We start from the raw sequence: 282,766 nt of genomic DNA on the forward strand, positions 1-282,766 counted from the left end.
ACCTGAAATGGAATTGGAGTATTACACCAAAGTAAAAGACTCTGGGGTGGGTAGGTGGGTGGGGAGAATACAGGTCCATGAAAAATGATGAATGAAATAGTGGGGGTTGTATTGTTAAATGGGAATCCGGGGAATGTTATGCATGTAAAAAAAAAAAAGAAGTAGAAACGCAAAGCAGAAACAGACTGAGTTTGGAGTATGGCACCAAAGTAAGAAAGCAGAAGTATACTAGAGTTTGCAGTGAGTACCCTCCCTAACACTTCCTCTCCACTATTCCAAGCTTTGGGTCCATGATTGCTCAACAATTTGTTTGGCTTTGTATGTTAACTCTCTTTTCAGCCACCAGGTTCCAGGTGTCATCAGGATGCCGCCAGGCTTCCCTGGATTGAAGACCCCACCAATGTGTCCTGGAGCTCCGCTTCCCCAGAGACCCACCCTACTAAGGAAAGAGAGAGGCAGGCTGGGAGTATGGACCGACCAGTCAACACCCATGTTCAGCGGGGAAGCTATTACAGAAGCCAGACCTTCTACCTTCTGCAACCCTCAACGACCCTGGGTCCATGCTCCCAGAGGGATAGAGAATGGGAAAGCTACTGGGGAGGGGGTGGGATATGGAGATTGGGTGGTGGGAATTGTGTGGAGTTGTACCCCTCCTACCCTATGGTTTTGTTAATTAATCCTTTCTTAAATAAAAAAATAAAATAAAATAAATCTGGGGAAAAAAAAAGTAATCACTAAGGGGCTGGGCAGTGGTGCACCTGGTTAAGCGTACATATTACCATGCTCAAGGACCCAGGTGCAAGCCCCTTAGAGCTTTATGGGTGGTGAAGCAAGTCCTTTAAGTATCTCTCTGTCTATCCCTCTCTATCTCCCCCTCCATTCTCAATTTCTCCATGTCACTAAGAGTTGTGGGTTTATTGTGTAGGCACTGAGCTCCAATGATAGTCCCAGTCACAATAAAAAATTAACTAATTTTTTTCATTTATTCCTTTATTATTGGATAGAGACAGAGAGAAATTGAGAGGAGAGGGAGAAGGACGGAGAGACACCTGCAGCCCTGCTTCACCACTCATGAAGCTTCCCCCCCCCCGCAAGTGGGGACCAGGGGCTTGAACCTGGGTCCTTGTGCACTGTAATGTTTTCACTTAACCAGGTGCGCCATCTCCTGGCCCCAAACATTAATTAAAATTTTAAGAAGGAAAGCAATTACTTTGAAGCAGTTATGCAGCAACAGATGATTGAAACAGGGTATTATGGGTAGAAAAAACGTAGACTAACATAGTCTTTACTGTAAACTTTTTCTAAATTGTATTTTTATTTACCAGAGCACTGCTCAGCTATGGCTTATAGTGGTGTGATAGATTGTATTTAGGACTTTAGGGCCTCAGACATGAGAGTCTCTTTGCATAACCATTATACGTCTCCTCCTGCCCTTGTGCTTTATGTGTTTGTGTAGTCCTGGAGCTATGTGTACCCTAATAGTGTCACTGAACCTCCGCCCTGGGGCCAACTTTTCATTCTTTATTTTAGAGAGGAGATAGTGAAAGAGGAGAGAAGCAGATAGAGAGGAAGGACACCATGCATCACTCCACCACCCACGGAACCTCTCAACACCACATGCAGGCGCTATCCATGGTGCTTCTGTGTGGTACTGGGATTCCAGGACTCTTTGGATGCTAAGGTGAGCACTCTGCTGACTGAGCTATTCCCTTCCCCAAATGTAACACCAGCTGAAGCCCAGACTATCTGGATCCAAAGCTCAGGGTTTGCTCTGCATACCCTGATTGGGGGGAGGGGTTGTCCACTGTATTACTTGGACTATGGGAAAGTTAGGGGTTCTGAATATCAAGCCATTTGGCTATGCCCTAGAGAACCCAGAATTCAAATCCTTCCTGTCTGTCTCTTCTGCTTCCTCAGCTTCCTGAGAGGGGCCAGAAAGAAAGGTGGCCAGGTGGCCAGGTGCCCAGAGAAAGCATGGCACCATTTTGCTTGGTCTCTCTGTGAGTGTGATTCACAGTATGGTCCTTGGCAGTTTTTTCAAGGTCCAGGAAGGTGAAGCTCATTCTGAGGCCTCACAGTGCCTGGCTTCCATCCATCCTCTAGTTGATAAAATTTGTCAGTCCACTGAGCTTGCATAGCCTTAAAGGTCTACCCTCTAGCTCCACCTCGTGGCCACAGATGAAGGTGTCACACTCCTGGAGAACTGAGCTAACTGCCATCAGAGGCTCTGGTCCTCTTTTCCTAGGCCCTCCAGGACAGCTCTTTTAAAGAGGGTCGGCTTGTTCTTCTGCAGCTTGCAGAACCAAGCCTGAGATGCATGGCAAGAGTGGGCTGCGCCCCTGGTTGAGCATATTACAGTGGGAGAGGACTGGGGTTCAAGCCCCCAATCCCCACCTGCAGGGGTGAAGCTTCGCAAGCCGTGAAACTGTGCCACAGATATCTCTCTCCTTCCCTCTCAATTTCTCTCTGTCTCTATCCAAAATAAATAATAATAAATAAATAAGTCATTTAAATTTTAAAAGAGTGGATCAGAATAATGCCCAAGACAGCTGTCACCCCACTATGGTCTCTAGAAGAACCCGATCCCACAGGTAGAGGGGGACCAGGGACCAAGCACCCTTGAGACACTATTTCCATCAAAGGCACCTCCTGGTGCACACTCCTCCAGAGTCTGAATTCCTAGCAGCCCCCAGGAGACCAGCCACATACACCCTTCAAACTGTGGCTCAGGTGCTGTTGGTTTAAATATCTTTATTGATACTAAACTCACCCACCCAGTCCATGGCCAGTGCTCTTGAGGAACCCCATCTTCAGAGAGCCCTGGCAACTGGCTCTCTGTTTCTTCTTCTTTTAAAAGCCTTTTTATTTATTTATTGTTGGATAGAGACAGAAGTTGAGAGGGGAGGGGAGATAGAGAGGGAGAGAGACAGAGAGACACCTACAGCCCTGCTTCACCACTCTTGAAGCTTTCCCCCTGCAGGTGGGGACCAGGGGCTTGAACCCAAGTTCTTGTGCACTGTAATGTGTGCGCTTAACCAGGTGAGCCACCGTCTGGCCCTGGCTGTTTCCAGTTGGGGGTCAAGGAGACAGATGCCGCATAGTGTCCCCGAAAAGTCCCCAGAGTGACTCTTTGGAGATGCAGGCGCTCTCCCGGCCCGGGCCTTCCTGAGTCCACAGAGAGCTCAGAGCAGTTTTCAGGGCCTGGGAGGGGGGTGTCCTCTCGGACACTCCCCTCTCGGCCGCGGGGAGCAATGGCAGGTCAGCGCCCCCTGCTGGAGCCCCGAGGTGGTCAGAGGCAGAGGCTGAGCTCCTTGCGCACCCGGCAGCGGTGGCACTGCACCACGCAGCACCAGTGGAAGCGGCACAGGCAGTTCTCCTCGAGCTGCACGCTCTCCTGGCGGTGGCCGCGGCCGCAGCACAGCAGGTCGCAGCCGCTGAGGTCCGGGGCGCTGCTGTTGCAGGCGCGGCCGCGGGTACCCGGAGAGCCGGTGCGCCGGTTGGGGGCGCAGAAGTCGGGCGAGTCGGCGGCGTAGAGCAGGTCGGCGCGGCCCGGCGGCTTGAGAGTGCGCACAGCGGGCAGCAGAGCCTTGCCGTCGTTGGTGCCCATGACGCGGGAGGCGCCGTGGAAACGCTCGAGCAGCCGCGCGCCTACCTCGCGGAACGGGGGCAGCTTCTGCCAACAGGTGCGCAGCGCGCAGGAGCCCGACAGCCCGTGGCACTTGCATTCCGTGCGCGTGTGGCTCCGGACGGCCTTTAGGGTGCGGGATCCATTGGAGGGTGGGAGGTGGAAGAAAGAACAAAATAGGAGGACAATTAAAAGTAGGGCTGGGCGGTGGCGCGCCTAGTTGAATCCACATGTACCCAGGTTCAAGCCTCCAGTTCACATTTGCAGGGGGAAGCTTCATGAGTAGTGAAGCAGGGCCGCAGGTGTCTCTCTGACTCTCCCCACTTCCCCTTATTCTTTCAATTTCTCTCTGTCCTATCTAAATAAATAAGTACATAAATAAATAAATGAATATTAAAGCAACAGTTCAAGACCCCGGCTCCCCACCTGCAGGGGAGTCGCTTCACAGGTAGTGAAGCAGGTCTGCAGGTGTCTATCTTTCTCTCCCCCTCTCTGTCTTCCCCTCCTCTCTCCATTTCTCTCTGTCCTACCCAACAACAATGACATCAATGACAACAACAATAAAACAAGGGGGAAAAAAGGGAATAAATAAGAAATTGAAGAAACTGAGGGGGAAGAGGGAGACATAGAGGGAGAGAAAGAGAGGAACCTGCAGCACTGCCTTTTTTTCTTTTTTTTTTTTTAAATCAGTGCACTGCTCAGCTCTGGCTTATGGTGGTGTGGGGGATTGAAGCTGGGACCAGGGAGCCTCAGGCAGGAGAATCTGTTTACATAACCATTGATATCTACCCCGCCCCAAGCACTGCTTCATCACTATGAAGCTTCCCCCCTGCATGTGGGGAGCCGGGGTCTTGAACTGGGATCCTTACTACGGTCCTTGTGTTTTGTGCCAACTGTGCGTAACCCACTGCGCTACCGCCCAGCTCCCTCCCTCTCAGTTTCTCAGTTATCTCTATCCATAATAAAGGAATAAATAAAAATATCACGTAAAGCAATAAAACCTTTAAAATTATTAAAAGGAGAGCATGAGGTGGGTGGAAAGAAAGCAATCATGTCCAGAAGGGAAGCAGAAAATGACAAAGATGGAGGAATAAGAGAAAGGGGGGCCAGGGGGCAGAATGTAGTGCAGATTGTAGGACCCCAAGAGAGGTGAGTGAGGAGGAAGCAGAATGGTTGGCAGGGGTGAGATGAGAGTCTCCCTCTGAGGAGTGGGGAGGTGGCAGCTGTTAGGCCTGTTCCTCCTGCCAGCTTGGCCCCCTCATTCTTGCCACCTCTCAGCCCCAGACAGGCTGATCAGAGATACCTAGCATCTGCCATCCCTCTCCAGGCCTCTCTGATAGGTATGCGGACCTCCACTTGCTCCTCTGCCCTATGTTTCAGACCTCAGCCCTAGAGGACACAGGATGCAAGTGTGTGTGTGTCCTTCCTAGAGTATTCCAGAGCTGAGGCATAAGGTGCAGGAGGGCCAACTGTAAAGGTATGCTGAGAACTGAAATTCAGGAGTCCTGACCCCTATTTGTGACTGAATTTGGGGTCTCAGAGTCACATCTTCACTAGAGATTTATGGGGTCAGATGACCCCGGAAGATCATCTCAGGAAGCACAGAGCCACGAGGCCCTACTGGATCCACAGGCACAGGACCCAAATCCTACCCTCCCACTGCGCTTGCATGGCTTTAAAAGTCTACCCTCTAGCTCCACCCAGCGGCCACAGATGAAGCTGTCACACTCCTGGAGAACTGAGCTAACTGCCATCAGAGGCTCTGGTCCTCTTTTCCTAGGCCCTCCAGGACAGCTCTTTTAAAGAGGATCGGGACCATCTGACCCAGGGCCTCTTGCCTCTAACTTGTCCTGGGTCCCTGCTCATTAGAGGGAGGGGGGCAGGGCCTGGTCTGGGGGAACTGAGCAGACAGCGAGAAGTACCCAGACTGAGTCACAGTTTCCCTGCCCTCAGCCTGACCCCCACCTCCAGGCCCTATCCTTCTTCTCCAGCCCCACCCTTACTTTCTCTCCAGCCTCCATCGCATTCCATGCTTGTCTCCCAGAGCTCCACTACCCCCAGACTTTGCCCCACCTGTCCCAGCTCAGAGGGACACTCTCTATCTTGGGACCCTTAAAATCCTGAGTCTCCTATTCTCTGTGTGTCCTTTGTACCACCAAGCACCAGCAACCCCCCTGCTCCTCCAATGACTTCCTCTTTTAGGCTGGCCTCCCACCTCACACAGGCCCACCCACACTGCTGTCCACCTTCCCAAGTGCCCTTCAAGGGAACAGCAGTACCCGTCCACAAGGAGCCCCCATCACACCCTCACTTCACACACTCCCAGTACCATCACACTTCCAGTCCTGCTTTATTTTTGGAGGGCTGGGGCTTGAAACCAGTGCCTCCTGCGTACAGAGTGCACACTCAGCCTCCGAGCTGCACCCCCAGTTCCAGCGTGCACCTGCGCACACACAAACACACTCACCTGCACATATGCATGCACTCGCACACACCAACACACTCACCTGCACATATGCATGCACTCGCAGGCGCACACGCACCCGCACGTGCAGACTCACCAGCCGGCCGGCCTCGTTGTTGTGCAACTGCACCAGCGCGCGTATGTCCCCGCGGCCCCTCTTGTGTTGTGCATCCATGAAGAGCCTCGACTTCTCATCCCCGAAGTCCACGTCGTCGCCGCAGCCGCCCCACTCCCAGGCGGCACTGCCCTCCGCGGAGCCCACGAGCCCAGGCGGCCCTGGGGTGCCAGGCAGGCCAGCAGGCCGGGGCGAGGTGCGGCCGCGGGGTGCCTGGCAGCCGCACTGCAGCAGGTCCCCCATGGAGCAAGCCTGTGTGACGGCATGGCTGGCCCCTGCAGCCGTGATGGCGAACACGAAGGCTGTCTCCCGGATGTCTGCGGGGCCGGGGAGGTGGGAGGGGGGGCAGTCTCAGTTCCCAAGCTGGGGCCTGAGGTGCTGCGTCGGTCCCCCAGGGGTTGTCTGGGGGACAAGGTGAGGGCAAAGATGGTAGAGACCCCGGGAGCCCCTTAGACCCCCGCTCCCAGGCCCCCTGGTGCACTGACCCTGCTGCAGGATGCGCCCGAAGGCCTTGCTGTGACTGGAGCAGTTCCAGCGGCGGAAACGGAACTGGAACTGGCACTCTCGAACCCCAAGCCGGGCGCCCCGTGCTAGCTCGGCCACCACTTCCGGTTCTGCTTGGCACAGCTCAGCCTGCCGCCCTGCCAGCCTCCGAGCCTTCCTGCAGATGCTAGTGGGGTCCATGACCAAGGGGCTGCCCACCGCCCTGGAAGCCGAGAACAGCTGGTCAGGGGTGTAACACTAAGGCCTTGAGGGGAGGAGGTCATGCCCCTCCACACACAGACACTCCAGCAGAGATGAAGCTCGTCTATTCTGCTTTACTCACCGTTCCAGGCCTGTGCCCTCTCTATAGCCTAGCCTGAACTTGCTATTGAGTAAGAATTCTCTCTAATCTCTTTTTCTAAAAAATATTTTTATTGTTTGATGAGAGAAAGATACAGAGAGACAGAGAGGGACCAAAGCATTGCTCAGCTCTCGTTATGGTGGACTTCAGAGCCTGAGGCATAAGCCTTTTGCAGAACCTATATGCTAGCTCCCCAGCGCTCCCCTCCCCCAATCCCTTTTCATTAATAAATCCTTACAGGAATTTGATTGATGGTGAAGGCAGCTGTCACCAGGTAGGCCAAGGTTAAAGTTCAACAGGTCTGGCACAAAAGGGGGACCAGGAAGAAATGAAAAGGAGAATGATGAAGAAGGCTGTCAAAGAAAGTACGAAGAGATGTCTAAAATCAGTCAGATCTATCAGAGAAGATTACAGTCTCAGTGAACCACAAAACCACAAGCTGGGCATGAGTTATCCAAAGCCATGCTGTGAGGTAGACCCCACCCACCCCCACTCCAGGGCCTGTGGGTTTGGGACCTTTCAGAGCTGTGTGGCAGCAAGCCAAACCCTGCATACTGGGTGACACTGGCTTGGGAAAAAGGGTGCTGTTTGAGTTGGTGGGTGAAGGCCTTGTGGGAAATTGCTCATGCTTCCAAGAACCCCTTATCCCAGTCCTCATTCCATCACGAGTCAGACCCCCAAGGTTGACACCTGGGTGGAACGACCCTGGCTTGTAGGAAAGTGTAGGTGCACCATTTGGGTAGGAAGGGAATTTGAGACTATTCAAGAAGCCCTTCACAGACAGCAGAAAATGACTGCAGGAAGGGGGAAAGAAGCAGCACCAGTGGGTGGAAAATGCTTGATTTGATAGAGCAAATGTCATCCATTTGATAGAAGAAGATAGTAATAGTGACCAGGGAAACAGCCAAGTGGAAATGCACCTGACCTACACACTTGAGTAAGCGGAGGTCCCAGGTTCAGGACCCAGCTCCTCAAGTCAGAACTGAGCAGTGCTCCTGTATGTCTCTGTCTCTCTCTTTCTCTCTGTCTTTTTCCCTCCTTCATGAAAACAAATCTTTGAAAGAAAAACATAAGATGGACTGAGAGGTGACACAGTGGCTAGAGTGTTAGACTCTCAAGAGTGAGGTCCTAAGTTCACTCCCTGGCAGTGTGAGGCTCTGAGTAAGGCTCTGCTTCTCCCTCCTCATGCCCCTCCTCTCTCTCCTTTTCTCCCTTTCTCATAAATTAATGATATATAAACCTTTTTAGAAGAGAGAGAAGGGGACCGGGGTGGTAGCGCACCAAGTTAAGCGCACATAATGCACAGTGCAAAGATAGGCACAAGGATCCCGGTGCAAGCCTGTAGCTCCCCATCTGTAGGGGGGGTTGCTTTGCAAGTGGTGAAGCAGGTCTGCAGGTGTCTATCTCTCCCCTCCTCCTCTGTTCTCCCCTCTTCTCTCAATTTCTCTCTGTCCTATTCATCAACAACAGCAGCAGCAACAACAATGGATAAAAGACGACCTCCAGGAGCAGTGGATTCCTAGTGCAGGCACTGAGCCCCAGCAATAACTCTGGAAAAAAAGAGGAAGGAGAGAGAAAATGGGGACAGAAAGACGCAAAGGTCACAGTAGTCTCCTCGTCTGTCCGCAGCTACTCCCCAGATGCAAGCTGCCCGACTTGCTCTGTCCTTAAATCAGTGCTCAGCTAGCAGCAAGGCTCTCTTAGAGCTTCAGGCAGAAGTCTCCATGCTGAGAGTGAATGAGTGAAGGTGGGGGTTGTGGGAAAATGTGTCAGCTCAGCTCTCCAAGGCCTGCCTCTCTCTCTCTCTCTCTCTCTCTCTCTCTCACACACACACACACAGCATCTTGGTCCATGTCATCCCCAAGGATGTTTGCTCCACTCCTCATGAAACTTCCCCCATGCAAAAGGAGATCAGAGGCTTGAACTTAGGTCCTTGAGCATGGTAACATGGTGTGTGGACTAGGTTGAGACTGAGGATCAGATGGTAATCTAACATGTATGAAATGAATGAATCAGTCTCTAAGAAGTTTCTCACTGGAGCTCAGGTCCAATTTAAATCATTTGTAGTTTCATGATTCCTAATTAGCTCCCTCAAACTTTCTGGTCTGTGTTGCTCCCCAACTCCCCGTCCCCTTTACCTAGACTCCTCCCACCCCTGCCCCACCAGCCTAGAGCCCTGGAAGCAGCAGCTATGGCTCCTCTCCACCTGTAGGCCCAGGCTCTATCTGGGGGTGAGAGACCTTCCATACCCCTAAGTTACCCAGTCCACTCTCTGCTAACTCCTTACTTGGTCAAATTCAGCTCCCTGCTCCTCCCAGTCTTACTCTGCACCCACCCCTCTCTCTGCTGCCCCAGGAAAGAGGAGAGGGTGGAGGCAGGCATGAGGATGGGGGTGGGAAGGTGGAGGCAGGAACCTCCTGACCTCAGCTATTTCCCAGGGGTTAGAGGTGGGAGGCAGTTAGGAGGTGGGAGTTGGCCTGCTCGGAGCTGGTCCCAGGCTGGTCCCTGTCTGGCTGGCCTCCTGGGAACTGGCTTGATTACTGGCCAGTCAAGAGAAAGGATGGGCAGCCCAGTGTCCCATGGGGCCTGCCTGCTCCCTGACCTCCTGTCCTCTCTCCTATCCTTGGGTCCCAGGAAAGGAAACCCCAAAATGGGAGTAGAGAGACAGTGGGCAAAAGGCCAGGCATTGCTTCTCTACCCTGGTCCCGGCCAGCTCTGGATGGACTGAGCCTCTCTGGGTTCTAGGAAAACTAGGAGTTGGGCCAGGTGGTGGTGGTACAAATGGTTGAGCACACACTATACCACATGCAAGGACCCAGGTTCAAGGCCCTGGTCCTTACCTGCATGGGGGAAGCTTTACAAGCAGTGAAGCAGTGTTGCAGGTGTCTCTCTTCCTATCTCCCCTTCCCCTTTAATAATATATTATAATAAAATTATTATTTTTTTATGTGTGTGTATGGAACTGGAGCTTCATTTATGTGTTATTTTACCACTCTTAGGCCACTTTTAAAAATATTTTTATTTATTTTATTATGTACATATTTTTAATGAAAGAGAGACCAAAGCACTGTTCAGGTCCAGCTTATGAGAGTGCTGGAGATTGACTCTGGAAGCTCAGAGGCTTAGGAATGAGAGTCTGCCTCTATTAGGTCTCCCCAGCCCCTGGGTCACTTTTTCATTCAGGTAGAAAGAGAGAGAGAAGATATGAGAGCGATCTGGCTGCAACATCTGTCACCCCTTTGATTCAGCTGATTTGGCTGGTTAGGCAGGTGTCCCCTTCCTCCCTCACCACTCCATGTGAGTCTCTCCAGAAGCTGCATGCTCCGTCAAAGAGGATGCATTCCCTGGAATAGAGACTGACCGGTTTATGCAAGTAGCTGCACTCCCCTGCTAGAACCTCCAAACAAGCTTTCAAGGTCCATTTATAGGAGGATGTAGTGTAGGCAAGTTTCCAAGACTCCAGACACATCCAAATGAGGCACTGCATGTGACAGTCTGACTTTCTTTAAGAAAGGAAGGAAGGAAGGAAGGAAGGAAGGAAGGAAGGAAGGAAGGAAGAGGGAGAGAAGAAAAGGAAGGGGGAGGGGAGGGAAAGGGAGAGGAATGGAGGGGAGGGGAGGGAAAGGGAAGGGAAAGGAAGGGAGGAGAGGGGAGAAGAGGGGAAGGGACAGAGGCAGGGGGAGCATCAGAACACTCAAACCTGGGCCTTGAGAGTGACAAGACAGGTGTTTTCCCCAGCAAATAACTTCACTGTCTTAACATCACATTATCAGCTGCCTCCCACCCCCACCGCCCTCTGCCCCAGCACTGCTTGGCTCTGGCTGATGGTGGTGCTGCAGATTGAACCTGTGGGACCTCCAAGCCTCAGGCAAGAAAGTCTTTTGCAGAACCATGATGTTATCTCTCTAGCCCCTATCTCATTTTTTAAAATGTGGCACTGGAGAATGAACTGAGGACCTCACCAAGTAGATTCCAACCCTACCCCCCTTATTCTATCTACTTAGAGAGAGGAGAGAGAGATAGAGAGACACAAATGCACACTAATGTACCATTCCCTTGGTGCCATCCATGGTGTTCCCAGGTGGTGCCTGGGATAACAGGTGAATACTTTTTAAAAAAATATATATTTATTGTGGTCCGGGAGGTGGCACAGTGGACAAAGCACTGGACTCTCAAGCATGAGGTCCTGAGTTCAATCCCCGCAGCACATGTACCAGAGTGATGTCTGGTTCTTTCTCTCTCCTATCTTTCACATTAATAAATAAATAAAATCTTTAAAATATATATACTTATTTATTTATTCCCTTTTGTTGCCCTTGTTGTTTTATTGTTGTTGTTATTGATGTCATTGTTGTTGGATAGGACAGAGAGAAATGGAGAGAGGAGGGGAAGACAGAGAAAGGGAGAGAAAGATAGACACCTGCAGATCTGCTTCACCACCTGTGAAGCGACTCCCCTGCAGGTGGGGAGCTGGGGGCTCAAACCAGGATCCTTATGCCGGTCCTTGTGCTTCGTGCCATGTGTGCTTAACCTGCTGCACTATCATCTGCATAGGTGAATACTTTTAAACCAAAGTGGTGGAGGGAAAATGGCCAAGTGAGCCGTCAGGTGACCTCAGTGTCCTTGTAGGTCATCTCCCTGGTTCTTCCTCCAGCCTAGCTTACATCCTGGATTCTGTGAACTCAGAGCTGCCCCTAGCCACCCCCACCTCAGATATCCAGTGCTTACTCAGCATCTCAGATACCACTTGCCCTAAGGATCCAGGTACCACCTATTTGGGAGGCACTTGCTACTTAGCATAATGTTTTCTTGTCTTTTTTCTCCCTTTCTAAAGAAACTCCCTCAAGACAAAGATCTGGACCATGGAGATAGTCCAGCATCAGAGCACTGGACTTGTAAGCCTAAGGCCCTAGGAGGCTCCAGGTTCAAACCCCAGCATCACTGTATGTCACAGCTGTGCAGTGTTCTGGGGTCTCTCTCTCTCTCTCTCTCTAATAAAAATAAATAAATAAATAACTTTTAAAAAGACAAACCTTGGGGCTGGTTAAGCACACATGGCACGAAGCACAAGGACCGGCATAAGGATCCCACTTCAAGCCCCCAGCTCCCCACCTGCAGGGGAGTCACTTCACACACTTGTGTGTGTGAAACAGGTCTGCAGGTGTCTATCTTTCTCTCCTCCTCTCTGTCTTCCCCTCCTCTCTCCATTTCTCTCTGTCCTATCCAACAGCAACAGCAGCAATAACAATAACAACAACAACAAGGGCAACAATAAGGGCAACAAAATGGAAAAAATGGCCACAGGAACAGTGGATTTATAGTGCAGGCACCAAGCCCCAGAAGGAAAAAAAAAAAGATAAAGATCCTATAAGGCAAGCCAGGTGGGGACCCATTGGGTTGCATACACACATTACAGTATACAAAGACCCGGGTTCAAGTCCCCAGTCCTGCAGGGAGGAAGCTTCACAAATGGTGAAGCAAGTCTGCAGGTGTCTCTCTTTCTCCCTCTCTACCTCCTCATTTCCCCTCAACTTTTATCTCTATCAAGTAAATAAATAAATAAAGAATTTTAAAGGTCTTATAAAGAAGCATAATGCCACTGGACACATTTGGGGCTTTGGATTCAAAGCTTCTCAACTGCTCTTTCTCTGCAGCTGAGCTGAGTCCTCGGCCTGTGCAGTTGCCACTCAGAACCGGCTGTTGGATGATAAGCCCTAACCTGAGCCTCAGTTTTGGCAACTGTCACACGGAAACAGATCATGCTACCTGCCTACTGCCCACTTAGGCAGCAAACAAGGTGGGGGGTGAGTCTCCCCGAGTTCTGTGGTCTGTTTGCTTTTGTTTTTTTCTAGTCTCTTTGATAATTCACATATTGAATTGGCAGCTGTGCTGGTGGATTCCTGGGTATACTTTCTTCTTCAGCTCTCTGGCCAGACTTACCAGTCTGGGTCTCTCTCTGCACCTCCTTTTCCCTTACCTCCTGCTCAGAAGCGCCCCCTCCAGGCCTCTCCCCGTCCCATCAAGCCCTTCTGAATGGATCGCTCAGGTAGAGGGATTCACCACCCCTTCTGATGCCCAGCCTCCTCCAAAGAGTCTCCCCACTGTCCCCGCTACTCTCTCCCAGGTCCTTCGTCTGACCCCCTCCTCCCAGCAGAGGGAGCCCTGAGCCCTGGGGCTGTGGGTGGGGGCTGCACGGGGGTGGGGGAGGTGGGTGGTGGAGAAGGGGCAGAAAAATGTTGCCTGACTGCTGCAGAGGCTGCCGGGCCCGGGCCTGTGCCCGCGCGCCTGTCCTGTCCTGCTCTGTCTCACTCGGTAATTACTGTTCCCCCTCCCCCAGCCCCGACTCCCACCCCCAGCACCACATCAAAGCCTGCCATACCCTGGCTCTATTAACCCCTGCCTGGCCACCACCCCCAGACCCCCAATGCACCCCTCCCTCATCCAGCCCAATTGGGTCCCCTCTGTCCAGGTGGGACAGGGCCCCTTCCAGGGCCTCTCAAGTTCTCCCCTTCCCCCCATTCTGGGGGGGGGGGCTGCCCTTTCCTGCCAGGTTCCATCACCCAAAAGGGCTTTTTAGTTAGTGGTCAGGGCTGCAGATGATCACATGCTCTCTGCTCCCCCATAAAGAGGTAAGGAGCCCTCACATGAGGACAGGGGCTCCTGTGGAAGGTGCTGTACCCCACTACTGACCCTAGCTGCACAAAGGTGGTGGGCTCTGAGCTCTGCATGCTGGGTGACCTCGGATAAGTCATTTCCTGTCCCCAGACTTGGCTGGACCTGTCATTGCAGGTGATAAAATTGGACCCAATGATCTCTATTTTCCCTCTTTTTTTTTTTTTTTAATTTCCCCTCTTTATTTCTTTCTCCCTTCCTTTCTCTCTTCTTCCTTTTTTTAAAAAATTATTTAGTGGACCAGGGAGATAGCTCAATGGGTAGAGAGCCCACATTGCCATAGTCAAGCCCCCAGCATCATATGGGAGGTGCTGTGATAACTCCCTCTCTGTTTCCCTGAATGAAAAAGGCAGTGAGGAGTGATGAAATCACATAGGAGGCCCAGTTCCAGCAAGAAAGCTTTTTTTTCCCCTATTGTACTAGATAGAACAGAGTGAAACTGAGAGAGAAGGGAAGATAGAGAGGGAGGGAAAAACAAAACCAGCTGCAGACCTGTTTCACTACTCCTGAAGCTTCCCCCCTGCAGATATGGGTCCCTGCACATGGTAATTCAACTGGGTGCACCACCACCCACACCCCAAGAAAGCATTTTACTGTTGTCATATTCAGGGTTTTACCACTCCTGGTCAACTTTTTCAGAAAGACAGAGTTAGATGGAAAGAGAGAAAGAGAGAGAGACAGAGACCACAGCACCAAAACTTCCTCCACTACAGTGGGGGCCAGGCTTGAGCCTGGGTCTTGTGCATGACAGAGCAGATGCACTGTCTGGGTGAACCCTCACCAGCCCCTGTCCCCCCCGCCTCACCGCCCAATATTTACTCATGATATACAGAGAGAGAACCAGAGCATCATTGTGGCATATGCAGTGCTGGTGACTAAACTAGGGGCTGGGGACCTTAAGCCTGCAGGATGTGAGCTCTGCCACCCAGCCAGCTCCACCACGGCTCTAAGTCCTTCTGGGGTCAAATTTGTGTGTGAACCAGGAAGCTTAGAGCCAGAGGTAGAAAAAAGAAGAAGAAGAAGAAGAAGGAGAAGGAGAAGGAGAAGGAGAAGGAGAAGGAGAAGGAGAAGGAGAAGAAGAAGAAGAAGAAGAAGAAGAAGAAGAAGAAGAAGAAGAAGAAGTAGAAGGAGTCCTCCCAGTGCTCTAAGCAGCAGGCTCTGCAGGAAACCGCTAGGGTCTTGCCCCTACCCCACCCTAGGCTGGCCTGTGCATGCAAATTAGAGGGTGCTTCCCCCAGCCCCCCAGAACAGGCAGGCTGTGGCACCCAGCCTCTCCTGCTGGCTTAGTACTCTGGCCAGCCTGCTGGCTGCCCCAGCCTCATGCCCTTCACAGCTGCATTTCTCTAGAAAGTGCATATTCTGGAATCCTCTCCTGTACTCTGGTAATCATTGCAGCCCCTGTGTGACCCCCCCAGGAAATGGTCACAGTGCCAGGCCTCTGATGGTCTCAGGGCATGCTTTGTGCCACCCCTCTCTGCTCCTGCCCTTTTCTGCTCACAGACTCATTGTCTCCCTTCAGGGTAAACTGCCAAAGTGGGAAGCCTGGGGGTCAGAGGGGGGCTGGTTGGTCACCCCACCCCCAGGCTCACCCCACCCTGAGCCTGGCAGGGGAGAGGGGAGCAACAAGACTGCCTAAGTGAAGGGTGAGGGACCCTAGATACAGACAAGATGGGAAGAGGTAGGCAGGGAGCTGCAGCTGGAAAAACTGGGGTGTCAGGAATTTTCCCTGGAAATCTGTGTCCTTTTCCTGCCTCTCCCTTGGTCCAGAGATGAAGCCATCCTGGGTCTCTGATTCCTAACGGGGTTAGGGTAGGGGTGCAGGTAAGCCCAAAAGTCCACATGGAATGGGGGCAGGGAGGAAGACTGAGTTTTTTTCTAGAACAAGGGAAGGCGTAGCTGCTTCCTTCACATGAAACAGCCAGGGAAAGCCAGAGGCCTGGAGATGGACTTGGCTGGCCTGTAAGAGTGAGAGTCAGCTATTTTCTACATCCACTGATTGAAGGTATAAATAAAGATGGGTCACACATCAGGAAGGACTAGCTGGCAGGAAGGAGGCAGGGAGCAGGGTAAAAGGGGGTTGTGGGGGTGGTGGTGACCAGGAAACTTCAGCCTTTCACTCTCAAGACAAGATCTGTCTGGACCAGAGCATGGGGTTAGACGCCTAAAGGCTGTAGGCTGGACACCATGACAAAGCGGGGGTGGGGGGGAGGAGAAAGAGAGAGACAGACAGACAGACAGACACTGCCCAATATCCTGGAATCTGGGCTTCTGCAATTCACCAAGATATGACTGGAGATGAAAGAGACAAGCAGGACTGGAGAGAGTTCAGAAAACAGGCATTGCTTCACAGGAGGAGGGGGCTGGGGGAAACTCGGCTGAAAGTTAGAGCCAGGACCCTGATTCTAGCCCAGGCACCAGGATCCCTCTCCCATACCCCTACCTCTCCTTAACCAGGACAGTTGAGTCATGCTGAGCCCCTGGAGACCTCTCTGCTCCCAGCCAGGCTACTACTACAATATCATGGTGGATTGCAGTGGCTACCACAGGGCCAGCTGCTTCTGGGCTTGGCCAGCATTGTCTGGGAAGGAGAGAGAAGATGGCCAGCTGGTGGGTCCTAGATGGCCTTGAAAAAGTTCCCAGTCCCAAGTAAAGTCCCCACATTCACCAGAAGGTCAAGGCCACCTGGATTAGCAAGTAGGACCCATAAGCCCAATTCTGATCCTGGAGGGTTATGATGGGTAAATGGAGGTCAGAGCTCAAGCAGGGAGCATCAGAGAGTCTCAAGAAGGGACCGTGGGCTGAAGCCAATGGTATGAGGCATTAGAAACCAAGAAGCAGGAGCGGCAGAGGCAGATTTTCCCAGCAGCACCCCAGACAGCTTATCACCCCGGCCCCTCACTCTTCACCCCGCTCACTCACGCTGCAGCTGTGGCCATGAAGGCCTCTGTGTTCTCCCACACCTGCCCTCCTCACCTCCTCCCCCACTCCCATCTTCAGGGTCAGCCTCCAAGGGACCTAGTCTCTCGGCCTCAGCCTTGGCTTCCACCCAAGAGCCCCTCCTGAACAAAGGAACTCCCACAGACACCAGCCGCAGAAAGGTGGATGACCAAGTCAGCAACACTGCAAAACTATTCCCAGCACCTTAGCACACAGGGCACTGGCTGTGTGTGTGTGTGTCTTCCAGGAATGTACTATGGGTAAAATGCTGGCATCCTTACCCAGTGCATGAGGCGCAAAGAGAAGACAAGGCCCAGTCTCCACCTGCAGGGGAGAAGCTTCATAAGCAGTGAAACAGTGCTGCAAGTGTCTCCCCCATCTCTCTACCTCTTTGTCTTCCTTTTCCCGCTCAACTTCTCTCTATCCCTACCCAAAATAAGTAAATATTTTAAAAGGGGAGGTAGAGAAATAGATTAATAGAAGAGTGGCATGGAAGCACATGGACTGATTTATTTATTTAATTATTTTTATAGCAGAGCACTGCCCAGCTCTGGGTTATTGTGGTGCTAGGGACTGAACCTGGAACTTTGGAGCTTCAAGCATGAGTGTCTTTTTGCAGAACCATTGTGCTATCTCCCCCCACTCAGATAAGGATGATTTGGACAAATCGAAAAGGCAAGAGGAGAAAGTTACATAAACAGGGAAAGACCCCAGTCCCCAAACCTTGAAAAATGGTAAAGTTAGGTGTGCTTGGGGATGATGATGAAGAGGAGAAGATCCCATTTAAGTACCTTGCTCTAACCGATTGCACCATTGCACCAGTGGAGCTCTGGAGGAGAAGTCCCTTTACAAAGCTTTGCTTGGGTTTTTATGTTTGGATGCCCTCCCCTCCACCCCATTGGTACTCCTGGAGACTCTGATCCGGGAGAATCCACGGTGTGGAGGAGGGGGATTTATATACTGAAAATTTCCAAAGTCAGATCATTTTGTAGGTCGCCCCACCTGATCCATTGATCAAGCCAGCCAGGTTACAGTAGAGAAACGGAGGTCGGGGGTGGGGGCAGGGAGAAGTGACTAAGGCCTCAGATTCAGCAAATAGATGAGATTCGATCTCAGGCCTGTCTGTTTCAAAGACGGTTTGACATTATACTGACCCAGGATCAGAGGAACCATGTTTCCTAACCGGAACCTGGGTCGTCGTGGGCTTGCCCTCTCCCTGACACCCCCCTGGGAAGCCTCTCGAGCGCAGGGGAGGAAGGATCGCGGCCAGCAGCTCCCTGTGTGGGCATCCTGCTATCTCCCCAGAAGAGAGGATCTTCTCGCCCCGCCCCTCCTTCCCTACTCGGGGAGGAGTGGAGGGGGGGAAACTCCAGCCAATAGAGCGACATTATGCAAATAGACACCACCACGCCTTCTTAGGATTGGCTGACGTGTCAGCGGTCTTGTCCAAATCCCTCCCTTCTGAACATTGAGTTATTCCGGGCGGGTCTTTGCAGTCCGGGAGATTTCAGGCAAAAAATAAAAAATAAATAAATAAATAAATAAAATAAAGTCTCCGAAATCCGGATCTCTAAGTGGTCCGGGCCCGGCACCCACCTCTCCAGCCTCTTCCTCATCTTAGCATCCCCACCCTCCCTCTGCAGAAGCCTCTGCTGCCTAGGTGTCTGGAATCAGAGACTAGGTCTGGGAAGCCGGCCCAGTCCTTCTGCTGGCCAGGCCTTTCCTCCCTCCCCAAAGGACCCTGCCCGGTCCCCAATACCTCCCCAGCTGCACACTTTTTCTTTTCATCCATGACCCCCACATCTGCAAGGGCCTGGCTCCTGGATCCCGGATTCCTATCCTTCTGCTTTTCCTCCTCTCCCTTGCTCCTGGAGGAGGCAGCAGAGAAGGTCAGGGGCCTGCCTTGGTTTCCCCTTTGCACTACCGGCCACACGGAAGGTGCCCCAGGGAGAAGCAGGTGGGTTGGTGGGCAAAATGAGACTGGGAAGAGGCAGCTGACCCCATCTCCCTCCTCGTTCTTGTCACACACACACACACACACACACACACACACACACACACACACACACACACACACACACACACACACACACACACACACCCCGCCCCCTTCTGTTCCCCTCTCTTAAATCCAATGTCCTCCTAATGCGCTCTTTCCATCACAGCTCTGACTACTGGTCTGCTCCCAGGTAGCTCTTTGCTTCTAAGAGCTGGCTCCCGCGAGGGCCCGGGCGGAGGGGCCCAGGAGGAGGAAATGCGCTAACATGTACCAGGGGTGGGCGGCGGACGCGCCCCTGAGCTGCGGTTCAGAAGAGCCCTGGGCTGCAGACGCGAGGAGCGCGCGCACCTCCCCCGCACCTAGGCGCACAGGTAGATCCCAGACAGCTGCCCCGACCGCGACGGGTCCCGAGGTCCACACCCAGACCGCAACAGCACTCACCACCAGAGTCCGCCGACGTGCGCGGGGCACAGGAGCAGCAGCAGCAGCAGCCCGAGGCGGGAGGGCGCGGGGGGCAGCATGGTGAGCGCTGCGGGGCCCAAGCGGAGGCAGCCCGGGGTTCAGGGCGCGCGAAGCGGCGGCGGCGGCCGGGAGGCGAGGGCTCCGGCGGCGGGGCCCATCCCGGGTGGGGAGGGCGCGGCGGAGGCGGAGTGCGGCCGGGGTAGCCAGCGCCTGTGTCTCCCGCCGAGCTCGCTCGGGAGAAGAAATCAGAGCTGGGGGCGGGGGTGGGAGGGGAGCGGGCCGGGGCGGGGGCGGGGGGCAGGGGGGCCGTAGGGGTGGCAGTTGCGACAGTCAGGCGGCGGGACTCCGGGGAGGCAGCCGCGCGCCCCGGGGCGGCGGGCGCGGAGCGGGGCGGAGGGCGGGGGCGAGGGCCCGGGGTGGGGCGGGGCCCCAGTGCGCCCTGGGCTGCGGGACCCGCATGCCGCGCCCCCTCACCTCTCCCCCGCCGCCGCCTGGAGTTGGGGGCTAGGCGGGGAGGAGCTAGGGTGGAGGGGGCTGCGGGGGGAGGACGAGGAGCTGTGGAGTGGGGGGCGGGCTGGAAGGGAGACGTTTGACAGGTTTGTTGACTGTAAAGAGAGAAAACTTCCCAGGAATGAGGGAATTTGGGGGGCGGGGGGTGCGGAAGAAGATGATGCAGAGGGGGCCAGGGGAGGGAGCCGGCCTGGGACGCTGGGCGCTCCAGCGTGGGGTGCCCCACGGAGCGGACTGTGGCGGGGTCACCACTCCCCGGGCCCCGCCTCTGCTCCTCATGCCTTCTGCTCAGCTTCTCGCACGACCATCTAGCTACCCTGCCACCCCGCTTCTTCATCAGAGGGGTTCCGGAGGGGAGATCAGCAAGCAAGAGGAACCCCTCGACGGCCGGCATCCTGGATCGCACGTGCAAATGAGCGGCAGATGGGAGGCGAGATTCCCAGAAACCCAGGACTCAGCACCTCGCGCGTTCGCGGGTCCCTCGCAGTGTTCCCCCCCAACCCCCAGTTTGGCCCAGGGCAGAAGGGGGGGAGCCAGCTGCAGGTAGGTGAGATGGCGTTTATCAGATTCTCTAATGCCACAAAAATGCCTTTGATGCTCCCGGCCCCCTCCCCACGGGGAGATCAAAGGCCCCGTGGAGAGAAGGGACAACTCCGCTCATCACGCTGAGGTCTGGAAGCGGCTGCAACTAGCTCCTCCTCTCAGGCCGGTGTGCCCCAGGGGTGCCGAGGAACAGGTGGCGCAAGACATTCCACAGCAGAGTCCCGGCTCCCTGCCACCTCCACCGTGCTCTGTCATGCACCTTGAAGGCCGTGGACCGAGGAGAGGCTGAAACCTCAAATGCCAGACGGCTGGGAATTGGGGGAGTATCTGAACTTGGGGGAGGGGCACAGACCAAGTGCAATAAGCTTGCCGGTGAAGAGAGAGAGAGAGAGAGAGAGAGAGAACACCTGTGTCTCAAAGAGTGGGGACAAGTGGTTCAAGTAGGGGACCCGAGCAAGGGTGCACAGAACACTACAGATATCTAATACCTGCCGTCAGAGAGAAAGGAGAAGCATCCAGGGAAGGAGGCCCTGGCTTTGCCAAGAGCCCACCTCAGGACCCTGGTGTCCCAGTTGAGCCCCTGGTCTTAATACAGAGTCTTGGTTCTGGTGGGATTGCTGGGGCACACAGGAGTGGAGGCAGGGACCCTAAGAGGAGGGGTCTGGTGCAGGAGATAGAGGGGACATGGCCCCAGTGCCGCCCTCTCCTGTTTGAGCCTTTAATAGCATCCAGATGTCTGGCCCCCCCCCCCCTTACTTGTGTTTGCTGTTGCTGTTTCTGCAAGGCAGTGCCATCTCGGGCCACTGCGCCCTCAAAGACATATCCACGTTGTGCACAAGCTCAGGCCAGATGGCATAGAACCAGCAGTGGGAGGGCTCCAGGGATCCCTGGAGGCTGCAGGTGGCCAATACCAGCCCCCTGGGAGCCTGGGCCTGGGTTCCCAAGCTCCTATCCACGCCCGCCCCCACCGGCTACTGTTATTACAGATTATGAAATGCTCTCCCTATCCTGCATTCTTCTCCCAGGCAAGAATTTTAATGTATTTGTCTTTGTCATCAGGGGACCAGGGATCTGGGACCGCCCTGCCTCAAGCCCAAGGAGGGAGCGCCCCCAAATCCAGACCCCCCCAACCTCTTTTTCTTCCACTCCCCTCACACCCCCACCCTGGCCCTGGTATCCCCCCTCCTAAGACACAGTCTCTCTGTGGGGTGGATAAAAATGATGTTATTGAAACAACAGAATTGGGAGCAGTGGCAGGGAGCAGGGATCAGCTCAGGAAACTGGGGCTCTTGCCAAGAAGCCTTCTCCCCCGCAGGCGGCCTTTCTGCCCCCACCCCCACCTTTGCTACAAACACACAGCCCGCCCCACCCCTCCTGCTGGATTCTCTCTGGCCAGCTCTAGCAGAGTGTTGGGCCATCCCCAGCCTCCCTGAGTCCTCACCCAGGAGTTCCAGCCCCATGGTGCCTGCAGAAGTAATAGGGCGGGATGGGTGGGGGACAGTGGGAGGCTGGAGTTTATGGTGGGGAGACCTCAATGAAGGTCTGAAAGTACAGCTCCCAAGGCCCAGCTTCCCAGGGCCTCTGCCCATTCCCCTTGGCCTTCTCTGTATCCCCATCTAGAGGCTGGCTGGCAGAACCAGAGAACCAGAGCAGTGACTTCTGCTCTTGTCACCTCCAAATCATGAGAAGCTGTCTCCAAGGCTTCCATTGGCTGCTGTCACCTTAGAAGACTTTCCACTAGGTCAGGTGACCAGGAGATAGAGAGATAGACACCACAAGACAGATCATGATGCCTACAGAGAGAGAGAGAGAGAGAGAGAGAGATTGAGCATGAGTGCAAGGCACAGGCTTTCAGGCTTCCATAAAACAGTGAAGAAACCACAGGGCACTTCTACCCACCGCCAAGTTCTAGATAACTTTCCACTGATCTGAATGGGCACACAGGGGTGCTGGCTCACAAACAGACAGACACACACACCCCTCAGTATTGTAACAGCCATCATCACCTCTGCGCAGACAGACACATGGGGGAATAGAGTGGAAACCACCCCACAACCCAGAAAGGAAGCTTAGATGAGGTGTCACTCTGGCCCCCCTCTCCTTGTTGCCTGGATACTAGGTCCCCTCTCACTCTGCCTTGAGTCTTGAGAACCTGTTCTGGCCCCTTTCTAGGCCCTTTCTAGGTGCAGAAGAGGGACAGGGAGGGAGAGACAGGAAGGAGGGGCCAGGCAGGCGAGGTGGGACTACAGAAGGAGGGATCTGGCAGCTGGAGGCAGATAACATCGAAATCCTCTGCGAGCCAAAGCAGAGCCCTCACCCAGTCTCTCTCACCGGCTGTCTTTCTGTGTCTTCTCCTGTCTCTCCCATCTCAGAGATTCTGGCTCCTTTTGCCTCTGTCTCGAAATCACTTTCTCTGCTTCTTTGTTTCTGTGAGAGGACTAAAACTGCAGGAGCCCAGGAATTTGGGCCTGTGACCCTTCCCTACTAGTCACCTCTCCCCCTCCCTCCTATTTCTCTCCATCTCTCTCTCTCTCTCTCTCTTTCCTTCCAGCAGCCATGGATCCTGATTCTCATTCTTTCAGTGTGGTGACAGGATTTGAGAATCTCTCTGGGCCCTGGACCTCTGAATCCCAAGAGAACAGAGAGGAAAGGCTAAGCCTCTAGAGAGAAGAAGGGAGAAAGGGCAGAGAATGAGAGACTCCTGCTTTCCTTTTGGTATCCTGTCTTAGCTCCCTGGACCCCGGCTGTCTGCAGTCCTCCTGAAATGATAAGATTGTGCTTTTGTATCCTAGGCTGGGTGCCTGGTTCCCAGCTTTGGCCTAACACACCCCGTTTCCCCTGAGACTCCCTCTGAACCTTTGTCCAAGGGAATCCCCAGTTCAGGCCCCCAGCTCCCCACCTGTCTCTCATCTTCCATATACCTCACCCTCTCCATGTCCCCCCAACCTTCTGATCACCCCATCAGTCAAAGGGAGAAAGAATTGTGGGGGGAGGGGGAGAGGAGGTGGGGAGCAGAGACTGAGAAGGAGGGGCTGGTGCTGGCCCATCAGGACCTGGGGGTGGGGGTGGGGGAGCCAAAGAACATTTGTTTTCACTTAGTTCAACCCCCATCGCCCCAAGTGGGAGTGCCTGTACCCACAAGCCTCTCCAGTCACCTCAGGACAAACCTGCACTGTGGGCTGTGGGCTGGGTGGGGGACCCTGGCATGGTCTTGGGGGCTTCAGGAGGATGTGTCTTCATGGCTTCTGTCCACACCACCCACGTGGCTTCAGCTCACACCTCAGAGAGGGTGAGGGTGTCTCAGTTGAGCTCACTGTATTCAGATGTGTGTGTGTGTGTGTGTGTGTGTGTGTGTGTGTGTGTGTGTGTGTGTGTGTGTCTGTCTTCTTTCCTGGGCAGCAGTCAGCAAATTTTGCATGAGATACCCCACTATATACCAGACACCCAGCTGGACTGTAGAGACACAGTGGGAAGCAAAAGCATAGGGGACACCCTCCCCCCTTCACTGAACAGCCGCCATCCATCATATCTCAGAGACAAACAGAAAACCACAACCTTGACCTGTGCTGAGCAGCAGGGGGAGACCCCCAAGGGGCTCCGGTGGGGGTGGGGTTGGAGGAGGCTTCTCTAAGGAGTGAAGACCCCAAACAAGATACAAAAATAAGTGGGAGTGGAAGGAGAGAGAGTAAGGGTTCTGCAAAAACACTTTCATGCCTGAGGCTCTGAGGTCACAGGTTCAATTCCCAGCACCACTATAAGCCAGAGCTGAGCAGTGCTCTTGTATGTCTGTCTGTCTGCCTGCCTATCTATCTCTCATTAAATAAACAAGTAAATAGTGGGGGGGGTCTGGCGGTGGTGAACCTGGTTGAGGGCACACATGCTTAAGGACATGGGTTCAAGCTCTCAGTTTCCATCTTCAGGGGAAGCTTCAGGAATGGTGAAGTAGTGCTGTAGGTATCTCTTTTCCTCTTCTCTTAATTTCTCTATGTCTTATCAAATATAAATTTTTAAATGAGTGGTCCAGGAGGTGGCGCAGTGGCTAAGGCACTAGACTCTCAAGCATGAGGTCCTGAGTTCAATCCCTGGCAGCACATGTACCAGAGTGATGTCTGGTTCTTTCTCTCTCCTATCTTTCTCATGAATAAATAAATAAATTATAAAAGAATTAAAAGGAAAAGAAAAAAATGGCTGTCAGGAGTGGCACATTTGTCATGCAGGCTCTAAGCTCCAGTGACAACCCTGGTAGCAATAAATAATAATAATAAATATTTTTAAAGTATGTGTGTTGCGGGGGGGGAGGTGGTGCTGAGAGACTTAAGGCAGGGAAAAGCTCTTCCAGCAGAGAGCAGTCATTGTAAAATCTCTGGAAGAATATGGGAATACAGGGGTGGGGTAGGGTGGGGGGGGGAAGGGGACTATGAATCAAGGTTGACACAGGGTTGGAAGAGAAGCAGCTTGATGGGAGATGAAGTTGGAGGGGTTGGAGGCATCTGATCAAGAGAAACACAGAAAGGGATTGGCTTTGTCTTCTTTTAAAAAAAATAGGTGTAGGCTTGAATGATGGCACACCTGGTTGAGCACACATGTTACCAAGCACAAGGACCCAGGTTCAAACCCCTTATCCCCACCTGTGTGTGTGTGGGGGGAAGCAAAGGGAGCTTCACAAATGATGAAGCAGGTCTGCAAGTATCTCACTCTCTCTCTCTCTTTCTCTCTCTCTCTCTCTCTCTCTCTCTCTCTCTCTTTTTTTTTTTTTACCAGAGCACTGATCAGTTCTGGTTTACTGTGGTGCAGGGGATTGAACCTGGGACTTCAAAGCCTTCAGGCATGACAGTCTGTTTGCATAGCCATTATGCTATCTACCCCTGCCCATGTCTCTCTTTCTCTATCTTCCATTCTCTGTCAATTTCTCGCTGTAAAGTAATAAATGAACAAAATATTTAAAATAATATCTGCCTAAATAAGATGATTAAATTAACAATAGGTGTGCAGTCTGGGAGGTGGCACTGTGGTGGCTAAAGCTCTGGACACAAAAGCATTAAGTTCTGAGTGCAATTCCTGGCACTGCATGTGCCCCGGTGATGCTCTGTCTCTCCCTGTTCATGTTAATAGATAAATAAATATATAAATATTTTAAAAAATAAATAAATAAGGGGAGTGGAGCCAAGACGGCAAGTTGGAGACAGCACATGGCCTGAGCTCTGCAAGGAGGCTGCTTCAAAACCAGGAAGTTCGGTCACCAAGTTCCAGATACTACCATGATGCCAACTGGATTTCCCTGGGCAGATGACCCCACCAATGTGTCCTGGAGCCCCACTTCCCCAGAGCTCTGCCCCACTAGGGAAAGAGAGAGGCAGACTGGGAGTATGGATCGACCAGTCAACGCCCATGTTCAGCAGGGAAGCAATTACAGAAGCCAGACCTTCCACCTTCTGCACCCCATAATGACCCTGGGTCCATACTCCCAGAGGGATAGAGAATGGGAAAGCTATCAGGGGAGGGGATGGGATATGGAGTTCTGGTGATGGGAATTGTACTCCTCTTATCCTATGGTCTTGTCAGTGTTTCCATTTTATAAATAAAATTAAAATAAATAAATAAGTGTAATGGGTGGCCTATGAGGTTGCAGACAGAAGCATGTGGGACTTGCAGGCATGAAGTCCTGGGTTCAATCACCAGTACCACATAAGCCAGAATGATGCTTGGATTCCCCCTCTATTTAGTAAATAAATACATCTTTTCCATTCTTATTCTTTTTTTTTTTTTTTTTTTTTAATATTTATTTTAATTTATTTATTCCCTTTTGTTGCCCTTGTTGTTTTATTGTTGTAGTTACTATTGTTGTTGTCGTTGTTGGATAGGACAGAGAGAAATGGAGAGAGGAGGGGAAGACAGAGAGGAGGAGAGAAAGATAGACACCTGCAGACCTGCTTCACCGCCTGTGAAGCGACTCCCCTGCAGGTGGGGATCCATTCTTATTCTTATTCTTCTCTTCCTCCTCCTCCTTCTCCTTCTTTCTCTTTTATTTTCTTTTCTTTTAGAAAAGCATTTTTGGGGGCTGGACAGTGGCAGACCTGCTTGAGTGGACATGTTACAATGTGCAAGGACCCAGGTTCAAGCCTGCACTTGCAAAGGGGAAGCTTCTCAAGCGGTGAAGCAGTGCTGCTTCACTCAGTCCCTCTCCCTCTCTGTCTGCCTCTTTCTCTCTAATTCTGCTTATCTCGATCAAATAAATAAAAGAAAAGAAAGAAAAGCATCTTCAGATTTCCTGGCCCCGTGGGGAAGTTCCTGAGCTCATTAGGGAAAGAACCCGATATTGTAAACACAGAGTCACACTCTCCACTGGAAATAAGTTGCAAAGCACAACCGCTGGCAGACACATTGCTGACGGACCCATGTCACAGTCACAATCCCACTGGGACTGGTCAGATGTCGCCCACCTAAAGCCTGTGTCATTGATTATCCAGCCCTGTTCACTGGCAGGGGTTCTCATGTCTCAGCAAACCTCTTTATATGTGTGTGGGGGGAGGGAATAAATGCAGCAGGAATTCTATAAGACAAAGTGGAAATCTTTGCAATTCTGTTGGGGGGGGCAGGGGAGAAGGAAGGGGATGAAGAGGGACTTCTAGATTGATGGAGACTTGAAAGACATTAAAAGAAGGAGATGGGGAGTTGGAAGGTAGCACAGCTGGTTAAGCATAGATGGTGCAAAGTGCAAGGACCAGAGTAAGGATCCCGGTTCGAGCCCCCGGCTCCCCACCTGCAGGGGCGCCGCTTCACAGGTGGTGAAGCAGGTCTGCAGGTGTCTATCTTTCTCTCCTCCTCTCTGTCTTCCCCTCCTCTCTCCATTTCTCTCTGTCCTATCCAACAACAACAACATCAATAACAACAACAATAATAACTACAACAATAAAAAAAAAACAAGGGAAACAAAAGGGAATAAATAAATAAATATTTTTTAAAAAGAAGATGAAGTAGATGAAGGAGGAGGAGAAGGAGCAAGGCAAACTATATTAGTTAGAATTGCTTGCACGATACAGAGCAATAAGTTGATGTCCATCCTAACGCTTGGGATAGTTGCTCGGGGCTGGGGAGAAGTGGTGGTTTTATTTTGAGAGACATATAGTTTGGGTGTCTAACAAGGTCACTCGCATTTTGTGGTATTTTCAAGGGTGCTCAGTTATACATTGGTTCCACTCTCTGTACTCATTAATTTCAATAAAAGGTGATATGCTTAGTGAAATAAGTAAAGAGCTGAAAGACAACTGCTGGATGGTTTCACTCATATGAGGAATCTAGAGAACTGACACACATGAACTTGCAAAAAAAAAAAAAAGCAGGATCAAGCAAACTGTAAGACTTTGTGAGAACTCTGGTGGTTGTCACTGGGAGGTGGGAGGGTGGAGACACAGAGGTTTGGTGGATGTAGTGTGGAACTGTGCCCTATAATCTTACAGGCTTGTAATATACCATTAATCACAAATTTAAAAAAACGGAAGATAAATAAATAAACTAGACTTCTAATGTTAAACTAGATTTTTTGAAATTATTTATTTGTTTATTCCCTTTTGTTGCCCATGTTGTTTTATTGTTGTTGTAGTTACTATTATTATTGTCGTTGTTGGATAGAACAGAGAGAAATGGAGAAAGAAGGGGAAGACAGAGAGGAGGAGAGAAAGATAGACACCTGCAGACCTGCTTCACAGCCTGTGAAGCAACTCCCCTACAGGTGGGGAGCTGGGGGCTCGAACCGGGATCCTTATGCCAGTCCTTGCGCTTTGCACCACCTGGGCTTAACCTGATGTGCTACCGCCCAACTCCATAAAACTAGATTTTAAAAAAGCAATGAGAAGGCCACAGGGGGTGCACTGGCAGCAAGCAAGATTTATATGCTGGAGGTCTGAGTTTAACCTCAGCACCACATACATCTGACTAATGCTTTGGTCTCTCTTGCTAAGGATAATAATAATAATAATAAATAATAATAATAATAATAACCTGACAGCTGGAGAAGGCTCATCAGGTAGAGCTCGAACCTTACCACTAAGGAAAGAAGCAGTTCTGAGCATTGCAGAAGAAGCAGATTGAGAAGATCAGGTGAGGAAGAGGGAGGTGGCAAGATCTGTCACTTGCCTGCCAGGATGAATGGTGCAACGACCGCTCAGCTAAGGAACACCGTCATCAAGCCAGCTTGGGTGAGGGGAGTTTGGAGCAGGACTTAAAGATGCTTCTGGAGGCTGGGCGATGGCACACTTGGTTGAGCACACATGTGCCCAATGTGCACAATATGCAAAGACCAGGGTTCAAGCCCCTGGTTCCCACCTGCAGGAGGAAGGCTTCACAAGCAATGAAGCAGTGCTGCAGGTCTCTCTCTCTCTCTCTCTCTTTCTTTCTCTCTCAACAAATACGGGGCTGCATGGTGGCACACTTGGTTAAGCACACATATCATCATACACAATGACTGGGGTATGAGCACCCACGCCCCACCAGCAAGGGGGGAAGATTCATGAATAGTGAAGCAGATTTGTGGGTGTCTCTCTCTTTCCATTTCTATCTCACCCTCCTCTCTCAATTTCTCTCTGTCTTGTCAAATAAAAATAAAGTGGAAAGAAAAAAAAAGAGGAAAAAATGGCCACCAGGAGCCATGGATTCATAGTGCCGACACTGAGCCCCAGCAATAACCCTAGGGACAAAAAATAATAAATAAGTTAACAAAACAAATGCCTCTGAAGATGGGGGCAACAGCTCAGTGACAGACCATAGGACTTAAATGTATGCCTGGGTGTCCACAGTCCGTCCCCACTGCTGCCATTTCCCAGAGGTGAGCAACTGGTCTTTCACTCTCACCGACATAAAGAAGTAAATCTTTAACATGTGTAAGGGGCCAGCTGGAAGGTGCTACAATGCCGAGAGCACTGGACCTAAGAGCGTGAAACCCTGAGTTCAATCCCTCCATGTACCACTGTGATGCTCTGGTTCTCTCTCTCTCTCCCTAAACAAATAAATAAATAAATAAATATTTTAAGAAATTTAAAAGTTAAGGACTCAGGGACTGGGAGACAGCTCACACTTTGTCATGCATGGAGACCTGGGTTCAAGGCCCAGCCAAGTGGGAACTCCCTGCAAAGTGGAAGCTTCACAAACAATAGAGTGATGCTATTCTCTCTCTCTCTCTCTCTCTCTCTCTCTCGAAAAAAGTGGGGGGAGGGATTTCCTGGGATTGGTGGCATTACACAGATGTTAAGCCTCTTCTAAGCCCTAATGACAAAAAAAAAATGTGGAGGCACATGGGAGTTAGCTCACCCAACGAAGAGTGCACCTTAGTACCTATGAGGCTGTGCGTTTGAGTTCTAGCATATGGGATCACCATGGATCATACAAAGGGAAGCCCATGAATGATGGTGCAGTGCTATGGTGTCTCTCCTCTCTCTGTCTTTTTAAAGTAAGTAGAATGGGGAAAAAAGACTAAAGATAAAAATAGCCCAGGTGGTAATGCAGAGCCAGACTCTTGGACTCTCCAGCATGAGGTTCTGAGTTTGATCCCTCGTGCTGCCAATGCCAGAATGACACATTGGTCCTTTCCCATAAATAAATAAATAAATAAATAAATATTTTTTTAAGAGGTAAAGCTTAAAAATAAGATGCTTCCCAAGCATTTAGATGCTTGTTGGAGGAGCTGTGGAGTATGCAGGATCTGGAGTTTGGAGCAGAGGCCTAGACTGAGCATTTTGGTGGAGGGTGTAGTTGTGCTGAGGACCAGGATGGCAAGGACAGTCTGAGAAGGAGAGGGGAGGGCTGGGGAGGGGATGGGAGGGGATGGAAAATGGGGGGTCTTGATGGAATGCATATCCAAGGCTGGAATAAGGAATAATGTGTGAAGAAGGCAGAGGAGGGACCTCAGAGACAGAGGAACAAAGCATAGTAGTTTCATAGAGCTGAGGAGGAGGGAGAGGAAGAGGGAGAGGAAGAATACAAAGACCGCACACCTGGTTGAGAGCACATGTGACAGCTCTGGGGGTGAGGTGGGGTGCAATTTACTCCAGGCCTCACAGAAGTGAAGAAGCAGCTCAAATGCTGAGCCACAGCATTTTGGTTCTGAGTCACCCTCAGAACCAAACTTTGCAAGAGGCCAGTAGGCAACATACCGCAGAGATACCTAGTTTGGCTTTCATATCTATTTTATTTATTCAGTTATTTCATTTCAATTAATTCATGTTTAGGTGGTGGTACCAAGAAATGAACTCAGGGCCCTGCATGGATGCAAAACCACCACTGACTGCCTTCCAGGCCCAGCCTTTCTCCCTTCCCCCATTTCTCTCCCTCCCTGCCTCTCTCCCTCTGGTTTCCAGAAACCACATGTGCATGATTCCACTCCCAGTGGAGTGATTTTCCCTTTTAACGTCAGGGGTACTATTCCACACTCACGGAACTGACTCTGGTGCCAAGCACGGTGTTCTCATGTGCTGCCAGGGACTAAAGCCTGGGCCCTTGTGCACAGAGGGCAACTGCTCTACTGGGTGAGCCATCTCTCGGCACCTATTAAAATTTATTTATTTATTCTATGTAGTGCTGGGGCCTTTGGGCATATGTAACTCTACTACTCAAGCTATTTTCTAAAAAGATCTTTTTATTTTAGAAAAAGATACAGCAATGGGCATTGGTGGAGGGGGTGGGAAGAAAGAGAGAGAGAATGGGGGAGAGAGAAACAGGGAGGAAAGATACTGCAGCACTGTTCTACCACTTCCCCTGTTGCTGTGGCAACAGATTGAACTCAGATCTAGGATTTCCTACATGGTAAGGAGCACACCCTAAAGTGTGAGCTGCCTCCATCTACAGCAGGGCAACCCCTTTCCCAGAGCAGTCAGAGAGAGAGGCAGGCTCATCCAGGAGCCTGCCAGGAGATTTCTGTCAGTTTCTCTGTCATACCAAAGCAGATTTTATCAGAAGTCTTCACAGCAGAGCTTGGAGGCAAGACCCACTCGAGTCCATCAGCCTCCTCTGCCTCCAGTGCTCCAGGCTCACCCAGGCTCCTGAGCAGGCCCCACCCCATACCTTCCCTTCCTCTAAGCTCTGCTCCTGTCCTCCCTCCCCACATCCTCCATGATCCCCCTCCCCAAACACAACACCTGTGAGGGGACACTGTGTCCAGCACCCAGTATCATACAGGAGATTGCAGCTGCTTTCTGGGAAGTGCAACTTTTGGAGCTGGTCTGTCTGTGATCCCCTCCACTTGCCAAGTGAGCTTTCTGGAAGGTGTGACCTGCTGGACTCTCCGCGGACACTTTCTAAGACAGACTCCTGTTGACTTTGAAGAAAGAGACAGGTGCAGGCTCAGTGGCACGGTATCACCTCCTCACCAGAAACAGGTCTTCGGGATTCATATGAGTAACTGGGGCTCCCCAGGAGATCAGAGGATTTGGGCATCTCCCCTCTGTGACTGCCCACTCAGCGCTAAGGCCAGGGATCCTCAGGAAGCCAGAGCACAGATCACAGCGCCATCTCCTGGCCATATCGGGTACTGCTCCGTGAGAGAAAATAGGAATGATTGAGTCTCACATGCAAAAATATGAATTTAGGGGCCGGTGGTGGCGCACTTGGTTGAGCGCACATGTTACAATGCACAGGCACCTAGGTTCGAGCCCCCGGTCCCCACCTGCAGGGGGAAAGCTTTGCAAATGGTGAAGCAGTGCTGCAGGTGTCTCTGTCTCTTTCCCTCTCTGTCTCCGCCTTCCTCTCGACTTCTGGCTGTCTCTATCCAAAAAAACAAATAGAGATAGTAAAAAGAGAAAAATACGAATTTAAAGAAAAGAACGGAAGTCAGGTGGTAGCGCAGCGGGTTAAGCACACGTGGCGCAAAGAACAAGGACCAGAATAAGGATCCCGGGTCGAGCCCCCTGCTCCCCACCTACAGGGGAGCCGCTTCGCAGGCAGTGAAGCTGGTCTGCAGGTGAAGCTGGTCTGCAGGTGAAGCTGGTCTGCAGGTGAAGCTGGTCTGCAGGTGAAGCTGGTCTGCAGGTGTCTGTCTTTCTCTCCCCATCTCTGTCTTCCCCTCCTCTCTCCATTTCTCTCTATCCTATCCTACAATGACATCAATAACAACAGCAATAAAACAACAAGGAAAACAACAAGGGCAACAAAAGGGAATAAATAAATAATAATAAAAAATTTTAAATGAAAAGAACTAGGGAAAGCAATGTATTAAACAAAAGTGTACTTTAATTTGTTAATTGGAAAATGTATTTGTTTTGCCACCAAGGTTGGGGCTGAGGCTCTATGATTGCACATTTCCATGGCTCCTGGTGGGTGACAGAGAGGGAGAAAAGCATCACAGCAGTGCTCCACTATGCCTGGGCTTCCCTTTGGTTGGTGTTTTCGTGTGGGAGCCAGAGGCTTCAACCCCAGTCCTCAGGAATAATAAAGTGTGTGTTGTTCTTGGCGAGCTATCTCCCTGTCCCAGTTTTATTTACTCTGTAAATATTTTTTCCTACAGTGACTGTGAGGGGGCTGGGTGGTGGCGCAGTTGGTTGAGCACACGTTATAACGCTCAAAGATCCAGGTTCAAGCCCCGGGTCCCCACATGCAGGGGGAAAGCAGGTCTGCAGGTGTCTCTCTTTCTCTCTCCCTCTCTACTACCCCCTTCCCTCCCGATTTCTGTCTATCACTATCCAATAAATAAAGATAATAAAAAATTAAAAATTAAAAAAAGATTTTTTTCCACCAAGGTTATCACTGGAGCTTGGTGCTGGCGCTACAAATCCAATGCTCCTGGTGGCCATTTTTTCTGTTTTTCCTATTTTATTTGACAGGACAAAGAGAATTGAGAAGAGACAGGAGAGGGAGATAGAGAGACAATTGCAGACCTGCTTCACCACTAGTGAAGCTCACTCCTGCAGGTGGGAACAGGAGCTCGAATCCAGGTCCTTGTTCCTGGCAACGTGTGCACTAAACTGAGTGGGCCATCACCAGCCCATGTTTTATTTATTTCACATAAGATAGACAGTTTCACAGAAGAGAGAGAGGAAGAGAAGCCATGGATTCTCGCTGCCTCCCCAGGGCCTGTCACACCCCTACTCCACCTCGTGCTGGGATGCTGCAGTATGGCCACGCTCAGAACACAGCACAGCTTCGCGGCGACACTCACAGGGCCCCTGCCATCTCCCCTGCACACACATCCCCCCACGGCACAGACATGACTCGAGCCATTCTCTCTTTACTTTGCATCTGTAATGCAAAGTATCATTTTTGTAATTTCAAAAGACAAGCCAGAGTGCGTGGGTAAGCCAGACCATTCAAGCAGTCACGAAGATCAGAGCTGCACGGGATTTAGCGAGGTTTAATACTAGGGCTAATTCAACATCTAGATTCCACCGTGTTCTCACTTGCTGGTAGCAATTCATTTGTTATTTTATCTCCACCAGGGTTATCGGTGGACCTCAGTGACTGCATAATGAATCCACAGCTCCTGACAGCCATGGTTCTTTCTCCTTTTTTTTCAATTTTTTTTTTTTTTTTAGATTTTTAAATTTAATGATAGGATCAAGAGAAAGAACCAGACATCACTCTGGTACATGTGCTGCCAGGGATTGAATTTAGGACCTCATGCTTGAGAGTCCAATGCCTTATCCACTGTGCCACCTCCCGGATCACCCTTTTTTTTTTTAAGTCTTGTATTTGATAGGACAGAGAAAAACTGAGAGGGAAGGGGGAGATACAGAGAGATACCTGCAGCACCACTACACAGTTTTTGAAGCTTCCCCCGTTACAGGTGGGGGTTGGGGATTTGAACCCAGGTCTTTTTGCTTTGTAACTCATATGCATGTGTGCTCTACAGGGTGCATCCCCTCTCAACTCCCCATTCTTTTTTGAAATAAAGTATTCAGAGAGAAGATGAAGACTTTTTGCAATGAGTGAAGACTTGGTTTCAGGAGCAATGGCTATAGGGGCCAGAGAACTAGCTGACTGGTAGTATGAATGCCTTGTCAAGTTTGAGCCCTGGTACCACATAAGAGTTCCTTAGCACTAAGGGAAGCTCCAGGTACTGTAGTGTCTCTCCTCTACCTCTCTTTATCTCTGTCTGAAAAGAAAAGCAGACGGTACAGTGAAATCACAAACACACACACACAAGACCCCAGCTCCAGGCAGAGATAATGCTTGTGACCTGGAAGGCAGCTCAGTGGCAGAGCACAGGACTTGTAAGCTGGAGGTCTCAGGTTCAACCCCTATGTATGCCAGAATGATTCCTCTCTCTCTTTCTCTCCCTCTCTCTCTTTCTCCTCTCTCCTCTCTTCTCTTCCTCTCCCCCCCTATTATTTTTAAAAGGAAATTCCCAGGCATCTCAGGAGGTGGCACAGTGGATAAAGCACTGGACATCAAGTCTGAGGTCCTCGTCTACAGATTCTATGGATGTGTTCTATAAGCAGACTCAAGTAAGCCGAGTAGGGTGGTGGGAGCTCATTGTGAAAGATCACTGAGATAAAATTGTCTGCAACTTCCCTGTCCAAAAACAGCAGACTGACTACAGAACCATACATCTCTGCAATGAGATACTGAGCAAGTATTAAAGTAGAATTGAGAAGCTCATTTGATTATATAACATGATCGACAGTGTAGGTTTAAAGATACACATACTGTTTATGATTTCTTTTTAAATTCATTGTGTGGGGCCTGGTGGTAGCAAAGCTGGTTGAATGCACATGTTAATGCACATGTCACTTTTTTAATCTTTATTTATTCATTGAATAGTGATAGCCAGATATTGAGAGGAAGGGGAGATAGAGGCAGAGAGAGACAAAAAACAAACAAACAAAAAAACACTTGCAGCACTGCCTTACCACTATCACCTTGCAGATGGAGACAGGGGCTTGAACCTGGGTCCTGTACATTGTGTGCTCAACCAGGTGCACCACCACCCGGCCATCCTCCAGATGCCCACGTTACAATATGCACAAGGACCTACGTTCAAGCCCCTGGCCCCCACCTGCAGGGAAGATGTTTCACAAGTTGTGAAGCAGGGCTGCAGGTGTCTGTCAGTCTCTTTTCCTCTTTGTCTGCTCTTTCCCTCTCAGTTTCTCTGTCTCTGTCCAATAATTAAATAAAGTATAAAAAAAACAAAATAAGCTCACATTAGAGTTCACTGTGCATTGCATATGTGCCCCAAACATTTACAGTGTTAAAAGTTTCTTTCCTTGCAGATGCTACCATGATGCCAACCTGACATCCCTCACCAGACGACCTCACCAATGTGTCCTGGAACCCCACCTCTCCAGAGCCCTACCCCACTTGGGAAAGATAGAAACAGACTGAGGGTATATATAGACCTGTCAACGCCCATGTCCAGCAGAGAAACAATTACAGAAGCCAGACGTCCCACCTCCTATACCCCATAAAGATCTTTGGTTCATATTCCCAGAGGGATCAAGAATAGAGAAACCTCCAATGGAGGGAAGAGGATGTGGAACTCTGGTGGTGGGAACTGTGCCCCTCTTATCCCACAATCTTGTCAATCATTATTAAATCACTAATAAGATTTTTTTTAAGTTTCTCTCCTTTCTGTGGGATCCTTTCTGTGGTAACCCTGCACCAGGGTTACCAAGTAAAAACACTGCAGCTGAGCTACTGCCCTAGTCCCTCTGGCATGTGTTTCTTGACTCCCCTTAATGATCTCTTTCATGAGGTGAGTGCAGGTAGAACTTCTTTTCAATGACCTTAACCAATGACTGAGAGAAAGATGAATCTAAGTCCCTGTTAAGATAACATGTCAGTACATCCTATATTTTAGCGCACTTATAACAATCTGTTTTTATATTTGCTCAAACACAGCCAAGTACTTTTGGAAGATATTTCCATTTTTATAATAATATATCTAATTTTTCTTAATTTGCTTTTTTCCCCCTTTTGTTGCCATTGTTGCTTTATTGTTGTTGTAGTTATTATTGTTGTTGTTATTGATGTTGTCATTGCTGGATAGGACAGAGAGAAATGGAGAGAGGAGGGGAAGACAGAGAGAGGGAAAGAAAGACAGACATCTGCAGACCTGCTTCACCGCCTGTGAAGCGATTCCCCTGCAGGTGGGGAGCCGGGGGCTCGAACCGGGATCCTTATGTCGGTCCTTGTGCTTAGTGCCATGTGCGCTTAACCCACTGTGCCTCTGCCCTTTTTTGTGGGCCATTGGCCCGTATGATAGTTTTCCATCCTTTCACTTTGAGTCTGTGTTTGTCTTGTTGAGTTAGGTGGGTTTCCTGTAGACAGCAGATTGTTGGGTTGTGTTTTCTGATCCATCTTCCTATTCTATGCCTTTTAATAGGTGAATTCAGGCCATTGACATTTATTGATACCAAAGATTGAAGATATTTTAACACCATTCTTGTAGATATTTAGAGAGTTCTGATATATGGCATATTTATGGTGATTTGACTGTTTATAGGAGACCTTTCAGAGCTTCATTCAGGGCAGGCTTGGTGATAGTTGATTCTTTCGACTGTTGCTTGTCTGAGAAGGTTTTTATGCCTCCATCTAGTCTGAATGACAGTCTAGCAGGATACAGTAGTCTTGGTTGAAAGCCTTTCTCATTGAGCACTCGATAGATATCTTGCCATTCTCTTCTGGCCTGTAGTGTTTGTATGGAGAAGTCTGCTGCTAATCTTATGGGTTTTCCTCTGTAGGTGATTCTTTGTTTTTCTCTTGCAGCCTTCAGGATCCTTTCTTTTTCCTTATTCCTTTCCATTCTAAATATGACGTGTCTTGGTGTCTTTATGTCTGGGTTAATTCTGTTTGGGACCCTCTGGGCTTCTTGAACCTTTATGTCTTTTGTGTTGTCTAGACTAGAGAAATTTTCAGCTATTATGGCCTGAAGAATGCTTTCTTCCCCTCCCTCTCTTTCTTCCTCCAGTAAGCCAATAATGCATATATTATTTTTGTTGAAGTCATACCATAGGTGTCTGTTGTTGTTTTCAGTATCTCAATCTGTTTTTGAGATCTTTTACTTCTTTTTTAGTTGTCTCTAGTTCATCCTCGATCTTGCTAATTTTGTCTTCAGCCTCATTGATTCTATTCTCTCTCCCCTCTACTGTTTTCTGGAGTTCATCCATCTTGTTACCCTGTTCTGATACTGTTTTAGCTTGTTCAGCTAGTTGTGTTCTTAGCTCAGCTATTTCAGCTTTCAGTTCTCTAATAACCTTGAGATAACTGTTGTTTTCTTCCAGAGTCTCATTTGTTGTTTCTGCATTTCTGATGACAATTCTTTCAAACTCTTTACTCACTCCTGTGATTATTAACTCCTGTGATTATTAACTTAACTAGTGTTTGGATGTTGACCTCATTATTTTGTGGTTCAACCTTTGGGGGACTTCTAGCTGGACTCTTGTCCTGGTTCATTTCTCCAGTATTTCTTCTTGTTGGTTTAATCATTCTATATAGTATGTTCCGAGTTCCCTCTCTCAGTATTTTTCAAATTACTGATCATTCTTGCCTGGACTGACTTGTGTCCAAGTAAGGTAATTAAAGGGTTCACAGTTGTAGAAATTGACAGTTGTTTCAATATTCTTTTAATCCCTGAGTTGGAGCTCAGTGGCTTAAAAGTCTCTTTTGTTCTTCTTCTTCAATGTAGGCTATGGGAGCCTGAGGGCTTTTAAAGTATAAGTAGGCTTCTTAGCTCAATCACTGAGTCCTGACCAAGAGATAAAGCAGGGTGGGGCGGAGATAATCCTGTGGTTATGCGAGGAGACTTTCACAGCCCCACCACTAGGCCACCGAAGTACAGATCTTCTCCTGAGTTTCCTCATTAGTTCTGTGTCCCCTGGTGTCATCAGCACAGGGCCTCCCTGCCGCTGCTCCAGATTCAGTGATTTGGTGGGTTCCTAAAGTTTTTCTAGTCCTGTCTTGTTGCTGTCCCAGGTGGTCTCCTTTGGCATTCCTCTCCTCCCCATGCAGGTGGATAACAAATGGGGCTCCAACCCTGGTCCTTGTGCACAGAAGTCTGGGATCTTCATTCATTTTTTAAAAGAAATCTTTTAAAAAAATTTTTTATATTTATTTATTTTCCTTTTCGTTGCCCTTTTTTATTGTTGTGGTAGTTATTGTTGTTGTTATTGATGTCCTTGTTGTTAGATAGGACAGAGAGAAATGGAGAGAGGAGGGGAAGACAGAGAGGGGGAGAGAAAGATAGACACCTGCAGACCTGCTTCACCGCTTGTGAAGCGACTCCCCCTGCAGGTGGGGAGCAGGGGGCTCGAATGGGAATCCTTGTGCTTCGCGCCATGTGCGCTTAACCCATTGCGCTACACCCGACTCCCTCTTCATTCATTTATTGGATAGAGACAGAGAGAATTCGAGAGAGAGATGGGAAGACAGAGAGAGACAGAGACAGAGAGACACCTGCAGCACCACTTCACCATTGGAGAAGTTTTCCCTCTGCAGATAGGGGCCGGGGCTTGAACCAGGTTCCTTGCACAGTATAATGTGTGCACTTAACTAGGTGCACCACCACCCAACCCCTTAAAGAAGACTCCTTTTCCTCACTAAATGGTTTTGACTCATTTATGCTATATTAGATTTGCATGTGTATGTAGTTTTATTTCTGGGGTCACTGTGCCAGACCTAGCAAAGGCGCCTTCCGATGAAGGTGGATGCCTTGATGACTTCTGATGCTGCTGTGTGGAAAAACAGTGCTGGGATACGGCTAGAAGTCCTACCTTCTGGCCTTAGGGACTTAGCTGCTTTGTGTTGCTAGGCAAGTCACTTCTCCGAGTGGCTTTAGTTCCTCTAGGGCAGTAAACACTTTAGTGCAGGTCCTGTTGGCCTTCATCAATGGTGGTGGGTCCTCAGAGCCAGCAGAGGGCGCCAGAGCCTAGGGAGGAAGTTCTATATCTGCCCAGCTAGAGGGAGGACAGAAGGGGCTGGGAGGGACGCAGTGAGGATGGGTAAAGTGAGCATTTCGAAAGAGATAAGATTCCCTAGGAACTAACTAGAGGGACCGCGCTGCTCAGGAGAAAACTGTTCTGGAACAGAGTGGGCAGTTGTCTCTGGCCTTTTTTTTTTTTTTTTTTTATGGCAAGGCACTTTATTTCTGCAGGCTGAGTAATCACAGACTAACAGTTATCTTGGAATACAACATTCCATCCCAGGATTTTCTCCTGGGGGCTGGAAGGGGGCGGCAGCCCAGTGCTGAGTGGGAGGTGAGGCATCCAGATGACTTGCCTCTCCCCTCCCCTCACTCCCCCCACTTCTCCCCTGACAAATATATACATATACACTATTTATTTATTATTTATTTATTTTTGAATAAGACAGAGAAATTGAGAGGGAGGGGGAAGATAGAGAGAGAGAGCCTTGGATCACTGCTTCTCCATTTGTTAAGTCTCCCCACTGCAGGAGGAGACCAAGGGCTTGAACCCAGGACATTGTGCACTGTCATGCATGCACTCAACCAGGTGCACCACCACCAGGTCCCAAAAATATTATTTAAATATTTGAGGGAAAGGAAATGTAGCGCAAGGGCTGGATGGTGGCACACCCAACAGAGCATCCATATGACTGTGCAAAAGGACCCAGGTTCAAACTCCAGTCCCCACTTGCACAGGGGGAACCTTTACAAGTGGAGAAGCAGGACTGCAAGTGTTTTTCTTTCTCTCCCTCTCTATCTCCCCTTTACCTTTCAATTTCTCTCTGTCTCTATCCAGATGCACACAATAAGAAATAAACACCCCCAGGAGTCGGGCTGTAGCGCAGCAGGTTAAGTGTACATGGTGCAAAGCTCAAAGACCAGCATAAGAACTGGCGTAAGAATTCCGGTTGGAGTCCCCGGCTCCCCACGTGCAGGGGAGTCTCTTCACAAGTGGTGAAGCAGGTCTGCAGGTGTCTGTCTTTCTCCCTCTCTGTCTTCCCCTCCTCTCTCCATTTCTCTCTGTCCTATCCAACGACAACAACAACTACTACAACAATAAAAAAACAACAAGGGCAACAAAAGGGAATGAATTAATAAGTAAATAAATAAAAACCTTTAATAAAACAAAAGAAAGAAACACTCCCTTCCCCTACCTGGTTTCTCTTAAACCCAGGTGCTTTTTTTTTTTTGCATTCTATATTTTCTCTTTCTTTTTTTTTTAAAGTTATTATTGAGGGGGTAGATAGTCTAATGGTTATGCAAAGAGACTCCCATGCCTGAGGCTTCAAAGTCCCAAGTTCAATCTCCCACACCACCAGAAGCCAGAGTTGAGCAATGCTCTGGTAAAAAAAAAAAAAAAAAGGATTAAAAAACAAAACTGGGGATCTGGTGGTAACGCACTGGGTTGAGTGCACATGACATGAAGCACAAGGACCAGCATAAGAATTCTGGTTCAGCCCCAGCTCCCCACCTGCAGGGGGGTCGCTTCACAGGCTGTGAAGTAGTGCTCCAACTGTCTCTCTTTCTCTCTCCCCCTCCCCTCAATTTCTTTCTGTCCCAATGCAATAAATAAATTAAAAATAGATAAATAAAATAATGAAATATTTAAAAATTAGTATTATTGTTGTTTCTAGTGTGACCAGGGTTATCTCTGGGGCTTGGTGCATTCACAGTGAATCCACCCCTCCTGATCTTTTTTTCTTTCTTTCCTTCTTTTTTCTTTTTGACTATGAGAAATTGAGAGGGGAGGGGAAGATAAAGAGGGCAAGAGAGGAGACACCTGCGGCACTACTTCACGCTCCTGAAGCTTCCTCCCTGCAGCTGGGAACTACTAGGGTCTTGAACCCAGACCCTTGTGCATGGTAATAAGTGTGCTCTACCAAAGTGCACCACTTCCCAGCCTCTTTTTATTCTATCTTTTCTTTGCTGAGGCAGTAAATAGGGGGACTCCAAGGCAATACCCCTGATTTGGTTACTATCTCAAAATCTCATCCTACCACACCTGTGAACTGCTTTCCTCAGGGCTCAGCTCATAGTGAAGGTTCTGCAACTGTTGTTACGATTACTGTTTATACATCCAAACTCACCTTCCTCACAAAACCGTTCTCCATTAGGCTGATCCCATGATAATTCTTCTTTTACTGTTTTGTTTCCAAAGACCTTTCACCTTCATTGACAACCTGTTGATTTATTTGATTTTTTTTTTTTTTCAAATGTGGGTTTTCTTTCCTGAGAACGAGCAGTGGTTGCACGTCCCTCCAGGAGGCTTTCAAGAGGTCTGGGTTTTCTGTTTCTTTCTTTTAAAAGTGTTTTATGTATCTGTCTATTTATTTATCCATTTGTAAGTTATAGAGAGGGATAGAGAAAGAGAGACACCTGCATCACTGCTTCATTGCTCACAAAGCTTCCCCCCTGCTGTGGGAGCTGGGGGCTTGGATCTGGGTCCTTCTGCATTTTAACCTTCTTTCTAAACTCTAGTATCAGAAATCTCTCAGTGGCAGGTGACAGAGCACTCACTCTATTCAAACTGCATTAAACAAACATTATTCTATTGACTATGGTGACTGAGAAAAACAAAAGCCCAGCAAAGGGACTTCAGGTACAGTTTGATCCAGGCAAGTCAGAGGGTTCTGTTCTTTCTCATCATCTGAGTTCCTCTGCCCTCCATTTTGTCTTCGTTCTCAGAATCTGCCCACATAAATCCCCTAGCTGCAGAGCAGTGAGGAAGAATTCCTATTGACTCCAGCAGAGACCTCAGGACTCACTCCTGCTGGACGAATTCAGCCAACGCTTGGCTTGCTGAGGCCAGGGAACTCTGGTGTGTAGATAATTCTGAAGCCATAGCTAACTGGCGAACTGTTCCCAGATGCCTTTGTTAACTCCATCTGGAAACCCTGTATTCGGAGCTGGCAAGAGTGGAGGCTCCCTGAAGGAAAATATGGGAGAGAGAAAGAGATACTGCATGGGCACGGGGTCTGTCCACTTCATTCTTCAATGGAGCACAGAGTGACTTCGTAATGGGGGCCGGGGCGCGGGGTTGTCAGGCCAGGCTACACGGATATAACTGCTGCCGGGTTTCAGCCACAAAGAGACAGGAAAAGAACTGGGGTGTCTAGGTGACTTGATATCACAGGCTCCCAATGACTCTAGCACACATGAGAGCCCATTCGTGATTTATTAGTGCTGCGTCCTCCAGTTGTTCTTCTCCAAAGATAGCAAAATAACACTCAGTGAGGATCTTGGCCTCATGTCCTAACACAGCAGCGGATGCTACAAGGCAACATGTATATTACAACCAGTTCTGTGCCCTAGCCAAGAAGCAGGGTTTCAGAAATAGGAAACCAGGATCAGAAACTCAGCTCTAAGTTTATTTCCCCACCAGAGCCAGGACCGTCTTCTGATTGGACCTGGCGGGGGGGTGGGCGGGGCCAGGCTGGGGACAGGAACAGGTGCACTGAGTGGCCAGGGGCGGGGCGGGGTGGAGTGCTCCAGGCCCACAACCGGAAAAGCAGTAGGATTTGAGCACTGAGCAGTGCTGAGGTCTGTCTGTCCCATCCCCCAGAAAGAGCCGTGTTCCATGGCACCCTTAATGCCACAACGCTGCTGGAGAGTTTCCTCCCTCCCCAGCCCTTCCTGCCTTCTTTCTCCTACCTGAAGACTTAGGAGATTGGGAGTAGGTGGCGGCTAAGTAATAATAGCAACCACTTAGGGGTGTGTGTGTACGTGCCAGGCCTGTGTTGTATTCACAGTAAGCTTAGAGGGCGAGGCCTGGGCACTGGCCTCCTGAACACTGGGTTTGGCTCCTGGATCCATCTCACCGAGATATTTTTTTGAGAGAGAAAGAGAATGCGTATGAGATAAAAAGCATATGAGATAAAAAGAAGATATATGAGAAAGAGGTGATACACGAAAATTATGTTTATTTATTTATTTATTTATTTATGGGGTAGAAACAGAGAGCAATTGAGAGGGGATGGGGAGACAGAGAGGAAGAGAGACACCTACAGCCGTTTCACTGCTCCTGAAACTTCCTCTCTGCAGGTGGGACTGGGCTGAGGTGCGCTGTAACATGTGCTCGCAACCAGGTGTACCACCACCTGGCCACAAGAGTTGACTTTTTAAATGATGTCTTTTTTTTTTTAATGACAGATTTATTTGGGGGCGGAGGGCCGGTAAAATAGCTTAGCTAGAGAATACGCTGCTTTGCCATGTGCGTCACCCAGGTGCAATCCCGGGCCCCATTACACTGGAGGAAGCTTCAGTGCTGTGGTGTCTCTCCCTCTCTTTCTGTCTCTTTTTTTCTGTCTGGAAAAGTCACTCCCAAATGATGAAGATTTGCTGATGACAAAACAAAAAACCAACAACATAGAGAGAGAAATGAAAATGATTTTTTAATATCTTTTCATTTATTTGATAGAGACAGCCAGAAATTGATAGGGAAGGGGGGATATAGAAAGAGAGAGACGCAAGGACCAGCGTAAGGATCCCAGTTGGAACCCCTGGCTCCCCACCTGCAGGGGAGTCGCTTCACAGGCGGTGAAGCAGGTCTACAGGTGTCTGTCTTTCTCTCCCCCTCTCCGTCTTCCCCTCCTCTCTCCATTTCTCTCTGTCCTATCCAACAACGAACAACATCAACAATGACAATAATAATAATAGCCACAATGAGGCTATAACAACAAGTGCAACAAAAGGGGGAAAAATGGCCTCCAGGAGCAGTGGATTCATGGTGCAGGCACTGAGCCCAGCAATGACCCTGGAGGAAAAAAAAAGAAAGAGAGACAGAGAGACACCTATAGCACTGCTACACCACTTGTGAAGCTTTCCCCCCTGCAGGTGGGGACTGGGGCCTCGAACCTGAGTCCTTGCGCACTGTAATATGTGCACTCAACCAGGTGCACCACCACCTGGCCCCTGAAAATGATTTATTATGGGGATGGAGAGATTGTTCATCAGGTAAGACATGTGCCTCGGCATACCTGCAGGCCAGGCTCAAGTCCCAGCACCACAGGAAAGTCCCACAGCATCAAGGGAAGCTCTGGTGCTGTCTGTCTCATCCTCTCTCTATCTACTTGAATGAAAAAGTGGCCAGGGAGCAGTGAAATCATGCATGCTTGGGACCCCAATTCTACAATAGAAAATAAAGATTGATTTGATTTATTTATTTTTTCCTTTTTTTTTGCCCTTGTTGTTTTTATCACTGTTGTTGTTATTATTGTTGTTGTCATTGTTGTTGGATAGGACAGAGAGAAATCGAGAGAGGAGGGGAAGACAAAGAGGGGGAGAGAAAGACAGACACCTGCAGACCTGCTTCACCACTTGTGAAGTGACCCCCCTGTAGGTGGGGAACTGGGGGCTCGAACCAGGAACTTTATGCCATTCCTTGTGCTTTGCACCATGTGCACTTAACCTGCTGCACTACACCCAGCCCCCCTTGATTTAGTTGTTATGGGGTGGAAAGTTTCACATGACAGAAAGAAAGGGGTGAGGATACGTGTTACATGCAGTACCAAGGCTCAAACCCAAGATCTCAGACATGTGAGGTGTGTGCTTCACCACTGAACTACTCCTCAGGCCTCACTTTGAAATTTTGAAGTAGTCAATCTCTTCATGCTTCAGTGTTCTCATCTGCAAAATTATAACTCACACTGTAGTTGGCATGTGGGTCTTTAAAAAGTGGCATGAAAAACATGTGTTCCACTTTGGACTGTGTCTGGAACATAGTAAGTACAATGCACAGGTGCAGTCTATCCACATTTAATTCCTAAATCTACCCCATCTTGTGATAGGAAAGACTTAGAGACCTCATCAATATATCCTGGAACTCCCCCCCCTGGACCCCACCCCACTAGAGAAAGACAGGGACAGGCTGGGAGTATGGATCAACCTGCTAATGCCCATGTTCAACAGAGAAACAATTACAGAAGCCAGACCTTCCACCTTCTGCACCCCATAATGATCCTGGGTCCATACTCCCAGAGGGATAAAGAGTAGGAAAGCTTTCAAGGGAGGGGATTGGGATATAGAGCCCTGGTGGTGGGAATTATGTGGAATGGTAACCCTCTTATCCTATGGTTTTGTCGATATTTTGTTAATTTATGAATAAATTTTTTAAAGTTAAAAGAAGACACAGAAAAAAAAGAAGAAAGTCTAGAGGCTTCAGTGGGATGGAAGATGTTTACTCTTTATGCCATAGTAAGGCGAAGGTAGGCAGGCCAGAACAAGGGCAAAGGAGACCAGAGAAAGCCACTCTGCCATATGCAGCAGGGAAATGGAACTCAGGAGCTCTCTTTCTGCTAAATCCTTTGTATTTGCACATCACAGCACTGCTTAGCACCCATTGGCCACACTTGGTCCCATGGCCATACTCTGCAGAAGTGGTCTCACTCTTAGCTGTACTTTTCTTTTTCCTAGCAGAGGGGACAGGTGTAGGTGACAGACGTCCTCCATGGTCTAGTGACTTGTAAACCAGAAGACCGGTGACCTGGCACTGCCACTCCTAGCAGACAGTTGTCACAGAGAAGCAGGACAAATGGTTGGATGGTGCTGCACCCAGTAGAGCACACACATTATCCTGCACAAGGACCTGGGTTCAAGTCCCCAGTCCCCACCTGTAGGGAAGCTTCAAGATTGGTGAAGCAGTAACACAAGTGTCTCTTTCTCTCACCCTCTCTATCTCCTCTTCCCTTTCAATTTCTCTCTGTCTTATCAAATTTTTAAAATAATTCAAACAAGGAAGTTGGGCAGTAGCGCATCGGGTTAAGCTCATGTGGCGTGAAACGCAAGGGCTGGCGTAAGGATCCCGGTTCGAGCCCCTGGCTCCCCACCTGCAGGGGAGTCGCTTCACAAGTGGCTAAACAGGTTTGCAGGGGTCTTTCTCTCGCCCTCTCTGTCTTCCCCTCCTCTCTCCATTTCTCTCTGTTCTATCCAACAACAACGAGATCAGTAACAACAATAATAACTACAACAACAATAAAAACAAGTGCAACAAAAGGGAAAATAAATATAATTTTTTACAAATAATAATAATTAAAAGAAAATAAACAAAAAAATAGATAAATGCAGTTAAAGCCTTCATCTAGAACAGGAAAGGCTTACCAACACCTAGTGGGCATTGGCTAAGTCACGCTTTAGCTAGTGTTCTCTGTGACCGCCTTCAGGAACTCATCCATCCTTCTGTGACCCTTCTGGCCTTCACAGCTTTCTTCCTGCGGGTGCTGCTGGGGAAGGGGGAGAACTGGAGACTCAGAGCTGGATTCACTGACCCACTTTGTGGGTTTCTTTGTTAACAACACCCTCAGAGTCTTAAAAGGCTTCTGTTTGGTTCTGCACTTAAGATATCATAGACAACAGCCTCAAGTGGCTATTATTTATTTTGTTTTGTTTTAATTTTTAAAGGTTTATTTATTTATTTAATTTTAGAAAGGACAGAGAGAAGTCGAGAGAAGAGAGGAGACAGAGGTGGGGAGAGTAAGATAGACACCTGCAAACTTGCTTCACTGCTTGTGAAGTGACCCCCCTGCAGGTGGGGAGCCTGGGGACTTGAACCAGGATACTTACACTGGTCCTTGCTCTTTGAGCCATGTGTGCTTAACCTGCTGCGCTACCGCCCAGCTCCTTGTTTTAATTTTATTTTATTTTTGCTCCCAGCATTATTACTGAGACTTGGAACTGGAACTTTGAATCCACTGCTCCTGGAAACCTCCCCCCCTTTTTATTGTATAGGACAGAGAGAAATTGAGAAAGGAGAGGAAGATAGAGAGGGGAGAGAAAAATAGACACCTGCAGACCTACTTCACCGCTTGTGAAGCTCCCTCTCCCCCTGAAGGTGGGGGAGCTGGGGGCTCGAACTTGGATCCTTGTGCAAATGCTTGCAGCTTAATATTGTGTGCACTTAACCAGATGCACCACTGCCTGGCCCCCATGGTCAGTATTTTTAGACTTGAGTATATTCTGGACTTGATGTGTCTTCTCTCGCTCTCTCTCTCTAGCTGCTGGTTGTTGGTTATCTCAAGGCTGTCTGAAGAAGCATGCTTGGCTAGAATGATGACTCCACTCTTCTGGTTTCTTCCCATTGTCTGCCAAGCAGATTCTGCTTGAAAAGGCCTGGCACATGCCAGCCTGGTTTAATCTTGTCACTTATAAGTCACCTCTCATAACTAGCCCAAGTGTATCTTCTTTGTAGGATTTTTGCTAGCAGTCAACCACACTGACAGTCTGAGTGCTTCCAGACAGCTTCTGTGGGTAACCAGTTCTACCAGGAGGGCTCACCTTCCAGGATATCATTGGTGACAAATCTACAGGAAGTTTTGCTCTAACAACTGTCACCATCTTCCTAGTATACGAGACTTTCCCTTTCCTATCTGCTATCAGATCTTTAGCCCAATGCCAGGTACTTTAGCTTATAAAGTAGTACTCCAGGAGTCATTTGGTAGCACAGTGGGTTAAGCGCAGGTGGTGCAAAGTGCAAGGACCGGCATAAGGGTCCCAGTTCGAGCCCCTGGCTCCCCACCTGCAGGAGAGTCACTTCATAGGCGGTGAAGCAGGTCTGCAGGTGTCTATCTTTCTCTCCCCCTCTCTGTATTCCCCTCTTCTCTCCATTTCTCTCTGTCCTATATAACAACAATGACATCAATAACAACAACAAGGGCAACAAAGGGGAAAATAAGTAAATAAATATAAAAAATAAAGTAGTATTCCTTTTAGAAACTAAATTATGCATGAATTAGAATACATGTGTGGTTGCTATAACAAAGAACCAATTTAAGAATGACATAAACTCATGTTGAGTGAGGTAAGCCAGAAAGAGAAGGACAAATACTGAATAATCTCACTTATAGGTGGAACTTAAGAAGCAAGGACACAGGGGCCAGGTGGTGGTACACCCAGTTAAGCACACACATCACAGTGCACAAGGACCCAGGTTCAAGCTCCTGCCCCCCCAAGGAGGAAAGCTTCATGAGTGGTGAAGCAGGGCTGCAAGTGATTCTGTGTCTCTTTCCCTCTCTCTCCTCCTCTCAATTTCTCTCTGTTTCTATCAAAAATAAATAATTTTTTAAACAGAGACATAAAAAGGAAACATAAGGTGAACTTGGGTGTGGTATATTGCACCAGAGCAAAGGACTCTGGAGAAGGAGGGAAAGGATGGGACCAAGGGGCTCTGGGCTTCTGGTGTAGGACAGTGGAAAAGGACCTAGGCTGGAGGTGAGAATGTCTTGCAAACACCTATGGTAGGGAGATGAGAGGTTGTGCTTATGTGTCAGCTACTATGCTGTAAGTCATTAGTGCCTCAGTAAAGTAGAAAAGAGGGAAACTGATTTAAACAAAAGCACTTATGTTTCTAGACCACCTAAAGCTGGTAAGAGTAACTATGAAACTTTACTAGGCATCCTGCACACTTACATATACATGTAAGGCACAAAAAGGCTACTCTGGTTCCTGCTATCACACTAACCTTCCAGCCAGCAAATGGGAAAAGAAAGAGGGGAACTCATGATCCTTTCTTTCTAAGATGTGACCTGAACTTTATTCACATCACTCCCACTGACACTGAATTGCTCGATTTAGCTGCCAGGTAAGCTGAGAGTCTATATCCTTATCACACCGTCATTCCATTTGATTCTATTACTTAAGGAAGACAAGGAAAATAAATACTCACTGTTCACTTCTATAAGGAACGGCATCTTGTGGGCCCTCCCGAGACATTGTCCTCACCATAAAGCAATGACAGCAGGGATACTCCCAGTCCCCTGGCTGGGGATATCCTGCCCTGCCACTCGAAAAAGACTGGTTCTGGAATGGGCACAGCCTGCAATGTTCCTCAGATGTGACCATGAGCTATAAGCTCAGACCAATAGGGACTTAGAGCTTACACAGGCTCTGATGCCATACATATATATATACCTTGGAGCAGGCGGATGGAGGTAAATGGTTAATTTTAGCCACGGACTTTCTTTTTTCAAGAACAGGAGATACTCCCTGCCCTAAGCCAACTTTCTAGCCCTTTTTCTCTACTCTGACACCACCTCTCAGACAATATTCTTATCCAACCTCAGGCTAGCTACCAAACTGAAGCAAAACTACCATAGTTGTGTGCCCCCTGGAACAGGCCTAAAATGGTTTTCTTAGCTTTCTTCTACCTTTAAATACTTAATCTCATTTTATTATTTAATCCTATGATTTGATTTGATTCCTGTTCATTAACCATTTTCTCTCAGCTTAGGTCATGTTACCTTTCAGACACCAGGTTACTGGTGCAACCATGACTCCCCGACTTCCCTGGGCAGACGACCTCATCAATGTGTTCTGGACCCTCACATCTCCAGAGCTCTGGCCCACTAAGGAGACATAGAAACAGGCTGGGGGTATGGATCGACCTGTCAGTGCCCATGTTCAGTGGAGAAGCAGCTACAGAAGTCAGACCTCCTACTGTCTGCTCCCCATAAACAACCTTGATCCATACTCCCAGTGGGGGAGAAGTGACAGGATGAAGATAAGAGGACTCTGCACTCCAGCTCCATCAGCACCCAGAGAGAGAGCGAAGGAAAAGGAGAGGGACATATGGAGCTAGTTATGTTGTCATGAGTGGCTTGGAGGGGAAGAGAAGATTAGATCAGAAAAGAAAGGGGCAACTATGTATAAATGTGGACAGATAGTTGTAGAGATGATGGTTGGCCCATGTCTACAACCTTAGAGGAACTGTGGTGGCTTGCAGTGGGGAGACTAAATTCTGTAATATAAATAAATAAATAAATAAATAATTTTTTAAAAAGCAAAAGAAAATAAACAGGTATTAGGCACAGAGATCCCTGTCATTAAATGTTTTCACCCTCACTCTATATTCACAAGAACAAGTTCTGATAAATCACACAACACGTTCCACAGTTGTGAGACACTCCAACAGCAGAGCATGAATCTTAATCAGGTCCATCTGGCCCCCAGACAGTGTCTCCATCACATGAAGCCAGCATGCTGTGGTCATCAGGAGCCCACTGTGCACTTGGCACGAGCAGACATTTACACATCAATGGCCACTCAAGTGACAGTGCATCTGCATCCCCACTGAGATTGGCTCTAAGGAGATCAGTGCAGTGGCAGCCAGTTGGTAGAGGAAGGCTTTCACAGAAAGGAGCCTGTACTTCTGTGAGGGGGAGTTTGTCTGAGCCAGAAAGAGGAGCGAGTGTTACAGGAGATGGCTTCAGTGTGAGCTAAGCCGGTTCAGCCTCTGTATCTGTGATGGGGGCCCAAGTATAAGGGGACAGGTGCTTTCTAGCCCCAAAGCATCACTTAGTTCCAGGGATGGTCCACTACATCTTTGCACATGTCAGTCCACCCACTAGCTTTGCCTTTGATGCTCCATCACGCTCCGGGCCTGGGAGGTACCTCACTGGATAGAGCTTTTGCCTTTGCACATGCCAGGTCCTTGTTCAAACCCCAGCAGCATGTGGCAGCACCACGGACAGCACCAAAAGAACTCCAGGAATGGTGGCATGATGCTTTAATGTCTTGCACCCTCCCCCCCTTCTCCATCTTCCTCCTTTAAAAAACAGGGAATATCAAATTCAGCCAGGAGATGGCTGAATAGCATGGAGAGTGCCTGTGTTCCTGGATTTACTTCCTGCCATGTACACTTTAAAAAGAAGCAGCTCCATCATTGGGGACCAGATAGGACCAGGCCACAGGGACCCCAAGAAAGGGTGTTTCTCACTCTGGATTTTCCATAGCATACTTGGAAAAGCAAAGGTCCTTCTCTGCTTGGTCTGCTCTGCTCTCCCCATAGGCACATAGGCAGTGCAGGAGCTGGGAGAGGCAATGGACATGTTCAGTCCATTCAGCAAGAAATCCCAGGGTCCCCTCCAGAGCCAGGGATGGGGACAGGGACAGCAGTGACTGGAAGGAGGAGAGGCAGGGACAGGCAGAGAGAGAGAGGAACTGGAGCAGCTGGGTCAGCATGCCTGGTTTGGACACTGACTCAGGCCCCAGGAATGCCAAGGAAGGGGGGTGGGAAGCCATTGGAGCTGGGCTGGGAGACACCAGGAAAGCAGACACAGCAAGATAGGAGGACCAGGGTCCTGCATGCCTGGGCCTGCCTCCCCAGCACAGATAAAACAAGTGTCTTTCAACTGGGGAGGTGAGTACAGTGCTCCTGTGGGTGATGCTTACCTGCCCAAACACCCCCACCTCCTCCAGCAGAGGGCGAGACTCTTGGGATCCCAATATGGACACAGGCTGGGCCCTGTCTCAGAACCACTGCAGACCCCTAATTGCCCTTTCTGATTCCAACACCACCTCCTCCTAAAGTTTGTACAAGAAGAAAAGCAAAACTCAGCCATCCCCATCGCCCCTCCTTTGGCTCCTGTGTGCAGTGTGGGAGCCCAGGACTCTGTCACCTCACCCCACCTGACCCCCTTCTGTCTCCTCTCTGCCCTGCATCCTCACGATGCTTGTCATCTCTTCTCTGTCCTCAGAGACCCAAGAGACAACCCAGAACCAGGCATGCAGATTCCAGGTACACCCCTGGCCTCCCCGCCCCAGGGCCACCCCTCTGGCTGCTGGGCTGGAGCAGCTGAGCTGGGAGCCCCTCCCTCCCTGCTGCCTGATACCCAATCAGAGTGAAAGTGATCCAGAAGGGCAGGGGGCCAGGGGTCAGGCCCAGAATAGTGCTGCCCAGCCCCAGCCGAGCTCTCTGCCACTCTGGGCTGGCTGCATGGAGCCGGAGCTTGGGCCCACACCACACAGGGTACAAGGGGTCCCAGGGGACCCTGGCGCAGCTGGGGCTAGAGGGTTGACAGCACGGGGGGTGTGTGTGGTGTGTTTGTATGTGTGTCTGTGTGTGTGTGTCTGTGTGTGTTGGTGCACATTTCCCTGGATTTTCTCCGTGTGTGTGTGTGTGTGTGTGTGTGTGTGTGTCTGTTTGTGTGTGTCTGTGTGTGTTGGTGCACATTCCCCTGGGTTTTCTCTGCATAACTGAGCATGTGGGCACCTGTGTATGTGGACTGTGAGTGAGGCAGTAGATTGGTTCTACAAGTGCCTGGAAATAGTAGAATAAGTGTGTTTCTGGGCTACGTGGCTGTGTTTGTAGGATGGTGTTCATGTGTCTACACACACACAAACACACACACACACACACACACACACACATGCACAGTGGGAAAGGGAGGAAAAAGATAGGAAGGACCACTGGTTGGGGAACGGCAGGCATTTCTACACTCCTTAGAAGTTGCTCTTCCCACAGACCCCATCCTGGAGCAGCCTCGGGAAAACCCAGCAGCAAGGTAGGTGTGGATGCTCCTGCCTGTGGGTCCTGTCTCTCTTGTCCCCTTTGGGAGACCCCAGCCTTCCCTCCTTTCCCTTCTCTTTTTCCCTTCTTCCTCCCTCGTCTTCATCTCCGTCCTCTTTAGGGTGGCAGTGGTGGTAGAGAGAATAATCCAGAGTTTAAAGACTTGGCTCCTAGTGCCAACTTCATCACCTCCCAGCTGTGTGGTTTGTGGCCGACTGCTTAACCTCTCTGATCCCAGGTCCCATGATAACAGCACCTCCTTGGTCACACTGCTGGGAGCTTTGCTGGATGGGGAGATACCCTTTGGATGTTGTGAATATGCAATTGGTGACATCTTACTTGGTGTGTGTGTGTGTGTGTGTGTGTGTGTGTGTGTGTGTGTGTGTGTGTGTGTGTGTGTGTGTTACTCCCTGTGAACTGAAGGGACTGCCATTCTGCCTTCCAGAAATGAGCATCCTAGAGCAAGGAGAGAGCAACTCCTGGCCCTCCCTGACCATAACCATGAGCTCACAAAGAAGCCCTGGGAAACTAGGAGGCAAAGCCTTGAGGTGGACAAGGCAGGAGGCAGTGGAGGAGGAAGAGGACCTGCCAGACCTGGGGGACGGTGAGGCCAAGACCAATTCCAGGGAGACTTGGAGTCAGGGGCAGCAGGGAGCCCCAGAGCCTGGGCCTTCTGCTCTGTCCTGGATGCCTCCTTAATACAAAAAGGTGGATGCAGCCCCCACCTTGGAGCCTCAGTTTCCCCAGTGGAGAGAGGCCAGAGACAAAGCCACTACCCTGAGTGACTCTGTGAGGTCCAGCCTGCTGACCTGCAAAACAGTGAGGGTCTACCACCCCCTGGGCTGCTCTGTGGATAAACTGACACAGCAGGTGGAGTCACTGTCCCCTCCTTCCCAGCAGGTCCCCAGTCTAGGCCAGCTGCTGAGTCCACAAGGCTAGACGCAACATTACCCATGGCTACGCCCTTGGCCCAGGCTGCTCCCCAGATCAGCAAGGGCACCCCACCGCCAGAGTGGGACTTCCTCCCATCTGACTGTGCAGACCCCCAGGTCTCGGTAACCTGGCAGGATGAGCTCGAAGGCCTGGAACCTGGGAGGCCCTCTCCGTGTCCATCACCACTGGCCCCGCTCCCCAGGCCAGGCTGGGATGATGAGCTTCAGAAGCCAGAGGCCCAGGTGTACATGCATTTCATGCAGGAGCACAGCTGCTATGACGCCATGGCCACCAGCTCCAAGCTGGTCATCTTCGACACCACACTGGAGGTGAGGCACATCTGCACTGCCCCACAGCCCCTACACACCCCAGGGGTGATGCCCCACCTTAAGTTCCCTTCCGGGGCTTCTCAGTACCATGGAGACTGGCAGGGAGTGCTGAGGCTCTGTGTAAGCACCCTGGAATTGCCACCACAGCTCTGCTACTGGGTTCACTTGACCTATGACAATTCTATTGTAGGAGTGAGAATGTCCATGTTTCCCTGACCTCCTGGGACAACCTAGCAGTGAGGGACACTTCGGAACCCTCAAATGTGTGGTGATATTGCAGGGTCAAATAAAACTTGGGACAAATAAAACTTGCTGAGCAGAGAGGGGTTTTGGTCACCCATCTTTCACAGAGTCTGGGCTGTGAGGCATCTACTTCCTTTCTAAGCAACATACTGTAGAACTGTGATTCCCCAAAGCATGATGTGCTTTTGATAGGTGTTTGTTTTCTAGAGCAGCTCTGGCTAATGGTGGTGCTGGGAATTGAACTTGGGATCTTTGGTGCCTCAGGCATGAAATTCCTTTTGCATAACCATTATGCTATCTCCTCAGCCCTAGGATGTGTATTGGAGTCTAGGAGCACAGGACACGTGTATTTATTTTAGGGGGCTGGAGAGGTGGTTCAGTGGTAGAGCCCATAAGACATGTGAGAACTTGGATTTGATCCCTGGCACCCACCACAAGAGAGCAGCAAAGATAAAACAGGACTGTAGGGTGAGAGAAGCCCTGCTTAGTGTAAACTCTCTCTATCTCATTAAAAAAATAAACATAATACAAACACACATACACACACGTCAAGAGGTCCTGGAGATATTTTGCTTGATAGAGTACATGCCTTCCCATGTGTGAGGACAAGGGTTCAGGCCTAGCACCACATACAAGCACCGTGGGTGGTGCCAGGACAGGCTCCACTGACAGTGGAATGGTGCTGTGGTGTTTCTTCTTCTCTTTCCTCTCTCTCTCTCTCTCTCTAAAATTAAAAGAATGAAGTAGTCAGCTCTACTATGGAATCAAGCATCCATGAGGTCTTGGCACTGCAATAAAAAATGGAGTCAGGGAGAGGTAGCTCAGAGATGGAGCATGAGTGAAAGTCACACACATATTTATGTATGCACCATGTATACATATATGTGTGTAGTATGTGTATGTCTACATATATGTAAAAACAGTCCCACGTATTTCAGTCACTTCCCACTTATCTGAATGTCTAATGAGAAAACACAGCAAGCACATAGAGATGGTATAACTTTGACACTATTGGACTGAGTCAGTGTGAAATTCATTGAGAGAAAAATAGAACCTATACAGGGGCTTACTGTTACCAGGATTCTTCCCAGGGTTCAGTGCCTGCATGACTAATATACCACTTCCAGTAGCCTTCCCTTCCCCCATTTTTTCTCTTTCTTTCCTTTTTCTTTATTTTTCTTTTGATAGAGACAGAGAAACTGAGAGGGACGGAAGAGAGAGGGAGAGAGACAGAGAGACACCTGCAACCCTGCTTCACCACTCATGAAGCTTCCCCCCTGCAGGTGGGGGCTGGGAGCTTGAACCTGGGTCCTTCTGCATGATAATCTGTGTTCTCTACTGCATGTGCCACCACCAGGCCCCAGGAGGAGCATATTTTGTTGGCAAGTATTTCTACAGTCCCAGGTTTAGCAGAACTACATCTCATGTGTCTGCACCCCTGCAGCTTCTGAGCCAATTCTGAACTCCTTCCCCATGCCTGGGGAGGGCCCCTCAGTGCCCCACCGCCAGAGCCTTGTCTAGGCAGTGCCTCTGAGGGTCCTGTGACCTGAGAAAGGCAGGTCAGCCCCCAGCAGGATGACCTGATATGTTGCAAGAGACTCAACCCTCGACTCAACTCTCCACTCAGATCAAGAAGGCCTTCTTCGCCATGGTGGCCAATGGCGTCCGGGCAGCCCCACTGTGGGACAGCAAGAAGCAGAGCTTTGTGGGTGAGGAGCAGCTGGGAAGGAAGGGGTGATGGGAAACAGCATGAGCTTCTGGCTGACCCAGCTGGTTGGCATGAACCATGTCTCCCTAGTTTGTGGTGGCAGATGGGGACATGGGGCTCCATCTGCTGGTACCTTACAGCTCTGAACCCTATGGTGCTTGTCATGGGTGTGAGGTAGGAAGGAGAGGGAAAGGGGGAAATAAGGAGAATGGAGAAGGGGATGGAGTGGTCCAGGAGGTTGTGCAGTGGATAAAGTGTTGGACTCTCAAGCATGAGGTCTTGTGTTCGATCCCTGGTAGCACATGTACCAGAGGGTTGTCTGGTTCTCTTTTTTTATCCCTCACATAAGTAAGTAAGTAAATAAATAAATAATTTAAGAGAGAGAGAGAGAGAGGGGAGAGAGGGAGAGAGAGAGATGGGGATGGATGGGCCAGTGAAATAGCTCACTTATATGGTGCCCTGCTTTTCCAGGACTCAATTTTGAGCCTGGCCCCTGCTGCATTGGAAAAAGCTTTGATGCTTTGGTGTCTCTCTCTCTGTCTCCAATGAGTCTGCTGAGGGGTCTTTAATTTATTTATTTGATAGGAAAAAGATAAATCAGAGGGGGAGGGGAGACAGAGAGACACCTACAGCTCTGCTTCAGCACTAGTGAAGTTTCTCCCTTGCAGATGGGGACCAGGGGCTCCAACTTGAATCCTTTCTCTATCTCAAAGGGAAAAAAGTGAAAAGCAGGGGAGGGAAATGGGGAAGCAGAAAAAAGAGAAACCCATTTCTCTGGCCTGGGAGGGAGTACCCTGGTCTCTCCTTCCCTCCTCACCTGTCCTCCCTTCCTCCCACCCCTCCCTCACAGGAATGCTGACCATCACAGACTTCATCTTGGTGCTGCACCGGTATTACAGGTCCCCCCTGGTGAGGAGGGTCAGGGAACCCTTGGGGCACCCATCTGGGGGGGATGAAGGGGAAGGATGGGAAGCCTGATACCCCAGGCATCCAGATCTGACCTCCAGATCCCCACGTCTAGGTCCAGATATATGAGATTGAAGAGCACAAGATTGAGACGTGGAGGGGTGAGTGGGCAGAGGGGCTGATGGCGTGGGGTCAGGACGTGGCCACGGAGCTGAGAAGCAGTGAGGGTTTCCTGGAGGGAGCAGGGAAGGTGATAAGATATGGGGGGGGGGGTCCTGAGCCAGATGGGGGTAGCCTGGGGTGACCCGTGAGGTGCTGTGGCTGGTTGTCTTGGCTGACCTGCTCCTCCCTGCAGAGATCTACCTTCAAGGCTGCTTCAAGCCCCTGGTCTCCATCTCTCCCAGTGACAGGTGAGCAAGTCCAGCCTCCCTGTCCTGCTGAGTGTTGGAAGCTGGGGGTGGAGGGTATCTCCCCCTAAGCTGTCCCGGGCTCACAGCTCCCTCCTCTGCAGCCTGTTTGAAGCCGTCTACACCCTCATCAAGAACCGAATCCACCGCCTGCCAGTCCTGGACCCCGTGTCGGGCGCCGTGCTCTACATCCTCACCCACAAGCGGTTGCTCAAGTTCCTGCACATCTTTGTGAGCCTGGGGAGGGGGCTGGGGGGCTCAAGGGTCAGAGGTTAGGGGCTGGGGGCAGCCAGGAGCACCCTGAGTGACTGCACACTGACACACCCCTGCCCTCCCAGGGCGCCCTGCTGCCCCGGCCCTCCTTCCTGTCCCGCACCATCCAGGACCTGGGCATCGGCACATTCCGAGACCTGGCCGTGGTGCTGGAGACAGCGCCTGTCCTCACCGCATTGGACATCTTCGTGGACCGGCGCGTGTCTGCACTACCTGTGGTCAATGAAGCCGGTACCCCAGCCCAGGACAGGGTTGTGCATGAGCAGGGGGCAGTGGGGGCAGGGATCTTGGTGGCATCAGCTCAGAACTCCAGGGCAGAGCTGGGGGTACAAGGAGCTACCTGCTCGAGCTTTGGATCAGGTGTCCAGAAGCTCTGTGCCTTAGTTTCCTCATTTATGCAGTGAGAATCTTTCCCCCTCTTCTTTATTTGATAGAATAGAGAAAGACTGAGGGGGAAGGGGGAGGTTGAGAGGGAGAGAGACAGATAAATACCTGCATTACTTGCTTCACCACCTGGCTAGAACCCAGGTCCTTAAGCATAGTAACCTGTGCTCAACTGAGTAAGCCACTGCAATGAAAATCTTAACGATGCCCGCCCTTCTTACTTCTCAGAGTGCTTGAAAGGATTATGTGTAATAAAGTGAGCCTGATAAGAGGTCATGAGTTTTAGTTTATCCTATAGTGGGCCACAAGACCTTGGGCTCCCAGCTAGCCATGTTTCCTACTCCAAGAATAAGGGCTAGATAGGGAACTGGGAGTTGTCGCACCAGCTGAGCACACCCATCACCATCCAGGACCTGGGTTCAAGCCCCCATTCCCCATCTGCAGGGGAAAACTTCACAAATGGTGAAGTAGTCCTGCACGTGTCTCTCTCTCCCTCTCTAGCTCCTTTCCCTCTCGATTTATGTTCCATCAAAAAGAAAGAAAGAGGGAGAGAAAGGAGGAAGGAAGAAAGAGAGGAAGTAAGGAAAATAAAAGAAGCCACTTGGTGTGGTGCATTCATGGTGCAGGCACTGAGTCCTAGTAATAACTCTGGTGGCAATAATAATTTTTTTTTTTAAAAAAAGTAAGGGCTAGAGGAACCACACAGTCTTATCCTTGTCTGAACAGAGCCTGTCAGCGCTTTCGGAGTTGAACTCACACTGATGAAGACAATTATGAAGAAACATTTTAATCTAGTTCTGATCATGAAGTTTGTCAAATATAAAAAAATGACAGAAATAAACTACGTGATGCAACTCACATACCCCACTAGATTAGCTACTGTTTACACACTGCCACAACCTAGTCGCTTTCCCGCCCCCAGCAATGTGAATCACAGGCATATCATCATTTCACCCCTGCACACTCCAGTTTGCATCTCTAAACACAAGGGGAGATCCTACATCACCTAACAAAACCACTGTTGATTCACAAGTATCTGCTGTCTAGTTCTGATTCCCGTTTGCTCTCAAATGTGCATTTTCTCATATCGACTCTTTCAAACCAGGATCCAATCAAGGTGCACACTTTGCATTTGTTCCTCAAGTTTCTTCTAATCTGTGGAACATCCCCCTACACACACACACACACACACACACACACACACACACACACACACGGTTTTCAAGAAACTGATAAGTTTAAAAACCTAGGTCATTGCCACCTTCAGAAATGTTTGCTTGCCTTCCTTCCTTCCTTCCTTCCTTGGACAGAGACAGAGAGAAATTGAGGGGGTGGAGACAGAAAGAGAAACACCTGCAGACCTACTTCACAGCTCATGAGAGGGACTGGGGACTTGAACCCAGGTCCTTGAGCACGTAATGTGTGTGCTCTACCTGGTGAGCCACCATCCAGTCCCTGTCTGTCTGCTTTCTACATGCGGCCTCTACCTTGCTGCTATAAGTCAGCAATGAGATCTAAAGGCTTGCTCAGCCCCAAGCTGTTCATGGGAGGTTAGACTGTTCATGGGTGAAGCAGGTGCCAGTGGCATGTGCCTTCTGGAGGCCAAGTGGCCATTTGTTCCTTCTCTGTGAAGCCTTTAGTTCTAATTCCTCATTAGAAATCTGGGAGCCTAGGGGTGGCTGGTGAGGTTCATTCCAGAACCTGCCCTAGGCCCTTGCTCATCACCCTGGTTCTCATTAGAAACTCCATCTTGTCTTTTCTTCACCCTCCACCCCTGCAGGTCAAGTGGTGGGTCTCTACTCCCGCTTTGATGTGATTGTAAGTGTTTGTGTGAGGAGGGGCAGCTGGGAGTGGGGGTACTTCAAGGAGACTGGTGTGAGGATGGCCGGGACAGGGTAGGGATATGTATGGACCCAGGGACCTTTACAGGTGTGTAGGGATGGGGGCTGGCAGGTAGTGGCATACCTGGTAGAATGCACACATTACAGTGCTCAAGCCTCCAGTCCCCACTTGCAGGAAGGAAGCTCCAGGAGTGGTGGAGCAGTGCTGCAGGTGTCTCTCTTCCTCTCTCCTTCTCTCTTTCTCTTTTAATATTGAAACAATTATTTTTTTATATTTTATTTATTTATTTGTAAGAAAGGAGGAAAGAGAAAGAACCATACATCATTCTGTATATGTGTTGCTGGGGATTGAACTCGGGACCTTATGCTTGAGAGTTCAATGTTTTATCCACTGTGGCATCTCCCAGACCAACCTCTCTCCTTCTCTATCCCCCTCTTCTCATTCATTTTCTCCCTGACTCTATAAAAAGGGGGAGCTGGGTGGTGGTGCACCTGATTGAGTACACATTACCATGTGCAAAGACCCAGAGTTCAAGCCCCCAATTCCAACCTGCAGAGGTGAAGGAGCTTTAAAAGAAAGGAAACAGTGCTTCAGGTCTCTCTTCTCTCTCTCTCTCTCTCTCTCTCACACACACACACACACACACGTATATATATTATTAGAGACTGAGAGAACTTGAGAGGGGAGGGGAGACAGAGAGGGAGAGATACAGAGAGACACCTGCAGCCCTGCTCCATCATTCATGAAGCTTATCCCCCTGCAGGTGAGGGACAGGGGATTGAACCTGGTCCTTCCACATTGTAATGTGTGCACTTAACCAAGTGTGCCATCACCTGGCCCGTCTTGCTCCTTCTCTATCTCCCCTCTTCCCTCTTAATTTCTCTCTGACTCTACAAAATAAATAAATAAAAGGGAAAAAGAAGAGAGAAATCAGGGAGAAAGGAGGAAGGGAAGGAGGGAGGAAAGGAAATAAGTGTGTGGGGTGAGAGCGTAGGGAAGGACCCTGGTGCTATCGGCTAAGCGCAGCTTCCCTCTGGCCTCAGCACCTGGCCGCCCAGCAGACCTACAACCACCTGGATATGAGCGTTGGGGATGCCCTGAGGCAGCGAACCCTGTGCCTGGAGGGGGTCATCTCCTGCCGGCCCCACGAAAGCCTGGGGGAAGTCATCGACCGCATTGCCCAGGAGCAGGTACACCACACCTCTGCACACAACACCCCAACATGGGGGGGGCACGGACACCCCATGCCGCAGACACCCCACCTGTTGTCCCATCTCCGGCCAACACATCTGGCCCTGGGGTTGACGTCAGCTGGTCCTGTCCCCTGGGGCCCTGTGCCAGGTCCACAGCCACCTGATCACCTGGGGGTTCTCAGGGCCACACAGCTGGCTCCTGAGATCCCCCCCGGACCTGGGTCTCCTCCCAGGCCTGACCCCTGACTGGCTGTGCCCCCCCCCCCCCCAGGTGCACCGGCTAGTGCTTGTGGACGAGACTCAGCACCTCCTAGGGGTGGTGTCCCTCTCCGACATCCTGCAGGCCCTGGTGCTCAGCCCCGCAGGCATCGATGCCCTCAGTGCCTGAGAGCATCCAGACTCTCACTCCCAGGCTACCAGTCAGCAGCAGAGCCAAGGATTCTCCGCCTTCCTCTCCCGCATGCCCTTGGGCTGGGTCAGCTGGGATTCAGGTGTGCTCCACCCTGCCTCATCAGCCTCAGCACCAACCTCTCCAGGTCTGTTTTTGTTCTTTTTTTTTTTTCTTTTGCCTCCAGGGTTATTGCTGGGGCTCAGTGCCTGCACTGCAAATCCACTGGTCCTGGAGGTCATTTTTTCCCCATTTTTGTTGGACTTGTTGTCATTATTGTTATTGTTGTTATTACTGTTGTTGGATAGGACAGAGAAAAATCAAGAGAGGAGGGGAAGACAGAGAGGGAGAGAAAGAGACACCTGCAGACCTGCTTCATTGAGTGTGAAGCAACCCCCCTGCAGGTGAGGAGCCGGGAGCTTGAACCAGGATCCTGAGGTTTAAGCCCTGGCACCAGATGTGAGGTCCACAGGTAGCACCAGGGTTGCTCCATGGTGCGCCAGCATCGCCCCCTCCCAGAAATAGTGCAGCAGTGGTGGACTCACACCTCACATGCATGAGGTCCCGGGTTCATTCCCCAGCACTGCATTAAATAGCAAGTGGGAAGAGAAGGAGGGAAGGACAGACTGGGGCTGAAAGGGGAGAGTTTCTAAGAGCTCGGCTCAGAACGTGTGACTTGATTTCAGGGGTTTGTGAGGGGTTTGCAGATTGGTGGCGGAGAGAAACCTTTCCTCCTATGAGAACACCAGCCTTCTCTCGTCTTTGAGTCACCAGCCCCTTTCCTTTTCCTCCTAGGTCTTTCCACACCCCACCCCCACCCTTGCCCTGCCTGTGCTCCCAGGGCCCCCACCCCCCAGCCCAGGAATGCCCTGTGCGCTGTGGAATGAAGAACAGCTGACTGAGTCCAGAGATTCCTGAGCCTGAGCCCCAGGGCCACCCACATCACTCTCCCCCCACCTGCTCCAGATTCCTCCTTCAGACAATAGGAGCCACTGCCCTCCCCTGCTCCCCAAGTTGTCATTTGGGGGTGCTGCTGGGAAACCCCGTGAGGCCGCAGTTGTTTCCAGAGTTGCTTGTGGGAGCGGGTTCAGGCCCCATCTCCTCAGCCTGGGCGCATATCACCAGAGCTCTCTCTCCCCGCGGCTGATGATGGGCCTGTATTTGCACCACTGAGGACGAGTGACCGCAAAAACAAAAAGATCAAGGAAATTGGACTGTGTAAACTACTCCAGTGATCCCTGTGCTTTCTGAAGTTAGAGAAGCAGAAGAGAGTCTGACTGACAAACTATTGCAGGAGCCTGGGGAATTAGCTTCTGGGAATCTCCTTTTCATCTCTTATTTATAGCAAAATCACAGAGAAGAACTTCATTAACCACTTACACAGGAGGTACAAGTCTTTCTTTTAAACTTTTTTTCTTTTCTTTCCTATGGCACTCAGCCATTTTTGTACTTAGGGTTAACAGTGGGTCACAAGATTGTAAGATTACAAGGTATAGCTCTATACCGCACCCACCAACAACATAATTTAAAAAAAAAACATTTATCAGGGGCCGGGCAGTAGCGCACCAAGTTAAGTGTACATGGCACAAAGCACAAGGACCAGCACAAGAATCCCAGTTTGAGCCTCTGGCTCTCCATCTGTAGGGGAGTTGCTTTGCAAGCAGTGAAGCGGGTCTGCAGGTGTCTTTCTCTCCCCCTTTCTATCTTCCCCTCCTCTCTTGATTTCTTTCTGTCCTATCCAACAACAACAATAACAATAACAACAACAATGGCAGCAAAATGGAAAAAATGGCCTCCAGGAGCAGTGGATTTGTAGTGCAGACACCGAGTCCAACGATAACCCTGGAGGCAATATCATATATATATGATAGAGACAGAGAGAAATTAAAGGGGAGAGGGAAATAGAGGGGACAGAGAAAGAGAGACACCTGTAGCACTGCTCCACTGTTCTTGAAGCTTCCCCCTGCAGATGGGGGCTGAGGGCTTGAACCCAATTCTTTGTGCATGATTAATGCATGTACTCTACCATCTACCACCACCTTCCCTCTCACCACCAAAGTTCTGTGCCCCACCCCCTTCCAATGATAGCCACCATAGTTCTCACCAGAGTCTTAGAGAGTTTGTTTCCTTCTGGATTTGTTTTGTTTATTATTGCAAGTCCATGTGTTTTAGTTTCTACACTCCACAGATGAGTCAAACTGTCCAGTAGTTGTCTTTCATTACCTGGTTACTTCACTAAGCAGATACCAGGAAGGACAAGTCTCCCCAACAATTCTAGTCAAGCAGCATGATCTTTCTTGCTATCATGAACCTGTTTTAGTGATAGGAACTACTTTTAGTTAATGTGAGGTGTGTGCCTCCTTTCCCTGGAACTGACTGAGAGGAGGGAGGTTTACCAGGAGAGTGAGCTCCTCTGTTGTCATCATCCATCCACACCAGCTCCTGCTAAAATCTCTCCATTCCCTACTCCCTGCTGGCTGCTTCTTGGTCCGTCCCTGAAGTTCAGGGTCATTGCCAGGTGCTACCTCCCTCCCACCTTCCCTCCCATGAAGCTTCTTAGATCTGTCTGCTCTGGGGTGTGCAGGACACCCCAATACCTATCCTTGCATACTCTCTGCCTTCCCGAGGTTTTCCCAAGGGAATGTCCCAAGTCCATGTCCTGAGCAGCCCACCCTGAGGGTCAGGATTTTGAAATTCCAGAGCCAGGAACTGATTGATTGCACTGGGCTACCTCTCACCCATGGCAACAGACACCTGAGAGCCAGCTGCAGAGTAGAGAGGAGGAGGCTAATATTTCTTTCCTTTTTCTGCCACCAGAGTTAACACTGGTTAACAACTTTACCATCTTATAACAGCCATTTACAGTAAAAGACAGAGCTGGACAGAGAGGAGATACACCTGCAGCACTGCTTCACTGCCCTGAAGCTTCCCCCCGTAGGTGGGAACTAGGAGCTTAAACCTGAGTCCTTGTGTAAGACCCCAGAAAGCTAATATTTCTCAGCCATAGTAGGAAGGGAGGTGGCTCAGTGGGTGAAGGATTTGCAAGCCTGAGGCCCAGGGTGTGACCCCCAGCACATGCTGGAGTACAGCTATGCTCTGATGTCTCTCTCTCATAACATAAATAAATCTTTAAATATCTAGGGCCAAGTGCTAATGCATCTGACAGAGTGCACACATTACCAAATACGAAGACTCAAGTTCAAGTCCTCTGTCCCCACCTACAAGGGGAAATTCCACAAGCAGTGGAACAGTGCTGTGGTATCTCTCTTTCTCTCTTTCTCTCACTCTTCTCTTACCCTCCCCCTCTCTATTTCTATGTCTTTATCAAATAAAATAAATAATAATATTAATATTAATAATAATAGCCACTGGGAGTGGTGCAGCCAGCATGCAGGTACTGAGCCCCATATAACCCAATAAATAATTAAATTGTTAAATGTAAAAAAAGAAAAAAAACTGGGGTGGACTGAGAGAAGATAGCATAATGGTTATGCAAAGAGACTCTTATATTTGAGGCTCCAAAGTCTCAGGTTCAGTCCACTGCATCACCATAAAACAGAGCTGAACAGTGCTCTGGTAAAAAAAATAATAATAATCTGGAAAAAGTAAAGTAAAATAGAATAACTAAACATTTATCAATATTATGAGCCTACCTCACAGAGCATCAGAGCAAAAACCATTGTACTTAGTGGTCAGTCAACAAATGTATGTACATCATGAGAGAGAGAGAGAGAGAGAGAGAGGGAGAGAAAGTCCAAAGCACCCTCTACCATTCATAATGCCAAACTTGTCTTTCTTATGTGTGTGGGACTTTGGGACTCAAACCAGAAGGTCACACATGCAAGGCTTACCAATGATACCCCTCTCTCCTCACGCCCATCCCAACCTTGTCAACAACTTCAAGTTTGCTGGTCCAGGAGTCGAGAGTTGTGCATGCATTTCCAGTGGAAGGCATTGCTGCTGTGCTGAATCACAGTCTGCTCCTGTGCAGCGGCCCTCAAGACTGTGGCCCTTCCTTTGTGGAGTTGGGTCAGGCCAGGGAGCCTAACTAGGATATCACTTCACTGTGACCCCACCCAGACTCCCTGAGACCTTCAGACTCTGGAAAGGTTCCCCCACCAGTGACCATCGATAAACTATGTACCAGCACTGGAGCTGGGCAGATGCGTTTCACCACAGGGGGAGAAAGTCTCTAGGGAAGGACCCATGATGTTCAATCACCTCCTCCTGTTGCAGCCGAAAGCATGTGAATGCTTCAGGATCAGGGATGGCATTTTCATTTACATTAAATATGTCTTGTGAAGCCATTGTGATGGAATACAAATGGATTGAGGACATTTTCAGCTCTCCAGATAAGTAAGAGAACTTCAGGTATGTGGCACAGTGGATAAAGCACTGGACTCTCAAGTATGAGGTTTCAAGTTCAATCCCCACAGCACATGTACCAGAGTGGCATCTGGTTCTTTCTCTCTCTTGTCCTATCTTTCTCATAAATAAATAAATAAAATATTTTAAAAAGAAAAGAACTTCAGGTACATATTTATTTAATTTTTGGGGGGGTAGAGACAGAAATTGAGAGGGAAGAGACAGGGAGAGAGAGAGATTGGGGAGGGAGAGATCTGCAGCACTGCTTCATTGCTCATAAAGCCTTCCCCCTACAAGTGGGGACTGGGATTGGGGGCTTGAAACCAGGTCCTTGCACACTGTAATGTATATGCTCAATGAGGTGCACCACCTCCCAGCCCCCAGATGGTGTTTCTTCAGGTGGAGTATACACATTACCAGGTTTAAGCCTCCAGCCCCCACATGCAGGGGGAAAGCTTCAAGAGCAGTGGAGGAGTGCTGCAGGTGTCTCTTCTTTCTGTCTCTCTCTCCCTCTGTTTCCCATCCTCTATCAAAAACAAAGATAACTTCAAGGGATGGTGGAGTCATGTAGGCACAGAGCACCAGCGATAATCCTGGTGGCAAAAAATAATAACAAAGTAATTATGTAGTTATAGAAAAAGCCAGTGTGTACATGAGGGACCTGGTACTTCTGGATGTTTCTTTATATGCCAAGCAACAGCTATAGTGAGTTCCAGTTCTCATCCTCCTGAGTGTAGACAACGTGGTGCTCACTGGCTGGTGTGAGTCCTGGAGATACCCCTGTGGGTCCTTCCTGTAGGCCTGGAACTCTTCCCACAATTTCTGTAGCACCCCATTGCTGGATGTAACCCCCGCTGTTGTTTGGGGGCCCTGGACCAAGGGCAGGTGCAGGCAGGTCAGCCCTTTGTGCCATTTGGGGAAGCTCATGGTGACTTCAGTGTCCGTGGAGGGACGTGGCTGTGCCTTCTGCAGACTGAGGAGTGGAGAGAGAGTGTCTCCCCAGGACAGAACAGGGGGAGGGCGCTGAAGCTTCCAAAGAAGGACAACAGCCTTCAAGTATCAATGAGCATCCCTTTATTCTGTCCCCTCCCACCCCCCAGGGGAGCATGTGACAAGGGGCAAGCTTGCGATCCGAAAGCAAGATGCTCAGAAAGATGAATATGGACATAGCTCAGGGGTCTCTGGGAAGCGCGGTGAGTTTCTCCAGCTTTCTCTCTGCTTCTCCGCTTAGAAAGGCTGCAATCGCGCATCACTGGCCTGGGACACGCAGATAGGACAGAGAGCCTATCTCTGCAGTAAGCGCAGGCCCACCTTCTTGTTGGGAACGAGGACGATTCGGGCTACGTCCTTCACCTCCCGGGTCTCAGGGGCCAGGACCACCTGGTACTTCTGGATCAGCTGGAGAGGGAGGTGCACTTGGGGTGATGAGAGCCCTACGCCCCCCAGCCCCGCCCCCTCTCCAGCCCCGCCTCCTTCCTCTCCAGCCACACCCCTTCCATTCCGGCTACACCTCATTCCAACCACGCCCCTTCTCCGACCACTCCCCTCTCCGACCACGCCTCCTCCTCCAGCCACACCCCTTCACCTCCAGCCCCGCCTCCTCTCCATTCCAACGGCGCCTCCCTCTCTAGCCCCGCCCCATCCCTCTTCTCCCTCTCTCCTCTCACCCTAGTCAGCAGCAGGTGCATCTCCAGCTCTGCGATCCTGCGGCCCATGCAGGCCCGGACGCCGTAGCCGAAGGGAACAGAGCCGAATGGGTGATGAGTCTTGGCGCTGTCCTTGGCCTGGCCCTTCCGCAGCCAGCGCTGGGGCTGGAAGCTCTCTGGATCTGGGTAGGTGCTGGGGTCCCGGGATACCACATAGTGGCAGAACACAAACTGGGTCTGAAGGGAGGCGACGGGCAGGACGTCCGTATGGGTATGTAGGTTCCTCCTCCCCATCCCCGGGGTCCACTAACTCTGGCCCCACTCACGTTCTTGGGGAAGACGAAGCCACCAACTTTGACCTCCTTTTCTACAGCGATCCGGGAGTTCACAGGCACCACGGGGTAAAGGCTGCCAAGAACAAGAGAAACCTGCCAGTGGATCCTCTCCACTCAGGTCCCCTAGGTCACAAGTTCAAGCCCCGGCCCACCTGTCCTCATCTATCCCTCTCCTGGTATCTTACCGCAGTGTCTCCTTAATCACAGCTCTGAGCAGAGGCATGTGGGCAAAATCGGTGTACCGGGGCACCTGCCCAGCAGGCACCACACCCACCACCTCCTTGTGCAAGGTCTTCTGGATCTCCTGGTCCTTAGAAAGGTGGTACAGGGCCCACGTCAGCGTATTGGATGTCTGGGAGGAGGAGGTGAAGTCAGGAGGGGGTTCTAGAATAATCTGGCTGGGGAAGGGATGGCACATGCATACCTAAGCACTTGCAAAAGGTGGACGCACAGGGCCAGGTGGTGTGGCACAAGGACCCAGGTTCAAACCCCTGGTCCCCACTTGCAGAGGGGGAGTGTCACGAGCGGTGATGCAGGTCTGCAGGTATCTCTCTGTCTCTCTCCCTATCTCCCCCCTTCCTCCCAAATTCTCTATAACCTGTCAAATAAATAAACAGTTGGAGGGTGATATGGTCTCTATGCTAGATGTGTCTGTCAGTGGGGTCAGGACCCTTGTGATAGAGAACAGCATGCTGGGGGGGTCCATCAGAGGGAGAACCCCAAAATGACATAAAGCTGGGAGGCAGGCCTGCAGGGACCCCTTTTACTAAAGGACAGTATCCTGGGCTCCTCAACTGGGCTGAGAGAGCCCCCCAGTCTCCCTCCTTGTCCTGCACCCTTGTGGCAGAGGGAGAAGCAGATGCCAGGAGGGGTCAAGGTCAGGGTGAGGTGGGAGGGAGTGGAGCACTGGCTCAAAGGACGCCCCCTCAGGCACCGTGTCCACGCCAGCCAGGAGTAGCTCCGGCAGGCTGCCCAGGGCCTCATGGGGGCTGAGCAGGCCGTTGCTCAGCAGGAAGTGCAGGTAGCCAGACGTCTGGCCCTCTGTCTGCGGCTGGGCCTCTATCTCCTGGAGCTTCTGGTCAATCAGCTTCTTCCCTGCAGGGGCCACAGAGAAGATGGGTCACGGTGGCGATGCCACAGAATCCACACGAGCAGGCAGATGCAGGAGAGGCGGCACCCACAGCCCAGCTGGGGGCCTCCCTGAGCTGCTCACCAAAAGAGAAGATGTTGTTCCAGCCCTCGAGGTAGCGGCCCCAGAAGGGCAGAAGTGACTGGGTCCACTTGGGGAGGAAGGTGACATAGATGGAATTCTGGAACATGAGCTGGACAGAGTGGATGAAGGCCTTGGTGTCCGGCGGGATGGGGTGCCTCAGGCAGCCCACGCGCTTCTCAAACAGGATGTAGCAAATGACTGCAGGGCACAATGACCCAGCATCACTGGAGGCAGTGCCCTGGCCTACTGGCTCCTGGCCCACCCCAGCCCCTTGTGAGGTGAGTACCTTCCAAGGCAAAGTCGTACAGTTGGTGAGCCACATCAGACACCTGGTCCCCAGACGCACTGTCTGCTCGCACCTGCTTCAGCCTGACCAGGAAGTCATCTATGACCTCATTCAGGGCCTCTGTATAGAGCGCAGCCTCTGTCGGCTTCAGTATCCGCTGGTTCAGGGCCTGGCGCAGCTGGTACCAGCCGTGCCCGTTTCTGCCGGAATTGGAGGGTCACATTATTCCACACTGAGCCAGAGTCTAGGAAAATGTCGGTCTCCTGGACTTAGAGTTAGGGATACACTAACCTTTCTTTTCTTCTTATTGCCCCCTTTCTTTTGTTTGATAGGACAGAGAGAAACTGAGAAAGGAGGAAAGGAAAGAAGGAGGGAGGGAGGGAGGAAGAGAGAGAGAGAGTTCTGCAGCGCTGCTTCACCACTTGGGAAACTTCCTTTCCTGCAGATGGAAACCAGGGCCTTGAACCCAGGTTCTTGCTCATGGTGATGTGTGTACTCAAATGGGTATACTACCCTCTGGCCCCCTTTTCATATTTTCTAAAGATTAAAAAATATATATTAATTTTATTTACTGCATATGAAAGAGAGGCTGACATAAGAGAGTGACAAGGTGTCTCTCCGTCTCTATCTCTGCATCCCCTCTTAATTTATCTGTCTCTATCCAATAATAAATAAATGAGTAAAAATATTTTAAAAAATTAAAAACAAACAAAAGAACATTATAAAAAAAAGAAATACCTTAAGGGTTCGAAGACAGGAAGATAGCTTATCAGTGGAGCACATGCTTTGCCATGTGAAAGGCCCAGGCTAGAACCCTGGCACCATGTAGAATTACTAGAGCAGGTGGAGACCAGGAGCTTGAGCCCAGGACCTTGCGTACTACAGTGTGTGTGCCACCACCTGGCCCCCGTTAGTTTTCACGGGCTTGTTATGAGGATAAAACAAAACAATAATGAACATGGAAAGAGTAGTCTGGTACCAGCAAGCTATAAACACACAGTAGATACCACTATAGGACTGTCTTTAATCTTCCAAGAAATGGTTAACATAAGGAAGTCAAGCAACTGGGGAAATAAAAAGCAAGAAGGAAGAGCAGAAGGGAGAAGTGAAGAGGAGGAAGCAGGAGGAGGAGTAAGAGGAAGAAGAGGAAGAAGGAGGAGAAAGAAAAGAAGAAAGACTGTAATATATCCAGTTACAAGCTGCGGCATTGTCACTGCAAAAGTAGCCTTCACTGTTTACATGCAACCTTAACACTGAAGTATCTCCCCTTCTCCCTCATCCTCTCTTCCTCTCTCTGTCATTATCTGTTTCAAGCACCCATGAAAGTTATAGTCAACAACAAGCACACAATGTATACTTTGGACAATATTTCTCTCTCTATCTTCCCTTCCTCTCTCAGTTTCTCTCTGTTCTATCAATAAAACAGAACAAAATGGCCACCAGGAGCAGTGGACTCATAGTGTTGGCACTGGGCCCCAGAAATAGCCCTGGAAGCAAAAAGAAAAAGAAAAAAAGAAAGAAAATATTTCTTAAATTAAGTCAAACCCTCTCAACTAATAATATGATAATACTTTTCAATGACAAACAGATATGTACTACTATGATTTAAAAGGATCGATTTCCAACTATATTGTCAGCTAACAGAAGTGGAAAGGTCTTAGAAATACCAAAGTTAAATCCAAACTAATCTTTTTAAAATTTATTTTGGATAGAGACATAGAGAAATTAGAAGGGAGGGGAGATTAAGAGGGAAAGAGAGACAGAGAGACACCTGCAGCACTGTTTCACCACTTGTGAAGCTTCCCCCTGCAGGTGAGGATCTGGGGCTTGAACCTGGATCCTTGCTCATTGTAATGTGTGTGCTCAACCAGGTGCACCACCACCTACCCACCCCCCCAAAACTTCCCATTTTTAAATAAATGTTTTAAAATTATGTATTGGATAGAGACAGAGAGAAATTGAGAGGGAAGGCGAGAGGAAGAAAGAAAAAGAGACAATAACAGCACTGCTTATCCACACACACACTGCAGGTGAGCACCAGGGCCTTGAACCTGGGTTCTTGTGCAATGTAATATATATGTGCAACTGGTGTGCCACTGCCTGCCCTCCCCCTAACCCCCCCACCACTGTTACCATTTACAGATGAGAACATTAGACCAAGGAAAGGGGAATAACTCAGTTGTTGAAAGGCCTTCATTAAGTTGATGGGAAAGCCAATGAAAGATGCCAGAGCTTTCAGCCCAAGTCAACCATGGCTTTCTGGGCTGAGTGTCAGCTCAGAGGATGCACAGGGAGATGCTCCTAGTCCAGTGTCCACTGGCAGCTCAGTGACTCCAGGTCTGGAACCAGGGGCCCTGTTCCACTCCCTCCAGGCCCCAGCTCACATGGTGAAGGGTCCGTAGGCCAGGCCATGCAAGTCCCGGTGTGCCTTCCATAAATCCATGTCATTCCGCACTGGGTACTTGCTTTCTTGTCGCATCACTTGCTCCACGAGTGGGGCACTGGCCAAGTTCACATGAAGCTGAGGCCCGAGGTGACTTATCCACATTGGGCCATACTTGGCCTTGTATAGGGTCTGTGGGATTCAAACAGAGTTGAGTCATTGTGGTACAGACAAGTAGGCAACTGAATGAGAGATGGGGAGCTGGCATCTAATGGGCATTCAAAGAAAGATGGCAGGCCAAACGGTGTCCAAGAGGCAGGTACAAGGGTGGCATAATATACCACAATGAGGACACTAAAAAGAAAATGGGGGGGTCGGGTGGTGGCGCAGTGGGTTAAGCGCATGTGGCGCAAAGCGCAGGGACTGGCGTAAGGATCCCGGTTTGAGCCCCCGGCTCCCCACCTGCAGGGGAGTCGCTTCACAGGCGGTGAAGCAGGTCTGCAGGTGTCTATCTTTCTCTCCCCTTCTCTGTCTTCCCCTCCTCTCTCCATTTCTCTCTGTCCTATCCAACAACGAATTGCGTCAACAAGGGCAATAATAATAACCACAACGAAGTTACAACAAGGGCAACAAAAGGGGGAAAAAAATGGCCTCCGGGAGCGGTGGATTCATGGTGCAGGCACCGAGCCCAGCAATAACCCTGGAGGAGGAAAAAAAAAAAAAAAAGAAAATGGACTCATAAGATTTAGACTCTAGAGAATAATGAACAATGGAAAGAACTCACAGTGGAGGGGCAGGCAGTGGCACACCTGTATGAGCACAGGCTGAATGCATGAGGACCTAAGTTCAATCCCGACTTCCCACCCCCAGGAGGGGAAGTTCAGGAACTATGAAGTAGTGTTGCAGATAGCTCTCGGTCTCTCTCCCCTCCTATCTCAACTTTTCTCCATCTTTATAAAAAATAATAAGTAACTCAGAGAGCTGAATATGATTTAACTTGGAGGAATAAAATTTTGCGAAAATCAAATATGTGGCAAATTGAGAGATGTTAATTTTAGGGGCTCAGGGTTTTAAGGAAACTGAGCCCCTTGGTGAAGAATAGTAGAATGTCTGTGGCTCCTTCACAGGAACATCTACATCAATGGCTTTTTGCTGGCAGCAGAGTGAAGATGAATAATCTCATGCAGTCAACAAGGAAATCAAAACCCAATTAGAAGGGTCCAGGTGGTGGCGCACCTGGTTAAGTGCACACATTACAGTGCACAAGGACCTAGGTTCAAGCCCCTGGTCCCTACCTGCTGGGGCAAAGCCTTAGGAGTGGTGAAGCAGGGCTGCAGGTGTCTCTCTGTCTCTCTCCCTTTCTCTCTCTCTCTCTCCTCTTCCCCTCTCAATATCTATCTCTATCCATTAATAATAATAATAAAGTTAAAATTTACAAAAGAAAAAAAAACAATTAGAATCACCAGAAAAATGCCTGAAGCACTAAATGTCCCAGGCTCAATTCTCAGCACCACCATATGCCAGAGTTGAGCAATGCTATGGGGAAAAAATAAAGCCAGGAAAAGCAAGAAACTGAAATAGCCCCAAACTGGGGGCTGGAACTCAGGTCCTTGCGCCCTGTAATGTGTGCGTTCAACCAGGTGCGCCACCACCTGGCCCCAGGGGCCCTGCCTTTTATTGGTTGAGTGACTGATTTATGAAGGAGAAAGAGAAAAGCAGAATTTCCTTCAGGCACTTGGAATTTGGGTGATTAAATTTATGTCCTCATACTTGAGAATCCAACACTTTATTCACTGAGACTAGTCCATGTTTTTTTGTTTGTTTTTTTGTTTGTTTCTGTTTTGTTTTTGTTTTGTTACCAGAGCATTACTCAGCTCTGGCTTATGGTGGTGCAGGGGATTGGGACTTTGGAGCCTCAGGCTTGAGAGTCTCTTTGCATAGCCACTATGCTATCTACCCCCATGAAGTCCATATATTTTGTATATATCAAAAGTCCATATTTATGCCTGTGGTCTGGGAGGTGGAGCAGTGGCTTCAGTGCTGGGCTCTCAAGCATGAGGTCACAAGTTCAATCCCTGGCAGCACATGTACCAGAGTGTTATCTGGTTCTTTCTCCTCCTATCCCTTTCATTAATCAATCAATAAATAAAATATTAGAAAAAGAAAACAGAGAAATGTTATGCATGTACAAACTAAAGTGTTTTATTGTCGACTGTAAACCATTAATCTCCCAACAAAGAAATTTAAAGGGAGCCAGGCGGTAGCACAGTGGGTTAAGCGCAGGTGGCACAAAACACAAGTACCCACGTAGGGATCCCAGTTTGAGCCCCTGGTTCCCCACCTGCAGGGGAATCACTTCACAGGTGGTGAAGCAGGTCTGCAGGTGTCTATCTTTCTCTCCCCCTCTCTGTCTTTCCCTCCTCTCTCCATTTCTCTCTGTCCTTATCCAACAACAATAATAATAACTACAACAATAAAACAATAAGGACAACAAAAGGGAATAAATAAATAAATAATAAATTTTAAAATAATTTTTAAAAAATCCTTAATGCCCCCCCCAAAAAAAGAAATAGCCCCAAACAGTGAGGACACTTTGCAATCTTAATTTCCTATACCTCTATAACTGTGAATAAAGCTTAGTGGTAGAGTGCATGCCTTGCCATATATGAAGTCCTGGATTTGATCCTCACATTCACATCTAAAAAATCTTTTAGGGGCCAGGCAGTGGCGCATCTGGTTAAGTGTGCACATCACAGGGCACAAGGTTCTAGTTTCAAGTGCCTGGTCCCCACCTGCAGGGGGAAAGCTTCATAAGTGGTGAAGCAGGGCTGCAGGTGTCTCTCTGTCTCTCTCTATCTCCCTCATCCCTCTCAATTTCTCTCTGTCTCTATCCAATAATAATAAAAATATTTTTTAAAATTTTTAATTATCTTTATTTATTGGATAGAGACAACCAGAAATGGAGAGGGATGAAGGTGATAGAGAGGGAGAGAGACAGAGAGACACCTGCAGCCCTGCTTCACTATTCACAAAGCTTTCCCCCTGCAGGTGGGGACTGGGGGCTTGAACCTGGGTTCTTGTGCATTGTAACATGTGTGTTCAACCAGTTGCGCCAACGCTCGGTCCCCACATTTTTTAATCCAAAAAAAAAATGTACTAGTTGTGTTAAGTAATATGCTTTTCAGATGTTTTGTCTTAGAAAAAAATTTTTTTTTTTTTGCCTCCAGAGTTATTGCTGGGACTCAGCGCCTGCACCATGGCTCCACTGCCACTGGAGGGTTCCTTTTCACTTTTTGTTGCCCTTGTTGTTTATTGTTATTGTTGTTGTACAGGACAGAGAGAAATTGAAAGAGAAGGGGATGACAGAGAGGGGGAGAGAAAGATAGACACCTACAGACCTGCTTCACTGCTTGTGAAGCCCTGTGAAGTGACCCCCCCCCCACAGGTGGGGAGCTGGGGGCTTGAACTGGAATCCTTACGCCGGTCCTTGCGCTTTGCACCATGTGCACTTAACCTGCTGTGCCACTGCCCAGCCCCTAGAATGCATTTTTTAAATATTTACTTGCTTGTTTAATTTTAGTGAGAAAAAGGCAGAGAGAAAGAGAGAGAGAGATCAAGAGACCAGAGCACTGCTCAGCTCTGGTTTATGGTGGTGCTGGTGGTTGAACTTGGGACCTTGGAGCTTCAGACATGAGAGCCTTTTACATATCCATTATTCGGTCTCCCCAGCTGTGTGTGAGTTTCTAAAGCATTTTACAGTTAATACCCCCATCCCTTATGGAAATGGCATTGTTATGATGTTTTTATGATTGCTGAAAATGAGAGAGAAAATAAATATATTGGGGGAAGCTGGAGAAACAGTTCAACTGCTCAAGCATCAAATTTGAACCCATGCCACGTGTACTAGAATGGTGCCCTGGCTTCTCTTTCTGTCTCATGTGAAATTTTCTCTCTAATATGTAATTAATAAAGCAAATTTTTATAGGGCCCAGGTGGTGCCACATGTCCTTATCCATGGTAATATGTGCATGCCACCAGGTGTTCCACTGTCTGGCCTCTTGTAATTCAGCTCTTGTCTTTCTATTCCAGGAAGCTATGTGGCTCTCAAGATTTAACAAAAGAAATAAGAATAAAAACATAAAAATCCTAGGGGGGGCAGGTGGTGGTACACCCAGTTAAATACATGTTACCATGTACTGGGATGAGGGTTCAAGCCCCTACCACCCACCTGCAGGAGGGAAGCTTCATAAGCTGTAAAGCAGATCTGCAGGTGTCTCTCTCTTCCCCTCCTCTCTCAATTTCTCTCTGTCCTATGAAATAAAATAGAAAAATAAGTAAATAAATAAATAAATGGGGGAAAATGGCTGCCAGTGGATTAGTAGTGCCTGCACTGAGCCCCAGTGAAAACCCTGGGGGTAAAAAAAAAAAAACGGTGGCAAGAAGCCCAAGGACCAGCATAAGGATCCCAATTCAAGCCCCTGGCTCCCCACCTGCAGGGGAGTCACTTCATAGGTGGTGAAGCAGGTCTGCAGGTGTCTGTCTTTCTCTCCCCCTCTCTGTCTTCCCCTCCTCTCTCCATTTTGTTCTGTCCTAACAACAACGACATCAATAACAAGAACAATAATAACTACTACAACAATAAAAAACAAGGGCAACAAAAGGGAAAATAAATACAAAAAATTTTAAAACACAAAAATTATTCCATACCTTGTTTGATTAAAATAAATCAATGTTTCTTGAGGCCAGACTGTGGTGCATCTGGTTAAATGCACACATTACAATGTGCAAGGACCCAGTGGTGAAGCAGGGCTGCAGTGTCTCTCTCCCTCTGTATCTCCCCCTCCCTTCGCAATTTCTCTCTGTCTTTATCCAATAATAAATCAATGTATTTATAAAAATCAATATTTTTCATTTATCATTGTGAAACAAAGGACAAGATTATCACTCTTGTACACATCTGTTAGATGTAGGTCATACCATCATTAAGTAAGAACAAATCATTCTATTTTCACTATTTTCTTTTTTTGGTGGTTCCACAGGGATTTTTTTTTTTTTTTTTTTTTAACTAGCGCACAGCTCAGCTCTGGCTTATGGTGGTGCTGGGGAGTGAACCTAGGACCTTTGCTGCCGCAGACATGAAAGTCTCATTGCTTAAGCACTAAGCTATCTCTGCAGCCCAGAACAAAGGACTCTAAAAGAAATGGCCCACATAGCTCTCCCTTCAAGTAAAATATCTTGCTACTCAAACAAACGACTTTTTCTGAGGAGGAGGCACCAGGGTTATTGTTGGGGCCTGCACAGAATCCACCACTCCCAATAGCCATTTTTTCCTTTTTTTTTTTTTTTTTCCTTTTTCTCCTCTTTCATTTTATGTGATAGGACATAGAGAAACTAAGAGACAACAGGGAGACAAAAGGCCCTGCTCTTGCTTGTGAAGCCTCTTCTGCCTCCCCACCCCCAGCTCCCCACAGGTGGGGGACCAGGGAATTGAACCTGAGTCCTTGAGCTAATTATGACATGTCCATTTACCAGGTGTACCACCACCAAGCACCCATTGTTTTGAGTTTTGAACTCTAAGGATCATTCAGCATTTGTCTATCTATTTTTGCCTCCAAGGTTATTGCTGGGGCTCAGTGCCTGAACTACAAATCCACTGCTCCTGGTGGCCATTTTTTCCATTTTTTTTTAAATAGGCTACAACAGACAGAAATTGAGAGGGGAAAGAGAGATAGAGAGGAAGAGAGAAAGACAGATACCTACAGACCTGCTTCATGGCTTGTGAAGCGATGACCCTGCAGGTGGGGAGCCAGGGCTCAAACTGGGAACCTTGTGCTTCGTACTATGTGCGTTTAACCCTGGGTGCTTAACCTTGTACACTACTGCTCAGGCCCCTGCATTTTTTTTTAAGCTTTATTTTACCTATTTCATACAAAATAGAAAGTAAGAAGTCAAAACACAAAGAAAATGCTTGAGAAAAGAGATTGCATCTTACTGGAGATGCAGTCTCTTTTCTTTTTACAAACTTGGGTCATTTAGAAAGAGGTGCTATTTAAAAACAACACAACTATGCAGTAGCCCCGGGCTGTTGATTTGGGGGCTGGGTTAATTCTACTATGGTAACTGTCCTATGCTTCCAAGAATGTTTAGCCAGTGCCTCTGGTCTTTGTCTATCAGTATCCCCTCCATTGTGACAACCAAAAGGAGAAGAAGAAAAGAAAAGAGAAAAGAACACCTCAGACAGTACAAAAATGGGAGGTGTGGGGTTCAAATCACCTGAGATCAAGGATCTCAGTAATAACCCCCACTCCTTAAATTTGCTTTTAATTTTAGAGGAGTTAAAAAGATATTTTATTCATGTATTTATTTGTTTTGAGGGGACAGAGAGAGAGAAACCAAGCAAACAGAGAGAGAGAGAGAGAGAGAGAGAGAGGGAGAAAGAATGAGAACACATAGCTTTATCACTTGTGAAGCTTCCCCCCTGCAAGTAAGGGCCAATGGCTTGAACCTGGGTCTTTGCACATTATTACATATATGCTCTACTGGGTGCACCACCACCTGATCCCTAGAGGGGATCTTTCTTTAAAAAAATAAATACCCCACCTGCAGGGGAGTCACTTCACAGGCAGTGAAGCAAGTCTGCAGGTGTCTATCTTTCTCTCCCCCTCTCTGTCTTCCCCTCCTCTCTCCATTTCTCTGTCCTATCCAACAACGACGGCATCAATAACAACAACAATAATAACTACAGCAATAAAACAGCAAGGGCAACAAAAGGGAATAAATAAATAAAAATAAACTCACTTGGAAGAAATCTTTATCTGAAGTTTTTTTTTTTTTTTTTTGGTCCTTCTGTTAAGTTCAAGTAGCCATTCCAAATCACTTGTTTATAAAAATGGAAATAATCACAGTTTACAGATACGGTTTTCTTTTAACTTTACTTATTTAGTTTGACAGAAGAGAGAAACTGGGAGGGAAGAAGGATAGAAAGGGAAAGACAGAGAGAGAGATCTGTGGTACTTTCCCCCTGCAGGTGAAGGTATGGAGCTTGAACCTGGGTCTTTGTATATGGTAACATGTGCATTTAACCAGGTGCACCACTGCCTGGTCCCTCACAGATATAGTTTTCTTTATGCTGAGATTTACTTTTTGAAAATTTTCTCCCATTGATCTTGGAATCAGAAAAGGAAACCATGTTTTAAAAGATTGGATCAATAGCCCTTTACTTGGGAAACTAGCCTCTTCCCTGGAATCCAGAGTCTCTGGCAGGTTCTGATGGTGGGTGTGGAAGTTTCTAGAACACTTCCCCTTCTTCCAGGGCCACACTTCTCGCTTCCTCTATGTTCCTCCTCTTGGTTAGTTCACTTGGTAGAACTTAATGGGGATCTATTTCAGTCAGAATTTATTTTAGGAAGACAACAGAGCCCTTGCTGAGAGATGTGTGCTGTGTTTGAGAGTCTACCTCCAGCCGTAACCCGAGCCACTCAACAGCCCCAAGGTTCTCAGAACCCAGTCTTCCAGGGGTCATCTGCCAAGAAGAATGGGAGCAGAAGCTTCAACTAGGGTCGAGCTCAAAGAGGGAAAGTGTTGAACTCATTTGCCAGTCACTTCTGTGTGTCTCTTTTCACTTATTTGATGGATGAAGGAGATAGGATGGTTTTGCAAAAAAGACTTTCATTCCTGATGCTAAATCACTGGTTCAATCCCCTGCATAACCATAAGCCAGAGCAGAGCAATGCTCTAGTAAACACACACACACACACACACACACACACAGAGTCAAGTGTCTTTTTTGTTTATCTCATGTGAGAGAGAAAGATGCCAGAGCACCACTCTTTTTAAAAAATATACATTTATTTATTTATGAGGGGGGAGGAGAGAGGGAGAGAGAAGAAAACCAGAGCATCACTCTGGCACATGCAGTGCTGAGATCAAACTCACAACTCCATTCTCGAAAGTCCAACACTTCATCCACTGTGCCACCAAAGCATGACTTCTAAGCAGAGACCAGGAAGCAAACTAGGCATGTCAGGACTGCCGTTTCATGCTCTGCCAGCTGAGTTGTTGATATTTCTCAAGCCTCCACCGTGCATGTATTGGGCTCATACTCTTTCTGCTATAGATCTGGGGGCTGGAAATGTGGTCAGGAGCACTGCAGAGAGGGTTGCACTCAGAGTAAATATCCTAAAGCATGAGTCACTTGATTATTAGGACCGGTCACAGATTCAAGTCTCCAACCCCCACCTGCAGGGGGGAAGCTTCACTAGCAGTGTAATAGTACTATAGGTCTCTCTCTCTCCCCTCCTCTATCTCCCCTCCCCCCCTCAATTTCTCTCTGTCCTATCAAATAAAATAAATAAATGAAAATTTGAAAAAATAAATAAATTTAACTAGGAGGGGAAATGAATATACTGAACACTATAAAATATTGCTGAAAGAAATTAAAGGCCTAGGTAACGGGAAGACATACCATGTTTACGGATTGGGAGACTTAATATTGTTAAGATAGTGATATACCTCAAAGTAATCTATAGATCAAATACAGTACCATCAGCATTCTACCTTTCTGTAGAAATGGGAAAACAAATCCTCAAATCTGTGTGAAATTGCAAGAGACAATGAATAGCCAAAACAATATTGAAAAAGAAAAACAAGGTTAGAAGATTCACACTTTTTGAATTTAAAACTTACTACAGTGCTACAGTAATAAAAAAAAATTGTGTGCCTGCAGCATAAGATCACATATACAGAATTGAGATGCCATCAGTAAATCCAAATATGAAATCTTTTTTATATAATAATATGGTCAGTTTTTAACAAGAGTGTTAAACCATTCAACGGGGAAAAAAATAGTATCACCATGAATGCTGCTTTATAAATAGGACAACCTAGTACAAAAGAATGAATTGGGTGCCTACCTCACATCATATCCAAAAATTGACTCAAAATCAACTATCACCCTAAATGTAGGAATGAAAACTATGAAACTTTTAGGGGAGTCGGGCTGTAGCGCAGCGGGCTAAGCGCAGGTGGCGCAAAGCACAAGGACCGGCATAAGGATCCCGGTTCGAACCCCGGCTCCCCACCTGCAGGGGAGTCGCTTCACAGGCGGTGAAGCAGGTCTGCAGGTGTCTATCTTTCTCTCCTCCTCTCTGTCTTCCCCTCCTCTCTCCATTTCTCTCTGTCCTATCCAACAACGACAACAACAATAATAACTACAACAATAAAAGAACTAGGGCAACAAAAGGGAATAAATAAATAAAATAAATATTAAAAAAAAAAAAAAAAAACTATGAAACTTTTAAAGCAAGCTGCCTGGTTGGCTCCACCAGTGAGACATCCCAAGTAGAGCAGTGGGAAGATGACTTAGCATGGCACTATGGGGACATAGTGCTGGCGTCAGGGAGGTCTCGAGGGGATTTGTGCTATGGAGACATAGTGCTGGCGTCAGGGAGGTCTCGAGGGTGTTTGTGACTGTTGATCAGTTCCCAGGTGGAGGCACCTGGGCGGTGCCAGTCAGACTCAAAACTACGTCAGATTCCTTCAGGACCTGAGCCCCTAACTTTGGCATTCATCTCCATGCATCCTCTTTCCTGCATTCTCTCTCTCTCTCTCTTTCTCTCTCTGATGTGTGTGTGTGTGTGTGTGTGTGTGTGTGTGTGTGTGTGTGTAGTAAAAGACATAAACAAAGGTGCTAGGGAGATAGTATTATGGTTATGCAAAAAGGCTTCATGCCTGAGGGAGCAAAGATCCCAGGCTCAACACTCAGCATCACCATAAACCAGAGCTGAGCATCGCTCTGGGAACACAAACACACACACAGTTGAAAGCCAAGGAGATAGTTCAGTTTTAGTGTGTTAGAGTACAGAATTTGGATATATGGAACCCTAGAAATACAGGGTTCAATCCCTGACATCACTACAAGCCAGACTTAGTGCTCTGGCCTCTCTCTCTCTCTCTCTAAAAAGAAGGGGAGCTGGAGGAAGTGGAGAAGGAGGAAGACGAGGAGGAGAAAGGACCCAGGAGACAGCTAATGGTTACACACCAAATTTTAATGCCTGAGGTCTAGAAGTTTCAAATTCAACCACCAGAAACCAGAGTTGATCAGTGCTCTTGTGTTTCTCTTTCTCATTAAAATAACTTTTAAAAAACAGGGGACTGGGTGGTGGCAGACTGGTTTAAGCTCACACATCACTATGCACTAGGACCAAGGGGGAGGTTTCAAGAGAGGTGAAGTGGTGCCACTGGTGTCTCGCTTTCCCTAACTCACCTTTTCCTTCTCAATTTTTCTGTCTCTATACAATGGAATAAAAATAAATAAAACTTTTTAAAAAAATCTTAAGGCAGTGGTCTGGGAGGTGGCACGGTGGATAAAGCACTGGATTCTCAAGCATGAGGTCCCGAGTTCAATCCCCAGCAGCACGTATACCAGAGTGATAACTGGTTCTTTCTCTCTCTCCTATCCTTCTCATTAATAAATAAATAAAATATATATTTATTAAATCTTAAGGCATAGGGATAAATCTTCATGACTTTGGTTTAGTAATGGATTCTTATATTTCATACTAGAAGCATTAAGCACTAAAAAGAAAAAAATGGGACCTCATAAAAATTCAGATTTTCTTTGTACACAAAAGACACTATTAAGAATGTGAAAAGAGGGGGCTAGGTGGTGGTGCACCTGGTTAATCGCTCATGTTCACGGTGTGCAAGGACCCAGGTTCAAGCCCCTGGCCCCCACCTGTAGGGGGAAAGCTTTCCAAGTGGTGAAGAAGAGCTGCAGGTGTCTCTCTGTCTCTCTCTCTCCCCCTCTCTCTCTACCTCCCCTCTCAACTGCTCTCTGTTTCTATAAAAAATAAATAAATATTATTTTTAAAAAATTTAAATGAACTCATTTTTTAAAAAATAATGTGAAGTGAGGGGCCAGGTGGTGGCGCACCTGGTTAAGTGCTTACATTAAAGTGCGCAAGAACCCAGGTTCAAGACCCTGGTCCTCACCTGCAAGGGGAAAGCTTCATGAGTGGTGAGCAGGGCTACAGGTCTCTCTCTCTCCCTCTCCCTCTCCCTCTCCCTCTCCCTCTCCATCTCCATCTCCATCTCCATCTCCTTCTCCCCTCTCAATTCTCTCTGCCTCTATCCAATAATAAATAAATAAATATAGGGGAGTCGGGTGATAGCACAGCGGGGTAAGCACATGTGATGCAAAGTGCTAGGACTGGCTTAAGGATCCTGATTGGAGCCCCCGGCTCCCCACCTTCAGGGGAGTCGCATCACAGGCGGTGAAGTAGGTCTGAAGGTGTCTATCTTTCTCTCCCCCCTCTGTCTTCCCCCTCTCTCCATTTCTCTCTGTCCTATCCATCAACGATGACATCTATAACAAGAACAGTAGTAACTACAACAAGGGCAACAAAAGGGAATAAGTAAGTTTTTTTTTAATTTTAAGCAACAAAAAAGCAAATGACCCCATTCAAAAATGGGCAGAGGATATGAACAAAACATTCACTACAGAGGAGATCCAAAAGGCTAACAAACATATGAAAAACTGCTCCAGGTTGCTGATTGTCAGAGAAATGCAAATTAAGACAACATTGAGATACCACCTCACTCCTGTGAGAATGGCATACATCAAAAAGGACAACAGCAACAAATGCTGGAGAGGCTGTGGGGACAGAGGAACCCTTCTGCACTGCTGAAGAATGTAAATTGGTCCAGCCTCTCTGGAGAGCAGTCTGGAGAACTCTCATAAGGCTAGACATGGACCTTCCATATGACCCAGTAATTCCTCTCCTGGGGATATACCCCAAGGACTCCATAACAACCAACCAAAAAGATAATGTGTACACTTATGTTCATAGCAGCACAATTTGTAATAGCTAAATCCTGGAAGCAACCCAAATACCCAACAACAGATGAGTGGCTGAGAAAGCTGTGGTATATATACACAATGGAATACTACACAGCTATTAAGAACAATGAACCCACCTTCTCTGACCCATCTTGGATGGAGTTAGAAGGAATTATGTCAAGTGAGCTAAGTCAGAAAGATAAAGATGAGTATGGGATGATCCCACTCATAAACATTAGTTGAGAAGAATAACAGAAAGGGAAACTCAAAGCAGGATCTGACTAAATTTGGAGTAGGGCACCAAAGTAAAAACCCTGAGTGGAGGGTGAGGGTGGATGTTCAGCTTTGTGGGGTGGGGGAGGGGATGGTGGTGGGAATGGTGTTTATGTACACTCCTATCAATTTGTAGTCATATAAATCACTATTTAATATGAGAGGGGAAATTTTGATTGAATGTCTCAAACTTTTTAAAAGCACAGACTTGGGGAGTCAGGCAGTAGCGCAGTGGGTTAAGCGCAGGTGGTGCAAAGTGCAAGGACTGGCCGAAGGATCCCAGTTCGAGCCCCCGGCTCCCCACCTGCAGGGGAGTTGCTTCACAGGCGGTGAAGCAGGTCTGCAGGTGTCTGTCTTTCTCTCCCCCTCTGTCTTCCCCTCCTCTCTCCATTTCTCTCTGTGGTATCCAACAACAATGACATCAACAACAATAAAAACAAGGGCAACAAAAAGGAAATAAATAAATATTATTTTTTAAAAAGCATAGACTTAGTCTTTTTAATACATAGGCTGAGTCTTTGATGTGTTGACTCTCTTAAAAGCTTAGTCCAGGGAGAACAAAAGCAACTGGTGGCACAGCTATATGCAAACAATGTCAAAGGACATAAAATATGGTGAGGGTGTGTATGATACAGCAAATCCTAACAGGGATTTTTCAAAGTTAGCCTAATTGCCAAACAATGTGATTATTGCAATAACTATCTATTGTCTTCTTAAACCCTAAGACAGCAGGAACCTCCTGCTTCCTCTATACAGCCTGTATTTCCCCCAGTCCTGGAACCTCTAAGGTGGGGCTCCCTTCCCTGCATGCTTCTCTCAAGTCAGGCTAAATGATATCGCATCCACCGATTCCAACCGAATCAATGCAACGAGTACCATCTCAGCATGCTTCACCTCAGACTGTGCACAGAGACATCAGGCATGGATTGCCAACCCTTCACCCTCATTACTCGGTGAGGCCTTTCCTTTCATGGTATTCTCTAATTCCATTCCAGGAGGTTCACTTCCTAACAAAGTCCCAAAACCTAGATATAGACCAGGTACTCTAAGATAAGAGCACATGTTCACATGTATCTATAAATTAGGGCAAAATATATACCTGAAAGCAAAAATACACAGTAGTCTGTAGTGAGTCAGTATCAAGTTCATAATGAAATAGTGTCCACTTAGATACCCTCCTCACCTACTTCCTATTACAGTTCTCTCACTCACTCCAAAGCTAACCTTAGCAAAGCAAGGACTGCAAAAGCTGAATAAGGGCAAGAGACTGGCATACTTTAATGATGACTCTTTAGTCACTATCAGGCATTCCACCAGCTGGGGCCCTAATCAGGGAGTCCTGAGATTCCCAAGCAGACTTGATGGGCCTAGAACTCAAATAAATCCATTGTTACCAGTCATTTCTTTTCTTTTTTTTTTTTTTTTTTTTGCATTCTTTTTTTTTTTATTTATTTAAGAAAGGATTAATTAACAAAACCATAGGGTAGGAGGGGTACAACTCCACACAATTCCCACCGCCCAATCTCCATATCCCACCCCCTCCCCAGTAGCTTTCCCATTCTCTATCCCTCTGGGAGCATGGACCCAGGGTCATTGAGGGTTGCAGAAGGTAGAAGGTCTGGCTTCTGTAATTGCTTCCCCGCTGAACATGGGCGTTGACTGGTCGGTCCATACTCCCAGTGTGCCTCTCTCTTTCCCTAGTAGGGTGGGTCTCTGGGGAAGCTGAGCTCCAGGACATATTGGTGGGGTCTTCAATCCAGGGAAGCCTGGCTAGCATCCTGATGGCATCTGGAACCTGGTGGCTGAAAAGAGAGTTAACATACAAAGCCAAATAAATTGTTGAGCAATCATGGACCCAAAGCTTGGAATAGTGGAGAGGAAGTGTTAGGGAGGGTACTCACTGCAAACTCTAGTATACTTCTGCTTTCTTACTTTGGTGCCATACTCCAAACTCAGTCAATTTCTGCTTTGCGTTTCTACTTCTTTTTTTTTTTTTTTTACATGCATAACATTCCCCAGATTCCCATTTAGCAATACAACCCCCACTATTTCATTCATCATTTTTCATGGACCTGTATTCTCCCCACCCACCCACCTACCCCAGAGTCTTTTACTTTGGTAATACTCCAATTCCATTGCAGGTTCGACTTGTGTTTTCTTTTCTAATCTTGTTTTTCAACTTCGGCCTGAGAATGAGATCATCCCATATTCATCCTTCTGTTTCTGACTTATTTCACCAAACAAGATTTTTTCGAGGTCCATCCAAGATCGGCTGAAAACGGTGAAGTCACTATTTTTTACAGCTGAGTAGTATTCCATTGTGTATATATACCACAACTTGCTCAGCCACTCATCTGTTGTTGGACACCTGGGTTGCTTCTAGGTTTTGGCTATTACAAATTGTGCTGCCAAGAACATATGTGTACACAGATCTTTTTGGATCGATGTGTTGGGTTCCTTAGGATATATCCCCAGGAGGGGAATTGCAGGGTCATAGGGTAGGTCCATTTCTAGCCTTCTGAGAGTTCTCCAGACTGTTCTCCACAGAGGTTGGACCAATTGACATTCCCACCAGCAGTGCAGGAGGGTTCCTTTGACCCCACACCCTCTCCAGCATTTGCTGCTGTTACCTTTTCTGATGTGTGACATTCTCACAGGAGTGAAGTGATATCTCATTGTTGTCTTGATTTGCATTTCTCTGACAATCAGAGACTTGGAGCATTTTTTCATGTGTTTCTCGGCCTTTTGGATTTCTTCTGTGGTGAATATTCTGTCAAAGTCCTCCCCCCATTTTTGGATGGGGTTATTTGTTGTCTTGTTGTTGAGTCTGGCAAGCTCTTTATATATGTTGGTTATTAAACTCTTATCTGATGTATGGCATGTAAAGATCTTCTCCCATTCTGTGAGGGGTCTCTTGGTTTGGGTAGTGGTTTCTTTTGCTGTGAAGAAGCTTTTTAATTTGATGTAGTCCCATAGGTTTATACTTGCCTTAGTCTTCTTTGTAATTGGATTCGTTTCATTGAAAATGTCTTTAAAATTTATGCGGAAAAAAGTTCTGCCAATATTTTCCTCTAAGTATCTGATAGTTTGTGGTGTGACATCCAAGTCCTTGATCCACTTGGAATTTACTTTTGTACTTGGTGAAATACAGTGATTCAGTTTCATTCTTCTGCATGTTTCAACCCATTGTTTCCAACACCATTTGTTGAAGAGACTCTACTTTCCCCATGCAATAGTCTGGGCCCCTTTGTCAAAGATTAGATGTCCATACGTGTGGGGCCTCATTTCTGGGCTCTCAATTCTATTCCACTGGTCAGTGTGTCTGTTCATGTTCCAGTACCAAGCAATTTTGATGACAATGGCCCTATAATACAGTTTGAGATCTGGCAGTGTGATGCCTCCGGTTCTGTTCTTTTTTCTCAAGATTGTTTTGGCAATTCTAGGTCTCTTCTGGTTCCAGATAAACATTTGTAGCATTTTTTCTATTCTCCTAAAAAATGTGCTTGGGATCTTGATGGGGATAGCATTAAATTTGTAGATGGCTCTGGGTAATATATTCATTTTGATGATGTTAATTCTTCCAACCCATGAACATGGAATATCTTTCCACTTCTTTGTGTCTTTTTCAATTTCTTTGAGTAGTGACTCATAATTTTCAGTATACAAGTCTTTCACTTCTTTGGTTAGGTTTACTCCTAGATATTTTATAGTTTTTGTTGCTATAGAAAAAGGAACTGATTTCTGGATTTCAATTTCTTCTAACTTAGTGTTTGCATAGAGGAATGCCACTGACTTTTGAATGTTAATTTTATAGCCTGACACATTACTGTATTGCCTGATGATTTCCAAAAGCTTCTTGCTGGATTCCTTAGGTTTTTCCATGTATACTATCATGTCATCTGCAAATAAGGAGAGTTTGACTTCTTCTCTTCCAATCTGTATGCCTTTAATTCCTTGCTCCTGCCTGATTGCTATGGCAAGAACTTCCAACACTATGTTGAATAGTAATGGTGATAGTGGGCAGCCCTGTCTAGTACCTGATCTGAGAGGAAATGCTTCCAGTTTTTCACCATTGAGTATGATGTTGGCTGTAGGTTTGCTATATATAGACTCCACTATCTTCAGGAATTTTCCATCTATTCCCATTTTTTGTAGTGTTTTGATCATAAAGGGATGTTTTATTTTGTCGAAGGCTTTCTCTGCATCTATTGATATGACCATGTGGTTTTTGGTCTTGCTTTTGTTGATGTGGTGGATCACATTGATTGATTTACGTATATTAAACCAACCTTGCATGCCTGGGATAAACCCCACTTGGTCATGATGAACAATCTTTTTGATATACTGCTGTATCCGGTTGGCTAGAATTTTGTTCCGTATTTTCGCATCTATGTTCATCAGAGATATTGGTCTGTAGTTTTCTTTTTTGGTTGTGTCCCTGTCTGCTTTTGGTATCAGGGTGATGTTGGCTTCATAGAAGCTGGCAGGGAGTATTCCAGTGTCTTCAATCTTCTGGAAGACTTTTAAAAGTAGAGGTATTAGTTCTTCTTTGAAAGTTTTATAGAATTCATTTGTAAAACCATCTGGTCCAGGACTTTTATTTTTGGGAAGATTTTTGATAACTGTTTCAATTTCATTAGCTGTGATGGGCCTGTTCATGTTATCCACTTCCTCTTAGTTTTGGAAGTTGGTAGGTATCTAGGAAATCATTCATTTCTTCCAGGTTCTCTAGCTTGGTGGCATATAGTTGTTCATAGAAACCTCAATGATATGTTGAATTTCTGCAGTGTCTGTTGTGATTTCTCCTCTTTCATTTAGTATCCGATTTATTTGGGTCTTCTCCCTTTTTTTGTTTTGTTAGTCTGGCTAAAGGTTTGTCGATTTTGTTTACTCTTTCGAAGAACCAACATTTACTTTCATTGATCTTTTGTATGGTTTTCCTATTCTCAATGTTATTTATTTCTGCCTTAACTTTAGTAATTTCTGTCCTTCTGGTTGCTTTAGGATTCCTTTGTTGTTCTTCTTCTAGGTCTTTGAGATGTGCAATCAGGCTGTTTATTTGTGCCTTTTCTTGTTTCCTAATGTGTGCTTGTATAGCTATGAACTTCCCTCTTAGGACTGCTTTAGCTGTGTCCCAAATATTTTGATAGCTTGTGTCTTCATTTTCATTGAACTCTCGAAACATTTTGATTTCTTCCTTGATTTCCTCTTTGACCCAGAAGTTGTTAAGAAGTGTACTGTTGAGCTTCCACATTTTGGGACTGTTACTAATCTTTTGTTGATTGTTAAGTGTTAGTTTAATTCCACTGTGGTCTGAGAAGATGCTTGGGATGATTTCAGTGCTCTTGAATAGGCTGATGCTGTCTTTGTGGCCTAACATATGGTCTATCCTTGAGAATGATCCATGTGGATTTGAGTAAAATGTGTATTCCAGTTTCTTGGGATGAATGACTCTGAAAATGTCCAATAGTTCTACTTTATCTATCTCTTCATTTAGCTCCCTTATGTCTTTACTGATTTTCTTCCTGGATGATCTGTCAAGTTGAGATAGTGGGGTGTTGAAGTCCCCTACTATGATTGTGTTACTGTTAATATATTGCTGTAGCTCTTTCAGTAGAAGTTTGATGTATTTAGATGGCTTCTCATTGGGTGCATAGATATTAATAATTGTTAAGTCCTCTTGATTGACTGATCCTCTGAGCATAAAGTAGTGTCCATTCCTATCTTTTTTAATCTTATCTATTTTAAAGTCTATCATGTCAGATATGAGAATAGCTGTTCCTGCCCTTTTTTGTGGGTCACTGGCTTGAATGATATTTTTCCTTCCTTTCACTTTAAGTCTGTGTTTGTCTTGTTGTGTTAGGTGAGTTTCCTGTAGACAACATATTGTTGGGTTGTGTTTTCTGATCCATCTTCCTACTCTGTGTCTTTTAATAGGTGAATTCTGGCCATTGACATTTATTGATATCAAAGATTGAAGATATTTTAACGCCATTCTTGTAGAGTTTTAGAGTGTTTTGATATATGTCCTATTTGTGGTGGTCTGGTTGTTTATAGGAGACCTTTCAGAACTTCTTTCATTACCGGTCATTTCTAACAGGAACAACAAAATAGACCCCTTTGTGGGTCCCCATAGGACCTTGCCCTCAACCTGGATCAACAATCCTCTGAAGGAAGGATGGACAACATACTCTATGTTCCACCTGAGGAAGATGGGTTGATACTGGGGCAGCATGGAATGTTCCTATTCATGACCACAGAATGTGAGCTCAGATCTAGAGGCATGTAGAGGTCATACAGGCTCCTAAGCTAATTATGGGCCCCAGATCACAGCAAATTGATGGGGTTTACAGTATTATTTATACCCCTTTCCCATATTGGGGAGCTACTCTCTTGCCTGATTCAGCTTTCTGGTCCTTTTCCCAGCCATGACATCATCTCCCCAGACAATAATTAGGATCCACCTGCATATCAGATTTCAGGCTCAGGCAAAAAAAAAAAAACCAAACACTAGTATAGCTACAGGCCCTTGGAAATATAACTAAAATATTCCCACTAGCTATCTACAAAATGGAGGACCCCCCAACACTTCATCTGCATTATTCCAGCCTTTAGGTCCATGGTTGTCCAACAATTTGTTTGGCTTTGTATATTAACTCTCTTTTCAGCCACCTGGTTCCAGATGCTAGCAGGATGCGGCCAGACTTTTCTGGACAGACGACCCCACCAACGTGACTTGGAGCTCCGCTTCCCCACAGCCCTTCCCCACTAGGGAAAAAGAGAGGCAGGCTGGGAGTATGGATCGACTTCTCAACACCCTTGTTCAGCAGGGAAGCAATTACAGAAGGCAGACCTTCAGCCTTCTGCATCTCACAATAATCTTGGGTCCATACACCCAGACGATTAAAGAATAGGAAAACTATCAGTAGAGGGGATGGGATACGGAGGTCTGGTGGTGGGAATTGTGTGAAGCTGTATCCCTCTTATCCTATGCTTTTGTCAATGTTTCCTTTTTATAAATAAAATTTTAAAAAAATTTTATATTTATTTACTTATTTTCCCTTTTGTTGCCCTTGTTGTTTTTCATTGTTGTTGTAGTTATTATTGTTGTTGTTACTCATGTCGAATGTTATTATTCATGTCAACGTTGTTAGATAGGACAGAGAGAAATGGAGAGAGGAGGGGAAGACAGAGATAGGGAGAGAAAGATAGACACCTGCAGACCTGCTTCACCGCCTGTGAAGCGATGCCCCTGCAGGTGGGGAGCCAAGGGCTCGAACCAGGATCCTTGCACTGGTCCTTGCACTTTGCACCACGTGTGCTTAACCCACTGTGCTACCCCGACTCCCAAATAAAATTTTTTTAAAAAATTTAAATAAATAAATATATTTTTAAAGAATGTGAAAGGACAGTCTATAAAATAGAGGAAATATTTATAAATAATAAATCTGATGAGGATTTAATATCCAATGTATACTAAAAAAAAAAATCAACAAAAAGAAGATGACCCATTTTTAAATGGTCAAAGGACTTGAGACAGAGTGATGGCTGACCTGATAATGGACCCAGGTTCAAGCCCCTAGTCCTCACTGGCAGGGGGGAAGCTTCACAAGTAGTAGTAGAGGTCTCTCTCTCTCTCTCTCTCTCTCATTTTCTCTCTCTCTCCCTCCCTCCCCCCTCCCTCCCTTCCTATCTTCCTCAGTCAGTGTTCAACAATCAAAAGGCAGAAAAAGCCCAAATGTCCTCAGTCAATGAACTGACAAGCCAATTAGGATACATGCACACAAGGCAGTGAAAACAAATGGCATATGCTACATGCTGCAAGTCAGACAGATGCTGGGAACACGGGCTAAATGAAAGGAGACACAGAAGGGTAAGTATTGTGTGATTTTTTTTTTTATAGGCTCTATCAAAACAGGCAAATTCACAGAGGCAAGAAACAGATTATCAAAAGGTGACAGCAAAGGAAAGTCAGGGAGAGGTTAATTAAAAATGAAATGTATGGGCGTCTGGCAGTGGTGCACCCAGTTAAGTGCACATAGTACTAAGCACAAGGACCCACGCAAGGATCCAGGTTCAAGCCCCCCACTCTCCACCTGCAGGAGGAATGCTTCACAAACGGTGAAGTAGGTATGTAGGTGTCTTCTCTCTCCCTGTCTATCTCCCCTTCCCCTCTCAATTTCTCTCTGTTCTATCAGAAAAAATGGGGGAAAATGGCTGCCAGGAGCAGTGGATTTGTAGTTTTGTACTGAGCCCTAGTGATAACCCTGGAAGCAAAAAAAAAAAATTCACTGCTCTATTGAATAAGTTTTGAAATGAGAGAGAAGTCATGGTTTTATAACATTGGAAAATACACAGAGAACCGTTGAGCTGTATACTTTAAAACATTTGTTTGTGGGGGGGCTGGGAATGTAGCACAAAGATGATGCAAAAGATCTTTATGCCTGAGGCTCTGAGGTCCCAGGTTCAGTCCCAGCACCACCATAAACCAGAACTGAGCAGTGCTCTGGTCTCTCCCACCCCCCCACCCACTCCTTATCTTTCTTTATCGCTCATTAATTAATTATTTATTTATTTATTTTTTAAAAAAAACCACTTGATTGTGGGACCAGGCATAGCACACCTGTTTGAGTAGACACATTACCATAAGGAAGGACATGGATTTAATCCCATGGTCCCCACCTGCAAGGGAGAAAATTAACAAGCTATAAAGCAGTGCTACAGGTGTCTTTCTTCTCTCTCCCCTCTTTATTGCCCTCTTCCTTATCAATTTCTTTCTGTCTCTAACAAATAAATAAATAATCTGTTGATTTTACTATATCAAATGAATTTCCTCTTTTTGAAAAGTCTGGGGGGGGAGTCGGGCAGTAGTGCAGCGGGTTGAGCACAGGTGGCACAAAGCGCAAGGACTGGCATAGGGATTCTGGTTCGAGCCCCCGGCTCCCCATCTGCAGGGGAGTCACTTCACGAGCAGTGAAGCAGGTCTGCAGGTGTCTGTCTTTCTCTCCCCCTCTCTGTCTTCTCCTCCTCTTTCCATTTCTCTCTGTCCTATCCAACAACGGCATCAATAACAACAATAACGATAATAACAACAACAAGGGCAACAAAAATGGTGGGAAGGAATAGCCTCCAGGAGCAGTGGATTCGCAGTGCCAGCACCAAGTCCCAGCAATAACCCTGGAGGCAAAAAAAAAAAAAAGTCTGGGAGATGTTTGTAGCATTTCAAACCTCCAGAGGCCCAGCAAGAACCCTTGTATGGGGCTGGGTGGTGGTGCACCTGGCTGAGTGCACATGTTATAGTGTTCAAGGACCTGGGTTCAAGCCCCTGGTCCCCACCTGCAGAGGGAAAGCTTCACAAGTGGTGAAGCAGTGCTGCAGGTGTCTCTCTGTCTCCTCTCTCTATCTCCCCCTTCCTCTCCATTTCTGGCTGTTTCTATCAAATAAATAAAGATTTTTTTTAAAAAGACACACCTCTTAAAAAAAAAAAAGTTCTGCAACCCACAATGACCCTGAGTCCATGCTCCCAGAGGGATAGAGAATGGGAAAGCTATCAGGAGAGGGGATGAGATATGGGAATTGTGTGGAGTTGTACCCTGTGGGGAGCCACATGTGCCCTCAAGGGTGCTATTGGCATGACTACAGAGTCTTTGTTCACAGAAGGCCTTGCTTAAAAGATAAGTCCCTGCTTCTCTACTCCTTAGAGTCCCTGTTCACAGATAAGTTTCTGTCTCCCAACTCCACTTCCCCATGAATCACCCAAGACCTTCCAGATAACAGCTGATTACCATGACAACACACCACTTCAATCAACAGTCCCAGACTGCTAACTCCCCCCTTGCCCTGGCCTTAAAAGCAGCACCTTTGGTGCTAATAAACAGACTTGATCAGAATCTTCACTTGTTTCATTTCTCTCGCGTGTCTTGTCCTCTTCCCTTTCCCTTCTTTCCTTGTCCTCACTCCCTCTCCTAGGTTAACCCACATTGAAGGTCCCGTGGGATGGGACAGTACCCCTCCTATCCTATGGTTTTGTTAACGTATCCTTTCTTAAATAAAAAATAAATTTAAAAAAAAAGAACCCTTGTATGGACAAATGACGGTCCCTCTGGAAAGAGAACAGAAAGAAGCCAAAGAAGTCACCCCGGTTGGTTCTCCTTTAGTTCCAGGCTTTGTCCCCTTATAGATCAAGAAGAAATAAACCCATGTCCAGTGGAGAAGCAATTACAGTAACCAGAATTCCCACCTTCTGCACCCCATAAAGAATTTTGGTCTATATTCCTAAAGGGGTAATTGATAAGAGAAGATGATTAGAGGGTTCTGCAACCCCATTCCAACAGGAGCCAAAGCTCTGTCACCAGGAATCTTGGTTTAAGATTTTATTTATAGGGAGTCGGGCTGTAGCGCAGCGGGTTAAGCGCAGGTGGCGCAAAGCACAAGGACCGGCATAAGGATCCCGGTTCGAACCCCGGCTCCCCACCTGCAGGGGAGTCGCTTCACAGGCGGTGAAGCAGGTCTGCAGGTATCTATCTTTCTCTCCTCCTCTCTGTCTTCCCCTCCTCTCTCCACCTCTCTCCATTTCTCTCTGTCCTATCCAACAACGACAACAACAATAATAACTACAACAATAAAACAACAAAGGGCAACAAAAGGGAATAAATAAATAAAATAAATATTTAAAAAAAAAGATTTTATTTATTTATTAATGAGAAAGATAGGGGAGAGAGAGAAAGAACCAGACATCACTCTGGTACATGTGCTGCCGGGGACTGAACTCTGGACCTCATGCTTAAGAGTCTAGTGCCTTAGCCACTGAGCCATCTCCTGGACCACAGAATCTTGTTTTTATATCATCACTGAAAGGAAACACCAGAAGAAGTAAGGCATGGCTTCCTTTATCTGAGAGAAAAGAAGGAAAAAAGAAAAGACACCCAGGAGTAGTAACAGGTGTGGGGATGGCTTAGAAAGGAAGGCAAGACTGTTGGGAAATGAGGGGGATATATATACATGGACACAGATAAATAGTTATAGAATCATCCCGCAGAGGTGACCTTGGGAAAACTACTGAAGTTTCCAGTAGGGGGATGGGGTCCCAGAACTCTGATGGTGGGAACCGTATGGAATTATAGCCCTATTATCTTACAATTTTGTTAATAAATATTAAGTCACTAATAAAAACTTAAAGAAATAAGAGAAGAAAGGAGGCATCGAGGCGGGTGGCATAGTCGCTAGAGCATTGGACTTGGAAGCATGAGATCCTGAGTTTGATCCCTGGCACGACATGTGCCAGTGATTGGAGTGATGTTCTCTCTCTCTCTCTCCCTCCCTCCCTCCCTCAAATAAATAAATAATAAATGAAGAAGAAGATGGAGAAGGAGAAGAAAAAAGGAGGAGGAGGAAAAAGAAGAGGGGGAGAAGGAAGAGGAAGACCCAGTTAGCTTCTCCCTTTCCCTTGTCTGCTCCTAACCCAGGATTAAAGAATGAGCCTTTTCAAAGGAACATAAAAAAACAAACTAAAACAAACCCTTGGACTCTACAGAACTGAGGTTATGAGAGGACAGGGACAGAGTGATGGGGGCAGGAGCAGAGGGCGGAGGGGACCCAGTGAACTCTGATGGCTGGGTGGTGGCTGTGTCATGATGACAAACATTTGAAGAGGCTTGAATTTGTACTCCTAAAGTACTGAGATTCTTTTACAATATTCCATCTAACTTTTTATTTTTTTAACTTTGAAAAACTTATTTATATTGTGGTCCGGGAGGTGGCGCAGCGGATAAAGCATTGGATTCTCAACCATGAGGTCCTGAGTTCAGTCCCCGGCAGTACATATACCAAAGTGACGTCTGGTTCTTTCTCTCCTATCTTTCTCATGAATAAATAAATAAATTCTTTTAAAAAAAAACTTATTTATTGAAGGATTAATGGTTTACAGTCGACAGTAAAATACAATAGTTTGTGCATCAGTAACATTTTTCTTTCTTTTCTTTTTTTTTTTTTTTTGTTGCTTTTGTTGCAGACCTGCTTCACCACTTGTGAGGTGACCCCTCTGCAGGTGGGGAGCCGGGGGCTCGAACCAGGATCCTTGTGCTGGTCCACTTCTGCTTAATCCATTGAGCTACCACCTGACAACCCCCCCCCATTTCCAAGTTTTCCACATAACAATTCAACCCCCATTAGGTCCTCTTCTGCCTTCATGTTCCAGAACCCGAACCCCCTCCCCAACCCCAGAGTCTTCTACTTTGGTGCAATACACCAACTCCAGTCCAAATTCTGCTTAGTTTTTTCCCTTCTGATCTTGTTTTTCAACTTCTGTTATTTTTACCAGAGCACTGCTCAGCTCTGGCTTATGATGGTGTAGGGGATTGAGCCATTGACCCTGGAGCCTCAAGAAGGAATGTCTCTTTGCCTAGCCATTATGCTATCTCCACTACCTTATTTTATTTAATGAGTGAGATACTAAGAGAGAGAGAGAGAGAAGAGCACTGCTCAGCTCTGACTTATAGTGGTACTGGGGACTGAACCTGAGACCTCAAAGCCCCAGGTATTGCAAACATTTTGTAGAAACACTATGCTGTCTCCTCAGACCCTATAGAAAGTCTCATAAACCAATATCACCTCACTTTTTTTTTAATATTTATTTTATTTATTTATTCCCTTTTGTTGCCCTTGTTGTCTTATTGTTGTAGTTATTATTGTTGTTGTCGTTGTTGGATAAGACAGAGAGAAATGGAGAGAGGGAGGGGAAGACAGAGAGGAGGAGAGAAAGATAGACACCTGCAGACCTGCTTCACCGCCTGTGAAGCGACTCCCCTGCAGGTGGGGAGCCGGGGTTCGAGCCGGGATCCTTATGCCGGTCCTTGTGCTTTGCGCCACCTGCGCTTAACCCGCTGCGCTACAGCCCGACTCCCCACCTCACTTTTTAAAAAAAATATTTATTCATTTTCCCTTTGTTTTTGCCCTTGTTGTTTTATTGTTGTAGTTATTGATGTCTTCGTTGTTGGATAGGACAGAGAAATGGAGAGAGGAGGGGAAGACGGGGGGGGGGGGAGAGAAAGATAGACACCTGTAGACCTGCTTCACCACCTGTGAAGCGACTCCCCTGCAGGTGGGGAGCCGGGGGCTCGAACCGGGATCCTTATGCTGGTCCTTGTGCTTTGCGCCACCTGCGCTTAACCACTGCGCTACCGCCCGACTCCCACCACCTCACTTTTTAAGAGATCACCAATGAATGTTTAAAAGACTGGGCTTTAAAGGGTGTTTGTCCATGTACTTCCTTGCTTGTGGGAAGGGAGACTCCCACAGCTCCTGCGAGTGACTGTGAGACCACTGTGGACGTGTCTGATTGGGAGTGTGTCTGAAGTGCCAGGAAACTTTCTCTCAGGGCCAAAGATTGTGCTGTTATCACCATGTCTAGCTGATTAGCAAGTAAACACCTCAGTGGGGGCGGCTAGGAACCCTCAACAAGATGCTTCAGGAGATACACTGGCTGGACGCCAATGCTGAGTTTCTCTGGCAAAGAAAATTGCCGTCTTTTGCCAATTAAGAACAGTATGTGCCAGATATAAAAGTTGGCCCCTTGTGAGGGGAGGAGGGGCTGGGGAGGATGTACAGCAGTAGCAAATCAGAGTTGCATGTCAAATTTCCTAGGTTCAAGGCCTAGCACTACCACCAACTGCAAGAGCTGAATGGTGCTCTGGCCAAAAAACTAAAAAGATATAAGTTTTGCCAGTAAAAGGAGGCTCACTTCTGGGCCAGGTGGTGGTATACCTGGTAAATCGCACATGTCACCGTGCTCAGGGATCTGGGTTCAAGCCCCCGCTCCCCACCTGCAAGAGGAAAGCTTCATAAGCAGCAAAGCAGTGTTCTGTGTGAGTGTGTGTGTCTATCTCTATCTCCATCTCCCCCTTCCCTATCAAGTTCTGTCTCGATCCAATAAATATGTAAATAAAATAAAGAAAGCTCACTGCCAAGGCTGTTTCTCCACTGCTCCTGACAGACTGACTATAGGTAGTTTCTAGACCCCAATGCTGATAAGGTTACAATATCCTTTTAGAAAGGACAGCAGGAGACAGCAGGCAGCAAAGAGGGATGCAGGCTGGCAGCAGTGAGCGTGACTGTTGATGTGTGTGTAATGCCAAGGGGACAGGGTCCTTTGTCCCTGTGAACTCAAGGATGGAAAATTTTATTCTGGTAGCTGTCCTATATACACTTCTAGATTATAAAGAAAGCAACATTTTTACCAGAGTGCTTAGTGGCAGGGGCCAGGCAGCAACCCATCTGGCTGAGCACACAATACTATGCACAAATACCCAAGTTCAATCCCCCATTCCCCGCCTGCAAGAGGGAAGCTTCATGAGCATTGGATCAGTACTACAGGGGTCTCTCTTTCACTCCCGCTCTCTGAGTTAGGCCTCCCCAATACAACTTATGCATCCTATTATTTATTTATTTATTTATAGGAGAGATAACTAGAGCATCACTGATATATGCAATGCTGGGAATCAAACTTGGGGCCTCATGCTTAAGAGACTAACATTCTACCTACTGCACCACCTCCTGGGGCTGCTTATCCTAAGTTTCTTAGAGGGAAGGAGAGAGGTAGGGGAAGAAGAGACAGACGGAGAAAAAGAGAGACACCTCAGCACTGCTCCACCAGCCATGAAGCTCCCCCTAGGGCTGTCCATGGTGCTCCCACATGGTACAGAACTCAACCCCAGGACTTTGTATGTGGAAGATGTGTGCTCTACGGGGTAAGCTGTCTCCAAGCCCTTCTACCTGTTTTCTCTCCACACCAACCCCTTGGGAAGCCAGCCTTCTGGAATCTGTAAGTAGTAAGGTGAGTCAGAGAGTGAGATACTATGAGCTTCTGCTCCCTGACTGACCATGCTTGCCACTCTGGGACAAGCATGAACACTGATGAATACCATCGTGATTATGAAGTGGCAACTCTTCATGGCTCTGGCACGGCCCACAGGTAGGGGGCATGACAGGTATAAGAAGAAATTTCTAGAGCAGCTTGGGAGAGATCTGGGCTGGTGTGAGTGTAAGACACAGGAGCAGGACAGAGTGACATGCTTACTGCAGGGACTGGTGACACTGATCACATGCTGAGGAAGGAGAACACTCCTGGCTTGGGGACATCAAGGGTCAATCCCAGGAAAACCAGGAGTGGAGAGTGAGATTGTGGATCTTTCTCTCTCTTAGCTCTTGAAGACAAGGCATCTGGCCAGCTGAACGCCCTCAGCTTGGCCACTGCAAGGCAGGCTCGGACTCTAAGGAACTTCCCACACTTCCTGAGAAAGGAGCAGAGGCCATGAAAACTGAACAAAGGTTGTCAAGACAGCTCACCTGGGTAGTGCAACTGCTTTATCATGCACCTGACCCAGGTTCAATCCCACCCTCCACTGCCCTGGGAGAAGCTTCCCATGCTGCGCTTTCTCTCTCTCTCTCTCTCTCTCTCTCTCTCTCTCTCTCTCCTTCTCTCTCTCTCTCCCTCTCACTGAAAAAGTCAAGTTGGAGTGGCAAAAAAAAAAAAGCGATGACAAAAATATATATAGCTGAGCAAACAATATGAGCCTTCTAGATGCTGATTTGGTCCCTTCTGCCTCATGCAGTCCCTGGTGGCCACTTTTTTTTTTTTTTTTAACACATCACTGCTGTTCGAAACTCTTATTTAAGATTTTATTTATTTGGGGGTGGGGTAGGCAGCATAATGGTTATGCAAAGAGATTCTCATACCTGAGGCTCCAAAGTCCCAGGTTCAATCCCCTGCACCACCATAAGCCAGAGCTGAGCTGACTTAAAAAAATTATTTATTTATTTATTAATGAGAAAGAAAGATTAGAAGAGTAAGAGAAAGAACCAGACATCACTCTGATACTCATGCTGCCAGGGACTGAACTTGGGACCTCATGCTTGAGAGTTCAATGCTTCATCGACTATGCCACTTCCTGGACAACCCATTCTCAGCTCTTGAGCATGAAAGATTGCTGTGCTGCCTAGGACACCTGTAGCCTGTCTGAGGTGTAGCATACATGCTTAGGGACCCCTCTGACTGCACCCAGATGGAAAGCCAGACTGCAGACTGGACTCCAAACAGGCCCGATGGACTTTAAGTAGGTCTTATCTAATGTTGCCTAAAACACTGAGCACATCTGGCAGGAGCCTCTGGAATAACTTGTTGATAAGGTCACCTGCTCTGTGGACATTTGAAAGGTCAGGCCTGCCCCGTGCACAGTCACACTCGTGAAGATCTGAGCTGCCACTTCTGAGTTCTGGCAGGACATGAAAGATCAGGAACTCTGTGAGGCCTCTTCCCTGTCACCTCTCTGTCTCACACAAGAAGCTGTTTCTCATCGCCTCTGGGGCTCTGGTGAGGTGTGGGTTTTGCAGAATGGAGAAGCCTGGAGCTGCATTTTGGAAGGACCCCTCACCAGCTGGGGACAGTGGAGAGTAGGGTGAAAGGGGGAGGCAGCAACTGCAAGTTCTAATCTGTCCTTTTTTAAATTAATTATTTATTCCCTTTTTTGTTGCCCTTGTTTTATTGTTGTAGCTATTATTGATGTCATTATTGTTGGATAGGACAGAGAGAAATGGAGAGAGGAGGGGAAGACAGTGAGGAGGAGAGAAAGACAGACACCTGAAGACCTGCTTCACCGCCTGTGAAGCAACTCCCCTGCAGGTGTAGAGCCGGGGACTCGAACCGGGATCCTTAAGCCGGTCCTTACACTTTGCATCACCTGCGCTTAACCCGCTGTGCTACCGCCCAACTCCCCTACTCTGTCCTTCGACTTTGACTTTTGGGGGACAGAAAAGAAATTACAGGCAGCTGGAAGCCTTGCCCCTATTCTTCGTTTTCCTTTTGCTTTACTTTATAAGATCAGTATGTCAATGATAGAGAGAGAGAGAGAGAGAGAGAGAAACCAGAACATCACCCTGGCACAGACAATGGTGCCAAGAACTGAACTTGGGACCTTATGCTTGAGAGTCCAGTGCTTTATCCACTGTGTCACCTCCTGGGCTGCTTCATTTTTTGCTGGTAAACAGTGAAATGTCTAAACCCAAAAGCAGGCTGTTATATCTTTACTGCTCAAACCAATCAAGCCTTGGTCCAGTGTGGTCTCTGTTGCTGGGTTGTATCCCAAGGTGCACTGGGGCCAGTCACCCAAGGCTATTGGCCACATGAGAGATTTAATAACCAGAACATGCTAATCTACCTTCAGGGCAAAGGTTGGTAGTCTGGGTGTGCAGATTACCAGCAGGGAGTGGGGGAGGACAAGATGGGGGACTGTGGCCCTGTAGATCATGCTATGGATAAACTCTTATTTGTTCATTTTCTGTAGAGAAGTGCCTGGCTTTCAGATTTCCAAAAGTTTGGAAACCTAAACAAATTTAGGTTGGGGAGGTAGCATAATGGCTATGCAAATGAGACTCTCATGCCTGAGGCTCTGCAGCCCCAGGTTCCACCCTCAGCATCACCATCAGCCAGAGCTGAGCTGTGCTCTGGTGTCTCTCTCTCTCTCTCCCCACCCCTTTCTCTCACTGCATGTGGGTGTATCTTTTTCTTTGTTTCTCTCATTAAAATAAATTAAAATTAAAATGTAAACAAATTTAGGCAACAGCCTTAGGTGTGATGAAGTCTCTGTGGCCTCTTCTCAGACCTTTTCCTTCCTTCCTTCCTTCCTTTCTTTCTTTCTTTCTTTCTTTCTTTCTTTCTTATCACCAGGGTTATTGCTGGGGCTCAGTGCCCACATGAATCCACCACCCCTGGTAGTTATTGTTTTTCTTTCTTTTTGACAGAAAGATAGGTAGAGATGATAGAAAGAAAAACACCTGCCACAGCTGCTCCACTGCTCCTGGAGATTCCCCACTGCAGATGGGGACTGGGGGGTGGGGGTTTGAATCCAAGTACCTTGAGCACAGTAACATGTGCACTACTACTCACCACCCAGTGCCATCAGTACTCTTCTCAGCTGGGCCCTGACTCTGAACACATGGGTGGGAGAGACAGCATAATGGTTATGCAAAAGTCTCATCCTCGAGGCTCTAAAATTCTAGGTTCAATCCTCAGCACCACCATAAGCCTAACTGAGCAGTGCTCTGGCCATTCTCTTTCTGTATCTTTGTCTCTGTATCTCTCTCATTTAAAAAAATCGTGTGTGGGGGAGTCGGGCTGTAGTGCAGTGGGCTAAGCGCAGGTGGCGCAAAGCACAAGGACCGGCATAAGGATCCCAGTTCGAACCCCGGCTCCCCACCTGCAGGGGAGTCGCTTCACAGGCGGTGAAGCAGGTCTGCAGGTGTCTATCTTTCTCTCCCCCTCTTGTCTTCCCCTCCTCTCTCCATTTCTCTCTGTCCTATACAACAACTACAACAACAATAATAACTACAACAATAAAACAACAAGGGCAACAAAAGGGAATAAATAAATAAAATAAATATAAAAAAAAGAAAAAAATCGTGTGTGTGTGTGTGTGTGTGTTCTGAACACACCGTTGTAGCTTCTAACAGCTCAAGTTCACTCTTTATGGTGACCTGCATATTTAGAAGGAAGCCACACATACCCCAAAATACTCATCTGAGGAAACAGAAGGCTTTCTAGAAAATGTCTCAACTAGGGAGTCAGGCGGTAGCGCAGGTTAAGCGCAGGTGGTACAAAGTACAAGGACCAGTGTAAGAATCCTGGTTTGAACCCCTGACTCCCCACTTGCAGAGGAGTCGCTTCACAGGCGGTGAAGCAGGTCTGCAGGTGTCTGTCTTTCTCTCCTCTCTGCCTCTCCTCTCTCGATTTCTCTCTGTCCTTCTAACAATGATGACATCAACAACAATAATAACTACAACAATAAAAATGGCAACAAAAGGGAAAATAAATAAAATTTTAAAATACTGTATATGCATTCCTTAAAAAAAAAAAAAGAAAGAAAATGTTTCAACTACACCAAGGACCCCTGATGGCAGGGCTCTGGCCTCCCAGTCTCTACTGGCAGGAACTTAACTGAGGTAAGATGGCAAAGATAACTTAGCAAACCCAGATTAGTGGCCCATGGCCCAAACCCTCCTTTGTTATTTTTTGTTTGGAGGTTTAGATTTCCACTTCCCTAACTGTTCAATGCCCTCCAACCTCCTCTCCTCACCCCCACTATCCCTTTAAAGTGCCCAGTCACCTCTGCACAAATCAGTCTAGAGTTTATCCCTCCCCTAATGTTAGCAGCTACTAAATAAAATCTGTTTTAACCACTCTGAGACCTGAGTGTGCTCATCTTTGACAGCTGTGTGGACCCTGAAGACTCAAAAGGTAAAATTGAGTCCAAAAGTAGAAACAACCATTGACAGATGAAAGGATGAACATATTGTGGTATATTCATTCCTACAATGGAATATCATTCAGCCCTATAAAGGAACAAATTACTGATACATGCTACAGCATGAAGCCTGAAGACATCATGCCAAAGGCAAGAATAGAGAAGGAGTTATTAGGAACTGGAAAGACATCAGAAACTCCATCTTGCATTCCCCACATCTCTCCCTCTTGCCCCTTCCTTTATCTGATGCTTATGGCAAATAATGTCCCAAGTGCCTGGTCTGTTGCTCAGCTAAGAGGCAATCACTGATGGACGGGGAATAACAAAGAGAATGAAACGACAAATCCCACCAGAGAAATTCTGAAAGCTGCCCCATAAAGGACGCTTAGCAGTGCTGCTCAAAGTTTTGCAAGAAACAGGGAGTCGGGCAGTAGCGCAGCGGGTTAAGCACATGTGCCATGAAGCACAAGGACCGGCCGGCATCAGGATCCCGGCTGGAGCCCCTGGCTCCCCACCTGCAGGAGGGTCGCTTCACAGGCAGTGAAGCAGGTCTGCAGGTGTCTATCTTTCTCTCCCCCTCTGTCTTCCCTCCTCCCTCCATTTCTCTCTGTCCTATCAAACAATGATGACATCAGTAACAACAACAACAATAATAACTACAACAACAATAAAAAAATTAAGGGCAACAAAAGGGGAAATAAATAGATAAATATTTTTTTAAAGTTTTGCAAGAAACAGACCATTCTGACTTGGTGAGTGTACTTAGCTGTTTCTTCAACTTTCTAAAGCCAGCTGAACAACTGCAGGAATGGACCCCCTTTCTTTCTCTCCCTAGCCCACTCCTTTGACCCATCCCCTATATAAAGTCTAGACCTTGGACTAAGGGTGAGATGCTTTTTTCAACATCTAGCACCTGACAATAAACTTGGTAACCATATATTAATTTCTCTTTCTTATTGCCAACAGGGTTATTGCTGGGACTTAATGCCTACACAGTGAATCCACCACTCCCAGTGGCTATTATTATTATTATCATTGTTACGTTTTTGATAATACAGAGAGAACTTAAGAGGAGAAAGATAGAGAGGGAGAGGGAAAAAGACACCTGCAGCACTGCTTCACTGCTTGTGAATTTCTCCCCCTACAGGTGGGAACCAGGGGCTTGAACCTGGGTCCTTGAACATGGTAGTGTGTGTGTTAAACTGGCCGCACCCATACCTGGCCCACACCGACTTCTTCCAATCATCAAGCACTGAACCTTGGCATTTGGTAATAAAAATGAGTTTTCATGATAAATGGCACATTGAATGAGTCTATTTATGGGGGAAAGTCCATCACTGGCAAGTCCACAGAGACAGGAATCAGCTGGGGGGGGGGGCTGCTAGGAACTGATGAGGGGGTGGAAAGGGGTGACAGCTAATGAGCCAATGGTTTCTTCTGGGGGTATGAAAATATTCTCAGGCTGATGCAGCAATGGATGCATTACTCTGTGAATATTGTTGTGGCGGTCTGGTGTTGGGCTGCACCGCGGAGAAGAGAGCAGACGTCCAGAGCAAAGGGGTACACAAATCTTTATTATAGGATGGGGGGGGGGTTGGTTCAGACCACGTGGAGCCAGCCGGCAATGGCCTACCCCGGGTGAGAGCAGGGAGCGAGACCTCAGAGAGGGAGAGCTGAGAGCCCAGAGAGAGGGGGGGGGGGAGGTGAGGGGGCTTTTTATTGGGCGACAACCAGGAGTGACGTGTAGGGCCAGGATTGGTTGAAGGGGGCAATGCTAGGGTTTTGCACGGCGTAGTGAAACCTGGGGGCGGAGACTGCATCAGAATAACTCCTCAGCAACATGTGAACATAGTAAAAGCCATTTAACTGCTCAGTGAGTAAATCAAATGGTACCTGGTTAGACATTAATGAAGCTGTCAGCAGATATGAGGGAGGAATATTAAAATCTCCTCCTTCTTTGAGCAGATGACCTCACCAGTGTACCCTGGAACCCCACCTCTCCAGAGCCCTGCCCCACTAAGGAAAGATAGACATCAGCAGGGAGTATGGATTAACCTGCCAATGCCCATGTTTAGCAGAGAAGCAATTACAGATTGCAATGTCCAGCAGAGAAGCAATTTCCACCTTCTGCCACCCATAATAATCCTGGGTCCGTGCTCCCAGAGGGATAAAGAATAGGAAAGCTTCCAATGGAGTGGATGGGATATGGAACTCTGGTGGTGATAACTGTGTGGATTGTACCCCTCTTATCCTAGGGTCTTGTCGATCATTATTGAATCAATTTAAAAAAATTAAACTGGGGGGCAGAGCCAAGATGGCGGCTTGTAGACAATACCTGGTGTGAGCTCTGCAAGAAAGCTACTTTCAACCTGGGAATCTCGAGAGAGGCTACCAGGTTCCAGATGATATCATGATGCCAACCCGACTTCCTTGGGCAGAGGACCCCACCATGTGTCTTGGAGTCCCGCCTCTCCAGATCCCTGCCCCACTAGGGAAAGAGAGAGACAGGCTGGGGGTATGGATCGACCTGCCAATGCCCATGTTCAGTGGAGAAGCAATCACAGAAGCCAGACCTTCCACCTTCTGCACCCCATAATGACCCTGGGTCCACACTCCCAGAGGGATAAAGAATAGGGAAGCTATCAAGAGAGGGGATTGGATATAGAGCTCTGGGGATGGGCAATGAGTGGAAATGTACCCCTCTTAGCCTGTAGTCAATGTTCCCATTGCATAATTTTTTTAAATCCTGAAAACATTAGACTAGCATAAAATAAATAAATAGTAAACAAGCAAAAATAAAATAAAATATATTTTTACTATTGTTATCTTTTTTAACCATAGCTGCATGATATAGATTTGTTTTAGATACAAAAGTAATGGATATGCACCATGTTCTTGTGGAAAATTTTTATAAAATAAAGCACAAAAGTGTTTCACACTAAAAAAAAAATCTGTAAAAATAATAATAATAATACTACATTGTACAGGCTGAGTGGTGGTGTACCCAGTAGAGTGTATACATTACCATCCATGGGGGCCTGGGTTCCAGCCCCACTGCTCCTCACCTGCAGAGGAGAAGTTCACAAGCATTGCTGCAGGTGTCTCTCTGTCTCTCCTGCTCTCTATCTCCCCCTCCCCTCTCAGTTTCCCTCTATATCTATCAAAAAAACAATGATGCCACATTGTGATGTCCAGTTGCATGTAGCTGATTGAGAATGGGTTCTTTGAGAGGTTGCAAAACAACACTCCCGCAGTATACAAAGGGCTCCAGCACAAAAGTAAACTTGCAAAATGCCCAGGGCAACTCTACCTGTGTCAGCAAGCCTCCCCACCCCCAAAAGCTGGCAGCCCTACTGAGATAAAAAGAAGCAGAGATTTGACTTGAGGTCATTCCTGTGGCCACTGTGACAGATGCCAGCAAAGGTCTATTCAAGGTTAAAGGTGATGAGGAATTCAGCTGAGGCAGCCACATCTCAGTGTCAGTGTCAGTGTCAGTGTCACCAGCATTCAGCTCCACCCACCTCCCACAAGTGGAATTCACATTTCCACTGTGAGAGCAGGTGCAAACCAATTAGCAATATTCCCAGGTTCCCCTTGCTCTGAACCTGGCCTTGAATGGTCTCTTTCACACTCAGACCCAGTCAGGTGCCATCAAGACTTATGGTGAACAAGATTGCATATATATACACTTTTTTTTTTTTTACCAGAGCTCTGGCTAATGGCGGTGTGGGGAATTGAACCTGGGATTTGGAGCCTCAAGTATGAGTCTCTTTGCATAGCCATTATGCTATCTACCCCCACCCATATTTGTTTTTAATTGGGAACATTTTAATGTGGATATTCCAGAAAGTAACATTATAGACACATGTCCACCCATCTTCCAGAATTAAGAACGTTTAACAGGTGCAGGGTGGTGGTGCACCTGGTTGAGTACATGTTACAATGCACAAGGACCCAGGTTGGAGCCCCTGATCCCAACCTGCAGGTGGAAAGCTTCACAAGTGGTGAAGTGATGCTGCAGGTGTCTCTCTGTCTCTCACCCCCTTCCCTCTAGATTCCCTCCAGTCTCTATCCAACAAACAAATATTTTTTAAAAGTTACATAATTTCCCCCTTTAAAAAAAGAACATTTAATAGTTGTCTTCTTTGCTTCCAATAATTGTTCAAACCCCACAAAGTCTGATTGATCACACTAATGGAGACATCACATATGGCTAGAGATTTTAGGATGTTGTGTCAAATAATACAGGATCTGGTGTTTCCAGATGACAAGCCACACCTGCAGACAGAGCCAGTGTACTACATCCTCCTTCATGACCCAAACTTCTTGCAAACGTCTATGACCTCCTCTAACAAAGTTTCACCACGAGTTTCCACATAGTTCACTGGATGTGGATTTTATCCATTTGATTCAAAGTGATGTCCACCTACTAGTGCAATAAAATGAAGCTGTTTTCTCAGATAGACTTGGCACCTCAGTCGGAATTTCATAGGCACTAGTCTCAGGGGAGGTTTCTGCTTCTTTCTTTTAATTTTTTTAATTGAATAGAGACAGAGAGAAATTGAGGAGGGAGAAAGACAGAGAGGAAGAGACAACTGCAGCCCTGCTTTACCACTTGTGAAGCTTTCCCCCCTGCAGGGGGACCAGGGGTTTGAACTTGGGTCCTTGTGCACTATAAAGTGAGTGGTTAACTAGGTGTACCATGGCCAGGCCCCTTTCTGCTTCATTCTTCAGGGATCACTGACATAGATTCTTTTAGGATTTCCTTCCTTCCTTCCTTCCTTCCTTTCTTTTTTTTTTTTTTTTTTTTTGCCAAGGGGTTATTACTGGAGGTCAGCGCTTACATGACTCCACTATTCTCAGTTTCCCAAGTGACCTTTTTTCCTTTTTTCTTCTCTTTCTGATAGAAGGGAGGGTGGGAGATACAGAGAGAGACAGAGAGAGAGAGAGAGAGAGAGAGAGAGAAGAGAGAGAGAAAAGAGAGAAACAGAAAGCAAGACACCTGCAGCAATGTTCCATGGCTCATGAAGCTGCCCCATTGCAGGGGGGGATGATAAGAATTTGAACAGCAAGAATTTCCTTGGGGCCGGGTGGTGATGCACCTGGTTGAGTGCACACATTACAGTGTGCAAGGACACAAGTTCAAGCCTCCGGTCCCCACCTGCAGGGGGAAAGCTTTGTGAGTGGTGAAGCAGGGCAGCAGATGTCTCTCTGTCTCTACCTTCCCCTTCCCTCTTGATTTCTTTTTTTAATTATTTTAATTATTTTATTTTATTTCTTTATTGGGGAATTAATGTTTTACATTCAACAGTAAATACAATAGTTTGTACATGCATAACATTCCCTAGTTTCCCATTTAACAGTACAACCCCCACTATGTCATTTATCATCCTTCATGGACCTGTATTCTCCCCACCCACCCACCCCAGAGTCTTTTACTTGGGGGCAATATGCCAATTCCATTTCAGGTTCTACTTGTGTTTTCTTTTCTGATCTTGTTTTTCAACTTCGGCCTGAGAGTGAGATCATCCCATATTCATCCTTCAGTTTCTGACTTATTTCACTCAACATGATTTTTTCAAAGTCCATCCAAGATGGGCTGAAAACGGTGAAGTCACCATTTTTTACAGCTGAGTAGTATTCCATTGTGTATATCTACCACAACTTGCTCAGCCACTCATCTGTTGTTGGACACCTGGGTTGCTTCCAGGTTTTGTCTATTACAAATTGTGCTGCCAAGAACATATGTGTACACAGATCTTTTTGGATGGATGTGTTGGGTTCCTTAGGATATATCCCCAGGAGGGGAATTGCAGGGTCATAGGGTAGGTCCATTTCTAGCCTTCTGAGAGTTCTCCAGACTGTTCTCCACAGAGGCTGGACCAATTGACATTCCCAGCAGTGCAGGAGGGTTCCTTTGACCCCACACCCTCTCCAGCATTTGCTGCTGTTACCTTTTCTGATGTATGACATTCTCACAGGAGTGAAGTGATATCTCATTGTTGTCTTGATTTGCATTTCTCTGACAATCAGAGACTTGGAGCATTTTTTCATGTGTTTCTCAGCCTTTTGGATCTCTTCTGCAGTGAATATTCTGTCCATGTCCTCCCCCCATTTTTGGATGGGGTTATTTGTTGTCTTGTTGTTGAGTCTGGCAAGCTCTTTATATATGTTGGTTATTAAACTCTTATCTGATGTATGATATGTAAAGATCTTCTCCCATTCTGTGAGGGGTCTCTTGGTTTGGGTAGTGGTTTCTTTTGCTGTGAAGAAGCTTTTTAATTTGATGTAGTCCCATAGGTTTATACTTGCCTTAGTCTTCTTTGTAATTGGATTCGTTTCATTGAAAATGTCTTTAAAATTTATGCAGAAAAGAGTTCTGCCAATATTTTCCTCTAAGTATTTGATAGTTTGTGGTCTAACATCCAAGTCCTTGATCCACTTGGAATTTACTTTTGTATTCGGTGAAATACAGTGATTCAGTTTCATTCTTCTGCATGTTTCAACCCATTGTTTCCAACACCATTTGTTGAAGAGACTCTGCTTTCCCCATGTAATAGTCTGGGCCCCTTTGTCAAAGATTAGATGTCCATAGGTGTGGGGCCTCATTTCTGGGCTCTCAATTCTATTCCACTGGTCAGTGTGTCTATTCATGTTCCAGTACCAAGCAGTTTTGATGACAGTGGCCCTATAATACAGTTTGAGATCTGGGAGTGTGATGCCTCTCCGGTTCTGTTCTTTTTTCTCAAGATTGTTTTGGCAATTCTAGGTCTTTTCTGGTTCCAGATAAACATTTGTAGCATTTTTTCTATTCTCCTAAAAAATGTGCTTGGGATCTTGATGGGGATAGCATTAAATTTGTAGATGGCTCTGGCTAATATATTCATTTTGATGTTGTTATTTCTTCCAACCCATGAACATGGAATATCTTTCCACTTCTTTGTGTCTTTTTCAATTTCTTTGAGTAGTGACTCATAATTTTCAGTATACAAGTCTTTCACTTCTTTGGCTAGGTTTACTCCTAGATATTTTATTGTTTTTGTTGCTATAGTAAAAGGAACTGATTTCTGGATTTCAATTTCTTCTAACTTAGTGTTTGCATAGAGGAATGCCACTGACTTTTGAATGTTAATTTTGTAGCCTCACACCTTACTGTATTGCCTGATGATTTCCAAAAGCTTCTTGCTGGATTCCTTAGGTTTTTCCATGTATACTATCATGTCATCTGCGAATAAGGAGAGTTTGACTTCTTCTCTTCCAATCTGTATGCCTTTAATTCCTTGCTCCTGCCTGATTGCTATGGCAAGAACTTCCAACACTATGTTGAATAGTAATGGTGATAGTGGGCAGCCCTGTCTAGTACCTGATCTGAGAGGAAATGCTTCCAGTTTTTCACCATTGAGTATGATGTTGGCTGTAGGTTTGCTATATATAGACTCCACTATCTTGAGGAATTTTCCATCTATTCCCATTTTTTGTAATGTTTTGATCATAAAGGGATGTTGTATTTTGTCAAAGACTTTCTCTGCATCTATTGATATGGCCATGTGGTTTTTGGTCTTGCTTTTGTTGATGTGGTGGATCACATTGATTGATTTACGTATATTAAACCAACCTTGCATGCCTGGGATAAACCCCACTTGGTCATGATGAACAATCTTTTTGATATACTGCTGTATCCGGTTGGCTAGAATTTTGTTCATTATTTTCGCATCTATATTCATCAGAGATATTGGTCTGTAGTTTTCTTTTTTGGTTGTGTCCCTGTCTGCTTTTGGTATCAGGGTGATGTTGGCTTCATAGAAGCTGGCAGGGAGTATTCCAGTGTCTTCAATCTTCTGGAAGACTTTTAAAAATAGAGGTATTAGTTCTTCTTTGAAGGTTTTGTAGAATTCATTTGTAAAACCATCTGGTCCAGGACTTTTATTTTTGGGAAGATTTTTGATAACTGTTTCAATTTCATTAGCTGTGATGGGCCTGTTCATGTTATCCACTTCCTCTTTACTTAGTTTTGGAAGTTGGTAGGTATCTAGGAAATCGTCCATTTCTTCCAGGTTCTCTAGCTTGGTGGCATATAGTTGTTCATAGAAGCCTTGCATGATATGTTGAATTTCTGCAGTGTCTGTTGTGATATCTCCTCTTTCATTTACTATCCGATTTATTTGGGTCTTCTCCCTTTTTTGTTTTGTGAGTCTGGCTAAAGGTTTGTCGATTTTGTTTACTCTTTCGAAGAACCAACATTTACTTTCATTGATCTTTTGTATGGTTTTCCTATTCTCAATGTTATTTATTTCTGCCCTAACTTTAGTGATTTCTGTTCTTCTGGTTGCTTTAGGATTCCTTTGTTGTTCTTCTTCTAGGTCTTTAAGATGTGCAATCAGGCTGTTTATTTGTGCTTTTTCTTGTTTCCTAATGTGTGCTTGTATAGCTATGAACTTCCCTCTTAGGACTGCTTTAGCTGTGTCCCAAATATTTTGATAGCTTGTGTCTTCATTTTCATTGAACTCTCGAAACATTTTGATTTCTTCCTTGATTTCCTCTTTGACCCAGAAGTTGTTAAGAAGTGTACTGTTGAGCTTCCACATTTTGTCACTGTTACTAATCTTTTGTTGATTGTTAAGTGTTAGTTTAATTCCACTGTGGTCTGAGAAGATGCTTGGGATGATTTCAATGCTCCTGAATTAGCTGATGCTGTCTTTGTGGCCTAATATATGGTCTATCCTTGAAAATGACCCATGTGGATTTGAGTAAAATGTATATTCCAGTTTCTTGGGATGAATGACTCTGAAAATGTCCAATAGTTCTAGTTTATCTATCTCTTCATTTAGCTCCCTTATGTCTTTACTGATTTTCTTCCTGGATGATCTGTCAAGTTGAGATAGTGGGGTGTTGAAGTCCCCTACTATGATTGTGTTACTGATAATATATTGCTGTAGCTCTTTCAGTAGAAGTTTGATGTATTTAGATGGCTTCTCATTAGGTGCATAGATATTAATAATTGTTAAGTCCTCTTGATTGACTGATCCTCTGAGCATAAAGTAGTGTCCATTCCTATCTTTTTTAATCTTATCTATTTTAAAGTCTATCATGTCAGATATGAGAATAGCTGTTCCTGCCCTTTTTTGTGGGCCATTGGCTTGTATGATAGTTTTCCATCCTTTCACTTTAAGTCTGTGTTTGTCTTGTTGAGTTAGGTGAATTTCCTGTAGACAACATATTGTTGGGTTGTGTTTTCTGATCCATCTTCCTACTCTGTGTCTTTTAATAGGTGAATTCAGGCCATTGACATTTATTGATATCAAAGATTGAAGATATTTTAACGCCATTCTTGTAGAGTTTTAGAGTGTTTTGATATATGTCCTATTTGTGGTGGTCTGACTGTTTATAGGAGACCTTTCAGAACTTCTTTCAGGGCAGGCTTGGTGATGGTTGCTTCCTTCAACTGTTGCTTGTCTGAGAAGGTTTTGATGCCTCCATCTAGTCTGAATGACAGTCTAGGAGGATATAGCACTCTTGGCTGAAAGCCTTTCTCATTGAGCACTCAATAGCTATCTTGCCATTCTCTTCTGGCCTGTAGTGTTTGTATGAAGAAGTCTGCTGCTAATCTTATGGGTTTTCCTTTGTAGGTGACTCTTTGTTTTTTCTCTTGCAGCCTTCAGGACCCTTTCTTTATTCTTATTCCTTTCCATTCTAAGTATGATATGTCTTGGTGTCTTTATGTCTGGGTTAATTCTGTTTGGGACCCTCTGGGCTTCTTGAATTTTTATGTCTTTGATGTTGTCTAGACTAGAGAAGTTTTCAGCTACTATGGCCTGGAAAATGCTTTCTTCCTCTCCTTCTCTTTCTTCCTCTGGTATGCCAATAATGCATATATTGTTCCTTTTGAAGTCATCCCATAGGACTCTGTTGTTGTTTTCAGCATCTCTTAGTCTCTTTTTGAGATCTCTTACTTCTTTTTTAGTTGTCTCTAATTCATCCTCAATCTTGTCTTCAGCCTCATAGATTCTATTCTCTCTGCCCTCTACTGTTTTCTGGAGTTCATCTATTTTGTTGCCCTGCTCTGATACTGTTTTAGCTTGTTCAGCTAGTTGCATTCTTAGCTCAGCGATTTCAGCTTTCAGCTCTCTAATAACCATGAGATAATTAGTATTTTCTTCCATATTCTCATTTGTTGTTTCTGTATTTCTGATTACAATTTTTTCAAATTCTTTACTCACTCCTGTTATTATTTCCTTAGCTAATGTTTGGATGTTGAACTCGTTATTTTGTGCTTCACCCTCTGGAGGACTTTTAGCTGGACTCTTGTCCTGGTTTGATTCTCCAATATTTTTTCTTGTTGTTTTAACCATTTTATATATTATGTTATGAGTTCCCTTTATCAGTACTTTTCAAATTATTGATCACTATTGCCTGGATTGACTTGTGTCTAAGTAAGTTAATTAAAGGGTTCACAGTGGTGGAAGTTAATGGTTATATCAATCCCTGAGTTGGAGCTCAGTGGTTTAAAAGCCTCTTTCTTTTTTTTTTTTTCCCTTCCCTGTAGGCTATGGGAGCCTGAGGGCTCTTAAACTATCAATAGGCTTCTTAGCTTAATCACTGACTCCTGACCAAGAGATAAAGCAGGGTGTGGCAGAGATAATCCAGTGGTTATGCAAAGAGACTTTCACAGCCCTTCAGCTATGCCACTGAGGTATAGTCTTCTGAGTTTCCTGGTTAGATCTCTGTCCCCTGGTGTCCCTTCTTGTCGTGCTCCAGATTCTGAGGGTAGTAGCAATGGAGACTCAGAGTTGCACTTGGTGAGTCTCTGGGGAGTCCTCTCCTCCCTTAAGCTGTCCCCTTGTTGGTGGAGCAGACTGGAGGTGGTGTCTCAACTGATAAACTGCTGAACTGTTAGCAGTCACTTAATCTCTCCTTAGTCCCCTCTCTCCTCTCTGTCACCAGCCACACGTGTTTGTACTCACCGGTGATTTACTGGGTTCCTGTGGTCATTCTAGTCCTGTCTTGTTTCGGTCCCGGGTGGTCTCCTTTGGTATTCCTAGTTGATCCGGGAGAGGAGAGGAGAGGAGAGAAACTCCCTCTTGATTTCTGACCATCTCTATCCAATAAACAAGTAAAGATTACATTTTGTTTTTTCAAAAAAGAATTTCCTTTTGGGGACCTGACTGTGGTCAGGCTGTTCAGCACACATGTTACCATGCTCAAGATTCTGGGTTCAGGCCCCCCATCCCCACCTACAAGGGAGAAATTTCACAAGCAGTAGTGCAGGTGTCTGCATCTCCCTCTTTATCTCCCTCTTTCCTTTCAATTTCTCTGTCCTATCAAAAAAAAAAAAAAAAAAAGGAAACCAGGAGCAGGGTATTCATTGTGCAGGCACTAAACCCCAGTGATAGCCTCAATTTAAAAAAAGGGGGGGGGTTTCCTTCTGATCTTGTACCCTAGAGTAGTAATGAGACAGAAGCAGAGGAAGATGCAAGAAGGATCCAACAAGGTATTGCCTGGAGTACTCTCAGAAAGGCTGAGAGACCCAGGTTTGAGTATGATCCTCTTAGAATTGAAGGAAGCTTTGTTGTTGTGGTCTCTTTGCCTTTCTCTATAGGAAGAAAGGAAGAAAGAAATGGAAAGAGAAGGAAGGGAAGAAAGAAGAAATGGGCGAAAGAGAGAGAAATAAAGATGATTATGAATGGAAGGAAGAGAGAGAGGGAGAGAGAGAGAAAGAAAGGGGGGGAACAGAGGCACTGCCCAGCCACCTCTAACACAAGGGGCCAGCCTCAATGTTCTGAGCACACCTTTGTCTACAAGCTAGACTGGGATGGGCTGAACAATGAAAGAACTGGAAGTGGATAATCAATGAACACAGAGCACAAAAGACACACATCAGAGGAGGTGGGCCTCAAAAACAAGGACTCAACAACAATAAAAACAAGGGCAATAAAAAAACAAATAAATATTAAAAAAAAAAAAAGCAAGGACCTAGGGGCTGGGGAGCTAGTTCAGTGGGTAGAGTGCAGGACTTGCATGTGTGAGGCCACAGGTTTGATCCCCAGCACCATATGCTGGAGAGGTCCTCTGGACTACTACGAAATAAGTAAATAAAATTCTTGCTTTGTTGTAAATTGACTTTTATTGAGGAAATGTTTTGACGAGACTGTGGTTGTCTCAGAAATACAATTCCTCACCATCCTAAATATGTGTTAGCAACCTCACCCATCACCAATATGCCATCCTCCACCCAGTGCAGTGTGTTGGGGTCTGTCACCCCAAATAGCCCCTGTCTCCCTCCTCCATTAGTGACCTCAGCTCTGCAGACATAGACTAAGGGTTTATAAATGCTTTACCATATCTGTTCCCTTACTTTGGTTCTTAAATCCTACACATGAATAAATCATCCAGCCTGTGTCTTTCTCCTTCTGACTTGTTCACTTAGCATGATCCCCTCCAACTCCATCCATGGTTATCATTCACAATGACACAGCTTCAAACCCCTGATCCCCACCTATAAGAGGAAGCTTCATGAGTGGTGAAGTAGGTCTGCAGGTGTTTCTCTTTGTCTCTCCCTCTCTACCTCCCCCCTCCCTGTCTCAATTTCTCTCTGAACTATCAATAAAATAAAAAATAAAGGAAAAAAATGACCAGCAGGAGCACTAAATTTCTCATGCAAGCACCAAGCCGCAGTATTAACCCTGGTGGCAATAAACAACTTATAAAAAACTGAATAAACAACTTAACACCATTGAAAAAAAAATACTAAGGACCCAGAGTCAAGCCCATGAGGAAGAGTTAACAACAACAACAAAAAAAACTCAAGTGTTTATATTGGACAAAGAATCATTTAATCAGTCATCTTTTTATCTCCTGCTCTCCATTCTGTTAGAAGAAGGGGAAGGAAGAAGAAGAGGAGGAAAGGGAGGAGGAAGAGGAGGAGAAGGAAGATGAAGAGGAAAAGGAGAAGAAGAAAGGGGGGGTTGGGACGGTAGCATAGCGGGTTAAGCACACGTGGCGCAAAGTGCAGGGACCAGAGTAAAGTGCAGGGACCGGAGATCCCAGTTCGAGCCCCCGGCTCCCCACCTTCAATGGAGTCACTTCACAGGCAGTGAAGCAGGTCTGCAGGTGTCTAGCTTTCTCTCCCCCTCTGTCTTCCCTTCCCCTCTCCATTTCTCTCTGTCCTGTCCAACAATGAACGACATCAACAACAACAATAATAATAACCACAACAAGGTTGCAACAAAAGGGGGAAAAAATGGCCTCCAGGAGCAGTGGATTCATGGTGCAGACACTGAGCCCCAGCAACAACCCTGGAGGCAAAAGAAGAAGAAGAAGGAGAAGGAGGAGGAGGAGAAGAAGGAGAAGGAGAAGGAGAAAGGGAGCGAAGAAGCGAAACAAGAGCAGAAGCTTCTTATCCACTAGGGCCTTCACTGCTCTTACTATAATATGAATTTTTCAAGTTGTGGTGACAGACTTCCCAAGGCCCATAAGGCCTCAAGTGGCCTTCAGATCACCATGCCAAGGTGATATTTATTGGAAAAGTCTGTTCTGGGTGTACTAAGAAAAAGCCTGTCTGATGGTTTGTTGCTGTTGCTTTTCTAACTATAAAGGAAATAATAATAATATGTGCTTCCACAATGTAAAAATGTAAACAGTGGACTAGGCCCAGGAAGGTGAAACCATAGGGGACTATAGTGAAGGCCTGTAGCCATCCTACCAAAATAAAAATAATAATAATAATAATAATAACCAGACACACATAGTGAAAAGCATAAGGACTGGTGCAAGGATCCCGGGTTCAAGCCCCCAGCTCTCCACCTGCAGAGGGGATCGCTTTGCAAGCGGTGAAACAGGTCTGCAAGTGTCTTTCTCTTCCCCTATCTTCCCCTCCCCTCTCAATTTCTCCTATTCTATCCAATAAAATGGGGGGGGGGTGGCCACCAGAAGCAGTGGATTCATAGTGCAGGAACCAAGCCCTGGTGATAATCCTGGAGGCAATATATATATACATATATATATTGACCAGAGAGGTTGCATCATGGATAAAGTTTTGAATTCTGAACTTTGAGGCCCTAGGTTTAGTCTCTGGCATCACATGTGCCAGTAACGTTCTGTTCCTTTCTCTCTTTAATAAATAAATGAATCTTTTTTTGGGGGGAGGCTCAAACCAGGATCCTTGTGTGGGTTCTTGTGCTTAGTACTATGTGTGCTTAACCTGGTGTACCACTGCCCAGCCCCTTAATTGAATCTTTTTAAAAAAACTTTGTACCAGTGACCCAGTGATCCAAGTTCACTTGGGTAGTACACTGCTTTGTCATGTACACAACCCAGGCCCAAGCCCAGTCCCCACTGCCTTGAAGAAAACTTTGGTGCTGTGGTTGCTTTCACTCTCTTTGTTTCTGCTTTCTGTCTATTTAAAAAATTACATATGGGGGGTTGGGCGGTAGCACAGTGGGTTAAGCGCACATGGAACAAAGCGCAAGGACCAGTGCAAGGACCAGTGTAAAGATCCTGGTTCAAACCCCCGGCTCCCCACCTGCAGGGGAGTTGCTTCACAAGTGGTGAAGCAGGTCTGCAGGTGTCTGTTTTTCTCTCCCCCTCTCTGTCTTCCCCTTCTCTCTCCATTTCTCTCTGTCCTATCTAACAACGACTACATCAACAACAACAATAATAACCACAACAAGGCTACAACAACAAGGGCAACAAAAGGAGGGGGAAAATGGCCTCCAGGAGCAGTGGATTCATGGTGCAGACACCGAGCCCCAGCAATAACTCTGTAAGCAAAAAAAAAAAGAAGAAAGAAAGAGAAAAGAAAGTCTTCTGGGGAGTTGGGCGGTAGCACAGTGGATTAAGCGCATGTGGCGCAAAGCACAAGGGCCAGCCTGAGGATCCCGGTTCCAGCCCCCGACTTCCCACCTGAAGGGGAGTCACTTAACAAGGGGAGAAGTGGGTCTGCAAGTGTCTTTCTCTCCCCCTGTCTGTCTTCCCCTCCTCTCTCCATTTCTCTCTGTCCTATCCAACAACGACATCAACAACAACAACAAGAAGAACTACAACAACAATAAAAACAAGGGCAGCAAAAAGGGAAATAAATAAATAAATATTAAAAATTACATATATATGTACACACATATTTATCATTAACAAATTACATATATATATGTAGTTTAACTACATATACTATATATATGTTATATAGCCAAGAATAAGCTTAACACTAGTCAAGTCTTTTCTTTAACCACTTCACTCATTTTAATTAATTAATTAATTAATTTAGGTCATCACCAGTTTTTCAACACTCCAGAATAACTTTTTCAGATAGAGAGATGCAAAAAGGCAGAGAGGGGGGCTGGGCAGTAGTGCAGTGGGTTAAGCACACATGGTGCAAAGCTCAAAGATCACGGCAGGTATCCCGGTTTGAGCCCCAACTCCCCACCTGCAGGGGGGTCACTTCACAGGCGGTGAGGCAGGTCTGCAGGTGTCTGTCTTTCTCTTCCCCTCTCTGTCTTCCCCTCCTCTCTCCATTTCTCTCTGTCCTATCCAACAACAACAACAGCAATGGCAACAGTAACAACAAGGGCAACAAAATGGGAAAAATGGCCTCCAGGAGCAGTGGATTCGGAGTGCAGGCACCGAGCCCCAGCGATAACCCTGGAGGCAAAAAAATTTTTTTAAATAAAAATTTAAAAGGCAGAGGGAGAGGAAGGGAGGGAGACATCAAAGCTTCCTCCAATGAGGTGGGGACAGGCTTGAACCTGGGTCATATACATGACAAAGCAGTGCACCATCCAAGTGAGTTATTTTGCCAGCCCTTGCCTTATTTGAAAGTTAAATCCTTAAAAAAAAAAAACTTTTTAGTTATTCATTCATTTTGTAGGATAGAGACAAAGAAAAATTGAGAGGGAAGGAGCTTATAAAGGGAAAGAGAAAAAGAGAGACTTTCAGCACTGCTTCAGTGCTTGCAAAGCTTCCCCCCTGCTGGTGGGGACTAGGAGCTTCAACCTAAGTCCTCACACATTGTAACATGTGCACTCAACCCGTTGGCCACTCCTCTAGTCAATTAAATCTTTAAAATGAACTCAGTAGAGCAAGGTATAGGTGAGGTCTTGGTTTCAATGAGCAGTAGGGCTGGGGAGATAGCATAGCATAGTGGTTTATACAACAGACTCTAGTGCCTGAGGCACCAGAAGCCCCAGGTTCAATGTTCAATCCCTGGTACCAACATAAACCAGAGCTGAAATAAAAAAGACTAAGTAGTTCTCTCATTTCCGTGTGTGTGTGTGTGTGTGTGTGTGTGTGTGTTACATACACAAATTAAGTAATATCACTTTAAAGAAATTAAATAAATATAAAATTAAATCGGCTCAATGTTTATTTAACAGACTGTGAAACAGTTTCAAATTTCTCATCCACAAAGCTTAAGAGAGGCAGTACACTAAATTCTGTCATGGTCTCAAGACAACTTGCAAATGCCTTCCAGATGAAACTGAAAAATCAAGTCATGTCAAGGTAACTAGAGGCTAAACTCTGGAAGGTTCGATAGTAACATGAGCACCCGGGCGGGGGTGGGGGGGGGGTGTCCATCCTATCAGCGGGGTTTTAGTGGAACTGATGAAAGGGTATGTTAACAGAATAGGAGCAGTCATTACAAAATCCAGAAGAGAGGTGCCAAACAACAAGAATTTGGCAGCATCTGTCCACCCAAGAGAGACTTAATCTAAGGAACTGGTACCAGAAAAGTATGTTTAATCAGGCCTTTATAAGACCTAGATGAAATTTCCTGCCACACAAATCTTTTCCTTTAGTTTTGGGACCCCTGCACATCATGTATTCAGGAATTTCTCTCTGTGGCTACCCTGATCCTAGGAAAAGGTATGGTCATTAAAAGAGTGCCACAAATTCTTTGACACCTCTCTCATTAAGAAGTGAAGTATATCTTTTTTAGAATCTGAGTGGGCTCTGTAACCATTTTTGACAGGTAGAATATAGTACAAGTGATACCTGACGATCTTCATGTCAATCCCTTATGAGACAGGCACATTTTATTTCCTTTCTCTTTGACTTTCATGCTGAAGGAAGCCAGCACCATGTAAGAAATTTGCTACTCAGAGACCATAATATTGTGAAACCCAAGCTAGCCCATATGGAGAAAGAGACAGAGAGAGACAGGTCAAAGTAACTCAGACACCACTATGCAAATGAAAAAGCCATTTTGAAGAAGCCATCTTAACTGTTCAGCTCCAGCAGATTTGACTTGGAGAGAAACTAAGGAGACCAGAACCAGGCTTGAGGTCCAGACATATGGCCCTGCTTGAGTGATCCCATCCATCTTCTGTCATTCGAACTGAAAAACCACTCCATCTTGAAGAGCTAATCCATCTCTGATGCACAGTGCCCAAATTCTTGACCCATGAAATCATAAGACTGACAAGATGCGATCTTAAATCACTGTGTATTAGGATCCTTTGCTAGATGGTGACAGGAAGTAGAATGGGAGATTTCATGTGCTGTTTGTTGTACCAGGGTGCCTGGTATGGCTGGCTGACTCACTAAACACACACACACACACACACACACACACACACACACGAAACCATATCCCTGAAACTTATAATTTTTGTAAACCACTGTTAAATCACTAACAATAAAAATCATTTTAACAACCTGGAAGGTGGTGCTGTAGATAAAGCATTTGAACCATGAGGTCCTGAGTTCAATCCCTGGTGTTGAATGAACCAGAGTGATGCTCAGGTTCTCTCCCCGTCTCTCAAAACTCAAAAAAAAAAAAAAAAAAAAAAAAAACCTTGGGGAAAAAAGGTCTTAAATAATTCAAAAACTTCATGATGGAAAAGAGCCTAAGTTGGGGGGTAAGACTATTCTACAGACCTGTCATGGGGAGATGAGACACTGTACACATGTGTCAACAACCATACTGTAAACCAATAAAATGATAAAAATTCACAAGAAAGAGAAATTCACCACCAGATGTAGCTACTACTCAGTGCCGCTCACAGAATATTACAAAGTCGTGAGAAAGCACATCCTGCTATTTACAACCATATGGTTGGATCTTGGGCGCATAGTGCCAAATGAGATAATCAGCGAGAGGCAAGTATTTTCGTATCACCTATATGTAGAATCTTAAAAGCCAAACTCTGTGCAAAGAGATTCTCATGCCTGAGGTTCCAGAGTCCCCGGTTCAATCCCCTGCATCACCATCAGCCAGAGCTGAGTAGTGCTCTGGTAATAAATAAATAAATAAATAAATAAATAAATAAATAGCCAATATCATAAAACATAGTAAAATGCTAGTTACAGTGACAGATGGAGGTCTAGGGAGACAAGACAAATGTTAAAGTGTACAAACTTGCAACATGCAGTAAATAAGACCTAGAGAGACCATCCACAACACAATGAATATTTTATTTATTTATTTATTTATTTTGGATAGAGACAGAAATTGAGAAGGAAGGGGGGGAAACAGGGAGAGAAAAGAGACACCTGCAGCACTGTTTCACCACTTGTGAAGCTTCCCATTCTGCAGGTGGGATGGGGGGCTGAAATCCACCCAGGTCTTTGAGCCTTGTAACATGTGCACGCCCCAGTGTACCACTCAGTCCAACACTTTCACTTTTCATGAGACTAACAACTCCCTAATCCCATAAATCAGATAAGAATACTACAAGAAAAAAAAATCAAAACCTGGGCAGTAGCGCAGCGGGTTAAGCACAGGTGGCGTGAAGCACAAGGACCAGCGTAAGGATCTTGGTTCTAGCCCCCTGGCTCCCTACCTGCAGGGGAGTCGCTTCACAGGTGGTGAGGCAGGTCTGCAGGTGTCTGTCTTTCTCTCCCCCTCTCTGTCTTCCCCTCCTCTCTCCATTTCTCTCTGTCCTATCCAACAACGACGACATCAATAACAACAGCAATAATAATTACAACAATAAAAAAGCAAGGGCAACAAAAGGGAATAAATAAAATCAAAACAATAACCTGAACACACATACAAAAATCCTCAAGAAAATACTAACAAAATGGATTCAACAATATCCTAAAGGTGGGGTTTATTCCAGAAATGCAAGGTTGGTTCAACATCTGTAAATCAAACAATGTGATACACCACATTAATAAAATATTTGATAAAAATTATATGAGCAGGGCAGAGGGTAGATAGCATAATGTTTATGCAAACAGATTCTCAGGCCTGAGGCTCCAGAGTCCCAGGTTCAATCGTACACACCACCATAAACCAGAGCTGAATAGTGCTCTGGAAAAAAAATTATATGAGCATTCCAATATATTGATGCATGAAAAGCACTTGACAAAATTCAACATCACCTTATAATTTAGAAAAGAAATCTTATAAAAGTGGGAGTAGGAGGGCAGGTGGTGGTATACCTGGTTAAGTGCACATGTTACAGTGCAGAAGGACCCAGGTTCAAGCCCCCACCTGCAGGGGGAAAGCATTGCAAGTGGTGAAGTAGTGCTGCGGGTGTCTCTGTCTCTCTCTCTCCCTATCACCCCCTTACCTCTCGCTTTCTGGCTATTTCCATCAAATAAATAAATAAATAAATATTTTTAAGTGCGAGTAGAGGGACTATACCACACATTGCTTGGTCACAGTTGACAGATCCACAGCTGGCATCATACTCAACAGTGAAAACTAAAGGCTATTCTTCTAAGACCAGGCATAAGACAAGGGTTTCCACTCTTGCCATTTTTCTTCACCATTATACTGGGAGACCCAACCAGAGCAATTAGTCAATAAAAAGAAATAAAAGGTACCGTTGGGGATACATCTTGACTGGCAGACCATTGGATTTGCATTCCTGAGGTTCCCAGATCAATACTCAATACTCCAAATGCCAGAGTGGTGATCTGGTCCTCTCTCTCTCTGTCAAGTGTGAAACTCTATCTCTTTTTTTAAATTTTTTTATTATCTTTATTTATTTATTAAATAGAGGTAGTCAGAAATTTAGAGGGAGGGGAGTGATAGAGAGGGAGAGAGACAGAGAGATACCTGCAGCCCTGCTTTACTACTCGTGAAGATTTCCCCCCTGCAGGTGGGGACCGGGGGCTCTCGCAACGTAACATGTGCGCTCAGCCAGGTGTGCCACCACCCGGCCCCAAAACTCTACTTTTTCTTTTGCCTCCAGGGTTATTGCTGGGGCTCGGTGCCTGCACGATGAATCCACTGCTCCTGGAGGCCATTTTCCCCCATTTTTGTTGCCCTTGTTGTTGCCCTAGTTGTTGTTATTGTTTCCATTGATGTGGTTATTGTTGGATAGGACAGAGAAATCGAAAGAGGAGGAGAAGACAGAGAGGAGGATAGAAAGATAAACACCTGCAGACCTGCTTCACTGCTTGTGAAGTGACAAACCTCCCCCCCGCCCCGCAGGTGGGGACCTGGGGCTCGAACCAGGATCCTTATGCCGGTCCTTGTGCTTTGTGCCACATGCACTTAACCCACTGCGCTACCACCTGACCTCCTATAAATAAGTGTTTTTAATATAATAAAGAAAAGGCATTCAAGTTGTAAAGAAAAGCATAACCCATCACTCCTTCCACAAAGAAAAAAAGAGTTAAAACTAGTAAAATAATTCAGTTGCAGGACACAATACAAAAATCTGTTGTGTATTATACAATGATATCAATCAAAAAGAGAAATTAAGAATACCATGCATCAGAAAGAGTAAAATACCTAGAAATAAATTTAGCCAAGAAAATAGAAGTGCTACAGCTCTTCTGAAACTGAAAACAAAAGGTATTAATGAAAGAACTAGAAAAAGATTCAAGTAAAGGGATGGATGTTCCATGCTCATGGACTGGAAGAATTAATTTTGTTAGAATGTTCAAACTACAGATTCAATGTGACCTCTATTAAAGTATTGATGCAAGGTAAACAAGAGAAAAATATACAAATGTGATTACATCAAGCTGAAAACTTTCTGTGAAGTTGGAGGAAAACCATTCAAACTGGAAGAGCACAGGATTTGCATGTCTGTGGTTCCTACATCAATTCCCAGTGCCTCAAGTATTGGAATACTAATCTGGCTCCTCCCCTCTCCCTCTCCCTCTCCCTCTCCCTCTCCCTCTCCCTCTCCCTCTCCCTCTCCCTCTCCCTCTCCCTCTCCCTGTCCCTCTCTCTCTCAAGACTCTTTCCCTATCTCATATAAAATAAAGTAAACCTGGGAATCGGGAGGTAGCGCAGCGGGTTAAGCGCAGGTGACACGAAGCACAAGGACCAGCATAAGGCACCCGGTTCCAGCCCCCAGTTCCCCACCTCTAGAGGAGTCGCTTCACAGGCAGTGAAGCAGGTTTACAGGTGTCTTTCTCTCCCCCTCTCTGCCTTCCCATCCTCTCTCCATTTCCCTCTGTCCTATCTAACAATGATGACATCAATAACAACAAGAATAACTACAACAACAACAAAAGAGCAACAAAAGTAAAAATAAATACAATTTTTTTAAAATCAGAAGTTAAAAAAGTTAATAAAGTAAACCTTTAAAAAATAAAACGTTTCAGGAGCCAGGCAGTAGCAGCAGCTGGTTAAGCGCACGTGGCAAAGCACAAGGACCAGTGTAAGGATCCTGGTTGGAGCCGCCACCTCTCCACCTGCAGGGGAGTGGCTTCACAAGCAGTGAAGCAGGTCTGCAGGTGTCTATTTTTCTCTCCCCTCTCTATCTTCCCCTCCTCTCTCTAGTTCTCTCTGTCCTACCCAAAAACAACAACTACAACAATAAAAAAGGCAACAAGAGGGAATAAATAAATAATTTTAAAAAGTCACACACCAAAAAAAAAAAGTTAAAAATAAAATAAAAAGTTTCATGGTCTGGGAGGTGGCGCAGTTAATAAAGCATTGTATTCTCAAGCATGAGGACCCGGTTCAATCCCCAGCAACACATGTACCAGAGTGATGTTTAGTTCTTTTTTAAAAAAAGAATTTATTTATTTATTCATGAGAAAAATAGGAGAGAAAGAACCAGACATCACTCTGGCAACATATGTTGCTGGGGATTGAACTCAGGACCTCATGCCTAAAAGCCCAATGCTTTATCCATTGCACCACCTCCTGGACCACGAGTGATGTCTGGTTCTTTGTCCTCTCCTATCTTTCTCATAAATAAATAAATAAATTCTTTAAAAAAAAACTTTAAATAAAAAAAATTCTGGAAAGTGAAAGAAGCCACCACAAACTAAGAGGCAATCTACCATTTGAAAGAATATATTTGCACATTGTAAGTCTGATAAAAAGTCAATATCGAGAGTCGAGCGGTAGCACGGCGGGTTAAACACAGGTGATGCAAAGCTCAAGAACCAGCATAAGTATCCAGGTTTGAGTCCCCAGCTCCCCACCTGCAGGGGAGTCGATTTACAAGCAGTGAAGCAGGTCTGCAGATATCTATCTTTCTCTCCTCCTCTCTGAGAGTCTTCCCCTCCTCTCTCCATTTCTCTCTGTCCTATCCAACAACACTGACAACAATAATAACTACAACAATAAAACAACAAGGGCAACAAAAGGTAACAAATAAATATATTTAAAAAAAATTTTTTTTTACAAATAAATATTTTTTAAAAGTTAATGTCTAAAATACATAAAGAAGTCATACAATTCAACAACAAAAAACCAAATGACCTATTGAAAAATGGGCAAAGACTTTTGCAAGACTATATGGAGAGTCCCTAAACAAAAATGGAATTGCATTATGACCCAGAAATTAGGCATTTATCCACAGGATACTCAAACATATGCACCCCCATGTTCATAGCTGCATTATCCACAATATCCAAAGATTGAAAGCTGCCTAAATGCCAAACAATAGACTACTGGCTAAAGAAGTTAAGGGATATATACTCTATGGAATACTACTCTGCAGTCAAAAAGACGATATTATGTCTTTGGGGACAAAATGGATGGAGCTGGAAGTGATTATGCTTAACGAAATAAGCAAAAAGGTGAAAGATGACTACCAGATGGTTTCACTCATGTGTGGAATCTAGAGATCTGATACACATGAACTGGGGGGGGAAAATTAAGCAAACTGTTTCTAAGAATTTGTGAGAACTATAGTGCTTATCTTTGAGAGGAGAGAGGGTGGGGAACTATACACTGTAATCTTACAATCTTGTAACCTACTATTAATCACAAATTTTTTAAAAAAGAAAAAATGGACTAAATGAGATAAGTCAATAAAAGAAGGACATGTACGGATGATCTCGCTCATAAGTGGAACTTAAGAAACGAGGACAGTAAGGGAAGCCACAAAGTGAAACTTGCACAGGTGTTGGGACTGCACATAATTAGCATACCGCTGACATCAACCTACGAGCATACTACAGACTTACGCAAACCCACAAGGGAGTGTGGCTACGTCTGAAGTTACTTGAGCGCTGTATTCCTGAAATGCGCTCTCAGTTCCTGCGAACTCAGACGCAGTTCTTTCTTACTCACTCTCAGTGCCTGCTCTCCTCTCCGGACCCCGACATGCCGCTTCTCCTGGGACATGAACACATGGAGCCGAGCTCTGGTAACTAACTTACGGACTCATGGCCCCAGCCATAATGACTAGCCGATATCTCTGCCCCACTGCTTATTTTGCTGAACCTAAATAAACATGATGTACTAAACTTGCCATTTGTTTAAACCCTGACCAAAGCCACCGAAGTTTTTATTTTTTAATTACTATAGACAGGGTGTGTTTGCTGTACTGCAGCAAAGGACTCTGGGGAAAGAGGGGATAGGGTAGGCTAGAGAAGACTGTGAGGTCCTAGTACATGATAGTGGAAAAGGACCTAACTGAGGGTGAGAGTCTTTTGCAAATACCTATCAGGAAGAGATAAGAAACTATACCCGGGGAGTCGGGCTGTAGCGCAGCGGGTTAAGCGCAGGTGGCGCAAAGCACAAGGACCGGCATAAGGATCCTGGTTCGAACCCCGGCTCCCCACCTGCAGGGGAGTCACTTCACAGGCAGTGAAGCAGGTCTGCAGGTGTCTATCTTTCTCTCCTCCTCTCTGTCTTCCCCTCCTCTCTCCATTTCTCTCTGTCCTATCCAACAACGACAACAACAATAATAACCACAACAATAAAACAACAAGGGCAACAAAAGGGAATAAATAAATTAAATAAATATTTTTTTAAAAAAAACTATACCCACTTGTCAACAACAGTCCTGAAAACCATTTACAACCCCCCAATAAAATTATATGCTTCAAATAAACTAAGGGTCAAGGATATAGCTCAGTGATAGAGGGCTTGCTTCACATATAGGAGGCTTTCTTTGGTTCCATCCTTGGCACTACCAAAAAAAAGAAAAAGTGGGAGGCAGATGATCTCAACAGATAGCTCTCCAGAGAAGACTCACAGATAGACAATGGGGTATAGGATAAAAGATTCAACACTAGTTATCATTAGGGAACCTCAAATAAAAACCACGACAAGATGCCCCTTCATACCTATTAGAGTGACTATTATCAGGAAGACAACAAGGGCTGGGAAGATAGTGAAGCACTAGCACACCATACTTGCCTGCCTAAGGCCCCAGAGGTGTTCAACCCCTGATAACACCCTACGCCAGAACTGAGCAGTGTTCTGAGCTCTGAAAGATGTTAGCAGATGTGAGGAAAAAAAGAAAGGGAGGGGGTGGGATATGGAGATTGGGCGGTGGGAACTGTGTGGAGTTGTTCCCCTCCTACCCTATGGTTTTGTTAATTAATCCTTTCTTAAATAAATAAAAAAAATAAAAAATAAAAAAAAAGCCTTGTGACTATTACTTCCATCAGGACCCAGAGAGAGAAGAGGAAAAAAGAAAAGAGGAAAAGACATTTGGAAGTGGCCGTGGGTGTAGGTTTGACTTGGAGGGGAGGAGAGGACAGGACTATAGGATAAATGGGCAATTATAGAGATGATAGTCAACCCACATCTGTGGCCTTGGGAGGGCTACTACAGTTTCCAATGGAGGGAATGGGGATGCAGAACTCTGGTGGTGGGAAAGGTGTGGAATTATACCCCTCTTGTCCTATAATTTTGTAAGTCAATAGTAAATCACCAATAAAACAAAAAGATCATAATTGGTAAGGGGAAGGGTTAAGCTCTAATAAGTCCCTCCTACCGCAATAGCTGGCTACCAGCACCCAGGGGACAGTGGAGGACTGGATGTCAAGACAGCAGACCATAATGACCTGTACCCTCAGCTATCAAAACCTGAACACGGCACATCAGATTACCAGGTCTACTTAAAGGAGCAGTGGAGGGCTTAAGGGGCGGGGTGGCATATGTGGAAACCATGCTTGTTGATAAATGCTAATTCCTTTACTTTATTTCTTTACCATTTATTTATTTGCTTAACTAGAATAATACCAAGAGCGCTGGAGTGAGTACACATGGATCTAAGCTGATTGATTAGAGCACCTCCCCACCCCACCCCTGGCCACTATGACGGGCTCTGGGATGGAAATTAACAGAGGCCAGGGGGCCAGGTGATGGTGCACCTGGTTGAGCACACATGTTACAATGCACGAGGACCCAGGTTCAAGCCCCTGATCCCCACCTGCAGGGGGAAAGTTTTGCAAGTGGTAAAGCAGTCTCTGTCTCTCTCCCTCTATATCATCCCCTCCCCTCTCAATTTCTGGCTATCTCTATCCAATAAATAAATACAATGTTTTAAAAGAAATTAACAGAGGCCAGTCAACTCCCTTCTGAGAGCCAAGAGAACTGCAGAAAGGAGAAAAAGCTATAACCTTGATGGTTTCCTGAATCTCTAAGACAGACTGTAGCTGAAAACCAATAATGGGATTTCAGTTACAAGAACCAGTGAGTCGCTACATCGTGGCAACCAAAGTGGATTCCGGACACCACATGGTCTGCCCCAGTGGAGCTATTAACTGGGCTGGACTGATTGTTTCAGTTACTCTTTTACAATGCTGGAGCCTAGAGCATCAGCAACTTCACCACTCCAGGGCTAATTTATTTTTTTTTCATTCTTTTTATTTCAGAGGAAGGGAGACAGACACCACAGCACTGCCCCACCATCCATGGAGCTCCCTGGGATGGTGTCCATGGTGTTTCCATGTGCTGTGGGGGGGGGGGGGGGTCTCACATAGTAAGCTGTGTGCTCTGCCAGGCAAACTGCCTTCTAGCCCCTTTGACTGAGTTGTAAGTATGCGCAGCACTCCGTTCTTCACTCACCCACACCAGCCACATGGAGTGGGGTAGGCTACTACAGTTCCTTTGGGACTGCGCAGGGTCAGTAGACTCTCTGCCATCTTTGGGACACCAGAATTGGAACCAGGAAGATCTCCTAAATCCTAACCTGGCTTGTCCAGAATAAGGCTTGGCTTTCTCTTGTTTCTTCCTCCCTCTCTGAGGGCTGTCTAGAATTTCTTTCATAGTTATTGTTCTAGAGATTATCCCAAGAAAAACCTCCTAATAAGCTTCCCTGAGAAACAAGAAATCTTTCATTCCCAGCTCCAAGACAGCCACTGGGCCTTTCACATTTCTTAGAGGTCAAATCAAACAGGCAAATTTTATCTAGAGCTGGGGAAAATAGCTCAGTGTGTTAGAACATAATGTCAGTATTCCTGAGGTTCTAAAGTCCCAGGTTCAATCCCCCAGTACCACCATGAGCCAGAGCTGAGCAGTATTCAGAGGCGTGAGGCGTGTGTGTGTGTGTGTGTGTGTGTGTGTGTGTGTGTGTGTGTGTGTGATTAAAACAAATGAATAGGATCAGGTGGTGATACACTTGGTAAGCACACATGTTAGTTACTATGCACAAGGCCCTGGGTTCTAGCCTCTAGCCCTCACTTGCAGGGGGAAGCTTCGCAGATAGTGAAACAGTACTACAGGTGCCTCTCTTCTCTATCTCCCCTTCCATCTCAATTTCTCCCTATCTCTATCCAATAAATAAATAAAGTATTAAAAAATAAAATAAATGAATAAATCTTTTTTAAAAAATAATAAAGTTTAGAGGCCAAGTGGTGGCACTCCTGGTTAAGGGCTCATCACAGAGAACAAGGACCCAGGTTCAAGCCCTCCATCCCCACCTGCAGGATGAAAGCTTCACGAGTGGTGAAGCAGGGCTGCAGGTGTCTCTTTGTCTCTCTCCCTCTCTGTCTCCCCCTCCCCTCTCAATTTCTCTCTGTCTCTATCCAATAGTAAATAAATAAATAAAAATTTTTAAATAAAAGTTTATTAGACTCTGGTTTCTTAGCTTACTTAGTTCTCTGGAGCTGAACACACAGAGAAAAAAGTGACTCTTACAACACCTACAAGGGCAGGGGAGATAACAAAGTAGTTATGCAAAAGGACTTTTATGTCTGAGGCTCCAAAGTCCCCAGCTCAATCCCCTGCATCACCATCAGCCAACTGAGCAGTGTTCTGGAAACAAAAATCTCTGAGTACCAAGTGTCCTGTCCACTAAACTTCAAAGACCTCAGCTCACCAGAAAGGCCCTAGGGAAAGGAGCCTCAAACTGGCAGAAAATATTGGTGTACTAGGAAGTAGTCAGTTTGAACCTTCAAGCCCTCAGAATCATTTTTCCCTCATCTTCAAGTCCTAGCCCAACTTTTTTTTCTGAAGGGTTCTCTGCTCCTCTCCAGCTTCTGTCCAGCCCATCCTGAAACACACACCACAACCAGGGCAGTGTCCCCTAGAAGCCATCTTCACCCCAAGCCTGTCAAGAGCCACCAGAGTCTCCCTCTGGCTTTTGGACCCTCCTCAAAGGTCTGTCCTGTACATGCAATAGAAGCCCAACCTTCCCCATTCCTGAAACTGTCTTTCCTCCCAGGAGGAAGTTGCGTTTACAGCCATCCCAGTCTGGAAGGGGAGTTGACCACAGTGTTTCTCAGCCTCAGCTGTCAAACACTGCAGACCGGGGCTGGGTGATGACTTCCTGGACTGAGCACACATGCTACCATGTGCAAGGATGCAGCTTCAAACCCCCAGTCCCCACCTTCAGGAGGGATGCTTCATGAATAGTGAAGCAGTGTTGCAGATGTCTCTCTTTCTCCTCTGTATATCTTCCCTCTCAATTTCTCTCTGCTCTATCCAAAAATAATCATTTAACTACGTATCACACATTAAAAAGAAGAGTAAGAGAATCAGCTCAGGGAAACACTGGACTTGAGGGGATGGAGTGGGAATTGGGACATGTGAAAATCATACTAGTCCCTCAATGCCAGTTCTCTGTGAAATCTATTTATTTTTTAACATGTAACTTATTTCCTATGAGCTGGAGAGATTTGTGTGAAGGTGAGGGAAGCCAGTGCACTGTTCTGGTAGATGCAGCAACATGGACTGAACTATGAACCTCAGGCATGCAAGTCCTGTGCTCTACCAACTGAACTAGTTCCCTCAGCTGCTTATTTCATTAAGAGAGAGCAAGAGATCAGTGGTCTGGGAGGTAGTACAACAGATAAAGTATTAAGCTTTCAATCTCGAGGTCTTGAGTTCGATCCCGAGCATCATATGTGCCAGGGTGATGTTCTGGTTCTCTGTGTATCTTTCTCCTCCTCTCACTCTCATAAATAAATAAATATTTTAAAATAACAAAGACAGAGAGACAGGGATGTCAGAGCACTACTATCTGCATTCTGACATTTGAGGGGCTGAGAACTCATGCACTCAAGTCCTCTGCTTGTTCCACCTACCACAGAGCCAACTCCCCAGCTCTTGGAATTCACTGTTATTGATGTGTTCACTCCCTAGCCCTTCATCTCCTGCTCTCCAAACAAGCACACAGGCCCCATGAGGGGCTGAGCTCATCTCACTGAATATCAGCACTTAGAAACATTTCTGGAGTGATCCAGGAGGTAGTACAGTGGATAAAGCATTAGAATCTCAAGCAGAAGGTCCTAAGTTTGATCCACAGCAGCATATGTGCCAGAGTGATGTCTAGTTCTTTCTCTCTCTATCGCCTATCTTTCTCATTAATATATATATATATATATATATATGTATATATATATATATATATATATATATATTTTTTTTTTTTTTGCCTCCAGGATTACCGCTGGGGCTCAGTGCCTATACTACAAATCCACTGCTCCTGGCGGCCATCTTTTTTCCATTGTTGTTGTTGCTCTAGTTATTATTGTCATTGTTGCTGCTATTGTTGTTGGATAGGACAGAGAGAAATTGAGAGAGGAGTTGAAGACACAAAGGGGTAGAGAAAGATAAACGCCTGCAGACCTGCTTCACTGCTTGCAAAGCAACACCCCCGCAGGTGGAGAGCTGGGGGCTAGAACTGGGATCCTTGCACTTCGCTCTATGTCCATTTAACCCAGTGTGCCACTGCCTGGCTTCTGTATAAATAAAATCCAAAAAAAAAAAGATTCCTGGGACAAAGTGACTGCACTACTTGATAACAGTCACTGGGAAGAGGACTTACACAGCCATTTACACAACAGACTCTCATGCCTGAGGCACTGAGATCCCAGGTTCAATCCCCAGCACCACCAGAAGTCAGAGCTAAATATATATAGAAGGCAAAGCCCAAATGATGCATGTCTTCCTAAAATGTGTTCAGTCTGTCTCTTAGCAGTAGACTAGCTGTTCATCCTACTTCTTCTCCATGTACCGCTAAATTTAAAAAAAATTAATTTCATTTACTTTTAAAAACGTTTACAGAGGATGAGAGACAGAGACAGGAGAGGAGGAGAGGAGAGGACAGGGGAGGAGAGGAGAAGACAAGGGAGGGGAGGAGAGGAGAGAGGAGAGGAAGAGAGGAGAGGAGAGGGGAGACACAGAGGAGAGAGAGAGAGAGGAGAGGAGAGACACAGAGAGGAGAGGAGAGGGGAGGAGAGGAGAGACACAGAGGAGAGACACAGAGGAGAGACACAAAGGAGAGGCACAGAGGAGAGACATAGGGGAGAGACACAGAGAGGCACAGAGGAGAGACACAGAGGAGAGGGGAGAAGAGACACAGAGAAGAGACACAGAGGAGAGACACAGAGGAGAGACACAAAGGAGAGGCACAGAGGAGAGACATAGGGGAGAGACACAGAGAGGCACAGAGGAGAGACACAGAGGAGAGGGGAGAAGAGACACAGAGAAGAGACACAGAGGAGAGACAAAGAGGAGAGACACAGAGGAGAGGAGAGACACAGAGGAGAGGCATAGAGGAGAGACACAGAGGAGAGGGGAGGAGAGAGACAGAGGAGAGACACAGAGAGGAGAGGAGAGGGGAGGAGAGACACAGAGGAGAGACACAGAGAGGAGAGGAGAGGGGAGGAGAGACACAGAGGAGAGACACAGAGAGGAGAGGAGAGGGGAGGAGAGACACAGAGGAGAGACACAGAGAGGAGAGGAGAGGGGAGGAGAGACACAGAGGAGAGACACAGAGAGGAGAGGAGAGGGGAGGAGAGACACAGAGGAGAGACACAGAGGAGAGACACAGAGAGGAGAGGAGAGGGGAGGAGAGACACAGAGGAGAGACACAGAGAGGAGAGGAGAGGGGAGGAGAGACACAGAGGAGAGACACAGAGAGGAGAGGAGAGGGGAGGAGAGACACAGAGAGGAGAGGAGAGGGGAGGAGAGACACAGAGGAGAGGAGAGACACAGAGGAGAGACACAGAGAGGAGAAGGGAGGAGAGACACAGAGGAGAGGCACCTGCAGCACTGCTCCACCACCCTGAAGCTTTCCTCCTTGCAGGTAGGAACCCAGGACTTGAACCCAGGTCTTTGCACATGGTAATGTATGCACTCTATTGGCAGTGCCAGCACCCAGCTCAGGAACATGGATTTCTTCTCTTTCTTTTTTAAAAGATCTACTTATGGGGACCAGATGGTGGTGCACCTGGTTGAGTGCACATGTGACAATGCACAAGGACCCAGGTTCGAGTCCCCAGTCCCCATCTGCCGGAGGAAAGCTTTGCAAGTGGTGAAGCAATGCTGCAGGTATCTCTCTCTCTCTCTATCACCCCCTTCCCTCTAGATTTCTGGCTGTCTCTAGCCAATAAATAAAATAAAGATAATAATTTTTAAATATATCTATTTATGTATTAATGAAGAGGGGGAAGAAGCAGAGCATCACTCTGTCACATTCAATGCCAGATATTGAACTCAGGACCTCACACTTGAACGTCCAATGCTCTAGCTGCTGTGCCACCTCCCGGGCCACAACATAGATTCATAATCACAAAAACACAGCTCCTTCCCCTTCACATCTATAATTTTGCTTTCACTTTCTGAAAACAGCCTCTTAACTTCCACGAAGGAATTTCACTTTACATATTGTCAAGAAGCCTCTGTAAACTTCCTGAAACCGTTGTTTTGTTTGCTTGTTTGTTTTTTTATTTTTGTTTGTTTGTTTTTGGCAAAAGGATGAGCACCAGGATATTAAATAGTGGCTAGATAAAAACCTGGCCTCTTACTCGCATCTACCTTTCTGGTAACCAGATGGATACCTCCCCACTTCACTTGTGGAGTTAGCCCTGGCCTCCCAAGCCACCTTGCTTCCTGCCGCCTTCCTGATTTATTTCAGCCCAGAGGGCTCTACTTAATAGATGAGCTAAATTCTAGTGGCTCTCAGGATGTCCACCACCCCCACCCCACCTCCAATTCCTGGCTGCTACGTCCAGGTGCTCAGCCCAGCCCCGCTCCCCATAGGCTCCCTGCGCCCCTGCACCCTTTGCCCGGTTACCTGGAGCTTGTGCAGATGCAGAACATACCCTCGCACGAACAGGTGGAAGAAGAACTGCAGCGGCCCCGGCCCGGCCAGCTGCTCCCAGCTCTGCAGCCTCGGCTGGCCGGGCCCGGCCCCGGGGTCGTCGGCGGTCGGGACGGCGGTGGGCAGGGCGGCCTTGGCTCTGGCCCCGGGCGGGCAGAGACCGCAGCCGGCCATTCGCTGGCCCAGCAGCGCCCAGCGCAGCCTGGAGCAGCCGAGCGCAGCCATGGCTCTTCGGGTCTGGAGCGCCCGCACCCACACCGGGAGGCAGCTCGGAGGGTGGAGGGCCGAGGGCGGAGGCGGAGACGCTGGCCGGCGGAGGCGGGGCGGCCGGCGAACACTGTTCTTCCAGCCGGGCGGCCGCCCCCAAGGCCCGGGACAGGGACCGAGCTGCCACAGCCCGCTCTGCACTTCGCCGTCCAGGAAAGCTGGAGTCCACGGAGTCTGAAGCCTGGGCAGGAATTGAGCCTTGTCCTCCCAAGTTTCCCAAGACTGGGAACTCCCACCCCGTGAAACCAGTGGCGCTTGGCTCTGAGGTTCACAAGTTAGTGAGCTTGCTGTCCAGGGACACCAGGACCCCCTCCCCCAAGACTACTGAGAGGAACCCATGAGGTTCTAGGGTTTCTCCCCCACAACTGTCCTAGAATCTGACCTGCCAGAGGGACAGGAAAATATAACTAGAAAAAAAAACTTTCAGTATCCAAAGTCATCTGATTCCTCAGGTGGGGAAATCAAACCAGCACATTTAACTATTAAGGGGGGAAACAAACAAAAAAAATATTATTAATGTAGAAATATGTATTGATGTATGATTAACTGATATATCAATTATTATAGGGATTGTTTATATAGATTAAAATATTTACATTCTTGATATATAATATGTATTAGAGGGAGTTTTGTCTTTATTGCCACCAGGGACCAGGGTTATTAGCTGTGGCTCAGTGCTGGCACTATGAATCCAGCATTCCTGAAGGCCATTTTTGTTGGCTTTTTTCTACCCCCTCAGTTTTTAGATATGCCAGAGAGAACAGGGAGGAGAGAGAGAGAGAGAGAGAGAGAGAGAGAGGGACCTGCAGACCTACTTCAACACTAGGGAAGCGGACCTTCTACAGGTGGGGAGTGGGGACTTGAACCCCAGGGCCTTACACTTAGTAATATGTGTGCTTAAACCACCCAGCCCCTGAGGTTTTTTTAAATGAAATTCTACCCACCTACAGCACCCCCACCCAACCCTCAATCTAAGGAAAAGTTTATCAAACTGCAGGTTGAGAAATTAAGCCATTGTGATCAGAATTCTTTTTTAAAAAATATTTTATTTATTTTAACGAGATAGAGAGATACACACATACAGAGATACCAGAGCACTGCTCAGCTCTGGCTTACAGTAGTATTAAGGATGAATTTTGGACCTCAGAGCTTCAGTCATGAAAGCCTTTTGCATAACCATTATGCTGTTTCCCCAGCCCCAGGATTTTTCTTAATAAGGTGGGAAAGGGGAGTCGGGCTGTAGCGCAGCGGGTTAAGCGCAGGTGGCGCAAAGCACAAGGACTGGCATAAGGATCCCGGTTCGAACCCCGGCTCCCCACCTGCAGGGGAGTCGCTTCACAGGCGGTGAAGCAGGTCTGCAGGTGTCTATCTTTCTCTCCTCCTCTCTGTCTTCCCCTCCTCTCTCCATTTCTCTCTGTCCTATCCAACAACGACAACAATAATAACTACAACAATAAGACAACAAGGGCAACAAAAGGGAATAAATAAAATAAATGTTTTTTAAAAATTCTATAAAAAAATAAATAAGGTGGGAAAGAAGAAAGTGGCACAGAAGATATTGCAAGAAGTATGTTTCAGGAATCCTTTTTTTCATATATATATGTACTTAGTGTATGCAAGCTAGGGACTTGTTTATTCTACAAAAGTCCTTGAGCATTTTCAAAGTTACAAATATGTAAGGAAATTTGCTATAGCACTGGTTGTTTGCTTGTTTGCTCCTTTGTTTTCTTAGATCACTGGTCAGCACTGGTTTACGGTGGTGCTGGGGATTGAACCTGGGACCTCAGAGGTTCAGGCATGAGAATCTGTTTGCATAACCACTGAGCTATCTCACATGCCCTATTTAAAATTTGGTTATTTTTATGGGAGAGAGAGAGAGAAAGAGACCACAATTCCCCTTAGCCCTAGCACAGGCAATGCTGGGGGTTGAACCTCAAGCCTGGAAGTTCTAAGTCTCATGCTCTTATCACTGTGCTATCTCCCCCACCCAGTTTTGCTTAAATTTGTTACTGTTGTTGTCTCAGGTTCATTGCACTAGGCTGACTCTTGGAGACAGAGAGTAAAAGGTACTGTTGAAATGGCTCACTTGGGGAGTCAGGCGGTACCGCAGCGGGTTAAGCGCAGGTGGCACAAAGCGCAAGGACTGGCGTAAGGATCCTGGTTCAAGCCCCTGGCTCCCCACCTGCAGGGGAGTCACTTCACAAGTGGTGAAGCAGGTCTGCCGGTGTCTATCTTTCTCTCCCCCTCTGTCTTCCCCTCTCCATTACTCTCTCCATTACTCGCTGTCCTATCCAACTGTAACGACATCAATAACAACAATAATAATTACAATAAAACAACAAGGGAGACAAAAGGGAATAAATAGCTCACTTGGATGGTGCACTGCTTTGCCATGTACATAACCCAGGTTCAAGCCTGGCCTGTACTAAAGGAAGCTTCAGTGTTGTGGTGTCTCTCTCTCTCTCCCATCTCTCTGTCTCTTTCAAATTAAAAGGAAAGGGGAGAGAGAGAGGACAGCACCTAAGCTTTCCCCAGTGCTGTGGTACTCCCATCTAATATACCAGGTACTCAAACCTGAGCACACAGCAAAGGAGGCAACCTCTCTGGTGAGCTGTACTGCCAACCTCCTGTTTTGTTTCTTTTTTTTTAACTGTTACATAACAATGATGCAATATGGGGTGTGCTTTTCTCTAGCTGACTGATTGCAAAAAGTGATGCGGCCAAAACAAGGATCCATAATACAGCTCTTTACACATCTATTTCCAAGCCACCCTTTTAAAAGTGAGAAGCAAAAGCGAAATAAAGCATAGCTGCGTTGTGGTAGATCTCTATAATTACGGCAGCGTGGCACACAGTTGCGGGCTGTCTAGCAGGTCTGTAACTGCACTGCCTGAGGACAAAGGGTGGCTGGCACATGACTTCACAGGGTGCTCTTCTGGACTCTGGATTGTGTAACAGGTATGTGTAATAGCTAGGGGCTTTGGGGGGCTGGAGAGATGGCTCACCAGGTCAAGCACTTACTCTACATCCCAGTTTCAAACTCTGGCACCAGATGGGAAGTGCTATGGCAACAGAAGAACCTCTAGTGTTATAGTCTATAAATAACTAAATAAATAATTTTTTCAATCATATATATGGTTGAAAACGTGGCCCAGAGTGACGAAATCACACGTGTGAAGTCCCAGCTCCACAGAGAGAAGAAAAATAAAGTTTATTGTCCGGGTGGTGGCTCAGTGGATAATGTGTTGGACTCTCAAGCATAAGGTCCTGAGTTCAATCCCCAGCAGCATATGTACCAGAGGGATGGCTGGTTCTCTCTCCCATCCCTATAATTAATGAATAAATAAAATATTTAAAGAAAAAAGTTTTGAATTAACATCTAGCTTTTCAAGTGGCTTCTTCAAAAGCTACAAAGCAAGGGTTGTTTCTTTTGACCTTTCTGCTAACTTGTTCCCCAAGGTGACATGACAGCTCCTTAACTGTATCACTTGGGGTCTTGCCAGAACCAAAAACATTCAGAAAAGCAATGATAATGTATTAGAATGATTAAATCCTGGAAGCAGAGAGATATCACACTGGGCAGGGTGCCTGTCTTGTGGTTCTCGGAGTCCAGGTTTGAGCCCTGGCACCGCATGGGAAATGCTATAGCATTGAGAGAGGTTCTGGTGCTGTGGTGTCTCTCTATTTCTGTCTCTGTCTGAATGAAAATGTTGGGGAGGAGACTAGAGTCTTTGGGTGAGGGAGATAGCATAATGGTTCTGAAAAAAGACTCCTGTGCTTGAGGCTCTGAGGTCCCGAGGTCAGTCTTTCCCACACCACTATAAGCTAGAGCTGAGTAGTGCTCTGAGGGGGGAAAAGAAATGTCCCAGGAGCAGTGTTATTGCAATGTGCTGCAAGAAAGAGAGAGAGAGAGAGAATGGAGGAGAGGAAGGGAAGGGAGGGGAGAGGAGGGGAGGGGAGGGGAGGGGAGGGGAGAGAAGGGAATAATAGAAAAGAAAAGATGTATAAGGATCCCAGTTGGAGCCTCCAGTTCCCACCTGCAGGAAGGTTACTTCACAAGCAGTGAAGCAGGTCTGCAGGTGTCTGTCTTTCTCTCCCCCTCAGTCTCCCCTCCTTTCGATTTCTCTCTGTCCTATCCAACAACATGAATGGCAACAATAGTAACAACAAGGGCAACAAAATAGGGAAAAAATTGCCTCCAGGAGCAGTGGATTCGTAGTACAGACACTGAACCCCAGCAATAACCCTGAAGGCAAAAAAGAAAGAAAAAGAAAAGGGCCAGGGAGTGACACACCCAGTTAAGCGTACATAATCCTATACTCAAGGACACATGCGAGGATCTGAGTTTGAGCCTCTGCTCCGCACCTGCAGGAGGGGAGCTTCACGAGCAGTGAAACAGGTCTGCAGGTGTCTGCCTTTCTCTCTCCCTATTTTCCCCTTCTATCTTAATATCTCTCTGTCCTAGCCAATAAAATCGAAAAAAATGGCTACCAGAAGCAATGGATTTGAAGTGCTGGCACTGAGCCCCAGTGATAACCCTGGAGGCAAGAAAGAAAGAAAAGGATGGGGGGGGTAGATAGCATAATGGTTATGCAAACAGACTGTCATGTCTGAGGCTCTAAAGTCTCAGGTTCAATCCCCCACACCACCATTAGCCAGAGCTGAGCAGTGCTCTGGTTAAAAAAAAAGAGGAAGGAAGGAAGGAAGGAATGATGGGAGGGAGGGAGGGAGGAAGGAAAGGAGAGAGAGAGAGAGAGAGAAGAAAGAATGAAAGGAAGGAAGGAAGGAAGGAAGGAAGGAAGGAAGGAAGGAAGGGGAGTGCAGTGGGTTAAGCGCACATGGCCAAAAGCGCACAGATAGGCATCAGGATCCCAGTTTGAGCCCCCGGCTCCCCACCTGCATGGGGTTCACTTCACAGGTGGTGAAGCAGATCTGCAGGTGTCTGTCTTTCTTTCCCCCTCTGTCTTCCCCTCCTCTCTCAATTTCTCTCTGTCCTATCCAACAACAATGAAAGCAGTAACAACAACGACGATAAACAAGGGCAACAAAATTGAAAAAATAGTTAAAAAAAAAAAAAGGAAGGAAGAAAGAGAGATCAAGTCCTTCCATACTTATACCACATTACTTTTTCTTTCCTCATATTTTTGGAGAAGCTATTGAGAGAAAAAATATGTTGGAAATCAAAGTTGATATGATGTGTGAATGGAGGCAAGATTGCTCAGATTCTTTTAATTGATTCATCCATTCTTGTGATTTTGAAAAACTTGAGCAAAAACACCCATGACAATAGAGAATTTCTATTTGCATTTCTCTGAAAATAATTCACTTACACAGCAATACACCCCCAACATACAAATCACCATTAAAAAAGGCTCGGCTGGTAGAGCACAGGACTTGCACACCTAAGTCTCCCAATTCAGTCCCCAGCACAGCAATTCCAGGGTGGTGCTCTGGTCTGTATCCCTCTCTCTCTCTCTCTCTCTCTCTCCTCAAGATTCAGAAGGATGAGGAGAAAGAGCAGCAGAAAGGGACAGGAGGATGATATGTGTGAGCTGGCAGTGCACAGGGCATTGCTCCGATCTTGGCTAATATCATTCCCCTTGCTTTCTGGAGTCACTCTAGGAATTCAGATCATTCTTATCCTGCAGCCAGGGAAATGCCTCAGCTGCTAGAGGCCTAAGACTTGCATGCCTAAAGCTGCCATGTCAATCCTCAGTGCTGCTTGCACCAGAGTGATGATCTACTTCTCTTTCTTTCATGTGAAGCGTCCCATCTACAAAATAGCTCAGCTGGGAAGGTGCCTGCTTTGTCTTGTGTACAACCCAGGTTCAAGCTCTTGGCCTCCATGGTACTAGGGGAAGCTTCCAGGCTGTGATATGCCTTCCTCTGTTCCTCTGTCTCTGTCTCTTCCTTTCTAGCTGAAAAACAGTTGGCCAGAGTGGTAAAAACCCCCAGCAATGGATATGGGGAAGTTAGCAAAACAGTTATGCAAAACAATTTCATGCTTGATGGTCCAGGCTCAATCCCAGGCATCACCTAAAATACATTTTTATTTATTATTGGATAGAGACAGAGAGAAATTGAGAAGGGGATAAAGAGGGAAAGAGACAGACACACATGCAGCCCTGCTTCACCACTTGTGAAGCTTTCCTCCTGCAGGTGAGGAGCAGGGGCTTGAACCTGAGTCCTTGTGCACTATAATATGTGCACTTAGCCAGGTGTGCCATCATCTGGCCCCTCACCATTTTTTTAAGTTCTTCTAAAAGAAAAAAGGCAAAGCACAAAGGTGCCACCTTAAATCAGAGCTGAGCAAGTGTTCTAGTTTATAAATAAGTAAATAAGGCTGGGGGAAATAGCATAGTGTTTATGCAAACTGAGATCCCAGGTTCAATCTCCAGTACTACCATAAACCAGGGTTGAGCAGTGCTCTGGTAAAATGAATGAATTAATTAAAAAATAATATTAAAAAAGGAGAGGGCCTGAATAGTCTGCCTGTTTCTCATATATAGGACCCAGGCTCAAGTATGGCCCCCACCACACGGAAGGATGCCTCAGTGCTATGGTGTCTTTGTCTTCCCATTACAAAACCATTTCTTTCCTTCTCTCCCCCCTCCCACACACACTTAGAAAGATACACACCAAAATAATAGTGGGTATGGTTTGTTAAGTAGTTTTTTCTTTTTATTTATTCATTTATTGGATAGAGACAGAGAGAGATGCTAAGGTAAAAGGGATAGAGAAAGAGAGAGGGCCAGGTGGTGGTACACCTGGCTGAGCACACACATTACAGTGCACAAGGGCCCAAGTTCAAGCCCCTAGTCCCCCCTGCACGGGGAAAGCTTCATGAGTGGTGAAGTAGGGCTGCAGGTGTCTCTCTGTCTCTTTCCCTGTCTACTTCCTCCTCTCCTTTCAATTTCTGTCTATATCTATTAAATAAATCAACAAAAAGAAAGAAGGAAAGAGGATAGCACCTGAAGCACTGCTTCATCACTCATGAAGCTTCCCTGCAAGCAGGGACTGGAGGTTTGAACCCAGGTCCTTGTGTGTGATAACATATGCACCACATGCATATCTAGAATTTAGAGATCCCAGGTTCAATCCCCAGCACCTCCTAGCAACACCTTAAGCCAGAGGCCCCAACCCTGCCTTTGTTAGTTACTAACAGTGAGGCTTTGGACACTTACATCACCTCTTAAGCTTCATGTTTCAACTCCTAAACTAGAGTCATGCATACCAACAGTACAGGGCTATTGAGAAAATGAAAGATGATACAGGCCTTTCACTCAGTGAATGGTCTTTATTATAATGCTGCAGGACATCTTGTTTAATCTTTTTTTCTTTTTTTTTTTTGGCCTCCAGGGTTATTGCTGGGGCTGAGCTTGGTGCCTGCACCACGAATCCACTGCTCCTGGAGGCCATCTTTTCCCTTTTGTTGCCCTGGTTGTTTTATCACCATTGTGGTTATTATTATCATTGTTACTGATGTCGTTGTTGTAGGACAGGACAGAGAGAAATGGAGAGAGGAGGGGAAGAGTCTCAGAGAGGGGGAGAGAATGACACCTGCAGACCTGCTTCACCACTTGTGAAGCGACTCCCCTGCAGGTGGGGAGCCAGGGGCTTAAACTGGGATCCTTATGCTGGTCTTTGCACTTTGCACCACGTGCACTTAGCCTGATGCACTACCGCCCAACTCCCACAAAGAGACTTCCATGCCCAAGGCTCCAAGGTCCCCAGTTCAGTCTCCCACACTGCCATAAGCCAGAGATGAGCAGTGCTCTGCTAAAAAATAAACAAACAACCAAATAATTTAGAATTTGGGGGTGGACAGCATAATGGTTATACAAAAAAAACTCTCGTTTGAGACTCCAGTTTCAGGTTTAATCCAGTGCCACCATAAACTGAGCCGAACAGTGCCTTGGTTAAAGAAAAGAGGGGTGGGCTAGGTAGATAGCTTAATGGTTATGTAAACAGACTCTTGTGCCTGAGGCTCAAAAGTCCCACATTCAATCCCCTGCACCACCATCAGCCAGAGTTGAGCAGTGCTCTGGTAAAAGAAAAAAGAGAGAGGGAGAGAAAGGAAGAAAGAAGAAAAAGAAAAAAGAGTGGCTGGGGTAGATAGCAGAATGGTTATGCAAAGAGACTCTCATGCCTGAGGCTCTGAGATTCCAGGTTCGATCCCCTGCACCACCATTAGCCAGAGCTGAGCAGTGCTCTGGTAAAAACAAAAATAAAAAAATGAGAGAATAAAAAATTGAAAGAAAGAAAAAGAAATTCAGAATTTCACGTCTTGTTCCAGGCTTCCTAAACTCATACTTTCTACCCGTTTGTCAAAGTGCTGGTTAAAGATTAAACAAGATGGGCGTTGGGCGGTAGTGCAGTGGGTTAAACTCAGGTGGCGCAAAGCACAAGCACTGGCCTAAGAATCCTGGTTCGAGCCCCCAGCTGCAGGGGAGTCGCTTCACAGGCAGTGAGGCAGGTCTGCTGGTGTCTCTCTTTCTTTCCCCCTGTCTTCTCCTCCTCTCTCCATTTCTCTCTGCCCTATCTAACAACGATGACATCAATGACAATAAAAAACAAGGACAAAAAAAAAACAAGGGCAATAAAAGGGAAAATATTTATTTATAATAGTTATAATCATAATAAATATATTCCCATGTATACATATGGAAATTTTCTTTGCATAATCATTATGCTATCTCCCCCACTCCCAATTCTGAACTTTTTTTTTTTCCCACCAGAGCACTGCTTAGCTCTAGCCAATTCTGGATTTATTTTTTCTTTTCTTTCTTTCTTTTATTTTTTTTTAATCACTGGGGCTCTGTGCCTGCGCTACAAATCTGCTGCTCCTGGAGGCCATTTTTCCCATTTTTGTTGCCCTTGTTGTTATTGCTTTGTTGTTGGATAGGACAGAGAGAAATGGAGAGAGAAGGGAGAGACAGAGGGGGAGAGAAAGGCAGACACCTGCAGACCTGCTTTATCCCTGCAGGTGGGGAGCTGCAGGCTCCAAAGGGAATCCTTGTGCTGGTCCTTGCACTTTGCACCATGTTTGCTTAACCTGCTGCACTACCGCCTGCCCCTCCCCCCAATTCTGAACTTCTAATGAGCTCCCACAGATCATATTTTGAATGGGAGGCTGGAGAGGGGCAAAGCAGGATGGAGGAACATAGAGAGGAGCAGGGCAGGCACCCTCATGCTAGGAGCTCCTGGGACTGCTGGTAGCTGGCAGGTGAGTCTGCACTCTCCTCTCTGGGACAGTGGCTGGTTGGTGACAGAGAAACTATGACAGAAAAGGTTTTGGCCAAAATATGAAGGATCTCACAGAGTGGAAGCCTGAAGATGTAAGGAGAAAAACTACTGTCAAGCAGAGTTGTGTATTAACAGTCTTGCAGTAGAGTCCACCAGGTTCAAATCTGACCCCCACCACGCTGGGGTGGGGGGTTCAGTGCTATAGCATCTTTCCCAATCTCCCTCTGTCACAAATACAAGTTGGTACATGTACATACTTGACCCTCTTCAATTAATTTGTGAGGTTGTTTCCCATAATTCAGAGAACCCATTTACTCGATACACTGCCAGCTTATTCCAAAGTACATCAACAGCCCAGGAGAGAGCAAGTAGGTGAGATCAAAACAACAGAACTCCATTCCTAGAATATGGGCTTGGCATGGAGGCATATGCAGGTCCCTCATTTCCCAAGCTTGCAAATGTAACACACCACCCACCGTGCCACTTCCTGGACTCCTATCCCCCTTCCTTCCTTCCTTCCTTCCTTCCTTCCTTCCTTTTCCACCAGGATTATCAATGAGGCTCGGTACCGGCACAACTTCACCACCGTTTTCAGATGGTCATTTCTTTTTCTCTTTTGATAGAGGGTGGGAGACACAGATAGAGGAGGGAGGGAAAAAGGAACAAGGAGCAGACACCTACAACACTGTCCCAGCACTCATGAGCGGGACCCTTCCCAAAAGTGGGGACTAGGGAGTGCTGAATTCAAGTTCTTGTGTCTGATCATCTGTGTGTTCTACCAAGTGTGCCATACCTACCCCCGCAATCTGTTTTTTCCCAGAAAAAAAAAGGGGGGATAAAAGTTGGTCACTCGACCATCCATAGATTTTCCTTGGTGCTGTCCATCGTACTCCCAGGTGGTGCCAACAATTGAAGTCAGTGCTTCACGCATGTGTGGTAACTCCCAGTTAGCCTGCTGAGCCATCTCCCAGCCCCTCCCTCTGGATTTTTATAGAAACTTTTATTACATAAGTGTGACTGACATAGTCATTGACCAGTGGCATTGATCTCAATATCCAGTTCTTTTCCCCTCCCTGGAAAATCAGGGCTGGGACTGAGAGTGCTAACCCTCAACTAGGCTTTAGTCCTCAGGCAACCAGGTACTTCCCGTTCACTCTGCCACCTTGACAGAATCCCAACCAGCTGTGGTGGAAAGGAGTTTGGTATAAGCGACAAGACATCTACTTCCTCTTCATGGCTCTCAAGAGGTTTCAGGAATGTCTCTGTCTCTTTTCCCTCTCTGCCTCCCTCTCCCCACTCAATTTCTCTATCTAATAATAAAATAAATATTTCTTTAAAAAAAAAACGTGTGGGGAGTCGGGCGGTAGTGCAGCAGGTTAAGTGCACGTGGCACAAAGAGCAAGGCCCGAGGAAGGATCCCGGTTCGAGCCCCCGGCTCCCCACCTGCAGGGGCGTCGCTTCACAAGTGGTGAAGCAGGTCTGTAGGTGTCTGTCTTCCCCTCTTCTCTCCATTTCTCTCTTCTATCCAACAACAATAACTACAACAATAATAATAAAAAACCCAAGAGCAACAAAAGGGAATAAATAAATAATAAAAAAAAATTTGGGGGGTAGATAGCATAATGGTTATGCAGAGACTCTCATGCCTGAGACTCTGAGGTTCCAGATTCAATCCCCCACACTACCATAAGCCAGAGCTGATTAGTGCTCTGGTAAAAAAAAAAAAAAAAAAAAAGCAGGAAGTTTCAAGAACTGAGAACAAGAGACCTGATATAGCAGACATTTCTCTTGTTACTCTTATCACTCAGAAAATTCCCCAAGGGACTGGGGAATTGTAAGCCAGAAACTGGCTAAAGACTGTATATATATATATATATATATATATATATATATATATATATATATATATATATGAGAAACAGGTTTAGGAGAGGGCATAGAAAATACTCATCCATGAAAGCACATAATTTATCACACATCAAGCCCTGTGTTTGAACTCTACCATCACATGGAAGCACCATGGCACCAAAGAGCTCCACAGTGGCACTGTGGTGCCTCTCTCTCTCTCTGAAACTGTAAAAAAAAATAAAAATATAAATATAAGGATCTCAGTTTGAGCCCCCAGCTCCCCACCTGCAGGGGAGTCGCTTCACAGGCAGTGAAGCAGGTCTGCAGGTGTCTTATCTTTCTCTCCCTGTCTTCCCCTCCTCTCTCCATCTCTCTGTCCTATCCAACGACAACAATGACATCAATAACAACAACAATAACTACAACTACAATAAAACAAGGGCAACAAAAGGGAAAATTAAATAAATAAGTAAATAAATAAAAATAATTGGGCTGACTTACCTTAGATACACAGCATCCTGGCCCCAAAGCACGTGGGGCCAGAGTGGCTCAGTACAAGCTCTCCAGACATGTGAGGGACACCCCCATTCTAGGTGTGCCCCATTTCTTTGGATGAGATTGTGCTCTGGAAAAATATGCATACTTTATTGAAGTCTTTTTAAAAAAAATTCAAATATTTTATTTATCTATTCCCTTTTGTTGCCCTTGTTGTTTTTATTGTTGTAGTTATTATTGTTGCTATTGATGTTGTCATTGTTGGATAGGACAGAGAGGAGGGGAAGACAAGAGAGGGAGAAAGACAAGACACCTGCAGACCTGCTTCACCGCCTGTGACGGGACTCCCCTGCAGGTGGGAAGCTGGGGGCTCGAACCGGGATCCTTGTGCTTTGTGCCACATGCACTTAACCTGCTGCACTACCACGCAACTCCCTGAAGTCTTTTTTAAAGTTTATTTTAATGAGAGATGGGTAGAGAGACCAGAGTCCAGCTCTGGCTTATGGTGGTGCTGAGGATCGAACCTGGGACCTCAGAACCTCAGGCATGAAAGGCTTTTGCAGAACCATCATGCTGTCTCCTCAGTCCTATCATAGTTTTCTAAGAGTGACATACTTCTATAATAGTATTGTATTAAACAGTTCTACCTGGAGAAATGTTTCCAGAGTGTTTAATTTTCACTGTGTGTCCCAGACACTTCATTAGTACATACTTTTCCCCTCGAAACTACCCTGAGATAAGCTTTACAAATTTTTTATTTATAAAAAGGAGACATTGACAAAACCATATTTTTGAGATATCTTTTGCAAAAGTATGTTAGCTTTCCCTGCCAGTCCCTATCATTCTGTGTGTCTCAGTTCACTGTAACAATTAAGACATTAATGGGTTTTAGAAAATAATTACCCTGGAGACTGGGCAGTGGCACAACCAGTAAATCACATGTTATTATGCAGGAGGACCAAAGCTCAAGCTCCTGGGTCGCACATGCAGGGTGTGTGGGGGGGAAGCTTCATGAGCAGTGGAAAAGTGCTGCAGACATCTCTTTGTACCACCTACCTTTGTATTTCTCTCTCTCTCTCTCTCTCTCTCTATATATATATATATATATATATATATGTAAAACTTTATATAGAATAGGGGGCCAGGCGGTAGCACACAGGGTTGAGCACTCATGGCACGTGGTACAAGGACCAGCACAAGGAACCTGGTTCGAGCCCCCAGCTCCCCACCTGCAGGGGAGTCGCTTCACAAGTGGTGAAGCAGGTCTGCAGGTGTCTTTTTCTTTCCCTGTCTTCCCCTCCTCTCTCTATTTCTCTCTGTCCTATCCAACAATGACGACAACAATAACTACAATAAAAAAACAAGGGCAACAAAAGGAAATAAATAAGACTATAGGGGCCAGGTGGTGGCACACCTGGTTGAGTGCACATGTTACAATGTGCAAGGACCCAGGTTTAAGCTACCAGTCCCCACCTGCAGGGGGAAAGCTTTGTGAGTGGTGAGGTAGTGTTGCAGGTGTCTCTGTCTCTATCACCCCCTTTCCTCTTGATTTCTGGTTGTTTCTATCCAATAAAATAAAGATAATTTTTTAAAAAGACTATAAAAATTGGGAGCCAGGTGGGTGGCAGTGCAGCGGGTTAAGCGCACGTGGCACAAAGTGCAAGGACCGGTGTTAGGATCCCGGTTCGTGCTACCTGACTCCCCACCTGCAGGGGAGTCGCTTCACAATCAGTAAAGCAGGTCTGCAGGTATCTATCTTTCTCTCCCCCTCTCTGCCTTCCCCTCCTCTCTCCATTTCTCTCTGCCCTATCCAATGACATCAAGAACAACAACAATAACTACAACAATAAAACAAGGGCAAAAAAAGGGAATAAATAAATATTTTTAAAAAGACTATAAATTTTAAAAGGAGGAGGGGGAATGTCCACCAGGAGCTGCAGATTTGTAGTGCTGGCACTGATCCCTAACAGACAATAACTTTTGAGGCAAAATAAAAATAGTAAAATAAAAAATGAGATTAAGGGCTAAGAAGACGGTATAGTGGTTCTGCAAAATGACTTTCATGCCTGAGGATCCAAAGTCCCAGGTTCACTCCCAAACACCATCCTAAGTTTGAGCTGAGTATTGCTCTGGTAAAAACAAAAAATGTGAAAAACTAACCCTAAAAATAAAATGGGAATGAAACAGGTCCCAGTCACTTTTTTTTTTTTTTTTGACAGGACAAAGAGAAATTGAAAGAGGGGAGAGACACCTGCAGAACTGCTTTGCAGCTCGTGAAGCAGAACCCCCTTGCAGGTGGGGAATGGGGCTCAAACCCAGATCCTTGCAGTTGGTAGTATGTACCCTTAACTGGGTGTGTCACCACCTGGCCTCCTCAGTCACTCATGTATGAAAAAAAAAAAAAAAGTCAATGTTTCTAAGTCTCAAAGCAGTTGGGGGTTCCAGAGCTGAGCCTTACTCTCAAAAGACCCATCTGAGCAGGCCAGGAGGGGAGGTCCCCTGGCCACTGTCAATAGTCACCTTATTTAGGTCACCAAGTCAGCTGATGAGGTTAGTGAGGGTGTGTTCCTGGGTTACCAAGCTTCACTACCAGCCTTTAGAGCAAGCAGGCATTTCTTTCCCTTTGGTGAGGGTGTAGGGAGGGTCAAGAAGCCTTAAGAGCCAAAGATCCTAAGAACAGACCCACAGGAACCACTCAGTGTCTAGGTCACCTGCTGTCTAGGTTACTGGTCAAGGTCTGTGTTCTGCACCCTGATCCTCCCCTGTCCTGTGATGCACTGCTCCTTAGCTCACTCTCTCTTATCAAAGCTTAACTAATTGCATCTCAATTTATATCCTGTTTAACGTGCTTCCATATCCAGGGACTTTACATTCTGACTGTTAATTAACCCAAAGAAATAAATCCCCAATGCAGAAGTAGCAGGGTGAAGGACGCTAGTCTTGGGACCAGATGGTGCATCTGGTTGAGATCACACTTAAAATGCACAAGAACCTATGTTCAAATCCCTGGTCCCCACCTGTAGGGGGAAAGCTTTGCAAGTGGAGATGCAGGTCTGCAGGTGTCTTTGTTCTATCTCCCCATTCCCTCTCAATTTCTGGCTGTCTCTAGCCAATAAATAAAGATAAAAGGATGCAAGTGTTTCTGTGTACACTGGGTTGGAAGTCTGTATAGAGCCTACATGAATGAAGATACAGGCTCTACTGAAGAGGGTGCCCTTAAGACGGGAGAGGGAGAGGGAGTGGGGCAGGGGGAGAGGGGAAGAGGAGGAAGAAGAGAAGGAAGAAGAAAGGACAAAACAATGCTGTTCAGGTCTTGACCTCTGAACTGTCTCTATAACTGTTTCACTTCCTTTGTGGGAGGACAGGTTTACACCTCTTGTCTGCCTTCTCCCGCCTCAGGAATACCAATTTGGAAAACAGAATGGAACAATCGTGTATTAAGTCCCTTGTGTATTCTAAGTGCTTCTACTGTATTTGAATTTTCACAATCCTCTAAGTAGGCACTAAACAAGTTTAGAGGCACATCTGTTACATAACAGAAGAACTGAGACTGGGAACCATGGTCAGACAAACAGACTCATACTCTGTACACATTGTTACTTCATTTCTGAGCAACACTGAGCAAATACCAAGGCAATGGGCAGTGATAGCCTTCCTCAGCCCATATTCCAGACCCTTTATACTCCAGAAAACCACCCTGAACTTCACCCCACCAGCAAGAAGCCCTCACTCCCCCTTCTCCTAAGTGGGACCGGGCAAGTCACCAACTTCAGTTACTGTCAAGCTCTGGTAACTATTCTCCTGCACCCTCAAATTTAAATTTTCATAAAATCTCAGGCCCTCCCGATTCCTTCTTTAGCTGACGACCTTACACTGTGGGTATTCACTGCTAAGTACACATGCATGGTAAATGCTTGATGAGATTTGGCAATTTCTCTCAAGGTTAGTGGAAGGGAACATGATCCATAACCCCTTCCTCTTTTCCCACGCAGTGAAACATTAAATAATGAAAGACGTCATGTGTAAACATGTTTTAAACTAAGAACATTGGAAATACCATCACTCGTTTATTTTCAAAAGTCCTCCCCTACCACCCCCCTTTTCCTTTCTGCTGGAATGTGGGTGCCTCAGTCATGGGGATGAGGTGGACAAGCTGTGCCCTTTGGGGGCTCTCAGAAGGCAGGCCAAGAAGGGAAGTGGGCTTTCCAGGAGAAAGCCAGCTCCAGCAGACGTCCATGTCACAGTCCTAGCACCACAGGACCAGCCACTTGAGTGTGGCTGGCTTCCTTAGGAGGCTTTGCTTTGACACCATGTTACAATCCTACATCCAGGCAGGGCAGGAGGGAGGTGGCTTTGGTTCTGTGGGGAGAAAGCTAACAGGTCTACCAAGACCCTCTCCTCCACCTAGGCCTAACTTCAAGTTCTTCTACGAGCAGCAGCTGCTACCCCAGGGAGCCACGGGTCTTTCTTTACAACTGTCAATATGGCCTTCGGACTGGCTGGAACAGCCACTCTCCCTGTAGCTTTGAACCCCATCAAGGCCTCTCAATGAATTTTCCACAGCTCTGTCCCAGCTGCCCACAGGACTGCAAGAGCCATGAAGCAGGTATTCTCGCTCTCTTTTTTAAAATATTTATTTCCCTTTTGTTGCCCTTGTTTTATTGTTGTAGTTATTGTTGTTGTTGATAGGATAGAGAAATAGAGAGAGAAGGGGGAGACAGAGAGAGGGAGAGAAAGACAGACATCTGCAGACCTGCTTCACTGTGTGTGAAGCGACAGGTGGGGAGCCAGGGGTTCAAACTGGGATCCTTACGCCGGTCCTTGTGCTCTGCACTACCTGCGCTAAACCTACTGCGCTACCGCCTGACTCCCTCCCTTTTTTTTTTTCATGAGAACTAGGGTAAGAGAGGGAGAGACACCTGCAGTCTGCTCCACTGCTTGTGATGCTTCCCTCTCTGCTGGTGGGGACTGGAGGCTCAAACCTATGTCCTCACACATGGTGACTTGTAAGCTTTACTATTTGTGCCACTGCCTAGCTAGCCCCCTACCTTCTTAAACTTTGGAAAAAAGAGCAGCAAGAAGTTGTGACCAGCTCTTCCTGCCTGGTGTGCAGAGGGGAAAGTGATGTCAGGTGAGCTGGTGGCTTCTTGGTGCCCCCCCCACCCCATCTCCTGCTTAGACAGTGGAGTACAGGGGTGCAGGGAATGGGCAGGGGGCAAACAGCTGGGAGATACTGAGCCAGAAAGGGGTGTGAGTCAAGTGCAAACCACCTCTCTGACTCAAACTCTCCCACACAGGCTTGCGATGGAGCCTTGAAGCTCACCCGCCATGCTGCCAGTCTGTTTGCTCTTGAAATCTGTGAAGCTGAGCCCACCCACAAAGACAGTGGAGGGAGAGCAGAACTCAAAGTCGCCTGTGCTACGGGGCAGTCACAGCCTTCCCCCTCCTCCCCTCACCCCTGCCCATGTACTCTGATATAGGGATACAATGACTCCCTAACTTGGGGCTGTGAGAAATTCACAAAACTGGGGGCCAGGTGGTAGCACAGCAGGTTAAGCCCACATGGCGCCAAGCACAAGGACTGGCATATGAATCCCAGTTCAATTCCTCCAGCTCAGGGGTGGGTGGTGGTGGTCACTTCACAAACGGTGAAGCAGGTCTGCGGGTATCTATCTTCCTCTCCCCTCCTCTCAATTTCTCTCTGTCCTATCCAGCAACAACAGCAACATAGCAACAAAAAGGGAGAAATGGCCTCCAGGAGGCGTGGATTTATAGTGCAGGTACCACGCCCCAGCAATAACCCCAGAGAAAGGAAGAAAAGGGAGGGAGGGAGGGAGGGAGGGAGGGAGGGAGGGAGGAAGGAAGGAAGGAAGGAAGGAAGGAAGGAAGGAAGGAAGGAAGGAGAAAGAGAGAAATAAATTCACAAAGCTCTCACCCGTCAGGAAATTCAAAAGCTACATGGCAACACCCGTGAGAGAAATCTAGAAGGTTCAATGAGCAGCACTGTGAGGAGGTAGGGGGAGTGGGGACATGAGTAATGGAGTGGGGCAGCCCCCAAGACCAGGATGACAGGGAACAAGTTTACCTTGGCAAGGCTTCTCCCTGCTTGTCAGCAGAGTAAGCCTCAAGGTCATTCAAAGTGTCTTCCCAAGACAGGAAACCAGGGGAGCAGGGAGGGAGGCCTGAGGAGAGGAGGCCCTCAATTTGAGCAGAGGAACTCCATGCCCACAGAGGTCTGCTGCATTTCCACCCCTCCATCTATAAGCCAATTACTGCACCAAGATGCCCAACAAACCACACAAGGCCCTCTGGAGGTAGAAACCAAACCCTGCTTTATAAGGCTGAGTGGCCATCACTGGCTTCTCAGCTGAGAGGTGAGGTGTTAACCATGTAGACAGGTGAGAGGGTGTGGCCCTTCTCACCTTCCTTCTCCCTGTCCCCACCACCCTTCCAGTCCTCCAGACCCCTGACTCGGCGATTCAACCACTTCAAAAAAATACTCTGAGGGGCGAAGTGGAGGGGGTGAGGACTCAGGCTGGCTGGCCGGCCGGCCGGCCCCCATGAGGTAGCTAACACTGGTGCTCCTGGGCAGGGGCAAGTGGAGAGGCCAGTCACGGGCTCACAGCAGCCAAGAGACAGTCACCGGGTGACTGGGAGGTGGGACACACATCGAGTCTCGTAGTCCGGCCAGAGAACTTGATCACAGATAACGTCTGGGAGGCGTGGCTGGGCTCCTCGCTGGTGTCTTTGGAGGAAGTGCATGGTCTAGGGAGAGTGTGAGTCTTCTTTGGCTGGGGTGTGGTCCCATCACTCCCTGAATATTTTCTGAAGAGAACAGGAAGGGAGGAAATGCGGAGACATTGTGGGGCTGAAGTTCCTGCCAGTGATGTGCCCACTGTCTGGAGCAGGAGTTCACAACACTAGGCAACAACAGGCCAGTTATATGGAGAGATAAGTCACCCCCACAGCCTTTATCTGGTAGCTCTGAAGGCCTGAGGACTTGTGTGTGGCTGCCTGAGAGAGGAGGAGGGTTGAGGAATGTGGTGGGGAGGGCTGACAGCAGCGTTTCTGCAGATGGTTCTGGGTCGAGTTCAGCTTCACTGCGCACACCAAGAGCCACCAGAAAGTGGGGGCTGTGGCTGGACACTCTGCTATTCCTACCACCACCGCCACCCCCCAGTTGGAGAATGTTGGACTTATCACGACCTGGGAAGAGTCCGCCCCAGCACCCTTCCCTTGCCCACCTAGGTGGCGCTCACCCCAGCTTGCCGGTCTCTGTTTTGGAGAAATCACTGAGCATCACGTCATTCTTTGGGGGGGGCAGCAGTGATGTGGGGAGAGACCACTAGGAGCAAAGGAAGCAGTGAGGGCAAGAGAGGTAGGCAGAGGTGGGGGGAGGCTTTCTCCCAGGGCTCTCAATCCCCCGCCCCTCCCCTGTGCTGCAGACATGAGCCCACACGGGACTCAGACTGGGCACTCTTCCCAATTCAGACACAGAGCTGAGAATGAACATACTTTCTGATTCTTGAAAGAAACCCAGGGGATCCTGGAGCTCGGCTGACCGACACCCAACCCATGCCAGTTTGAGGAATGTGGGGCCTGCACTGGAGTCTGTTCTTCCTCCTCAATGGTACATCACTCACCAATGGAGCAGAGTCAGAGATGGCTCCTGTGTGGAACCCTTTGTAGCACCAACTCCGAAGCAGATCTACTCCTAGGACAAGAATAGCACAGGCAAGACTTTAGAGAGTGGACTCAACTGGCCAGTTCTTATCAGACTTATTTCTTGGCCTGTTGGGAATTGTCCTCTCACTATACATGGCCTCCCGTGGACTGAGAGAAGGCCTCACCTTTGAGCTTGTTGCCATGGTACTTCTGTTCCCACTGGGTGGTGAGAATGTTGAAATATCGAGGCTGCTCAAAAAAACGAAGATAGCGAGAGGAGATCCGAGAAGGAAAGATCCGTTCAAATTGACCGCGGCGAGAAAACTCATCCTCCATCTCAACCAGAATCCGAACATCATCTGGTGTCAGGACATCCAGCACAGAAGCATAGAAGTCCTGTGGCCAAGGGACAGGAAGGAGAGGGTGTGTGACGATATAAGCTGAAGGTCAAAAATCAGGAGGCTGAGGGACAGGTACATAGCTCTGCAGTCCTAGGAGTCCAGGACACCATAAGAGACCAACATGGCAGCGCACTCAGGTGGACCAGCTGTGGACCTTGTCTGTCCCCAAGTCTACTGAGCTCAGATGGAGAAGAAGGGGGCATGAGAGTAAGCGCTTCGTGGGATAGAGCCAAGGTCTCAATCCAGCAAGAGACTTGGCATCAGTTTTGTGGCTGCCGCTCTTCCATCTGGTTTCCTTACCTGCTTCCAGGAGGCTCTCTGAACCTCAGAAAAATAAACCCCCTAGGGTCTACAGCTGCAGCTTAGTACAGCTCTCATGGTTCTGAACACATGAGGAATGCTTTCCCAGAATGAGGTACGTAACAAGAAGTCTCTGTACTACAGCGGGACCATAGTACTGTACCAGGAAACCCGACCCATGAAAGGGGAGGAACCAGTCTATTTGGGGCCTCAACTGTCTGAGCAGGGAAGCTTTCTGCTAGAGGGCAGGTGATCACCTACCTGATCAGGAATTTTCTGGGTCAAATAGTAGGCTTTCTTCATCCTCTGTGCAGTGACGTGCTCTGAGGCCATGCGGCACTTGTCTTTGGGGGAACTGGATGGGCTAAGGCAGGGGGCAGAAAGGGAGCAAAGGGAAGGTCAGCAACTTCGTATCCTGAGGCCAACTGGGAAAGAAGGTCCAGCCCTGGAAGAAGACACCCTTTTCAAGAGAAGTCAAGAATGTGCAGACAGGTGCTTGCCACTTGAGATCAGGACTTTGTACTTATTCTGCTGATTCCTCAAGCCCTATGGAGAAAGGCCAAGACCAAGCACTGTGGAAGAAGTAAGACAAGTCCCTCTTCAGGCTGCATTTGAAGGGGGTGGGGAAGGGTTGTGGGAAAATCGCTATATACTTCAGTCGACTTAACTCAGTGAACGCCTGATACCCAGTTTGGCCCTAACAGCTGTGAAATCCTGGGGAAATTGTAGCTTCTCAGTTTCCTCTTCTCCACTACCATGACTGCTACTGGGAGAGACACAAAGATGATCTCCAGGAAATCTGGAGGATGACAGGTGTCAAATGACTCAAAAAGTACAGAGATAAACAAGAGTCTACATAGGGCGCGGTGGAGAAAGCAAATTCTGGTGCTAGCTTTGGTACCAGATTTGATGGGCAGCACCACTACTCTTTGGCCAAATGACCTGGATTTTCACTTCTCTCATTTATGGAGTGAGGATGCCTATACTCTGCTCCTAAGTGGCTCGGGGTCCCAAATGTTTGACAAGGGAAGCTTCCTTCTCCCCTTCCTTCCCTTTCTTTTTTATTAGTGGTTTAATATTGATTTACAAAATTGTAAAACAGGGGTACAATTCCATATGGTTCTCACCAGCAGAGTTCTGTATTCCCATTCCCTCCACTGGAAACTGCAGTAGCTCTCCCAAGAGCAGGAAGTTGGTTGTTTTGTTTTGGGGTTTGTTTTTTTTTTTGCCTCCAAGGTTATTACTGGGACTCAGTGCTATGAATCTATTGCTTGTGGCAGCCATTTTCTCCTTTTTGTTAATTGGACAGGCCAGAGAAAAATTAAGAGAGATGGGGAAGATACAGCAGGGGAGAGAAAGACAGCTAGGGGCCAGGTGTGGAGCATCTGGTTAAGCACTCGCATCACAGTGTGCAAGGACCCAGTTTCAGGCCCTTAGTCCCCACACATGGAGGGAAAACTTCAGGAGTGGTGAATCAGGTGTCTCTGCCTTTTTAAAAAATTTTTATTATTATCTTTATTTATTGGATAGTGACAGCCAAAAATTGAGATGGTAGAGGAGATAGGGAGAGCGAAAGAGAGACACCCGCAGACCTGCTTCACCCCTTCTGAAGCTTTACCCTTGCAGGTGGGGACTGGGGGCTTGAACCTGGGTCCTTGAGCACTGGTGCGCCACCACCCGGTCCCTATCTCTCTGCCTTTCTATCTTCCCTTCCCCTCTCAATTTATCTGTCTCTATGCAATAATAAATAAAAGTATAAAAAAGACACCTGCAGACCTGCTTCACTACCTGTGAAGCGAGCCCCCCAAGCAGGGAAGTCTTCTGCCAGAGGATAGGCTATCTCCTACCTTATCAGGCATTTCCTGTGTCAAATAACAGGCTTTCTTTTAATAAAGATGTATTAATCAATGAACAATGAGTGGTCCGGGAGGCAGCGCAGCGGATAAAGCATTGGACTCTCAACCATGAGGTCCTGGGTTCAATCCCCGGCAGCACATGTACCAGAGTGATGTCTGGCTCTTTCTTTCCTCCTATCTTTCTCATGAATAAATAAATAAATTCTTAAAAAAAAAAAAAAATGGATTCGACTTCCGGAGGCGGAGCTACAAGCAGCAGATCGCTTTCTCTCCTCTCCTCTCCTCTCCTCTCCCGGATCAACTAGGAATACCAAAGGAGACCACCCGGACCGAAACAAGACAGGACTAGAATGACCACAGAAACCCAGTAAATCACCCGTGAGTACAAACACGTGTGGCTGGTGACAGAGAGGAGAGAGGGGCCTAAGGAGAGATTAAGTGACTGCTAACAGTTCAACAGTTTGTCAGTGGAGACACCACCTCCAGTCTGCTCCACCAACAAGGGGACAGCTGAAGGGAGGAAAGGACTCCCCAGAGACTCACCAAGTACAACTCTGAGTCTCCATTGCTACTACCCTCAGAATCTGGAGCAGCAACACGGAGGGACACCAGGGGACAGAGATCTAACCGGGAAACTCAGGAGAAGACCTATACCTGGGTGGCATAGCTGAGGGGCTGTGAAAGTCTCTTTGCATAACCACTGGATTATCTCTGCCACACCCTGCTTTATCTCTTGGTCAGGAGTCAGTTATTAAGCTAAGAAGCCTATTGATAGTTTAAAAGCCCTCAGGCTCCCATAGCCTACAGGGGAAAAAAAAAAAAAAAGGCTTTTACACCACTGAACTCCAACTCAGGGATTGAAAAAACTGTTAACTTATATAAAATGGTTAAAACAACAAGAAAAAATATTGGAGACTCGAACCAGGACAAGAGTCCAGCTAAAAGTCCTCCAGAGGGTGAAGCACAAAACAATGAGTTCAACATCCAAACATTAGCCAAGGAAATAATAACAGGAGTGAGTAAAGAATTTGAAAAAATTGTAATCAGAAATGCAGGAACAACAAATGAGAATATGGAAGAAAATTCTAATAATCTCATGGTTATTAGAGAGCTGAAAGCTGAAATTGCTGAGCTAAGAAGGCAACTAGCTGAACAAGCTAAAACAGTATCAGAGCAGGGCAACAAAATAGATGAACTCCAGAAAGCAGCAGAGGGCAGAGAGAATAGAATCAATGAGGCTGAAGACAGAATTAGCACGATTGAGGATGAATTAGAGACAACTAAAAAAGAAGTAAGAGATCTCAAAAAGAGATTAAGAGATGCTGAAAACAACAACAGAGTCCTATGGGATGACTTCAAAAGAAGCAATATACGCATTATTCGCTTACCAGAGGAAGAAAGAGAAGGGGAGGAAGAAAGCATTCTCCAGGCCATAATAGCTGAAAATTTCTCTAGTCTAGACAACACCAAAGACATAAAGATTCAAGAAGCCCAGAGGGTCCCAAACAGAATTAACCCAGACCTAAAGACACCAAGACATGTCATACCTAGATTGGAAAGGAATAAGGATAAAAAAGGATCCTCAAGGCTGCAAGAGAAAAACAAAGAGTCACCTACAAAGGAAAACCCATAAGATTAGCAGCAGACTTCTCCATACAAACACTACAGGCCAGAAGAGAATGGCAAGATATCTATCGAGCGCTCAATGAGAAAGGCTTTCAGCCAAGAATACTATATCCTGCTAAATTGTCATTCAGACTAGATGGAAGCATCAAAACCTTCTCAGACAAGCAACAGTTGAAGGAAGCAACGATCACCAAGCCTGCCCTGAAAGAAGTTCTGAAAGGTCTCCTATAAATAGTCAGACCACCACAAATAGGACATATATCAAAACACTCTAAAACTCTGCAAGAATGGCGTTAAAATATCTTCAATCTTTGATATCAATGGCCTGAATTCACCTATTAAAAGACACAGAGTAGGAAGATGGATCAGAAAACACAACCCAACAATATGTTGTCTACAGGAAACTCACCTAACGCAACAAGACAAACACAGACTTAAAGTGAAAGGATGGAAAACTATCATTCAAGCCAATGGCCCACAAAAAAGGGCAGGAACAGCTATTCCCATGTCTGACATGATAGACTTTAAAATAGATAAGATTAAAAAAGATAGGAATGGACACTACTTAATGCTCAGAGGATCAGTCAATCAAGAGGACTTAACAATTATTAATATCTATGCACCCAATGAGAAGCCATCTAAATACATCAAACTTCTACTGAAAGAGCTACAGCAATATATTAACAGTAACACAATCATAGTAGGGGACTTCAACACCCCACTCTCTCAACTTGACAGATCATCCAGGAAGAAAATCAGTAAAGACATAAGGGAGCTAAATGAAGAGATAGATAAACTAGAACTATTGGACATTTTCAGAGTCATTCATCCCAAAAAACTGGAATACACATTTTACTCAAATCCACATGGATCATTCTCAAGGATAGACCATACGTTAGGCCAGAAAGACAGCATCAGCCTATTCAAGAGCACTGAAATCATCCCAAGCATCTTCTCAGACCACAGTGGAATTAAACTAACACTTAACAATCAACAAAAGATTAGTAACAGTCCCAAAATGTGGAAGCTCAACAGTACACTTCTTAACAACTTCTGGGTCAAAGAGGCAATCAAGGAAGAAATGAAAATGTTTCGAGAGTTCAATGAAAATGAAGACACAAGCTATCAAAATATTTGGGACACAGCTAAAGCAGTCCTAAGAGGGAAGTTCACAGCTATACAAGCACACATTAGGAAACAAGAAAAGGCACAAATAAACAGCCTGATTGCACATCTTAAAGACCTAGAAGAAGAACAACAAAGGAATCCTAAAGCAACCAGAAGGACAGAAATTACTAAAGTTAGGGCAGAAATAAATAACATTGAGAATAGGAAAACCATACAAAAGATCAATGAAAGTAAATGTTGGTTCTTCGAAAGAGTAAATAAAATCGACAAACCTTTAGCCAGACTCACAAAACAAAAAAGGGAGAAGACCCAAATAAATCGGATAGTAAATGAAAGAGGAGATATCACAACAGACACTGCAGAAATTCAACATATCATGCGAGGCTTCTATGAACAACTATATGCCACCAAGCTAGAGAACCTGGAAGAAATGGACGATTTCCTAGATACCTACCAACTTCCAAAACTAAGTAAAGAGGAAGTGGATAACATGAACAGGCCCACCACAGCTAATGAAATTGAAACAGTTATCAAAAATCTTCCCAAAAATAAAAGTCCTGGACCAGATGGTTTTACAAATGAATTCTACAAAACTTTCAAAGAAGAACTAATACCTCTACTTTTAAAAGTCTTCCAGAAGATTGAAGACACTGGACTACTCCCTGCCAGCTTCTATGAAGCCAACATCACCCTGATACCAAAAGCAGACAGGGACACAACCAAAAAAGAAAACTACAGACCAATATCTCTGATGAACATAGATGCGAAAATATTGAACAAAATTCTAGCCAACCGGATACAGCAGTATATCAAAAAGATTGTTCATCATGACCAAGTGGGGTTTATCCCAGGCATGCAAGGTTGGTTTAATATACGTAAATCAATCAATGTGATCCACCACATCAACAAAAGCAAGACCAAAAACCACATGGTCATATCAATAGATGCAGAGAAAGCCTTTGACAAAATACAACATCCCTTTATGATCAAAACACTACAAAAAATAGGAATAGATGGAAAATTCCTGAAGATAGTGGAGTCTATATATAGCAAACCTATAGCTAACATCATACTCAATGGTGAAAAACTGGAAGCATTTCCCCTCAGATCAGGTACTAGACAGGGCTGCCCACTATCACCATTACTATTCAACATAGTGTTGGAAGTTCTTGCCATAGCAATCAGGCAGGAGCAAGGAATTAAAGGCATACAGATTGGAAGAGAAGAAGTCAAACTCTCCTTATTCGCAGATGACATGATAGTATACATGGAAAAACCTAAGGAATCCAGCAAGAAGCTTTTGGAAATCATCAGGCAATACAGTAATGTGTCAGGCTATAAAATTAACATTCAAAAGTCAGTGGCATTCCTCTATGCAAACACTAAGTTAGAAGAAATTGAAATCCAGAAATCAGTTCCTTTTTCTATAGCAACAAAAACTATAAAATATCTAGGAGTAAACCTAACCAAAGAAGTGAAAGACTTGTATACTGAAAATTATGAGTCACTACTCAAAGAAATTGAAAAAGACACAAAGAAGTGGAAAGATATTCCATGTTCATGGGTTGGAAGAATTAACATCATCAAAATGAATATATTACCCAGAGCCATCTACAAATTTAATGCTATCCCCCCCCATCAAGATCCCAAGCACATTTTTTAGGAGAATAGAAAAAATGCTACAAATGTTTATCTGGAACCAGAAAAGACCTAGAATTGCCAAAACAATCTTGAGAAAAAAGAACAGAACCGGAGGCATCACACTGCCAGATCTCAAACTGTATTATAGGGCCATTGTCATCAAAACTGCTTGGTACTGGAACATGAACAGACACACTGACCAGTGGAATAGAACTGAGAGCCCAGAAATGAGGCCCCACACGTATGGACATCTAATCTTTGACAAAGGGGCTCAGACTATTACATGGGGAAAGCAGAGTCTCTTCAACAAATGGTGTTGGAAACAATGGGTTGAAACATGCAGAAGAATGAAACTGAATCACTGTATTTCACCAAATACAAAAGTAAATTCCAAGTGGATCAAAGACTTGGATGTTAGACCAGAAACTATCAGATACTTAGAGGAAAATATTGGAAGAACTTTTTTCCGCATAAATTTTAAAGACATTTTCAATGAAACGAATCCAATTACAAGGAAGACTAAGGCAAGTATAAACCTATGGGACTACATCAAATTAAAAAGCTTCTTCACAGCAAAAGAAACCACTACCCAAATCAAGAGACCCCTCACAGAATGGGAGAAGATCTTTACATGCCATACATCAGATAAGAGTTTAATAACCAACATATATAAAGAGCTTGCCAGACTCAACAACAAAACAACAAATAACCCCATCCAAAAATGGGGGGAGGACTTGGACAGAATATTCACCACAGAAGAGATCCAAAAGGCTGAGAAACACATGAAAAAATGCTCCAAGTCTCTGATTGTCAGAGAAATGCAAATCAAGACAACAATGAGATATCACTTCACTCCTGTGAGAATGTCATACATCAGAAAAGGTAACAGCAGCAAATGCTGGAGAGGGTGTGGGGTCAAAGGAACCCTCCTGCACTGCTGGTGGGAATGTCAATTGGTCCAACCTCTGTGGAGAACAGTCTGGAGAACTCTCAGAAGGCTAGAAGTGGACCTACCCTATGACCCTGCAATTCCCCTCCTGGGGATATATCCTAAGGAACCCAACACATCCATCCAAAAAGATCTGTGCACACATATGTTCTTGGCAGCACAATTTGTAATAGCCAAAACCTGGAAGCAACCCAGGTGTCCAACAACAGATGAGTGGCTGAGCAAGCTGTGGTAGATATACACAATGGAATACTACTCAGCTGTAAAAAATGGTGACTTCACCGTTTTCAGCCGATCTTGGATGGACCTTGAAAAAATCATGTTGAGGGAAATAAGTCAGAAACAGAAGGATGAATACGGGATGATCTCACTCTCAGGCCGAAGTTGAAAAACAAGATTAGAAAAGAAAACACAAGTCGAACCTGAAATGGAATTGGAGTATTACACCAAAGTAAAAGACTCTGGGGTGGGTGGGTGGGTGGGGAGAATACAGGTCCATGAAAAATGATGAATTAAATAGTGGGGTTGTATTGTTAAATGGGAATCTGGGGAATGTTATGCATGTAAAAAAAAAAAAAAAGAAGTAGAAACGCAAAGCAGAAATTGACTGAGTTTGGAGTATGGCACCAAAGTAAGAAAGCAGAAGTACACTAGAGTTTGCATCACCAGGTTCCAGATGCCATCAGGATGCCGGCCAGACTTCCCTGGATTGAAGACCCCACCAACATGTCCTGGAGCTCAGCTTCCCCAGAGCCCCACCCTACTAGGGAAAGAGAGAGGCAGACTGGGAGTATGGACCGACCAGTCAACGCCCATGTTCAGCGGGGAAGCAATTACAGAAGCCAGACCTTCCACCTTCTGCAACCCTCAATGACCCTGGGTCCATGCTCCCAGAGGGATAGAGAATAGGAAAGCTATCAGGGGAGGGGGTGGGATATGGTGATTGGGCGGTGGGAATTGTGTGGAGTTGTACCCCTCCTACCCTATGGTTTTGTTAATTAATCCTTTCTTAAATAAAAAAAATTTTAAATTAAAAAAAAAAAATGAACAAGTGACAGAGAACCAGAAGATCATTCTAACACAAGCAATGCTGGGGATAGAACTCTGGACCTCTGGGAGTCAGGCGGTAGCACAGTGGGTTAAGCGCACGTGGCGCAAAGGGCAACGACTAGCATAAGGATCCTGGTTTGAGCCCCCGGCTCCCCACCTGTAGAGGAATCACTTCACAGGCAGTGAACAGGTCTGCAGGTGTCTGTCTTTCTCTCACCCTCTCTGTCTTCCCCTCCCCCCTCCATTTCTCTCTGTCCTAACAACGATGACAACAATAATCTAACAACAACAATAATAACTACTACAACAATGAAAAACAAGGGCAACAAAAAGGGAATATATATATATGAAAGAACTCTGGACCTCATATTTGAAAGCCCAGTGCTTTATCCACTGTGTCAACTCCTGAGCTACCAAAATAGGCTCATTTCATTCTCTGGACAGTGAAGTGTATGGAGCTATAGACGCAAACAAGCTACAGGCTTTTTCTTACACATAGCAAATGCTGGCAACTACTAACACCCTTCCATCAAGGATAGCTCTGGTGGATTTGGAGGGCCCACAACTGAGTTGGATTCATGAAGATGTTGCCTACTGCTAAGCTCTGACAGGTGGGTGAAGTTACAACAAAGAGGTCTGGTGGAGGGGCATTTCAGAAGGAAGATGTCTGTGAGCCAAGAGAGGATATGACAGGCAACAAATGAGAGGAGAGGCAGGGAGACAGCATAAAGGTTCTGCAAGCAACTTTCAGGCCTGAGGCTATGGTATCTTTCTCTTTCTCTCATTAAAATTATATATATATATTATAATATATATATATATATATATTTTTTTTTTTTTTTTTTTTTAAGCGAGGAGACAAGACTATCTGACCTTTAAGAATCCTCTCAACGTCAAGGTTCTACGTGTAGGGTTTGTCAAAGAAGACAAACAAGAAGAGCGGCACTGGAGAAAAATGTAAAGCTGATTCCCCAGGTCCTGTGGAGACTCCGAGCAGGGAACATTTATAACACCACACAAGACTAGTGGTGGGGTGGATTATTGTCTTGATAGGAGCAGATCAGGCAGCAAGAAAGACCCAGCAAGAGCAGTACTCAGACTCCGGCCCTTCCCAGATCAGACGGTGGAGCGGCCCTTGCTGTTGGCTGACCTGGTAGTGGAGCTGCTAGAGCTGGAGCTGGAGCTGGAGCTGGAGGTAGAGCTGGAGCTGGAGCTACTGGAAACTATGTCCTCTGTGCTGGGCAGAACAAAGCCTGCCAAGTTCAGAAGGTCCCGGATCATCTGGCCTTTGATGCTGATATCCAGTGGAGAGTTAGAGTGAAGGCTTCAAAGAAAGGATGCAAAGAGTAGTCAAAGCAACACCCTGAAGAGTCATAAATTCAGCCAGGGGGAGCCCCGTTTATTCCCTTCCCGCCCTACAAAAGGGCCCAAACTCAGGAGCTTCATGATGTAAGTGTGTTGGGGAGAAAGAGGGGGTCTTGTTCCCTTGATATTAAAAATAAATAAATAAATAAATAAGTAAATAGCTTTACTCAGGGTGGTACTTCTTCACTGGGGGAAAGCATGCTGCAGGGATCGGGCTAGAAAGAACAGCTTATAACATTTCTGTGATGAAGGGGCTGCACGGTGACCCATCCAGTTGAGCATCCAGCTCAAGCCCCTACTCCCCACCTACAGGAGTGAGTTTCACCAGTGGTGATGCAGGTCTGCAGGTGTTTGACTTTCTCTCTCACTATCTTCCTCTCCCCTTTCAATTTTTCTGTGTCCTGTCAAGTAATAAAACTGCTCCACTGGGAGCCGTAGATGTGCTGTGCTAGCACCAAGTCCCAGAGATATTCTTGATGGCAATAAAAACAAATAAGTAACTTTTTTTCTGTGATAATGTCAGATAATGGCAAAGAATAAGTACATGAAGCCCTGGGTTTGAGTTCCAGCACCACAGATGGTAGAGAGGCGCTATAGTGTCTCTCTTCTCTCCCTCCCTCTCTCTCAGCCTCAACAGAGTTCAGAATAGGGGTCCTAAGAAGTGGTACAGTGGATAAAGCCTTGGACTCTCAAACATGAGGTCTTGAGGTCAAGTTCTGGGACTGCATATGCCAGAGTGATGATCTGGTTCTCTCTCCCCCATTCTCATTAACAAATAAATTGCTGGGATGGGGGAAGAGTAAAGAAAAACTGAGCTGACAGAGTCGGGCGGTAGCACAGTGGGTTAAGTACACGTGGCGCAAAGTGCAAGGACCGGCATGAGGATCCCGGTTCGAGCCCCCAGCTCCCCACCTGCAGGGGAGTCGCTTCACAGGCAGTGAAGCAGGTCTGCAGGTGTCTGTCTTTCTCTCCCCCTCCTCTCTGCATTTCTCTCTGTCCTATCCAACAACAACAATAATAACTACAACAATAAAATAACAAGGGCAACAAAAGGGAATAAATAATAAAAAATAATAAAATAAACAAAATTAAAAAAAAAAAAAACTGAGCTGGGGGGCAGGGTGCATGCTTTGCCAGGCCCAGGGTCCAGATTTGAACTGCTGGACCACAATGTAGCACCACAGTCCCAGAGGAACCTTGAGTGAGTGATGTGTTATCTCTCCCCATCTATCTGAAATCAAAAAGAAAAAAGAAAAAGGGGCCGGGTGGTGGCACGCCTGGCTGAGCGTACATGTTACAATGTACAAGGACCCAGGTTTGAGCCCCCAGTCCCCAGCTGCAGGGGGAAAGCTTTGCAAGTGGAGAAGCAGTGTTGCAGGTGTCTCTCTGTCTATCACCCTCTTCCCTCACAATTTCTGGCTGTCTCTATCCAATAAATAAATTTAAAACAAACAAAAAAAACTGGTTCAGCAGAAGTGAAACTGTGAGGGTCTGGCACCACAAAAGAAAAAGAAATGAGGTGAGGCCACTCAGCTGGCATTATACATGCCCAAGGTCCTGGGTTCATTCCTCCCTACTGCATAAAATAAAAAGCGTAATGCAACATGACATAACATAGCCAGGAAGCTAGTGCCTCGACACTTTCACACACACACAGGGCTTGTGTGCAAGAGGTCGCAGGTTCAATCCCTAGCATAATCAAAGCACAACGTAAGCTGAATAATGCACTACTTTATAAGATACAGCTATATATAAATAGCATAAAAGGACATAAATTATGATGAGGTTTTGTATGAAACAGCAAATCCTAACAATGGGATTTTCAAGGTAACCCAACTGTCAAATAATTTGGTTACAGCAATAATTATCTACTGCCTTCTTAAACCCTAAGACAGCAGGAACCTCCCCTTCCTCTGTAAAGCTCATACACCTCCCAGTCCTGGAACCTCTAGGGTGGGGCTCACTTTCCTGTATGCTTCTCTCAAGTCATACCAAATGATACTGCATCTGCTGATCCCAACCTAATCAATGCAACCAGTACCACCTCAGCATGCTTCACTTCAGACTGTATCCAGACTCTTTTCCCTGATCCAGCTTTCTAGCCCTTTTTCAAACTATGACACCATCTCCCCAGACAATAACCTGGGTCCACCTGTATATCAGATGTCAGGTACAGGCAAAAACTAGTAAAGTCATGGGCCCTTTAAAATATACCTAAATTAGACCTACTAGTTTTTTCCAAAACAGAGACCTCAAATCTTCATCTACAATATTCTTGCCTTTAGGTTCATGATTAGTCAACAATTTGTTCTGCTTCATATCTTAGCTCTTTTTCAGCCACCAGGTTCCAGATGATACCATGATGCCAACCTGACTTCCTTGGCCAGACAACCCCACCATGTGTCTTGGAACTCTCCACCTCCCCAAGGTGCCTGCTCTACTAGGAAAAGAGAGAGGCAGGCTGGGAGTATGGATTGAACTGTCAACACCCATGTTCAGGGGGGAAGCAATTACAGAAGCCAGACCTTCCACCTTCTGCATCCCATAATGATCCTGAGTCCACACTCCCAGAGGGATAAAGAACAGGGAAGTTATCAGGGGAGGGGATGGGATACGGCATTCTGGGGATGGGCAATATGTGGAAATGTACCCCTCTTATCCTATGGTCTTGTCAATGTTTCCATTTTATAAATAAAAATTTAAAAAAATAAAATACAAGATGACAGCAGAACTGGGCTCCTAGGGGTTGCAGGAAAGGTTCTCCTGGGTGTGCTCGGAGAACATGGCTTACCTTGGGGAAATGTTGACTTCCAGGACCCAGGGCTTGAGATTCTCATCCAGCATGATGTCAAAGCCAAAGAGTTCGTGGCAGCTGTAGGGTCGCCGCACATACATCTTCAGCAGGCTGGTCACATAGGGCTCTGACCTGCTTCCGGAGGAGGAGGTACTCAGTCTGGCTCTTCCCAGAGGGCCTTACTCAGAGCTGTCCTCTCAGGGGAGTGGCCCAGAGACTGGAGGACAGAAGTGAACCATGGTGGCCCAGGAGGTGGCACAATGGATCGAGCATTGGACCTTCTAGCGTGAAGTTCCAAGTTCAATCTTTGACATTGCATATACCAGAGTGATGCTCTCTGATTCTCTCTCTCCTCCTCCTGTCCCATAAATAAATAAATAAATATATTTTTTTAGTGACTCAGGAAAAGTAGCTCAAGAAATGCCTAGATTGGAGGCCAGCTTCTGCAGGAGATAAAGTTACTCAGATGAGCAGATTTTAATTCTATCTACTACTTCCCAGTCCCAATACTCAAAAAACGAAGCACAGCACGGTCAAAGTCTGAAGCAAAACAGTACGAAGGTAGGGAGGGGTAGGGGTGTGTGTGTGTGTGTGTTCCGCATAAGCAGGGTGACTCACGAAATGATGGTCTTGACAACAACATCCTTTATCTTCTCCCAAATGGCATCACTGTTGATTCCCTTCTGGCTCAGGTAGTTCCATAAGGCCTTCAATGCCCTGCAAGGCGGGGGGGGGGGGGGGGATGAGTGAATTGGGACAGTCTAGGAATGAATGATGAGGGTGAGGGAAAGAGAAAGACTCCCCCCAAACCCCGCTGCTCAACCAGCTCTCCACTGGCAGGGACACTGCTCGAGTACCATTTGTGGCCCTGGCAGGCAGTTTCATCCTCGTTGGCCTGATACTCGACATTCTTTTTATTGACACTGTAGTTGGTCAGGTGCATAAACTTGTTGCCAAGGCTCTTCATGGAAGGGGAATACCTGGGATTGAAGAGAAAGTGGGTAAGAGGGTGAGACAGCAGATGAACAGTAGTCTAAACGTTTCCCCAAACTCCTGAGGATGGGATGGACAAACGCGTGGATCTTTTCCTGAGAAAGATGCCCCAAAAGCATGGCTGGTGGTAATGTATTTAAATAGAACAAACACCACAGCTTAGAATATCCCACCCACCTCAGAAAAACCTTCTCCAGAGTCAGTGGAGAATTGCCTTATTTCCCATTCCCCCTGTGAAAGTGAAATTTCTAATTATACAACTCTTGACATCCTTGTAAATGCCTAAATATTGCTAAATTTAGAAGGACTAGAAGCATCTCTTGTTCTAATAGCTGGTCTTAGAGTATGGTTCCTGATGCAGGACTCCTGAAACCCTTACAAGTTCCTGGCTGATACCGGTACCTTCTGTCCTAATGAGGTGGCTCTAGGTGGTGGGCTAGATGAAGGCTAGTACAACAAAGACCAAGCCATAATGGGACGTTTGGAATCTTTAGCCTTACTCCTCCCATTCTCTGGAGACCAAAGAAAGCTAAAAATGGAGTCAATGACCCATCACACTTACATAATGCAGTCTCCATACAGATCTCAAAAATGTGGGGTTTGAAGCACTTCTCAGCAGAATGATGGCTCTAAGGTAGCAAAGAAGCTCAACAGCCCTCTTCTATCTGGGCATCTGTAGCCTTTATTAGATCTTTATGTCATAAACCAATACAGAGAAGCATACTGCTCTTCTCAGTTCTAGCAGCTGACCAAGTAAATTAACTGAAGATGGAGGTGTCATTGCAAGCTGATTTGCACCGCTAATGTGTGACTGGAAACTGGCTTCTGACATGGGCTCTGAGCAGTCTCCATGTGGATCCTGACACTGGGTAGCATCAGGATTGAGCTTAATTGGAGGGCAGTTGGCTGGTGTTATGGAGGTAGGTAGGTAGGTGTGTGTGTGTGTGTGTGTGTGTGTGTACACACATTTCTTGACCAGAAGAATGGGAACACACACGAGGAAGACTGGGTTTTCCCAAATATAGTCTACATTCTCTTTTATTCATACAACTGCCAAAATGTTTAGCTTTTGTTTAATGTCCTCAAGTTGGCCACCCTCAGGAAAGCAACCTCTGAACTGCTACAACGTACTTGCAACTGGCAAAGCGGACAAGTCCATCCGAAAAGAGGTAAATCCGGAGCGGATCGTAGGAGGTGACATAAACATAGATTCGCAGATCGAACTTGCTGCCGCTGATGAGGTAGGGCTTGTGTAGATACCTACAGAGGAGAAAGGGCCTCTTCAGGCGGAAGGAAATAAGGTGGGGCTTAGGAGGCGGGTAACAGAGGGAAACATCAGCTAAAGGACTGTGAGAGAAAGGCCTTAGAACAGTTGGCCAAGGATGGTGTTGGGCTGGGAGGACAAAGGGCAGGAGAACATTGTAGAAAGGTAATCTCCAGGCTGAGAAGATGAAAAAGTGGGGAGCAGGGCCCGAGCTGGAAGCAAGCTCACCTCTGTACCAGAAGGGGCCTCCGCTTGGGGAGCTGGCTCCACTTGTGAATGACCTGGATGCCGATGCCTCGTGCCGACGCTGGCTAGAAGTCAAAGTGGCAAGGGAGGTGGCTTCTGGTCCTGACCCAACACTCCGTGACTCCGCTTAAACCAAGACCTACCACCACCCCATGGCCCACTCACTGGTTTCACAATCCACTTTTGGCGACTGCTGGTCTCCCAGGCTTTCCGCAAGAGCTTGGCATCCTGGGGCAAGATAAAGGACTGGGGGAAGAAGCTGAACTCCTTCTTGCCAAAGCGGCTCTGCATGCGGGACAGGTTCCGCCATAGACGGTCCTTCCGCCCAATCTGGAATGACCCTGGAAAGTGGTTTAGCTACAGGAAGGACAGAGGGAAAGTCAGGAGTGAGCCCCCAAGGAAGATGGCAAGATTCCCTATGCCATCCCAGATCCCTTAGCAATAGTCCCAGCGCCTGTGAGATGTCCTATCACCATCATCTGACCTTCAGGCACCCAGCTGCTGAGGACCCACCAGATCAAGACACAGAGCACAAGAAAATCAAGTGTCCTCTAAGAGCTGCCAGTTCAGATGTGAATAGTGACTCAGGCAGACGTCATATTCAACGTAAGTGCATAGAAAAGGCTGGTCAGTCATTTTCTGTGACACACACAGTACAGGATAAAAATTTACTGGCCTTCGTAAAGGGGGGGGCAGGGGGAGTGCTAAGGGTTTATTCCAACACAAGACCGGGGTTCTCCTTTCCATATTCAGCTTTGAAATGGAAGTGGTGAAGGCCAGGTGGTGGCACACCTGGTTAAGCGCACAAAGTACTAAATGCAAGGACCTGTGCAAGGATCCCAGTTGGAGCCCCCGCTCCCCACTTGCAAAGGTAAAGCTTCATAAGTGGTGAAGTACATCTGCAGGTGTCTCTCTTTCTCTCTCCCTATCTCCTTCCTCCCAACCTTATTCCTTTGTCCAATCAAATGGAATAAATGGCCTCCAGGAGCAGTGGATTCAGTCTTGGCACTGAGTCCCAGCAATAACCCTGGAGGCAGGGGAAAAAAAAAGGAATAGAAGCGATGCAGAGGTGATGGGAAAACACAACCTGGAAACAGTGCATCACGGGGGCCGGGTGATAGTGCAACAGGTCAAACGTACATGGTGCAAAGTGCAAGGACCAGCACAAGGACCCCAGTTTAAGCACCCGGCTCCCCACCTGCAGGGAGTTGATTCACAGGCGGTGAAGCAGGTCTGCAGGTGTCTATCTTTCTCTCCCCCTCTCTGTCTTCCCCTCCTCTCTCCATTTCTCTCTGTCCTATCCAACAATAACAACAAAGGCAACAAAAGGGAAAAAATGGTCTCCAGGAACAGTGGATTTGCAGTGCAGGCAGAGCCACGATAACCCTGGAGACAAAAAAACAAACAAACAAAAAAACAGTACATAGAAAGCCACCCTAGAAGAAGGCTGGCTTTGGGGATGCTCACCCCCTCTTCTCCATTCCTCTATAACGCTTCCTGGCTTCTCCATGTTTGTCCTCCTCTGCCCCAACACCAACCACCTTCTGCCTAGTCCTGGGTCAGGGAAAAAAGGACCCAGAAAGGGTTCCTACCTTCTGGTGCTCCCGGATGGATCGGAAACTAGGAGACTTCATGTGGTGACCCCAGCAGCCCAGCCAGTCATCATTTCCTAGAGGAGGCACACAGCAAGAAGTCATTTCTGGGATGGAGAGGGGCCAGAGGTCCCAGAAATACCCCTTGAGCTGGGCACGGTTCCCAGGTCTGCTGCCTAAGGGTTGCCATGGAGCTGTCCCACATGAGGCGTGGGGGTCAGGCACAATGGCTCTCTGTCTTTCCATTTTGAGGAACAGGCTCTGGCTCAGAGGGTCTGCAGAGCTGTGTCACCCTGTGAGGTTAGAAAGTTCAGGACAGTGTGTCCTCCCAGCAGGGGGCACCTGGGGGCTCTCCTCCTGCCAGAAGCCCCTCTGCCAGGGTCAGCTGGCTCACAAGAAGGCAAGACTCACTCTTGCTGATTTTGAAGTGGGACCGTCCAATGGTCTGCTTGACAATGTTGGGGGTCACTGTGCTCATCTTCCACCGGAGCAGCTTCCTCTGCTCCCAGGGGAGTTTCTCCACTGGACAAGGAACAGGAGAGTCATGATGAGAAGAGGGAAAGGTGATGCTGCTGTTGTCTCGCCTAGGTAGGCACATGACTAAGAACTGTTCCCAGTCACAGCTTATCAGAAAAGCAAGCTTGGGATAAGAAAGGGAGCGAGGAACACAGAAAGGAAAGGAGATGGAAATTGGAGTGGACTGAGCTTAGAGGATATGAACTAAGCATGCATATGCAACTGATACGGCTCAGTTAAAGGACGCCCAAGAAAAGGGTCCCTCTATTAAACCTTCAATACATGTGCAGATGGAGGGGGGAGAGGTCAGACAGAACTAGTCAGGAAAACCACCACAGTGGCCCTGTCCACTCCCCTTAGCCAGGCTTACCTCTCTCATCCCGAGTGCCAAAATAGATGGTAGGGGGCACGTTGGGGAAGAGACTGTAAATGAGAGCTGGCCGGACAACTTTCTCACTGGGAAGCAGGGGTTTGGTGAGAATCTCCATACAGGTCCTAAGACAGAAAACAGACACGTGGTAGAGAAAGTCATAGCCCTCAGGTGCTGGCACTGCTCCAGAAGTTCTTTTCAGGTGTTCTTCAGAACATGATTCGACAAGGACAAATGCTTAGTAATGGCGTTGCACATACTATTCCATTGGGTGCTAGGATTAACTCAGGAGCAGCCATTCCATTTCAAGGCAAAAAGACAACAGACAGACAAGAGTGCTATCTCTGGCTTGTTTTATACTTAGGTTTATCTGGTGATGAGCTCACCTCTGCTTTGGAAATGACTGAGGCGTCAGATTTTTATGTGTGGTGACAAAGCTCTAGGAGGCTGGGGCGGTCAACCAAGGGGTCTCAAAATAGTGAGCTGCCCAACTATTACGATCAGGATATGATACTTCATATGGTTTTAGCAATCCTGAGCTATTTCTGATTTTAGTCATCCTTAAAATGCAAAATGGTTTGGGATTTATCAACCTCCATCTGCTGGGAAAACCCATGTTTTGAGCCTCAGAGAGACAAGGTCTGCACACTCTGTAAGAGCCTGATATGACAATGATCAGTGAATACCTTTTTGTAAAGTGTATGGTATGAAATTAGAAAGATCCTGTGAAAGGCTGTGCAACTGTCTAGGCCAAACCCAGAATCTATCACTGAGCTACACAGCCACCACTCACCGAGAGATCTCCACTACTGACTCGCTTGGGGAGATGCCATTGAATGAGGAGCACTCCGAGTCTCCTGAGGAAGAGGAGGGAAGAACAGAGAAGTTGCAGCTGGGAAAGGCCCCACACCAACTCACCAGGCCTAGGCCACTCTCCCTGCACATCCTGGGTTCAGCCTTCTCGAGGAGCTGTGAGCACCCCCCTGTCACCTGTCACCACCTTCTTTGAACCCAGCCAGTAGAGAGAAGGCAAGACTGGTGGGATAGCAGGACTAGAGACCACATTCCCCACCCCCCCAGCCCCTAAACCACAGCCACCTTCAGACTCCCAAGGAGAATATTAACATAGGTGGGAGTGGGAACCAAGGGTCTGGCACACAGCTGTCGGCACCCTGCCTTAGTGAGTGACTGGTGACCAAGTGGCTGGTGACCCAAGCAGGTCCCTACTCACCATCGTCCTCATCATGGCTGCAGGAGTCTTCCAAGCCATCCAAGAGCTCGTCTTCTACATCTGCGGCATCTACCTGGTTGAGCTGGAGGTCAGCAGCTGAACTATAAGAAACAATTGTGTTCCTAGCGAACTCCATGAGAGGTTATAGCTCCTCATTCCTTCACCATCCGCCATTGTCTGTCTCTTCCCTGGTCACCAGTTGGTTGTCTGTTGCCTGGGTCTCGCAACTTCATTTCTCTCGCCCTCAGAGTTTAGCTTTACCCCCAGTTTCTCTAACCTACATCTCCTCTCCTGCAGAGAGGCACTAGGTCTTTCATCTTCTTTGGACTTCCTCATCAATAATACAAAATTCCATATACAAAACACCAAGAGGTGGCGCAGTAGACAAAGCATTGGACTCTCTTGAGCATGAGGTCTCAAGTTTGATTCTTGGCATTGTATATGCCAGTGAGGCTCTAGTTCTTCCCCCTCTCTCTAATAAATAAATCTCTGGGAGGTGGGGGACACCACCAGTCTAGTAATTGATATCCAATGCCTCTAGATCGCTCTCTCTGGGAACTCAGCAAAAGTCCCTGATGGAACCTAGAGAAATAATAAGACACCAGAGCTCAGCATACCCTTCAATCTAGGCTTGGTATGCAATTCAACTATTTATTTCGCCCTTGGTTATAATCTAACGCAGGTGTCAAGGCATTCTAAAGGGCCAGTCAATATTTTAAGTTTTCTGGGTCATTCCAGCTGTCACAACTAGTTGACATTCAATGTGAAAGCAGCCACAGCCAGTAACGAATGTATGAGGCTGTGTTTCAACAGAACCTTGCCTACGGAATCAGCCCATGGGTGGGCTGTGGCCTGCAAGTTGTAACTTGCCATTCTCCATCCTGAAGTGAAAACCCAAAATTCTACATGACTACAGACAAAGCCAAACTTCAGAGACACATGGTCAGTGTACTAAACAGATGGGGCCCACATTCTACTGCTCTCAGTGAACCAGAGGCTTTCTCCAGCTTACCCAGTTCCTCTAGCATGTGAGTCCAGTTTCCTGGCTTCCTTGGACCCTTCCTTCCCCAGCTGGCTCAGATGGAGGGAAGAGAGGCGGGTGGTCACATCGGTGAAGGGCTGAGAAGAAGAAGGCAGATGGGGAGCTCTGTCTTCTCCACGTGGCAGGGAGCTAACCACAGATTCCCGGGCAGGGCTGTGACCGAGCCCACTGGCATGTGAGGCAAGGAGGTGAATGCTGATTCGCTTGGTACAGAAGACTGTACTGTCCAGCTCCAAGAGCTCCCGGGATCCGGGCTCCTGCTGGCTTACCACAGGAGATTTCCACCGCCTGCTCCTGTTAAGAGAATTCCACTGCATGCTGGGACTCATGAAACAAGCCTGTTCCACTTTGTAGCCTGACCTCGGCTTCTCGAAGCCCCTCTCAGTCAACCTCCTGACGGCCTCCGTGAACCGGACATCCTTAGTCAGAGCCTGGGGAGCAGAGTCACCATCCAAACCACAGGAACGGGGCTCTGCCCTCATGGCTAAGTTGATCTGGCTGAAGTGGGGAGAGGCCACACTGGTGGGGGACATGTCTGAGGAGCTGGGGGCCTCAATCAGGCCGGCAGGGGCTGGGGTGTCATCGAGGATGGTGCCGTTGCTTTGGGGAAGCTTGTGTTCCATAGGTTGGAGGGCACAGTCTCCAGTGCCCCCCGAGTGGTGCCAGGAGACCAGCTGGATCTTGGGTGAGGACACTGGCTTCAGGCCCTCGGCCTGAGGCAAAGGCACTTTAGTGCTACTTGGCCGCATGAAGGAGTTGTTGTTCAGCACAGGCTTGTAGGAGGAGGAAGGGGCAGACAGTGGAGGCGGGATCTTCCCTGAGATGGCAGAGACCAGGGTCTTCCCTGAAGGGTTCTCCCCAGCTGCTCCCAGTGAGAGGTATGGATCTGTGGGCGAGGAGGCCATGGGTTGAGCCATGGGGGCAGCGGCAGTGGCAGGAGGGGCCTTGTTGGCAGTGAGACTGACAGGGAGGATTTTCTGAGGCTGAGAGAAAGGTCTCTTTTCAGTCTGGCTGGAACGCAGGCAGAAAGACTCGAGCTGCTGGTAGGGTTTGTGGCGATGGTGGGCGCGGCGAGCCAGCGGGGTGCTGCTGAACACGTCCGGGAGAGCTTGCACGTAGCAGGAGCCGCCCTGGCCTGTGAGGACCACCGTGGCCCCGGCGCTACAGGAAGTTCGTGGGCAGAGGAGATATGCTGGCGGGGGCGCTGCACCCACGAAGCTTGGACCCAGCCCGGCTGTCAGCGTCCCCACGTGCTTCTTCTCCAGCTTCCAGATTGGCTTCACCTGCTGGTGGGCCTGAGGCCAGGCTTTGCCCTCAGAGGGCTTCTCAGGCCAGGGGGCAGGCACTGTGCCCGAGGGACCGCTCGGCTGGAAGTCGCTTCCCCGGTGGAGGCCAATACTGTAGTGCTCGGTTCCAGCTGAGGCCATGAGGGGCCGCGTCACAGCCTCGTGGCCTGGTGGCCCAGCTCAGGGGCGATGCCACACACGTTCAACAGTAGCAGATGCATCCTCAGATCCCTCAGCCTGTGGGGAGAGAAAGAGTCAGGACGCTTCAGGGATTCTGGGGGAGCCAGAGTCCCACTGCAGCCAGATTGGGGAAGGATGCCAGAGTCCAGAGTCAGAGAGTGAGCCAGGGGTCTCCCCAACGCCCTCCTGGAGCGAGAGCTGGCCTCATCAAGGGCCGGGTCTTCCTTGCCAACACAAGTCTCCTGGTGTGTTCCCACTTCCACACTCAGAAAAATCCCAACCAGCCAACTGCTACGTATTTTTCTGAGTGGCTTCCTTACCTCCCCTCATACCAGCGTGGGTGGGAAAGAAGCTAACCTGGGGGCAGAGAAACCAGCCAGTATCTGCCACATCACCAATTCTGAAGAGATCAGAAATTATCTGAAACAACTACTGCTCTCTGACCAATTCTCAGCTGCCCCCACTGGGGAAGGGGGGAAGTAGGGGCCTTGCACATGCTCAACTTCACTGCTCCAGATCACTTTATTTTTCCCCCATTTGGAAAGAGTAGAGAGACAGAGAGACACCACAGCAGCAGGGCTTCCTCCATTGCCATAGCACCATGTGGTGCCAGGGTGTGAACCCAGGCCGTGTACCTGGTAGTAGATTTTTGTGGTGAAGTTCAGAGGCAAGCAGAAAATGCTGGTCTTGAGTTCATTCTGGAGCTGTGACAGTCAGTTCATCTCTTCAAGAGTCTGGGAAACTATACAGACTTAAATTCCCTCCCAGACTTAGATTACCAGATTAGCAGGGAAAAGCAGGAGCAAAAAGGAACCACATACCAACATTATTTTTCAGTTAGACTAACTTGACCTCCAGCAGCCACAGCAGGACAGGAGCATTCAGGAAACAGAATACAAAGGTGAAAGTGAGAGGGGACTTTTTTTTTTGTAATTTTTTTATACTTATTTATTTTCCCTTTTGTTGTCCTTGTTGCTTTATTTATTGTTGTTGTAGTTATTGTTGCTGTTATTGATGTCGTTGTTGTTGGATAGGACAGAGAGAAATGGAGAGAGGAGGGGAAGTCAGAGAGGGGAGAGAAAGAAAGACACCTGCAGACCTGCTTCACCACCTATGAAGTGACTCCCCTGCAGGTGAGTAGCCGGAAGGCTCAAACCGGGATCCTTCCGCTGGTCCTTGCGCTTTGTACCACCTGTGCTTAACCCGCTGTACTACTGCCCGACTCCCGAGAGGGGACTTTCTTGACTCCCAATGCCACACTGCAGTTAGGACTGATCTTGGGGAGGGAGACCCTGTCTCATGCATTTATTTTCTCATTTATGATGTCTTTCCTCTCAGACTAATCCTCGAAACCAGCCTATAGCAGGCAACTAATTAGTGTGGCCATTTACTTACTCAGCCAAACCCACAATATATCCTGTAGCTTCCATAACTGTGGGAAAGACAGGCCTATTTTCATGACAGCGTGAAGGTGGGGGTTGTAAAAACCTTTTTTTTTCCTCCCTCTTTTTTACCAGAGCACTGATCAGCTCTGTTTTACGGTGGTGTAGGGGACTGAGCCTGGGACTGCAGAACCTCAGGCATCAGAGACTCTTTACATAACAATTATGCTACCTACCCCGGCCCTAAAAATCTATAAGTCATTCGTCTATGATACTTCTGAATGGAAACGTAGCATGTGTTTTCAGTGACTAAAAGGAGAAAAAAAAAATTAATGTGGCACCAAGACTAGCACATGTGTGATACCACCACCCTGGGTCAATATATATTTTTTAAGTCTTACCCTTTTTTCATTTGTCTAAAGAGCTATTAATATATTAAAGGGGGTTGGGCAGTAGCACAGCAGGTTAAGTGCACATGGCACGAAGCGCAAGGATTGGCGTAAGGATCCTGGTTTGAGCCCCCGGCTCCCCACCTGCAGGGGGGTCGCTTCACAGGCAGTGAAGCAGGTCTGCAGGTGTCTAACTCTCTCTTCCCTGTTTTCCCCTCCTCTCTCCGTTTCTCCCTCCACTCTCTGTCCTATCCAACAACAACGACATCAATAACAACAATAATAACCACAACAAAGATAAACAAGGGCAACAAAAGGGGGGGGAATGGCCTCTAGGAGCAGTGGATTCATGGTGCAGGCACCAAGCCCCAGCAATAACCCTGGAGACACACACACACAATAATACATATTTTTCTTTTTTTTTAATATTTATTTATTCCCTTTTGTTGTCTTTGTTTTATTGTTGGTTATTGTTGTTGTTATTGATGTCTTTGTTGTTGGGTAGGACAGAGAGAAATGGCGAAATGAGGGAAAGACAAGAGAGGGGGAGCAAAAGATAGACACCTGCAGACCTTCGCCACGTGTGAAGCGACACCCCTGCAGGTGGGGAGCCAGGGGCTCGAACTGAGAGCCTTACACAGGTCTTTGCACTTTGCGCCACCTGCACTTAACCCGCTGCACTACCGCCCGGCTCCCAAATAATATATATATCAAAGAGAGTATCACTCTGATACATAGACGGCACTGCCAGGTAGGACTCTGGACATCACGCTTGTGAATCCATTACTATACCTCCTGAGCTACTATTCCTTATTTATTGTTGTTGTTTGTTAGAGAGAGGGACAGAGAATGAGAGATGCTTTCATAACTCTGGGAAACAACCTGCTCTATGTCTAGCAAGACAGCCAAGGTGGCTATAATGCCAGGAACTGCCAAGCAAAGACAAAATTGACCACATCAAATTTTTTTTTCCCTCCTCCAGGGTTATTGCTGGGGCTGGGTGCTGACACTACGAATCCACTGCTCCTGGTGGCTATTGTTTTTTTTCCATTTTATTGGATAGGACAGAGAGAAATTGAGAGGGATGGGGTGACAGAGAGAAGAGAGACACCTACAGAGTGGTCCAGGAGGTAGCGCAGTGGGTAAAGCACTGGATTCTCAACCATGAGGTCCCGAGTTTGATCCCCGGCAGCACATGTACCAGAATGATGTCTGGTTCTCATATCTTTCTCATGAATAAATAAACTGTATATGTATATGTGTATGTGTATGTGTATGTGTATCTGCTTCACCGCTTGTGAAGCGAACCCCCTGCAGGTGGGGAACCCAGGCTCAAACCAGGATCCTTTATTGGGTCCCTGCACTTTCTACTGTGTGTACTTAACCCAGTGTGCCACTGCCCAGCCTCCCCATCAGACATCTATAGAGAGTAGCTTCAGAAACAAATAGTATACAATATCACTTCTAGCAGCAAAGATAATATCATATACAAATGCTGTATTTTACTATCAAAAGTAGGAAGTGAGGGCAGGGGAGATAGCATAATGGTTCTGCAAAAAGACTTTCATAAAAAATAATAATAATAATAAAGACTTTCATGTCCAGGCTCCAAAGTCTCAGGTTCAATTCCACACATCACCAGAAGCAAAGGCTGAACAGTGTTTTTTGTTGTTGTTGAAGCAGTACCTAACTCATATAAGGAATTAATGTCAGCTACCCAGGCCCCACATACAACCACACATACTCCCAAGTTTCTCCTACAAGATCATCAGTCTGTTCCCAACAATGTAATTTTTGACTCCTGAGACAGTACCTACTGGGTTGTTGGAAAAGTCATGTTGGGGTGGGGGGTATAGATAGCATAATGGGTATGCAAAAGGCTCTCATGCCTGAGGCTCCCACAGTCCCATTCCCTGCACCACCATAAACCAGAGCCAAGCAGTGCTCTGATTAAAAAAAATAAATAAAAATAAAGTCACGTTGCATTTTTGTATTGAAAAAATAAATCATGTCTTTTCTGACAGCCCAATAGAAGTTCTGTCTCCCATTCTCCCAGTCTAACAGGCAGGTTGTCCATCTTCAGAGAAATATCTAAGGATAAGACATCAAAGGGAAAAGAAGGAGAAAAGGTATTTATATAGGCAGAAAGCTGTGCACAGGCCACAAGTGGAAGTTTTGACCCAACTCCAACCTAAACTTAGAGTCACTGGTGATTACATAGATGCCCAAGAATTGACAGGTCCCACTGTTTTGGTGGGGTTTTTTTTCAAAGTTTTATTTATTTATTTTTAATTTACAAAATGGAAGTATTGACAAGACTATAGGATAAGAGGGATACATTTCCACAGAACATCTGCCCCAAGAACTCCATATCCAATCTCCTCCCTTGATAGCTTCCCTATTCTTTATCCCTCTGGGAGTATAGACCCAGGATCATTCTGGGGTACAGAAAATGGAAGGTCTGGCTTCTGTAATTGTTTCTCCACTGAACACGGATATTGACAGGTTGATCCATATTCCCAGTCTCTCTTTTTCCCTAGTGGGGCAGGGATCTGGGGATCTGAGGTGGGGCTCCAAGACACATGGTGGGGTCCTCTGCCCAAGGAAGTCAGGTTGGCATCATTATATCATCTGGAACCTGGTGGCTTCTCTGACCCATCCTGGACAGAGCTAGAAGGAATTATGTTAAGTGAGCTAAGTCAGAAAGATAAAGATGAGTATGGGATGATCCCACTCATCAACAGAAGTTGAGAAAGAACAGAAAGGAAAACTAAAAGCAGGATTTAGGTCCCATTGTTTTCATTCAGTTTGCAAACGATTTTGAGGGCACATATATTCACTACATAAAAATGAGCAAAGCCATCCATACTTGCTCTGAGTAAGTCCAAAGAATCCACCATCACCTGACCCACAAATCAATAGCTGGCAAGGAACTGACCTTAGGAGTCAATATACCAGCTTCCTCTGGAAAATACTACTTTGATTACTATAACATATTTTACAGAGCTACTGATGTATTTATACTCTTCTTCCTCTCACTCATCACCCCAGGGGAGCAAGAAGGTGTGAAAAACAGGGGGCAGGGAGTCGGCGGTAGCACAGTGGGCTAAGCACACGTGGCACAAAGCGCAAGGACCGGCATAAGGATCCCAGTTGGAGCTCCTGGCTCCCCACCTGCAGGGGGGTCACTTCACAAGTGATGAAGCAGGTCTGCAGGTGTCTTATCTTTCTCTCCCCCCTCTGTCTTCCCCTCCTCTCTCCATTTCTCTCTGTCCTGTTCAACAACAACATCAGTAACAACAACAATAACTATAACAATAAAACAAGGGCGACAACATGACGTTCAATGATGCAAGTGAAGAGTAAGGACAACCACTGAATGGTTTCACTCATATGTGGGATATGGACTATTGAGTCTATAAATGTGACAAAAAAATAAAATGTTGACCTATTTCTAAAAAAAAAAAAAAAAAAAAAAAGGGCAACAAAAGGGAATAAATAAATACTAAAAAAAAGAAAACAGGGGACTGTCCTCATGTGACAACAACTATCTTATAAATCACTGTTCCCCCCAAAAAACTGACTTAAGAAGAGCGAGAGAAAAAGAGAAAGAGAGAGAGAGAAAGAGAGAGAGAGAGAGAGAGAGCAGATGTATAAACATTAAGCAAGTCTGAAAAGTTCAAGTTCAGGGAAGGCTGTTCTTGAGGTTAAATGCTTTCAGAATAAAAAAAAAAAAAGAAGGCGGCGAAGAAGAAGAAAGAATGGTTACTTGAGGGCGGAGCAGCTGAGCTCAGATTTCTTGGGAAGAAAATTCCAGATGAAGGCCAGAGAGATAGAATAATGGTTATGGCCAGGTCCAATCCCAATAAACCATAAACCAGAGCTGAGGGAGTCGGGCAGTAGCACAATGGGTTAAGCGCAAAGCGCAAGGACAAGCATAAGGATTCCAGTTCAAGCCCCCGGCTCCCCACCTGCAGGGGAGTCGCTTCACAGGCGGTGAAGCAGGTCTGCAGGTGTCTGTCTTTCTCTCCCCCTCTCTGTCTTCCCCTGCTCTATTTCTCTCTATCCTATCCAACAACGACATCCATAATAACTACAACAATAAAACAAGGACAAAAAAGGAATAAATAAATATTTTTAAAAATTTTTTTAAAAAAGAGCTGAACAGTGCTCCAGGTAAAAAAAGAAGAAAGGGAGTTGGGTGGTAGCACAGTGGGTTAAGCACAGGTGTCGCAAAACGCAAGGACCAGCATAAGGATCCTGGATCGAGCCTCTGGCTCCCCACCTGCAGGGGAGTCGCTACCTTTCTCTCCCCCTCTGTCTTCCCCTCCTCTCTCCATTTCTCTCTGTCTTATCCAGTATTGACAACATCAGTAACAACAACAATTGTAACTATAACAATAAAACAAGAGCAACAAAAAGGAATAAAAGAAGAAAATAAAAAAGGAAAACTCTCAGAGATAGCTCTCTGAGAACACTTGAATATGTCTGTACCAAAACAAAGGCCTAGAATCATATACACAAAACTATTGGGGAGAGGAGTGAAATTAAGGATTGGGCGGGGAAGGGAACTGATTTCACAGGCATCTGTATTGTCTGCGTTTCAAACACAAACCACTACTTATGTGTTTCCTAGGCACCACTGCTCCCCACAGCCATGCGCTATCATGGTGATCATGTGGAGCTGGGCGGAGTGCTGATGAACAGTGAATCATACACAGTGCAGAAACCACACAGCTGTTATACTGGGAAGAAAATCAGAGGGGAGGAACCACACCGCCAGCAAACAGTAGCAAATGGCACTGTAAGATTCACATGGGGGCTGGGCGGGGGCATACCCGGTGGAGAGTACACATTATGGTTCTCGAGGACCTGGGTTCAAGCCTCCATTCCCACCTGCAGGGGGAAAGCTTTGAGTAGGGCTTGAAGGTATAAGCCCTTCTGGTTTTCTTTCCATCTCTTACTCTCTGTCAAAAAAAAAAAAAACAAACCTAGGGGCCAGGTGGTGGTGCCCCTGGTTGAGCACACATTACAGTGCACAAGGACCCGGGTGGTTCAAGCCCCCATTCCCCACCTGCAGGGAGGAAGCTTCACAAGCAGTGAAGCAGTGCTGCAGGTGTCTGTCTCTCTCCCTCTCTGTCTCCCCTTCTGGCCAGACTTCTGGCTGTCTCTATCAAATAAATAAATATTAAAAAAAAAAACCTACAGGTTGGGGTGGGGGCACACATTACAGTACAAAAGGACCTAGGTTCAAGCCCCTGGTCCCCACCTACAAGACAATAGGCTTCACAAGTGTTCTGAAGCAGTGCTGCAGGTGTGTCTTTCTCTCTCCGTATCTCCACTTTCCCTCTGAATTTCTCTCTCTATCTATCCTATATAAGTAAAATTTAAGGGCAGGGAAGATAGTATGGTTATGCAAACAAACTCTCATGCCTGAGGTTCTGAAGTACCAGGTTCAATCCTCCATACCACTATAAGCCAGAGCTGAGCAGTGCTCTGGTAAAATAATATATTTTTTTAAGAATTAAAAAGCTACCCGGAGTGGTGGAGTTGTCATGTAGGCACTGAGCCCTAGCAATAACCTGGTAGCAAAAAGGAAAACAAAAGAAACAAACAAAACATAAAGCAGAGTGCATGACCCACACGTTCAAAGGATTATCAAACTATTATGGAATCCAAATGTGCTACTAATCTCTGCTCAGCCATTTCCTCAAGTTGCAACCCACAAAGCAGGCTAAAAGTCTTGCCATCGGGAACTTTCGTGTGTGTGTGTCCCCGCCCCGCCCCCCCCCCCCAGTTTATTTTACTAGTTACTATTAGTGGTAGTTACTATGATGGTTGTTGTTATTTTCATTACACAGAAACACTGAAAAAATCTGCAACAAATAAATTTAAGACTCTACTAGAACATTAGTCAAGAGATTTTATTTCTACATGTTAGCAACATACATGTAAAAGTGAAACAAAATAAACAATTCCACTCAGAATAGTATCCAAAAGAGTAAGGTACTGAGAAATAAGCTTGGGCAAAGTGTAAAAGCCTGTACATTAAAAACTCTAACAAACTCAGTCTCTTACAGACCAACCTACACACCTGAGGTTGCAAACACAACAGGCTCAACCCCCAGCAGCACTTTATGACAGAGTTCAACAGTAGTGCTCTGGTCCTTTCTCTTTTTCTCTTCTCTCAGAATAAACAAATAAACCCTTAAAAAAAAAAAATCAACTACAGGTTGGGAGACAGCATAATGGTTCTGCAACAGACTTTCATGTCTAAGGCTCTGAGAGCCAGGTTTAACCCCAGGCACCACGCCATCGCCAGAGTTGAGTAGTGCGAGCTGGTCTTTCTCTCATTAACATAATTTTAAAAAAAAATTTAAAGTTGCTGCGAGCTAAAAACGTTAGTGAATTGGAAGACTCAATCGTGTTATAGTAAAAACTATTCACAAACTGAGCTACACAATAGATGTGATTCCTTTCAAACCTACCAAGTTGGAGCTGTGATGTACCAGGTGACTGCACATTTTACCAAGCACCAGGACCCAGGTTCAAAACCCAGCTCCCTACTTGCAGGAGGACATTTGAAGCAGTGCTGCAGGTCTCTTTCTCTTTTTTTTTTTCTCTCTCTCTACCTTCCTTCTCAATTTCTGTCTCTATCCAAAATAAATATTAAAAAAAAAAAAATTACCAGGGCTTTTTTGGAGAAATTGATAAAATGACCCTAAAAATTATTTGGAAATGAAAAGGGCCTAAGAATAGCCAAAGTGAAACATTTAAAAAAAATTAAACACACACACAATTGGAGAATTTATCAGATCAGTGCTCTTTCAAAAAATAAATGAATCTTTACAAAGTATGTGGGAGGAGGGGTTTGAGAGCAAAATCGCTCACTTGCATAGTGAGCAGTTTTGACATGTGTGCTACCCAGGTTCAAGCCACTGCTTTGGTGCTGTGGTCTCTTTCACTCTCTTCCTCTGTCTCTAGGTAAGAAAAAGAAAGGAAGAAAAGACTGAAGTCACATGTCCTCTAAAGGCTTCACTCAATCTCTCCCTCACAGGGATCTCCAGTTCAGCCTATTCAGCCCTGGCTTATGCTGGTGGTCCTGGTGGTTGAACCTGGGACCTGATGCCTCAGGTAGGAAAGTCTGTTGTGCAGACCAAAAATGCTACTTCCTAGCCTGGTCTCTTAATAATTACTTACACCTGATTCTGTGTTTTATTGGGCAGGGAAGTTTTCACACAGAATCAGGTGTAAGTAATTATTAAGAGACCAGGCTAGGAAGTAGCATTTTGATAGACACCTGCGGACCTGCTTCACTGCCTGCAGGTGGGGAGCTGAGGGCTCGAACCGGGACCCTTACACCAGTCCTCCTCGCACTCTGCGCCACCTGCACTTAACCCACTGCGATACCACCCAACTCCCTGGAACTTCCTTCTGACCCTAGCCTTCAAGTCTGTGTTTCTCAGCTTCACGTTGTCAGCACTGTTTTCTCAGTTAAAAGGCCGGGTTAAGTCCAGGTCAAGTGCACATAGTATGAAACACAAGGACCCATGCTAGCTAGGATCCTAGTTCGAGCCCTTATCTCCCCACCTGCAGGGGAAAAAAAAAAAAAAAAAAGGCCTCCAGGAGCAGTGAATTCTTGGTGCCAGTAGCGCTGGCACCAGGGCCCAGCAATAACTCTGGAGGCTAAATAAATAAATAAATAAATAAATAAATAAGGGGCTATGTCCCTGCAACAGGGAGTACAGAAGCTCCCACCATGCTGTGTGGGGCACATTTCACCCCACTCAGCAGTCTGTCCAGCTTCAGTCAGATGTGTTTGAATGAATGCATCTATTCCCCATCCTGAGGGCATTCCCTCAGTCCTAGCCACCATTATGTCTTAACTGCTAGTTTCCAGTTTCCCTCCTTACCCCTTTTATCATCTGCTCTCAGTGGCCAGTAGCTTAGGGCCAGGGAGGTGACTCAGCAGTAGAAACTCTGGGTTTGATCCGCAGCCCACGTGGGAGAGACCAGGACAAACAAGGGCAGGGCCAGTGCTCAGTCGCCCTCATAAAACAGAGTGAAAGTTGGACTAGGAATGTTGACTGATACATACAAACAAGTCGTCTGCTGGGAGTAGTGAAATCAAGCAGTCATGAGGCCCTTAGCAACAAGAAGAGAATATAATACCTTAGTTGCTCAGCTTCTTGGCTTGATATTCAGCTAATGCTACCACCTTAGAGGCCTACCTTGTCCACCTTAATACTGACCACTCCCAGTCAGTCCCCACAACAAAACCTTGCTTTATTCTGCTGCATTCTTCCACCATCAAAATTGATTAAATGTTAATATTTCTATGTTCCAGAAGGTGGCACAGTGGATAAAGCATTGGACTCTCAAGCATGAGGTTCGGAGTTCGGTCCCTGGCAACACACATACCAGAGTGATGTCCAGTTCTTTCTCTCCCTCTCCTATCTTCCTCATGGACAAATAAAATCCTTTAAAAATATATTAATTTGTGGCCCGGGAGGTGGCACAGTGGATAAAGCACTGGATTCTCAACCATGAGGTCTTGAGTTCAATCCCCAGCAGCACATGTACCAGAGTGATGTCTGGTTCTTTCTCTCTCTGCCTATCTTTCTCATAAATAAATAAATTCTTAAAATATATATATATATATATATATTAATTTTGGGGAGTTGGGCGGTAGTGCAGCGAGCTAAGCACATGTGGCGCAAAGCACAAGAACCTGTGTAAGGATCCTGATTCGAGCCCCCGGTTTCCCCCTGCAGGGGAGTCACTTCACAGGTGGTGAAGCAGGTCTGCAGGTGTCTTTCTCTCCCTGTCTTCCCCTCCTCTCTCCATTTCTCTCTATCCTATCCAATGACAACATCAATAACAATAATAACTACAACAACAATGAAAAACAAGGGCAACAAAAAGGAAAAATAAATATCTATATATGTATTAATTTTCCTTTTAACTGTAAAAGGAAGCAAAAGGGGAGTCAGGCGGTAGCGCAGCGGGTTAAGCGCACGTGGCTCAAAGCACAAGGACCAGCGTGAGGATCCGGGTTCGAGCCCCTGGCTTCCCACCTGCAGGGGGGTCACTTCACAGGTGGTGAAGTAGGTCTGCAGGTGTTTTTCTCTCACCCTCTTCTCTCCATTTCTCTGTCCTATCCAACAATGACATCAATAACAACAACAATAACTACTACAAGACAACAATAATAACTAATAACAACTACTACAAGGGCAACAAAAGGGAAAATAAATAACTATAAAAAATTTTTTGGGGGGAGTCGGGCTGTAGCGCAGCGGGTTAAGCGCAGGTGGCGCAAAGCACAAGGACCGGCATAAGGATCCCGGTTCGAACCCCGGCTCCCCACCTGCAGGGGAGTCGCTTCACAGGCGGTGAAGCAGGTCTGCAGGTGTCTATCTTTCTCTCCTCCTCTTCTGTCTTCCCCTCCTCTCTCCATTTCTCTCTGTCCTATCCAACAACAACAACAACAATAATAATAACTACAACAATAAGACAACAAGGGCAACAAAAGGGAATAAATAAATAAATATTAAAAGAAATTTTTTTGAAAGAGGAAGCAATGGAACTATCAATAGGAACTGATTTTAAGTTACTGGTGGGGTATAAGCTATATATGGCCTTTTATTTTTTTTTAAACCAGAGTACTGTTCCACTGTTCAGCTCTGGCTTATGGTGGTGCAGAGAATTGAACCTGGGACTACAGGGCTTCAGGCATGAGTCTGTCTGCATAACCATTATGCTACCTACCCCTAACCTGTATGGCCTTTTCTATCATTTTAATTTTGGAGCTATATAAATGAATCACTTAGTCGAAAACCCACACTGATTATATATATTTGCCTCCAGGGTTATTGCTGGGGCTCGGTGCCTGCACTATGAATCCACTGCTCCTGTAGGCCATTCTTTCCCATTTTGTTACCCTTGTTGTTATTGTTGGATAGGACAGAGAGAAATGGAGAGAGGAGGGGAAGACAGAGAGGGGAGAGAAAGATAGACACCCGCAGACCTGCTTCACCGCTTGTGAAGCGACTACCCTGCAAGTGGGGAGCCGGGGGCTCGAACCAGGATCCTTATGCCGGTCCTTGCGCTTTGTGCCACATGTATTTAACCCGCTGCGCTACCACCCAACCCCCTGATTATATTTTTAAAACAAAAAAACTGGGGTTGGGTGGTAGCTCATCTAGTAGAGTGCACTAAGAGCCACGTTCAAGTTCTGGGTCCCAACTTGCAGGGAGGAAGTTTCACAAGTGGTAGAGCAGTGCTGCAGGTGTCTCTCCTTATCCACAGCCCCTTCAGCTTATATCAAAGGGGTGAAAAGCCACAGGGAGTAGTGAATTCATCATATAGGCACCACACCCCACCATAAACCTGGTGGCAAAAATTTAGTTAATAATAAAATTAAATCCTAGGGCCGGGTGATGGCTCACACATGTTACAGTGCGCAAGGACCTAGGTTTGAGCACCCGGCCCCCACCTGCAGGGGGAAAGCTTCACAAGTGGTAAAGCAGGGCTGCAGGTGTCTCTCTGTCTCTCTCCCTCCCTATCACCTCCTTCCCTCTCGATTTCTGGCTGTCTCTATCCAAATAAATAAATAAATTCCCCACATGAACATTCAATCACTTCAGTCAGGCCTGTCAAGTACTCTTAACCTTCCAGATTCTTTGAGTGGAATCTTCTCAGTAACCAAAAAAGTTCAGTCACTTCTGATTTCTTTCCCTTATTTTTTTTTTTAATTTAAAACATGTTTTAATCTTTCCATTTATTTTTATAGTTGGGTAGACAGAGAGAAATTGAGAGGGGAGGGGGAAATAGGGAGAGACAGAGAGACATTTGCAATCCTGCTTCACCACTTGTGAAGCTTTCCCTCTGCAGGTGGGGACCGGGGGATGGAACCTGAGCCCTTGTGCTGAGTGCTTGCCAAAGTGCTCCACTGCATGGCCCCTCCCTTTCTCTCCAAAGCAATATGGGTCACAAAACTTAGAAGACAATCTTTCTTCACGGCATGCTTTCTTTGGTTTCCGCTGCCACAGATCTGTAATATTCCAGTAACTATCAGACTGAAGTCTGTGTCTCCAGGGTATACACTTCCTACTTCCATTCTGCAGGCAGTATCCAGATTAACTGCTCAAACATCCCTTGAACAGGCTACTCCCATGAGTCCTCAGCAGCTGCCAGTCACACACCAGTCCCCTGCATCAGAATAACTTGACTCCCCAGTCCCACCTTCAGATGTGAGCACTATGGCACTGGAGCAAGCCTCAGTGCTATAGTCTCTTGGTCTCCGCCCCCATGAAAAAGCAGCCTGAGAACAGCAAGGGAGTGCAAGGTCCCAGCTCTGCAAAAATAAGCTAAACAAAACCAAAAGCCTAAATTAGGGTTGTAAAACTAGAATGTATAGAGCAGCAGGGCATTCTGGGGAGACCTGAGATGCCCGCAACTATCTACTCGCATGAGTGGTGGGCTCAGCCCAATCCCCAACTGACTCCCTGGGCTGGTGCAGGGTCACTACAGTAGCCTCAGAAACCTCAGCACCCTGTCTGCCATTTTTGCAGCCTCCAGAAGAGCCTGCCCAGCCCTCTCTGGGTCTTCTGCCTCCTGATTCCTCCTGTGAGTGATCCTTGAGCTGCCATGCCAGAAAGCCTATGACTATTGTCTCACAAGTCTGAGGCTGCAGGGGCCAGGCGCAGACAGTACGGACAAGGTATCTCTCTCCACAGAAAGCAATTATTCATCACCCGCTGGTTAGCTTGGTTTCCTAAATTACAGGGTGTGTGGCTCTTGGGAGCTTCCTTTCCCTCCTCTACTGACGTGTCTCCCTCAGGTCACCAGGGGAACTCAGGACACGAAAGATGGTTCCAAGTCTACTAGAGTGCACAACGGCTCTGACAAGATTAACAACTCCGTAGTTATGTTAGGAAATGTTACTTGACTTAGCAGGAACCAAAGTGAATGGGAAGAGTAAGAATCAGATAAATTCCAAGCTATGCCTTCTGACAGGAAGCTGGAGGAGCAGTGAATGCTTTTACAGGCCGACTGAGGAAAGCAGGTGAATCCATCAGCCCTAGTGACTAGAGAGGGGCAGAACCAGAAGTCCAGGGAAGGGCTGGAGAGACAGCACAGTGGTGATGCAAAGACGTTCATGCCTGAGGCACTAAAACTCCAAGGTTCTACCGCCAGCATAAGGCAGAGCTGAGCAAAAATAGTAATAATCTCAAGTTTTTTTAAGTACATCTCCTTCTCCCTTCCTCTTTTTGATAGAGACAGAGAAATTGAGAGGGAAAGGGGAGACAGAGAGGGAGAGTAGGGACCAGGTGGTGGCGCACCTGACTGAATACACACTTACAGCACAAAAGGGTGTAGGCTCAAGTCCCTGGTCCCCACCTGCAGAGGGAATTTTCACGAGTGAAGCAGTAAAAAAAAAAAAAAAAAAGGGGGGGGGGTTCCTGCAATGCTACATGGCTTATAAAGCTACCCCCCTTTAGGGCTTGAACCAGGTCCTTATGCACAGTAATGTGTACACCCAGTCCCTGAGTACATCTTTTTTTAAAATCAATTTATTTTCCCTTTTGTTGCCCTTGTTTTTCATTATTGTTGTAGTTATTACTGTTGTTGCTATTGATATCGTTGTTGTTGGATAGGACAGAGAGAAATGCAGAGAGATGGGGAAGACAGAGAGGGGAAGAGAAAGATAGACACTTGCAGATCTGCTTCACCGCCTGTGAAGCTACTCTCCTACAGGTGGGAAGCCGGGGGCTCGAACCAGGATACTTCCACAGGTCCTTGTGCTTGCACCACATGTGCTTAACCCGCTGCGCTACCGCCCAACTCCCCATCTTCTTACTATTCTGTGCAACAGAATAAGAAGTGCAGGAAAAACACTTGTGGGGCAGAGATGTGGCCGTCTCCAAGCACTTGGGTGAGTGAACTGAGGCTCTCCAGGGGAACACTGTGTACTTGAAAGAACAAATGACACTCAAGTGATAGTTATTCAGACTCTGGGACTTGGCAGGCATTTTCTAGAAAGGTTAGTCTGTCACTGCAAGGAAAACAAATGACAATATCTGCTGCCAACAGTAACATTGGGCTTCCAAGCGCAAGTCAGTCAGAGTTTTGGCCAAACTGCACCTGCCACCATGAACTTGACAGCTTCCCAACAATTGACTTTTTCAAAGTGTGGGATGAGAACACAAATCTAAGTTCTTGCATTAAATAATAAAGTGTGATGCCATACCACTTGGGAGATCTGCAAAAGTCAGTGAGCCACTATTTTCCAAACGCCAGTCCACATGATGTGACTGGCCACTGAACCTGAGGCTCATAAGTCCCAGGTTCAGTCCCTCACACCAGCACAAACCACAGCCAAGCTAAAAAAAAAATAAATAATAAAACAAAAAGCTAGTTATATCAACTTGATTAGAACTGTATTAGAATAACTTTTTCAATTTACAATATAAATAACAAGGTGTGTATGTGCTTTTGTTTTTTAGGTGTGTATTCTATTATGATTAATATTAAAATGTGTATATGTGCATATTCTTGTTCTTGGGTGTGTGTGTGTGTGTGCGTGCGCGCACAGACAGGTACTCTTAGAAGCTTCACAGAGGACTGCAGAGATAGCATAATGATTCTGCAAAAGACTCATGCCTGAGGCTCTGAGGTCCCAGGTTCAATCCCTAGCATCATCATAATCCAGAGCTGAACAGAGATCTGGCCTATCTCCATGGAAGTAAATAAATCTTTAAGAGGGGCCAGCTGGTAGTGCACCTGGTCAAGTGCAGACATTACAATGCACAAAGACACAGGTTCAAGCCCCTGGTCCTGCAAAGGGAAAGCTTCACAAGTGGTGAAGCAGGACTGCAGGCTCCTCTCTCTCTCTCTCTCTCTCTCTCTCTCTCTCCCTTCTTTCCATTTCAATTTCTGTCTCCATCCAATAATACAATTTAAAAAATAAATAATAAATCTTTTTAAAAATATTTATTTATTTATTTCCTTTTGTTGCCCTTGTTTTTTTATTGTTGTTGTAGTTATTATTGTTATTGTTATTGATGTTGTCATTGTTAGACAGGACAGAGAGAAATGGAGAGAGGAGGGAGAGAAAGATAGACACCTACAGAACTGCTTCACCACTTGTGAAATGAGTCCCCTTCAAATGGGGAGCCGGGGGCTCAAACTGGGATCCTTATACCGGTCTTTGTGCTTTGCACCACCTGCGCTCAACCCACTGCGCTACCACCCAACTCCCATAATAAATCTTTTAAGAACTAAGAGTCTCAGCTTCCCCAGAGACACACCTTACTAGGGAAAGAGAGAGGCAGACTGGGAGTATGGACCGACCAGTCAACGCCCATGTTCAGCGGGGAAGCAATTACAGAAGCCAGACCTTCTACCTTCTGCAACCCTCAACGACCCTGGGTCCATGCTCCCAGAGGGCTAGAGAATGGGAAAGCTACCATGGGAGGGGGTGGGTTATGGGGATTGGGTGGTGGGAATTGTGTGGAGTTGTACCCCTCCTACCTTATGTTTTTGTTCACTAATCCTTTCTTAAAAAAAAAATTAAAAAAAAAAAAAAAGAACTAAGAGTCTGTTGGTCTCTTAAGGGCTGAGGAAATAACATAATGGTTCTACAAGACTGTCATGCCTGAGGCTTTGAAATCCTAGGTTTAATCCTCAGTACCACCATAAACCAGAGCTGAGCAGTGCTCTGGCATGCCCCACCCCCTAAAAATAAAATTAATTAATTAAAAAATAAATAAATCTTTTTTAAAAAAGTAGTGAGGAAGGTCAAGTACAGGACTTGCATACCTGAGGTCTAGGGTTCGATCCTCCCACACCACACATGCCAGAGCAGTGCTATGGTTTCTCCCTCATAAAATAAACAAAACCTTACAAACTACCGGGAGGTAGCCCAGGAGGTGGTGCCTAGAGTACTGGGCTTGAAAACACGAAGTCCTGAGTTCAATCCCCGGCATCACATCTACCAGAGTGATGCTCTGGTTCTTCCTCCACCCCTACCCACCCACCCCAAGTGTCAATAAAATGTTAAAAAAAAAAAAAAACTACTTGGGGTCTTCATATATTGGAAGGCCTCCAACCTTTCTTTCACCCCATTTTCTCTCACTGTTGGGGTTCCTCTGAGCTCAGCCTCCTTACCTTGCCTGGCCCACAATAAGCACTCACCTGGCCTCATCCACACCTACCTCCTTAGCTTCCCAGCAGTACTCAGACCCTTGAAGTCAATGCCAAACAGACCTACAGAACAAGCTGCGGGACCCTAACTCAGCACATCCAAAGAGCCATTCCTTCACCTTTGTCCTCAAAGCTGAGCCTCCTGCTAACAGTTCTTCTTGAATCACCACACAACTGGCCACCAATGGAGAGAGACTAACCTTGACAAGCAGAACAAGGAAGAAAGAAGTCCAGAGTCTGTAACCAAACACATGTTAAAGCTGATGTGTAAAGTGCTTTCATGATAAACCTGGACACGTGTTTCTATTAGTTATGAACTAACTAATTGAAATAAACACTTTTTCAATATTTTAACGAGAGAGAAAATGACATCAGATCACTGCCCAATTCTGGTTTATGGTGGTGCTGGGGATTAAACCTGGGGCTTCAGTCTCAAGATCAAAGTCTTGCATAACCACTATGATATCTCCCCAAGGAAATAAGCAGTTCATGACTTGATTCAAGTAGCTTTAACTTACTGAATAACACACCTAAGCTAAGTCTATTTATTTATTATTTTTAACCAAAGCACCGTTCAGCACTGGCTTAAGGTGGTACCAACAACTGAACCTGGGACCTGAGTCTTGGCCATGAGAGCCTTTGGCATAATCACTATGCTACCCCCTTTGCCCACCCTACCCCCACCCCAAGCCTTTATAAGAAATCTTTTGGGAGTCGGGTGGTAGAGCAGCAGGTTAAGTGCAGGTGGCACAAAGCGCAAGGATGGGTGTAAGATTCCTGGTTCGAGCTCCCGGCTCCCCACCTGCAGGGGGGTTGCTTCACAGGTAGTGAAGCAGGTCTGCAGGTGTCTTATCTTTCTCTCCCCCTGACTTCCCCTCCTCTCTCCTTCTCTCTGTCCTACCTAACAACAACGACATCAATAACAACAATAAAAAACAAGAGCAACAAAAGGGAAAATAAATAAAAAAAGAAATCTTTTTTAAATATTTATTTATTAGCCAGAGCACAGCTCCACTCTGGTTTATGATGGTTCAGGTGACTGAACCTAGGGCTTTGGAGCTTCAGGCACGAGTCTCTTTGCACAACCATTATGCTATCACCCGCACCCCCCCCAAAAAAAAAAAAACTCACACACCTCTTTCAAATGTTTATGTAGAGGACAAGAGATAGCTTACCTAGTAAAGTACAGACTTCCATGAAAAAGCATTCAGGTTCAAGTCCCTAGCACCACATAAGTATACCATGGAAGTTGCAAACGGAAGCCCCATGAATGGTGTAGCAATACTACAGTGAAGGAAGGAAGGTAGGAAGGAAGAAGGGAGGAAGAAAGGAAAAAAGGCTGGAGAAATACCTTAATAGTTATGCAAAAAGACTTTCATGCTTGAGGCACCAAAGGTCCCAGATTCAGTCCCCAGCACCACCACCAGCCATAGCTGAACAGTGCTCTGGTAGGAAGGGAAGGGAAGGGAAGGGGAGGGGAGGGGAGGGGAGGGGAGGGGAGGGGAGGGGAGGGAAGGGAAGGGAAGGGAGGAAGGTTGGCTCAATGGGAGGAGTGGAATCATGCAGGTGAGGCCTCAGTGTCCAAAAAAAAAAAGCCCATTAAATGTTATCCAATGTAACTTGAAAAACTTACAGTCCCCAGCCCCCCACTCCCACCCTAATGGCAGTCACATTTGACTGTTAATGCTCTTCTCAATTACGAATCTCCCAACAAGGCGGTACCAGCTTCACCCTAACAGCAAGGTACTATTTACAGAGGAAGATAGTAAGTCTTCTGGGTTTGCACATTACTGCTTCATTTGCACATTACTCAGCCACCAAAGATGTCCCCCACCCACTCCACCAATATCAATTCCTTCCAAACCATTCCGTTTGGCAACATATATTTAGGGGCCCGGTGGTGGCGCACATGGTTGAATGCATATGTTACAATGCACAGGACCCCTGTTCGAGACTCTGGTCTCCAACTGCAGGGGGAAAGCTTCTCGAGTGGTGAAGCAATGCTGTGACGTCTGTCTCCTATATCACTCCCTTCCCTTTTCTATTTCTGGCTGTCTCTAATAAAGATTTAAAAAGTTTGTTTAAAAATATTTAGAAGGGAGTCGGGCGGTAGCGCAGCGGCTTAAGCGCACATGGTGCGAAGCGCAAGGACCGGCATAAAGATCCTGGTTGAAGCCCCTGGCTCCCCACCTGCAGGGGAATCCCTTCACAAGCGGTGAAGCAGGTCTACAGGTGTCTATCTTTCTCTCCCCTCTCTGTTTTCCCCTCCTCTCTCCATTTCTCTGTCCTAACAATGACATCAATAACAAGAACAATAAAAAAGCAAGAGCAACAAAAGGGAAAATAATTAAAATAATTTTAAAAAATTAGAATAGGGGGCCGGGCGGTAACGCAGCTGGCTAAGCGCACATGGCGCAAAGAGCAAGGACCCGGTAGGGATCCCAGTTCCAGCCCGCGCCACCCGCAAGGGGGTCACTTCACAGGCGGTGAAGCAGGTCTGCAGGTGTCTTTCTCTCCCCATCTCTGTGTTCCCCACTTCTTTCAATTTCTCTCTGTTCTATCCAACAACACTAAACAACAGGGGCAACAAAAGGGTAAAAATGGCCTCCAAAAGCACTGGGTTCGTAGTGCAGGCACCCAGCCCCAGCAATGACCCTGGAGGCAAAAAAATAAAATAAAAAATAAAAATAAATACTTAGAATACAGTACAGAAAAAATTGATAAGCATGAAGACACAGGTCTCCACCCTTCTCTTTTTGTAAGTTGAATTTTGGGGAAGTTTGGCAGGCGGACTGGGCAGTAAGTCTTCCAAAGCTATTGTGTGCAGATGTCCTTTCTATCAAGAAGGAAATCCCAGCTCTTAAGACTACAGTTCTAAGTCTTCAGCAAGGCATGGGAGGCCGTTTGCAAATCTAACCCATTAACTTCCCTCTCCCGGTTTGTCGTGGATGTTTCCAAAACAAACAGGTCTGTCAAACAGTAACCATTTTTTTTTCTCTGCAGGACCTGCTACATCTATTCCTTAGCTACTTTGCATCTAGGATGTGTCCTCTCAACAGTATCCCCAACAAACACTTGACTTTCACTACACCCAAGGCTTATCCATCTAGTCCAATTAATAAATTTTCTGGGCGGGGGTGTATTTATTTTTAATATAAAATGTCCTAGTACTTACGGGAGTCCCCTCCCTCGCGCTCCTTGTTGACTAGCTGAATCAACAGATGCTAAAGTTTAGAAAGATCTGAAATGTCCGAGGGAACCAGGGGTGACTACACAAAGAAAGTTTTAAGGCATTTCTAGAGGCAGAATGGGGATGGGACGGATAGTGAATGGGGAATAGCGTTTCTCCAGTGAGCCGGGAAAGTTCCTCCTAGTCCATCACAGTACACATATCACAAATGCATGCTCCTTGCTCACCTCCCCCCCAGCTCCAGGCACATGCCTCGTTCCCACGGCGCCCCCCCCCCCCGCCCCTCCAGCAGTGCCCGGGCTCCTGGGACAGGGGTGCATGTTTGCAGAGAAGAGCTGAGTGCACGAGGGGGTGCAGCCGGGGTGCACAACTACGGGAAGAAGCGCTCAACTCCAGGGGCTCTGAGCTCCCGCCTGAACCCTTTACAGTTCAGGGAAGTCCCCGAGGAAACCAAAGGAGGTGGGAGGGAGATCAGAAAAAAAAAAAAAAAAGTGAGTATCCGAGTCCAATTCATCCAGGAAGGCGGAGACGAGCACCGGCTCGCACCCCGGCGAGGATTTAAACCCTGGCGCGGCGGGAAAGAGGAGGCGCGGGGGGAAGGGGGGCGGCCAGGGTCCCAGGACGCGGCGGAAGGGGGAGAGGCTTCCACCAAGGAGCCAAGTCCCAGCGGCGGGCCAGGCCGCGGACCCTGGGCTCCCGGGGCAGGCGAGCCGGCGGGCGGGAAGTGGGGCTGGGGCCCCGCGCTGCACTCACCTGGCGGGCCCGGCTTCAACCCGGCTCGGCGCCGGCTGCCCGCGCTTCCTGCCCCGGCCTGCTGGGCGAGCCGGCGGCCGCAGGCGCCCCTAGCAACCACGCACAACCACGCGCCCCGCCGCCGGAGCCGCGGGAGCCCGGCTCGCTCTACGCGCGCCCCCAGCGGACGGACAGAGGGCCTGGAAGGGGCTCAGCGAGGGGAGGGAGCGGAGGAGGCGGGCAGGCAGGCGCAAAGTCGCGAGGTTTGTGGGACCGAGGAAAGCGGGCCGTCGGGGCTTGCGCAGGCGCAGCCGCTTCGGCGCGAATGGAACCTGGAGCGCGGAATTCTGGGAAATGGAGTCCCAAGGTGAACCCTCTCTTCCCCCACCCCCCCATCCCCCCACCTCCCACCTCCACCCCGCCGGGATACATAATAGGACTCCGGGACTCTTCCATCCTGGTTCTTCCTCCTAGTTGAGATTGGACTTTCTCTGCCTGGGCCTCACTTGGCTCCTCTGCAGTCAGAATGCTTAATAAAGACATATCTGGTAGTTCTTTCTAATACAAAGCACTGATCTTTTGATCCCAGGAAAAAAGAAATGGTGCCCTGTTTTCCTCCAATTTACCTCTGTTCTCACCCTTAACCCGCCCAAGGAGAAACCACTGCTGACTCAATTCATTCTCCAAGCAGGACAGATCTTTGCCCCCCACCTCCACCTACATGTCCCTAGACCTAAAGTGTTTGATCTAAAGAGAAATGGAAAGTAAAATGATTTTTTCTATTTTTTTCACCAGAGGACTGCTGGGCTCTGGTTTATAGTGGTATGGGGATTAGGACTGAAAATGTGGCTACAGAACCTCAGGTATGAAAGTCCTTTGCATAACTATTATATTATCTCCCCTGCCCTAAGTGGATCTTTTGAGTAGAACAAGAATGCAAACCCAGAGAGGTGGTCCTATGTATACTCAGAGTGATGCTCAGGCTCCCTCCCCAACTCCCTCTCTTTCTCATTAACAAGTAGACATATTTTTATAATTAATTATTTAGTTATTATTAGAGACAGAAATTAAATGGGGAGAGGGAGATAGAGAGAAACAGAGAGACACCTGCAGCTCTACTTCAACACTCATGAAGCTTTCCCCTTGCAGGTGGGGACCAGAAGCTCAAACCCAGGTCCTTGCACATTATTTTGTGCGCACTTAATCAGGTGCGCCACCACCTGGTCCAGTAGGCATATTTTCTACCATGCTATATAATTTTTTTTAAAGACTTTTTTAAATTTTTCAATATTTTTATTTATTTTATTTATTATTGCATAGAATCAGAGAGAAATTGAGAGGGGAGAGGGAGATAAGGCGGGAAAGAGACAGAGACAACTGCAGGCATGCTTCACCACTCCTGAAGCTTCCCCCCTGGGAAACCCTGGGTGGGGACCAGGGGCTTGAACCTGGGTCCTTCACATGCTATATAAATCTTTTGCTTATGTACCCCTCTTATCCTATGGTTTTGTCAGTGTTTCCTTTTTATAAGTAAAATTAAATATATATATATTTTTTGCTTATGTAATGGCCATTAGTGGATACTAAGACCACTACAGATTTCTTTTAAAAGATTTATGTATTATTTATTTATTTACTCCCTTTTGTTGCCCTTGTTTTATTGTTGTAGTTATTATTGTTGTCTTCATTGTTGAATAGGACAGAGAAATGGAGAGAGGAGGGGAAGACAGAGGGGGAGAGAAAGACACCTGTAGACCTGCTTCACTGCTTATGAATCGACTCCCCTGCAGGTGGGGGGGAGTTGGGGCCTCTAACAGGATACTTACGCCGGTCCTTGCGCTTTGTGCCATGTGTGTTTAACCCGCTGCCCGATTCCCGAGATTTATTTATGAGAGAAGAGAGAACCAGTACATCACTCTTGTTGGTATCTTCTAATTCTGCTTTTAAAAACCCCTTCTGTTTCATTGGTTTAATACCCCCTGCTTAACACTGTATTCTATTTACATAACCACTTCATTCTATTTACATAACCTCTGTTAACAAGCACCACCTTCCCTCCAGGGCATTGGTGGTTTAGTGGTAGATTTCTCACCTGCTACGCCCCCTCTCCTTGTCATACCCAGATTTTCACCAATCACTTTTCTCTCCACCCTCTTGCGTCACATCCTGTTCCCACCCTACTGGGCTAGTATATTTATAAGGACAAGATTGTTTGTAGTTTTGAGTTTAGCTTAGCTCGGCTTAGATTGTGCTGCGTCCTGCATGAATAAAGAGATACTGCCTACAGCTCAACCATGAGTCTCTGGTCGTCTGTTACCTGCCCGTGCCCGTGAATCCAGCCCGGTGAAAACGACACACTCTGGCACATGGAATGTCAGGGGTCAAACTCAGGTCCTCATGCTTGAGATCCAATGTTTTATCCATTGCACCGCCACCCAGATGCTACTCAAGACTTTTTTTTTTAAGATTTACTTTTATTTTTTCCCTTTTGTTGCCCTTGTTTTGTTGTTGTAGCTATTATTATTGTTGTTGTTGATGTCGTCATTGTTAGATAGGACAGAGAGAAATGGAGAGAGGAGGGGATGACAGAGGGGGAGAGAAAGATAAACACCTACAGACCTGCTTCACCGCCTGTGAAGGGACCCCCTTGCAGGTGGGGAGCCGGGAGCTCGAACCGGGATCTTTACACTGGTCCTTGAGCGTGGCGGCATGTACACTTAAGGCTGCATTACCGCCAGACCCCCTTATTTACTTATTTATGAAGAGAGTGAACCAGAACATCACTTAGGCACATATGCTGCTACACTTTTGTTTGTTTTAGGATAGAAAAAGAAATTGAGAAGGGGGGAAAAAGAGGAAAGAAGAGATACCTGTAGCATGTGGCGCGAAGTGCAAGAACTGGCATACAGATCCTGGTTCAAGCCCCCGACTCCCTGCTTCACAGGTGGTGAAACAGGTCTGCAGGTGTCTATCTTTCTCTCCCCTCTCTGTCTTCCCCTTCTCTCTCCATTTCTCTCTGTCCTATCTGACAACGACATCAATAACAACAACAATAACTACTATAACAACAATAAAAAACAACAAGGACAACAAAAGGGAAAATAAATAAAATATAAAAAATTTAAAAAAAAGATTGCCCTTTAAAAAAAAAAAACAATCAGGGGGTCGGGCAGTAGCTCAGCGGGTTAGGGGCACATGGTGCAAAGCGCAAGGACCCGTGTAAGGATCCCAGTTGGAGCCCTCAGCTCCCCACCCGCAGGGAGTCACTTCACAAGCAGTGGAGCAGGTTTGCAGGTGTCTATCTTTCTCTCCCTCTCTCTGTCTTCCCCTCCTCTCTCCATTTCTCTCTGTCCTATCCAACAACAACAGCAATGACGACAGTAATAATGACAACAAGGGTAACAACAAGGGCAAGAAAAAATGGGAAAAATGGCCTCCAGGAGCAGTGGATTTGTAGTGCAGGCACTGAGCCCCAGCAATAACCCAGGAGGCAAAAAAAAAAAAAAAAAGCAGAGAAGTTCAGAAAGTGGAGCAGCATGCAGATGATTGGCCTTGTTTCTTCAACAATTCCAGAGTGTAAAAAAGACTGAGGTGCTCTAGATTATAAAAATATAATTAAACAAAATAAGTGACCTTTTTTGGATCATAAGGCAGAATATCTTAAAGCTATTTTTGAGATATTAAGAACTTGGATGATGCTAAGCCTTTTCTTTTTTTTAATTTATTTATTCCCTTTTGCTGCCATCGTTATTATTGTTGTTATAGCTGTTGTCGTTGGATAGGACAGAGAGAAATGGAGAGAGGAGGGGAAGACAGAGAGAGGAAGAGAAAGATAGACACCTGCAGACCTGCTTCACCTCCTGTGAAGCGACTCCCCTGCAGGTGGGGAGCTGGGGGTTCGAACTGGGATCCTTACTCCAGTCCTTGTGCGCTTTGCGGCACATATGCTTAACCCACTGCGCTACCCCCCCGACTCCCAAGCCTTTTCTTTTTTAAGTTACCTACTGGTCATTATAGTGAACTAAATGGTACTTTACTGTCCCTGCCATCCCCCAAGATAACATCCTAACACCAGGACCCTGTAAACATTACCTTATATGGTTATGACTGGCAAGAGATCTCAACTGGTAGAGGGTCAGACTTGCATGTCTGAGGTTCCTGGTTTGATCCCTGGCCCTATATGTACAAGAAGGGACCTCTAACTCCTCCTTTTCTTCCTCTCCTTCTCTCACATGAAACTGTAGTAAGAAAAATCTTTAAATATTATCTTTTATGGCAAAAGATATGATTAAGGATTTTGACGGGGCTGAGTGTTTTTCCTGGGCTATCTAGTTAGACCCTAAATCCAAAGAGAGTTGCCATTAGTGAATAGAGAGGAATCTGACAGATACACAGACAAGACACAGGAAAGAGGAGGCAATGCAGCCAGATAGGCAGAGATTGGGGTGATGCTGATACAAACCACAGAACAAGGGCCACCAGCCACTGAAGAGGTAGGAAATAGATTCTCATATAAACCCTCTGAGGAAATCAGCTCCTGGGAACAGCCTATTTTCACACTCTGGCATCCAAAGCAGTGAGAGAATAAGTCTCTTATTTTACATCACTGTTTGTGATTCAACCACAAGGGACTTTGACTCTTTGGCCAGTTAAGAAAAGCCTCCTCACCTTTTTTTTTTTTTGCCCTAGTTGTTGCAGCCTCCTTGCGGTTATTATTGCCATTGTTGACATTGCTTTTTGTTGTTGTTGTTGTTGGATAGGACAGAGAGAAATGGAGAGAGGAGGGGAAGACAGAGAGAGAGGGGAGAGAAAGATAGACACCTGCAGACCTGCTTCACCGCCCGTGAAGCGACTCCCCTGCAGGTGGGGAGCCGGGGGCTCGAACCGGGATCCATACGCCGGTCCCTGCGCTTTGCGCCACGTGCGCTTAACCCACTGCGCCACCGCCCGACCCCCGCATCCTCACCTTTTACAAGCACTTGATTTTAGGGATTAAATTGCATGATGCCAGGGGGTAGTTTTTGCTTTTGCTGTAATATAAACAACAAGCACCCCAGTAACAACAAGGAAACCTAGAACTAGGTCTTAGGTTTTTTTTTTTTTTCTTTGATGATTTTTTTTTTTAAACCAGACCACTACTCAGCTCCGGTTTATGGTGGTGCTGGGGATTGAAACTTTGGCCTTTGGAGCCTCAAGCATGAAGTCTTTTTGCATAACCACTATGCTATCTCCCCAACCCAGTGCTTTAGTTTTGTTGTTGTTATTATTTTTACCAGAGCATTGCTCAACTCGGGTTTATGGTAGTGCAGGGGATTGAATCTGGGACCTAGGAGCCTCAGACACAAGAGTTGGTTTGCATAACCATTATGCTATCTCCACCACCCACTATTTTTCCTTCTCCTTTCTGATTTATTTATGAGGGAAGGATAATGAAAGCATCACTCTGGTGTATGTGCTACAATATGCTACACATACAACCCTGGATTGAACCCCAGAACCACATGGCAATGGAGGAACTTTTAGTGTTATGATCGCTCCTTCTCAGTCTAGCTGAATGATAAAAGTGACCCCCCCAAAAGAAGCAAACTCACAAGACCCCAGTTCTGCCAAAATAATAGTAAGTTTCCAGAGGCGGGGCTACAGAGCAGCAGCAGCTGTGCTTCTCTCCTCTCTTCTCCTCTCCCAGGTCAACTAGGAATATCTAAGGAGACCACCTGGGAACAAAACAAGACAGGACTAGAACAACTTCAGGAACCCAACCAATCACCGGTGAGTGCAGACACGTGTGGCTCCTACACACAGAGAAGCCTAGGGAGAGATTAAATGGCTGGTAACAGTTTGGCAGTTTACCAGTTGAGACACCACCTCCAGTCTGTTTCATCAACAAAAAGACAGCTGAAGGGAGGAGAGGACTCCCCTAAGACTCACCAAATACAACTGTGAGTCTCTATTGCTACTGCCCTCAGAATCTGGAGCAGCAGACAGGGAGGCCCTGTGCTGACACCAGGAAACAAAGAACTAACCAGGAAACTCAGGGGAAGATCTATACCTCCGTGGCCTAGCGGAGGGGCTGTGAAAGTCTCTTTATATAGCCACTGGATTATCTCTGTCCCACCCTGCTTTATCTCTTGGTCAGGAGTCAGTGATTAAGCTAAGAAGCCTACTTATAGTTTAAAAGCCCTCAGGCCCCCATAGCCTACAGGGAAGAAAAATAACAAAAGAGACTTTTTTCTTTTTCTTTTTTTTAAATTTGTTTTCCATTTTGTTGCCCTTGTTTTATTGTTGTAGTTATTATTGTTGTTATTGATGTCATCGTTGTTGGATAGTACAGAGAGAAATGGAGAGAGGAGGGGAAGACAGAGAGGGGGAGGGAAAGATAGATACCTGCAGACCTGCTTTACTGCCTGTGAAGTTACTCCCCTGCATGTGGGGAGCCAGGGGCTCGAACCAGGATCCTTAAGCCGGTCCTTGTGCTTTGCACCACATGCACTTAACCCACTGTGCTACTGCCCGACTCCCCAAAAGAGGCTTTTAAGACACTGCTCAAACTCAGGGATTAAAATAATATTGAAACAACTGTCGATTTCCACAACTGTGAACCCTTTAATTACCTTACTTAGACACAAGTCAATCCAGGCAAGAGTGATCAGTAATTTGAAAAGTACTGAAGAGGGACCTCATTAACATATTATATGAAATGGTTAAACCATTTCATATTGAACAAGAAGAAATATTGGAGAAGTGAACCAGGACAAGAGTCCAGCTAAAAGCCCCCAAAGGTTGAACCACAAAATAATGAGGTCAACATCCAAACACTAGTTAAGGAAATAATCGCAGGAGTGAATAAAGAGTTTGAAATAATTGTTATCAGAAATGCAGAAACAATGAATGAGACTCGGGAAGAAAACACTAATTATCTCAAGGTTATTAGAGAGCTGAAAGTTGAGTCAAGAACACAACTAGCTGAACAAGCTAAAAACAATATCAAAACACGGTAACAAAATAGATGAACTCCAGAAAACAGTAAAGGGGAGAGAGAATAGAATAAATGAGGCTGAAGACAGATTTAGCAAGATCAAGGATGAATTAGAGACAACTAAAAAAGAAATGAGATCTCAAAAGGATATTAAGAGATACTGAAAACTACAAATGAATTCTACAAAACCTTCAAAGAAGAACTAATACTTCTACTTTTAAAAGTCTTCCAGAAGACTGAAGACACTGAAATACTTCCTTACAGCTTCTATGAAGCCAACATCACTTTGATACCAAAAGCAGACAGGGACACAACCAAGAAAGAAAACTACAGATCAATATCTCTGATGAACATAGATGCTAAAGTACTGAACAAAATTTAAAAAAAAGTACTGTATCCAACAGGATACAGCAGTATATGACCAAGTGGGGTTTATCCCAGGAATGCAAGGTTGGTTTAATATATGTAAATCAATACCCTTTTTTGAAGTTTTAGAAATATATATATATATTTTTTTTCCCTCCAGGGTTATTGCTGGGCTCGGTGCCTGCACCATGAATCCACCGCTCTTGGAGGCCATTTCTCCCCCTTTTGTTGCCCTTGTAGCCTCGTTGTGGTCATTATTATTGCCATTGTTGATGTCGTTCGTTGTTGGATAGGACAGAGAGAAATGGAGAGAGGAGGGGAAGACAGAGGGGGGAGAGAAAGAGAGACACCTGCAGACCCGCTTCACCGCCTGTGAAGCGACTCCCTTGCAGATGGGGAGCCGGGAGCTTGAACCGGGATCCTTATCCCGGTCCCTGCGCTTTGCGCCACATGCGCTTAACCCACTGTGCCAGCACCCGACCCCCAGAAATATTTTTTATCTATTGGATAGAGACAAAGAGAAATTGAGGGTAGGAGTAGATAGCATAATAGTTATGCAAAGACTGTCATGCCTGAGGCTTCAAAGTCCCAGGTTCAATCCCCTGCACCACCATAAACGAGAGCTGAGCTGTGATCTGGTAAAAAAAAAAAAAAAAAAAAGAGAGAGGGAGTCGGGCTGTAGCACAGCGGGTTAAGCGCAGGTGGCGCAAAGCACAAGGACCGGCATAAGGATCCCGGTTCGAACCCCGGCTCCCCACCTGCAGGGGAGTCGCTTCACAGGCGGTGAAGCAGGTCTGCAGGTGTCTATCTTTCTCTCCTCCTCTCTGTCTTCCCCTTCTCTCTCCATTTCTCTCTGTCCTATCCAACAACAACAACAATAATAACTAAAACAATAAAACAACAAGGGCAACAAAAGGGAATAAATAAATATTTTTTTAAAAAAGCTTTAAAAAAAGAGAGAGATAAATTGAGGCGGGAGAGACAAAGAGACACCTGCAGCACTACTTCGCCACTTGTGAAGTTTTCCCCCTGCAGGTGGGGACCAGGGGCTTGAATCTGCATTCTTGCATACTATTGTGTGTGCTTAACCAGCTGTGCCACCACCTGGCCCCCACTGTATTTTTTTTAACCAGAACATTGTGGTGTTTGGGACTGAACCTGGGACTTTAGAGCCTCAGGCATGAAGATCTTTTCCACTTATTTCCCCAACCCTCAATCCCTACTATCTTTTCCATTTCTTCCATCCAAACTAACCTTTTTTTTTATGTCACTATTAACTTTTAATCATTACCAGGATAAAGGAGTTAACTAATTCCCCTCTAGTTAATTCCAGAATGAGTTACACTAATCTCCAAATTATCTTAATTTTGGACCACCATATGATGTGAAGGAAGGAGACAGTCTAAACACCATGGAATACACTTTCTCTTTGGGGAACAAAACCTCTGTCCAGCTTTTCCCAGATAGTTAGACTGCTCATTTTCTCCTCACCTTTAAGGCTCTGCTCAAATGTCCCTAAGGTGGAGCCTACCCTACCCAATTCAGCACTCTTCTTAGAGCTTTATCACCTTCCTGCCTGCATACTATATATAACTCACTGATTTTAATGAGCTCATGGTGTGGCCTAGGAGGAGAAGCAGTGATTGAGCACAGAACTTGAAAGTGTGAGATCCTGAGGTCAACCACAATAAGTATTAACAAGCACTTTTTTGTTTGCCACCAGAGCTACTGGGGTTCAGTGCCGATTCCACTGTTCCAGTCAGTCACTTTTTCTTTTCTATTTTTATTTGATAACAGAGAGAAACTAACTGAGAGTAGGGGGGAAGGAAAAAGGGAGACAGGTAGACACCTGCTGACCTGCTTCACTGCTAGTGAAGTGTTCTCCCTGCAGGTAGGTAGCAGGGACTTAAAGCTGGGTCCTTGCACAAGATAATGTGTACACTCAACTGAGTATACCACTGCCTGGCCCTTAAGTACATTTTCAAAAACAGAAGTAAGGTTATAGCTCAGACATGGTGCAGTGGATAAAGTGTTGTACTCGAAGGCATGAGATCCAGACTTTGATCCCTGGCATTGCAAACACCAGAGAAAAGCTCTGGTTCTCACTCTCATATTTTTTAGGGTAATAGTTATGCAAAGAGACTCTCATGCCTGAGGTTACAAAGTCCCAGGTTCAATTCCTGTACCACCATAAGCTAGAGCTGAGCAGTGCTCTGGTAAAAAAATAATAATAATAATAAATACTCATTATTTCTCCCATAGGAATGGAAACTTGGTGACAGGGAGGCAATCCTTTAACTCCAGTACCTAGAATAGTATCTGACACATATAAAGGTTTCAAAAGAAGTTTGTATGTTGAATTGAATTGAAATAATGGCTCAACTGATAGAGCATTAGACTTGCATGCCTCAGGCTCCGGGGCCAATCCCTGACATCACATGTCCCACAGTGGTGATCTAAGTTTCTCTTTCTCCCTCTGTGTCTCTCTCATTAAAATAAAATGTTTTTAAAAAGAAAAAAAATCTGCGAAATGGGCAGTGGCTCACCTAGTTGACTGAATGCATTACCATGTGCAAGGACCCAGGTTCAAGGCCCCGCTACCCACCTGCAGAGGGGAATGTTTCATGAGTAGTGAAGCAAGTACTGCAGGTGTCTCTCTGACTCTTTCCTTCTCTATTGCCTCTTCCCCTCTCAATTTCTCTCTGTCCTATCAAAGGGAAAAGGAAATAATGGTTGCTAGGAGCAGTGAATTTTTCATGCAGAGTCCCAACAATAATCCTGGTGGAAGGAAGGAAGGAAGGAAGGAAGGAAGGAAGGAAGGAAGGAAGGAAGGGAGGGAGGAAGGAAGGGAGGGAGGGAGGGAAAGTTGAGAAAGGACAGGAGAATATTAAGGTATTCTCTAATTACTTTTAAAGTTTTATTGATTGGATAGAGAGAGAAACTGAGAGGGAAAGGAAATTAAAAGGGAGAGAGAGAGAGAGCACTGCTTTACTGTTTGTGAAGCATTCCCCCTGCAGGTGGGGGCTGGGGTTTGAACTCGGTGCCATGCACATTGTTAGATGTCTGCTCAACCAAGTATACCATCACCCAGCCCATATTGTCATCTCTATAAAAAAATTTTTTTCCCCTAAAATATAAACACAAACAGTGGGCAATGAAGAAGAGAGCTAAGTGGTATTTTTTTTTATAAAAATAAGGTCACCCAACTATATATAAATATAGTTATAGAAATAATAGTCAAAGGTGGCACAAAGCACAAGGACCGGCATAAGGATCCCGGTTCGAACCCCAGCTCCCCACCTGCAGGGGAGTCGCTTCACAGGCGGTGAAGCAGGTCTGCAGGTGTCTATCTTTCTCTCCTCCTCTCTGTCTTCCCCTCCTCTCTCCATTTCTCTCTGTCCTATCCAACAATGACAACAACAATAATAACTACAATAATAAAACAACAAGGGAATAAATAAATAAATAAAAATAAATATTAAAAAAAAAAAAGAAATAATAGTCAATAAAAGTCTATGACCTTGGGAGAACTACTGCAATTTCCAGTAGAGGAAATGAGAACACAGAACTCTGGTGGTGGGAATGATATAGTAGAATTATATCTGTTACCTTATAATTTTGTAAATCAGTATTAAATCACTAATGAAAAAGACCACCAAACTCACCGCCTTTCAAGTCTAAAACAAATGAGTAAACAAAAGCAAAGCATAGCCATCTTATTCTCTGGAGAGATCAGGGCCCAGGCTGGGGAGATAGTATAATGGTTATGCAAAAGTCTTTCTCATGCCTGAGACTCCAAAGTCCCAGGTTCAATCCCTAGTTTCACCATAAACTTCTTCTTCACCCACCCTGTTCAACGCTTGACGTCTCGTCACCCAATCTGGTCCCCTATGCCTACACTGAACTTCTCTGTTCCAGTCTCTTGGAAACAGAGCTGGCAGTCAGCTGAGGTAAAGAACAAACACCTCATCACAGACCCCTGCAAGCGTCAACCCGGCTTTGACCTAGCACGTTATGACTGGGCCCTCCTCAATCGCTATCGAACAGGCCATGGCCGGTGCGCCGCTATGTTCCATCGCTGGGGAGCCAGAGACGACCCGAACTGCCCCTGCGGCTACAGACAGACTATGACCCACATAGTCAATGACTGCCACCTCTCCAGGTTCAAAGGAGGTCTCGAAACTTTACATCAGGCTCAACTTGATGCTGTTGACTGGCTACGGAAGAAGGGCAAACGCTAGAAGAAGAAGAAGAATCATAATAAACCAGAGCTGAGCAGTGCTCTGGTAGTTCTCTGTGTATATCTTTTGCTCTGTGGCTCCATTAAAAGTAAGTAAATATTTTAAAAGAGAGAGAGAAATCAGGACCCTTGGAGGTTGGCTCTCAGCCATATAATGCATCGAGGCTTTAACTTTCCAGTTTATGCCCTGTTGGATCATAATTATGACATAAGGGCCAAACATCCCTTCCTAGCAAATTACACAATTCTCATAAGCAGCTTTCTTCTATGGACCTGGGCTTCTTCTCTGCACAATGAAATTCAAATCAATATTAAAACAGTCACTAAGGGGGCTGGGCAGTGGCACAGCAGGTTAAGGGCACATGGTACAAAGTGCAAGGACCAGCATAAGGACCTCAGTTTGAGCCTCCAGCTCCCCACCTGCAGGGAAGTTCCTTCACAGGAGGTGAAGCAGGTCTGCAGGTGTCTATCTTTCTCTCCCCCTCTCTGTCTTCCCCTCCTCTCTCCATTTCTCTCTGTCCTATCCAACAACAGCATCAGCAATGGCAACAATAACATTAACAACAACAAGGACAACAAAATGGGAAAAATGGCCTCCAGGAGCAATGGATTCATAGTGCAGGCACCAAGCCCCAGCAATAACCCTGGAGGCAAAATAAATAAATGAGAAAAAAATATTTTTAAAAAGTCGCTAAAACTGAAATCTCAAAACAATCCATTTGACTTGTTTATTTGTCCTAGCCTGCCTGCCTGCCTGCCTGCCTTCCTTCCTTCCTTCCTTCCTTCCTTCCTTCCTTCCTTCCTTCCTTCCTTCCTTCTTCTTTCTTATTTTGTGCTGTGCAAGTGAACAAACTTAGGACTGTAATACTGCTGAGGAGCTCTCCAGCCCAAGTGGTCATTCTTTCTTCTGGGGAAGTGGGGAGGAGGAAGAGAAGTACCTCATAGCACCGCTCCACCATCCATGGAGCTTCCTTGGTTCCTCCATAGTGCTCCCATGTGGTGCCCAGGCTCAAATCCAGGGTCTCACACATCACAAGGCATGTGCTGTACCAGGTGATGTCTCCCAGGCCCTAACCTGCCCTTTCATATTTTAGCCTTGGCTTAGAACAAGGTGACCACATAGAGCTTATCTGGGATGGAGGAAGCTGGAGGCAGTTATATTAACACGTGTCCAGGCTGGGATGTTGTGTGTGCAGGACAGCAGAGCTCCCAGCATCACACAGAAGCTGAAAGAGCTGCTCCCAAGCCCTGACCATGTAAGGCAAGGCTCACATTTTATTAAAATGGTTTACAAACAAACTGCAAAAGACAGCTACACTCCCCACCCCGCAGCCATGGGTGGGGATGAGGGCTCTGAGCCAGGGAACCCTCCACAACCAGGACTAGTGGTGGTTCTGCCCACTGGTGAGAGTTAACACAGCCTCTGTCTTCACCAGTGCCTGGCGCTTAGGGCACCTAGAGCAAAAGCCTGCTGGGAGGACTGTAGGAGCTTCCAGAAGGAAGCGAGCATTCAGGAAGGTGTTTCCCTAAGGTTCAGGAAGCACAGCTCCTGGCGTTAAAGGCACATTATTGGGGAGCAGGCCCCTGGATGTCGAGAAGGAAGGAATCTTCTCTGGCACCAACAAGAATGAAGTTTACTGGCTGATAGCATCCTGGATCTGGGGGGAGGGAAGGTGCTTTAGACATAAATCCCTTCTGGCTTCTCGCTCTCCAATCAGTTGAGTTGGCAGTTTCTCTCTCTTTTTCAGTCTTGTTAGCTCATGGGTGAGTTGTGTGGTAGAAAAAGGAAGACTTGGCAATAATAGGACAATGATGGCTGGATGACAATGGTGGCTGGAGGTGGGGCCGTAACAGGCTCACGTGCTGGGGGGTGGCCTCAGGAGGCGGATAAGCTTCCTGCAGTGTTTGGCAGACGCAGGCCTGGGGCTGCTGTGTGGTGGTAACTGATTCCCCAGAGAAAGCAAGGAGAGCTTCTCGCTGGCACCCAGGGACACCAGCACCTGTGGGACAGAGTAGAAGACAACGTGACATGCTGAGAACTCCCATGTGGCCTAGCAATCTCCACTCCAAAAAAGAAGATAAAGGGGTTTGGGTTCTAGCCCCAGATTCCCACCTGCAGTGGGGAAGCTTCAGATTGGTGAAGCAGAGCTGCAGGGGTCTCTCCTCCTCTGTCTCTGTCTCTGTCTCTGTCTCTCTCCCTCTCCCTATCTTTCTGTGTCTCACCCTCTATCAAAAAAAAAAAAAGATCTGGTTATTGGGATTGGTGGCATCATCACGCAGGCAATGAGCTCTAGCAATAGCTCTGGTGGAGAAAGAGAGAGGGAGAGGGAGAGGGAGAAGAAGAGGGAGAGAGAGACAGAGAGAGAGATCATGCTCCTGGGGACTTAGAACAGTGTGAAGAAACAGAATTTATAGATAGGAATCAGAACTAAAGGTCTGCTTCTAGAAATTCTGGTTATAACCAGGTGACCGAGGCAATAAGGTAACTATGAATTTGAATTTGTCCCCAGGAAGAGATAATGAATAAAGTGACAGTTAACCAAAAGATTTGCTTATTAGCTATGGATCCAGACCAGTGAATTCTTTTTTTTACAGTTCCTCTACATGGATTTCCAGAAAATCCTACAGTATCACCCTCATGTGGAAATTTCTGTTTTCTATATAAACCATGAAATGCTAACCACACTGAGCTAGTATAATCATGTTTAGTGTTTCCACTGGTCCACCTACATACTGAAAATTGAGCAAGAGAGAGAATAAAGCAGGCAGGTGGGGGTAGATAGCATAAATGTTATGCAAACAGACTCTCATGGCTGAAGCTGGCTCCAAAGTCTTAGGTTCAATCCCCCAGTACCACCATAAACCAGGGTATGAGTTTTTAGGTCATTGAAATAGCTCACCTGGATAGTGCATTGTCTGTCATATGCATTAACCAGGTTTGAACCCTCACTCTTAGAGATGGGGAAGCCCATCTCTAAGACATAGCCATAGGCTAGTCTGCTCCCAGAGCACGGCTTGGGTTTCTGGATGCCCCAGTTCCTCAGACAAGCTCAGAACTAAGTCTAGGGAAACACACAGCCCTCACCGTGCTCCCCGCTTCCCCGGGAGGTGTACCTGATGGATGCAGGGCTCCTGCCGGAGGCTCCGGAGAGCAATGAGGGCGGCCTCCTTCACGTTAAGCTGGGGGTCTCCGCATGCCATCTCGAGCAGCCTCTGGGGCACCTGGCACTGTATCAACTGTTCTCCCAGCCCCTCAGGCCCCAGGTTGCCCAGAGCGGTCACAGCATTGCGTCGGGTGCCAGCCTGAGGATCCCCAAGCAGCTGGGTCATGCTGGGCACCGCAGCCGCCAGGGCAGGTCCCAGGGGACCAGCCTGGTAGGTTGCATTGCCCACAGCGAAGCTGGCGCTACGCCGCACAGCAGGGTCCTTGTCCCCAAGCCCCAGCAGCAGGAGGCTGAGCAGGCTGGCCTGGCTCTGCAGCGCCCCTCGCAGGGCTACACTGTGTTGGAGCAGGTGTCCCAGGAGCCCGTACATGCGGGCTCGCACACAATTATCCGGATGCCCCAGGAGGCTGCGCAGGGGCCGATAGGATTCATCGGTGCCAGCCAGGAGCTCCTGGATAAAGGTCAGGTGGCTGGGCGACAGTACCCGTGCCACGTGGGCCAGCAGGGAGAGGACGTCAGAGGTCAGCAGCGGCTGGTCACTCAGCAGAGCAACAGAGAGGAATGAAATGATGTTTTTTGGGGAGGCAGCCACGGTGTTCACAAACTGAGTGAGAGAGGTCGAGTCTGACAGGGCCAGGCGTGTGAGGAGACTGATGGGCAGCTCTGCTTGCGGCAACGGAAGGTGGTGGCAGCAGGCCTGGGAGAGTAGGGCACAGTGGAGGTAGGGGGTTCAGGGAGAAAGAAGACACTATAGCTAGACAGCTAGAAGGGGCCCAAAATCGGGGTGAAAGGAAAGCCAAGCAGTGATCAGAAATGGTACAGAGAATGACCTAGGAGGTGAAGCAGTGGATTAAGCACTGAACTCTTAAGAATGAGGTCCTGAGTTCAATCCCTGATACTGCATGCACCAGAGTGATGCTCTGGTTCTCTCTCATTCCTCTTCTTTCTCTTTAATAAATAAATAAATCTTAAAAAAAAAAAAACCTAGTAATTTAAAAACAAAATAGCAGAGAGATCTGGAAGATCTGGCCCATCACAGTCTCCCTAGGACCCCATGTGGAGCCCAGGAGGACAGGTCCCTCCCAAGTTTCCCTCCCAAGCTGCTGAGTCTGCAGTGGCTCAGCGAGGACCTTCTCCACACTGAGTCCCAGTGGAATCCAGTGTAGGGCTGGTGGAGTAAACACAGGCCTCTGTTCAAGCCTGAATGCTTTTCCCACTCCAACTCTGAGACCAAATAGACATTCCACTCTTTTGGCCCTTTCCCAGCAGTGATACTGCTGGGGAGCCCACTGGACTTTTTTTCTTTCTTTCCCATTTTCAGTTAGAGGGTGAGAGACAGAGAAGGAGAGACACAGTAGCACTGCCCCACCACTTACGAAGCTTCCCCTGAGCAGATGCTCCCATATGGTAATCAACAGCTTCAAACCCAGGTCCTTGAACATGGTAAGGTTTACACTCTACCTGATGAACTATCTCCCAGCTCCACAGATGCTCCATCCATTTTTATTATATTAAGAATTTTTTTATTGTCTTTATTTATTTGTTGGATAGAGACAGCCAGAAATTGAGAGGAGGAGGGAAGCTAGAAAGGGAGAGAGACAGAAAGATACCTGCAGACCTGCTTCACCCACTCGCAAAGCTTTCCCCTGCAGGTGGGGACCAGGGGCTTGAACCTGGGTCCTTGTGCACTGTAGCATGTGCACTCAACCAGGTGCGCCACCACCCGGCCCTTATATTAAGAATTTTTATAGGTACAGAGAAGGCAGAGAGAGAGAGAAGCAAAGCTTCTTTCAGTGTGGTGGGGAGGGTGTGGGTCACACACAGGGCAAAGCAGCTACCCAAGTGAGCCATTTTGGGCTGGGCGGTGGCACACTTGGTTAAGTGCACATTAGCACCATGTACAAGGAGTAGGCTTTGAACCCCCATTCCTTACCTGCAGAGGAACGCTTCATGAGCAGTGAAGCAGGTCTGCAGGTGTCTCTCTTTCTCCCTATTTCTCCTCCTGTCTCAATTTCTTTTTTTTTATTTTGTAATATTTATTTTCCCTTTTGCTGCTCTTGTTTTTCATTGTTGCTGTAGTTATTATTGTTGATGTTATTTATGTCGTTGTTGTTGGATAGGACAGAGAGAAATGGAGAGAGGAGGGGAAGACAGAGAGGGGGAGAGAAAGATAGACACCTGCAGACCTGCTTCACCGCTTGTGAAGCAACTCCCCTGCAGATGGGGAGCCGGAGGCTTGAACCCAGATCCTTACTCTGGTCCTTGCTCTTTGTACCACGTGTGCTTAACCCACTGCGCTATAGCCCAACTCCCTCCTGTCTCAATTTCTATCTTGTTAAATAAAGTAGAAAGAAGAAAAAAAAAGGGGGGGGGATAGTTACCAGGAACAGTGTAGTGAAGGCACCAAGCCCCAGTGCTTACCCTGGTGGCAGTATAAAATAAATTTAAAAAATTAAAATTAAAAAAAAAAATCAAGACGTGAGCTATTTTCACTGGCCCAGTGATCCCCTCTTCCATAGGCCTGGAGTGGACATGGCTATCTGCCAAATACCTGCAGCAGGTGGCCTGAGACTTCAGAGTCCGTGAGCTCAGCTAGGACCCGTATAAGGACTTCAGCATCCACATCCAGGGCAAAGGGGAAGCAGAGGAGTTGGCAGACAGAGAGTACCACCACGGGAAACACCTCCAACCCATGAGGCCTGAGAAGGGAAGAGCAGGGAGGCACGCACTTACTCACCCACCCTGGTCTCAGCGTTCCTAGGCCAGCCCCTGTGCCTGGGCACCTCATAGCTCAGCTGCCCTCTGTTTCTCCACAGCTTTCCCCTCTAACTAGGAGCCCCGATGCAGACTCCCTGGATCTTCTGGCCTCCTTCCTTTCGCCCAGACTCACGCCCGGCCCAGCTGCTGCAGGAAGCCGGGGGCCAGAAGACGCTTCAGGTTGGCCATGAGGAGACTTCCACGCTGACACAGGTGGTTCAGACACAACTGGGGCTCCTGGGTGAAGGTGACCACAGCCAGGCTCAGCAGGGCTGCCATGCCTGGAAACACCGAGAAGGGAGGCCCGGATAAGGCAGGAGCAGGAAAGAGGCACAGGGGACCCCAGGCCCCTAGGACCCCCACGTTTTTCTAAAGAGAGGCAGAGAGACAGAATGAAAGAGACCACAGCACCGAAGCTTCCCTGGGTTTTATGTGCATGGCAAAGCAGTGCACTATCCAAGTGACCTATTTCGCCAGCCTGACTCCCACTTCTTCAGTCCCTTCCTCAGCCTGGCAGCAGCTGCCATCTCTGGCAGTCTCACCCCGCCACGATGGGTCACCTCCTCTGGAGGGACTGATGAAACATACCTTGAGGTGAGATAAGCATCCAGTCTGGCTCTGGGCTGTGGGGAGCTTGGACAGGTGGTCCCTCCGCCTGTGTGGACACCTCCTCATGGAGACGAAGCGCCAAGGAGAATCGGTGCCACAGAATGGTCCACATTTCAGAACTAACCACGTCCCTTATCAGGCTGCCTTGGCCCTGCTGGAAACAGAACCAGAAGGGGCAGTGGTCCTCAGAAGTTAGGAGACAAAAGGCCTCCCCCCACCTCTTCCTAACCTGTGAGGAAAGAGATTTCCAGAAATAACTACTTCCCACCTAGGATTTCTTGCTTTTTCTTATATTTGATAGGACAGAGAGAAATTGAGAGGGACAGGGAAATAGAGATGGAGATAGAGACACCTGCAGTACTGCTTCATTGCTCATGAAACATCCCCTTTACAGGTGGGGAATGGGGGCTTGAACCTAGGTCCTTGAGCATGGTAACAGGTGCTCAACTAAGAGCACTACTACCTGTTCCCCACCCACCTAGGATTTCCTCGTGGTCTTGGTCCCCCCCTTATATCTGGCTATTAGTGGCACAGAGGATGAAGCTGGATGAATCCTCTGCACAACCACTGTGCTAACTCTCAGTCTCTGTTCACCATTTTTTTTTTTTTGTCTTCTTTTTTTTTTTTTTAAGAAAGGATTAATTAACAAAACCATAGGGTAGGAGGGGTACAACTCCACACAATTCCCACTGCCCAATCTCCATATCCCACCCCCTCCCCCAATAGCTTTCTATTTTTTTTTTATCTTTTATCTTTTATTTTATTTTTTGCCTCCAGGGTTATCACTGGGGCTCAGTGCCTATACTATGAATCCACTGCTCCTGGAGGCCTTTTTTTTTTTTTTTTTTTCCATTTTGTTGCCCTTGTTGTTGGATAGAACAGAGAGAAATCAAGAGAGGAGGTAAAGACAGAGAGTGGGAGAGAAAGATAGACACCTGCAGACCTGCTTTACTATTTGCAAAACGACCCTCTTATAGGTGGGGAGCCAGGCACTCGAACCTCGATCCTTATGCTGGTCTTTATGCTTTGTACCATGTGTGCTTAAACTGCTGTGCTACCACCTGGCCCCCTTTTATTTAATTTTAATTTTTTTCTTTTTTTTTTTGCCTCCAGGGTTACTGCTGGGCTTAGTGCCACAAATCCACTGCTCCTGGAGGCCTTTTTTCCCCTTTTTGTAGCCTTGTTGTGGTTATTATTGTTGTTGATGTCGTTCGTTGTTGGATAGGACAGACAGAAATGGAGAGAGGAGGGGAAGACAGAGAGAAAGATAGACACCTGAAGACCTGCTTGGGAAATGACTCCCCTGCAGGTGGGGAGCCAGGGGCTCAAACCAAGATCCTTATGCTGGTCCTTGCTCTTTGTGCCACCTGCGCTTAACCCACTGCGCTACCACCCGACTCCCCTGCAGAAGACTTTCATGTTTGAGGAATAGCATAAAGGTCCTATGTTCAACCCTGAGTACTATCATATGCCAGAGCTGAGCCATGCTCTGGTCAATAACAAAATAAAATGTGTCACCTAGCATTAATATTGCTAATCCATACTTTTGCAAGGCACTACTGATTCTTTTGACTATTTATTTATTTATTTATTTATATACAGTGAATAGTGCTCAGGCTTATGGTAGTTAGGGGGATTGAACCTGGGACTACAGAGCCTCAGGTATGAGAGTATCTTTGCATAACTATGCTATCTACCTCAGTTCCTCTTTTGATTTTTATTTTACTTATTCCCTTTTGTTGCCCTTGTTTTTTTATTGTTGTAGTTATTATTGTTGTTGTTGGACAGTACAGAGAGGAATGGAGAGAGGAGGGGAAGACAGAGAGGAGGAGAGAAGGACAGATACCTGCAGACTTGCTTCACTGCTTGTGAAGGTGGGGAGCCGGGGGCTCAAACCAGGATCCTTAAGCTGGTCCTTGCACTTTGCGTCACCTGAGCTTAACCCACTGTGCTACTGCCCGACTCCACTCTCTTTGGATTTTTTAAAACTTTGTATGGCTTATGGTGGTATGAGGGGATTGAACCTGGGGCCTAGGAGCCTCTTCAGGAGAGTCTTTTTCATAACCATTATGCTATCTCCCCACCCAATATCACTGGTTCTCACATGAAGAAATACCTTCAAAGAAAATACAAAATACCTTCAGTGGAATCTTCAATTACATTCCAATGGAGACAACATTAACTTGGTTCTTCCAGCCAATAAATCAGCTTCAAGCTTTAAGTCACCTCCCAAGTCCTTGGCCTGATCTCATGCTTCCCCACGGGACTCTCAATGGCCCTGTGTACCTTGATTATCGACACATGCTGCCACCCCAGCAGCTGCAGTCACATCCAAACCCGACCTCTCAACCCAGGTGTGTGTTTGCTAGAAACCAAGGAAATGCAGCTGTTCTATTCACAATAGTGCTTGGGTCCCAAGCACTGTGCTGAATGATTCCTTTCAATGGAGCCATCCTGAGACTTGTTCAAAGGCATGACAGCACAAGAGGAGAGGCAAGTGTGGGCTGCTTCTTTACTCCTGTGGTCCCATAGTGTCCCCACCCTAGGATGTACCTGTTCTTTGGTGAGGAGCTGCAGCAGGAGGATAAGGAGGCCATCGTAGAAGCCACAGCCTCCAGGTGGAGTCAGACGGACCTAGGAGAGGCCAGAAGAAAGCAAGAGGCTTGAGAGAGAGGAAGTGTGCACTCCCGCTTCAGGGCCAACAGGAAGAGCGCTTGGGTCTGGAGCAGTGCAGGAAGTCTTGTGAACTTGCTTCTTGCCTACCTGTCCATGACTGACTCTATCCTAAAGATACATGTTCTGGTCTGGGTGACACATAGAATCGGTCTATTTTAGGGAGTTACTCAATGGACAAGAGGCGGGCAGCTTGAGAGTGCCTAGAAAACTAAAAGGTTAGGAGGGGTTTTAAGGCAAGGGGTCCACAGGTGGCTCACCCGGTAGAGTGCATGTTACCATGTACCCTGGCGCACCACATGGGAGTGCCTGGGTGTGTGTGGGGGGTGCAGCTTCCACCACAGAGCTGGAGTGGTGCTGTGCTGCCACTCTCCTTCTCGATCCCTCCACACTTTGCTTCTCACCCTCCTTCTTTTTTTAAAAAATATTTTTATTTATTTACTTATTTATTCCCTTTTGTTGCCCTTGTTGTTTTATTGTTGTTGTTATTGATGTCATCGTTGTTGGATAGGACAGAGAGAAATCAAGAGACAAGGGGAAGACAGAGAGAAGGGAGAGAAAGGCAGACACCTGCAGACCTGCTTCACCGCCTGTGAAATGACTCCCCTGCAGGTGGGGAGCCGGGGGCTCAAACCGGGATCCTTATGCCAGTCCTTGTGCTTTGCGCCACATCACCCTCTTTCTAAAGAAGAGAAAAGAAAAAAAAAAAGGCTGCCAGAAGCAGTGAAGTCTTTCCGGCATGAAGCCCCAGCGATAACAATGGTAGCAAGAGAAAATAATAATAATTAGCATACTACTTATTATTATTTAAAAGGGGGGGCTGGGTGGTGGCGCATCTGGTTAAGCACACGATACAATGCACAAGGAACTGGGTTCAAGCCCCCAGTTCCCACCTGTAGGGGAAAAGCTTTGCAAGTAGTGAAGCAGTGTTGCAGGTATCTGTCTCTCTCCTTCTTTATCACCTCCTTCCCTCTCAATTTCTGGCTGTCTCCATCCAATAAATAAATAAAGATAATTTTTTTTTAATTTTAAAGGCAGATAAGAGGAACAACTTGTACAGCACTCATATTACTATGCTAAAAGACCCAGGTTCAAGCCCCCCAGTCCCCACCTGCGGAGGGTAAGCTTCACAAGGGGGGACAGCATCGCTACAGGTGTCTCTATTTCCCTTTCTATCTTTCTGCCTCTCCCTTTCTATCAAAGAAAAAAAAATCAGCCTCTGGGAGCAGTGGAGTGGTTGTGCAGTCGTAACCCTGTTCAAAACAAAACAAAACAGGCCAATATGAGGAGGAGGTAGGGAAGAAGAGAAAACACTCCAAATAGAAGTGTTAGTATATGCAAGACAGGGCAGTGTGGCATTTTGTGAAAAGGTAACCAACTCCTCTGACACCATGAGATTACAGAACTCTGAGGTAAAAGGTGAGCTCTGAGCAGCAGGCTGAAGTGTGAACTTGATCCCCAAAGCAGTGAAAGACCACTGAGGATTTGCACAAGCTCTGTGTGGGCAAGATACTTTCTTTTTGCTGTCAAAGCTTTGCTGAGGCTTCCAACATAAAATCCCACTGCTGCTGGTGGATTTTTTTTTCCCCACCAGGGTCACTGAGGGGGGCTCACTACTAGCACTATGAATCCACTACTCCCAACAGCCATTTTTCCTCTCTTCTTCTTCCTCTTCTTCTTCTTTTCTCTATTTTATTTGACAAGACAGAAGTTGAGAGGGGATGTAAAGACAGAGAGAGAGAGAGAGAAAGAGAGACAGAAACCTGCAGACCTGCTTCACCACTCATGAAGTGTCCCCCTACAGGTGTGGAGCAGGGTCCTTGCACATGGTAATGTGTACACTCAGCCGGGCCCTCGTTTTTTTGAGATAGTCAGGGTGAGATACAGTGAGAGGAGAGACAGCACGGCACCACTCCACTGCTTGTGAGGCTTCTTCTTTTGCATAGTACTCCCATGGGGTTTGCTGGGAGCTCAAACTCAGGTCCTTGCATATGGCAAAGTGTGCTCTCTCTCAGGTGAACCATCCCCAGCCCTGACATATTTTATCTTTTATTCTCTGCCATAGCCTCAGGGTCTGGAATCATGTCTGATGCTCAGTGCATAATTATGCAGTTAATAACTCTTGAACAAAAAGGCAGTGAAAAGAATGGACTGGGAACAGCCTGGTCCAGGAGGTGGCACAGCAGTTAAGGCATTGGAATCACAAGCATGAGGTACTGGGTTCAATCCCTGGCATCACATAGGTCAGAATTTTGCCCTGCTCCTCACTCTCTTCTCTTCTATCTTATAAACAAATACATCTGTTAAAAGAAAGTGAAATACAAATTACAGAAAAGGAAAAAGGGGATGGGATGGGAGCAAGCCTACGAGAGCCTCTAGTAGACAAGTGTCATGTTCCCGGGAGAAGATGATGATGCAAATTCAGGGAGGTCAGTGACAGGGCTGTGGAAGGGGCAGTTGGGACACACGGGGAGGTGGGCATACATGGTGAGAAGACAGCAGCCTCAAGGTCCTCACAAAGACACACTGTCACCCGCTGAGGTTCAACTGCCACTGGGAAATAGCACGAGAGTGTCACTGCACTCAGCTGTCTCACTGTCAGGTGTGCCATGGGTATCGTGTGTGGAAGGGTCTCTGAACTATAAAGGATTTTGTGTAGAGAGCCAGAGAGCTGCAGGCCTCCAAGCTGCATGGGTCTGGGCTGACCCAGTACATTCATTCATTCATTCATTCATTCATTCATTCATTCATTCATCCATGCAGTCCTCCAGAGTCTGCTAGAACACTGTCAAACTATTTAAGGTCTTGCTCTGCTCCACTCAGAGCAAGGTTATAGGAATTTCAGACAGAGAAAGGAAGGAAGGCACAGTGGATAAAGCACTGGACTCCAAGCATGAGGTCATGAGTTCAATCCCCAGAAGCACATGTGTCAGAGTGATATCTGATTCTTTCTCTCTCCTTCTACCTCTAAAATGAATAAGTAAATAGTCCTTAAAAATAAAAAATAAAAAAAGTGGTCCGGGAGGTGGCGCAGTGATAAGACTCTGGACTCTCAAGCATGAGGTCCCGAGTTTGATCCCCAGCAGCACATGTGCCAGAGTGATGTCTGGTTCTTCTTCTCTCCTCCTATCTTTCTCATAAATAAATAAGATCTTTAAAAAAAAAAAAGGAGAGAAAAAAGGAAATAGAAAAGGAGAGAGAGAGAGAGAGAGTAGGAGGGGCAGAAGGGAAAGAGACAAGTGATGGCACACTTGGTTGAGTTCATGTGTTACAATGTGCAAGGACCCAGGTTCAAGCCTCTGGTCCCCACCTGCAGGGGAGAATAGAATATAAAGTCTATCCTTTTTTTTTTTTTTTTTTTTTGCTTTTTTAAGATAGAGACAGAGACAGAGACAGAGAGGAAGAAACCACAGCACTGAAGCTTCCTTCAATGTGGTGGGAGCCAAGCTTGTTCTGGGTTTCACATGTGGCAAAGCAGCGCACTGTCCCACAGATAGTGCACTATCCTTTGCTGGCCTTAAAGTCTGTCCTTCTGACAAGTGGGTTTTTCAAAGGGTGTATAAAGGAGGAAGAGGTACAAGAGTCAAGAAGAGAAGGAAGCATTAAGGAGGCTACACAGAGGCCTGGATTTCTTGGGGGCCACAAGCTGTCAGGTCCCCTTCCTAGCTCAGTGAAGGGGGGTGGGCAGTGAGAGCACACTGCAGTAGGAGGGAAAGGCAAGAGTTGTGGGGGTGCTAGCTTCCTGTGGAGGGGCCCAAAGTAGGCAGGGAAATATAACTGCTAAGAGGCTCTAGCCTCCCTCCTCCTTTATTTCTGGGCTCAGAGGGACAGAAGGATCCAGAAGGGCCACCTCCTTGGCCCCTCCACCTCTCCTGGCTTTATCCTCATTGCTGACATGGTTCTAGTTTCTTCTTGCTAAAGGCAGCCCTTGTTCAACATGGAGAAAACATGCCCATATCTCCCCTGGCAGACCTCACCTCTGCAGGGGCAGATAGGGCATGCATGGTCGCAGCCATCCACTCTGTAGGCCGGAGGTCGAATGTCACCCCTCGATGGCCAAGCTGTCCCAGCAGACAGGCTGCAGCATTCTGGGGGTGGAGGGGGAGAGGTGTTCTCAGCGAAGATACGTCTCTGGACTAGTCCAGAACAATGCCTCATCCACAGGTCTAAGTATGGTGGGGCCCCCCTACACTCCCCCACACTCCCCCACACTCCCAGAGGGGCTGGACGGTAGGGATGAAGGCAGAATACTCACCACAAGAGAGACGACGTGGGAATGGGTAAAGAGGGTAGCAATCTCACCACCTAGCTTCTCCATTCTAGAAAAATGAGATACAGGGAGTCGGGCAGTAGCGCAGCAGGTTAAGTGCACGTGGCGCAAAGCGCAAGGACCGGAGTAAGGATCCTGGTTTGAGCCCCGGGCTCCCCACCTGCAGAGGAGTCGCTTCACAGGTGGTGAAGCAGGTCTGTAGGTGTCTATCTTTCTCTCCCCCTCTCTGTCTTCCCCTCCTCTCTCCATTTCTCACTGTCCTATCCAACAACAATGACACCAATAACAACAACAATAACTAAAACAACAATAAAAAGACAACAGGGGCAACAAAAGGGAAAATAAATAAATAAAATTTTATAAAAAAAAAAAAAAAGAGATACAGCAGTCGATGTGCAGGTGAGGAAGGAGGCTGGTGTGTGGCCTCATCTCTCCCTGCACAGGCGGCCCGCCCACCCCCCAAGGAACAAGGTTGGCGGGAGGCTAGGTCTAACCAGCCTCCCTTCCTCCATTTGTTTATTGGATAAAGACAGACAGAAATGGAGAGGCAAGGGGGAGATAGAAAAAGAGAGACACCCACTACACTGCCTAAACACTCATGAAGTTTCCTCCCTGCAGGTGGGCACCAGGGGCTTGAACCTGGGTCCTCGCACGTGGTAACATATGCACTCAACTGGATGTGCCACCACCCAGCCCTCTAAGTCTGATCTTTGCTAACATAACTTTCTTCTCTCTATCCCAGCCCCTCCTAAGGACAGGCTGCCAGGAGTCCCCACTATGTTCTGAATCAGGGTCAGCTACATGGGCGGAAAAGTGCGGTGAGATGACTAGAACTCACCCAGAAGGCAGATCTTGGAGCCGAAGGACAAGAAGGGAGAGGAGGTGGAGTGTCACCTCAGTGGATTCTTCCCAATCCACTACTTTTATCTGAAAAAGAAACTAAGCTATCAGTATGGGCTCTGACGGAGATGGGGCAGGGGTCATCATGAGACACCCCTCAGTGTGGCCGGCCTACCTTGCCTTGAATGAACATCAACAGGGACTCCATGGCAGTGGGCTCTTGTCCCAGAAGATGGCAAAGGTGGTCACTGATGTGGCAGCAGGAGTAGAGAACCTAAGAGAGGGAGAGGGTCCTGTCAGCAGGGCAGAGCAGCCCCCGCCCCCCAGTTCCTAGCTTAGAGAGCTCAGCCAAAGAGGAGCAGGTGAGCCACAAGCTGGATCTGCTCTCCACACTTGGGGTGTGAGAGCAGGTGCACTGGCCGCATGCTGTGAGTGGGAGCTACTTCATTCTGTCAGACTGGCTAGCAGTGAGGCCACCTAAGCTCATCAGGGTTAAAAGTAGAGAGGGGAGTTGGGCGGTAGCGCAGCGGGTTAAGTGCACGTTGCACCAAGCGCAAGGACTGGCATAAGGATCCCGGTTTGAGCCCCTGGCTCCCCACCTGCAGGGGAATCGCTTCACAGGCGGTGAAGCGGGTCTGCAGGTGTCTCTCTCTCTCCCCCTCTCTGTCTTCCCTCCTATCTCCATTTCTCTCTGTCCTATCCAACAACGACAACATCAACAACAATAACTGCAATAATAAAACAAGGGCAACAAAAAGGAATAAATAAACATTTAAAAATTATTTATGGGAGTCGGGCTGTAGCGCAGCGGGTTAAGCGCACGTGGCGCAAAGCACAAGGACCAGCGTAACAATCCCGGTTCGAGCCCCCCGGCTCCCCACCTGCAGAGGAGTCGCTTCACAGGTGGTGAAGCAGGTCTGCAGGTGTCTGTCTTTCTCTCCCTCTCTCTGTCTTCCCCTCCTCTCTCCATTTCTCTCTGTCCTATCCAGCAACAATGACATCAATAATAATAATAACCACAACAATAATAACTACAACAGTAAAACAACAAGGGCAACAAAAGGGAATAAATAAATCAATAAATATTTTTTAAAAAATTATTTATAAAAAAAAAGTAGAGTTCCCCCAAGGTGGTCTCTCAGGGCACCCCTCAAGTTGCAAGGGTTAAAAAGAAATCTGGGGAAGAGACAGAACCTTGAGGAGGTGCAGATACAGGACGGGGTGCTGTAAGCCCGAGATGAAGGCCTGCCTCAGCTGGCTGCTGTGTTCTGTGAGCTGATCTGCCACGTGCCGAGTGACCTGGAGGGACACACAAGGAAAGACCTGCACCCACGATGCCAGGCCTCTGCCACTTATCACCAACTAGCCAATGAGTGACGTTTTGCTGGTCGTTCTTCCCCTGAGTTCACCAGGAACTTTCGATCCCCTTCCATTCCAGTCTTTGTGGCCAGCGGAGAACCAAATGTTATGGCTGTTTTGGCCCCAGGGACAGAAGAAAGAGGGGGCACAGGGAACAAGAAGTCTAGATTCTGAGCTCTTGAAACATATGCGTTGGCTTCTGGTCAGGGACACTCCTGTCAGGGCAGCGTGTCACTGCTCCCTGGCTAGTTGGTCACAGACTCTGGAACTGGGGCTACCCCCTGTTCTGCAAGGAACCCCGCACCACGGTGGGCCATCGTTTCTCGAAACAGAACCCAGCCTTCCCAACTCAGGCCACGGGGGTGGGGGCTTGGGGTGCAGGGAGGGGGGCGTGGTTCAGTTCAGACCTGCTCCTTGGCTTCCAAGCAAGCAGGCAGCCCTACGTGGGCCGTGCACACGGCTGCCAGGGCAGAGGAAATGGCTCCAGGGAGATCCTCACTTTGCTCCCGCAGTGGCTGGCTCACTTGGGGGGCTCCTATGGAAAAAGGCAAAGCATGCAGGAGAGGTCTGGCTGGTCCGTTCTTCTGCTTCTCAGCTCTTGAGCACCTAATAAATGCCAAGCGCTCTCTAGGAGAGAGCAACAGAATGAGAGGGGCCAGATATGCCGAGCAACAGTCAAGAGGACCCCCTTCACCCCGCCACTGGTTACCTGGAGGGGTGTGGAAAGGGAGCTGGGGAAGCGTCAAGCCGTGAAGGAGCCCATCCAGCACAGCACACTGTGTGGTCAACAGGCTAGAGTAGAAGGCTCTGGAGATGGCTCGGCTGTTGCCATCCACGGTCTCACACAGAACAGTGAAGCACTAAGGGAGAGGGGCAGGGTTAACAAACACTGGAGCATCAGAAGACTGACTGGGTGTAGGGTACAGAACAAGAATGCCTCAAGAGGAGGAAAGGGGATAAAAACTCAGGGGTTCGGGGGCCAGGTACGGAGCACACAACTGACCATATGTGAGACCCTGGGTTCGAGTTCCTGAATACACAGGAGCACCATGCACGACACCAGAGGATGCTTCACGAATGGTGGAGTGGTGCTGTGGTGTCTCTCCTTCTCTCTCCCCCTCCTCATCTCTCTCCCCTTTTCTCCACCTTAATTAAAAAGAAGAGGGGGCAGGCAGGGGCACATCTGGTTAAGCGTACAAGGTTAAGTGTGCAAGGACCCAGGTTCAAGCCCCTGGTCCCCACCTGTAGGGGAAAAGCTTCACAAATGGTGAAGCAATGCTGCAGGTGTCTCTCTGTCTCTTTCTCTCTCTTTTTAAAAAAATATTTATTATTAGATAGGGACAGAGAGAAATTAAGAGGGGAGAGGGAGACAGAGAGGGAGAGAGACAGAAATACCTGCAGCCCTGCTTCACCACTTGTGAAGCTTTTCCTGCTGTAGGTGGGGACCAGGGCCTTGAACCTGTGTCTTTGTGCCCTGTACTGTGTGTGCTTAACCAGGTACACCAGTGCCTGGCCCCTTTTTTTCTTCTCTATCTCCCTCTCCACTCTCACTTTCTCTGAATAGATCCAATAATAAATAAATGGGGCCAGGAGGTAGTGTAGCGGGTTAAATGCAGGTGGCGTGAAGCACTAGCACTGGTGTAAAGATCCTGGTTTGAGCCCTCGGCTCCCCACCTGCAGGGGGGTCGCTTCACTGGCTGTGAAGCAGGTCTGCAGGTGTCTATCTTTCTCCCCCCCTCTTTCTTCCCCTCCCCTCTCCATTTCTCTCTGTCCTATCCAACAATGATGACAATAATAACAACGATAAACATCAAGGGCAACAAAAGGGGAAAAATAGCCTCCAGGAGCAGTGGGTTTGCAGTACAGGCGCCGAGCCCCAGCGATAACCCTGGAGGGAAAATAATAAAATAATAAAATTAAAATTTTTTTTAAATTTTTATTTATTTTCTCTTTTGTTGCCCTTGTTGTTTTTATTGTTGTTGTAGTTATTATTGTTGTCGTCGTTGTTAGGACAGAGATAAATGGAGAGAGGAGAGGAAGACAGAGAGGGGAAGAGAAAGATAGACACCTGCAGACCTGCTTCACCACTTGTAAAGCGACTCCCCTACAGGTGGGGAGCCGGGGCCTCAAACCAGGATCCTCACACTGGTCCTTGCAGTTTGTACCACCTGCGCTTAACCCACTTCACTACTGTCCGACTCCCAAGGTTAGGGATTTTAAGGGGTCAGTCCTTCTAGTCTCTCATCAGTTTTTCTTACATGACACTGCTCTGTTATCTGCAGGCCATTGGTATGAGAATTCTGGAAGACTCCTCGGTCCTTTGTAGCCCAGTCCCACTAATTCAAACTTTAGCAGTAGGGGTTTATTCCAAACTCCCCACCCTATTCCGTGTACAGTGACATGAGAGAAGTGTGAACCAATAACATGTGGAGTTACATGGAACTATTTAGGGTGAATGCTTCTTGGCTTGAAAGAGTGAGTGAATGATGTTAAAACAGGCTCTCAGACTAGAAGAGACTGAGTGGGTCCCTGGCTAGCGATAGGAATGTTGCTCAGGCTTCTGATGGTCAATTTGAGAATGACCTGACAATTGGTCACTTCTTTTTAAAAAATATTTATTTATTTTCCCTTTTGCTGCTCTTGTTGTTTATCGTTGTTGTTGTTATTGCTGTCACTGTTGCTGGATAGGACAGAGAGAAATGGAGAGAGGAGGGGAAGACAGAGAGAGAGAGTTGCCTGTGAAGCAACTCCCCTGCAGGTGGGGAGCTGGGGACTCGAACCTGGATCCTTATGCCAGTCCTTGTGCTTTGCGCCACCTGCACTTAACCCACTGCGCTATGCCCGACTCCCTAGGTCACTTCTTTAACAGCTTTTTCCCTGTCTCTTCTGAGATCAGTCAGAATTCAACTTCTTTATTTTTCCATGCAGGGAACAAACCCAGGATTCCATGTGTGTATAACACCACTGAGACAGTTCTCTGGCTCAATTCATATGATATATAGATATATATATTTGAGAGGATAAGAAAGAACCAGAGGGCGGAGGATAGGTAGCATAATGGTTATGCAAACAGACTCTCATGCCTGAGGCTCCAAAGTCCCAGGTTCAGTCTCCCACACCACCATAAGCCAGAGCTGAACAGTGCTCTGGTTAAAAAATAATAATAATAAAAAAAGAAGAAGAAAGAAAGAAAGAACCAGAGCACCACTCTGATACACGACATGCTAGGGACTAAAGTCAGGGCTACATATTCTATGTACTTTTTTTTTTCTTGACAGCAAAAATAGTGGAGACCGCAAAGCATTGCTCCACTAGCCATGGAGTTCCATCCATTTTCACCCTTGGCACTGACTGTAAGCTTCCATGTAGTGCTGGAGAACAAGCCAAGAGCCTCACTTACAGAAAGTATGCTTTCTACCCACTGAGCCACCTTTCAGGCCGTTAGCTATTTTTCTGTTTGTCTGTTCCTCTCTGGACCCTCACCTCCAGAATCCAGGAGAGAGAACTATCATTTTCTAGTCTGTAGGACTAACAAGGCTGGGAAATACTAGCTGAACAATCTCTCTCTCTTTAGCTTTGCCTCCTCTCTCATTCCCTCTCTTAAAATAATTTTTAAAAGAGAGAGTAAAGAAAAGAAATATTGGACCAGGTGGTGGTGCACCTGGTTGAGCGCACATGTTACAGTGCACAAGGACCCAGGGTCCAGCCCCCATCCCCACCTGCAGAGGGAAAGCTTCACAAGTGGTGAAGCAGTGCTGTAGGTGTCTCTCTCCCTATCACCCCCTTCCCTCTCAATTTCTGACTTTCTATTCAACAAATAAATAAAAAAGATTAAAAAAAAGAAAAGAAAGAAAAAAAGAAATACTGGCTAATCTGCAAGTCTCTTCCCAAAAAAATGCTTTTATTTTTGAATCCTTGAAGTAGGTCACACTCCCTATGCCCTGAGCCTTAGTGTATACTGCTTTCTACCTGTGATGGCCTCCTTACTTTCCTGCCTCGCCCAGCCAGAGGATAACACTGAGCTACCTTGTCTATGACCCTCCAAGGAACACTAATCATATCTTCACTGACACATCTGTATTTTATACAGTGTTCTGATATACTTTTCACACTGGCATCCTGGATAACTTGATGACTCTCCCACTGGGCAATCCCTGGCTTCCTGAAGACAGGGACTTCCCCTTACTCACATGGCATATGCCACAGGGTTGGCTTTTAACCAAGGTTTGTTGTGGGTAAGCTTGATCGAAGGAAGGGGGAGGGATAAATATAAAGACAGGAGAGACCGATGCTAGGATGTGTGAGTAGGCTACCATAAGGCTGTCCCGTCGCAAGATCTGCTCAGAGTCATCTGGTTGGGCCAGAAGTTTGCCCAACAGGTCCAGAAAGAGGTTGGAGGCTTCTTGAAATACCTGTAGGCTGGAAGAACAAACAAGTCCATGGTTTCTCCTCACCTCTCAAGGAAAAGCCTATGTGGTGAATGTGTCAGCTCTCGGAAGGCAGGAACTTCTCTGCAGAGGAACACTAATGAATGTCCCTGCTCTCCAGTATGAGGTCTGGAGCTCAATCCCTGGCATTGCATGTGCCAGAGTGATGTTCTGGTGCACGCGAGCACACACTCTCTCTCTCATTTACAAATAGATCTCAAAAGAAAATGCTCCCTCCACTGATGCCCAAACATATACAGCCTTCCACAGACCCTACTCTAAGTCCCTCTTTGTCTTTCTGTCTAGGTTATTCATCTTGATTTTTTTTTTTTTTTTTTTACTTGTGCCATGGTGTCTGTTGATGTTTAGAATCTAAGTCTTTTAGGGAGGGGGGCAACTTGGGGGGTTGTCTCAGGGTCCTTAAGGGACTAGCTATAGCTGAACTCTCAGGGAGCAGTTGGCTGATTGCTAAACTTGTCATAAATCACTGTTTTTCCTTACTTGTTCTCTTCCTAACTGAGAATGAAGGATATGAGGGTAAAAATGAAGGCCAGGTGGCCAACAGAGCAAAACTGCCTCTTGTCCCACCTGTCACCTGTGTGGTTCCTCTCCAGATTGAAGGTACAGGCAAAGTAGGCTTGAATCACAGAGATCAGGTCCCGTAGGAAGGTGCCATACCAACATTGCTGCCAGGAAGAGGGACAGTGGGTCAGGGCAAAGCAGAGGTATTGAAAAAGGCATCCAGACAGGGAAGGAGAAACATTTGGATGGAAAAAGAAAATTCCCACCTGTAGGGGGATATCTTCACAAGTGGTGAAGCAGTGTTGCAGGTGTCTCTCTGTCTCTCTACCCACCCCATCCTTTCAGTTTCTGTCTCCATTGAAAAATGAATAAATAAAAATAAATAATAATAAACATGTATTAAAAGATAAAAAATCGAGGACATACATTGAAGCTTCCTTCAATGCCTTGGGGGCCAGGCTCAAACCTGGTTCACACATATGGCAAAGCAGCATGCCATCCAAGTAAGTTATGTTGCTGGTCCAACATGTAAATACTCTGCAGTACAGTTTAATATTGGGAAACTATACAAAAAAGTCTGATTCCTCGCTTCTCTTGGAAAACTGGCAGGGCTGGTAATATTGGGCTCATTCTCCCTGGTAATGATGGGCTGCCACTGAGGAAAAGATGCTCCATTTAATTGAGTCTGTGATCTCCAATTTATCCATTTCCCACACCTAAATCATCCCACACAGCCTACCTACCTGCCTGGCCTCAGGAAGCACAAGACTTTCTGACTCATGGCCCAAGTGGTCAAACCGAGATGACGTGTGAAGGAGAAGAGACCAAGAACAAAGTCCTATAAATCTTTGGAGGCTCCTGGCTTTGTGCTCACCTGCTGGATGGCGCTGTGCTCCTGGCTGTGCTTGAGGAGGCTGAGAGGCAGCCCAGGCAGCCCAGCCTCACGGCAGAAAGGATACAAGAGGACAGAATCACCGCAGGCAGACAGAAGACTGCTCAGGACCCGGAGCGCAGGGAGGATACGGGAGGCGCCCTCCAGCACGCCCTTCAGGATCTGGGTGGGCACAGCAATGGACGGTATCAGTCGGAGAGGAAGGAGAGTCACAGGGGAGCTGGGGAGGTAGCTCAGTGGGTAGGGCGCCTGCTTTAGTCATATGCCTGGCCCAAGATGGAAATCCTATCATACACCATTGGGAGCTACAGAATCCAGGAAGCTTTAGTGCAATGATGGCTCTGTCTTTCTATCTGGAAGAACAGATATCAGCCCCGAGGAGTGAGACTGCATACATACTCAAGGTTTCAGCACTCCACCAAAACAAAACAAAACAAAACCGACATAATCAGCTGTCTGCCAGGAGATGGCAAAGCTGACCAAAATGGACTTGTTCCTTTCTTCCAGAGTCTAAATCCCAGAGAAACAATCTAGGGGAATGGCACCAGGTGAGATAAATACAGATGCTCACACCATCTGGTCATCACAGCCATAGTGACAAAGGGAAAGGGACCTTCCTGTAGGGTCACAACACTCAGTGCCATCCTTACCTACCAGTCAAACAAGATGGTACCCTCCCCCACACAAAAATATATATCCTTACTTTTCTCAGTAGTATAACTGTTTTATATAGTAAAAGAGGGCGGAGGTACATAGAATAATGGTTCTGCAAAGAGACTGTCATGCGTGAGGCTCCAAAGTCCCAGGTTCAATTCCCCGTACCACCATAAGCCAGAGCTGAGTAGTGCTCTGGTGTCTTTCTCTCTCTGCATCTCTCTCAAAAATAAAATAAATAAAATACTTTTAAAAATAAAGTATAGGGGAGTCAGGTGGTAGCGCAGCAGGTTAAGCACACGTGGCACAAAGCACAAGGACCGGCAAGGATCCTGGTTTGAGCCCCTGGCTCCCCACCTGTAGGGGAGTTGCTTCACAAGTGGTGAAGCAGGTCTGCAGGTGTCTATCCTTCTCTCCCCCTCTCTCTGTCTTCCCCTCCTCTCTCCATTTCTCTCTGTCCTATCCAACTACAACGACATCAATAACAACAATAATAACTACAACAATAAAACAAAAGGGAAAATAAATAAATGTTTAAAAATTTTTAAAAATAAATTATAGTAAAAGAAAATTAGTATTAATCTGTTGAGTGGTCTGGGAGGTAGCACAGTAGAAAAGGCACTTGATTCTCAAGTGTGAGTTCCTGAGTTTGATCCCTAGGACTGCATGTACCAGAGCAATGCTCTGGTTCTCTATCTTTCCTTATAAGTAAAAAATCTAAAAAAAAAAAAAAATTCTTGTTACTGTTGAAATGTGTTGGTTTTTATATATCATCGGTTTTTTTTAAAAAGATTTTATGTATTTATTAATGAGAAAGATAGCAGGAGAGAGAGAAAGAACCAGACATCACTCTAGTACATTTACTGCCGGGGACTGAACTCAGCATTTCATCCTTGAAAGTTCAATACTTTATCCACTGAGTCACCTCTTGGACCACGAGCATTGTTTATCTTATTTATTTATTTTTACCAGAACACTGATCACTTTGGCTTATGGTGATACGAGTGATTGGACCTGGGACTTTGGAACCTCAGGTATGAGAATCTTTTTTTTTTTTTTTTAAAGATTTTATGAGAAATATAGGAGGAGAGAGAAAGAACCAGACATCACTCTGGCACATGTGCTGCTGGGAATTGAACTCAGGACCTCATGCTTGAGAGTCCAAAGCTTTATCACTGTGCCATCTCCCAGACGATGAGAGTCTCTTTGTATAACCATTATGCTTTCTACCCCTACCCCAATCATTTTATTTTTTACCAGAACACTGCTTAGCTCTGGCTTATGGTAGTGTCAGATACTGAATCTAGGACCTCAAAGCTCAAAACCTTTTACTTAACCATTATGCTATCTCCCTCATAGTCTCGTGTGTGTGTGTGTGTGTGTGTGTGTGTGTGTGTGTGTGTGTGTTACCAGAACATTGCTCAGTTCTGGCTTATGGTGATGCAGGAAATTAAGCCTAGGACCTTAGAGCCTCAGGCATAAAAATCTTCTTGCAGAACCATTATGCTGTCTCCTCCACCTTAAAACAGAGCCTCCTTTACTGAAGTTTCCATGGATCTGGGGCTCAATGCAGTTTCACCTTTCCCAGGTGAGTTTTTCATTAATTTTTCCCCCTAATTTCTGAAAGACAGAGAGTAGAAAAATACCGTAGCACCAGGGTTATCCCAGGTGACCTTGTGGCATGCCAGGGCACTGACAGATTGCATATTCGGCAAGGCCTGTGCCCTAGCCTGGTGAGTTATCTTCCAGCCTCTATGCCCTCAGTTTTTTTCCTCTGAACCCACAATACTAAGAGCAGTTACCACCAGTAAGAGTTTGCTAACTCCTTCTCTTTCTGAGCCACTGAATGAGGTGAGCAAACCTCCCTGAATTGAGTGGGTGGACTGAATGAGAACTGAGAAAGGACAAACTTTTTTTTTGTGTGTCAATGCTTTTCATGCCTCAGTGGGAAAACAGTCTCACATCCTAGCCACAGCATCCTTCTGGCTATTACCTGTGTTCCAGTCTCCTGCAGCTGACTCTGGATGCGCTGGCAGAAGTCAGGATTGCAAAGTAGGGTGAGAGGGGCCTTTAGCTGGACCAGTGTGGGGTCTGAAGTCTCCAGAAGGTTCTGCCACTCATCATCACTATCTGGCTCCTGAGACATATGGAGAGAAAAAGGCCAGGAGCAGTATGTGAGCATCATGGGTAGGAGGCCCCAACTCAGGGCATCATAAAGAAGCCAGTGAGCCAGGGGCCAGGTGATGGCGCCACCTGGTTGAGCACACATTACCATGCGCAAGGACCCAAGTTCAAGCCCCGGGTTCCCATCTGCAGGGGGGAAGCTTCACACATAGTAAAGCAGGGCTGCAGGTGTCTATTTCTCTCCCTCTCTCACTCCCCTTTCCCTTTTGCCTTTTTAACACAAGAGAAGCTCATACTGGAAGGGCTGGGAATTACTGTTCTAGAAAACATCTATCTACCCAGACCCTTGGCCCACCTCATTCTCTAGGTCCACGGCTTCGATGCTCTTCTGGCCCACTCCCTCAGGCCTCAGCTCAGGAAATGCTCCTTCACCATCCTGGGGTGTGTGGTTTAGCCTGCCAGGGAAAGTAGTGAGTAGGATGAATTCCAGGCCAGTGAGGCTTGGGTTTCACTAACTCATCCTTCTGTTAGAATCTGGTGCAGGCGGGATGCCCGTAGCTCTGCTTATGGGTTTAGTCTCAAGTCTGCTCTTGGTAGGTTTTACCCATAAACCTTTACTCTCAACCCAAGTAATCCCGCCTTTTAGATACTGTCCACCAGTTGAAGCAGAGAGAAAATTCCCACATTGCCTTATGTCTCAGGAACTAGAATCTGGAACTAAGTTTCAGAAGCCAAGGACTTAGATGTACCAGGTCCCATCCTGCTAGAGACGGGGCATGTTCAGGTCTACAAACTACCTTACCCTCTTAGCCTCGGCCTATTCCCTCCTTACCCAGGTGCAGGGGGGGCCTCTCTAGCCCCCGATTCAACCCAGCTGCCTTTTGCTTCTGAGACCAAGGTGCTAGATAAGAGGTCTGGTTCTTGAGGTGTGGCCCTGAGTCTGGGTGGAGGGGCTGTGCTGGAAGCCACCTTGCTGCTCCTGTCCTCTTGCTCAGGGGTGATCCCTGTGTTCTGACGTTTCTGTAGGAAATAGACAAGATGCTAAACCCAAACTATTATAGTTTTATCAGGCAGTATGAGTCCTACTCACAGCCCTTTCCTAACCCAAGAAAGTCACTCTCCTCCCCACCCACCACCCCAGTTACCAGAAGACCATGGGACCTAACACCTCTTCCCCACACACCTGCCTGGCTTCCTCAGCCATGCGCTTACAGGCTTTCTGCAAGATGTGAGCCCGACTGCCCTTAGGGGCCAGCTGGTGGGCCTGCTGGTCCTTCAGAACCTGAAGTTCCTGAGGCAGGCGACTGGTGAATGGGGTACCCGAGTCAGGGCCTCCCGGCTCGGTTATTACTGTGGGGAGGGAAAGGGTAGAAGAACGGTGGCCCTGGAGCGACATCGCCAAATCCATCCAGCTCGAGTCACCTTCAGTGCCTCTAAGCTTCTGGGGAATGAGGTCATTTTGACAAGGTGGACAAGTGGGAGAGGATGGCAAGGTAAAGGGCCAGGGGGAGGGGTAGACTGGGGAGAGCACCTGGGAAGTACAAGAGTCCTGGTAAACAAGCCCCCACCCCCTACACATGCACACAAACACACCCCATGACTCACTGGTTACACGGCCAGCAATAAAGGGGTGATGTAAGAGGTCTGGCCAGGACAGGCGCTGCCGGGGGTCTTTGGTGAGTAGTCCCTGCAGAAAGTTCTGTGAAGAGGAAGGCAATACCCATCAGCCATCACTTCCCCATGGATGTGCTAACTCATCAACAGAACCAGGCAGCCAAAACTCCTGCTTCTGCACTCACAGCAGACCAGCTGGTCTTGGTTGGCATCAACAGAAACATTATGGCCTCGCCTCTTGGGAAGCCTAACTCCTCCTGTCCACGGACATTTTGGAACTCCAGGAGTAAAAACAGAAGTCATAATGTCAGCCATTTTGTGAAGAAATGAGAGGAGAGTTAAGGAATGTCATCTCCACAATCACCGAGAGCCAGGATTTGCAGGAACCCCACACACTGCTCCCTCTGCCCTCCCTGTGAGTGTGGCTTGTCTGTGGCTGCATGTCTGGGTAAAAGCACTTGGACATGCACAAGTCTCTGTGGAAAGAAAGGTTTGGGAGCACTCAAAGCCAAACATCTGCCAGCAAGTCTTCAGGTGGGAGAGAGGCAGGGAAACTATGTCTGAAAAAGGGACAATTGCCATGCAAGATCCATGGGCCCCTCAATTGGGCCTGAAATAGGAATAGAAGGTACTAGAAGATTATGACGTCCATTCTGAAAGTAGGTGATCATTATACAGTGACTGTGCTAAAAACACCTGCACGTCTAGCCCTGAGGGAGGATGGCTACTTATAGACAGCATTCACTGAGTGGCCTTTGGATAATTACTTGGTCCTCCCCAAGGAAATTGGTAAAGAGAAACTTGTCCTTTTTCATTGTGCATAAAGCAGAGAAAGTTATAATGAGATCTCACTCTGGGAGAAGGTTATGCTAAATTCTAAGACCCAAATCCTGTCCTAGGTAACATATAAAAGTCAGTTTTCGGGAGTCAGGCTGTAGCGCAGCGGGTTAAGCACAGGTGGCGCAAAGCACAAGGACCGGCATAAGGATCCTGGTTCGAACCCCGGCTCCCCACCTGCAGAGGAGTCACTTCACAGGCGGTGAAGCAGGTCTGCAGGTGTCTATCTTTCTCTCTTCCTCTCTGTCTTCCCCTCCTCTCTCCATTTCTCTCTGTCCTATCCAACAACGACAACAACAACAATAATAACTACAACAATAAAACAACAAGGGCAACAAAAGGGAATAAATAAAATAAATATTAAAAAAAATTTTTTTTAATTAAAAAAAAAAAGTCAATTTTCTCCTCCGCCACCTCTTCCTCCTACCCTCTCTCCTCCAGCCTACTGAGGATTAGCCATAATAACTTAGCACCATGTCTGCCACATGCCCAGAATTACTGCACCAGCCACACTAGCTCTGGTCATTTGCATATCTGATACTCCCTTAATTTTATTATTTTTTTAATTTAAACCAGAGCACTGCTCAGCGCTGGCTTATGGTGGTGCAGGGGATTGAATTTGGAACCTTGTAGCCTCAGGAATGAAAGTCTTTTTGTTTAACCATCATGCTATCTCCTCATAGCCCCTGATGATTCCTTCTTTCAGGAAGAGGAATGAAATCTGCCTGAGCACCAGAATATCGATGTGGTAGGAAACAAATAGGACAGAGGGATGGGAAAGGGATCAATATTTGTCTGTCTTGTGATCGCCTTCACATCAAGATAAAATATAGGCCCCAGGAGGGTTGCTACTTCCAAGTTGGGCACACCTTAGAACACCATCCCAGAATAAGCCCCTGTCGCAGCAGAGTGAGGCTGAATGGCTCAGCTCAGCATTCATTTAGTAACCGCAAAATCCAATTCCTGACCTAGAAAAGGGATTTTGAAAGAGCGCTGGGCATTGGGAGAGAGGTTTCTGGTGCTAAAGCTGTCCCCTCCTTATGCTCCTTACCTTGAAGCAGGGACTAATGGTGGAGGGCCAGCGCACAGGGTCTCTGAGGATGAGGCTGACCAGCTGGAAGATGCTGGTGGTGTAGAAGGGAGGGGTGCCGACAGCCAGTTCATAGAGTATGCAGCCCACGGACCAGAGGTCTGCGGTGTGGTCATATGGCCGTTCCTCCACCAGCTCTGGAGACATATAGAGTGGGGTGCCTTTGATGGAGGTCAGCACCATGGTGTTGGTGCTCATAGCACGGGCGAATCTGCAGGAGAGCACAGGAAGGAAATGCAAAGAGGACAGTCAACCAGAGTGAACCTATCATTGTGGGAGATAGCCCAGACATAAACAGAAGACCCAGTCTCCAGCTCAGGTTCTAAAATGAAGCCTGAGCAAGCATGGGGCCTAAGACTCCCTGCAGAAGTAGAAGCAGGAGACCAAAGGTCAAACTCCTCACCCAAAGTCACAGAGCTTGATGTCGCCTCCCTTGGCAAGAAGGATGTTCTGGGGCTTCATGTCTCGGTGGAGAATGCGGTGGGAATGCAGATAGTACAGGGCTGATACCAACTGGGCAGCGATGGCCTGGACCTAGGGGACAAAGAGTCAGGAGGAAGGAAGGAAGGAAGGAAGGAAGGAAGGAAGGAAGGAAGGAAGGAAGGAAGGAAGGAAGGGAGGAAGGAGAGGACGGAAAGAAGGATGGATGGATGGACACAAGGCAGGAGCCAGGCATCGGACTCCTCCCTAATAGCTCTGCGGAAGTATACTTTTCTTTCCCTGTCTTCTACAGTGGCACACAAAACCTGCCTAAGTTCTCAATTCCCTTGTTATTTCTTTCGTTTGTTCATTCACTGACCTAAAATTTTCTAAGTCTCATTTGCTGTATGATCATGGGACAACTTTCTTTTATTACTTTTTTTTTTTTTAATGAATGAGAGATATACACAGGGGCCAGGCAGTGGTGCACCTGGCTAAGTGCACCTATTACAGTGTGTAGGGACCTGGTCCCCACCTTCAGGGGGTAATCTTTAAGAGTGGTGAAGCAGGGCTGCAGGTATCTCTCTGTCTCTTTCTTTCTTTATCTCCCACTCCCCTTTCAATTTTTCTGTCTCTATTCAATCATAAATAAAGATTTTTAAAAAAAGAATTAAAGGGGGGGATGGGCGGTAGCACAGTGGGTTAAGCACACATGGCGCAAAGTGCAAGAACCAGAGTAAGGATCCCGGTTCGAGGCCCCAGCTCCCCACCTGCTGGGGAGTAGCTTCACAGGTGGTGAAGCAGGTCTGCAGATGTCTATCTTTCTCCTTCCTCTGTCTTCCCCTCCTCTATCCATTTCTCTCTGTCCTATCCAGCTACAATGACAGCAATAACAATAATAATGACAACAACAACAACAATAAACACCAAGGGCAACAAAAGGGGAAAAACAGCCTCCAGGAGCAGCGGATTTGCAGTGCAGGCACCAAGCCCCGAGCCCCAGAAATAACCCTGGAGACGAGAGAGAGAGAGAGAGAGAGAGAGAGAGAGAGACCGACCAGAGCACTGCTTAGCTCTGGCTTATGATAGTGCTGGAGATTGAACCTTGGACCTTCAAGCTTGAAAATCTTTTGCAGAAACATTATGCTATCACCCCAGCCTGGGACAACTTTATTGTGCCTCCCAGTTTAATAATTGATGTGACAGCACCTCTCTTGTGATAGATACTGTTGCAAGGACTAACTGTGAGAGTATGAAAAGTGATGCAATGCTAAGAATGGTATCAGGCATTTAGTTGCATTCAACATAACTTGGTTATGAAAATGAAGGCAAATATCTCTTTTCTCAGGACTAGCAGTCAGACAAAATGAGTAAGACAATGACTTACAGTAATGATGGCTGGCCCAGGGGATGATGATGCAGCTAGAGCTTTGGACTTAGAAGCATGAGGTCCCAAGTTCAATCTCCGGCATCATATATGCTAGAGTGATGTTCTGGTTCTCTTTCCTGACTTTCTCTCACATAAACAAACAAACAAACTTGCAAAATAAAACAAATAATGATGAAAGCCCAGAGGAAACAGTGTTGTGATAAGAAGTCCTGATTTTTTTTTTTTTTTTGGTGGGGGAAGGTGGCACAGTGACTTACAAACATGAGGTCTCAAGTTTGATCTCTGGCACTACATGTGCCCCAGAGTGATGCTGTTCTCTCTGCTCTCTCTCTTTCTCTTTTTTTTTTTTTTTAATTTTTTTTAGTATTTACTTATTTTCCCTTTTGTTGCTCTTGTTTTTTATTGTTGTTGTAATTATTATTGTTGTTATTGATGTCGTTGCTGTTAGGACAGAGAGAAATGGAGAGTGGAGGGGAAGACAGAGAGGGGGAGAGAAAGAGAGACACCTGCAGACCTGCTTCACTGCTTGTGAAGCGACGCCTGTGCAGGTGGGAAGCTGGGGGCTCAATAGGGATCCTTCCTTGCACTTTGCGCCACATGCACTTAACCCGCTGCACTACCACCCGACTCCCTCTGCTCTCTCTCTTTAATTTATTTATTATTGTATACAGTGAAAGAGACGGAGAGACACCTGCAGCCCTACTTCACCACTCATGAAGCCTTCCTCCTACAGGTGGGAACCAGGGGCTTGAACCCATATCCTTAAGCACTGTAATGTGAGCACTTAACTAGATGTACCACACCTGGCCCCTCTCTGTTCTCCCTAGCACTGATAAGTAAATAAGTATTTTATTTAAAAGAAGATGGAGGAGGAGGAGGAGGAGGAGGAGGGAAAAGAAAAAAACTCCTGATGAAAGCCTACTTGTTAGAATACAGAGGAACTCTCTAGAACAAGTATGCTTAGTGAAAATGCTCAACTAAATCCCACTGCTAATCATGTCCTGGTGGCAAAGTCTGCCTTAGGCACAGGGCTCAGCCCTTCTCTAAGGGCGCCTAATGAAAACACCATCAATACTATGTGATTATGCTGAATACTATGTGTCAGTATCCATATATAAATATATATATATATTATATATATATATATATATATTCCCTTTTGTTGTTTGCTTTTTTATTGTTGAGGTTATTATTGTTATTGATGTTGTTGTTGTTAGATAAGACAGAGAGAAATGGAGAGAGATGGGGAAGACCTGCTTCACTGCTTGTGAAGCAACTCCCCTGCAGGTGGGGAGCCCAGCGCTCGAAGTGGGATCCTTACTCTGGTCCTTGAGCTTTGTGCCACGTGCGCTTAACCCACTGCGCTACCGCCCGACTCCCTATGTGTTAGCATCTTTAAGGCCAGGGGCTGGCAAGACAGCTCACCAGCTGGGAGGGGGGCTCCTGCTTTGCCATGCAAGCAGCCCAGTCTTGATCCTTTGATATACCACATGAGTGTACCAGGTGGAAGCTTTGCTGTTGTGATGTCTTTCTCTCTGAAAAAGTCAGCCTGAAACAGTGAAGCTCTAACAGAGAAACTGGGAAAATAGCACTGTGGCAAAATGGATGGAACTGGAAGTGATTATGTTTAGCAAAATAAGTAAAGAGATGAAAGTACCAAGGGCTTCACTCATGTGTGAATCTAGAGACTGGATACACATGAATTTGAACAAAACAACAACAACAAAAACCAAAGCAAGCAGCAAAATGTTTCTAAGACTTGTGACAACTATGGTGGTTATCTCTGGGAGTTGGGAGGGTAGGGATACAGAAGTTTTGTAGTGGGTGTGGTGTGGATACACTGTAATATTACAACCACTATTATAACCCCACTATTCATCACAAGTGAAAAAATAATAATAAAAGGAAAAAAGAAAACAGCACAGTGGTTTGTGCAACAGATTTTTATGCCTGAAGTACCAGAGGACCCAGTTCAAGTCTCCTTACCACCAGAGCTGAGCAGTGCTCTGTTAAACAACAAACAAATAAATAATAACTTGGAGCCAGAGGGCTGAGAAATAGTAGCCTTACTAGTTCTGTATATGAGGACCTGGGTTCAATCCCTAGTACCTCATGACAGCACCTTGTACAGCACCAGAGAATGTTTTAGTGTCTGTCTGTCTTTCCCTCCCACTCTCTCCAGAGATACAGAATGAAAATATTGAATTTGGGGGGCAAATTGTTTAGCAGTTTCTTTATTTTTTTTCTGCATGAATGAAGCCCTAAGTTCATGCCAAGGTTATATAAAATAAACATTACTGGGAGTCGGATGCTGGCACAGCGGATTAAGCGCACATGGCGCAAAGCACGAGGACTGGCGGAAGGATCCCGGTTCGAGCTCCCGGCTCCCCACCTGCAGGGGAGTCGCTTCACAAGTGGTGAAGCAGATCTGCAGGTGTCTATCTTTCTCTCCCCCTTTCTGTCTTCCCCTCCTCTCTCCATTTCTCTCTGTCCTATCCAACAACAACGACATCAATAACCACAACAATGTTAAACAACAAGGGCAACAAAAGGGAAAACAAATAAATATAAAAATAAACAAACAGTAATGCAGATGTCTCTCCTCTGTCTTTCTTTTTATTTATTTTCCCTTTTGTTGCCTTTGTTTTTTATTGTTGTTGTAGTTATTATTGTTGTTGTTATTGATGTCATTGTTAGATAGGACAGAAAGAAATAGAGAGAGAAGGGTAAGACAAAGAGAGGGCGAGACAGACACCTGCAGACCAGCTTCACCGCTTGTGAAGTGACTCCCCTGCAGGTGGGGAGCCGGGGGCTGGAACCAGGATCCTTGTGCTTTGCGTCACGTGCACTTAACCCGCTGTACTACCACCCGACTCCCCTCTGTCTGTTTCTTCCTCTCTACTTCTGTCTCACACCCTTTATTTAAATGGCTGCTAGAAACAGTGAAGTAGAGCAGGCACTGAGCCCGTGATAACCCAGGTAGCAAAAACTAATTAACTAAAATAACTACTGAATATTTTTAAAATATATTTTTAATGTTTTATTATCTTTATCTATTTATTGGATAGAGATAGCCAGAAATCAAGAGGGAAGGCAGAGACAGAGAGGGAGAGAGAGACAGAGAGACACCTGCAGCCCTGCTTCACCATTTGTGACGCTTTCCCCCTGCAGGTGGGGACTGGTGACTTGATCCCGGGTCCTCGTACATTGTATCATGTGCGCTCAACCAGGTGTGCCACCACCCGGCCCCCAATTTTTAAAAAATGAATAAAAGAAACTTGCCTAAAAGGATCTACTTAACAAGTGGCAAGGCAAGCTCTTTGTTTTTTCTTTTACTGCCTCCAGGGTTATTGCTGGGGCTCGATCTGGGATCCTCGTGCGGGTCTTTGCAATTCATCTGATGTGCGCTTATTCCGATGCACCATTGCCTGGCCCCCACAAGTCAAGCTTTGTATTCAGAAATTTTAGTTCCAATGTCAGCAAACTTTACTGCCATGCCACACCACTTCTATATATTCTACATACATTCATAAAAAAAAAACTTTCCACTAATATGCAGAAAAGGAATTACACAGTAAGAAAAAAAAACTTTATAGAGACAGAGAAATGGAGAGGGAAGAGGGAGATAGAGAGGGAGAGAAACAGTGAGATACCTACATCACTGCTTCATCACTCGTGAAGCTTTCCCTCTGTAGGTGGGGGCTGGGGACTTGAACCCAGGTCCTTACACATGGTAACGTGTGTACTCAACCCGATGTGCCACCACCTAGCCCCATCTAGCTGGATATGTAGGAGTCTTCAAAATGGAGGTTCTCAGTACCCTCAGTTCTTCCTATCAGCCCTGGAGAAATGTCAGGCAGGGAGAAGTAGAGGCAGGAGTATACCTGTTCTTCAGGAAGTTTCCCATCATCCTCCAGGATCTGAAAGAGTTCGCCCTCAGCATAGTCTGTCACCACCACCACCTGCAGGGAAAAGCTGATGCCACTTACCGTCCCAGGTGTCTGAGGCTGGGAAGTTCCCAGGGCCCTGTGCTCGGAGATGGATGACTTCAGACTGTCTAAACTCACCTCTTTGTCCGTCTCGAAGCTGTCGAGCATGTGTACAATGTTGGGGTGCCGCAGACCCCGCATGATTTCGATCTCTCGTTGCAGGTTCCTCAGCTCCTTCTCTGAGCGCCCCAATTTTGGAATAAATTTCAAGGCTACCACCTGTCAGTGACACAGCAGAGTCAAGGCCTAAGCACATTACTGAAAAGGGCTAGGGCTACAACATAAGCCTCAGAACTCTGCAACTTAGACTTTAGATGAATTTGAACAATTCACATTATAACTGCTCGTCTCCCAGTACACTTCCTTTTTTATTTAGTTTCCCTTTTGCTGCCCTTGTTGTTTTTCATTGTTGTAGTTATTGTTGTTACTGATGTCGTTGTTGTTGGATAGGAGAGAGAAATGGAGAGAGGCGGGGAAGACAGAGAGGGGGAGAGAAAGACAGACACCTGCAGACCTGCTTCACTGCTTGTGAAGCGACTCCCCTGCAGGTGGGGAGCCAGGGGCTTGAACTGGGATCCTTACTTTGGTCCTTGTGCTTTGCGCCACCTGCGCTTAACCCGCTGTGCTACCGCCCAACTCCTGCTACACTTTCTTTTTTTAATTTTTAAAACTTATTATTGGATAGAGACAGAAACAGAGAGGAGAGGTAGACAGCCCTGCTTCACCATTTGTGAAGCTTTCCCCCTGCAGGACCAGGGGCTTGAACCCAAGTTCTTGTGCCCTGTTGTTTTGTGCACCCAATCAGGTGCACCACCACCTCCCCCCCAACATACTTTGTTCATATTACCCTAGTCCTACCTCCCCCCCCCCAATTCATACTCCTGGAGGAAAAAGCCACTACTATATAGATTCACATACACACACTCTTTTCTTTTTTTGCCTCCAGGGTTATCGCTGAGGCTCAGTGCCTGCACTATGAATTTACTACTCCTGGAGGCCATTTTTCCCATTTCTGTTGCCCTTGGATAGGACAGAGAGAAACAGAGGAATTGGAAGATAGACACCTGCAGACCTGCTTCACTGCTTGTGAAACGACTCCCCCTGCAGGTAGGGGGGGGGGCTCTAAACCAGGATCCTTACTCTGGTCCTTGTGCTTTGTGCCATGTGCCCTTAACCCAATATGGTACCATCCGACTCCCTCTATTTTTACTAGGGTTCTGGCTGGGATTCAGTGCTTACAGAAATGACTCCACTGTTTTCTAGTAGCAATCATTTCCTTCTTTCTTTTTTAATAGAGACAGAATGAGGAAGAGAGACATCTGCAGCACTGCTCATGAAGATTCCTCCTTACAGATGGAGAAAGAGGGCTTGAGGGGCAGGGTGGTGGCACACCTGGTTGGGCGCACATATTGCAATGCACAAGGACCTGGGTTTGAGGCCCTGGCCCCCATCTGCAAAGGGAAAGCTTTGCGAGAGGTGAAATAGGGTTGCAGGTGTCTCTCTCCTTCACTATCACCCCCTTTCCTCTCCATTTCTGCCTGTCTGTATCCAATAAATAAAGATAAAAAGAGAGAGAATGAGGACTTGAAAACAATGAAGAGGGAAGAGCCAACAAAATACTCAGTGCACTGCTTTGCCATGTACTTGAACCAGATTTAAACCCAGCCCCCACTGTACTGAAGGAAGTTTTGGTGCTATGGTCTCTTCCTGTCTGTCTTTCTGCCTCTAGCTTGCCTAGAGGGAAGAACCCAAGTAGCTGATCTCTTTCTGCATGGTCTATCAAATAATAACAGTAGTAGTAATAGTCAGTGTGGTCACTAGCTGGAGTTCAGTGTGACATCAACCCTCAAAACCCAAATACTTTTGTTTGTTTGTTTGTTTTCTCTATCCCATAGACGAGGACATAGACAGATAGGCTAAGTAACTTGGCCGTAGTTCTAAGGCTAGAAAGTGGTGCAACAAGCAATCCAGCTTCAGAGGCCATACTCGATAAGGTCAAGTATGAAGGAATGAGTGCTTTAGGAACACTGGTCAGTGTGAATGCTTCCCTTCTAGTCTCATTTCCCACCAGAGTTGGGGGTAGAGAATCCCACCCAAGAGATAGCACCATTCACCACCTGAGCACTGTATTTTCTTCGACCCTTGTACACCCTTCCAAAAGAGCCTTCTCCAATCATCTCCAACACGTGGTACTTTTCCATGACTGAGGTTTCAGCGTCGTTCAGAAGGAAGGAGGCAGAGAAGGTAGTAGAGGGATACAACTCCGGGGACAGTTCCAAACATCTGGGAGGCTTGGCTCGGGGCTTAGAAGAAAGGTTAATGTTAGTCGTCTTGCTTTCTCTCTTTTCTTTTTTTTTTTTCGGTTTTACGGTCTTTATCAATAATTTGCCCATTACTTCCCAATCAAAACATTGACATTCATCATAAAGGCAGATTCATCTGGCTCTTCTTTTTTTTTTTTTTTTTTACAATAATCTAAGCCTCAGAAACATAGTAGGGTGTGATGGATGGAAAGATCTGACATACAGCAAATGGAACGTCTCGTGCATTTCTCCCTCCTCCGCAATTACCTCCTGTCCCTGAACCCGTGAACCCGACTTCGTGCCCACTTCACTTCACTCCCCCGTACCCCGACCACCCCCTTCGGCTCGCTCCGCCTACCGCCCAGCCTCCCCCATCCGACTCCGCCCCTCCACCCAGCCTCGCCCACCCGGCCACACCCCTTCCAGCCTCCCCCAGGTTCCTGCCCTCGTCAGCCTCCTCTGCACCCCCGCCCCGAGGCCCCGGCCCGCGCGCTTCGCAGACCCGAGACCCCTCTCACCCCAGTCAAGGAGCTCCAGCTCCTCGGGCCGAGGGACGCCAGCCCTGTCCTTCAGCCCCGCCTCTCCAGGCTGCCTGCGGATTTTGCCTGTCTTAAAATTCCCCTCCATCCCTGCTTCCGCTCTCCTGAGAGGCCCATTCTCTTCAGTTCTTCTCCGAGAAACGAGTCAGAGGTTCCAAAGACAGCGGCGTTCCGAGGCGAGCGAGGGGCGGTGGCCCACCCTTAGGCACTTCCTAGGGCACACAAACCCAGAGGACCCACTAAGGACCCGGAGTCACCGGTTGCCTAGAGACGGCCGCTAGCGGCCTTCCTCGTCTCTCTCGATTTGCATCCGACTTTCCCAAGAGCATTTCCGGTTCCGGCTGTGGACTGGAGGGGATATGGCGATGTCTGCGTCGGCAGCTGCTGGGGAGGAGGACTGGTAACTTTAGGGGCAGGAGCTTGTGATAGCCGCCGATCCTCTGTACGGTGGGCATCGGGGACGGAGAGGGGGCGGGCGATGGCAGAGACGCTGACATCTCTCCCTTAGAGAACCTTGGGGCTGGGAGGCGGGTGGGTGGAGGGGCGCTGATCTTAGTCAGGAAGCATCTGCGTCGACCAGACCTGTTAGGGCCTCACCTTAGCTGGCTTCGGCCCCTCTCCTCTGGCCTCACCCCGTCCCATTCTCCACTCGTGAAGTGGACTTGCTCAGGGTCTCGGGAGTGGATCATCAGAACCCCCCCCCCATCTCCCCCCCCACTTCCCGGGGCCTGTCCAGCTTCCCGTACTCCTTTCTGCCTTTGGATCTGCCCTACTGCCTCCAAGGCGCTCCTCAATCGGCTCCCGCCTCGGCAGTATTAATAAGGATTTGTCTGAATAAAGTTGTACACATCACAAAAAGCCTTTCTCAGTCCTCCTGTCAAGCATTCTTAACAAGAGGCCAGGATTTGGAAGGACTCCGGGATTGAGAAGTAGGATAAGTGTGGGTTTGCTTCACGTTTATTAGCTGTGGGATGCTGAGTAGAGCACCTAGCTTCTCTGTGAGTCAGTGTCCTCGGTTGCTTAAAAAAAAAAGGGGGTGTGTGTGGCATGTATCTCATAGAGAAGTTGAGAAGACTGCAGGTAGATTTGTAACACGCAAGCCTCCTCTTCAATTTATTTGACAGGACAGAAAGAAATCGAGAGGAGAAGATGGGGGGGGGGGTTTGTAGCACTGCCTCGCCATGCAGGAAGGCACCAGGAGCTTGAACCCAGGTGCTCGTGCTTGCTAAGGAGGGCGCTCCATCGGGTATGCCACTGCCAGCCCCCATCATTGATTCTGAGGGGAGCAGGTGAGGGCTGCAGAGGTAAAAGTCATTTGCCAAACAGTGGATGAGGATGAAGAATCTGGGTTGCTTCACGCCAAACCTTGTGTTTTTAATTCTAGGACATACTGCATTCCCACTTATTCACATCTTTTTCTTCTTTTTATCCTTCTTCACCTTATCACCATCCTATCCCAAGCCTCCCATCCAGGGTTCAAGTGACAGCTAGAGTGAGGAAAGTATAGAAAGATGTGTTGGGGGAGTCGGGCAGTAGCCCAGCAGGTTAAGCACACGTGGTGCAAAGTGCAAGGACCCGGCATAAGGATTCTGGTTCAAGCCCCCAGCTCCCCACTTGGAGGGGAGTCGCTTCACAGGTGGTGAAGCAGGTCTGCAGGTGTCTATCTTTCTCTCCCCGTCTTCCCCTCCTCTCTTCATTTCTCTCTGTCCTAACAACGATGACATCAATCACAACAATAATAACCACAGCAATAAAACAAGGGCAGCAAAAGGGAATAAATAAATATTTAAAAAATAATAAATTCTAAAGGAAGATGTGCTGGTTCACCTTGGAGGGTGCCTTCTTTGTAATGTCTGCAACCCAAGTTTGAACCCAGCACTTCAGGCACTGTGATGTCTTTCCTTCTGAGTATCTCTTTTTGAAAAAGTCTCTCTGGAGGCCGGGGGAGATAGCATAGTGGTTATGCAAACATACTCTCTTGCCTGATTCTCCAAAGTCCCAGGTTCGTTCTCCTGTACCATCAGAGGCTAAAGCTGAGCAGTTCTCTGGTACCAAAAAAAAAAAACTCCCTGGAGCAGTGAAGCCCTGGCAATTACACACATGCACTCGAAGGGCTTTAATGTAGAATACATTTTAGTGTTTCATTGGTTCAAGGAGTCTAGCCATTGCCAGCCTTTACTGAAACTAGATAGTGTGTTCTTTCCAAACTGTTCAGGGGAACTTTAATTTTTTAAAAAACAAACCTTTATTTATTTATGAGGAGAGAGAGAATCAAAGCATCACTCTGGTACATGTGTTGCCAGGGATCCAACTCAGGACCTCATGTTGAGGATCTAACACATTATTCACTGTGACAGCTCCCTACCACTGTTCAGGGGGAACTTTAGGATTCTGTGAAAGGCTTTGAGCCATGCAGAGGATAGTGATAATCAGACACTAGCCTGCGGTGCTCTGAGATTCCCAAACTCATGTTAGCTAGTGTGTGCTTATATTTGTGCTTGTTACCTTTTTTTTTTTTTTTTGTATTTTTATTATCTTTTTTTTATTAGATAGAGACGGCCAGAAATCAAGAGGAGGAAGGGGGAGATAAGGAGGAAGAGAGACAGAGAGACTTTGCAGCACTGCTTCACCACTCGTAAAGCTTCCCTCCTTCTGGTGATGACTGGGGGCTTTAAACCAGGTCCCTGCACATTGTAATGTGCATTCAACCTCCACTCAGCCCTAATAATTTATTAACATGAGGGAGAACCAGAGTACCCCTGCATTGCTAGGGATCAAACTGGTAACCTCATGCCCAAAAGTCCAATGTCAGTTAACTAACTCCAGGACGGTTGAGTCTTACTACCATCGTTTTTATACCACCTAGAATTGTTTAGTTTGGGTCATCGATAGATCCTTTGTGACTTGTTAGGGTGCCTGGTATCAGCAGTATATGGAGCTAGGGCACTAGAATCCATATGAACCATGGAACAGAGACAGCCTGGAAGTGTGTTGATTACCAGGATGCTAGTAAGTGGACATTATATATCAGGTGACCGCTAAGGCTCCACCAGCATGTGCTGTGAGATTGAGACACTGAGTCCAGAAACCTTGGCCTGGTCCCAGTTCTGCTTCTGTTAAACCTTGAAATGTGGGCTTCTTACCTCACCCCACTGGGAACCTGTTTCCTTTGCTGGCAGAAATGATTTCTATAGTTCTGTTTATGCTTCCTACCTAACTCCTTGATGACTTCAGGAAACATTTTCTCTTGAGCTTGATAAGGCAGATTGTCATCTTCCTGAAAGCCTGCCTGCCTTAGACCCTGCCAAGCTTTCCCAGGGAGAGCTGTGTTGCTGAGCCAGTCTTCCTGTCTCCCTAGGGTCCTTCCCTCTGAAGTTGAGGTGCTCGAGTCTATCTACCTGGATGAACTACAGGTGGTTAAAGGTGATGACAGGTACGTATTCAACCAGGGGCTGGGCAGAAGGCCCCTTAATAACGAGACAGACTATCCTACATAGTCTGGTCTTAAGACACTGAGCTTTGGTTCTGATGTAATGTTCCCTGTAGACTAAGGCTGTTCCTGTGATTCCTTAAAAGCAGGAGCCTTGTGCTTACTTCCTTCACCTGCTTTTGCTCCCCCTTCAGCCTAGTCATACCCCAGGTCTCCCTTTGGTGTCCCCCCACCCCCAGATCTTCACCCTGGGAGATCTACATCACTCTGCACCCCGCCACTGCAGAGGACCAGGATTCCCAGTATGTCTGCTTCACTCTGGTGCTCCAGGTCCCGGCGCAGGTGAGGTCCCTGCTCAGGAAGCAAGAGGGGGAATGGGAGGTGACACGCTGGGCAGACCACTGAAGCAGTAACCTCTTACTTCCACTCACAAGTATCCCCACGAGGTGCCCCAGATCTCTATCAGGAACCCCCGCGGACTCTCAGATGAACAGATCCACAAGTAAGTTGGGGGCTAATCAAGGCAGGGTATAGTTCAGTCTGCTGAGGACAAAGCCTTGGCCTAATGTCTGGTCTGGTCCTCTTCCTCCAGGATTTCACAGGCGCTGAGCCATGTGGCCACTACAGGACTGGGCACTGCCATGCTCTATGAACTCATTGAGGTAAAGGGGGGGGGGGTGCTAGACTAAAGGAATGGCCTCTTGTAAGCTAGGGCAGTCTCTCCAAAGGGAAGCCTTGGGATGAGGAGCTTAATTACCTTTCTTTGGGTGGAAACAGATACATCAAGAGGGGAGTAGAAGGCAGAGGGAGGCTAGAGACACCTGTAGCACTTCTTTACCACTTGTGACGTTTCCCCCCTGCAGGTGGGTGTCAGGGACTTGAACCTGGGTCCTTGTGCATTATAATAGCATGTGCGCTCAACCAGGTGTACCACCACCTGGCCCCTAGCTTAATTATCTCTAGAGCCTTTCATTTAATCCTCGCTTAGATAAGACCTGAATAAATTGAGAAAGATGAGATTCTCTTCTGTTTGAGAAACATCTCCCCAAAATACAGTGCTCGCTCTCAGTTTCCCAAATTGTCTCCTGATTTCACTATCAGTGTGTATCTTGCAGAGCAGCAGTCTTGCCTGGCGCAAAAGCAAATACCACTTCATAATGGCAGGAATAGTGCTCTGGTTTCTGTGGGATTTTTTTTCTTTTCTTTTCTGTCTTTATTTATTCCCTTTTTGTTGCCCTTGTTGTTTTATTGTTATAGTTATTATTGTTGTTTGTCTTCGTTGTTGGATAGGAGAGAGAGAAATGAAGAGAGGAGGGGAGACAGAGAGGTGAAGAGAAAGACACCTGCAGACCTGCTTCACCACTTTTGAATTGACTCCCCTGCAGGTGGAGAGCCGGGGGCTCGAACCAGGATTCTTATGCTGGTCCTTGCACTTTGCGCCGCGTGTGCTTAACCCACTGCACTACCGCCTGACTCCCTCTGTGGGGTTTTAAAAACCTAGTTTGAGTGGTCTAGGAGGTGGCGCAGTGATAAAGCTTTGGACTGTCAAGCATGAGGTCCTGAGTTTGTGCCAGAGTGATGTCCAGTTCTTTCTCTCTCCTCCTATCTTCCTCATTAATAAATAAATAGAAGTCTTAAAAAAAAAAAAAAAAAAAAACTAGTGTGAGCAGAGGAGATAGCATAATGGTTATGTAAAGAGACACTCCTGCCTGAGGCACCAATGTCTCAGGTTCCATCCCTTGCATCGAAAGTCAGAACTGAGCAGTGGTTTGATGAAAAAACAAAAACCTGACCTACTTTCTACTCTGTTGAGGGTGGAACACTCATATAGTATCACCTAGAGCTACAAGTTAATATGCACAGACACCTTTCTTTTGAAATTAAAAGCACACAGTTTAGAACTCACCATGAAGCTCATGCCTTAAGGTGCTCAGAACCCTGGATTCATGCCCTGGTGCCACGGGTGGTACCATGGATGGTAGAGTGGTGCTGTGTTGTCTCTCCCTTGCTCTTTCTCCTCTATTTCTCCCTATCTAAAATTAAAGAGTGTGCTATCACTTGTCTGAAATACTGGAATTGAATTAAATGTGTGTCCACACACAAAATACTGTCTTGTTTTCTTTCTTTTCTTTGCCACCAGGGTTATCTCTGGGTGAGGCTCAGTGCATGCACCACTCTACTGCTCCCAACCGCCACTATTTACTTAATTATGGGCTTTTAAATTATTTTTTTAAATTGTAGGGCAGAGAAAAAAGGGGGAGATAGAATGAGAGAGGAAGATACCCGCAGACCTGTTTTACCACTTGTGAACCTTTCCCCCCTGCAGGTGGGCAGCAGGGCTTGAACCTAGGTCCTTGTTCATGATAACAAGTGCACTTAACCTGATGCACCACTGCCCAGCCCAGGGCACCACCTTTCCCAACTTTCCAAGTGGTGAAGCAGTGCTACAGATGTCTCTCTCCCTCCCTATCTCCTCCTTCCCTCTCAGTTTCTGTCTGTACACAAATAAAGGCCTCCTGGAAGACATTTTAATTAAACTTTTTTGTCAGATACATGGTTTTTATGCTCAGGATCTGTTAGAGGTGGTGAGCAGAGAAGTGAGACTTGGGAGGACAAGCAGGGACGAGAACAGAGTCCACGCAGAGCAAGCTTTCCCAAGGGCAGAGGGTGTGCATGGGGTTGCAGGCTGGCCGGGGCAGGCAGGATTTGCACCCAGGTCCTGCCCTGTCTCCCCAAGTGAGCAGTGTCCTCTCTCCCCAGAAAGGGAAGGAAATCCTCACCGACAACAACATTCCCCATGGCCAGTGCGTCATCTGCCTCTATGGCTTCAAGGTGAGGCTCTCTCCGGGGCCACTGGGTGGGCAGTGGGGGGCTCGTGAGAGTGCTGGCTCAGGGCCCCCCCCCCACTCTCCCTGCAGGAGAAGGAGGCCTTCACCAAGACAGCCTGTTATCACTACTTCCACTGCCACTGCCTGGCGCGATACATCCAGCACATGGAGCATGAGCTGGAGGCTCGAGGGCAGGAGCAGGAACGGCTGCACACTGAGCCCAAGCAGGTGGACATGCGCCCCTGGCCCTCCCTGGGCACTCCTGCCCGTACCTCTTTTCCTGGCCCTCCCCCCACAGGGCTCTTGACCTCTTCAGGGTCATGGGTATAGTCTTTGAGATAGATGCAAGCTCATGTCTGCCCAAAGTAAAAGGGCCTTCTGGTTTGCATCTAACCCCAGTGTATGCAGCTTTTTTTTTTGGAGGGGGACCCAAAACTGCTTCCCAGCCCCTACAGGTAGCCATGCCCAAGCCGTGCCCTCTAAGCCCACTGGGGTTGGCTGGCTGGCTGGGCAGTGGGATGTGGTTCCTCCCGTCTCTAGAAGGCTGCTGGTGTGCAGTGTCCGGTGTGCAGAGAACCCCTGGTGTACGACCTCGCATCACTGAAAGCAGCTCCTGAACCCCAACAGTCCATGGTAAGGGAGCTCCCTTCTAGTCAGCCAGGAAGCATGGCATTATCTGGGCAGGGACAGATGTTGCCTGCTGTGAGCGGGAGTCCAATCTGAGAGCCTTTATTAAGAACCCTGGGGCAGTCCTCAAAGCACAAGGCTCTCCTCCCTGCCTTTCTGCTCCCCCTCCCCCCGCCCCCGAGCAGGAAGTGTACCAGCCCGATGCAGAGACTCTGCGCCAGCAAGAGGAGCGCCAGCGGCTCTACCAGCGGCAGCAGGAGAGGGGGGGCATCATTGACCTGGAGGCTGAGCGCAACCGCTACTTCATCAGCCTCCAGCAGGTGAGAAAAGCCTCCCCCCCCAGTCAGTCTTGGGGGAGCTGTTCCCTCTGGGAAGGTACAGGAGTGTGGTTGGCTCAATGGAGGAGCTGGCAGCCCCCTGCTCTAAGGAGCCGCCTTCCCTCCTCTCCTTCCCAGCCGTCTGCCCCTTTGGAGCCCGAGTTAGCTATAAACACCTCTGGAGAAGCCCAGCCTCCCAGTGCCCTGGCCACAGAATTGTCTACCCCGTTGGTGGCCCAACCCACTCTGTCAGCTCCTCTGCCTGTGGCCTCCCAGTATATGTGTGAGAAGATTCCAGGGACGGGAACCACTCAGAAGTTGGGCGAGACCCAGAAAGCACCACTCAATCTCCCCCGTGCCAGTCGGGGCCCCTGGAGACCACCAGAACAGAGGCACCTGAAGGGGGGGCGGTACAGTGCCCCCAAAGGTCCCAGTGACACCCAGGAACTGCCACCACCTGAGAGGCCCCTCAAGGAGCCCATGGACCTAAAGCCGGAGTCCCATAACCAAGGGGTGGAAGGTCCCCCCCAAGAGAAGGGGCCTGGCAGCTGGCAGGGTGCCCCGCCCCGCAGGACTCGGGACTGTGCCCGCTGGGAGCGCTCTAAGAGTCGGACACCAGGTTCTTCCTACCCCCGCCTGCCTCGGGGCCGGGGAACCTACCGGCCTGGTAGTCGGAGGGAGCCCCTGAGCGTGGAGTCTGAGGATGGTTCCTAGCAATACTGTGGGGGGACAGGGAGTTGGGTGGGAGGGAGACAATAAAGAGATTTGCCTCATTCAGCATTCTTTGCCTAGCAGTGCCTCATCTATGCAGTACAACCCTGGGAATTTTTTTTTTTCAATATTCCCTTTTGTTGCCCTTGTTTTATTATTGTAGTTATTATTTTTGTTATTGATGTTGTTGTTGGATAGGACAGAGAGAAATGGACAGAGGAGGGGAAGATGGGGAGAGAAAGATAAGACACCTACAGACCTGCTTCACCACTTGTGAAGCAGCCCCCCTGCAGGTGGGGAGCAGGGGGCTTGAACCGGGCCATGTGCACTTAACCTGCTGCACTACCACCTGACTCCCCAGGCCTGGGAATTCTTAACAAGACGGGGGGTTGGCAGAATAGCTGCCAGCTGTGCACTGAACTCTGTCCTCCAGGGATCAGGGTCTGGGTGAAGAAGGGTTGAGTTTTTCAGGGAAAGCTAATGGACATCAGCACGTAAGCAGAATGTGTGAACTATCGTGCTGCACCATAGATATGTACTATGATGTACATATCTATAGAGTAAATCCTCACTTAATGTTGCTGACAGGTTCTTGCAAGCTGTCAACAACAGGACACACAGCAAAACCAATCTTAGCACAGGCTGGGTGGCATAACCAAATTGAATTCCGATGCCACATTTGTGGTGACAAAAGCAGCACCGTATTTCTAAGACCTGTTAACATTTCCAACTTCAAGTGGTGACTTGTAATCAGTTCATTTCATTTTCCAGCCTATTTGTTCCGGTTGACATCCTGGGTGACACAAGGCGGGAGGCTGTACTAGCACTCTTGACGGGGCAAGCTGGTTCAGTCTAGGACTTAGACAAACTAGTGGGCCTCATGTGCACATCTTTCAGATTTGGGAGGAAAGTGGGAGTACTAGCAGGAAAACTCCTAGCCCAGTAAAGAATCCTTTTCTCCCCCCTTGACCTTATAGTGAAACCATCCTAGAGACCATGTTGTCTGAGCACCTGCTGTACAGGATGCATTTGGTGTGGATGCTTCTAGGTGACTCTCTTCCAGGTCCTTTGACACCTCTTCTTCCCCTCTTTGTCTGCTCTGTGTGGGTGTCTGTGCACCCCTGAATTTCACACAGACCCGGGGAGGGAGGGATGAGTGTCAGAGACCATCGATAAGTGTGGCAGGTGTTTATTGACCCAGAGCACAGTCTGGCTGTCACCTCAGAGACTCAGTGTTGTGAATTGCTCCCACAGGGTCGTTTTTATAGAGCATGAAGTGGCCCTGCACCTGGGCAGGGCTGATCTGGGTGGTCGCCTGGAGCACACGCTCTGCAAAGCTCTCTGCCAGTGATGGCGCTTGTCCTGGGTAGAACCTCTGGAACATCTGTGTTAGCTGCCAGTGTGAGCAGTAGCCCACGTACTCCTTCACGTCTACTCGCCCGGGGCGTATCAGGGCAGGGTCCAGCCTAGAGAAGGCAGAAGAATGGTCTCGGGAACCAACATCACTTGCATCCCAAGACAGATGCTCCTCTCTGAACTCTTCTGATCTTCCCAAAGCACCAGGAGGCACTACCCTGTTTTATTTCTGAATGTTGAACTTTTTTTACTTTTTTTTTTTTTGATAGGATGGAGGGGGTTGGGAGAGGGAGAGAGGAGGAGGGGGAGAGAGAAAGAAAGAGACACACCTGCAGACCAGCTTCACCACTTGTGAAGATTCCCCTGCCTGTAGGTGGGATGCTGGGGCTCAAACCCAGGTCCTTTCACATGATAATGTGTGTGCTTAATTGAGTATGCCACCACCCAACCTCCCTAAATGTCGAATTTTAAAAGTATACTTTGCCATTTTTAAAAACACTTTTAATATTTGATAGAGACATGGAAAAATTGGGGGGGGGAGATAGGGAGACACCTACAGCTCAACTTCACCACGTGTGAAGCCTCCCCCCCCCACAGGTGGTGACCAGGTGCTTGAACGTGCGTCCTTGCACACTGTGCGCCACTGCCTGGCTCCGCTCAGTTCTGACTTATGGTGGTGCCTGTGGTTGAGCCTGGGACTCTGGAGCCTCAGGCATTTAAGTCTTTTTTTTCAGAACCTTTTTTCTCAGAACCTTCATCCCCTGATGAGCAGCCCCTCCCCTTTTTACTTTTCTTCAAATTAAATAATAATAATAATAATGAGAGAGATACAGGGAGAAAGAGACTAGAGCATTGCTCTGTGTTACTATGGTGGTGCTAGGAACTGAACCAGGGAATTCAGAGCCCCAGGCATGAACGCTATTTGCATAGCCATTACACTATTTCCCCTGTCCTATTCTTCAATTTTTAAAATATTCTATTTACTCATTGGATAGACAGAAATCAAGAGATGGAAGAGAGAGAGAAAAAGGGAGAAAGACACCACTTGTGAAGCTTTCCCCTGCTGGTGAGGATCCGGGGCTTGAACCTGCGTCCTCCTTGAACATCGTAGGCATGTGTGCTCAGTCTGATACGCCACTGCCTGGTCATCCTTTAACTCAAATATTTGAGAGGTAGAGACCGATACCTCAGCTCCATCACCTAAGGAGCTTCCTCAGTTCTGTCTATGGTGCTCCTACGTGATGCCAGGGCTTGCAGCCCAGGCCTCACATATACTAAGGTGTAGGTGATATATCTCCTGATTCTCTGCTCCCTCTTCCTTACCTGTCAACGTAGTTAGTGGTCATGAACACAATACGGGCTTCAGTAGACGCCACACCATCCAAGGCATTGAGCAGTCCACTGAAGGTGAGGCGACCTAGACCCTGGTACTTCACGGGGTCTGGAGGGAGGCAGAGAAGGAAGCAGGGCTGGTCTTGGTCCGAGTTCAAATCAGCATCCTCTCTTCACCTCCTTCCCTTCCTTAGTGCCTCTTGTGGGCTCTGCCTGTTGCCCCAGGCCCCCTCCTCACAGTCAATCTGAACTTGTGTTTTCTTTCTCCCACTGTCCCTCCCTTAGAAGCCTTCTCACCCTCCCCCCACTCACTCTCCACAGCCAAGTCTCGGCTGAGAAACGCTGCATCCACGTCTTCCAGAAGCACCAGACTTTGCTGGGGGGCCACACTCAGCAAGTGGTTGAGCCTGTCGTCTGAGAGGCTGGAGTCCGTGAGGCTCAGCAGGCAGATGCTGTGCTCCAGCTCTCCGGCCAGGGCCGTGCTGTGGAGGGTGGGAGGTGATTCGAGAGGCTGGCAGGTCTGTCCCAGGCTCCCCCTGCTCTCCCCCCCTGCCATGAGGTCTGTCTCGGAGACCTAGCCATCTTGCTATCCATCTTCATGTTTCCTGTGTGTCCTGGCCCCAGCTTCCCACAGGTTCCCTTAGCAGCCCACTGGCCTGGTTTTTCACTAGTTCAAGGTTTGACTCGAGGCTGAGTGGTGATGCACCTAATTGACCGCACTTGTTACCATCTGCAAGGACCCAGGTCCAAGCCACCAGTCTGCACCTGCAGAGGGGGAAGGAAGCTTCACAAGTGAAGCAGAGCTGCAGGTGTCTCTTTTTCTCTTCTCTCCCTCTCTACTCCTCTTCCCCCCATAATTTCTGTTTACAACACATCCAAAAAAAAAAACCCACAAAACTTTAGGAAGAAAAAGGTTTGACTCTACTCACATAAAGCTGCTCTTCCCACAGCCGGGAGGCCCATAGAGCAGGTAGCCTCGTCTGTAGGGAATGCCTGGTGACAGAGGGGTGGGGGGTGTCAAAAGACCTGCAACTATCAAGCACGTGGCCCCTGGTACCCACTGAAGACGGAGGACCCTGGTGCTGGAGGATGTCATCCTCAACAGACGTTTCCTTTTGTTTATTTTTTACCTCCAGGATTATCACTGTGGCTTGGTGCCTGCATACCAATCCACTGCTCTAGGTGGCCATTTTTTTCCACTTTATTGGCTCAAACAGAGGGAAACTGAGAAGGATGGGGAGATAGACGGGGAGAGAAGGAGAGACACCTGCAGACCTGCTTCTTTACTTGTGAAGTGACCCCTCCTGCAGGTGGGGAGCCAAGGGATCAAACTGGGTCCTTGTGCTTCATACTATGTGCGCTTCACTGGGTGTGCCACCACCCGGCCCCCTCAAGGTTTGTTTTTTTCCCCGGAGCACTTCTTAGCTCTGGCTTATAGTGGCTCTGGGGATTGAACCTAGGATCATTGCATAACCATTATGTTATCTCCCCAGTTCCACAATGTTTCTTTGGAAGCTGAGTCCCAGAGATTTATACTCACCCCATAGGCCACCAAGACCATTCATTTCCTCCTGCACTTAACACATCAAACAGCCTTGCCAAGCCCGTCTGTCCCCACTGCTTCTCACCTCTGTCAGTGTACCACTTGGGGTTATCGATGAATTCTCGAATGTCTTTGATGATTCTCTCAGCCAGACCCTGTTCCAGAACCACAGAAGTCAGAGGTCGGCGGCGGCGGGGGTAGCCGAAGGAGCGCCACTCGGAGCCCACAGCCGAGTACATTATTGTCTTTCCTTCCTCCTGCTGCAAGGCTAGCTCCCGAGCTGGGGGTTGGGGTGGGTAACAGGAGACACATGACATGGGACACACTTGTTAAGTTCCTCTCTGCCATGCAGGAGGCAGGGCTGGACCCCAACAGCTGCTTTCTGGCCCCCAGCTCCCACCAGCACTCTTCTCCAAGTTGCTTTCCCTCTGATGTCAGATGCCCCCACCTGGCAACCCATCTCTGGAAGCCTGCCTGAGCCCCCCCTCAAACCCCCCCCCCACACCTTCCTCCAGGATGTTGAAGAAAATCTTGCGGTCAGTGCCCAGGGCGGTGAGGGTGACAGATTCCCAAGGGGTGCCTGTCTGCAGATCGATCACCTGCATCTCCCGGCTTCGTTCCACTCGGATCCACTTCCCCCGATACCTGGAGAATGGTCAGAAGGAGTGAGTCTAGGGGATCAAACCCAGTTCCCCATCTCCTCTTTGACTCCCCCCAAACTTACCAGACAAAGTGATTTCCAGGGCTGGGGATGAACTCAAACTTGGTGGAGATGCGCCCACTATCATGTTGGAGGTATGAAGTCTCCACGCTAAGGTGCTGCGTTCTGCTGCTGTGGCGTGTCAGCCAGCTTAGTAACCAGCCATAGCTCCTGTCACGGGCTGGGACTTCCAGGGTGATCATGTAATGGCGCCGGAATGCCAGCAGGCCTAGCTGAACACCCTTCCGGGCCAGGGCCAGAGCTGTGCCCACACCCACCAGCCCAAATCCAGCCCCAAAGTAGGGATTGTCCTTTAGGGCCAGAACAAAGTCTGAGAGGGGCATCTTGCACGGAAAGACAGAACTTCACAGACTTGGAGACAATTTCAAACACTAGGGATGGAAGCAGAGACAAGGCAAGGCAGGTTAGTTCAGGAAATGGTGCTGTAGAAACTGGTAGCAGGCAGTGTCCCTGTGTGTTGCCACATCCTTGCTTTGTGCCCTGGGGACAGTGATGAGATGCAAAGGTTGAGACTCCTGGTCCCCTGTCCCATTCTGCCCTTCATGACCCTGTTCATATCCACTGGCTGGAGTAAGGTGGGCATGTGAAGCTTTTCTCTTTCTCTGATCTGTCAGTATCCCCATGCCTTGTGACCCTGTGAGGCAGCCTTCAAATATCATCTTCTTTGTAGGCGTAATTCCTAATGTCCTGCTTAACCTTTTGAAAAAAAATTATTTATTTCCTTTTGTTGCCCTTGTTGTTTTATTGTTGTAGTCGTTGTTGTGGATAGGACAGAGAGAAATGGAGAGAGGAGGGGAAGACAGAGAGGGAGAGAGAAAGACACCTGCAGACCTGCTTCACTGCCTGTGAAGCGACTCCCCTGCAGGTGAGGAGCCAGAGGCTAGAACTGGGATCCCTGTGCAGAGTCCCCCTGCTTAACCTTTTATTATCTCCCACCTGAACTGACTTAAAATTTATGTCAGGGAGTCCGCGGTAGCGCAGCAGGTAAAGCGCGCAAGGACCGGCATAAGGATCCCCAGGATCCCCGTTTGAGGGCCCCCCCCCCCCCCCCCGCTCCCCACCTGCAGGGAGTCGCTTCAATGGCGGTGAAGCAGGTCTGCAGGTGTCTTTCTCTCCCCCTGTCTTCCCCTCCTCTCTCCATTTCTCTGTCCTATTCAACAACAATGACATCAATAACAACAACAACAAAAAAGGTCAACAAAAAGGAAAATAAAATAAAATTAATTTCAGGGTTTGAAACGGCATTTATTCCATCTCCACCGCCTATTTCAAAAAAAGGCTATAGGGCTGGGAAGATAGCAGAACGGTTATGCCAAAAAGACTTTCATGCCCGAGGCTCCAAAGTTCAATCCCCAGCACCACTATAAACCAGAGCTGGACAATGCTCTGGTAAAAGGGGGGGGGGGATTTAAAAGTCTTCACAGGGGGTCCAGATTTTTTCCCCTTAGTACCTGCTTCCGATCGCTCGCTCTCCCTACTCCAACGCCTGCAGTGGCTGGATCGCCAAACAAGCCCGCATGAGGTGAACACTCAAGTTCTTTCACAACACGGCACAGCTCCTAAAGCTCCCTTATGGGCTAGCCTCCCTCCTACTTCATCAAGCCGTTCTCTAGGCTGCGATGTCCATTCATATTCCCTTCGTCCTTCCAACTGAAGTCCTGTCACCTGCTACTTCCTCCATAGGTTTTCCTGTCCCCACCCCCCATTAAACATAGGTCTGATTTCAGAAGACAGCGAGGGAATAGGGGTGAAGTCGTCTCCCCTCCCCTCCCCCGCCACTTGGCTCTGCGCCAGGCCTGCGGGTGCCTGGACAGCGGTGACCTCCGCTGAAGCTCAGCAGGATGCAGAATTCCAACAGGTCTACGCATGGAAGGCCATAGACAAAGCCTCGCCCGCTCCTGGCCCACGCTGGACATCCAGAAGTCCCCTCCCGAACTCCCGGGACACGCCAGCCTCGTGCCTGCAGCAGCGTGGCTCGCAGAAACCTCTCCCCGCCCCCTTACCGCCATGACTCTCTGGCCCCTCCTCTCGATGGTTTCACCCCCGGTCGTGGGTGGGGAGGACAGCACGACTCGGCCAGCTCCCGAGCTCTGGCATCTACTTCCCACCACACCCACCGGACCTCCGTGCCGCTCTAGCCCCGTGCTCTCGATGGTGAGTCTCGGACTTCCCAGCGGGGGCCATCAGAAACCCGGAGAGGGAACCATAGAATACTCGGCCGGCTCCCAGGAGCTGGCTAGAGGGGCCGCCATTTGCCGGAGGTCCTAGAGGCGGCTGGGCCGGGGGGCGGTCGCACAAAGGGAGTCTCGGGAGGCTTTTCCAGCTGCCGGTCGACCATAGAGATGCGGCTCCTGCCGGCCGCGGCTGGGAGGTGAGTGAGAAGTCGGCGGGGTGGGAACTGGGAAGCAGAGCTGGTGGGCCGGGCCAGAGGCTGAACTTTCTGGAGCGCCAGGGTGAGGGTGGGCCTGCAGGGTGGCAGCCCTCGGGTGGAGACCCAGGGCAGCGCACCGGCCGCGTCGCTGCCCAGGGTCCGCGCTGCCGCTCCCCGGGACCGTAATCGTGACGCTGCTCCATCCAAGCCTTGCAGGAGTCCGAACGCCTCCCCAGTCCGCCGGCTCCTGTGAATTTCGCGCCCTCCCCATGATGTGGACGTTGTCACCGCCTCCACTGTTCAGAGAGGAGAGCTGAGGCCCCGAGAGGCGAGGTGACCGGCTGGCCTAGGCCACGCGGCGACCCGGACGCCACAGGCAAGTGCACACCCGCATGCCTTGAAGCCCCAGACTTTCTCTTTTGTCTTAATCTGGCCTTTGTCTTCCTGGGGGGTGGGTGCCCCGAAGATAAATCCCCTCTCCTCCAGCCCACCTGTCTCCCCCTGCCATCTTTACACCTGCTGAATAGGCTCCGTCTAGAAGACACCTGCCCTGAAGGCTGAACAAGAAGAGACCCCAGAGACTCTTGATCACATTCTGTACGTGGGAGCTGTGGTTTCCAGGTCACCGTCTAACCCTGGAGCTGCACTTGCTTGCTGCCTTGGGAACCAGCAGGTCTGAGGCGAAGGATTCTCGCCTGCAACCTGATTTCCTAGCCCTAGGCCCTTTTCCACCTCCATGGCTTAATCACTGTCATAAACTAGTAATTATGCAACTTAGACCTGTTTCAGCCCCGTGCAACAAGATTTGCCGTTTAATCGACATCCCTTTCTCGGTTATATCCCTGTGTTCAGGAGGTGGATAAGATTGAAACGTTTCCGGATGTGGCATTTAGTATATAAGGTCCTGTGTCTTGATAGAAACCTGGCTTTACTCTGATGCTTGTCTCTGTCTTCCGTTCTTTCTCTAGACCCCACTTGTCTGGTGTGCACAGCTTGGGGTGGTTTGTCTTCGGTGAAATGGTGATGTCAGTAAACCCACTGAGAAGATCCTAAGTCTAGGGGAGGGATGCTGGGAGGTAAACATGGCTATACGGACACAGAAATTTCCGACAGAGAGCACGTTACAAAGTGCCACTAGGAACCCAGGCAGAAACAAGTCATTCACATGAAAAGAATCTGGAAACATTCATGGATTTGATATTTGTGCAGATAGATTTACTTTATTTTGCCACCAGGGTTATTGCTGGCACATGAGTGGATGAGAGACAGAGAGAAGCAGAGACAGTGCAACAACCGATGAAACTTCCTGCAGGTGCTCGCGCACAGTGGCTGGGCGCTCAAACTTGGGTCCTTGTGTGTAGTAATGTATGCATTCAACTGGGTGTGCTAGCCACCAGCCTCCAGTACAGAAAGGAAGTTTTTTTTTTTTTTTTTTTTTTTTGCAGCAGACACTTTAGCTGTTATGTGTTTATTCTGTTTCATTTGCCACTAATGGAATTTTGGGCAAGTTATTTTACCTTGCACATTGGTTTTTCCACTTGTGGGGCAAATTTAAACTTAAATAACAATTTACAAATGCTCATCCATTTGTACATCATTACAGATAATGAGAAGAAAAAATGTGGTTAATTCCTTAAGTATATTGCTGTATTTATTTAAAAAAATATTTATTTATTCCTTTTTGTTTCCCTTGTTGCTTTATTGTTGTATTAAGTAAATATTTTTTAATATTTATTTACTCATTCCCTTTTGTTGCCCTTGTTTTATTATTGTAGTTATTGTTGTTGTTGGATAAGACAGAGAGAAATGGAGAGAGGAGGGGAAGACAGAGAGGGGGGGAGAAAGAGAGACACCTGTAGACCTGCTTCACCACCTGTGAAGCGACTCCCGTGCAGGTGGGGAGGCAGGGGCTCGAACCGGGATCCTTACGCCGGTCCTTGTGCTTTGCACAATGTGTGCTTAAACTGCTGTGCTACCACCCGACTCCCTTTTTTTTTTTTTTTTAAGAATTTATTTATTAGTGAGAGAGGACCAGAAGATCACTCTGTTGCATTTGCTGCTAGGGATTGAATTTGGGTAAAAAAAAAAAAAAAAAAAAAAAAAGAAAATCTCTTTGGGGCTGACAGACATGGAGATACCTATGTGGTCAGGAACTGGGGTGTGCACTCACACCAGCTGGGGAGAGATCTGTGCCTGGGGAGGTGGTTTAGCAGGTAGAACACTCACCTTGCATATGTGGACGACACTCCCCCTCCCCCCATGTAGATTCCCAACACTGCACATTATAGCAGAGAGCTCTGGTCTTTCTCTCCCTCTTTCATAAAAAGAAATGTCACTCAAAAGAATGAGAGGCTGGGAGATAGCTCTAGGTAAAGCATGCTCCTTACCAAGCCATGTTGACCTGGGCTTAAATCCCCAGGCTCAAGCCCCAACACCCACACAGGAGCGGCACAGCACCAGTGGAGGCTTCACAGGTGGTGGAGTTGTCTCTTTCTTTCCTCTCACTACTTTTTTTTAATCGGAAATAAAATGAAAAGGTGGGGAATTGGGCTGTAGCACAGTGGGTTAAGCGCAGGTGGCGCAACGTGCAAGGACCGGCGTAAGGATCCTGGTTCGAGCCCCCAGCTCCCCACCTGCAGGGGAGTCGCTTCACAGGTGGTAAAGCAGGTCTGCAGGTGTCTCTCTTTCTCTCCCCCTCTCTGTCTTCCCCTCCTCTCTCCATTTCTCTCTGTCCTATCCAACAACAATGACATCAATAATAACTACAACAATAAAACAACAAGGGCAACAAAAGGGAATAAATAAATACTTTTAAAAACAAAAACAAATTAAAAAAAAAATGAAAAGATGGTTTGAGAGCAGAGAAATCATGCCGACTTGAGGCCCTGGCAATGCCAAATGAGAAAAAGAAGCCATCTAACTTTTGTTTCTCTTCTGTTTGGCTGATCAGCACATAAGAGGCCACAGTGTGCTCATTGGTAGTGATGACAGACCCCATGATGCCAGCCACCAGCACTGGGGAGATGGCTGGACTCTGCCCTGAGCTGCTTCTGATCCCTCCACCCCTCTCTGACCGTGGAATCTTGGAGGCAGTACAGAGCCCCGGTCCTGCTGGGAACCCCAACCCTCTGGCCGCTGACCCAGGCTGCCTGCTGGTGGAGGCCACAGCAAGCGAAGAAGCGGGGAGCATGGAGATCATTGTGGAGGCGGTAGCTGGAAATCTGTCCCCAGGTGCTTCTGGAGAGACCCCAGGTACAAGCCCAGTTGCTGACAGAGCCCAGGGACAAGCGCACTGAGGTCTCACCTATGTTATTTTGGAACCTTGTGTAGAAATAAGAGTACACAAGGCAGCTCCCTATTTTTATGCTGTGATCTGCACTCTGAGCTGTGCATCGAAGGCTTGCCAGATGGTGTGTGACCTTTTCCCAAGCTCCTGGCAGAATCCTTCCCTCTGAGGGTTCATATATGCCCGGTGGGGCTCCAAGGGTAAAGTCTTTTGGATACCTTTTCTGCATCCTGGCTCATTCTTGCTCCTTGTCCAAGAGAGCCCCCCCACCCCAAGTGGTCCTCCCACCCAGGAACTACAGCCAGGGATTAGGCAAGAAACCCAACCTCCACCCTGGCTTGGCAGAGCTCTTCAGAGGTAATCTGTCATTTCCCTGCCCTACTTTCTTGTGTATCTAAAGTACGCTGTTAGGAGTGGGGAGCTGAGTGTTTATATTGTGCTGGTGGTAGGATTTCCTCCTTTATCCTTCCTATTTCTGTCGTCATTTTATCTTATTGCTGAATGCTTTGTTCCCATCCTATAGCTACAGTTGTCGTCACTTCCCTTGGCAGGATAGTGTAGTGGCAGAGGCTACTGAGTCAGATTCACCTATCTGCTCGTGTAGTATTGCTAACCTATGTAATAAGAGAAATTTAAAAGTATAGAGCATGGGGCCGGGGAAGTAGCAAATGACTTTCCTGCCTGAGACACCAAGTGTCCCAGGTTCAAACTCTAACACTACAATAAGCCAGAGGTGAACAGTGCTCTGGTTAAAAAAAAAAAAAGGAGTCGGGCGGTAGCGCAGCGGGTTAAGCACATGTGGCACAAAGCGCAAGGACCGGCATAAGGATCCCGGTTCAAGCCTCCAGCTTTCCACCTGCAGGAGAGTCGCTTCACAGGTGGCGAAGCAGGTCTGTAGATGTCTATCTTTCTCTCCCCCTCTGTCTTCCCCTCCTCTCTCCATTTCTCTCTGTCCTGTCCAACAACAACGTCAACAACAACAGCAATAATAACTACAACAACAATTAAAAAAACGGCAATAAAAGAGAAAATAAATAATAGAAAAGAAAAGGGGGGTGTTACAGTGTGTAAGAGAGGCTTTGTACTCTTAAATCCCAGAGAGTTTCACAATCAAATGAAGTCTTTTTTTTTTTTTTTTTTTTAAAGTTCTCCCAGAGCACTGCTCAGCTCTGGCTTATGTGCCAGGGATTGAGCCTGGGACTGAATCAGACCTGACCCTCAGGGGCAAAAGTTTCTTTTCTTTCTTTCTTTCTCTCTTTCATTCTTTTTTTAAATTTATTGAGAGAGAAGCAGAGAAAGAGAATAAGAAAATCAGTTTGGCATTACAGTGCTAGGGACTAAACCTGAGACCTCATGCTTTCAGGCCTATAGTTCTAATCACTATGTCATCTCCCAGGCTACTTAAAAAAATTTTTAAAAAGAAAAAAATATATATTAATGAGAAAGAGAGGAAGAGATAGAAAGGGAACCAGAGCATCACTCTAGTACATGTGGTGATGGAGATCAACTCAACCTCATATTTGAGATTCCCCATGCTTTATTCACTGTGCCACCTTCCAGGGGCAGTGGGGTGATAGCCTTTTGTGGAATTTGAAGGGAAAAAAAATCTTTCACTAAAAAAAGAATAAAATTAGTAAGGATGCTTAATTTTTCCCCCACCCCGACTTAAATCAGCTCTATTGCTGTTTCTCTATTATTATTATTATTATTCTCCAGGGTTATTGCTGGGGCTTGGTGCCTGCACTTGAATCCACTGCTCCTGGAGGCCATTTTTCCCATTTTGTTGCCCTTGTTGTTACCCTTGTTGTTGTTGCTGTTGTCATTGCTGCTGTTATTGTTGGATAGGACAGAGAGAAATGGAGAGAAGAGGGGAAGACCAAGAGGGGGAGAGAAAGATAGACACCTGCAGACCTGCTTCACTGCCTGTGAAGTGACCCCCCTGCAGGTGGGGAGGCAAGGGCTTGAACCAGGATTGTTGCACCGGTTCTTGTGCTTTGCACCATGTGCGCTGAACTCGTTGTGCTACCACCTGACCCCCCCCCCCCAGGCTGCTTAATTTTACAGACTAGTTTAAAAAAAAAAAGCCAAAATTATAAGATGTTACTTGTTTTTCAATCTTGGTAATACCTAGTGAGGTTCTGGAAACATAATAAACCTTATAATTTATAGGCAAGTATACACTATTATAATATATATATATTATAATTTATTTATTCATGAGAAAGATAGGAAGAGAGAGAAAGAATCAGATATCACTCTGGTACATGTGCTGCTGGGGATTAAACTCGGGACCTGATGGTTGAGAATCTAATGCTTTATCCACGGAGCCACCTTCTGCACCACACTAGTATAATCTTAATGGTCATCTTACCTGTGTAACAGCTTTAAAAAATACACATCCCCATAACCAGTGACTCCACTCCTGGGGATCAGTATTATAGAAATATACATGCACAAAGATTCAGACTAACGGGTGTGTTGCGCTGAATTTTTGTGGTTGTTTATTTTATTTTACTTTATCTTTTTTATTTTATTTTTTTAAAGATTTTATTTATTACCGAGAAAGATAGGAGAGAGAGAGAAAGAACCAGACATCATTCTGGTACATGTGCTGCCGGGGATTAAACTCAGGACCTCATGCTTGAGAATCCAATGCTTTATCCACTGTGCCACTTCCCAGACCACTTTATTTTTTATTTATTAGGTGGAAACAGAAATTGAGAGGAAATAAAGAAATAGCAAGATAGAGACAGCTGCAGCACTACTTCACTGTTCATTAAACTTTCCTTCTGCAAGTGGGGAGTAGGGGGATGAACCCAGGTCCTTGCACATTGTAACATGTGCACTCAACTAAGCATGTAACCACAAAACCCCTGAATTTTTGTTTAAACAAATAATAAAGTATCACCTATGGAGTGCACCTGGCCTTGAATCATGTCTCCATCATTAACAAGTATAATGCCTCCCCCCCCTTTTTGAAAGATTTTATTTATTAATTAGAGAGAGAGAGAGAACCAGAGCATCCCCTGGTGCATGTGCTGTTGGGAATTGAACTCAGGACCTCATGCTTGAGAGTCTTAATACTTTATCTACTGTGCTCCCTCCCAGACCAGCAAGTGTGATTGTCTTGACTTTGCAGAACCCCAGGTCCCCACTCCTTATAGGGTAGATAGAAGACCAAACAAGTACATTTCCCAAGCTTTTCTTCAAAAGCCTGCCTATTACTTAAGTAATGGCAATGCTGTTTCTTTTTTATTTATGGATAGGACAGAAATTGAGAGGGGAAGAGAAGATGAGAAAGAGAGAGATTTCCATAACATTGCTTTACCACTTGTGAAGCTTCACCCCTGGAAGACCAGGGGCTTGAACCTGGCTTCTTACACATGGTAATATGTGTGCTCAACCAGGTGCGCCACCACCCAGCCCCGAAAACACTTATAAATGCGATTTGGCTTTTTTCAAAACGATTTTTGTCCATTCTACAAATTACTGAAAAATCTCTGCAGAAGCTGAAAGGAGCTCTTTGCCATTTGTATTGGAGATCTTCGCTGCAGATTGCCATTTTCTTCTCTTAGAAGTTTCTGATTGTGGGCTGATAGGAGACAGTGTAATGGTTCTGCAAAAAGGCTTTCATGCCTGACGCTCGGAGGTCCCAGATTCAGTCCCCAGCACCACCATACCAGAGCTGAGCAGTGTTTTAAAGTGGGTGGAATAGTGGTCTGGGAGGTGGCACAGTGGCTAAGGCACTAGACTCTCAAGCATGAGGTCACGAGTTCAATCCCCAGTAACACATGTACCAGAGTGATGTCTGGTTCTTTCTCTCTCTCCTATCTTTCTCAGTAATAAATGAATAAAATATATATTTTTTTTAAAGTGGGTGGAATATACTGCCTGTTTTAATACTTTGTGGGTTTGGGTTAATACTTGTTGCTTTCATTTGACAAATGTTTGTTACACACCTATTTTATACTAAACGCTGAGAATCAGAACATAAATCACCCTTGGCTTTAGGCGAGGTTTATAATCCAGTTGTATAACCAGCACTAAAGCTCATCTCCACTCCACGAATGTTAAGATTTACTGTTATGTTTTGTTAGTAGCTAATGCCATGACTTTCATTCTACCTGATTCCATGCTCTTCTCTGCCTGCAGGTGTCCTGGTAAAGGTGGTGGAGGTGTACTTCTGTGAGCACTGTGAGCAGAGCTTCGCAGAGCCCACTCTGCTGGCCCTGCACCAATGCCCTGAGCCCCTCACGCAACTTGAGCAGGGCGTCTCTCACCCACCCTGCTCCACAGAGCTGCCCCCAAGCAGCCTAACACTCCCCAGCCCCCTCCAGGACCAGAGCCCACCAGACAGCCCCCTGCCATGCCCAGTGTGTAGACAGGAGTTTGCCCAGCCCCAGGCCTTGAAGAGCCATTTCAAGATTCACCGGGGCTCTCCTGCCGCCTTCTCCTGCCCAGAGTCAGGCTGCGCCTTCTCCACCACAGAACGCAAGGGGCTGCAGCAGCACCTGAGGCAGATCCACGGAGTGGTACCTGTGCCCTGTTCTTTCCGGGGCTGCCCCCTGCTCTTCGGGAGCCAGCAGGGCATGGAGCTGCACCGCCAGGCCCATTACCCTTTCCACTGCAAGCACTGCAGCTTCACCGGCTCCAACATCAAACTCTTCCGGCAGCATCAACGAAGCCATGGAGCCGGGACACCGGGAGGCCTGTCTGCGGTCCAGGGGCTCCCACACCAGGAGCTACTGCCAGGTATGTGGTCCAGGCCCGTTACCTCACGCAGCACCCTGCCTGGAACGCAGCCACAGCCAGTCTGCTAAGGGAGGCAGTTTTGTTTTTATTGTTTGAGAGACAGACAGATTAGAGTATTGCTCTGTCATATACAGCCTGAAATCATTTGGCCTGGGCCTGCCAAGGCAACTAGCTTTTATTCATAGCAGTATTAAGTGCTGATTTTTAGTTTTTCAAATTTTACTTTATTTTTATATATTTTTTTTACTCTCTTTTGTTGCCCTTGTTTTTTATTGTTGTAGTTATTATTGATGTCATTGTTGGATAGGACAGAGAGAAATGGAGAGAGGAGGGGATACAGAGAGGGGGAGAGAAAGAGAGACACCTGCAGACCTGCTTCACCACTTGTGAAGCTACCCCCCTGCAGGTGGGTAGCTGAAGGATCCAACCAGGATCCTTACGCTGGTCCTTGCGCTTTGTGCCACCTGCGCTTAACCCACTGCGCTACCACCCGACTCCCAAATTTTATTTATTTTTAAAGAATTTATTCATGAGAAAGAACCAGACATCGCTCTGGTACATGCGCTGCCAGAGATTGAACTTGGGACTTCATGGTTGAGAATCCAATACTTTGTCATTGCGCTACCTCCTGGACCACAAATGTTATTTCTTATTGCTGTTGTTATTATTGCCACCAGGGTTATCACTGGGGCTTGGTGCCTGCACAGTGAATCTGCCACTCCTGGCAGCTTCTCCTTTTCTTTTCTTTTCTCTCCTTTTCTTTTCTCTCTTTTTCTTTTTTGGAGACAGAAAAAAATGAGAAGGAAAGGAGGAATTTAAAGAGGGAGAAAGTGAGCAGAGGGTAGATAGCATAATGGTTATGTGAACAGACTCTCATGCCTGAGGCTCAAAGTCCCAGGTTCAGTCCCCCGCACCACCATAAGCCAAAGCTGAACAGTGCTTTGGTTAATAAATAAATAAAGGAAGGAAGGAAGGAAGGAAGGAAGGAAGGAAGGAAGGAAGAAAGAAAGAAAGAAAGAAAGAAAGAAAGAAAGAAGGAAGGAAAGATTTGGTGTCTCAGGGAGAGAGACACCTGCAGCACTGATTGACCACCCATGAACCATCCCCCTGCAGATAGGGGCTGGGTGCTTAAACTTGGGTCCTCTTGCATGGCAATATGTACACTCTACTGAGCGAAAGACCTCCCAGTCCCTTTATATTATTATTATTATTATGACACTTTACTGGGTGCAAGACCTCCCAGTCCCTTTAAGTGCTTTATTATTATTATTATTATTATTATTATTATTTATTAATTTGGATTGAGGCAGAGAGAAAGGAGAGATAGAGGGAGAAAGAGAGACAAGAGTGCAACACTGCTTCACTGCTTGTAAGTGCCCCTCTCCTTACCTCTACAGGTGGGGACCAGGGCTTGAACCTGAGTCCTTGGGCATTGTTACGCGTGATGTACTAGGTATGCCACTGTCTGGCCCTAAGTGCTAATTTTTAAGCTGATAATTTTCTAGGGCCTGAGAATGATACTATAAATATCCAAATGACCCATGGCAGAATAAAGCTCCCCCACCCCCTGTTTGGTTTTGCCTTTCTTGTTTGTATATGATGCCATGGACTGAACCCAGGGCTTCATACATGCAAGGCAGGTGTTCTGCCACTGAGCCATCTCCCTGGGCCAAGAAAATCAGTTGTTTCCAGTGCCAGGAGTGTATACAGGTCCAAGGAACTCCCAAATCCTGACTTCGAAGAGGAGGACAGAATGACTGGATGGCATGTGGAAAGCATGTAGAAATCCTTGGGCCTGTCAGAAGATGTGAGATAGCGCAGTCTCTCTCGGTGACATTGAGTCCAGTTTGGCTTGAGACACACTGGCCCTGAAGTTACTGAGCCAGTGTTCTCTTCTGATCCATTGCTGAACTCTGAAGACAAAAGGTAGAAGTGACTGTAACCTTGCCTGGAGACACTTACCGTTTAGAACAAGCAGGACTGGGTAGGAAGAGACTGGAGTTATAAAGAAAGTGTCAAGGGTAGTGCTTTATTCATGTGGAACGCAGGGCAATCTAAGCTATCTAAAACTATCTCTAATCACAGTCCTGTCCTTATATATATACTCGCCAAGTAGGGTGGAAACAGGATGTGACATAGACAGGGTGGAGGGAAAAGTGACTGGTGCAAATCAAGGTGTACTAGGAGAGGGGGTGGAGCAAAAAGACATCATGAACCAGTGGGGATTAAACCAATGCCCTGCAGGCAGGGCAGTGCTTAGTTAACAGTGGTTATGTAAACAAAATACAGTGTTAAGCAGGGGGGATTAAACCAATGAAACAGAAGGGGTTTTAGAAGCAGAATTAGAAGCATACCAACAGTGCTTCACTGATCTTTACTCTTCTCGGTCTCAGGAGAAGGGTATGGGGTAAATAGTGGAGCAGGAAGGAATAGAGAAAGCAGGATAGGCGAGGCCAGGATTATTTATTTATGTATAATTTACTGATTTCTTTTTCTTTTTTAAAAATTTCTTTATTGGGGGATTAATGTTTTGCATTTGACTGTAAATACAATAGTTGGTACATGCATAATATTTCTCAATTTTCTACATAACAATACAACCCCCACTAGGTCCTCTGTCATCCTTTTTGGACCTGTACTCTCCCCCCACTCCCACCCACCCCAGAGTCTTTTACTTTGGTGTAATACACCAACTCCAGTTCAGGTTCTACTTGTGTTTTCTCTTCTGATCTTATTTTTCAACTTCTGCCTGAGAGTGAGATCATCCCATATTCATCCTTCTGTTTCTGACTTATTTCACCTAATATGATTTCTTCAAGCTCCTTCCAAGGTGGGCTGAAAACGGTGAAGTCACCATTTTTGATAGCTGAGTAGTATTCCATTGTGTACATATACCATCAGGTTAGAGGTTGGGATATGCTCAGCTGAACTGAGCCACCAATAGTTAGACTAGGGGGTATGGGGGGACATCTAGTTTCTCCATTCTGTATCTCTCAGCCTCTTTTTTTCTTTCTATTTTACTTGATAGGACAGAGGAAAGTTGAGAGAGGAGAGGGAGATAGAGAGGGAGAGACAAAGACAGACACCTGCAAACCTGCTTCACCACTTGTGAAGCTCTCCCCCCCCCAGCCCCCCACAGGTGGGGAGCGGGGCTCAAATTTGGGCCCTTGCATTTAACTGGGTACAACTAGCCCCAGCCTCTTTTTCTTTTCTCTCTCTCTTTCTTTCTTTCTTTCTTTCTTTCTTTCTTTCTTTCTTTCTTTCTTTCTTTCTTTCTTAATTGATCTGTTTATTTTTATTGATAGAAGGTGAGATGCAGAGAGTGAGAGACACAGAGCACAGGAGATACTCATGGCATTGCTCCACCATTCAGTGAAGCCTCTCCCCATACGTGGGGCCCGTCGTCTTGAGCGTGCTTCCTTGTGCATGGTGACGTGCTCTCTACCAGATGCGCTACTGCCCAGCCCCTTCCTCAGCCTCTTACTCCTTCTCCAGTAGCCTCATTATCTCTCAGTATCTCCTGCCTTCTAGGCATCTGAGGGTAATGCTATCTGAGTTTTGAATTACTGTAAGCAAGGATATTACTTTACATCAGGCTCAACCTGACGCTGTTGACTGGCTATGGAAGAAGGGCAAACGCTAGAAGAAGAACCGGCAGCTGAGCTCCTGGACTCCCTGTGCCTGTCTTAAACGGGAGTGAATCTGTGTGCTCAGATCCCAAGATCCCTGATGCTGACTGGGGAGGGGGGATGCTTCCCTCCGGCAGGGGAGGCACAGGAGCTCAGTGCTGTCCTTGGTTCATGGAGATCTGATCCTGTTTCATCTCTCTCCAGCTCCCAGTCTGCCACCGGGAGAGGGAGCACCTTCGGAGCAAGCTGCCATGCCCTTGCCAGGGCAGGAGTCAGCTGAAGAGGAGGACATGGGGGAAGAAGAGGAGAGAAACACCCAGAGGGACCCCCAGAAAGGCCCAGAAGCCCAGCATATAGGAGGTAACAGCCTGGTGAGGCCTGAGCCTCGGCAGCATTGGGAAGAATGGACTGTGGGCAGCCTGGCACTGAGGCTCGGGCCTTGGTTTTCTGAGCTATGGCTCAGATCAGAGGTTCATCCCACTCCACCCTGACATGTCTGGCAGGAAGAGGGGTCTTTTTTTCTCTCTCTCTCTCTTTTTTTTTAATATTTATTATTCCCTTTTGTGTCCTTGTAGTTATTATTGTTGTCGTATAGAACAAAAGGAAATGAGGAGAGGAGAGGAAGACAGAGAGGGGGAGAGAAAGATAGACACCTACAGACCTGCTTCACTGCCTGTGAAGCGATCCCCCTCAGGTGGGGAGCGGGGGGCTCGAACCAGGATCCTTACACCGGACCTTGCACTTTGCGCCACGTGCACTTAACCCACAGTGCTACCACCCGACTCCCTCTTTCTTTTTTTTTTTTTTTTACCAGAGCACTGCTCAGCTCTGGCTTATGGCGGTGTCGGGGATTGAACCTGGGACTTGAGAGCCTCAGGCATGAAAGTCTCTTTGCATAGCCATTATGCTATACCCCCACCCCGACTCCTTTCTTTCTCTTTCTCCCTTTCTTTCTTCCTTACTTCCTTTCTCTCCTTCTTTTCCCAAAGCCTTGCTTCCCAGTCAGTAGAACAGCATTTGATACCCATTCCACAGGGAGCATATTTACTATCCAGTGAATAGAAAAATCTGATTGCTTTTAATATATATATATATATATGTAATTTTGGATAGAGACTGAGAAATTGAGAGGGAAGAAGGAGAAAAAGAGAGGTACCTGCAACATTATTTCACTGCTTCTAAAGCTTCCCCGCTGCAGGTGGGGACCGGGGGTTGAGCCTAGGTCCTCGCACACTATAATGTGTGCGCTCAGCCAGACATGCCAGCACCCAGCCCAGACTGCTTTTTTTTTTTTTTAAGAGAGAGATGGAAAGCGACTATAGCACTGCTTTAGAGATGGAAAGCGACTATAGCACTGCTTTGTCATGTGCATGACAAAGCAGTGCGCTACCCATATGAGCTCTTTCACCAGGCCTTAACCTCCCTGGCTACCAGCTCTCTCATCTAGAGCTCAGTGAGCCAGTGCTTGAAGTAGGTAGCAGTGCATTTGCCTTCTTGGCCCTTCTTTTCCCTGTAGTTCTTTTAGAGGTGGGTTTGCTTATTGAGCATGGGAAGAAGGAAGTTTGAGAAACCCTCGTGATTTTGCTTCTCTCTCGGAATTTCTTGGGTTTTCTTTGGCACTACACTGTTGAAATGGCAGTTGTAGAAAGGTCGCAGTGTTTTACTAGGATGCTCTCAACGGCCCAAGAGGTGGTGTAGCAGATAAAGCATCTGGCTCTTGAGTGTAAGGACCTGAGTTCATTTCTGGGCATCACGTGTACCCGAGTGATGCTCAGTTCTCTTTCTTTCCCTTCTTTCTCTACTGTAGTAAATAAAATAGGGGCTGGGAAGATAACATGTTTATACGTGAGGCTCCCTGAAAACCAGGGTCATCTTCAACACCACCATAAGCCAAAGCTAACTAGTGCTATGGTATTTCTCTCTCATTAAAAGATAAAAGAAATGAAATATTAAAAAGTCAACAAAATAGATATTTTTTAAAAGAATTTATTTATTTATGAGAAAGAAAGGAGGAGAGAGAAAGAACCAGGCATCACTCTGGTACATGTGCTGCCGGGGATCAAACTCAGGACCTCATGCTTGAGAATCCAATGCTTTATCCACTGCACTACCTCCCGGACCACAACAAAATAGATCTTTTAAATCTTTGTGTAGATGTAGTGATAGCCATACCAATCTTTAATATTTTATCTTAATGAGAGATACAGAGAGAGAGAGACTAGAGCACTGCTCATTTCTGGCTTATGGTGTGGTGTGGGAGGTTGAATCTGGGACTTTAGAGCCTCAAGCATGAAAGCTCTTTGCATAACCATTATGTTGTCTTCACCCTAAAATAAACCTTAAAAAATTGATTAATGAGAGAAAGAAAAAGAACTAGAGCGTCACTCTGGCACATGTGATGCTGGGAATCGAACTGGGGACCTCAGTATTTAAGAGTCCAGAACTTTATCCTCTGTACCACCTGCCTAGCCACACAGAAACCCTCTCTCAATGCTTCACCCCCCCCCCCCATCCCAGGAGATGCGGCTTCCGGCTCCGAGCCCCTCTTCAAGACACATATGTGCCCGGAATGCAAGCGCTGCTTCAAGAAGCGGACGCACCTGGTGGAGCACCTACACCTGCACTTCCCGGACCCCAGCCTCCAGTGCCCCAACTGCCAGAAGTTCTTCACCAGTAAGAGCAAGCTCAAGACGCACCTGCTGCGGGAGCTGGGCCAGAAGGCCCACCGCTGCCCCTTGTGCCACTACAGCGCAGTGGAGCGGAACGCGCTCAACCGCCACATGGCCAGCATGCATGAGGACATCTCCAACTTCTACTCGGACACCTACACCTGCCCCGTGTGCCGCCAGGAGTTCCGCCTCAGCCAGGCCCTCAAGGAGCACCTCAAGAGCCACACGGCGGCGGCCGCGGCCGAGCCCTTACCACTACGCTGCTTCCAGGAAGGCTGCAGCTACTCGGCCCCTGACCGCAAGGCCTTCGGGAAGCACCTGAAGGAGACGCATGGGGCCCGGGCTGTGGAATGCCGCCACCACTCGTGCCCCCTGCTCTTTGCCACGGCCGAGGCCATGGAGGCCCACCACAAGAGCCACTACGCCTTCCACTGCCCGCACTGCGACTTCGCCTGCTCCAACAAGCATCTCTTCCGCAAGCACAAGAAGCAGGGCCACGCCGGCAGCGAGGAGCTGCGCTGCCCCTTCTGCCCCTTTGCCACCTTCAATCCGGTGGCCTACCAGGACCACGTGGGCAAGATGCATGCCCATGAGAAGATCCACCAGTGCCCCGAGTGCAGTTTCGCCACTGCCCACAAGAGGGTGCTCATCCGCCACATGCTGTTGCACACCGGTGAGCCCCCTCTCCCAACATGCACACCCAGTGCACGCAGTGCCTTTGCATCACCGCAGCGCAGTGGCCACCTTCTGCGGGCACCTCGGGCTTAACACGTTGTTTTACTCCAGCTAGTCTCCCGAAAGCCAAAAGTGAAGCAGTGTTTTTTGTTTATTAGTTTGTTTTTGTATAGACACAGAAATTGAGAGGGGGAGGGGAGAGAGTGAGAGAGACCAGCTGAGTGGTGGCTTACCTGGCTGAGCACACACATCATGTGGAAGGACCTGGGTTCAAGCCCTTGCTCCCCACCTGGGTGGGGAGTTGGAAGATACATTTCACACGTGGTGAAGCAGGTCTTCAGGTGTCTTTCTCCCTCTCTTTTAATTTACTATTTATTAATTTGATAGGACAGAAGAATTGGGAGAGAAAGGAAGAAAAAGTAGCAGAGAGGAAAGAAGGGACACCTGCAGCACTGCTTTATCACTAGGGAAGCTTCCTCCCTGCAGCCGGGACCAGGGCCTTGAACCTTTCTCCTCTGTCTCTGCCTTGCCCTTTCAGTTTCTCTCTGTCCTATCAAATAAAATTGGGGAAAATAAAAGAAAAAAAAGAAAATGCCTACTGAGAGCAGTGGACTCTTAGTGCTGGCACTGTGCCTAGTGATAACCCTGGTGTTAATAAACAGACAAAAGGAGAGAGAAAGTCAGACACCTGCAGCACTGCTTCGTCACCTGGGAAGCTTTCCCCCTGCAGGTAGGAACCAGGGGCTTGACCCCACGTGTAACATATCAGCCTGGCCCCTTCAATCAAGTGTTTGGAGTTTGCAAGTAAGCCTCGAGGGCCGCTCAGCTAGTGAAGTATCAAGCTGGGATTTGAACCCAGACAGCCTGAGCCTGGGTTCTAACCACTGTACTGTTGGGCTCTGTCTGCTTCTGCCCTTCTAGTCAGTCCTAAAAGGAGGAAAGCCACACCAGGACAGGTGTCTTCCTTTGCAGGTCAGGTGTTGGGTGGTCCTGTGAGTCTAGGCAAGGGGCTTAGCCATCCAGACCTGGTGGCCCTCCACCGCCAGGCCCTGAAGCTGCAGACATTTCAACTCAGACTCTTGATTTTTTAAAATGATTTAAAAAGATTAATTTATTTATGACAAAGAGAGGGAGGAGTGAGAGGACCACAGCATCCCTTCAGCGCATGCAGTGTCAGGGATTGAACTCTAGACCTCATGCTTAAAGGTCCACTTCTTTATCCACTGCACCACTTCTTCTGCTACTGATCTTTTATGAGAGAGTGGTCAGGGTACTGATCTGCTCTGGCTTATGTGGTGCTGGGGATAAACCCAGTGTCTCACACAGGTCAGTTCTGCACCCTACCATCTGAACCACTTCCTTGACTACTCTGTATTTATCTGTTTTTTTTTTTTTTTTTTTAAATGAGGGTAGATAGAGAGAGACTCCAGAGCACTGCTCAGCTCTGGCATAAGGCGGTGCCTAGGACTTTTTAGATAGAGAAAATGTAAGAGACCATAGCACTGAAGCATTCTTCAATGGAAGGAGAGGACCAGGCTCAAACCTGGGTCTCACACATGGCAAGGCAGTTCACCACCCCAAGTGAGCTATTTCAATGGCTCCAGGGATTTATTTTCATAAAGATTTATTTTATTCACTTTGAAGGAGAGAGAGAGGTCAGCGCTCCACTGGAGCATATGATTCAGGAAGGGAAAGAAAGAGTAAGAAGGATCAGAGCACCACTCAGCCGGCACATTGCCCAATATTTACATTTCCTGCGGGGGCCTTGTGCCTGCATAACTCCACTACTCTCAGTGACTCCCCCCCCCCCCCCTTTCAATTTCAGTTTGGGGCAGAGGAAGGAACAGGAAGGAGAAACACCACTGTTGCCCTTGATGCCATGCTTGATGTTTCCATGTGGTTCCAGGAGCTCCAGCCTGGGTCCTCAAACATAGCAAAGTGTGCATTCTACTGTGTAGGCTATCTCTTCACCCCATTTATGTGTTTGTTACTGTTTAGATAAAGGCAGAAAGAAAGTGTAAGAGACCACAGCACTGAAGTTTACTTAATGCAGTGAGGACCAGGCTCAAACCTGGCTCGAGCACATGGCAAAGCAGCGAGCTATCCAAGTGAGCTATTTCACTAGCCCAAAGGATTTTTTTTTTCTTTCTTTTTTGCCTGCGTGGTTATCACTGGGACTCGGTGCCTGCACTACAAATCCACTGCTCCTGGAGGCCGTTTTCCCCCATTTTGTTACCCTTGTTGTCGCCCTTTTTGTTGTTGTTATTGTTGTCATTGCTGCTGTTGTTGGATAGAGATTGAGAAAGGATAGAAAGACGGGGAGAGAAAGATCAAACACCTGCTTCACTGCTTGTGAAGCGACCCCCCTGAAGGTGGGGAGCCAGAAGCTGGAACCAGGATCCTTACACCAGTCCTTGTGCTTCACGCCATGTGCACTTAACCCGCTGTACCACTGCCTGGACCCCAAGATCAATTTTTTTAAACATATTTATTTATTTATTCCCTTTTGTTGCCCTTGTTTTATTGTTGTAGTTATTGATGTCATCGTTGTTGGGTAGGACAGAGAAAAATGCAGAGAAGAGGGGATACAAGAGGGGGAGAGAAAGATAGACACCTGAAGACCTGTTTCACCGCCTGTGAAGCGACTCCCCTGCTGGTGGGGTGCCGGGGACTCGAACCGGCATCCTTAGGCTGGTCCTTGCACTTTGTGCCGTCACCTGTGCTTAATCCGCTGTGCTACTGCCCAGCTCCCCCGGTATTAATTTTTAAGAGAAAGAGATCAAGAGTCAGGTGAAGGCACACCTGAGTAAGTACACCTGCATCAGGCTTCTGTCCCCATCTGCAGGACGCCCAGGGGAGCTTCATGAATGATCAAACAATGCTACAGATGTCTTTCTCTCTCTTTTTCTCTCTCTCCCTATCTCCTCATTCCCTCTCAGTTTTTATCTCTATCCAAAAATAAGTAAATACATTTTTAAAGTTAAAAAGTAAAATAAGATATTATGTACTGGTGATGTCAAAAAAAGAGAGTGAGAGAGACCAGAGTACTGCTCCAGCATATCTGGTGCTGGGATCGAACCTGAGCCCTCATGTGTGCAAGTCCTGTGTTCCACTTGCTGAGCCATCTCCTCAGCCACACAGACTCCTAATTGTTTATTCGTGTTACTGGTGCTTTCAGTGACAACCTAGTCAGGCTTCCTGCTCTAGCATTATCTCACTTATGATTCCTCCATGAGACTTGAACAGTTTTCATCAAGACTCCTGGGTTTGGGAGGATAATTTTTAGGCAGCTAAATTTTTAAAGCACGGATGCTCTTGTTCATCAGTTCATGCTTGCAGAGTTCCTTCATACAGATTAACTTAATCCACACACTGACAGATTTTTTTTTTTTTTGCCTCCAGGGTTATTGCTGGTGCTCAGTGCCTGTACCACAAATCCACTGCTCCTGGAGGCTATTTTTTCCCCCTTTGTTGCCCTTGTTTTATCATTGTTGTGGTTATTATTATTGTTGTTATTGATGTCGTTGTTGGATAGGACAGAGAGAAATGGAGAGAGGAGAGGGAGAGAAAGATAGACACCTGCAGACTTGGTTCACCGCTTGTGAAGTGACTCCCCTGCGGGTGGAGAGCCGGGGGCTCAAACTGGGATCCTTAATCCGGTCCTTGCACTTTGTGCCATGTGTGCTTAACCCGCTGCACAATGCCCGACACATGGCAGTCTCTTTTTAAAGATCTTATTGAGAGAAAGAGACAGACAAATCATAGAACTGAAGTTTCCTCTAATCTGGTTAGAGGCTCAGCGCAAGCCTGGTTCTCATTTCATTTTCAGATCAGCCATGTAAGGACAGTATTTATTTATTTATCGCACTCTTTTTGGAGATCTATCCTCTTGAGTTGGATAGAGACAGCCAGAAATCGAGAGGGAAGGGGAGCTGGGTTGAGGTAGATAGCACAATGGTTCTGCAAAGACTCTCATGCCTGAGGCTCCAAAGTCCAGGTTCAATCTCCCACACCACCATAAGCCAGAGCTGAGCAGTGCTCTGGTTAAAAGACAGAGAGAGAGAGAGAGAGAGAGAGAAAGGGAAAGGGGAGATAAACAGGGAGAGAGTTATCTACAACACTGCCTCACCAGTCGTAAAACTTCCCCCCTGCAGGTGGGGAGCAGGGCGTTGAACAGTCCTGGCGCACTGTAACCAGATGCACCACCACCCGGCCCCCTCTTTGGAGACTGGGTGACAGACTGAGAGGGATTAAGTAACTTGCCAACAACCACATAATAATAAGCGAGAATTTGTAACATCGCTTAATGATGCTGTGATCTCTATGTGTCAGTCCTCCTCTGTGATTGGGCTGATCCAAGCACCTACCTCATTAGGCTGTTGTTGAGGGTTCAGTGAGAGGAGGCATCGTATAAAGTGCTCAGGAAGGTGCCTCCCCCCGTGAGAGCGCTGTCTAAACTCGGGCGACTGTGATTGCTTTCTTACCGTGTTGGACTCCAGGGTCGGAACTCTCTTTCATTGTTCCTGTTCCTTTTTGTTTTGTTTTGTTTTCTTTAAGCTTTTTCTTGTTTGCGAGAGAGAGCAAGAGAGTGCCACAGCATGACTCTGACACATGCTGGGGGTTGAACTTGGGACTTCATAATTGAGAGTCCAGGGGCCAGGTCGTGGCAAACCTGGTTGAGCACACATTCCCACGTGCAAGGACTTGGGTTCAATCCCTTGGTCTCCACCTTCAGAGGGAGAAGCTTCACAAGTAGTTAAGCAGTACTGCACGTTTCTGTCTCCCCGTCTTAGCTTTGTCTCTGTCCAATAAATGAGTGAATGAATGAATGAATAAGATATTTAAAAAAGAGAGAGTCCTGGGGAGCTAGACAGTGGCACACCCAGTTAAATGCACACAGTACTAAGCTCAAGGACTGCACAAGGATCTGGGTCTAAGCCCCTGGCTCTCCACCTGCTAGGGGAATGTTTCAAAAGCAGCAGAGCAGGTCTGCAGGTGTTTCTCTGTCTCTCTCCCTCTCTGTCTCCCCCTTCCTTCTCAATTTCTGTCTGTCGTATGCAATAAAATGGGGGGGAAATGGCCACCAGGAACAGTGGATTCATACTGCTGGCACTGTGCCCCATGGATAACCCTGAAGGAAAAAGAGTCCCATGCTTTAATCCACTCTGCTACCTCCTGAGCCTCTCCAGGTTAAGGGTCTAATCACTGTGTTCCCTTGCCTGAGTTTTACCTCTTCCACAAAACTGAGAGGAATTGGACTGAGGGTAAGTGTAGTCATTGGGCATTGATGCCAACAGGGTGTATCAAGAGTGACCTTTTTTGTTTTGTTTTTTAATTTTTACTCCATTTACAGCTATTCAATCTCTTCTTTAAAAAGAATATTTATGCAAGCAATGGGAAGAGAGAGAACAAGAGCATCACTCTGGCGCATGTGATACTGGGATTGACCCTGGGACCTCCTACTTGAGAGTCCAGTGCCTTGAGCATTGCTCCACCTCCCATGCCACCAAGAATAGACTATAGAGGCAGTTTTTAAAAAATATTTATTTATTTTCCCTTTTTGTTGCCTTTGTTGTTTTTTTGTTGTAGTTATTATTGATGTTGTTGCTGCTGGATAGGACAGAGAAATAGAGAGAGGAGGGGAAGACAGAGAGGGGGAGAGAAAACTAGACACTGCAGGCCTGCTTCACCTGCAGGTGGGGAGCCAGGGGCTCAAACCGGGATCCTTACACCGGTCCTTGTGCTTTGCACCACGTGTGCTTAACCTGCTGCGCTACCGCCAAACTCCCAGTAGAGGCAGTTTTGAACCTCTCTTGACTGGAGTAGTTGTCTGAGGCAAATGCAGAACAGCACCTAGAAAGCACAGCTAGCTTATAATCGTGTCTAACTTGCGTCCTTCTCTGCTCTCTCACATCAGGTGAGAAACCTCACAAGTGTGAACTGTGTGACTTCACGTGCCGGGATGTGAGCTACCTGTCCAAGCACATGCTGACCCACTCCAACACCAAGGACTACATGTGCACCGAGTGTGGCTACGTCACCAAGTGGAAGCACTACCTCAGCGTGCACATGCGGAAGCATGCAGGGGACCTCAGGTGCGCACACGTCTCCACTCATAACCCAAGACCCTTCAGCTAGGCTCTTCTGCTCTAAACCCAGGTCCTCATCCTGGAGAGACTCCTTCTGGTGCCCTTGTCTGTGCCTGTCAGTTCTGCAGGACTCTGTGCCCATCCCTTAGCTCTCGGCTCCGGGGCTATGGCCCTAGAAACTCAGGTGGCTCTTGAGGTCTTGCTGCCCTGGTCCTGGTCACTTCCAGATCCCGTCAGTCACCCACCCTCACCCCATCCTGGCTTGAGACTATCTCCATGGCTTTCCTGCTTCCACAGAAGAATGGACACTAGTCATGTCTGCTCCTCTGTAGTCCGCAGTGAAGTATAGGAGCTAGAGCAGAGGCCCTGAAGCTCGGCTGTCTCTAACCGTCATTTCTGTGTGACCATAGGCATATATTATTTTCTGTGTCTTATTCTTTTCCCATAGATTTAGCTTTGTTCTTCTTTTCTAAGAGACAGAGAAGGTAGAGGAGATAGAATAGTAGTTATGCAAAGAGATGTTTGCTCGTGGCTCCAAAGTCCCTGATTCAGTCCCCTACACCACCATAAACCAGGCCTGAACAGTGCTCTTGTTAAAAAAAGAAGGGGGAGTCGGCCGGTAGTGCAGCAGGTTAAGCACAGGTGGCGCAAAACACAAGGACCAACATAAGGATTCCGGTTTGAGCCCCCCGGCTCCTCACCTGCAGGGGAGTCGCTTCACAGGTGGTGAAGCAGGTCTGCAGGTATCTTATCTTTCTCTCCCCCTCTCTGTCTTCCCCTCCTCTCTCCATTTCTCTCTGATTTATCCAACAACGACGGCATCAATAATAACTACACCAATAAAACAACAGGGGCAACAAAAAGGGAATAAATAAACATTTTAAAAAAAGAAGGGAGTCGGGCAGTGGTGCAATGAGTTAAGCGCACATGGCACAAAGTGCAAGGACCAGCTTAAGGATGCCGGTTCGAGCCCCCAGGTCCCCACCTGCAGGGGAGTCGCTTCACAGGTGGTGAAGCAGGTCTGCAGGTGTCTGTCTTTCTCTCCTCCTGTCTTCCCCTCCTCTCTCCATTTCTCTCTGTCCTATCCAACAATAGTGACATCAATAATAACTACAACAATAAAACAAGAGCAGCAAAAGGGAATAAATAAATATTTTAAAAAGTAAAATAAAATAAAATGAAGAAGTGGTCCGGGAGGTGGCGCAGTGGTAAAGCTTTGGACTCTCAAGCATGAGGTCCTGAGTTCGATCCCTGGCAGTACATGTGCCAGAGTGATGTCTGGTTCTTTCTCTCTCCTCCTATCTTTCTCATAAATAAATAAAATCTTAAAAAAAAAAAAAAAAGGAGGAAGAGGAGGTGCCAGGCAGTAGTGCAGTGGGTTAAGCGCACTTGGCGCGAAGAGCAGGGACCAACGTAAGGATCCTGGTTCGAGCCCCCTGCTGTCCACCTGCAGGGGCATCGCTTCACAAGTGATAAAGCAGGCCTGTAGGTGTTTATCTTTTTCCACCCCCTCTTCTCACCTCCTCTATTTCTCTCTGTCCTATTCAACAACAACAGCAATAACAAGGGCAACAAAAATGGGGAAAATGGCCTCCAGGAGCAGTAGATTCATAATGCAGGCACCGAGCCCCAGTGATAATCCTGGAGACATACATACATACATACATAAATAAATAAATAAATAAATAAATAAATAAATAAATAAATAAATAGAAAGAAATGAAAGACAAAGGGAGTGAAAGGGACCACAGCACCAAATTCTCTTCACTGTGGGGGTTTGAACCTGAGTCTCATACATCGCAAATCAGCGCACTATGCATGTGAGCTATTTTACTTTCTGATAGCTGTTTCTTAGATTAGTATAAAGGGGAAAAAAGAAAAGATTAGTATAAAGGAGATGATGCATGTAC

The 282,766-nt window shown here is 47.1% G+C and overlaps 8 protein-coding genes across 16 annotated transcripts in view; 3 read left to right on the plus strand and 5 right to left on the minus strand.

Annotated features, from left to right (window-relative positions):
- Positions 1–2,736: 2,736 nt before the first annotated feature.
- Positions 2,737–19,432, minus strand: WNT6 (Wnt family member 6). Its single transcript, XM_007519825.3, has 4 exons — positions 19,098–19,432; positions 6,690–6,910; positions 6,187–6,521; positions 2,737–3,751 (listed from the first exon to the last, which is right to left on the minus strand). The coding sequence occupies exons 1-4, from the start codon at positions 19,175–19,177 to the stop codon at positions 3,290–3,292; spliced, it is 1,098 nt and encodes a 365-aa protein (XP_007519887.2). The 5' UTR covers positions 19,178–19,432; the 3' UTR covers positions 2,737–3,289.
- Positions 19,433–51,741: 32,309 nt separating this feature from the next.
- PRKAG3 (protein kinase AMP-activated non-catalytic subunit gamma 3) lies at positions 51,742–62,146 on the plus strand. The gene is made up of 14 exons (XM_007519835.2): positions 51,742–51,787; positions 52,283–52,322; positions 52,773–52,931; positions 53,228–53,589; positions 55,460–55,541; positions 56,391–56,449; positions 56,562–56,607; positions 56,802–56,856; positions 56,958–57,084; positions 57,192–57,357; positions 59,291–59,328; positions 60,396–60,542; positions 60,817–61,081; positions 61,729–62,146. Exons 1-13 carry the CDS (start codon positions 51,755–51,757, stop codon positions 60,931–60,933), a joined length of 1,431 nt encoding a protein of 476 aa, XP_007519897.2. The 5' UTR covers positions 51,742–51,754; the 3' UTR covers positions 60,934–61,081; positions 61,729–62,146.
- Positions 62,147–66,349: 4,203 nt separating this feature from the next.
- On the minus strand, positions 66,350–134,511 carry LOC103110676 (sterol 26-hydroxylase, mitochondrial). Its single transcript, XM_007519844.3, has 9 exons — positions 134,185–134,511; positions 71,163–71,353; positions 68,779–68,978; positions 68,493–68,690; positions 68,214–68,374; positions 67,465–67,631; positions 67,271–67,352; positions 66,966–67,181; positions 66,350–66,696 (listed from the first exon to the last, which is right to left on the minus strand). The coding sequence occupies exons 1-9, from the start codon at positions 134,434–134,436 to the stop codon at positions 66,583–66,585; spliced, it is 1,581 nt and encodes a 526-aa protein (XP_007519906.1). The 5' UTR covers positions 134,437–134,511; the 3' UTR covers positions 66,350–66,582.
- A 17,871-nt stretch (positions 134,512–152,382) lies between these two features.
- Positions 152,383–196,761, minus strand: TTLL4 (tubulin tyrosine ligase like 4). Its single transcript, XM_060193872.1, has 19 exons — positions 196,487–196,761; positions 174,067–175,619; positions 173,055–173,155; positions 172,617–172,680; positions 171,824–171,948; positions 171,349–171,459; positions 170,938–171,014; positions 169,511–169,702; positions 169,328–169,410; positions 168,967–169,095; positions 167,700–167,822; positions 167,461–167,559; positions 166,840–166,974; positions 163,834–164,007; positions 154,695–154,797; positions 153,918–154,128; positions 153,711–153,781; positions 153,327–153,412; positions 152,383–152,892 (listed from the first exon to the last, which is right to left on the minus strand). Exons 2-19 carry the CDS (start codon positions 175,521–175,523, stop codon positions 152,679–152,681), a joined length of 3,555 nt encoding a protein of 1,184 aa, XP_060049855.1. The 5' UTR covers positions 175,524–175,619; positions 196,487–196,761; the 3' UTR covers positions 152,383–152,678.
- Positions 196,762–209,276: 12,515 nt separating this feature from the next.
- Positions 209,277–244,597, minus strand: STK36 (serine/threonine kinase 36). 6 transcript variants are annotated; one of them, XM_060193877.1, is made up of 27 exons: positions 244,500–244,597; positions 243,796–243,981; positions 241,757–241,897; positions 241,574–241,651; positions 236,283–236,413; positions 235,841–236,090; positions 233,944–234,037; positions 233,522–233,688; positions 233,171–233,358; positions 232,694–232,793; positions 232,208–232,351; positions 229,543–229,722; positions 228,735–228,832; positions 228,033–228,138; positions 224,429–224,579; positions 224,127–224,254; positions 223,555–223,659; positions 222,536–222,634; positions 222,359–222,447; positions 221,506–221,569; positions 221,228–221,338; positions 217,131–217,211; positions 214,557–214,728; positions 214,102–214,249; positions 213,763–213,910; positions 211,162–211,908; positions 209,277–210,047 (listed from the first exon to the last, which is right to left on the minus strand). In XM_060193877.1, the coding sequence occupies exons 2-27, from the start codon at positions 243,877–243,879 to the stop codon at positions 209,904–209,906; spliced, it is 3,948 nt and encodes a 1,315-aa protein (XP_060049860.1). In that variant the 5' UTR covers positions 243,880–243,981; positions 244,500–244,597; the 3' UTR covers positions 209,277–209,903. The 6 variants fall into 6 exon arrangements, with proteins under 6 accessions (XP_060049860.1, XP_060049859.1, XP_060049858.1 ...); XM_060193876.1 differs by having other exon boundaries at positions 214,557–214,731; XM_060193875.1 differs by having other exon boundaries at positions 222,359–222,459.
- Positions 244,598–244,706: 109 nt separating this feature from the next.
- Positions 244,707–252,504, plus strand: RNF25 (ring finger protein 25). 2 transcript variants are annotated; one of them, XM_007519855.3, is made up of 10 exons: positions 244,707–244,920; positions 247,879–247,953; positions 248,190–248,292; positions 248,385–248,452; positions 248,543–248,612; positions 250,711–250,782; positions 250,869–251,006; positions 251,319–251,411; positions 251,591–251,725; positions 251,861–252,504. In XM_007519855.3, exons 1-10 carry the CDS (start codon positions 244,880–244,882, stop codon positions 252,434–252,436), a joined length of 1,371 nt encoding a protein of 456 aa, XP_007519917.2. In that variant the 5' UTR covers positions 244,707–244,879; the 3' UTR covers positions 252,437–252,504. The 2 variants fall into 2 exon arrangements, with proteins under 2 accessions (XP_007519917.2, XP_060049863.1); XM_060193880.1 differs by having other exon boundaries at positions 251,322–251,411.
- A 1,102-nt stretch (positions 252,505–253,606) lies between these two features.
- Positions 253,607–259,517, minus strand: LOC103110698 (mitochondrial chaperone BCS1). Of its 2 annotated transcripts, none has more exons than XM_016186756.2 (8): positions 259,389–259,517; positions 257,389–257,756; positions 257,170–257,309; positions 256,750–256,944; positions 256,051–256,114; positions 255,434–255,603; positions 255,113–255,230; positions 253,607–253,899 (listed from the first exon to the last, which is right to left on the minus strand). In XM_016186756.2, exons 2-8 carry the CDS (start codon positions 257,706–257,708, stop codon positions 253,650–253,652), a joined length of 1,257 nt encoding a protein of 418 aa, XP_016042242.1. In that variant the 5' UTR covers positions 257,709–257,756; positions 259,389–259,517; the 3' UTR covers positions 253,607–253,649. The 2 variants fall into 2 exon arrangements, with proteins under 2 accessions (XP_016042242.1, XP_016042239.1); XM_016186753.2 differs by lacking the exon at positions 259,389–259,517 and adding an exon at positions 258,837–259,377.
- Positions 259,518–259,586: 69 nt separating this feature from the next.
- Positions 259,587–282,766, plus strand: part of ZNF142 (zinc finger protein 142) — a 30,406-nt gene continuing 7,226 nt past the window's right edge. Inside the window, exons 1-7 of one of the 2 annotated variants that reach the window (XM_016187027.2) lie at positions 259,587–259,756; positions 259,965–260,132; positions 262,707–263,008; positions 267,195–267,794; positions 271,628–271,783; positions 273,941–274,765; positions 280,685–280,862. In XM_016187027.2, the coding sequence (XP_016042513.2) occupies positions 262,741–263,008; positions 267,195–267,794; positions 271,628–271,783; positions 273,941–274,765; positions 280,685–280,862 (2,027 nt within the window). In that variant the 5' untranslated portion in view covers positions 259,587–259,756; positions 259,965–260,132; positions 262,707–262,740. The remainder of the gene's footprint in view (positions 259,757–259,964; positions 260,133–262,706; positions 263,009–267,194; positions 267,795–271,627; positions 271,784–273,940; positions 274,766–280,684; positions 280,863–282,766) is intronic. The other variant, XM_060193881.1, reaches the window with a different exon arrangement.

The sequence above is a fragment of the Erinaceus europaeus genome, chromosome 7 (assembly GCF_950295315.1).
Source record: "Erinaceus europaeus chromosome 7, mEriEur2.1, whole genome shotgun sequence".
NCBI classification, from domain to species: Eukaryota; Metazoa; Chordata; class Mammalia; order Eulipotyphla; family Erinaceidae; genus Erinaceus; species Erinaceus europaeus.

What these genes read in the sequence shown, in the direction of transcription:
- LOC103110698 (XM_016186756.2), bottom strand. Translation starts at nt 257,708, where the DNA reads ATGCCCCTCTCAGACTTTGTTCTGGCCCTAAAGGACAATCCCTACTTT. An exon ending in TGTGGGAAGAGCAGCTTTAT is followed by an intron (nt 255,604 to 256,050) that starts GTGAGTAGAGTC and finishes CACCCTCCACAG; the next exon opens with CACGGCCCTGGCCGGAGAGC. An exon ending in ACCACTAACTACGTTGACAG is followed by an intron (nt 253,900 to 255,112) that starts GTAAGGAAGAGG and finishes TGCCTTCTCTAG; the next exon opens with GCTGGACCCTGCCCTGATAC.
- RNF25 (XM_007519855.3), top strand. Translation starts at nt 244,880, where the DNA reads ATGGCGATGTCTGCGTCGGCAGCTGCTGGGGAGGAGGACTG. An exon ending in TGCACACTGAGCCCAAGCAG is followed by an intron (nt 251,007 to 251,318) that starts GTGGACATGCGC and finishes TCCCGTCTCTAG; the next exon opens with AAGGCTGCTGGTGTGCAGTG. An exon ending in CTGAACCCCAACAGTCCATG is followed by an intron (nt 251,412 to 251,590) that starts GTAAGGGAGCTC and finishes GCCCCCGAGCAG; the next exon opens with GAAGTGTACCAGCCCGATGC.
- STK36 (XM_060193873.1), bottom strand. Translation starts at nt 243,879, where the DNA reads ATGGAAAAGTACCACGTGTTGGAGATGATTGGAGAAGGCTCTTTTGGA. An exon ending in CCCTTTCCACACCCCTCCAG is followed by an intron (nt 224,255 to 224,428) that starts GTAACCAGTGGC and finishes CTTTTTCCATAG; the next exon opens with GAGCCCCCCAAGTGAGCCAG. An exon ending in CTCCAAGATCTGCCTTCTGG is followed by an intron (nt 221,570 to 222,358) that starts GTGAGTTCTAGT and finishes TCATTTTTCTAG; the next exon opens with AATGGAGAAGCTAGGTGGTG.
- LOC103110676 (XM_007519844.3), bottom strand. Translation starts at nt 134,436, where the DNA reads ATGGCTGCGCTCGGCTGCTCCAGGCTGCGCTGGGCGCTGCTGGGCCAG. An exon ending in GCCTACGGACCCTTCACCAT is followed by an intron (nt 68,979 to 71,162) that starts GTGAGCTGGGGC and finishes CAATTCCGGCAG; the next exon opens with AAACGGGCACGGCTGGTACC. An exon ending in GCTTCGTCTTCCCCAAGAAC is followed by an intron (nt 67,182 to 67,270) that starts GTGAGTGGGGCC and finishes GCCTCCCTTCAG; the next exon opens with ACCCAGTTTGTGTTCTGCCA.
- PRKAG3 (XM_007519835.2), top strand. Translation starts at nt 51,755, where the DNA reads ATGGAGCCGGAGCTTGGGCCCACACCACACAGG. An exon ending in CAAGAAGCAGAGCTTTGTGG is followed by an intron (nt 55,542 to 56,390) that starts GTGAGGAGCAGC and finishes CCTCCCTCACAG; the next exon opens with GAATGCTGACCATCACAGAC. An exon ending in ACCTGTGGTCAATGAAGCCG is followed by an intron (nt 57,358 to 59,290) that starts GTACCCCAGCCC and finishes CCACCCCTGCAG; the next exon opens with GTCAAGTGGTGGGTCTCTAC.
- WNT6 (XM_007519825.3), bottom strand. Translation starts at nt 19,177, where the DNA reads ATGCTGCCCCCCGCGCCCTCCCGCCTCGGGCTGCTGCTGCTGCTGCTC. An exon ending in CACGTCGGCGGACTCTGGTG is followed by an intron (nt 6,911 to 19,097) that starts GTGAGTGCTGTT and finishes CTCGGCTTCCAG; the next exon opens with GGCGGTGGGCAGCCCCTTGG. An exon ending in ACAACGAGGCCGGCCGGCTG is followed by an intron (nt 3,752 to 6,186) that starts GTGAGTCTGCAC and finishes CGCACCCTAAAG; the next exon opens with GCCGTCCGGAGCCACACGCG.
- TTLL4 (XM_060193872.1), bottom strand. Translation starts at nt 175,523, where the DNA reads ATGGCCTCAGCTGGAACCGAGCACTACAGTATTGGCCTCCACCGGGGA. An exon ending in TGGCACTCGGGATGAGAGAG is followed by an intron (nt 171,460 to 171,823) that starts GTAAGCCTGGCT and finishes TTCCTTGTCCAG; the next exon opens with TGGAGAAACTCCCCTGGGAG. An exon ending in CCCAGAAAATTCCTGATCAG is followed by an intron (nt 154,129 to 154,694) that starts GTAGGTGATCAC and finishes CCTTGGCCACAG; the next exon opens with GACTTCTATGCTTCTGTGCT.